At 37.2% G+C, this 243,793-nt stretch overlaps 3 protein-coding genes and 1 long non-coding RNA gene across 16 annotated transcripts; 2 read left to right on the forward strand and 2 right to left on the reverse strand.

Moving 5' to 3' along the window:
• Nucleotides 1-112,514: 112,514 nt before the first annotated feature.
• Nucleotides 112,515-117,634, reverse strand: CC2H3orf38 (chromosome C2 C3orf38 homolog). The gene is made up of 3 exons (XM_047876183.1): nt 117,283-117,634; nt 114,774-115,012; nt 112,515-113,241 (listed from the first exon to the last, which is right to left on the reverse strand). The coding sequence occupies exons 1-3, from the start codon at nt 117,407-117,409 to the stop codon at nt 112,561-112,563; spliced, it is 1,047 nt and encodes a 348-aa protein (XP_047732139.1). The 5' UTR covers nt 117,410-117,634; the 3' UTR covers nt 112,515-112,560.
• On the forward strand, nt 117,628-139,588 carry LOC125175536 (uncharacterized). Of its 7 annotated transcripts, none has more exons than XR_007155864.1 (4): nt 117,628-117,788; nt 126,504-126,586; nt 137,678-137,853; nt 139,232-139,588. It is a non-coding gene; the product is annotated as an uncharacterized LOC125175536 (long non-coding RNA). The 7 variants fall into 7 exon arrangements; XR_007155860.1 differs by having other exon boundaries at nt 137,678-137,809; XR_007155865.1 differs by lacking the exon at nt 139,232-139,588 and adding an exon at nt 120,409-120,493 and having other exon boundaries at nt 137,655-137,982.
• Nucleotides 122,897-217,423, reverse strand: ZNF654 (zinc finger protein 654). Of its 6 annotated transcripts, XM_047876178.1 has the most exons (9): nt 217,128-217,423; nt 188,405-188,550; nt 161,917-161,998; nt 147,396-147,531; nt 144,547-144,749; nt 143,718-143,857; nt 133,105-133,246; nt 126,535-128,881; nt 122,897-125,941 (listed from the first exon to the last, which is right to left on the reverse strand). In XM_047876178.1, exons 1-9 carry the CDS (start codon nt 217,314-217,316, stop codon nt 125,934-125,936), a joined length of 3,393 nt encoding a protein of 1,130 aa, XP_047732134.1. In that variant the 5' UTR covers nt 217,317-217,423; the 3' UTR covers nt 122,897-125,933. The 6 variants fall into 6 exon arrangements, with proteins under 6 accessions (XP_047732134.1, XP_047732133.1, XP_047732135.1 ...); XM_047876177.1 differs by lacking the exon at nt 122,897-125,941 and having other exon boundaries at nt 125,949-128,881; XM_047876179.1 differs by lacking the exons at nt 122,897-125,941; nt 217,128-217,423 and having other exon boundaries at nt 125,949-128,881; nt 188,442-188,480.
• Nucleotides 217,424-217,651: 228 nt separating this feature from the next.
• Nucleotides 217,652-224,476, forward strand: CGGBP1 (CGG triplet repeat binding protein 1). 2 transcript variants are annotated; one of them, XM_047876184.1, is made up of 3 exons: nt 217,652-217,826; nt 218,428-218,630; nt 220,843-224,476. In XM_047876184.1, exon 3 carries the CDS (start codon nt 220,862-220,864, stop codon nt 221,363-221,365), a length of 504 nt encoding a protein of 167 aa, XP_047732140.1. In that variant the 5' UTR covers nt 217,652-217,826; nt 218,428-218,630; nt 220,843-220,861; the 3' UTR covers nt 221,366-224,476. The 2 variants fall into 2 exon arrangements, with proteins under 2 accessions (XP_047732140.1, XP_047732141.1); XM_047876185.1 differs by lacking the exon at nt 217,652-217,826 and adding an exon at nt 218,135-218,275.
• The last annotated feature ends 19,317 nt before the right edge of the window (nt 224,477-243,793 follow it).

Here is a 243,793-nt window from a genome sequence, read left to right on the forward strand (position 1 = left end):
AATTTTCTTAGAAGCAGTTTTTTGCTCTAAAACAGTTATATTCCGGGGCACCTGGGTGGCTCATCAGTTGAGCGTTCAACTCTTGATTTTGGTTCAGGTCAGTCTCACGGGTTCGTGGGATGGAGCCCTGAGTCGGGCTCTGTGCTGAGAGCGCAAAGCCTGCTTGGGATTCTCTCTTCCTCTCTCTGCCCCTCCCCTACTCACGCTGTCTCCGTCTCTCTCAAAACTAAATAAAATTTACAAAAATAAATATATAAAAATGAAAATGAAAAAGTTATATTCCATTGATTGATTTGGCTGATTAACTTATTGATTGAACTTCCAAAATGTTGTTAAAGACAGTCATTTCCCCTTAAAAGAAAATATAGCACTATACTCATATCATTGAGGCTAAAATAATTTAGAACCTATTTAGGAAGTATGAAAAGATAAACTGAGGCATATTAAAAATTATAAGAGTTTATTTGAGCAAAAATTGATGGACATGGGCAGCACCAAACCAGAAGTGGTTAGGAACATTCTGCCAACAGGCTCCAGGGAAAAGACTTACACAGAGAGAAGAGTAGAAGCAAAGAAAAAAAAGAAAAAAAAAAAAATTGGATTGGCTACAGCTTAAAGTCTGGCTGGCTGTTTGTGACTGGTAGTCCTTGGTGTTTTGATTTTGTAACCTTGAGGCATTTACAGGCTTTGATTTTGGTTTGCTTATTTAGGCCAACACAGCACTACGGCCACCTCAGTCTACTGGCCTCCCTGTTCAATCAATGTAACAACACTTAAATATGTTGGTGGATTGTTTCATTTCAGTGGTTCGTGCCATAAAATCCAACCCTATTAGCTAATTTAAAAGGCCCTTTGCAGCTGGTTTCTGCTTACCTGTCCTGGCTGACCTCTATCCCTATGCCCAGAATCGCTTTCAGTTACCTCACTCTGACATACTTATTATCACTTGATTTCTCTCTATGACCTTTTCCTTTATTTATGACCATTCTCCCACCTCCCACTCTCTTCTGCTAACTTTGGCTCTTTGGGTCAATTTAGATGTTAATTCTCCAAGAAACCTTCCAGAGGCCCTCCTCCCTGCAAGCCCAGGCCAGAGTATGCAGCATAACCAGCTTTAGGATGGCATTATCTTGACTTTCTGTACAGTTTCTGCATTTCATAGCCTGCAAAACCAATCAAAATTGAGACCTTTCCTGAAAGGCACACTAATGACAATTCATTTAGGATGAGATTTGGTTTCCTTAAAGAGAAAGCCAGACTAATATTTATATAAACTTCTATTTTACTGTAAACATTAATGAAAAAAAATAGATATGATTTTGAGCACAGGGCAGAAGCTAACATTTCTCAGTGAGGATCTTGCATGAATAGGTAATCAGCAAAAAAGAGGGTAGGGATGTTAAATGGGGAGGGGCAAGAGAGATACGAGGGAAATATTACTAACAAGGTGGCTTTTGCCACATTCTGACTAAATGTAGTGGGAATACATTTCATTTTCAACTGGATCATTTATATGTTAATAAGGTATCTAGAGCAGTGATGTGGCTACCAATGGAATTAATCACATGTTTTCTATTTAATCCAAAGACACTATGGGATATGCAAATATTCAAATGTAATATTAATTGAAGCAAAATAATATGACCTTGGAAAAGTGGCCAACCAGAAATTAATGTTTATATATCCTAAAACTCCATTGTTTGGAAAGAATATAGCAATGAGGGGAAAGGCAGAGACTTGATTCTATGACGCATTTGTGGATTACAATCTGAGATCTTCTGAAGACATGCCCTGAAAAATACAATAGTGTCAAAATAAATGAAAAGTTGGAGCCTAAAAAGAGAAGAGTAAATATGGACTATGATTTCCTACTAATGACTTATGAAATACATAAATGAGGCTGACATGTATAGTGCATTCCACAGAAATAAATTACATGAATAAAGAATGAAATCTTCAGGGAGAAGGAGTCGTCACTTAGGTCTAGTGGACACCAATCTGAAAAATGAAAATTAATAGATTTCTTTTAGAAATATCCTAGGATATTTTTATTTTTATCTTAAAGTTTATTTTTTTATTTGAGAGAGAGAGACAGAGCAAGCAGGGGAGGAAGAGAGAGAGGGAGACAGAATCCTAAGCAGGCTCCGGGCTGCCAGCACAGAGCCCAATGTGGGGCTCAAACTCACAAATTGTGAGATCATGACCTTTGCTGAAGTCAAGAATCGGATGTTTAACTGACTGAGTCCCACCCAGGAGCCCCTAGGATATTTTTAAACTTTGGATTAGGATCAGTGTGGCTATTTAATGGGGTGCATATATGTGTATTTGCCTATGTGTGAGTGTAGATAGATTGATAAAGATGGATGGATAGATAGATGAATACATAGATATTTTCATACATGGCATGCCTCTTATACTTCCACAGATAACTTTTATTAGATATGGAGCAAACCTCTCAAATCTCATTGAGATAGCAAATCTACTTCATGAGTACTCATGCAGTACTCATAAATTAACGTCTGTTCTGTGAACTCTTCATCCCAGTCATCTGTCTCGTTCGACTTCCAGAACTCACTAGTAGCCAGCAGTGTATCTCAGATTCCTTGCTCTATATCCCTCTTGTCAATGAACTAAAGTAATAGGAAGCGCTCTTAGCCACAGTTCGGTTTTTTTAACCTCAATCTTTCTTCTAAACTGTTTATAACATCTGTCACTATTAGTCCTTTGAAGGTAAAGTAATGGCTGAGAGTATACTGCATGCCTGCGAATCTAAGGACAGTTTTGAAATGATAACAAGTGATTTATAACTACTTACTGACAGATGCAGTTTGGAATTCTTCCTTAAGAATCCAGTCCCAACAGATAAAAATGATGAAGGCAATAAAATTCAGCTGTGACTTTTGATTTAATGATAAAACTCATAATCTCTAGCCTTAATATTTTCAGAATTTTATGTTAAATGTGAAGCCAATAAAACCTGAGCAGCACGCAGGAGTACTGGGGGTTGGAGGAAAAGGAAGGCAAGGCAGTTGGGGGGGGGGGGGGGGAGGAGGAAACTGCATAATAATGCATTATGGGGAGTCTAAATTGAACTGTATCTTTGTGACAGTTATTTAGGAAATTCCAAGTTTTCCATGGTTTCCTTAAGTATGGGTCTGGCAATAAAAAAATAATCTGGCATTTATCTTGTGGAATTCAGGCAGCCACAGAAGTCCAAATAAATCTAATTTCCATGATTCCCGTGATTTTAATAGCCATTTGCAGCATGGAAACTGTGTGTTTGCTATTAAATTAAAACTATAAATATCAAACAATCTGTACACCATGAATATGTAATAATTCTGGAATGATCATGTGACTTCAATTGTTCCAAATATAATCAAGGCTATGCATTCTCACTAGATGGAGGAATCTAATTTCAGAGGCTTACGGTCAAACGGGGCAAAAGGTAGTGATTTCCTTACACCCTTCTCTCAGCCCTCATCCACATGCTCTTTCAAGTCAGGTTAAAAAATATAAGAATGTAACAAAATGTCACTTTCGTTAACAACTTTAGGTTATGTTCCTATCTACATCTAATTTTTTAAAAGTTAGTGGACAGAAAAGTCTGCCTGAGGTGGAAACATAGAGCACAAATACTGAGATTCCCTCCACATGTAAAGCTCTAGAACTAACTTGTTACTCAGTATCATTTAAAACTTGCCTCCCAAATTCCTTACACATAAACCAAACACTGAATTCCTATGTCAGCAGGCATCATGTCCAGAGAAGAATCAGTACTTTCTATAGCAGTGCTGACAATATTCCTGAAGGGAAGAGAGAGGATGAGAAACCCTGCCCTGACTCACAAATTTTGGGACTCATACAGAGCTCTGTGCTGACAGGAGAAAACACAGGAATAGAAACAAGAGTCATCAATGTTTAGCATCATCAAGCAAAGAGAACTTCAACTTTCCTTATAAAATGAACTATATACCCTGTCCCCCTTACTTTATGTTTGATTCTAGCTCAGAAATTTATACATTTTTTTGAATCTTAATATTGAATTTTAATGTTTTAATGCTAGAAGAGATCTTGGGCATTGACTAGCCTAGAGCAACAGATTGTGAGTACATAGAAGGTTTCCATCCTTTACACTGACTCCAAGTTCCTTTCTCTTCCCAGAATGCTACCTGCCACTTTAGTGTGATAAGACTCTGAGGAAGAGAAATGATATCACAGAAGGACCTTCATTCTTTCACTGATAGAAATTCAGGAGGATTAACAAACGGCATTACAGAGGCCACAAAGTCAAATCTGAGTTAGGGAGGTTAAAAAAAAGAGAGGGAGGGGGTGACTGACTGGCTCAGTTGGTGGAGTGTGCAATTCTTGATCTCCAGGTTGTGAGCTCGAGTCCTAAGTTGGGTGTAGAGATTACTTAAAAATAAAAAATCTAGGAGCCCCTGGTTGGCTCAGGACTCTTGATTAAGCACCCAACTCCTGATTTTGGTTCAGGTCATGATCTCACAGTTCACGAGTCCAAGCATCAGGCTTCGGCTGACAGTACAGAGTATACTTGGGATTCTCTGTCTCTCTTTCTCTCTCTCTCTGCCCCTCCACTCATGCTCTCTCTCTCAAAAATAAATAAATATTAAAAAATAAATAATAATGGGGCGCCTGGGTGGCTCAGTGGGTTGAGTGTCCAACTTCGGCTCAGCCATAATCTCAGTTTGTGAGTTCGAGCCCCCCATCAGGCTCTGTGCTGACAGTTCAGAGCCTGGAGCCTGCTTTGGATTCTGTGTCTCCCTCTCTCTCTGCCCTTCCCTTGCTCGTGCTCTGTCTCTCTCTCTCTCAAAAATAAAATAAAAACATTAAAAACATTTTAAATAAATAATAATAAATTAAAAAATCTATTTAAAAAAACGTTCTTAACACTCCTAAAACACTTCTGCTATGGTCTGAATGTTTGTGTCTTCCCCAAACTCTTTGTTAAATCCTAATGCTAGAGACCTTGACATAGATGTAAGGATTAGAGTTGTACACTACAAGTTGCATTAAACTATAAAATGAAGTTAATAACAGTTCTTTGTTCACCATCTTCAAAATCAAAATAGCATTTAGAGTTGTTTTTTTTTTTAAACAGGCCACAAGATTTTAGAGGGGAAAAGAAAAGTAGATCCTACACAGAGAAATATCAGAAAGCCCTGACATAACCTAACTCTCCAAATGAGGAAATACAGAAAGAGATTAAGTATTTTGCCCAAGGTCACAGTGTTAGTAACAGAGCAAGACCTAGAAGCCAGTCTTTCAGAAGTGAAAGCCTCATTTCCTAATCAAGTGTTCTAAATCTTATTTTATCTATAGTTCAGTGATCAATTTCCCAGTTGAAGTCCTACAGAAATAAATAAATACACACACACACACACACACACACACACATATATGTATGTGTCTATATGTGTGTGTGTATATCTATATATCTATGTGTATATATATATATATATATATATATATATATTAATGATGCAACTTAATCAGATGATTTTCTTACCTTGACCACTGCACATAAAGCTATGAAAGGCAAGGTCAGAGTTGTCCTGGCTATAGGCTAAAGCATAGTAATTTGCTGCCTGCTAATATTTATCTCCTATCTGATAACTCATATAAGGAGATATTAAAGTGATGATCCATACAGGTTTTCAGATTTCCTAAAAATCAGTTTCTGTAGAACATTCCATGTATCTTCATTGAATCCACCATCAACCTACTTTACAATGGTAACTTTGAAAGTAACTTGCCTGCTTTCCTCCTTCCCACGGCCATGCCTGAGGATCTGAAATGTGCAAAGCGACCTCAGAGGACTGCTCCTAGCACACGCTGTTTTGTGAGCCCAGTGTAGAAACAAATACGTATAGATAAGGCAGCTCATCCCTAAGCACATTTCTCTGGAGTTCTTGCCCAGATTTCAAGATCTAATTCACATGAAAACTATTTCATGAAATCTTTCCCAGCAAGCCTGACCACAGCGATTTTTCCCTACCAGGATGTTCTACAGGGTTCAGCTTAAGAACTACATGTTCAGCATTTTGTGTGCCCTGTCTTTAGTACAGAAACACCTCAAGAGTGTTCAGAGCCCCACCACTTCTTCCTACCACTGGTCTGCTGGGCAACTGGGACCCAAATTTAAGCAGGGAGAAGAGGGAGAAATCTTTTTATCCCATAATTCAGTTGGTATAATACTGAAATTTTCAAAATTCCAAAAGGGGCTCTCACAAAATGCCAGAGAAAAAACAAAATTGGAATAACAACAATATAGTAACAAAATTGAAGAAACAGTCCTATTCACGGTGCACATTCTGTAACCATCAAACAAATTTAGTCCAACCACAGGCTGGCTTGGTTGGTTTAATTTCTGGGCATTTAGGCCCTAGGTTCTTGTCCTCACAACTCTGTCCACCCTAGATGCCATAAACCTAATTTGAGCAGTATTCACACTAGAGCCCTTGTGCTGGTCACCTCTCTGGGTAATGGGCCGCCAGTAAGCTCCCTTTGAGTTCAGACTGCCCTTTCATCTGGGCAACTACTCCCTCATAAAAACCCAAGTTCTGACTTTCTGTGCCTTGAGAAAAACCCTTTTACAAACTTTCGCCAAGGTATCATGACTCTGACAACTTCCTAGCAACCTCCATCCCCGAAGTCAAACATATTCACTTACCAGATTCTAAGAGAAACCAAACACCTACACAGAGAATATTGCAAGCTCTATCCAGGCACTCACAGACCCTTGAAGTTCATGTTGAGAACCTATATTTTAGAGTCTAGTGATTTCATGGCCTCAGACAGGGACCACCGTTCCCCAGAAGTCTCTTTCCTTATGTGATTCCCCTGCCTCCCCTGTTCTGCACCCAACACCAACAGCAGCAGATTTCTTAAACTACCCACCCTCATCTGGCACTCTCACTGACTTCCCCTGTGGAAAGAATACTTTTAATTTTCTGTTAATTTGTAAAGCAGAGAAGATGGACACTCTCTAGCCCTTCTTTGATGAGGCTGACAATTTTTCCCCCTTCTCAGATCCTCCAAAAGCCTCCTCCAGGGGCCTTACAAAAATCTACACTTTACAATTAGACAGTGTTAAAATGCACTTACAAACACACACACGCGTGCGCACACACACACACACACACACACACACACACACACATAGAGAGAAAGAAAAGGTCATTCTCTTATGCTTTCCATTGTTTTTTAGTTATTAACCAGATAAAGTTACTTAATATATTGACTTTTTTTCCTCAATATATTTCTCCTCTCTCTTCCCTCCATTTAAAGACAATGCAGCCTCTGTGACTTGTTGCTTCAGGGGAGGCAGACTAAGAAGTATTTTGAATGTCTTCCTTACTTTGGAATTTCAGACCAAAACCCAATGGACAACTTAGAGAATTCAAGAACATAAACAGAATAGCTTTGAAGAAGCATGAAGGAAAAATGATTCACCCCAGACTGAGGATATATCCTGGATAAGGAGATCAAGGCAACATCCACAATTCTTCAGAGTACAGAGGTCCCTCAAGGCACCTGGCAAAAACTCTAGAACCTAGATAGTGTTTCCCATGTGGTAGGGGTCACAGATGGGCACGAAGCCTTGAAGAAGTTCCTCATGTCCCAAACATAGACAAGGAAGCAGTGGACTGGCACAGGATGTGAGGAAGCCATGCAGGGTGGAAGCCTGAATTTCCTGACATTAACGTATGACCTGATAACTGAATACCAGAGTCCACCCCAGATGAATATGTACAGGCCCCCACAACTATGTGTGGCACAACTCTGGAGAAGGATAGGAAACCTCTAAAGTAACTGAGATAAAATTTTTCATATTAAATTGCTTTTTAGAAAACAAATCCTTATTTTTTGTACAGTTGAGTTGGTGGCATGCGATTTATACTTTTTACTTTACTCCTATACCTTGTTTTTCCAATTACTTTTATGGTACTTGAAGACAAAGATCCGTCTTAAACTCCGGGATCACTAGAATTTGTCAAGCGCCTTGAATTTGATTAGCACTCACTGTTAATAAATTCTGTTTGATTAACATTATCAAATCATAAAATCTTTTAACTGGATGCATTAGAAAATCTTTTATTCCAATCTCTTTATTTCACTGATAAGGAAACTAACCCCGAGGATTAAATTTTCCAGGTCATACATAAAGCTTCATGTTTGTTTTCCTTCTAGAATAACTTTTATCTTCTAAAGTTTGAGGGCTGTATTGTTGGCTATCTTCTCGAAGACTGGGTTTCATTAACTGACACCGCAATAAAGCTAATGGATAGTGCACATTTGTCTACTCAAACCCTACCTTAGTGTTCAAACTCCTTTTAGAAATACGAAGGACATTGGTCCAGGCTCTCTTCTACACTTCCTATTGCTGTAAGAATGTGTTCTTTCTCTGGAATGCTGGCTGATGAGCCACTGTGTGTGACTGCCTCTCCAAGCCTCCCCTCTATCTTCAGAAAAACATCAGGAGCCTCATTTTTGTCAGGGTGTATTCCACTCAGAGATGTCCTTAGGGGACAGTAAAAGTAGAAGATTGAGAAAGGTCCCAGGCCTTGAGGGAGAAGATGTAGCTTTGCCAGATGGTGCTAAATAAAAGCCTGAATTGTTATACAACCCCTTTGACAGAGATCAAGTGCATAGACTCATTCCATTTTTAACCAACATCACTTTGTCTTCTGAATGCTTGCTGGTTTTTTTACATTTTCTTCTCTCAAGGCTGTGTCTGGCTTCATTTTAATTTCATTTAACCTATATGAAATATCTGCAGAGGTGAAAAACTAAAATGCCATAAACTGGGGACTCTATTCTCTCACCTTTTCCCTTCTCCCCTTTCCTCTTGGGCTTATTTCTACTATAAAAGCAAGTTTCCCCAAATCTTTGTCTTCAACTTTCTTCTTCTCCTTCTCCTTCTCCTTCTTTCTCCTTCTTCTTCTTCTTTTTTAATATCTGTATGAACTACCAAGAGCCCAGCACAGGGAGAAGGGGAAGAATGGATAGGTTGAGCACAGAGGACTTTCAGGACAGTGCATGTCCCTGTAGGATATTATAATGATGGATACATGCCATTATAATTTTGTCCAAACCCACCGAATGTACAACACTAAGAGTGAACCCTAAGATACACTGTGGACTTTGGGTGACTGTGATCTGTTGGCATAGGTTCATCCTTGGTAACAAATGCTCCACTGTGGTGGGGAATGCTAATCATGGGGACGGGCCAGGCTTGTACATAGCATAGAGGGTGTATGAGAAATCTCTGTACCTGTCTCTCAATTTTGTTACAAACCTGAAACTGCTATCAAAAAAGTCTTTAAAAATATTAAAAATTACAATTGTAAGACCCTGAGCCCCATGAACCTACTACAGTAGAATACTCAGCATCTCTACAGTATTCCTTAGACTACTGACTCCAGCTTCAAATTTTTAGGCCAGATTTAGGTCTTACCTCCTACCCCACTGTCGTGCACACTGCAGCTGCTGTCCTTGGTTCATGGCCCAAACAAAGATAGAGCTTCTGTTCCTGTATTTCCATGAGCACTGTTAACTCAAGGTTATTGTATCCACTTGACTAAAGGTATGGGAATAACTGAGGGAGATTATGGCCCAGGACCAAATAAGGAATTAAGATGAATACTTAGACAGCATTTTTCTTTCAAAATTCCTTAATTTTCACCACCATGGGGAATTTCTCCAGTCACTTGTGTTTTCACCTTTGTCCAGCAAAATTTGCTGGGTCCCATTCCTATCTTCTATCCCAAAACCCATCTCCTCTCTGCTATCTGCTTCTAGACCCCTTCAATCTATCAACCCTTCAAGAGACCATATTAGAATCCCTATTTTCCTCTTACTTAATCATGTAGCACAATTTATCTCACATTTGTTTTATTCTCTACTCCAGACCAACTTTAAGCCTACTTTCACATAACAAAAAGTCCTTGTCATGAAATTTCCTAAAGAAAAAAGCCACATAACCTGCTTCCAGGTTAATTATCATATCCCAGTGTGATGGAGAAGCAGCAGCACTCATTTCTAATAGCAACTGCTGTTTCCAAATGTGAACACTTTGAGCCTCTGTGTGTCTGAGAAACAGAGTCATTCTAGGAGGATTTGCAAGTGGAAGTACCTTCCTCTGAGCCTTATATTTCTGTTTAGGAATGATCAAACCATTCTGAAGAATCTCCACTGTGGTCTACTTACAACTGTGCCTCCTACATCAAGTCTCACATGGTAGGCATAGTTCAAAACAGATGCCTCAGATAACTTTAAAAGCCTTTAGTTTGAGGGGCGCCTGGGTGGCTCAGTCAGCTAAGTGTCTGATTCTTGATTTCGACTCAGATCATACATAATCTCACAGTTCCAGAAATCAAGCCCCACATCAAGAGGGTTAGACTCTGCACTGACAGCACAGAGCCTGCTTGGGATTCTCTCTCTCCCTCTCTCTCTCTGCCCCTTCCCTGCTTGCTTAGGCATTCTCTCTCTCTCTCTCAAAATAAATAAACATTTAAAAAATAAGTAAAAGCCATTATTTTGCGTTAAAATTCTTTTCCATCTTAGAAGTTCTCAGATAAGTCTGAGGCAGCTTATCAAAACTCTACAAGATAACCTTTAAAAAAGGTGGCCTCAGGGGCGCCTGGGTGGCGCAGTCGGTTAAGCGTCCGACTTCAGCCAGGTCATGATCTCGCGGTCCGTGAGTTCGAGCCCTGCATCGGGCTCTGGGCTGATGGCTCAGAGCCTGGAGCCTGTTTCGGATTCTGTGTCTCCCTCTCTCTCTGCCCCTCCCCCGTTCATGCTCTGTGTCTCTCTGTCACAAAAATAAATAAACGTTGAAAAAAAAAATTAAAAAAAAAAAAAAAGGTGGCCTCATGCCAAAGTCTACAGTGGCAGGACAGTAGACAGTGATTAGCATGAGCCAGGCAACACCAGCTGCCCCTGGGTAGCAAGCTCCTGACCTTACTGCATGGGAGGCAGGAAGAAGTTGCCCTAAAAAGTGGTTTTGTGTGATCAAAGGTGATGGTATCATTATACCCAAGGGCAGCCCCAGGCCTCGCTAGTTCCCTGCAGCAATAATCCAAGGAAATCTTTGCATCAATGACACACAGCCAACTCCCAGGCAATTTTAACACTGTTCTGAGTGATCACAGACAAGTGCATTCCGAGTCTGTTCTCACTTCCGGTACTTCTTGTTGCAAAGGAAATTATTTTCCCATTAAGTTCACCTCTTTTATGAAGTACCTTAGAGCACTGTATGCACATGGAAACCAAATAAGAGAGAGTGGGATCAACAAATGAGCTAGATCGAAGGGTGATGCTTCAATGTACACAGGCACTGACACTTGTGTCTCCTCCCTTATCTTTCCTCAGGTAGTTGGTGAAAGATTCTCTTCTTATTCCCTGGCACAATGTCTATCGCAGAGGAAGACTGGGTTTTCATCAACAGAATGACCTACTGGACTGGATTTTCTTACCAGTAGAACAATCACCGGGCAGCAGTTGTACTTGAGCTAGTTTACAGACCAAGTACCAGGTTAGTTATATAAAAGTTACATAACTTTTCTATGAAGAAAAGTTATTTCGTAGTTTATTTAACTGTCCAAAAGGTGTATCCATCATGAAAGAAAATTTCAATTCAAAAGACTTAGTTATTTTCAATTTTCTTCTGTGATTTAAACTTACATCTCAATCAGAAAGGGGAACCCTTTTTGTTGACTGTTGTTGGGAATGCAAACTGGTGCAGCTACTCTGGAAAACAGTATGGAGTTTCCTCAAAAAGTTAAAAATAAAACTACCCTATGACCCAGCAATTATACTACCAGGTATTTACCCAAAAGATACAAAAATACTGATTTGAAGGGGCACATGCACCCCAATGTTTATAGCAGCACTATCAACAATAGCTAAAGTATGGAAAGAGCCCAAATATCCGTTGACTGATGAATGGATAAAGAAGATGTGGTATATATGTGTGTGTATACACACACACACACACACACACACACACACACACACAATAGAATATTGCTTAGCCATCAAAAAGAATGAAATCTTGCCATTTGCAACAATATGGATGGAGCTAGAGTATATTATGCTAAGTGAAATAAGTCAGAGAAAGACAAATACTATATCATTTCATTCATATGTGGAATTTAAGAAACAAAACAGATGAACATAGGGGAAAGGATAAAAAAGAGAGGGAAACCATAAAAGATACTCTTAACTACAGAGAACAAACTGAGGGCTGCTGGAAGGGTGTTGGGTAGGGGGACGGGCTAAATGTGTAATGGGCATTAGGGAGGGCATTTGTTGTGATGAGCCCTAAGTGATGAATCCATGAGTTCTATTCCTGAAACTAATATTACACTATATGTTAACTAACTAGAATCTAAATAAAAATGTGAAACATTTATTTTATTTTTTAATGCTTATTTATTTTTGAGAGAAAGGGAGACAGAGTGCAAATGGGGGAGGGACCAAGAGACGGGGAGATACAGAATCTGAAGCAGGCTCCAGGCTCTGAGCTGTCAGCACAGAGCCCAATGTGGGGCTTGTACTCACGAACTGTGAGGTCATGACCTGAGACACAGTTGGATGCCTAACCAACTGAACCACCCATGCACCCCAAAACTTGAAATATTAAAAAAACAAACATATCTAAATCAGTCATGAGTATCACTAAAACAGTGTTTGAAAGCAGATGATTTTTCTAAATCATAATTTACTAGAAGTTCCTTTATAATAGAAAGAAGATGAAGAAGAAGAAAGAGGAGGAGGAGGAGAAGGAGAAGTTTTTCTTTTGATGTTAAAAAATCCTAATAGCTAACGGGTAACAAAGGCAGAAATCAATTCCAGGATCTCTGCTATGGTCTGTTGGGTACCTTTCATCCATTCATCTGTTCCTTCACACCTTTGATACTTACTGAGGTCCTGCTACAAACAGTGTATATAACAAAGTGATTATGACAACTGAGTAGAACAACGTACTTCTTCAGTGATTGGTCATAAGACTGCTCCTTCCAGGCTCCAAAAAAACAATTTTCTTTCCCAAATCTAAGTTTGAATGCATTAATTACACTGATGTAACTAGGGTCAGTTATTGAATCAGAGCAGTGGGAAACCAAAGAAAGAAGGGGAAAAATTTGTTGCTTGTACTGACATTATTGATACAAAGTTAATAATGAAACTTATAAACATTGAGAGATTTCCTAATATTTTCATCTCACCTCCCAGTGAAAGCCTGAGGGACAATCTTTTTGCTAGTTGTTTATTTTTTGCCTAAGCAAGTGGAAACCAACGTGGTGGCAAACTTACAAAACAATGTATCTTAGTTCACTGATTTACAGAAACCAGAGTTTAGAGAACATTATTCTAGAAGGGACACAGGGACCCGGGACAGAAAGGACCCAACATTAAAGTGATAGAAGGTAAAGTTTTCAAAGGAGAGTTTTCACTGCTTCAGTTTGTGAGATAAAATCGCATTTTTTTTAACACACTGGATATAAACACGTGAGCGAAATTGCATAGTGAAGAAAGCTCACATCACTTACAAACCAGAACCGACTGTTTATACATTTGTGTGAAAACATGATTTGGCACTACTACCACTGAATGGCTTTACCCTAATCTGTAATTGAATTTAGACTGGGACATGTGGTATAAGCATCATGGTTAAATCAAGTTCTGCTTGAATTAATACTCAATACCTCAAGCCTGGATTGTTATAACCACCTGATCGACTTTCAGACTCTCCACGACAATAGATGCTCAGACCACTGCCAGACCCATCTAACAAAAACAATGCTTACTCCAAAGTATGCCCAATGAATGGCTCCCCATTGTCTAATAAATAAAACAGGAAGTTTTCATCCTGGCATTTGAGGTTCTCCACAAAATGACACCGATCTAACTGCTTATCTGATATGTGAGCCTCCTGCTCCAGCTGCACTGGGTTTTTCACTGTTCCCCAAATAAACAATGCTGATTCCCTTCTCCATGACCTTGTTTTGCTGTGTTTCTCCAGATGTGACCACATCAGGAGTTCATGGAAGAGCGCAGTTCCTTGACGAAACTTTTCTATCTTTCCTTCCCACAGTGGTTTTCCCTCTGAATTTCTAGAACCGCTTCTCAACCTCAACACTACTAATATTTTGGTCCATGTAAGTTTCGTGTGGGAGGCTGTCTTGTGCACAGCAGGTGGTATAGCAGAATTCTTGGCCTCTACTCTATTATTGGTGACTCCATCAATAGGGGGCACCACCCCCCCCCCCCCGCCCGGTAGGGACAAGTAAAAGCGTCTCCAGACATGTCAAATGTCCCCGAGAGACAAAATCATTCCCAATTGTTCCAGATATTGTCTGTATAATTCATATTGGCATATTTAAATATTTCATATGTTTCTTGCCTTCTAAACTAGATTGTTTTTGTATAAGGATTGTGTCTTACCTTATTTAGAATTCCTAATAGAGCACTGTAGTGAATACTCAATAGATATTTAAAATTTGAATGTAGTACCTAAAAGTTAGAAGCAATATGAAAGATCATTTGACCTAACTATGGGTTTTTAAATGAGGAAAATTAAAACCAGAAAATAAAGTTATTTCCTCAAAACAAATGTGTGTTGGTAGAACAGTGCCCCTCTTCCCATCAGTAGTACTAACACTATAGTGTATCTTTTTTCTTTGAATCTGTAATGAAAGACTTAGGTAATTTTCTATCAGCATGAGCAAACTATTACCTTATTGAGGGTTCTTTATTTGACTCAGCTTTAATAATGTGCATATGTTGTATTGATACCTTAATACTTTTGTATTTAATGAAAAAATTTCTGAGGTGTTAATGCTGTAAGAAAGAGACCATAAATTGTGGCTGAAAGATTAGAGTTTAGCCTTTGCAGGTGTGTGATCTTCAGTGGAGTTTAGCCTCTGCAGGTGTGTGATCTTCAGTGAACCACTTAACTTTATTTTGTCTGCACATCTCATACTTTTTTTAAATGTTTATTCATTTTTGAGAGACAGAGACAGAGTATGAGCTGGGGGAGGGGCAGAGAGAGAGGGAGACACAGAATCCGAAGCAGGCTCCAGGCTCTGAACTGTCAGCACAGAGCCGGACCCAGGTCTCAAACCTGAGCTGACCTGAGCTGAGATCATGACCTGAGCTGACGTCGGATGCTCAACTAACTGAGCCACTCAGGCACCTCTCTGCATCTTGTCTTTAAAATTCTTACTCCACTAAAAATAAAACAAAATAAACTCCTTGACAGTGGGATTATTGTTTCTTTGTTAGCATATCCCCAGTACCCGGCATAAATTATAGCATTCACCAAATATTTGCTAAATGACTAACTGCTCAACTGGGGATATATTAAAGGTTTGTTTCAACTTAACCTGAGAATAAAATGAGGCAAAACAAAAAACAAAAAATAATCATAAAAAATGTAAAGTGTTAAACAAATTCAATATATTACTGCACTTTGGGGTGCCTGGGTGGCTCAGTTGGTTGAGCGCCCAACTTCAGGTCATAATCTCACAGTTCATGAGTTCAAGCCCTACATCAGACTCACTGCTGTCAATGCAGAGCCTGCTTTGGATCCTCTGTCCTCCTCTCTCTGCCTCTCTCCCACTTGCACTCTCTCTCTCTCTCTCTCTCTCTCAAAGATAAATATACATTTAAAAGAAAGACATTATTGTGTTTTAAAATGTCTAAGTAACTTAAATGTCTCAAAAATAGTGAAATGAGAAATCAAATTAAAATTTGTGATCTGTCTCTAAAACAGTACTTTGGGGGCAATTTTCAGCACTAAATGCCTCAATTAGAAAACAAGAATAATCTTGAATCAGTGAACCCAGCTTCCACCTTTAAAACCTAGAAAAAGAACAAATAAAATCCAAATTAAAAAGAAAGGAAATAATAAAGATCAGAGCAGAAATCAGTAAATTAGAAAAAAAAAAACAACAACAGAAAATCAGGTTCTTAGAAAGATGCTTGACATCACATGTCACCAAAGCAAATTACAACGAGATACCACTAGACGTCTATTAGAGTGGCCCAGATTTAGAACACTGACAACAGCAAATGTTGCAGAGGATACGAAACAACAGGAACTCATTCATTATTGATAGGAATGAAAAATGGTAAGCCACTTTGGAAGACAAGTTGGCAGTTTCTTAAAAATACTAAACATAATCTTATCATACAATCAAGCAATTGTACTCCTTGGTATTTACTCAAAAGAGTTGAAAATTTCTGCCCACACAAAAACTGCACATGAATGTTTACAGTAGCTATAGCAGCTTTATTCATAATTGCCAAGTCTTGGTAGGAACCAATATGTCCTTCAGTAGGTAAATGGACAAACTGTGGTACATCCAAATAATGGAATACTGTTTAGTAGTAAAACGAAATAAGCTATTAAATCATGAAAAGACATGGAAGAAACTTAAATGCATGTTATTAAATGAAAGAAGGCAATCTGAAAATACTATGTAATGTATGACATTCTGGAAAAGACAAAACTATAGAGACAATAAAAAGATCAGTGGTTGTGAGGGATTGGGTAGGGGGAGGAATAGGCAGAGCACAGAAGACTTATAGGGCAGTGCATGAAATATCTGTGTGATTATACCTGATGCATCTATGTCCAAACCCATAGAATGTACAACACTAAGAGTGAACTCTAAGGTCAATTGTGAACTTTGGGTGATTTTGATCAGTCAATGCAGGTTCATCCTTGGTAATAAAGGTGTCACTCTGGTGAGTGATGGTGATAGTAGGAGAGGTTATGGGTGGTGGATGCGGGGAGGGATATATAAAATTTCTGTACCTTCCTCTCAATTTTATTATAAACCTAAAACTGCTTTAAAAAATATATCTTTAGGTTGGGGAGCCTGGGTGGCTCAGTTGGTTGAGCGTCTGACTTCAGCTCAGGTCATGATCTCACGGTCTGTGAGTTCGAGCCCTGCGTCGGGCTCTGTGCTGATGGCTCAGAGCCTGGAGCCTGCTTTGGATTCTGTGTCTCCCTCTCTCTCTGACCCTCCCCCATTCATGCTCTGTCTCTCTCTGTCTCAAAAATAAATAAACATTAAAAAAAAATTTTAAAAATGTATCTTTAGGAAAAAAACTGGTTCTTTGAAGAATCAATAAAACCAAAAAAACTCTAGCTACCCCGGGTGGAAAAAGAAAGAATACATAAATTACCAATCTCAAAATGGAACAGATATCTATATATATTAAACATATAATAGGAAATATTACAAATACACTATTAATAGATTTATGCCTATAAATTCAACAATTTAAATTAAAGTAACAGCTTTTTTAATAGCCAAAACTATGAAAGTTCACTCAAGAAGAAACATAACCAGGAAGGGGCATCTGGTTGGCTCAGTCAGTGAATCATGGGACTCTTGGCCTTGGAGTTGGGAGTTCGAGCCCCATGTTGGATGTAGAGATTACTTAAAATCAATCTTTAAAAAAAGAAAGAAAGAAAAAAAAATAGATAACTGGAATAATCCTTTATCTATTAAAGAAATTGAATTTATAGTTAAAACCCTTCCCACAAAGAAAATTTCAGGCCCTAATGGCTTTACTGGTGATACTCAAACATTCAAGAAGAAATAATTCCAATTCTACACAATTTTTTTCCAGAAAATTGAAAAGAAAGGAATGCTTCCTAATCCAAGCTGTGAGGCTTGATTTGTCTGATAGCAAATCAAGACAAATACATTACAGGAAAAGAAAGCTACAGATCAATATCCCTCATGAAAATAAATGCACACTTTCTAAGCAAAAAATTAGTCAATAGTTTGCAACAATATAGTTTGCAACACACACACACATACACACACACACACACACACATCCCTAGAATGCAAAGCAGTTTTAAAAATTGGAAATCAACTTAATTTACCAGCTAACAAACTAAAAAAGAAAAACCATATGATTGACTCTATTACCACAAAAATAGCATTTGACTAAATTTAACATTAATTCCTGATTAATTTTTTTAACTTTAAAAAAACTTACAACTAAAGGGAATTTCCTCAGTTTGATAAAGTTCAGCTGTGGAAAGCCTGTAGCTAACATAGGTACGGTTGAAAGACCTTCCTTTCTAGATAGGGAGCAAGGCAAGCAGGGCGCCTGGATGGTTCAGTTGGTTAGGTGTCCAACTCTTGATTTTGGCTTAGGTCACGATCTCGTGGTTTGTGAGTTTGAGCCCCACATCTGGCTCTGCACTGACAGTGAAGCTGCTTGGGATTCTCTCTCTCCCTCTCTCTCTGCCCCTACCTGTCTCTTCTTTCATAATAAATAAATAAACCTTAAAAAAAAAGGAGTTGGGGCACCTGGGTGGCTCAGTCGGTTAAACGTCTAATTTTGGCTCAGGTCATGATCTCACAGTTCATGGGTTCAAGCCCCATGTCAGGTTCTGTGCTGACAGCTAGAGCCTGGAGACTGCTATGGATTCTGTGTCTCGCTCTTTCCCTACCCCTCCCCTGCTCATGTTCTGTCTGTCTGTCTGTCTGTCTCTCTCTCAAAATTAAACTAAAAAAATTTTTTTAAAAAAAGGAGCAAGATAAGAATGCTGATTCCCACTACTGAATTCAGTGTCGAGCAGGAGGTTCTGACCAATGTAATTAGGCAAGATAAAGAAATAATGGGTATCCAGACTGGGAAAAAAAGTAAATCTGTTTTAATGTTTATTTATTTTTTTTTCTTTTTCTTTTTCTTTTTTTTTTAAGAGAGAAAGAGAAACAGAGTGTGAGCAGGGGAGGGGCAAAGAGAGAGGAAGACACAGAATCTGAAGCAGACTCCAGGCTCTGAGCTGTCAGCATGGAGCCCGATGTGGGGTTTGAACCCACAAACTGTGAGATCATGACCTGAGCCAAAGTCAGACACTTAACCAACTAAGCCACCCCAGGTATGCCAGAAGTAAATCTGTTTTTATTCACAACAACATAAACTTCCATACAGAAAATCCTACGGAATATACAAAAAAAGTCACAAGAATAAATGAGCTTAGCAATATTGTGGGCTACAACATCAAAATTGAAAATCAATTCTATTTCTGTATACTAGGAATGAACAATAAGAAATTGAAATTTTTTGAAATATCATTTACAATACTGTAAGTAAATATGATACAGGTAAATATATAAATAAAGGTCAGATAAATCTGACCAAAAAAAAGGTGCAAGATTTATACATTACAAACTTTGAAACATTAGTGAGAGAAATTTTAAAAGACCTAAATAAATGGAGAGATATACCATGCTCAAGGGTCAAATGACTCAATATTGTAAAGATGTCAAGTCTCCCCAATATGATCTATAGATACAGTACACTAAGGATATAAGGAAACCTTTGGGGAGCTGGATATTTTTGTTTTTTTCTTTTTTTTCCTTGTTTTTTCTTTAATCTTAGCTTATTTTTGAGACAGAGAGAGACAGAGTGACAGCAGGGAAGGGACAGAGAGTGAGGGAGACACAGAATCTGAAGCAGGTCCCAGGCTCTCAGCTGTCAGCACAGAGCCCACTGTGGGGCTCAAACTCACAAGTGGTGAGATCATGACCTGAGCTGACATCGGACGCCTAACCAACTGAGCCACCCAGGCGCCCCAAACCCAGGATATTTTTAGTATTTTAATTATAATGATCATTTCACAGGCATATACAAATGTCAAAAATAATGAAATTGAGCACTTTATGTGCAGGTCAATATAGATCAATTATACTTCATTAAGCTATTAAAATAATTTTTTAAATGTTTAAATGTCAATAGGTATCAATAACCTTAAATATATCCATGTGTCTGTCATAGACTTTGTATTTTGGGGATACATTCCTGTAAAACATCGCTGACTGAAGACACATTTATCCTATTCCTTAACCACGCTTAACTGAAAGTATAGTTATGACATTTTAAGAGCATGGCAGAGTGGAAGATCCCAAGGAAAATTTTGAAATCTGGAAATAGTTGAGTTGTGACTGATACAGCACATCTGAAAAGGAAAAGAGATGCCAAGGACTGCATGAAGGTGGTCTTAGAATGCCAGCTGGTTGACTGAACAGAACCCCAGGAAGCCCCAGGATGTGGAAACACTAGTGGCTCAAAGAAGAGATGGGTACACTGAACCCATAAGATCTCCAGATCCCTTTCCTTATACCCACCGCATGCAGCTGAGTAACTAATCTTACAGCTTCTTCCACCATACAAGTCATAGAAGTATTCTGTGGTGAAGCTGAAGTAGATACTCTAGGACACTAAGCACAGCTGAGGGTATGCTATGGACTGAATGTCTGTATTACCACCACATTCATATGGTGAAGCCTAATCCTCAATGTGATAGTATTTGTAGGTGGGGCCTTTGGGAGGTAATAGATCATGAGAGTAGAGCCCACATGAATGGGATTAGTGCCCCTCTAAGAAGAGATAAGAGAAAGATGCATCACCCCTCCCTCCCTCTCCTCTCTCCCCATTCCTTACTCTCTGCTCTCTTCTTCCCTCCCTCCTTCTCTTTCCCTGCTTCCCCATCTCCTTCTCCCTCTCTCACCCACCCCCACCCCCCACCCCCCACAACATGATGACACAGTGAGAAGGCAGCTATCTACAACTCAGAAAATGAGCTCTCACCAGACACTGGATCTGCCACTGCTTTGATCTTGGACTCCCCAACCTCCAGAATTTAAATAACTGTTATTTAGGCCACCTACTCTACGGTATTTTTGTTATAGCAGCCTGAATGGACCAAGACAAGTTGAGATATCACACGGAAAAAGAGGTGATCAAATCAAAGTCTACATATGAAGGAATGATTTGCCAACTCGCTTCTCCTACTTTGCACTGAGAACAATGAAAGCCAGGCTTATATTCCTCAGATATTACACTGGAGGATTCCTCTCTGAGAAAAGTGATTATCTCAAAGGAAGAACAAAAACCAAAAACCTTCTGATAATGAAATGTTGAGTGAAACAGTCCAAGCTGAGCCCACTACATTGAATCCCCCTGCTCGATAAACTATGTCTTTGATACAACACACACACAGAGACACACACACATGCACACACGCACACATACAAGCACACACAGACAGCTTCCCATCACCTTTCCACTGCCTTACTCTCAAATATGAACAGATAGCCAAAGATCACTTGACATTGAAGCAAGCCCTCTAACAAAGAAAAGAAAATATTGAAGACAAGGCAAAAAGCAGAGAAAACTTAAACAAACTATACTGAATATTCTCAGAGATTAAAGATCCCTAAAGAAAAAAAAAATTGGAAAAAAAAGAAACATAACTAAATTTAAAAAACTGTCATTGAGATAATAGGATGTTAGAGGGGCACCTGGGTAGCTCAGTTGGTTAAGTGACTGACTCTTGGTTTTGGCTCAGGCCATGATCTCACAGCTCGTGAGTTTGAGCCTCGTGTCAGGCTCTGTGTTGGCAGTGCAGAGCCTGCTTGGGATTCTCAATCCCTCTCTCTCTCTCTCTCTCTCTGTCCCTTCCCCACTTGTGCTGTCTTTGTCTCTCTCAAAATAAATAAAAAAGCTTTAAAATAAAAAAAAAAGATGTGAGAAATAAAATATTCAAAAATAAAGTTTAAGAAGTCCCTCAAAAAGGTTGCGCCTGGTGGGTGGGTCAGTTGGTTTAGCATCGGGCTTCTGCTTAGGTCATGATCTCAAGGTTTGTGGGTTCCAGCCCCAGGTCGGGCTCTGTGCTGACAGCTCAGAGTCTGGAGCCTGCTTCAGATTATGTGTCTCCCTTTCTCTCTGTACCTCCCCCATTCTCTCTCTCTCTCTCTCTCTCTCTCTCTCTCTCTCTCTCAAAAATAAATAAACATTAAAAAAAATTTTTTTAAAGAAATCCCTCAAAAAATGTAGGGGGTGTGAAAATGATGCAAATTAGGAAAAAGAGATACAAATAATAGAACAGGAATATGGGGATTCAACAAAGAGTAAAGGTTACAGAAAAAAGAAAAAAAAAACCTGAAGACAATGAGATTTAAAAAAATGATTCAGCAAATTTCCCAAACTGGGGGATGTGAGGTGGAAACTGAAAGGGCTACCTAGTGATCAAACCAATGAGTGAAATAAAAGGCCAACACTTACAATTGTGGACTTTCATAATAGAAGGAGACAGTAATGGAAAGAATACATTTAACGTACTCGACCAAGTATTTATAACACAAGGTATCACATTAGGTACTATCAGACATACAAAAGCAAGCTAAAGGCCATCCCTATCTCCAAAGGTCAAAAAGAATTTGAATAATACAGGTGGGTGAAAATCTCATTATAATCATAGGACGTCAACCACTACATTTTCCTCTTAATTTGGTTCCTATCTTCAGATTTTTTTTTGTTTTTAAACAAGAGCCACTTTGTTTCTTGGCTACATATTCAGCATGTGCACTGGGTGAGGAAAGCCACCTTTTTTCTTGTGAGTTGTCTTCACTGGTACATACACACTTACACACAGACTCATGTACACGTATACCTGTTCACACTCATACACACACAGGCATACAGAGACATAGTACACATACTTCCACACCCTCATGCTTTTGTGTACACACACACACACACACACACACACAGGGATGGCTTGGGTCCTGGCAAACAACGCCTTCAGGCAGTCAGAGACACGGACATAGTTTACTGGCTTTCAGGGTAGAAGATGATCTGGCCACCTGAGATTAGAAATGAGGTATGCAATTCATACTCTTACTTCCTATCTCCTCCTATATTTTGCTAGAATTTCAAACGTTCACTGGATATTCTAATTGTTTTCACAAGCCGCCTCTTTGACAGTTTGCATCTTTTCCCCAGGGCTCCGACTGGTAGTTTTTCAGAAACCAGCCTGTCAGTGTTTATTGAGAAGGCAGCTGGGATTTGTAGACAGAGGCCCCGATTTGGGCATGAACAAAGCTGGGTTCCAGGCCTGTCTTAGCTACTTGGCTGCTGATTATAAGCCTCAGTTTCCCCAGATGCATCTCCCTATCAACAAGAAATTGTATTATTCACTGACCTCTAAGATTCTGTCCCATCATGAAATTCAATAATTCTATATTCTGAACATAATATATACTCTGACACCTCAGCCACCAAGAACAAGAATAAATATTGTGTATTAAATGTTCACACAACATATCCACATATATAATTTCAAAAAAATGCAAATAATTTCAGCCAGTTAAATTTAGAAAGCTTCTATTAAAACCAATTCAACAATACGCTCTGGCATTATTCCCAGAACATTTTCATTTGATTGGGAATTGTTTAAATTTTAATCTGTTTTAAACCCTTCTCTCTCCCAATTGTGCTCCTCTTAGAATGTCACATTTGAGATACTGACTGCAATTGCACCAACTCTCTTATTAAATCATGTATCTCCGCAGTGTTAGTGCTACCCATTTGGATGTTTTTCAGGCCACATGAAGAACGGGTGGCCGGGTGGTGAGGATGCACTTATGTGATTATGTGTATGTTTCTGTGGGTGTCCTCTTCCTTCCAAGAGCACCTGCCAGAGGCCCCGTTCCCTCCCGTATCAGTAATGATACCATCTACTACTGTGCTCTTATTTCTCTCGTCTTTCCCCTTTCCTCGTAAAACATTTAAGATCACAGCAAAACTGTTCTCTTATAACACTTCTGCCAGCACAAACTCTAGAAAAACAGACCCAGAGCCAAATCAAATTGTGAAGAGTCCCTAGTCAAACAAGTTCATCTCCCATGAACTCATAATTGCACTGCTTTTCCTCTCCCCACTAGTGCTTCACTGCTATCTCCAAATTTTATTCAGGCTGAATCAAAATCCTCATTGGCCTTTGGGAGAGAAAATGGAAATGCGGCAGTAGAGGGTAAGAGAAGGGGTTCAGGCAGGACCCTCGATGGATGACCAAGCCTCATCTTGAGTACAGAACCCTCCCGTCTCTTTACGTGGGGCTTTTACACTCTATACAACTCTTCCTCTCCTTCCACTGAAACCAACCACTGCTGGAGACTGAGCCCCACCCTTTCATAAGAAGAGCTATCCCACTTTAAGAAACAACTAGGCATTAGGCACAGAGTTCCCATTTCATATAAATTGTATCACTTAATCCTTACACAATCTTACAAATCAGGAATTAGCTTGTTTTAAAAACTAAGGAATCAGAGGCTCAGAGAGGTTAAATAACTTGCACAGTATCCATAGACAGTAAGGAGGTGAACCTAGATATGTACCCAGCTGTGCCTCACTGCTTAAAATAGGTATTTGTTTAAAAAGAATCATAACCAGAAGGTAGTGTTGGATGAGCACAAACGTGATAAAGCTTATACAGGTATCTCCACTTTTCTGAAGTTGGGATTAGACCACTTTGCTTAATAGACCTACTAGTATCTATTTTTGCTAACCACTAACTGGAAGAAATCTAGAGAAGATTTTCACTTTTATGAAAAAGGCAAAAGCATTTGTTTTTCAGCAAGCAGCCAGAGCGGCCCCACCAGGCTCCTTCCTTGGGAACCACACTCAGCATCTCAGCTGCCATAGCTTTGAACTGTGTCTGTGAACATCTGTGCTTTATCTCAGTTTATTTTGTGTACCCTCTAGCAAGACGTTCCTAAGGTATTTATTTTGGGTCTGGGAATGCTCAAAAATGTTCTATAAATATAAATTAATGGTAGTTGCTTCTTTGCTTCATGCCATTTTTGTCTTACAAAAGGTTTCACAGGTTTTGTTCTATTTTCAGAAACTAGAGGAAACCTGTACTGTGGTTTGATCAAAACTATAACATCTGTAAATGTGTAGGAAAGAATCAACCAATGACTTCCACGATCCCTTTATTCAGTGATTGGTAATGGCATTTAGTAGCATTAAGGAAAGCTTTTAGCCATAAGTAACAGTCAGCCCAACTTTTACTGGCCTAAACATCATTTTCTCACACACAAAAAAGTCTAGAGCAGTGCTGTCCAATAGAAATATAATGCAAAAGGGGGTGGCTCAGTCAGTTAGGCGTCCAAGTTCGGCTCAGGTCATGATCTCATGGTTCATGGGTTTGAGCCCCGCGTCGGGCTCTGTGCTGACAGCTCAGAGCCTGAAGCCTGCTTTGGATTCTGTGTGTCCCTCTCTCTCTGTCTCTCCCCCACTTGCACTCTATCTCTCTCAAAAATAAATAAACATTAAAAAAATTTTTTAAAAAGGACTATAATGCAAGAAACAAATTCAGGCTACATATGTAATAGCACAAGTTCTAGTAGCCACATTAAAAAAGTAAAAAGAAACAGGTAAAGTTCACTTTAATAACATTTTTTTTTAACCCAATATATTCAACACATCTCATCATGCAATAAATATTAAAAATATTGACTTAATTTTCTGGGGCACCTGCTGGCTCAATTGGTGGAGCATGAGATTTTTGATCTCAGGGCTGTAAGTTCTAGCCTCACAATGAGTGCACAGATTACTTAAAAATAAAATCTTTAGAAAAAAAAAATATATATACATATACATTGACTTAATTTCCTTTTTTCTTAATACTGTCTTTGAAATCCAATGTGCATTTTATACTAATAGTATATCTCAGTTTAGACTAGCCACATTTCAAGTGCTCATTACCCAGACACGGCTACTGTTAAACCACACAGGTAAGAAGAGTGGCTGCTGGGATTAGATTCCTAGTTCACAGGGCTTTTCTCTCATATTTAACACCAGACATTATATCAGTACTGACAGCAAGAACAGGAAAAAGGCACCATCAGTAAAATCTTTCTCAGAATACCTCTACTTACATCTGTGAATTGAGTCCCAAAATGACCCTTTGTCACAAGAGGGGCTGGGAAAGAGAGAAATTAGGTTCTGATTTCCAGGGGAAATATAAGGAGGGGATTGGATATAGAAATCTATTTGCTAACTGGCTAGGTCAGCCACAGGTATTGATTTAAAAAAACAGGAAAAACAAATTTAATTCAAAACTCAGGAAAGAATATATTATAAACCAATAAAAATTCCAGGAATCACAGGCACATGCCCTACTTAATTTTATAATATTTATATAATTTTAACTAAATGATAAATAGATTTTTCTTTCGGAATATTTATTTAGCTCACTCATGTCATTTGCCAGAAAACATATTTGGAAGGACAGAGGGCAACAGAACATCAGGAATGAAGATTCTGAGGAGAAACGTGGTCCTAAGACAAGGATCTCAACCTCACTTTCTCCCCAGATATTTCCATGGTAAGCTCTCCGTGATTATGTGAGTAAAATATACTGAACACCAAATATAACACTATTTTCTCAAATTCCTATTAAGCTAATATCAATGTTCATTTTTAATATATCACAAGGTCCATATATGCTTTATTTTGACCGTTTTTAATTCTTCCTATCTCTTTCCAAAACTAAATTATAGCAATAAATAGATCTAAAATAATGCAACCTTATCAACAAAATTCTGTAGTTACCTTAATGGAAAGGGAAAACATTCTTAGCTTCAGATAAATGAGTAATAGGTAACTTTGACATAATAAACACTCAAATTCAATTAGCAAAATGGAAATAAATTATCTAATAATTTATACTGTAGATAGTCTGAATCCCTCTGTATAATTGTACCCACACTAAATGTTATGGTGAACTTAAGTGTTATATTCTCAGGTATTTTTGTATCCTATCTTTGCTCACAAAAATCCTAAAACTATTTTCAATTATCTTAAACCATGATATAACATGGCGTATTTTATTTAATAGCAGAAAATTAATCTATAATGCAGTCATTCTGTACAATGTAAAGTAAAGCTGGCATTTTGTTAACTCAGTTTTAAATAAGCGTACATACATGTATAGACAGGCATTCATTTTTTTTTTCTTTAATCTTTATTTATTTTTGAGAGATTGAGAGACAGACTGTGAGCAGGGGAGGAACAGAGAGAGGGAGACACAGAATCTGAAGCAGGCTCCAGGCTCTGAGTTGCCAGAACAGGGCCCGACGCGGGGCTGGAACTCACCAACTGTGAGATCATAACCTGAGCCGAAGCCGGACGCTTAACCAACTAAGCCACCCAGGCACCACTTGGCAGGCATTCATATAACTCATGCTGTAATTATTCAAACTGCCCCACAGGTCATTTGCTGGGATTGTATGAAGCAAAGTTGCCATGAACTAGAATATAGGGCACATTGCATGAACTACAACTACAAGCATAAAATTCGTCAGATGAAAACATGAATGAATTTAAACTATCAGAGAAATTAGGTCAATAACAAAGTCTTTAACTATAATCTCCTGTGATTTGCATTTTGAAAAGGAGTAAAAATCCTTGGATTCTGCATGAGAAAGACTAATCCCATTATAACTTCACTACACTGTAGTGATTGAGATGAACTTTGTACCATGTTCTATGAAGGCTACTTGTTGACCTCACCACAACTAAGCCCCAGTTTCAAGAGATTTTTTGATTGTTGCTTAATACATTAAAAACCAAATAAAAGAAGAGTGTGTGCGACTAATATTACCACTAATGCTGTTAATATAATTTGAAATTCTCTTTTCTTTTTAAATGCTTGATGGCATGTCAAATGGCCACATAGTCCCTATACGAATATGGATGCTAACTTCTATATTCTATGACACAGAATAGGAATAGTGCACGCTATAAATCAGTTGATGACTCATTAGTGACATAAACTCAGTGCATGAATTGCCAATGGATCATACTTTCCTGTCAGTATAGCACAGGGTAAATATGCACTCAGGGCTGTTAATACCACTCTGGGCTCTGACACACACACCAACCACCATCCAGGGTGCTAATGACCAGCTACATGAACACTATGTACAGATCTGCTATATTGCCACTGCCATGCATTTCCTAGAGACCTTAAAATGAAGCTTGGGTCACTTGAAAATGACATAAGATCGCAGTGTTCTGTTTGGGAATACTGTCAAACTGATGATTATTTCAAAACTTAAGAGATAAAAAATGAGAATACTTTAACTTGAATTAATTAAAAAGAATGAGGGAACCAAATTAAATTCAAACAGTAACAATGATTTTACCTCCAGCACCTCTCCTTGATTTATACACACAAGCAAAAGATCATGGGTGCTTCAGACTTTGACAAAAGCTTGGAGGAGAGCGAGAAGTTATACTCTGAGGCATCAAAAATTTTAAATTTGATATTAGATCTTTATTACTCAGTGCCCTTCATGTATCTCATCATGTGACTCAAACATATTCTCTATTGTCTGTTCTTTCCCCTTACCGTCTCTGCTCTTCCCTTCACCCACCTTTTCAGAAGAATTCTATCTTCTTACAGAGTAATTCAGCCATTACCAACCCTGGATCCAAACTCAACAAAGCAATACCTTTTGCATATCCAAAGTCATATAAATGAGCTATGCTCACTTTCACTTTCTATGAATATTTGTTGTAATAAAAGTATAGTGATTTTATATCCTCACTGATACGATTTACAACATCATCTCTTGGAAAGCAGATGTTGATGGGGATTTTTTGTTTCAATGTATTTTTCTATTATAAATGGATCTAATTGTTAAACAATATAAAATATGACTTTTTGTAATTTAGAGTTGTGTTCATTAAAGTATATACTGGTTTAAGTGTAAATCAAATATTGTGTCACTTAAAAACAAATCTAGGGGCTCCCGGGTGGCTCAGTCGGGTAAGCGTCCAACTTCGGCTCAGGCAGGTCATGATCTCAAGGTTTGTGGGTTTGAGCCCCGCATGGGGCTCAGTGCTGACAGCTCAGAGCCTGGAGCCTGCTTCAGATTCTGTGTCTCCCTCTCTCTCTGCCACTCCCCCGCTGACACTGTCTCTGTTTCTCAAAATAAACGTTAATTTCTTTTTTAAATCTAAACAAGTATGAAGAATAAATATAAAGTCTATAATTTGAGATATTTTTACAAGTCAGAATTATTAGAGGAAAGCAACTGATTTCTATACGTCAATCTTCAGAGAACAATTTACTCAGTTCTTCTCCCACAATTGGGATGTCAAACAGGAATAATACTTAGGAACCTATGAGGATCCTGGAGATCTATGGAAACTTCAAAACCTAAACTATGTATGACACTTTCATAGTCTACATTGAGTTTATTATATAGAAGTAGATAATTTTATAACTAGCCCCACAGTCCAGACTACGAGAGAATTTAAAAGTTATTAGCCAAATGAATGCTTCAACACACATGTATTCCTATTGACTTCTAGCTTCTGTCTGTAAATGCCTTGTACTTTTGGATGCAAGAAATGTCCACAGGTTTAATATTTACTTTATGAGAGAAATAAAAATAAATCACGTAATAGAATTTCACTTCCTCAGATTCCTAAAGTACTGAGAACTAAATTAATCACATGAGAAATAAGTCATTTTGGGGTAGGTGGTACTTACGGCAACCATTTGTGAATTAGTCAGTTTTCTGTAAAGATCTAGAAGGTATAAATAGTATTTCATTTAAAATACACATTTATGTGACAAACAGAAGGAAATGTTGAAATCAAAAGAAGATGCAATATGGGTAAATTTGATAATCTACAACAGATAAAATCCATTTACAAACAAAAAACTTCTATTCATAAAAGTGGCTAAATCTTATTGTTAAAAATTATGAGTAAACATTATACGCATCAGGAGACAATAAGTTATCTTGGGATTTAGAAATTATAGGGTCATTATCAATTAATACTTCAAACCGAGTTTAGCAAGCTACCTAAAATGGAGATTATTCTAGCAATCTAATAATGATATTGATTTCTTTTCAGAGTTTTAGAAACGTCAAATCACATAATTGCATCAAACTCTAATGTGTTCTATCTACATAGTTTTAAAGACCTAACTAGCAACCCATAAAGATAATTATGCATATGTTACAAGCAATTGAACAATCCTATGAATTGAATTTTTCATATACCTTTACATTGGAGTGCCTATTTTGAAAGTGGAAAGAATTTTACATTTACTTTTGTGACTTAAATGAAGGTAGGTTAAAATACATCTACCAACTAATGAAACTACAACAACAAAGTCAAGCATTAAAAGAGAGCCATTGAGGATAAATTCATAAATAGTGAAGTAAAAGTGTGTTCTTTATATATTACTAATTTTAGTTAAGAAATTTAGCAACTACTCTGTTATAGGCAACTACATATCATGTTATTTAATTATTAACATAGCCCCATATGTTAATTATCCTTAGCTCCATGAGGTTACTGAAATTCAGAAAGTTTAGGCAAGTTTCCCACATTCATGTAGCAAGCCACAGTGGGAAGTCAGGAGATTGATTCCAATACTGATGTTCTTAGTCACCCTTCTAGAATCCTTCCCATAAGATTTTCAGAAATAGAATCTTAAAATAGGTGCTCTAAAGTAACAATTTCTGAATATATATATGCCACAATAGCAGTCCACACTCCCAGTAACTTCCTGCCACCCAAAGAAATGCATGCTATAATTTATGAATTGATAAACTAGATCAATCAGATATCTTTCACTCTACAACATAGGCTTTTAAGTTCCAGCATTTCCTGAATTTTCTCTTGTGATCAAAGTCAAAGAAAACTCCCGATTTCTAGGCAGAATATTTCAAGAGTTTTTGAGAACTTATCCAGTAAAAGAGGCATCTATGCATCTGATTATTGTCTTCTTGATCGCACAACTTGTGGTTCCATTTTAACTAAAATTTGCATCACTAATTCTGAGGTCCAATATCCCAAGAATATTTCATTTACATTAAAATGCAGCATTGAAATAAGAATTATCTCAGGTTCCTCACCTGTAAAAAGGTTAGAAGGCAGTTTTAATCAGATTGCTGTAAAGATTAAGTGTGAAGTCTTAGACAGGTGCTGAGCCTGTAATAGGTACCCAGTAAATGTTTGCCATCAACAATGTTAATTATGAAGAAGAAGAGGAGGATGCCGAAGAGCATGGAAAACAGCTGCAGGATGTAAACTTGTGACAGAAGAGAAAGTATATTTCAACAGAGAAATAACCTATTTAATTTCTTGCATGACGATAACCGAGAGCTTTACAGGGCCTAGAAATGGGTGCTATTTCCACGGAAATAAAGTTGTTTCATACTGTCATTGCAACCTATCCAAAGATGTCACTTCAAACACATGTAGTTTAAAGTACAACTCACATTTTCTCCCCCTGAAGATCTCCCACTTGTTCCCTTTTTCTCAAAGAGCATGGTACCTACACATTCCCTGTGCTGTTACCACTCACAGTATACATCCACCTGAGAGTGTGACCTTATTGGAAAGAGAGCCTTTGCAGATGTAACAAGTTAAGATGAGGCCATATTGGATTTGCAGGGGCCCTAAATCCAGTGACTGGTGCCTTTACAAGAGGAAAGGACACACAGAGGGACAGCAAAGAAGGCCATGTGAAGATGGACACAGAGGTTTGAGAGATGCAGCTACAAGCCAAGGAACACCAAAAAATGCCCGGAAAAGGCCACCAGAAGCTAGCAAAAGGCAAGGAAGGATTTCCCTACAGGCTTCAGAGGGAACATGACCCTGCCCACACCTTGATTTCAGACATTCGGACTCCTTCACTGTGAAAGAATAAATTTCTGTTATTTTAAGCCACCAAGTTTGTGACATTTTGTTATAGCATCGCTAGAAAACTAATATACCACCGCTGCGTATTCACTCTCATTAGTAAGCTGCCTGAATATTCGCTCTCTTTTGTCCCAGCTGATCTAGCCAATTCCTCTTGGAATCACAGTGCAGATTCATTGACTCCCCCTGATCTCATCAGTCCTCTCTCTTCTCAGCAGTTCAAAATCTATGAATCCACACCTCACAGCTTAGCAACAAGCCGTCAGATCTTTAAAGGTAGAACCATGGCTTTCATTTGTTTAGCCCCAGAGTGTCCAGCACTTAGTGAGATGCTCAACAGAAGTGCCTAAGTGACTAAGCCCAGGACACAGGCTCTCAATAATCTCTGGAACCAGTGAGAGTTCCGATCTCAGCTTTGCTGATTACAAGTCTAGAATGTTGAGCTACATTGTAGAGGCCCCTTTAAGAAAATAGGCTTGAGGGATCGAATGTGGAAAGGGCCCAAAGCGACCACCTGGGTGAATACTTGCAGGTCCATCAGGCAACCCACCTCAAAATACCCATAGGCCCTAACTAACCAATGGGCTACTTACAACCAGGCACAGTTACCAAAAAAGGGGAATTTCATATGTCGTCACACCTCCTCACCTTCCTTTTAAAATCAGCCCCACCCACTGCCTGGTGGCAGATAGCCTCTCCTCTGCTGTCCTGCCCAGCACTCCCTAGCAGTGTATGCAATAAACTTCTGCCTTCTTTGTTCTGCCTCAGGTGAATCCTTTAACTGCCCCACATTTGGGGGCCCCCATCCCTTCAGACAGACACCCCATTTAGACACCACAAACATCTCATGTATCTCTCTGTATAAAATGTACTTAGGTTGTAAGGTTGTTCTAAGAGAGTAAGTTAACAACTATAAAACATTTAGAACAGCTCCCAGCACCTAATGAGTACTTGAAGCTGTTGTCACTTTTATTTTAATTATTACTATATCCAGAGAAAATACATATTAAAATACATCTGTTTAAGACTGAATACGGACAGATGGCTAGAAAGGAGCCCAAAATGAATAAAGAATTAGTCAAGTGTTTTCCTCTCCCAAACTCCCAATTATTTCCTGTGTAATAATCAGAAAAGGCACTGTTTTCAGAAGAATCAACTAAATATTTCTTTATCTAGCAGTTTGATGGTTAAATGCGGGTGTCAACTTGACAAGGTTGAATTGGTTGCCCACATATCTGGTAAAACATTATTTTGGGGTGTGGCTGTAAGGGTGTTTTTGGAAAAGATTCGCATTTGAATTGGTAGACTGAGTAAAGATCTGCTCACTAATGAGGCTAAGTTTCATCCAGTTGAACAGCATTTGCTCTCTACCCTTGAGCCAGGAGATCTGTCTTCCCCTGCCCACATCTGCGCTCCTGCTTCTTGGGCCTTGAGTTTGGGACCAGGATTTACGCCACGGGCACCCTGGTTCTTAGGGCTTTCAACTCAAACTGAATTACACCACCAGTGTTTCTGGTTTGCCAGCTTGCATACAGCAGATGGTGGCACTTCTCAGCCTCCATAATCACATGAAGCAATCCCTAGAATAAATGTTCTGAAAGATAGATATATGGATAGATAATATGTAGATAGGTAGATAGATAGATAGATAGATAGACAGATAGATGCATGCTATTTGTTCTGTTCCTCTGGAGAACCCTGATTAATGTAAGGAATAAGCTTGCTTTTCTCAGAAGATAGCAGCCAAAATTCCAACTACCCTCATATGGTTTATTAATCCCAAGGCCCCTTGTCTCCATCCAGAAATTTCCCTTTTCTACAGTATCTTCTCTTTTCCCCAGTGCAAATCCTACTCATTCTTTTCATCCCAAACTCCCACCTGGGACATGCTTACTGTGTCAGTTACTGAAGCCCATCCTAATCCTTTCTTCCTGCAAAGACCTTAATGCATCATAACACATAATTCAGCACACAAAGACTGATAACCTATTATTGTTCATACATTATCTTCCCACTAGACTGTAACTTTAACAGGAAAATCAGCAATTTTAGCAACATATCGACTCCAAAGTCCATTCTCTTGATTATACTAATATGTTTAAATCTGTATTTCTTACGTAATTGTAAATGCTTTAACACAGTCAGAACATCCTAGATATTTTAATACCCCTCTTAGGCCATTTAAGTAAAACTTTACCAAAAAAAAAAAAAAAAGTGGAGGTATAATTTATCTGCTGTTCTGGGCCCAAATAAAATTGTTTTATAATTACACAGGGTGATATTTTGCTATTAGATTGTTACATTTATAGAAAAGCAATGAGAGAGAGAAAATTGAGAGGAAAAGCCCAAAAGGAAAGTTTCAGAGAAATAAAATTAAATTATTTAGACTGAAAAAAGGAAGTCAGATGGATGAAATAAATGTTACAGTTGATGAAAACTTGAGCTTAGATTTCTGCAGAAAAGAGCCAGACGATACACAAGAAAAACATTTTACAAAGGTGTAAATTTTAAAACATAAAACCAACAGCAAAAGAAGCAAAGATTTTAAAACTGCTGAAGAGACTAACTATCTATCTGAACAAGATTGTTTCCTGTTCTGCCTAAAAGTCTGGTGATGGGTAAGAAGGTCTATTTCATAAATCATGAATCTGCTTAAAAGAAATATATATTAAACATGTTTGGTTTAAAAAAAAAAGCTATCATCTGTAATTTTATTCCTGCTGCTTTTCCTCAGAGAGTGATGATTACAATCAGTTCTCTAGCCTTTTTAATTATAGGAAAATGGGCAGCTTACTTACACATCATGGGGTAAGTATAGTGGGAAAGCCGCTGCAGTGGTTGGAATTCAGGTAAAAGAGCAACAAAGACATTGTAAAAAAACCAATATTCATCAAACCAAATAAATAAGCCAAAAGACATCAGGCAAGTGGAAAAGGATAATATCATCTGTATTTGTCTAATTTGATATTTTAATCAATTAACAAACTTAGGGACAGACTCAACATAATCTCAAAACCTGTCAACTAAATTTTGAATAGAATAATGCTTCATTTCACTAGAATGCAAACTTTGGGACAGCAGAGATATTGCCAGGTCACCTGTTCTATCTTCATCCCTGGCACAGCCCTTGGAACGTTTGTTAAAACTAGAGTTGAGAAGAAAAGCCAATGAAAACAAGATAAAAGGGGCCAGCCAGATGTCTGAGGTTGGACACTCCCCTTGCATGCTTTTGGCTTCTGTGATCTTGCTTACCTCCTGTCCACCAACTGCCCACATTGCACCACTGATAAGTGCTCCCTCCCCTCTTTTCTTTTGTCTCTTAACCCCCTACCATCCCAGCCATAAAAGGAGGCCGAGGCCAAGGTTCAGGGCTCAGCCTGTAGAGGTGACTCTGCTGGGCGAGCACCAATGCGCAATAAACAGCCTTTTCCTGATTTCCCGAGTGCGTGTGGCTTGTGTCTTCCTGGGCTCCGAGTATTTGCTGTAATAAAGTGAATTCACATATATGGCAGCCACATCTAGCCTGAACCCAGAGAAGATGCATGGAAGCCTCAGTGCAGTGATACAGAGGTCAAGGAAACCACACTCTCAAATTCAGCCTTTTACTCATGGGACAGCTCTTGAATCCATATCAACCAAGGAAAGAGTGGCATTCATTTATAACTGTTTATTGCAAACCCGTTATACACCAAGCACAGCACTAAGTACTAGGGATACAACGGTGCACAAGGGGAAGAGCTGGCCTTAAGTAGGAGCACAAAGCATTTATCCATATTAACACCAGGGAGAGCAGAGTTTATGGGCACAGACGTAAGAGGGCTGGTTGATTGGGTGGTGTAGAGATGAGGAATATCTCTTTAACTTGCCTCTATTTTCCCAGTGAAAGAGAAGGCAGACTCATCAGCTGGGAGAAGGAGAGACACAATGTATGGGAGGTTTGAGGAAAGAGGAGAAAGTGTGAAATCTCCCATCTCAGAGTGGGAGAGTCAATGCCAGGGGAAGGAAGTCTAGCTGCAGGCAGGGCGGAAGGCCTGCGTGGTTGTGAATTAATGAGAAATCACTGAGCATGGTTGGGTACTTTCCTCCAGACACATTCAGTTGTTCAGGGCAGGCACAGAGAGCCAAACAGTCAGATTTCACCAGAATTTTGGTTTTACCAGGCAAGTACCACAGTTGGAGAGATGAGTAAGCAGTCTGTATAACAAAAGTGCCCCTGACATAGAAAGGGATAACTCTCAATTGTGTAAACCTGCTCAACAAATATTTAAAAATCAATTTATTTCTACTTTTATTTATGTTTATTGGCTTATATTAATTTAGTATTATATATAGTTGGCAGTTGACACCTGCTAGCATATGAGGGAACTGTCTATACAAAAAGGGGGAAAAAGCCATTTGAGGAGGAAGGCAAGAACAGAAGAAATAAAGTACTCAGCTTGAAAATCAAATAGGAATTTGGAGACAAAGAAAAGAGCAGGGCTGAACTGAATGGCAGGAGGTTAAAGAAGCTACTGTGTCGCAGAGATATTAAGAAAAATTTAAGTCCTGTGTGATCAAGGGGCACACATGTGGGAGGGCACGTTGACCTCTCATCAAATTTAGCACAGGCAGGAAGTCAGGGCCAGAAGTGAATACGATAATTTACACAAACCTTGGGCTCACCAATGGTCTTTCTACAAAGAGTCAAATAGCAGTTTATGTTAATCTTATAGAAATCTTAACACCCGAGATGATACTCTTTTTCCCCGGAGTTACATGCTGAACATTATGAAACTGTTTTGGTTTTTTTTTGTTACCGCAAAATGGTTATTAAATGAGATATCTAGGTCCACATTCAGTTCTAACATTCTGTGAAACTAAGGTTATCCAGGAAAAAGCACATAAATTAACCCTTGCCCCCTTACCCTCGGTGTAAAAGCAACAAACTGAATATAACCCAACTTGAGTTTATTGCTACATCCTTAACTGCTCCCTGTTCCCACTGGGATATAGGTCCTAATGGAGAAAGGGCAAGCCCCCATCTGTCCTCATAAGCTTGTTTAAAGTGATTATCACTGAGTGAAAGGGGCATCAGGAGGCAATCGCATGGATGGTGGCTCTCCAAATGGCAGGGCCCACTACATAGTCACATGCCCATGTGAACACTACTCCCTGCTGGCCCTAACCAGTTATTTCTGCCTTATAAATATAATTTTCATGACTTGAGTAATTAAATGAATATGAACACTACATTCTAAAAGGTTAATTATATGGTACAGGAGTAAACGTTATATCCCTGGGTCTTTGTTTATCTTGGAATGTTAACACCATTTCTTAAAAATGTAACGCTACATATTTTCCATTACTAATTAACAAAGAGGTTGATTAAGAGTTATGCTTCTCATCTCCTAGATGCAGCATCTGGGTGAAGGATTTAAGAATTAAAATAGTTTCCAGGTGAAATAAAACAGATTCTTTAAGGGAAGGAATCTTATACAGCTACAATATTTACAACACTTTTATCAAGACATTAAAACAGAAGCAGATGCTTCTCTATAATTCTAAAATATTAGTTACACATGGGATAATGCATTGCAGAAAACATAATAATAACGGATGATAGTAGGACAGAGCAGTTTTCTTTTGGAGTTGGATACAGAACAGATCCCAAATATATTTGAAGTTAAACTTAATACAGATGGGACAGTCCTAAATGTATTGCAAAGTAAATATCACACTAGAGAGATAAGAGAAAGTGTCAATTCTTTTATAAATATCAATACTGAGGGTGATGGTATAACACATATTACTCATTCTTAATAAGTATGAATTATTTAAAGCATCAATCACATAACTCTGCTTAAAATATTCTTGGTGATATAATTATCGTGCTTACGCTTAAAAGCCTATCCTAAATCTGTTTTGTGGGTTCATGTAATGGAATAGCCTTATAGCTATGATCGGATTGAGTAAGAGTGAGCTCCATATTCTAAGCACTTGTCCCCAGTGCTTATTATCTGTGCAACACAAATTGAAAAGCTATTCTGTGCTGGGCACTGTGCTAAGTAAAAGGAATACAAACACACGATAAACTTTTGTCCTATGCCTCTGGGTAACTCGGGAGAGAACATATGAGAGGGCAAGGTAATCTCTCATCAAGCTGAGAAATTGGGGCCAGAAATGAACTTGAGAATTTATAGAAATCTTGGCCACACCAACAGTCTTTCCACGAAAAATGAAATGGCAATTTGTGATATTAATTGTCTAGTGGAGAAAATAGCTGCAGATAAGAATAAGCACACAGTAATGTGATAAGGACCTTGTTTTAGGTATGTGTAAGGCAGTGTGAGGGCGGAGACAAAGCAATTAAGTGCTACGGGAGCTAGATACAGCTTTACCAGGAAGGGAGTGACATTCAAAGTGTATCTGGAAGGTTGTAGAAGGAGGACATCCCAGAAAAAGGGGACAGCATCATAAGTGAAAGCACAGACTAAAAGAGTAGGACATCGTCTATGTCATAATACCTTCCAAAGCTATAACTACCCATCTAAAGCAAAGCAGCAAGAGAAAAAGGATAAAACAGGCTTGGCGTGGACATAGCACTTATAATACATATTAAATATCATGCAGAATTAACAAGAATATGTAAGATCGTTTCTTGATATTGCTATATCCTTGGAAAATATCTGCCAATCTCAGCTTCTGCATGATTAAGTTTTATTCTAGAAAATGTAAATATCTTTGCTTTCTGACTCAGAAGACAAGAAACGGGGCTCCTGGGTGGCTCAGTTGGTTAAGCATCCGACTTTGGCTCAGGTCACGATCTCGCAGTGGTTCCTGGGATCGAGCTTTGTGTTGGGCCCTGAACTGAAGCGTGGAGCTGCTTTGGATTCTCTGTCTCCTTCTCTGTCTGCCCCTCCCCTGCTTGCATACGTGCATGCTCTCCCTCTCTCAAAAGTAAATAAATAAACATTAAAAAAAAAAAACAAGAAACATTTTTGTAAAAAAATATTCACAAGACACAGGAAAATATAAAGAAAATTAAATCTGACCTCCCAGAAACAAACACTATTTACATATCGGTATATAATGTTTTAATATTCTTGATTATATGTGTGAATACATGAGCATGCTTGAGTATAGCCTCAAACTTGCACACAAAAATACTATTTAATCTATATTTGGGAAAAGGCAATCTTTTGAGTATAGTCTTTGACCCCACTGGTCCTCGTTAAGAATGGACGTTGGGCCTGGAACACTTCCTTGCCAAGAAAGAGATAAAGAGCCCTCACAGCCTGTGCTGTGCTGATCACTTTGTGTGGACATAGCCTTCCCTACTGTGAGCTGGATGGATATATGCCCCTTTGTTCTGCTTCAGTGTCGCATCATATTGCACGTGGCTAACCCCACTGGGAGGAGACAGGTCAAGAAGGGTGCATGTAGGTAAACTGCCCACATCAGCTGCCTGGAGAGACCCACTGGCCTTGGGGGACTGATGTTCACCACTGAAGCTGATCTTGCTTCGTCTCTTCTCTCTGTAATTAAAGCATTGTTCTAGCCAGTGCTCCACAGCATTGTATTTTCCATCAACTCCAATAGCAAGACGTAATGGGCAAAAGTGTTTGAACTTCTATTCCTGGTGGCTGGCACAGCGATTATCTTTGCTATCTTCTCTGTAGTTAGGAGTCCGCCCCTGGCAATGAAAACTGGTGCAGACAGCATTGTATGCTCAACACTATATACCACAGGTAGTGGTAGCTAATGCTTCCTTGCCCCCATAAGATCTAAACAACATTGCCTCAAACCTTAAATCCACACCCTGTAGATGAGCCTTTTATAAGCCCCCAGCATTTATACATTCTTTTCCAGGACTCATATTAAACTCAGACCATTCTTTGATTTCCACAAAATCAAAGGCCCACTTTACACAAGCATCTGGGAGTAGAGTAGACATTACTGAAGATTTAGCAAAAAGGCAAAAAAGAAAAAAAAAAGTTTACATCATAGTAATACCAACATTTAAATCACACATCAGACATCTAAGTTCCCAAATGGACCTTTGGTAAACCCGCTGCTGGGGAATTTGCACCAGCCCTGAATTGTGAGCAATCCCTTTCCCGCAACTCTCTGGACCCTGTGTCTTCCTCACTCCCTTCACTTTCTCTACTCCTATGATGCCATGCAGGGCACATGAAATAGGTCTTGATTCCTCAGTTCTCTCCATTCATGCCACCAGTTCTCATTTTCTAACCTCAATGTTCTCACACTTTCCAAACACAACAACTGATACGAATTATGAGTACATGTTAATTTCATATGTAGGTTAGATTAATATCACATCATGTCATAATTAGAGACCCACATATCATTTTCAATGACTGTAGTATTCCACAATTATTTATTTAACCAGTCACTTATAATAGTTGTATAATTTGTTTTCATAAATCTGTCCCTACTTCAATGAATGCCTTTGCAAAAATACTGCATGTATTCTCTTAGGTTATTTGGAAAGTAGATGAAAATTCTTACTTGGTAAATCCTTGTCCTAAAATAGAGTAGACAGAAGTTTATTCCTTGAAATAAAATTATCCAGTCACTCCTGCACACTGATTTTAAAATGAACACCTTCCTCCTCCTTCTCCCCAATTTAAGTCTGTTTATTGAATCCCAAGGTCAGACCAACCAGCTGTGAAGTTATGACCAGACATCAAGTTTTTACCCATTGTAACAATACTACCTAAGACTACCAATATTTTCCTTGAAACATTGGTGATACATATTTCTACAACTCTTCAACTTATTTTTTTCTTTGAAAATGTGAAACTTTAATAATACAAACATTTAAATATCAACCATTAAATTTGTTCAAATGACATGGAACTGCTTCTACTCAGAATGACAATTAATCTTTAAATTCCAACTATTGTCAATCACTGTGTAATCTAGGCTTGGGTTTTCCAAGGTCTAAGCTGTAAACTTGTCTTTACCCTTTTTCAAAAACAGAACTTTCAGGGCCAAGCTTAGCATTTTTATTAAATAACCTGAATTAGTCAGAGTTCTCCAGAAAAGCAGAACCAATAGGAAATGGATGGATGGATAGAAAGAAAGAAAGAAAGAAAGAAAGAAAGAAAGAAAGAAAGAAGATAGATAAAATATATACAGGACCCTATGTGTATATGATAGATAGATAATACATAATACATAGAATATATTAGAATATATATAGGACCCTATGTGTATACGATCTTAACTTCTTCAGAACTTGTTATAGATCCCATGTCCACTTCTCCATATCCATTTTTGTTATTTGATAAGAGTGCTCACTATTCACATTCCTCTTTAAATACAGAGTACAAATTTAAATTTAGTGAAAACTCATTATGGTTAATAAATACTGATTATATGTTTCTTTAATTCCAATACAAAAACTTTAGAGAAAGCTAAAGTTTAGCAGGTTTAACAAAAGTTTGTTCCTTTCTTCTTCTACATTTTAGGTATCAGTTGAGTTTGACATTAATATTATCCCAGCCAGCCACCCAATTCTTTCTGATTTTGAAACATGCCAATTTCACAAAGATGCTTTGCAGGAAAGCATTGAATCTGTTTTAAATCTTTGCAATATTTGTAAACCAAATGTCTCAAAGAAGTTTGCTCAAAACTGTTTATGTAAATATGATTTTCCGAGTTACCACACCCCAAAAGTCAAAAGAAGCATCCTTTTGCCAATTACTCATAATTAGTTCCAGGATCCACAATAATCTCAAACCTAACATTGCTGAAATTGAATCAATCTCTCCCCTCCTCATCCCACGTTCCTTTGTCTATGAAATTTACCACTACTTATGTTTGACCAAGACAGAAAACTAGAAATTTCCCTGGATTCTGCCTCTTCCTTATCACCATATTCAATCACACACCAATAAAATACTGATTACAAAAAGCTGGGGTCTGCATTATCTTTTGCCTGTTTTTTAACACTAGCCTCCATGCCTTTAATACTGAAGCACTTAACCCATCCCATTTCTTAACCAATCTCCACCCAGTAGCAAGGGGTATTTAAAAAAAAAAAAAAAAAATCAGAAAAAAAGAACAAATGATGCAGTCAGATCATGCAATTTTATTTAAAATTCTTGAATTGTTCTCCATTTTCCACAGAATCAAGTCCAAGTTCCTCAGTACGGTAACTCCCTTATAACTTAGCCACTATGACATCTTCAGTCACAACATTATAGGGAAATCTGTAATCAAAGATCAGAAATGACTCCTTTATCCCTTCAGACTCTAATATAGTCAATTGAGGGGCACCTAGGTGGGTCGGTTAAGCAGCCAACTTCAGCTCAGGTCATGAGTTCCAGCCCAGCATCTGCTGTCAGGGCAGAGCCTACTTCAAATCCCTTCTCTCTCTCTCTGTCCCTCCCCCGCTCTCAAAAATAAAGAAACTTTTAGGGGCGTCTGGGTGGCTCAGTCAGTTAAACTTCCGATTCTTGGTTCAGCTCGGTCATGATCTTGTGAGTTGGAGTCTCACATCAGGCCCTGTGCTGACAGTGTGGAGCCTACATGGATTCTCCCTCTCTCACTCGCTCTCTGCCCCTCCCCTGCTCATGCTCTCTCCCTCTCCCTCTCTCTCAAAATAAATGAATAAACTTTAAAAATAAGCAAATAAACATTTAAAAACAATAAGTCAATTGATCCCATTTATGTATAAAACCTTTAAATGTGTGTATCAGTATAAAAATTTGCCAAGCAAGCCCCTTTTATTTTACATGCAAGATAGCCTTAAGCCATGGGTTTCATGTTACTGCTTTCTCAGCCTATTTACTCAGTAATGTTTCTTCCCTTAAATTATTTCAAAAATCAAAAGTGAAAGTATTATCCCCTCTTGCATCATCTTCAAAGAGATGGACCAAGAATGTAGGTTCACAACTGCTGAGTTTCCCCGTGTGGGATCTGAAACTGGCCCGGCACAGAGAGGGCAAAGAGAGAATGAGGAAAGAGACAGGCTACTCCACTCTGGGAGGGGGTACTTTTAACAAGCAAGGAAACTTACTTTCTAGGCTTCTCTTCAACAGCTACAGGACAAGTAGATATTCACACCTGCCCACCAGAATCTTAAAAGTTAACACATAGGCCTTAACTGGATTCAGTCCTGTCTACACGATGCAGATGTTCTCAACAGCATATGGCTCTCTGAAGGCTGAGTCCTTGCAAAGGGCGCACACTACTGAAGTGGTAGGCGGACACAGAGTCCACGGACAGGGAGCAGGGAGCAGCCTCAGATTGTCTGGATCCAGCTCCAATGGCTGCACTAATGCTTCACTGAAACTCGATTTTAAACTAAGTACCCTTTTTCCTTGCTTCTTCTGCAAGCTCCCCTCCTTTTTGAGCCTTTTGTTTCAGGAACCTGTACCACCCTGAAGACACGACAAAGGAGGCTGGCAGCGTGTCCACAATTCCTGTCAAAACCAGCTAGGTCCTGTATTTCCCTATAAACCACCCCTGCCCCACCCCTTCCTCCGGGTGGGCTTGCAGTTTTGAAGGCCATAGCCTGCTGGGAGCTCCTCTGCCCAGCAAAGCAGTCAAGCTATTAATCTTCATTTTCCCAAGCTCTGTCTTTGTGTTATGTTCTGGCTCCGAAACATGGAGGTCAGTTTTCAACAACAATTCTTCACCCGGTATTGCCCTCCAAAACGTCTTAAATGATCTTCTCCCTGTGATTTTCCAATTCTCTTGAGCAGGTAGGTCTCCAATGAGAGAGTGTTGTGTGAATGGAGGTCTCCGTCCATGGATTCCCGAGAGATTTATGTGGGGATCCACACTCAAAAGACACCCAGAAGGAAAGTAGCAAGCGCAACACAGTTTATTAAAGCCAAAATACATGCTCAAGGTGGGAGAGCAGGCAGGTTCCCCCAGGGAACCAGCCCCTAGGTTGTTTTGCAGATTGGATATGATTGGGTCTCTCCAGGCTGGGAGAAGCAGTGACATACAGTGACGTGGTCTCCAGTGGAGGCTGCTTTCAGTCACTTGGGTAACTCCCCCCTCACTTTGGGAGGGACACTTTTTGACTCTACAAGATTTACACCTACCCTTCAGGCAGGCTTTCTCTATGGCGGGGCTATCCCTGCAATGCAAATGTATTATAATGAGTCTAGGGGTTACCCTGGAGGGAAGAGGTGGAGGAGGGAAGGGAGCCCAGGCTTCCCACTTGTGGCTCTTGGTCTGTCAGCCCCAGAGTCTTGGAAGGCACAAGGTCAGGATGTTGAACTCCTGACCAGGAGTGGCTTGGTCAGAAGGCTTAAAATGTAGCTTTTTTTTTTTTTTTTTTTTTATTACCCTCTCACCTCCAGCTCAGGTTTTTATCATTCCCCTTCAAGGACTCGGGGCTCTGCCCCTTCCACTGCTTTGGTCTAGCTTCTACCTACCAGGCATGTGGCCCCAGAACTCGGGTGTAAAAAAAGAATTTCTTTGAGGTTCTCTCAGGGAAGAATTATTAAATTAGAATTATTAAATCCTGTTTATAAAAACATTGAATTTACACTTGAGAATTAGAGAGAGAGAGAGAAATTGTTGATAATTGAGAAACTTTTATAGAAAGTTGATAGAGTATTTTATGCCTGTTGAATAAAATTTTTTAAGTGGAGGGCTATATTTACATTTTCTTCTAATTAATTTATATTGTATTTTACAAAAGTATCAGCCCATGACATTTTTTTTTTTTTAAAGGCCGGGGCGTGTGTGGAGGGATGGGGGTAAAAGATCTGGACTTCACCAAAGATAGTTTGAGAAGCTCAGTTCTAGCATACTTCTTACCCTCCCCAACTCACCAAACACCTAGTCTGGCTTTATGTCTACCCAATTATCATTAGCATTTGTTTCAATCTACTGATAAACTTCTGCAGGTGAATGCAATCCTATTATACATCTTAGTAGGTGCTATGAATTGTAAATGGAATCCAATCTTGATCTCCAGGTATATAGCCCATCTCACAAGGGCTAATCAGTGTTGTTCAATTTGTAACTCTAGCCCTGAGAAGCAACAGTCATCACAAATAACAGGATTAGGGGATCTATTCTTGAAAAGACAAAAAAAAAAAAAAAAAAAAAAGTTAAAGTTCTTTTCATTCTAAATGACTGCTGAGTGATGTCAATCTCACCCACTCAACTATTTTTCCATGCTGCTACGCGGCCTTTTGTCTCTACTGCTCCCATTTCTGGCTTTATTCTCAGGTAGCTAAACCTCTCAATTAGGGTAAAGACAATTTTTATTCTTACTGAATCTTTCGGGGGAGGATTCCAAGATGGCAACATAGGAGCCCTCTGAATGTCCCTCCTTTCAGGGATACACCAGATACATTGCTACACAGGGATCAATTCCCTCCAGAGAAATCCAGAAACTAGTTGAGGGCTCGTACACATCAGGGACTGGGAAAATACATCAAAATGGGTAGGAAAGGCTGAAATCCACGCTCACCACAAGCCCCTGACACAGTGCCTTACAGTCAGAAGGGAACCCCCAACTCCCAGCTTGTCCCTAAGGAGGGAAGGGTTTGCACTCCACATACAGCGCCCTCAACTTTTAAGGTTATCTCTAAGACACAGGCTCCAAATCTTCTAACTCTGACAGTATTCGCAAGTTTCACTGGACCGTAGTAACAAAGTAGCATTTGTGAAACAGGCCTGTGAGCAGTCACCCTGCTATCCCCCCAGACACAGGGAAGAGGGAGCAGACAAAACCTTCCTCTGCCACTTGCTCCCTAAAGAGAGTTTGACTGCATACCGAAGCAGCAGCTGCTGCAGGGCTGACTGCTGATTAGCCTGCACCTACGTGTGGACTAGGGATCCTCCCTGAGGCCCAGAAGAGCAGGTGAGCACTTCCCCCACCTTCTTTCTGGCTCACTCCAAGGATAAAACCAAGTCACCAGCTTCATCCTAGAAGGAAAGAGCTTGCCCACACATCTAGAGCCCCAGCTTTGATAGCTGCCACCCTAGGGATGGGCCCCAACTGTGATAGCCAACAGGGCTTGCATTCATGAGTCCCACAGGACTACAGGACACAAAGAAGCAGTTGTTAGATATATGAGCATTCCTCCCAGCTACCTCTTCCAGCACAAAGAGAGCAGGCAAAAACACCCATCTCCCAGTTTTTCCCTGGAAAGGGTTTGACTACATATTCTCCCAGAGGCTGCCTGAGGGCCAGTGGGCACTAAGCTGCTTTCTCCCTCTGCTCACTCCAACAGTAAAACCCAGTCTCCTGCTTCTCCCTGGAAGAAGATGGATGGAACGAACATTTATAAATGGAAAGAATCAGGGTGCCTGGGTGGCTCAGTTGGTCAAACATCTGACTTCGGCTCAGGTAATGATCTCCTGGTTCGTGAGTTTGAGTCCCACATGGGGTGAGCACCAGCCCTGCTTTGGGTGAGCACAAGCCCCACTTCAGGTAAAAACACTTCTCTCTCTCTCTCAGTCTCTCTCTCGCTCTCGCTCTCTCTCTCGCTCTCGCTCTGGCTCTCTCTCTGCCCCTTGCTCACTTGCGCCCTCTCTCTCAAAAAAATTAAAAAAAATAAATGAAAATCATTACAAAATACATATTGGCTATACAACGTAACAGAATAATGAAATAATGTAGTTATAACAAATACATTGCTTTTGACTAAAAAAATAAAACTGTCTTTTTAAATGAATAGTATCAACATCTTGAAGTTCTATAGCGATCTGTTGCATGCCTTAATTTTAATTAAAAAAATGAATAGAATAATCGAAACAAAGAATCAACATTAATCTTTAAATCAAAAGGATTTACAATGAGATTATAATTAATTACATGCCAAAAAATATCTTATTGAATAGGGTGGTGACCTCAGTTACTTTGTTTAATCACTAGAACAATTCAATCTCCAAATAAGAATTTGGATTGATTCCAAATATATCCAATTAAGATTATCAATTCACTAAGAACAGTGACAATAAACCTCAAAAATAAACTCTTTAAAAACTTTTCTTTTTGATTAATGTATCTGCTCCAATTTTTATTAGTACTTAGGTCCTTGAGGAAAACCATCTTGGCAAGAGGACTCTGCTGTCCCCAGAATGCCTGGGGGCAAACATTTACATAAATAATTGTGTTGATTTTCTATTCTATTACTGAGTACATCAGTCGTCACCCATTAGACCCATTTACAACAGACCAAAGTCAAAAAATGCTGTTCTTGTTATATTGAATACATTCTGAAAAGTGACAGATTTTAACAGATTTTTCTCCTATGGATTTAGAAAAAGGATTTAGAACTTTTATATTTACCAACATGCATGGTTACATGTTTCTAATTCAGACAGTGTTTATCTCTCAGGTTCCACAACAAAACCGTGAGTGGTCTAGACAATACTTGTATTGCCAACTGATTATAATTCCTTTCTCTGAATACCTACAGGACAATTACATAGAGATGATTCAGAACGTGAAATCGTCCCTGGTATCTTATATATGAAAATGTGTTTTCATTTACCACATTTAGCAACTTTCCACTTAACATTTTAGTGACCTTGAAACTATGCGAAGACATTTTATTTTCTCAAATGTCTATCTTTTTTCACATGACATGACAAGTGCTTCCTTACTATTCTAATTGCTACAAAATGCTGAATCTACTAAGAAGGTTTCCAAGGAACCCTTTCAATGAACTTCAGGAGGAAAACTAAAACAAGCCTTCTCTAAACAAGACTGGGGGGAAGGAAGCCAGTTTATTCTCCTTATCTTTTGTACTTGTGGATACATATTGTATACCTTTGGATATGCACCTGCTTTTTGTAAATCATAATGTCCATAACTAGTCAGAAAGTGAATATTTCTTGAGATCCCCCCAATGCACAGCACCGTCTCAAGATGCACTGACATTCAGCTTCTTCTCCCCAGAATTCTGCCAAAATCTTCTCTTTGACTTTAGCTTCAGCCTTGATCTTTGGACCATCATAGAGCTAAAGAACTACTGGCCTTCCTGAAGTTGTGCATAATCAATGACAGGTACTTGATAAGTTACCAACATATCTAATCAGTATAACGATGTCAGTAATATAAATAAGACGTGCCATTCAGATTTATCGTCATGCTCTGAAAATTTACATTCAAATATAGATAAAAGCATATTAGGTATAACCTGAACAAAAAAATTTTATGTGCCCTATGTGTTGAAATTCTGCCACTCAGCTGAACTACAATCCATTATTATTACCAAAATTAATTGCAGAAATAATAAGCAGTGTTAACAGATGATAAATTTGTTTTAAAGGGGTTAAGAAATATCCAATGGTTGAATAAAAATAAACTGAGAGGTACATCAGTATTAGGAGAGAGTCCCTTAATGAGATAAATTTAGGAAAAATGCATTCTTTTAGAGACAAGATATGCTTATAATATATAAATACTAATACAAAGATCATTAGTAAAGATTGGAATAACATTGCATTAGTCTGACTTTGATCATATAAAGGGAGTCACTATAAGAATATGAAAATAACGAGTGTGATACAGGAGCGATGGCTTATATGAATCAAGTAGGAGCTGGGAAATAAAGGTCTACAAACATGAAGCCAAGAGATCAAGAGCAGTTACTAACGAGGTCAGCCTGGAGCATGGGTGTATGGAGAAGCTACAGCTTGCAGGGAATTTTGAGAAACCACTGTCACTGGGACCACACGTGATAGCTCCTAACTCATTCTACAAAGTCACCATGGCTTAACACCACGATTTCTCAAGAACGGGGCTCCCCCTCACCTTCATCTTCCACACAAATTACTCTCAACAGGAAACTCTAACCAGAACCTTACAACAAAGAAGATTCGGAAAAGCTTGGTTCTCAGACTAAGGTGGGAGGGTCTTGGTTCCAGGGGAAGAACAGACAACCCACCACTATCACACTCCAATCATAGTAGAATCGGTTATAGTGTAAGCAGTTAAAACATGAAAGAAAATAACCTATAAGTTATATTTAGTTACCAGTTACCTAATCCCATAGAAGTTTTAAAACTTTCAAGACAAAGATTCTGCCAAGGAATTTTCATAGTTTATGAGGATAAATTAAAATCAGAATATCAATTTTGCCACACGGACATTTTACAAAGAGGAAAGTATCCCAAATCCTACATAACAACTCTCAGAATACATCATCTACCAGCTAGACATAATGAAGAATATAAGCATAAACAAAAAGAGAAAGGGTTAAAGAAAAATAGTTTTCCCAGGGCACATAGGTGGCTCAGTCAATTGAGTGTCTGACTTTTGATTTCGGCTCAGGTCATGATCTCATGGGTTCATGAGATCGAGCCCTGCATCATGGAGCCTGCTTGGGATTCTCTCTCTCTGTCACTTTCTGCCCCACCCCTGCTTGCTTTCTCTCTCTCTCTCTCTCTCTCAAAAATAAATAAATAAACATTAAAAAAAGAAAAATAGGTTTCCCAAATTACATTTTGTTCTCACTAATCAAAACTCAAAATCATAATTTTATGAGAATGCTTTAAGATTTGTCTATGAGGTTAAAAATTAACCCAAAACTAATTCCAATGATTGTTATACATTTATTGAAGAAAAAGGCTATTTTAAGACTTGTCCCAAGTTCATTTTAAAAAAATGTAACTAAAAACATTTTCCTGAGTTATATTCTGCTGAATATAAAATTACTAATGATATTACTAAATATCTCAGTTGAAAGCAACTATGCATTAAGTACCTCAAACATGTGGCCAGAGTGACTAAATGGGCATCCAGTAGCTGAGGAGTTAGAGAAATTACCATTCCAGATCCAGAGTGTCAAACTTTTTTTTTTTTTTTAAGATTCTATTTTTTAAGTAATCTCTACACCCAATGTGGGGCTTCAACTTAACAACTCTGAGATCAAAACTCTCATGCTCTACCGACTAAGTCAGCCAGGGACCCCCCACAATGTCAAATGTATAATATTTGGCTCCACAAAATTCTAATAATCATGATATAAAGTAATTTTTAGATAAAATTTTAGATCTAGTCTTATATTTCATAAGTTCATTCTGTTGTGGTGATACTTGCATTTGGCCTTGGCTTTGGGTAATTATTGATGTAATCACTCCATCATTGAGCATGTGACACAAAAAATTTGCCTTTTACATTATATCTCTAAAATCATATCAACACAGCTCAATTAGATTTTTTTTTTGGTGTTTTATGTAGATATAAATGTCCTACACTCTTTTTGAAACAGAATTATTTCTTTAAGGCCACTACCTTCATAACACCTTGCCCTTGATCACACAGCCAGAACTTCCTACTTTCTGAATTCTCTTTTGTTGTAATTATTTATGCCTATCATCTCATCTCTCCTACTAATCTGATGGTGATTCAATGGCAAGAACATCTGCTTTTTTTCTTTTTTTCATCCCCAACAGGAGTCATGAATCAGCAACTTCCATGGCAAATTCATTCTGCAAATACATTTGGTGTGGTTGACACATTGCATTTGCGTGCATGCACACATATGTTTATGTGTGTTCATGTTCCCCATAGAGTTGTTCTTTATGTATATTCAAGGAATTGTGTAACCATCATCATGATCTAATTTTAGAAAACTTTCATCACACCAAAAAAACAAAAGAACAAAACCCCACAAAAAACAAAAACAAAAAACTGCACCCATCAACAGATACTCTCCACCCCTGCTGTTTGCCGTAGGCAAACATCAATCTATTTTCAATCTCTGTAGATTTGACTATGCTGGCTATTTCATAAAATGGAATTCTACCATACAGGTTCATCTGTTACTGACTTCTTTCATTGAGCATAATGTTTTCAAGATCCACCCATGTTGTATCATACTTTAGTACTTTACTATTTTATATTGCAGAATAATATTCTGCGTATTAATAGACCACATTTTATTTATCTATTCATCAGTTAATGGCCATTTGGGCTATTTCCACCTTTTGGCTATTATCAATAATGTTGCTATGAACATCTGTATACAAATTCTTGTCTGGACATAAGTTTTCATTTCTCTTGGATATGTACCTAAGAGTGAAACAGCTGAGTCATATGGTAAGTCTATCTTAACCTTTCGAGAAACTGCCAGACTGTTTTACAAAGTGATTGCACCATTTTACATTCCAACTACCAGTGTATGAGGGGTCCAATTTCTCCAAGTCTTCACCAACTTTTGCTATGTCTGACTTTTTTTTTTTTTTATTCTAGCTATCCTAGTATGTGTGAAATGGTATCTCACTGTAATTTTGATTTTCGTCTCTCTAGTGATTAATAATGTTAAGCATTTTTGTGCTTATTAGCCATTTATGTATTTTCTTTGGAAAAAATGTCTATTCCAGTTCTTTGACTTTTTCTTTGTCTGATTTTTAATTGGATTTTCTATCTTTTTTTTTTTATTAACGTTTATTTATTTTTGAGACAGAGAGAGACAGAGCATGAACGGGGGAGGGGCAGACAGAGAGGGAGACACAGAATTGGAAGCAGGCTCGAGGCTCTGAGCCATCAGCCCAGAGCCGGACGCGGTGCTAGAACTCACAGACTGCGAGATCATGACCTGAGCTGAAATCGGATGCTTAACCGAGCCACCCAGGCGCCCCGGATTTTCTATCTTTTTTAATGCTAAGTTGTAACAATTCTGCATATATTTTGGATACATGTTCCTTACTAGATACATGATTTGAAACTATTTTCTCCTATTCTGTGGGTTGTCCTTTAATTTTCTTGGTATTGTTGGCAACACAATTTTTTTTTTTTTAATTTTGATGAGATCCAATGTATCTATGTTTTTCTTTTGTCATTTATGCTTTTGGTGTCATGCCTAAGAAAATATTGCCTAACCCAAGGCCACAAAGATTTACTCCCATATTTCCTCCTAAGGGTTTTAAAAGTTTTAACTCTTTCATTTAGGTCTATGATCCATTTAGAGTTAATTTTTGTATATTATGTGAGACAGGAGTTTAATGTCCTTTTGCATGTAAATATCCAGTTAGTTGTCCCCAGCTTCATTTGTTGAAAGATTACTCTTTCCCTATTGAATCGTCTTGGCATCTTTGTCAAAACTCAATTGACCAAAACGTGAGGGTTTATTTCTGTACTTATGCCAGAACGACACTGTCCTGAGTACATACCTTTGTAGTAGGTTTTGAAATCAGAAATGGGTGTCCTCAAACTTTGTCATTCTTTTTCAAGATTGTTTGGGTTATTCTGGATACTTTGTATTAACACAGGAATTTTAAGATTAACTTGTCATGTCTGCAGAGAAGTCAGCTGGAATCTGGGGAGGATTACCATCTTAGAATATTAAATCTTCCAGTACATTAGCATGTGGTATCTTTGCACTCTTTAGGACTTCTTTTCTTCCTTTCAATGATGTTTTGTAGTTCTCCTGTGTAAGTCTTGAATTTCTTTTGTTAAATTTATTTCTACACATTTATTCTTTCAGATGGTATTGTAAACAGAATCATTTTCTTAATTTCATTTTCAGATTGTCCATTACAAATGTATATAAATACAATTGATTTTTGTATATTGATTTGGCATTCTGTAACTTTGCTGGAGACTCATTTATTAGTCTTAATAGTTTTATTTTTAGTAGATTCCTTAGGACTTTCGATATAAAAGATTGTATCATTTGCAAACAGAGGTAGCTTTACTTCTTTCCAATCTGGCTGAGTTTTATTTCTTTTCCTTGCCTACTTACCCTGGCTCAAACCACCAATATAATGTTACCCCTCCCCAGTGCTTGTGTGTGCTTACACTCTCTCTCTCTCTCTCAAAATAAGTAACAGTTGTACCTGTTAGAATAGTGCATTACCTCAAACGAGTGAAGAAAATTCCCAAGAAGTGAAACGTATTTCCAGGGGGGAAAAAAGAGAAATTTTCGGAAAGTAAAACAAGGGGTCCCTGGGTAGCTCAACTGGCTAAGCAACCAGCCCCTGATTTTGGCTCAGGTCATGATCTCACAGTTCATGAGTTCAAGCCCCACATCTGGCTCTGCGTTGATGGTGCAAAGCCTACTTGGGATTCTCTCTCTTTCTCTCTCTGTCCCTCCCTCATGCACTTGCTCTTTCTCTTTCTCTCTCTCTCAAAAATAAATAAACTTAAAAAAAAAAAAAAGTAAAACAATCTAGCAGTCACTGAAAATTTTCTCCCTTCTTTAAAAAAAAGGAAAAATCCAAAACTTTGAAGGTAATTTTTTTTCCCCCTTTGGAAAAAGAAATTAGTTCCTAGCCCCTACCCCCAGCCTAAGGAAGTGAAGCTGCCACTACCTAACGTTTCTATTGTTTCACTAAAAGGTAGATAAAAGTGTAATAAGGCTTCTATAAGAAGGTGGATTAGAGGTTGGGGAGAGGCAGAGCTCACCCAGCTAATTCCCCAAGGACAAACATGGCCTGAGGGAGTCCAGAGGACCTGGCCCTTAGACTCTCAGGCAGAGTCCTGCTCCATCTCTTCTAAATAGCCACTGTCCCCTTGAAAACTGAGAAGGGGATACAGTGGAGGTGGGGCTTTTCAAAGACGGCCTTAGCTCTGCACCCACCCCCACCCACCCCCACCCCGGGCTACCTGACTTTGTAGTTGAGTAGTGAGTTCTAGGCCAAACCCCAGATTTCACCTCCAGCCAACACCCTCTGGTAAAAGAAAAGAGGAAATTCCTTTCCTCACCCTTTGGTCCAACAAAGCCATAGTAGGAGAGAGAGGGCCAAGCCAGCGCAAAAGAAGGAAAGCGTGGAACCCTAGGGCAAGGAAGCCAGAAAGGGAGGACCTGAGGCCCACCCAGCCCGACTAATATGAGTGGGGGATCCTGTCAGGACTGCCTAATCCCTACAGACAAACTTTTAGTGGCACAAGCCTTAATCATGTCTCCTTCAGGCTGGAATTCACACCTCCGTGCAGGAGTTCCTGCCCTTGGTTCTAATCTTATTGTAAGGACTGAGGGAGTTAATCCATTTACACCAGGACCATCCATCCCCTGTGGTGATTCAAAACACAAGGCTCTGAAGGAGCTTCTAGCTATTTCATTAAAGGAGAAAACAACAACAACAACAACAACAACAACTTTCTTTTCTTTTTTCCTGTGAGTCCAGATTCAACCGTATTAGGGTGCCAGGAATGGCTCCATCACCCTGTGCACCAAGAAGGTACAGAAGCTCAAGGACAACTGGGGCATTTGCCCTCGGTCTCTAAGTCTGTATTTAGCCATTACCCACTCCCTCTCCTGCACCCGGTCAGAGAAGCCTTATGCAACCAGAGGAAAGAAACTGAAGTCTTCAGCTGATGTTCCTCTAAGTCTAAATATAAGAGGAATCTTTTGTATCTAAATCATCAAGATATTTGAAAGGGAAATTGCTTTTATGTCCCCTGGCATTGGTACAGATTTTATTTTATTTTCCAATCCTCCTATAATTACTGTGCTGTTTTCCTTCTACCAGTTTTCAACAAATAGGCAAACAGTTGCATGGTTTCAATGTCAAAGCTACTAGCATTTCCTCATAAACACTTCAGGGGAAAGAAAGGAGATCCCCCACCCCTAGATGAGAGGTGGGAGGAGGAGACAGATGACTCCAGGCCCCAGCTTCGTTTGTGAATCAGGAGGCTCAAGCTGTCCCTTTGGGGCTCTGTGAGGTGGTCAGAGAGCCCTGCTGGATCCTACTTTTGGCAGGGGGTAATCTGGGGTGGGAGGAAGGGAAGGCACCCTTGAGAAGTATCCGATGCCTCTCCTCACCATTTTGCCATTTGAGGAGACCCTTGCTGGTAAGATTTCAAGCGAATACAGTTTTCTTAAACAAGCTACTAGGACAATTCTCATATTGCCTTTACTGTCCAGTTTCCCAAACATGTGTTTGAAATTATCGTTTCATTCCTCAGGGACAGGACAAATTGTTCACTGTAGATTAGATACTTGAAACACATTTGTTTTACCTGAGTCACATCTTTATGGAAATTTTCCCAGGACTGAATTTGCAAGAAACCATGACTGGCATTTATCATAGTTATTAAGCATAATGAAATCCAAACCGATATGAATTCATCTCCTACATCAGCCTCTGAAGGTCCAGGTTGTGAATACTGCTTAGAGCTGCAAGCCAATTACCATCCAAGATTCCAGTTGAGGGAAGTCAGTTAAGTTTATCTCAAAGCCTTATAAGTTCAATTGGTCAGTTTCTGCTTCATTTAAAATATCTCCAAAACCATTTAATTTTAAGACTTTAAAGATTTTACTTTCAAGAAAGGAAAACGATCAGTGCTATATTTAATAAAAAAATATTGTCATTCCAAAGCACATTACAGAATTATATTTCAGATGGAGAACTGGATGAAAACGGTCAAAAGGTACAAACTTCCAGTTTTGTTTTTTTTTTAATGTGTATTTATTTTTGAGAGACAGAGAGACAGAGCATGAGTTGGGAAGGGGCAGAGAGAGGGAGACACAGAATCCGAAGCAGGCTCCAGGCTCTAAGCTGTCAGCACAGAACCCAACGTGGGGCTCAAACTCACAAACCGCAAGATCATGACCTGAGCCGAAATCAGACACTTAACTGACTGAGCCACTCAGACGCCCCCAAACTTCCAGTTGTAAGACAAAGTACTAGATGTAATGTACATGATGACTAGAATTACCACTACTTTATGATATATTTAAAAGTTGTTAGGAGAGTACATCCTAAGAGTTCTCATCACAAGAGAAAAACCTCTTCTGTTTTGTAACTATAATGAAACAATGGATATTAACTGAACTTATTGTGGTAACCATTTCATAATATATGTAAGTGAAATCATTATGCTGTATACATTAAACATATACAGTTCTGTATATCAAGTATATGTCAATAAAAATGGGGGATGTGGGGGAAGAATTATATTTCACTATTTAAGCAAAACACTATAAAGGAATGGAAACCCCAAATTCTGAGCCTAGCCAAAACTAGATACACTCTAAAGCAGGGTTTCTTCTTGACATTGCGTTATTGACATTTGGGGCCAAATGATTCTGTGTTGTGAGGGGCTGCCTGTGCACCATAGATGGTTAGCAGCATCACGGCCTCTACCCAGGGATGCTAATTACATCCCTTGTCCAGTGTGACAATAAGAAATACCTCCAAACATTGGCAAATGTCCATGAAGGGTCAGAATCACCCACAATGGAGACCTCTGTCTAAAGAAAGAATAATACCAAGATTATCTCAGGGTAGAAGTCAGATCATATGTATGAATGATATTCCAGTTAAAAGGCCTAACCTGCAATAAATCCTACAGCAGTCACATCCAACAGAGACGGGTCACTTGTTGAGTCTGGACTGTCCCTCCCGAGTCTAACTTCATCTTCCATGAACTACCCCCAGAGTGGTACAAACTTAGGAAGAGGATGTCATTCCAGATCCTCTCCTCCAAGGGAACCAACAGACCTCAAGAAAGGTAGGGAATATTGACCAAGATAAGTACACTTGTTTCGTCTGATGGATAAAAGCTCTTCTCCAGACCAGAGGTTGATCTCATCCTTAGCGTTCGTGGGCAAAGAAAGTGCATATTCATTATGTGACCTAAAACTGGATACCTACACTTTGAATCTTTTTCATTCATCCTACAGATATAGTTATTCACAGTGTTTTTTTGTTTTTGTTTTTGTTTTTTAGGTGTCCTACACTGTACAATGTGCTCACAGCCACAAGGTAAAACATCAAAAAATTGTCACTACCTGGAAGGAGCTAATAATCAACAGATGAACTAGTCTGGTTTCCTTTCAGCACCACAGAAGCTAACTTCCATGTTCCATGGCCCTTCTGTGGCAGATCCTGGCCTCACCCAGGGGAGCATATATATTCCCATGGCAGTTGTCTGTTTACTTGGAAAGGCGAAGTTTGTTTTTCCAACGTCTAAGTCTTGCTTGAATTGACCCCACAGGTCCCTTAATCCCACTAAGCTATTCTGATCATGTGCTTATTTCAGCTCTTTTCACCACTAACGAGTGATTCCCTCCCTTCGCACCAATTTTTTGGTTCATGTTCTTGTGTAACAGTGAGCGTAGAGAGCTTAAGAAAAGTTATAAAAGGAAATGTTCACAATATTCAGAATTGAGTCTTAGATTGCAAATTCCCATTTTGAACAGTTAAATATTAGAAGTACTGTGTTGAAAAGGATTCTCTGATGGAATGAAACACGGGTTAGGTTTCTGACATGTACAGAATGCTATGGGAGCTCAGATGAAGGAGTTCTTATCTTTGCAGAAGATGTAAGGGATGGTCTTCTAAAAATACAACATTTCATAAAGTTCCAGTTCCCTATTTGTGACTGGAGAGCATTCCAGGCAGGAGGAAATGCATTTGCAAAAAGTTCCAGCAAGTTCCAGCAGTAATTCAAGGCATGTGGGTTGGGTTTAGGGGCAGGCTGAAAATATTGTGGAAAATAGGGCTGGAAAGTTAGAAGTTAAAACAGAGATAATCCAGACTTTTTGTATGTGTCACTTTGGCAGCAAGCAGTGTCAAGAATAAACTGGAGAGATTTGTTTGTTTGTTTTCCTGTAATGACCATGTCACTCACCTTAAAGAGAGTAATGCCTTGGGAGAACATTGCAACAGACTCAGAAGCTAATCAGATTTCAACCCCATCTAAATTGATATAATTTCTCATTTACATATAAAAGAGATAACTAAACAAAACCAGCTCTAATGGCAAGAACTGAGTGTGAGGGTGGTGCTAATTACGAACATGATGGAGATCACAGGTAAGATTTATTAGGACTCTCACTAGACGCCATCGCTGACTCTCAGCACCTGATCTGAGCACTAGTGTCATCTCATCCTTATGTGGCATATTGCAAAAAGACCACAAATTCCACCCATCCTTGAACTATGCCCCTCTGTGATATGACTTTCCGCTCTTCCTATCAAGGGGTGGAGCCTATATCTCTACCCCTTCAATCTGGGCTTGACCGTGTGATTTGCTTTGGTCCAGAGCATTAGCAAACATGATGTGAGTGCAGCCTTGAAAACAGACCTGTTCTTTTTTGCTGCCCTGACAGCACCACGTGAGGAAGCATGAGTTAGCCTGTTGGACGGTGAGCCACACATTGCCCATCTGGCAGATGGTATCCACCCATCTGGCCAACCTGAGGTGAGGCCTCCCCAGACCAACTAGCCTGCCAACCACTGACGTGTAAATAAAACCATCCTAAACAACCCTTTGCTAGCCAGTCTCTCCAGATCAGAAAGATCTCTGAAGCCAATCCACAGGGTTATAGAAATAATAACTGTTTATTGTATTGAGTCACTACGTTTGGGTGGTTTGTTACATACCAAAAGCTTACTAACAGACCTCAGTGCGATCTTAGGAGATGGATACTAATATTATTTCCAAAATGGGGGAAAAAATGAGACATTTAAGACTTGTCCATAGTTACAGAGCTAATTGATAAAGATCAGAATTTGAACCCAGCTTCTAGATTGATGCTTCTTTTTGGAGGGGCCGGGGTATGTTTTGGTGTTTCATCTGCTTAGCTAGAAGAATCTGCATAGTGTTTTTTTGATTAAGGAAACTAAGATTTTGCTAATACTTTAAAAGAAAATGAGGGTGGAGAAGACATATGAGAACAAGAAATCCTGGGGAAAAAATAGTTTACCAGGTTTGTCATCAAGGAATACACAGGTTAAAGAGAAGAATGATAATTGTATTTTGCAGTGATTGTCAAAAACAGTAACTCACAGCCTATCAGTCAGCTAGGAGACTAGTAGTCCACAGGGGCTTGTAGGTGGTCTACCCGCTGGCCCATAGACCTACTAACATGTATGATATTACAATCAGACATGGATGTACTTATTATATACCTCCATGAAATGTTATCAAAATGCCTCATGGTTTTTATTTCATTCTTTCTTTCTTACTTGGTCGTGGCAGGTGAGAGGGATTTATTACCATGCTGCGGTCCCTAGACCCAAAATGTTTGAGACCCACTGCAATCAAGCACACGAAAAGCTCCCCTCCAAAAATCCCAACCTGGTGGAACAGGAAGGTAGAAGTTCCATGATAATTAAAAAGATAGCGGCAGGGATACTGTAACACATAGGCGCCACATAGAATGCAGAGTTATATTGTAAAGGTAAAAGGGAGCAAATTTTGATTTATTGAGCTGTAATTCCATTGAGGGTTTCTGGTGACTCCGGCTTCACACTTGTGGTTGTAATATTCCCAGAACCCCTCAATGGAGTGATTTCCTGAAATGCACAGCTGCCTCTTATTTATTTTATTAACTTTACATAAAAACCATGGGAGCACAGCTTTTACGGTATTTGACTATGATTGGCCTTGTCTTTTCAAGTTTGGGATGGAAGGGGGAAAAAACATAAAATGAAATGAGAACACCATTTAAAAACTAAAACTTTCAAAGGAGTGATAACTAGAAAGACTTTTTGCTTGGGGTTATAATTTAACAATGAAATTTCCTCAGACTAATATACGATAATTGATTATATTTCAAAACATCAAAATCCAGATTTGATACCATGAAGGATGGTTGTGTAATATGCAAACGCCAGTCCAAAAGACAGGAAAATTGCTAAACTTCTTTGTTATAACTTTTTTTATTAATAAGACGTAAGGTAATGTAATTTGTTGTAGGATCCATTATGATCCATTCTTAAGTTTCTTCAAGTGTCTAGATCTAAAAAGTGTCTAGATCTAAAAAGATCCTTTGAAGGAATCACCGTTATTCAAAACTGTCCTTGCAAAAACTATTATCTTTAAAACATAAGCTATTAGAATCTGATCCAAGACTCTAGAGCTAAAATAAGACATGAGAATGGAAAAATCAGTTCACTGAGAAAAAAAATGTTTTTTTTAATGTAAAAATATATAAGTTCATTAAACTAATGACACTTTTCTATGATTTGGGGATAGATTTTTATTTTTTAATACATTTCTAACAAAACTTTTTTGGATGAGTTATTTAGCCATCCAATATAACTTTAAAATATTAAGTGCAAATAAACCACGACATAGTGTTAATGCCAAAGCATTTTCTTACTTAACTGAACAAGGGGATGATCAGAAATTCTTCAGAAAGTCCAACATATGGAGCTTATAGCTCTTCAATTATGTCAACATTTATTAGTTAAATAGAAATCACGAATCTTCTTTAAGGAAGTGAGCCCATATGCCTGCAATTAATATTTTTCAGCCCCATAAAAGATACTATAACTTAATTCCCAGTGTCTTTACTTTCAAGGGCTAAAGGCTCACAAATTATGTCACAAGAAACAGCAATGGCTAACCAGAGTTTTGTTGTAATGTATTTTCGTTAGCTGAAGCTAATTGGAGCCAAATGAGTAGAGCAATGTTGTAAAAGCACGTAGAGAAATCCTGAGTCTTTAGGAACTGAAATAAATGAGGATAATCACCAGTGTATGCAGAATACACTGCATTCAATTAATATAAATAGGATAGCAGTCAGCTGGGAAGTGCCACAGATCATGATGGGTTCTGGTGGGCAGCATATGTCTTATTACACTGTATAAACACAAGCAACATGCCAGACTGAACCAGATCAAATAACAGGGAATCAGGGAACCAGGAGCTCAATTGGAGACCTTCGCAAATTTCTGTGGTGCAATTTTCTGGAGCACGGTCTGGTCTAGATTGTCAATTTGTGTGTGTTGGGTGGAAAGATGTAGGTATGATGCAGAGAAGTTCTCTTTGCAAAGACAAAAAATATAGTTCAAGCAAGATAAAGCTACTACTGTATTTCAGCCAGGGCAACAATTATTTTTACCCACACTTTGGTTATAATAACCATAAAAATTATTTTAAGCTTGTATCCGATTTTTATAATAAATTTTGATCTAAAATGTAACAATTGCTAAGAAGAATCTCTTGAAATACTGACATTCCATTCTTACAGGATAAAGGTTACAGCTTGAGTGGTGTTAGCATAGTACCTTCTGTCGGATTCTCTTTTTCTTTAATTTTTTTTTTTAATGTTTATTTTATTTTTGAGACAGAGAGAGACAGAGCGTGAACGGGGGAGGGGCAGAGAGAGAGGGAGACACAGAATCTGAAACAGGCTCCAGGCTCCAAGCTGTCAGCACAGACCCCAACACGGGGCTCGAACCCACGGACCGCGAGATCATGACCGGAGCCGAAGCCGGATGCTTAACCGACTGAGCCACCCAGGCGCCCCGTATTCTCTTTTTATAATAGACAGTTTTGATAAATTCCCCTTTCAAAATGAAATAACATTAAACTCACAATGAAGCTATTTTGAGTACAGCATGTTTCAATTTGTCACACATATCAGAATTATGACTTTTTCTTTCATTTTAAATATTCTAATTTAGAGGGGCGCCTGGGTGGCTCAGTCGGTTAAGCATCCGACTTCGGCTCAGGTCATGATCTCACGGTCCGTGAGTTCGAGCCCCACGTTGGGCTCTGTGCTGACAGCTCAGAGCCTGAAGCCCATTTCAGATTCTGTGTCTCCCTCTCTCTCTGACCCTCCCCTGTTCATGCTCTGTCTCTCTCTGTCTCAAAAATAAATAAACGTTAAAAAAAAATTAAAAAAAAAATAAATATTCTAATTTAGAGATGGTAACTCTCTCATCATACTTATGCATGTGTGTTTTAGGTATGGATGTTTTCCAACAGCCACTAAAGTAAAACAAACGAATTTCAAACAAATTCATTTTGTCATCATAAAAGCCATTGTACAGTGAGAATCTTGGATTTACCACCAATTCTGTTACTTATTTTTTTTAAACTTTTTTTCATGTTTATTTTTGAGAGAGAGCAAGAATGGCGAAGGGGCAGAGAGAGAGGGAGACAAAGAATCCGAAGCAGCCTCCACGCTGTCAGACCAGAGCCTGATGTGGGGCTTGACCTCACAAACCGCGAGATCATGACCTGAGCCAAAATCAAGAGTCTGAGACTTAACAGACTGAGCTACCCAGGTGCCCTTGTGACTTCTTACGTTGCCTTGATTGTCAGCCTCTCTGGGTTTCAGTTTACTCCCCTTAAGATGAGGGACTGGTTTAGATACAGTTTTCTCTGGCTCTAAGAGCCTGTGTAAACTGAGAACCAAACTGTATGAAACCACTAATAATCCAGACAGACTGGCCTTTTGTATTATAATATTTACAGCTAAGAACATTTCTGAGGATTTTGAAGTTCTAATCATGAGTCATTACAGGAAATTGTGTAGGAATAATAGAACAAGCCAAATTACATACAAATATAGAAAAAGTACAAAATACAGGGAAGAAGAAGAAAATATAAACCAGCCATAATCATAATTCCAAGATAGTAACATCATTAAGATTTTAATGACTAGCAGAGGGAGGAAGTTAAAAGAGGGGTGCAGGCAATAGTGGGGGGAAGAAGAGGCAGAGGATGAGGATGATAAAGGTCATAAACAATGTAGCTGATATAGATCTGGATATACATATGGCACACGTAGACACAAATGACATAAGATGATACATATATAGCATAGCACTCTCATTTAGAACTTGACTGGACAATAAAGATATTTTTTTAAATGATCAAATATTTTTCAAAAGCAAAATGATTAAGGACTGGTAAATATATATATATGCTATATATAGTTTTATATACATACTTTTTTAAAGTTTATTTTTAAGAGAGAGAGAGTGAGCATGGGAGGGGCAGAGACAGAGGGAGAGAGGGAATCCCAAGCAGGCTCCACTCAGTCAGCGAATCATGAAATCGTGACCTGAACTGAAATCAAGAGTCAGAAGCTCAACTGACTGACCCATCCAGGCACCCCTTGACTTGTAATTTTATAATATATACGCTATAGCTAAAATTTTATATAAATCCATAATCCTTAGGCTACATTCCTAGACATAAAAAAAATAGCATGGGAACACTATGCAAAAAATGTTAAGACTTGACAACAGTAAGTCAAGCATTAATTAATTAATACTTTATTAAGAACCTAAGGCACAATTAGGATACGGGTATGCTGTCCCTAGCACAAAGGCAAGTGGGAAGTGAGGAAGCCTCTATGCTCTTGTTCTATCTTGACCTTGATTGTAAGACCAGAGGTCTGTCTGCTAAAAAGAGATTAGGGATTGGCCATGCTGACCTGTGAGAAGCAAAGATCTGTCATGTGTCCTGATGCCGGGCAACAGGAGCTGTCATTTAATTCATCACCATTCAGTTACAGATACAAGTGAGACAGGTCAAGTAGAACAGGGCCAGAGACCAATCGTCAATGTTATTTTAGGCATCTTCATTTCCCTCGAAAAAGGGAGCAACAAAGATAACCGAATCAAGGACTCTACAGGAAGGTAGACCAGCTTTCAATAAATGCACAAAAGGAAGCCACACTCTTCATTTTTAATTTTCACGTTCCTCGCCCCCATTGTAAAATTAGTAGCTTCTCAAATCCAGCTCTTGAGTTTTGTGTTTCACCTTTGGAAGTTTCTATGACTTTTCAAAAACAGACATTCACATGTATTTTTCTGATTTTTTTTAAATAAAATAGAATATCAAGACATTTTCTGATCAGAAGGTCATCAGTTATGATAATATTGCACCGCAGGGTCAAGAATGGAAACGTCAACGATACCATTCACGTGGGGGTGGCTTGTTGAGGGTTCTGCTTTCTGGGGTTCACAACCTTGCGCTGAGGGACTCCCCCACTCACAACCCACCTTCATTTTCTCAGACTAACAGATATCCTTGAGGATTGCAAAGGAATGGCATTGAAGGTGAGTAGTAAGAGGAAGTCCAGTTGTTTCCTCCTACTCTTCTTCTGCCCCCAAACCTTATCTAAGTCCTGAATCCTATTTCTTTTGGAATGAACACCAGTGGTTAATTTCAGTCTGAGCCTTCCTTTCTTGTGATTAAGGCAGTGATGAACTTTAATAGTAGCCAGAGTCCCTAGGTAACTCCATGAGAAAGCATGTATGTTATTACTCACTAGGAGAGGTGTGCAAGTTGGAAGTATGTTTGTGAGGGCCACCAGGTCTGTCTGGGAAGGATTCACGAGTGCTGGGTCTCCCAAAGCCTAGAATAGAAGCAGCACTGTAAAGAAATGCCGGGGCACCACTTTGTGAAGAAAAGGAAGAGAGGAGCACTTGGGTGGCTCATTTGGTTAAACATCTGACTCTGGATTTCAGCTCAGGTCAGCTCATGAGTTCGAGCCCCATGCTGGACTTGGCACTGACACACAGAGCCTGCTTGGGGTTCTCTCTCTCCTTCTGTGTCTCTGCCCCTCCACTGCTCATGTGCTCTCTCTCTCTCAAAATAAATAAATAAATTAAAAAAAAATAAAAAGGCAAAAAAGAAAAGGAAGAGAAAAAAAGAACCAGCTCCTGGAGAAGATCTTGACATGAAAAGACGGCAGAGAAACAATCTGATGCATTGTTGTATGCATAGGAGGGCGGGTGAGGAAGCAGACAGGTAGGGTGGGATATGTGAATTATTTTAAGACCCTTTTACTTCCACAGAAAGAATTATAATCACTGGCTCCAACTGGGGGTGGGGGGAACTCGTGATACCTGGAGTGCTGGACATATTTCTGGCAGAAACCTCTGAGAAGTCACAGTAGGCAAAGGAAACTCCAGTAACCACACGTTGAAAAAAAAAAAAAAAAGAGTAAAGTGGTAATACAAGGACTGGGTGATAAGCAAAGCACACTTACAGAAGAGCCATGTGGTCAATTTCTTCCTTGAAGCCCACCCCACTCTGAAAAGATTTCCTTTTTAAATGCTTATTTATTTTTTAAAAAGAGAATGAGTGGCAGAGGAGCAGACAGAGAGGGGACAGAGGATTGGAAGCAGGCTCTGCATTGACAGCAGAGAGCCTGATGCAGGGACAGGAACTCAGGAACTCACGACCTGAGCCAAAGTTGGACACTTAGCCGACTGAGCCACCCAGGTGCCCCTTCTCATCAAGGATGAAATTTGTATTACTCGCTGTGAGACCCAGGCAGTGTGAAAAGGAAGACTTCAGGGCTCTATTTTTTTTTTCTTCTTCTACATGATTATTATCAATTCCAAATATAGGCTTATGTCAAAGCATTGTACCCAGTTGCATGTCTGTGGAGAAACTGGAAATCTGCTGAAGAGTCTCTTCTCCAGGAAAAGACCATTCTGGATTTCTGACATTTAGGAGATGTTTCAGCCCCCAATAAAATAACACACAGGGCCTCCATACCAATGGCCTTTTTTTGCCATAAAAACTGATGGAAATTTAATGTAATCAGAAAGGAAAACTAAATTTTTCTAAATGCTGATATAATTTAATATTATAAGGGACCTATGTGTAGCAATGAAAAGGAAATCGCGGATGCTATGGATTATAACAGCGAGTTTGTTCCGCGAGACGGGTGACACAGCCTCATGACCCAAGCAGCCCGTGTCACCACCTAGGATTACTAAGAGACAGTGTGACTGCTTTAAAACACACACACAACAAAAATCTTTAGAATAATGATGACTTTAAACTTTATACATCTTTGTGCTGCAAGTAGTTGAAATCTCAACCAAAAGTAGCTTAAATGTGAGGGCATTTTTTTCTTTAACCTCACTTTATATAAGTCAGCAAGTCAGACCATACGAGGGTGCGTTAGCTCAATAGCACAGCTGATTTCATCAAAAATTCAGGATCTTGCCATTTGTCACTTTCCATTGGCCAAAAATGACGACTGAAGTTCCAGAGGTTACATGTATCAACATTCTGGGACAGAAAAATGCGGTGTAAACTCATTCATTGATTTTTATGATTTTTCTATCCCGGAATACCCCCTCTAGCAGTCCGGATCTGATCAGGAAATAGAAATCCCAGTTTAAACAAGGGAGCGTCAATCAAAGAGTTATTAGCTACAATAAAAAGAATTATTAGCTATAAGATATAAGGAACCTCTGTCTGGTATGCTAGGGCTAATGGAGGAGCATGTAAGAAAAGACAAACTTGGAAGCATTTCAGGCCTTGGAGAAGATGTGGTTCAGCCACCTGATGATAGCAAGGGGGTTGGCTTATTTAGCCAGAACTGCGGGGAGTCTGTAGTTGCTGGGCAAACCAGAGGCAGCCTCCTACCCAGGGGAGGTGGGGGAGCAGAGGGTCAGCTACCTTGGCGTGGGCGTCCAGTGGGAGTCTAGGCTCACTTTGGGATAGGGGGCGGCACTTGGGGGTGTGTGGGGTGTGGGGGGTGTGGGGGCTGTGTGGCGTGTGGGTGGGGGGTGGGGCTTCCGACCGGGAAGGTTGGCAGAGAGTGCCTTGGAGGAGCTCTCTCTCCCTGCAGATCTCCCCCTCCCATGCCCCCACCCCTTTGGGTCTCAGAGAGCTGCATGCAGGCGGTCCAGCCTCTAGGCTGAGGCTACAAGGTTACAAAGAGATCGCTTTCCGGGCCCGGCCCAAGGCAAGTTCCACCTGGTGTCCCCACACCCACAGCTCAGGCTGCAAATTGCCGGAAGCCTCTCCCTCTTGCAGTGTCTCTCTAGCGCCCTCTACTGAAAATCTTAACATCACACGTACTTACTTTAAAGGGAAATGGTTAAAGAAATTCCGTTGTTAGATACATCAGAGAGCATATGTGGAAAGGTGTGTTCAGAGCTCAGAGGTAATAAATTAAGAACTGACACAGCCCCGGATGACTTTCCTTCATCTCTCCTTGACCAGAAGTGCGTGACATCCACACGCCTCAATCAATAACTAGACGGAATTAATCACCATATTTGGTTTAAACTAATCAAGATTTACCCCAGGGCTGAAATGGAGCTCTTTCCAGGAAACACAGCCCACAAGGCTAACCAGGGCTCTGCCATCAGGCAGAAGCCTGCGAACTAACAGTGTGTGCTGTCCCATGTCTTCTGTTTCAATGATATGGGATATCCCATAGTCAAAAAAGTAATGGCAAACACGTACAGGCCGTTTTCTCCTAAAAAAATTTTTTTAATGGTTTCTGAAACAATCACTGCAGCAAAAGCATCTGAAAGCAGATAATACCAGAGACTAATTTACAGTAGAAGACTGTAAATTTTTAATGCTATGAAACTTACTGTCTAGAAACTGCAGGCTTCTTTTAAGAAGTGAAAAGTTTAATCTTTGCTTAGTATGAAAACAGAGTGGGAGAAAACTTCAAATAACCACCAATAAAAATTTCTCTAATACTTAAAGAGGTTTCCAGATATGATTTCCTTACCTAACCGCCCTCATCCTAGCTCTCTGATAGAACCTGGCTTTTCCTCTTACAACTTGCTCAGTTCCTTGCTCTGTTGCACACTTGCCTACATGCCCGTATTGGGTGGCCTCATCTTCCTCTCCATTTCCCTGCTCCCTCTCCATATGATAAACTCACATTTGCCACCATATACTTTTATAGCAATACTTTCTGTCCCCACAGAGTTACGAGACAGGTATACTTGATGAAGAGCTGTTGATCACAAACATTATTATTCAAGAAATTACATGTTTAATCTGAAATATTATTTGGTGAAGGAGTGCCCTCACCTGCAAAAATAAATAAATGTACGAAAGAACAGACATTATATCCTGCATACAATTTTATTTTTAAAAAGATATTTTAATTTCATATACTATCACTTTCAGTGGGATAAAGTCAACCCAAAATTAAAAACTGCAAGTTGCTTTTCCTGCTAAAGAATTATCACCTGCCAACTCAATCAGTAGTCACCTCTAACACACACTGCTTCTCCTGATGGGAATAATCCATTTAAAGAAAGTCACAAGAATTCACCACTGAGAGTCATATTTCTGGGTAACACATAACAAAGCTTTGGTAACACTCCAGTGTCATTTCCTTGAAGTTTGATGTTGGATATTGTTGCTGAGGAAGGTCAAAAGCTGCTAAGACCTTCCTAAAGAACATGATAGCACCTATATGTCAGTGATTATGCCTACTTTGAAAGAAAAGGGGTTGCAATTATTAATTTGACTGTGAATATTGAGTATATGCAATGCTGCAAAACTTAACAATTTCTATTTGGCTGTGTGATTTAACATTTAGACTTCATATAGCATAGCTAAAATGTATAGGAAACTAAGTGAAATTGGTCTCAGAGATTTTATATTGGAGCAGATGTGATATCTTATATTCAAACTGACTCAGGCTAAGAACATCAATCTTCCAGGGAACAGGATGAGGTGGGGTTGGACTAGGCTAAGATATAAAAGGGGAAGTTTCCTCGGTTCATGGTACATCCGTCTGAGCAACAATGTCCTTCCCCTTAGGAGCTCATTATCATAACAGGTCTGGGAAGGGCTCCTAATTCTAGAATTTTCCTTCACTTTCTCCCATCTTGACAGTCACGCATTCCATTCAAGGTATTCTTTCTCAACCAGATGTCCAGAGGAAAGGACCCAAACAAAATGTGTTGGGTGGAGGAAGGAGAAGAGAGCAGGACTATAACCACCTTAAGGTAATCAGACAGCCTTTGTCATACAGCTAAGTAGTTTAAAATACAAGCTCTGGAACCTGTGACTGCCTGGACCCCAATCTGTGTTTGGTCAGGAATTAGCTGTACAACCTTGACAATATTACTGAACTTCTTTGTGCTTCAGATCACTCTTCTGTAAAATACAGATAAACATCATAAAAAATCATGGTTCTTAGGCTAAGTGGTTGGATACACAGAAAGCACTTAGAATAATGCCTGGGAGTAAGTGTGTACCAAGTCAATGCAGAACCTTTCTCAAAATTTGGGAATAAAAAAAACTCCTTGAAATATGCATGAAGTTTAGATAATTTGAGTATAAATCATTTATGAATATAAATGTTTTCCCGAATGTTGACTAGTAGGGTGAATGCTCAATTAAATGACTGAAATGCCAAATTGTATATTGTATTAAGAAATTTTTAATTTGCACACAATTTTAATTAAACATGTCCTTCTGTAACTTTTTTAATACATTGAATTTCTGTGAATTGTACTATTAAATTAAATGAATATTTACTGAAGAAATGACTATGTGTTAGGTTATTCCAGTTACCTATTATGGTAGAAAAAGGGGGAAAAAAGCCTCCCCAACACTTAGTGACATAAAACAATAGATATTTTATTATGCTTATTATATTGTGGATCAGGAATTTGGACAGAGCACAGTGGTAATGGCTGTCTCTGCTCCATAGTAACTGAGGTCTCAGCTGGGTTGAAATGGTTTGAGACAGCTTAACTGAGGCCATCTGCCTGGAGCCCCATTTAAGGATGTTGGAGGGGCTTCTTGATTCTTCTCTCCATTCCATCTTCAGGGGTGGCAATGTTCAAGATGGCTTCTTCACTCATGGCCTGTCGCCTGCAATGGGTGGCTGGAACAGATGGGGCCATCCAAGCAACTCTCTCTTCAGGTACTCTCTCCGTGTGACTAGCTTAGGCTTCTTTAAATCATGGCCTTCCCAGTTCTCAGACTTTTCATATGATGGTGCATGACTCCAAGAGCAAGTATCCCAAGAAACCCACTAAAAGGTGCAAAGTCTTTAGTGACTTATCCTCAGACGCCCCAGAACATCACTTTTGCCATGTTCAGAGGTCAGAGGATCATTAATGTCAGCCCAAAATCAAGGGAAGGAGAATTAGAAACCAATTTTCAACTGGAGAAGTAGCAAATAATTTGTGTCCTTCCATCTACTTTTTAAGTCCGTTAAGTCATTGGCTTTATACCCCTTTCTAGCTACTGCCCTGGACAGTCAACCTTCTCAAAAGAATGGCCCACTCAGGCTGTGTTCACTGACTGCCTAACTGTCTCTCTAATCTGGCATTAGCTCTCCTTACTCCACTAAACTCCTCTTGCAAAAGCCATTAATGACTTCCACTTTGGCAAATATAATGGACAATTATTTATTTCTAAGTGATTTTTGACACCATTGAAAATTGTCCTTAAACACTCTCTCTCCCAGGCTTTTTGACACCGCACTACAGTTTTTTCTTCTCTCTGCTTTTTTCTTCTTGGTCTTCTTTACTTCCTCCCATTTTCCCACCCATGTTCCTCTTCCTCATCGCCACCACCATCCTCACACACCCGTATCAGTTGCCACCTCTGTTTGAACTAGTACTCGGTTTCATTCCCTTATCTTTATTTCTACTACTACTAACCTAGTCAAAGTCAAAACTCTCTTGTACCAGATTTCCCTCAGTAGCATCCTGATTGGTCTCCCTGCAAAGCCCTCTTTCCCCTTCTAATCTGTTTTTCAAATTATGCCCTGAAAATGATTTAAAGATTGAAAATCCTTGAATTCTTTTCCAATGAATCTCAAATAAAACTTAAAATCTTACAAAGTCCTGCCTTACCCTATTTCATGCCAGGCTTTCTTTCAGTTCCTCAATGTACCATGTTCCTTCCACCTGAGGAACTTTCTCCATAGTCATCTCTCCAGATGGAAAGTGCCATCCCTCCTTTATTTCCATTTGTGTCCTACCTAACTCCCACTCACCCAAGTCAAAGTCTCAGCTCAAATGCCATTGTCTCAGAGACAACCTCTCTCACCTCTCTACCTAAATTAGGCCTTCCCATAATTTTTTTTTAATCTATTTATTTTGAGAGAAAGAAACAGCATATGAGTGGGGTAGGGGCAGAGAGAGAAGAAGAAAAGAGAGAGAAAATGCCAAGCAGACTTCACACTGTCAGCATAGAGCTCTATGTGGGGCTTGAACTCACCAATCATGAGACCCTGACCCAAGCGGAAGTCAGACACTTAACCAACTGAGCCACACAGGTGTCCCACTCCCATAATTCTTTATATCATTTTTCTTCATAAAAATATATTACTAATTTTAATTGTATGTTTCCTTGTTATTTATTTAATGTCATCTCTAGTAAGTAGGATGTACATGTATTGAGGGTAGGGATATAATTTTTTGCTTCACTGTTGTTAGTATATGGGTGATAATTTTTCCCTCTGGGGTCAAACTACCTGATGCATATTTTAGATCTAGAACTAGCTGTGAATTTGAACAAGTTATTTAACCACATATGCTTTAGTCCTCTTATCACAAACATGTAGGTAATAATAATACCTATCTAATGGGGTTGTGGGAAGGACTTAATGTAATAATGCATTTTAAGAGCTTAGCAAATGGCTGGCAAACAGCAGCTACTCAATAAGAATTTTCTTTTCTTTTCTTTTCTTTTCTTTTTAATGTTTACTTATTTCGAGAGAGAGAAACAAAGCAAGTAGGGGAGGGGCAAAGAGAGAGAGGGAGAAAGAATCCCAAGCAGGTTCTGCAATGTCAGCGCAGAGCCTGACAAAGGGCTCCATCTCACAAACACAAGATCATGACCTGAGCAGAAATCAAGAGTTGGACACTCAACCGACTGAGCCACCTAGGTGCTCTTCAGTAAATATATTCTATTGGTATTTCTATTATTATTACCTCCTGCACAGTGCCTGGAATATAGTTGGTGCTCGATAAATATTTCATATAGGATGAATGAATGATGAAAGTTAAACACTGCTTTAGCAAAAGGTTCTATATACCTATGTGCTGTTTTTTTTATACATTTTATATATTTAATTTTTTTATTGTTTATTTATTTATTTTGAGAGAGAGGGAGAGAGAGAGAGCGCACAAGCAGGGGAGGGGCAGAGAGAGAGAGAGAGAGAGAATCCCAAGCAGGCTCCATGATGTCAGTGCAGAGCCCAATGTGGGGCTCAATCCTATGAACCATGATATCATGGCCTGAGTCGAAATCAAGAGTTGGACGCTTAACTGACTGAGCCACCCAGGTGCCCCTACATTTTGTATATTTTAAAAGATATATTTTGAAATATAAGATACAGTATATGAAAAAACTAAGGAAAAATTCTTCTTTTTATATCAGGCTAAACATTTCCCTTGTTTCAATGCTTGTTCCATATAAAAATAAAATATGTCTTAATTACCTCTTTACAGATCATACAAAGGTTAATTCCAATTAGTCCAAGTTGAATATTTACACATTTTGAGTTAATGACATTCTGATTAATGAGTTTTTCTGTACTTAAGATTTTTTCTAAACTAGAAGTAAATTATACATGCTGATAAATCATTAAATTTGATTCATAGAAGCATTTCTTAAATGATGTAATTGAATAAAATTTCTCATGAATAAGAACACATTCATGGTATTATATACTATGATAAGAAAAAAATGTGAAATTAAAAGAAAAAAGTTATCTAAGAATGAAAAGGAGAAAGAAGGAAAAGGATTCTATTTCTCCTTGGCCTAATTAATGTTACCAATTTATAACATAATTTGGCTCTGGCTTTACTATTCTAGGAAAAGATTAATAGTAAACTAGAATTGTTCGGACCAATATAATAACAATATTAAATTTCAAAAAATAGAAAGCACTAATCCTTTTATAATACTCCTTAAAATTAACAAATTGAATCTCATTAAACTTACCTTATTTTATATTACGGTCACATGTAATATCATTCAGATCATGATCTGAGCCAAAATCAAGAGTTGGTCACTTAAGCAAATCACTCAGGTGCCCCCCGCCCCGCAACTATGGGTTTTAATAGCACTCATGAGAACACAAAGTATGGTGATGAGGAGGCAGTAATGTGTGTATGTGTTGCTAAGAAAATCTTAGAAAAAACCCCACTAATTTTATTATGAGAAAGACAGATACCATATGTTTTCACTCATATGTGGATCCTGAGAAACTTAACAGAAGACCAGGGGAGAGTAGAAGGGGGGTAAAGAAAAGTTACAGAGACAGAGGGAGGCAAACCATAAGAGACTCTTAAATACTGAGAACAAACTGAGGGTTGATGGGGGGGGGGGTGGTGAGAGGGGAAAGTGGGTGATGGGCATTGAAGAGGGCCCCTGTTGGGATGAGCACTGAGTGTTGTATGGAAACCACTTTGACAATAAATCATAAGGAAGTGTTTTCTTAACAAAGCAATATTTTCTAGCTCACAATTTCTTTTAACCCACAAAATATTATGGCAATCCAGGATTTCATTCTTATGCTTCTCCTTGAAAGTAGCTAAGAACAGTAAATTATTTTATCTCACTATAGTTCTTTGGCCATTATGTATACAATTTATTAGCATCCATGAGAATAGTTGCATAAAATGTTGGTGACTTCACTGTCTTCAAATTTGCCAAAAATATGTCCATATTCACTTTGTTAAATGTCATCCTATATGAATTTTACATTAGTTCTTTGAAAATTATTAATTCCTGTATTAACAACTCTCATTTAATCAGGGCATTCTGGTCTTAGAGTTTATTTTGCTTTTCTGCTGCAATTTGTTTTTTACTTAAATCAATGTAAAATTTTTAAAACATTTTTTAATGTTTATTTAAGAGAGATGGACAGAGCGTGTGTGGGCGAGGCACAGAGAGAGAGGGAGACACAGAATCTGAAGCAGGCTCTAGGCTCTGAGCTGTCAGCCCAGATACTGATGTGGGGCTCAAATTCACAAACTATGAGATCATGACCTGAGCCAAAGTCGGATGCTGAACCGACAGAACCACCCAGGTTTAAATCAATTTAAAACAAAACAAGGGTGCCTGGCTTGCTCAGTTGGAAGAACATGCAACACTTGATCTTGGGGTCATGAGTTCAAGCCCCACATTGGGTGTAGAGATTACTTAAATAAAAAAATAAAACAAAATGAGACAAGAGAGAATATACGGACCCGATAGGAAGAACAATCCCATCATTCTGTCTGCTGTTCTTACTGGACAGCAGTGTGACCCACACCCTCACTATTCCATTGCTGACATCACTCAGGTATGAAAGGCAATTTCTAAAATCCACCCCCCTGCATAAAGAAGTCTCCCTCAACCACCAGAGCCTGTGAGTATCATCTCTGTGATTATGTCATGCTCTGTGGCATGGTGGACTTCAAGATGGGGGAGATTTTCCAGGTGGGCTTGGTTCTGATCACATGAGCCTTTAAAAGCAGAGACCTTTCTCCAGCTGAGGGCAGAAGAGGGAGTCAGAGCAACCTGAAGCATGAGAAGTATTCACTGCTAGGAGCATGGAAGGAGCCACTTAGGGTGGAACGCAGATGGGAAGACCAGCCGCCTACTGATGCCAGCAAGGAAACGGGGACCTCTCTACTACAACTGCAAAGAACTGAATTTTGCCAATAACAGGAATTATGAGGATTCTTTTTCTCATCTTGGCATCCAGGTAACAAAGCCAGCCAATACCCTGCATGCTGCCTTGTGAGACCCTGAGCAGAGAACCCAGCCATGTCATCCCAGACTTCTAATTTATGGAACTAACGAGTAATAAATGGGATTTTTAAAGCTGCTAAGTCTGTGACAGTTTGTTATACAGCAATAAAAACAAACCCAATGGGATGATCCTAGTATCCTCTGAGCGACTCGCTGAACTTACATTATGGTGTAGATTTCACACAAAGTACTTAAATTTGTCCTAAGTTGATAACCAAGCCACTGAGCCACCATGCGTATTAATACAACTATAGATTGCAATATTCTCTTAAGCTTCCTTTTCAGTAACAATAAAAACTTTACCATTATTTGAAAAAAAATTGAACAAATCCCCAACATTATATCCCCAAACTAAACAACTTACTAACAATACGTCTAAAGGTTACCAAAACATTGACTGAAGCTACTTTCTCAATTCATTTCCACCCCAGATAGATACATCTTTGGCATCATTTTTTATAGCTTGATAATTCTTCTTGTCAGCAGCAGTATACATTCTTGTTCTAAAATGCACCCCTATCATCCAAAATATTACTCATGATCACCCACATATGCCTGCAACACATCTGTTTTTAGCTTTTCTATCCCTACTCCTGGATCTCACTCTAGTTTTCCAATGCATTGATTTCTTAAAATTTCATCAACCACAAATTAGCTTCTCTGTCACCCCCACCTCCCGTTTCCAAATGATTATCCACACCTGAAGACTTTACAACTTCACAGTATTCCTCCGCTTGCCTGGCATTTTTTAAAGACTATGTTCAATAATCCCAACATCTTAAAACAATTTTTAAAATGGATATGAATGTGAATGACCTATTAGCAGGAGAGTTGAAAGAAATTAACAGTTGATTTAATAAAGAAGATGAATAGCGGGGAAATTTTTTAAAAAACACCAAAATGTCAAGATTAGATGACTTGAGGAATATCAAGCCAGTAACAATAACAAAAAGAGAAATAAGGAGAAGGAAATCAGGATAGAAACGATGAGCTGATGTTAGACATATTGGGATATTCAAATACTAAAAAGAGAGATTTGTACCACAACATTCAAAATATAATCTTATTTTACAGCTTTATAGGAAATCCTAATCTCCTCTCCTGAATTTTGGACTCTTCAACCCTTCATTATTAAATAAATCTGTATTTTTTTCTTTACACCTTGGAATTTATTTTCATTTGTACATAATAAACCATTCTTAAATTATTTTTAATGTGAGTGTAAGTCCCTACTCTCATTTCTAAAAATCTATTATTTTTCTCTTTGTAATTCCGGGAGTAACAATCTTCTTCAGAAGATATTCTTCCAAACTTTATAGCTAGTTTGCTATTATAACCAAGCAAGGAAATTTCACTTCCAAAGGTAACCACAAACCCAGCTACTTTCCTCTGTAAACTATTGTTCCAACATACTTCAGCCTGAAATTTTCCAGCTGTGCCCAAGGGCTTCTTGCAACCACATGGAAACTATTTCTTGGGGCTTATTTTTAATTATAGCCTTTACTCTCCTTTGGTTCTTCAGATATTTCTGCTCCCAAGGTTACATGATGCTCCAGAGACATAACATTTGTGACACCACCACTGTATGATATCCTACAATAATGAATATCATAGGACAGATGGAAGCATTACCACAGAATTTGGATTTGTTTTTGTAGTTTATTCAGAAAGATGTCCATACTACCATTAATGTGTGTGCTTTGAACTCATCAGATGTTATTCATCCAGTTAGATGCCTATAAATATACCACACAACTAGGATCCCACAAGATGTCATGCTAAGCAAGATCCATACCCTTAATGACAGAAGTGGTAACATACATTACACATCCTTCCAGCAGGAAAATGCAGTAAAGAACGTTGTGTAACACGTCTATCTTGAGAAACAACCTCCTAATGACTGATGCATCTTACTGGCAAAAGCTTTCAAGCAAACTCTTAAGTGAAGTCATGTTCATTTCTCATAAATGATCAGAAGAAAACCAGATAGTCCAATAAGGTAGATCTAAATGTTTTCAGTTTAGTCTGAAATAATCATGATGGATATATTAATAATTCAGCATCAGAGTATTAAAATCTCAAAATGCTGGTTAATTCTAAAGTAAATCCAGATTTCATGTCTTCTAAGAAGGGGTTAAAGAGGTACAAGATGTAATCTATATGACCAGAACTCAGGGCCTACTGTACTTTTTAGGGACTATTCCAAAATTGACCAAGAAGATTAAAAAGATTATTATGCTTCAGTTTTCCTGATGAAGGGTCCTCCATGGACTATTGCCTTAATTGTTGAGAGTCATTTTAGAGTCCATACGCTATTGTCTTGTTTCCCGTGAAGTGTGTATCGGGAAAGAAGTGGAGTAAAAGTGGTGTTTATTATAGAAAATTAATTAACTGAAGTGTGTTACTTATGTAAAGCAGCTAATCATATATTATAATTCCCTTTCTACAGATGATGAATCAGAGATTCAGAGATACAAAATGGCTTTGTAGTAAGGGTCAGGCAAGAGCTGAAGCAATGTTTTTGTTTTGTTTTTTTTTGTTTTGTTTCATTTTTTTAATGTTCATTTTTGAGACACAGAGAAACAGAGACAGAGAGCGAGCAGGGGAGGGGCAGAGAGAGAGGGAGACACAGAATGTGGAGCAGGTGTCAGGCTCTGAGCTGTCAGCACAGAGCCCGATGTGAGGCTAGAACCCACAAACCGTGAGATCATGACCTGAACGGAAGTTGGACGCTTAACCGACTGAGCCAACCAGGTGCCTCTGTTTTGTTTTCATGTTAATTCCAGTTCCCACACTTCCTTCACTACACCACATGGTCTTCTCAATTTTATTTGAGATATATATTTATCATATTATATATAAATGAAAGTAGTTGCTTTAAAAATTACTATTGCCATAGTTAAATGACGCAACTATGTCATAGACAGTGATTCTCAAGGCATGGTTCAGGGACTAACAGCAACTGTGTCAGCTGGGAAAGTGTAGGAAATGCACATTCTTAGGTCCTTGGCAGGCCTACCAAATCAAAGTCCCAGGGAGGGAGCTTTGGCAATCTGTTTCAGCAGGGCCACCAGTCAATTCTGCTGCACGCTCACATTTGAGCTCTAGAATAGCCGGCCCGACACGTTGTGTGTATCATCGTCACCTGCACAACTTTGTGAACTCAGGGGTACTCCCTACACTTACATCTGTGTGACTTGCACTTGGCCAAAAAGTTGAATGACAACTGCTAAAAAATGTTCACGAGATCACTGACACTTCAACTGCTGAAGAACTTCATTATTTTTACATATTTGGTCAGTCTAAGGGTGTATTATAGCAGTGGTTCTCAACTGGGGACAAACTGTCCACAATATGTCACAATATTTTCAGTGTGTGAGATTGAATTTTATTTGATAAGGATTTCATGTAGGATTCTAACTGAATATAATTTGCAGGTTTTGGGAGGCTGTGATTGGAATCACAGTATGGCCTAATATATCTAGATTGACAAGGTAGGTAATATTCTACCTTCCAGATATATCTAGACTTCCTTCCTTCCTTCCTTCCTTCCTTCCTTCCTTCCTTCCTTTCTTTCCTTCCTTCCTCTTTCTTTCTTCCTTTCTATCATCTATCTATCCATCATCCTTCTATTTATCTTCTAGATAGATCTAGAAAGTAAGTCTGTTAATATTATAAATTATTTGTGAAAAAGCTTACTCAAAAGTCTTTAATTTTATAAATGTCAATTAGAAGGACTTTCTGCTTCAGCTCACGAAGGAGCAGCTTCTGTGAGATGTGACCTCCTGCCAGAAACAGGGAGAAAATTGTAAAAATATATAACTCTTTCCAGACATTGAACAATCGGCAGAAGAGAACTGTAAATCCTGAGAGAAGGGGGGCCAATGTGAGTCCTAGATCTATATAAGCTTTCTGCCTTCAGGCAATCTCCACGTGCAGCACAGGGAGGGGGAGCATGTAAGGTGTTAGTCTCACTGAGGTGAGAAAATACAGACTAGTGTTCAAATAAAATAAGAAAGCTAGAATTTATAGGGAAGAGGATGAAACAGAAGAAGGAGATCCAGAAATCTGCATAGGGGTTTCCTAAGGTCTTTGAATAAAGAGCAATACGACCATTGCAAGGTGAAACCCCACAAAGCTACCCCCCTGGAAAAAAAAAACTGAAGGAAAAAAATAATTACTGGGTATCCATAAGACAAAGAAGTTTTGACAGCTCATACAAGGCTAAGTATTATTCATTCAAGTTCCCACCAGACAGAGTAAAGAAACCTTATTGAAGAGGCTGGGCATTATGGACTGGATTGTTTCCCCCTAACATTAATATGTTCGAGCCCTAAACCACAGTGTGACTGCATGTGGAGATATGACATTTAAGGAGGTAATTAAGATTAAATAAGACCATAATGGCGGGGCTCTAATCCAATACGCCTGGTGTCCTTCCATATAAGAAGAGGAAGAGACACCAGTGACTTAATGTCTCTCAGCTCAACTATAGAGAAAAGGCCACATGAGGACACAGTGAAGAGTGTTCATCTGTAAACCAAGAAGAGAGGTCTCTCCAGAAACCAACTCTGCCAGCACCTTGATCTTAAACTTCTAAGCTCTAGAACTGTGAGAAAATAAATCTCTGGTATTTAAGCCACCTAGTTTGTGGTATTCTGTTATGACAGCCCAGCAGGTTAATATACTTGGTGTCTGCAGAGTCCCCAGAAAAGACTACCCTATACAGGATGAACTAGTCTTAGAGAATGGGTACACTTACCTACCCAAAAATGGCTTAAAAGCAAGTCTTGAATGGACCACCCTTATTTGCAAGTAATGTAAATGCCTTCTAGACAAATTGTAGAACGTATTAAAGGAATGCAACAAAATCCAGACCCAACAATGAGAAATTTACAATGTCTGGCACCCAATCCAAACTTACCAGATGTGCCAAGAAGCAGGAAAATATAAACCTTAACATGGAAAAATATCAATTAACATAAACGGACCAAGGAATGACAGAGATAATGGAATTAGTGAACAAAGACTATAAAATAGCTACAATAAATATTGAAAATATGCTCAGATTTTAAAGGAAATGATAACTATAATAAAGATATAAAACATAATCAGGGGTGCCTGGGTGGCTCAGTCAGTTAAGCATCCTACTACTTCAACTCAGGTCATGATCTCAAGGTTCATGAGTTCAAACCCTGCATCGGGCTCTCTGCTGTCAGCACAGAGCCTGCTTCAGGTCCTCTGTCCCCCTTCTCTGTCCCTCCACCGCTTGCTCTCACTCTCTCAAAAATAAATGAACATTTAAATAAATAAATAATAATCCAATGAAAGTTCCACAAATGAAAAAAATCATTACCTGTCATGAAAATTTCACTGGGTGGGGTTGATAGCAAATTAAATGCTTCAGAAGTGAGAAAAGATATAAACTGGAAGACACAAAAATAGAAACTGTAAACTGTCCAATATCATAGAAAAATTAAATTAAACTAAATTAACAGAGCCTCATTGTCCTGTAGGACAATATCAAGCCGCCTAACATACATGTCTTGTGGAGTCTTGAGTAGGAAAAAAAAAAGGTGGGAGGGAAAGGTAGAATAGAAAAAAAACTTTGAAGAAATGACAAGAGAAATTTTTCAGATTTGATAAAAAATTTAAACTCACAGACTCAAAAACCTTAACGAATCCTAAGCAAGATAAAAAGAAAATTTTTAAAAAAGCTACTCTGAGAATGTCATAATTAAATTGCTGCAAATAAGTGATAAAGAGAAAGTTTTAAAAACGGCCAGAGAGGGGAGAAGGGGTAAAGATACATTCTGAATGGAGGGCAAAGATAAGAATGACTTCAGGCTTCTCATTGTCAGAAATAAGGGAACAGGACCATATCTTTAAAATGCAGACAGAAAACAAAAGGTCAGCCTAGAATTCTGTACCCAGAAGAATTCTAGGTTGAAGAAATTCTCAAAAAAAGCTGAGAAAATTCATAGCAGACCTGGACTCGGAAAAAAAAAAAAAAGATAAAGGAAGTTCTACAGGCCAAAGAAAAATGACACCAGATGAAACCTTGAATCTACACAAGAGAAAGAACATTAACAATGGTATGCGGGCAAATATAAAAGAACTTCATTTCCAGTTTAAGTTCTTTGAAATGTCACTTTAAAAAGCATTAAGCAGATGAATTCCACCAAACCTGTGTATTCTTGACACATGTATCTATTTCTGTAAATATTCCTTCTATCCTGAGTGTGGATTACAAGTGGATTTCAACTTGAGCAAACACCATACCTTAATTTCATCCTTTTAATTAATATTCACTCCTTATCATTCTATTGCTTTTTCCATTATGTTGCAGCTTTGCAGCTGGTGGGTGTGGACAATATCTAACTTATTAAAGAACTTTTTGGGGTGCCTGGGTAGCTCAGCCGATTAAATGTCTGACTCTTGGTTTCTGTTCAGGTCATGATGTCACCATTCATGAGATGGAGCCCCAAGTCGTGCTCTGTGCAGACAGCACAGAGCCTGCTTGGGAATCTCTCTCCCTCTTTCTCTGCCTCTCCCTTGCTCAGGCTGTCTTTCTCAAAATAAATAAATAAACTTAAAAAAAAAAAAACTCGTAGCCAATTCTGATACACCTTCAGTCACTTCAGCATGTAACAATCACTCTCCGAGACACACTGTGTGGAAATTCTCAGAGAGTGCAAAAGAATGCTTAATAGTTTGCACAGAGTGACAAAGCAAATTCATTTAATAGAGATGAACATGGCTTCCTTACTGCCTGCCGAAAGATACTCAGCTCAACTTAAAGGATCTACATTCCTTCAAATTATGTATTGTCCTCAATCTTTGGAATTCTTCTACTTCTTCCTTTTTTTTTTTTTTTCCTTTGGCTCTTTTTTCCCGTGAATAATAAATACATTGCTAAAATATAGTTTAGTAATTTAATGATCCAGTTTTTTTTCAAGGTAAACTCCTTTACTCCTTTCAGCTATCAAATTATACAAACCCATTGCAGACTGGAGAATTATGTTGCATTGGAAAAGTAGGATATTGTCAGCAAAATCAAAAGATATTTTCAAAGGAATATATATATATTTTTTACGCAAAAAACTTAGATTTTAAACTTCAAGCATCTCCTGTCTAAAGTATTTTCTGGAAAAAGAAATATAAAATTGAAGAAAAAAGAAAGCTAGTAAAAAATCCTTAAAATTCTTAATATTTACTGTTGGAATTTACATAGCATGGCAGGAAGCAAAAAGCAAAATTTTATTACTCTCTTACAATTCCTCCAAAGACTTCCCACAGAGCTTGAAATAAAATGTAACAGTCCTTGTCATTTCACTCACCTTAATGTTCTGGCCCCTGACTTGGCAGGTCACCTCCTGCCATTCTAGTCCCACGGTCCTCAACAAGCTCAAGCCCTAGTAACCTGGTAACATTCTTCTAGTTTGTTAACCTTGCCAAACTACGCCCCTCCCCCCCCAACCATGACCTCACCAAAAGCTGTTCCCTCTTCCTGGGAACACTTTCACCTGCCTACCCATCACCTCCCTCCTTCCTTTCTTCCATCTGGATTAGCTTATAATACTTCATTATATTCTTTATTTTCCCTTCAGTACATTTATCTTGCATGATAATATGTACTTGTATATCCTTTTAATGTCACTCTATTCCATAAGTGGGTATCAAGTCATTTTGTCTCTCTCCCCTTATCCAGGAAAGGTGCCTGGTACAGAGTGGGCACTCCGTGTTTATGGAATGAAGGAATAGCTAGATTCGCACATGAATCCATGAATGCTTTTTACAACAAATCTCATTCTTAGATGAAACCTACAAACTGTGGTTTTTGTATTTGCTATTATTTCATATGCGCTAGTGGGTTTTTCAAGAGCACTACATACATTGAAATTGGTTCGCTTAGCATTGTGTGGATTCCTAAGTGATAGTATGGGGGACCAGTTAAAAGCATCTTATTGCATGTGAACACTTAAGGGTACCAGATGCTCAGAAATTCTAATGTTCCCTCCAAAAAAGTGTGCCACACATACTTACGAACTTATACTGGAAAATGGAAGCACTTGTATAAGATGCTATAAAATGAAAAGGAAAATTCATTCAGGCAGTGGAAATCCAAGTTCCAATACAAGAACTCAGCATTTCTCTGTAATGGCAAGGTGATTCTGTGTTGCAACATCTCCACACCGTGGCCAGATCTAGAATAGCTTACTACTCTGTGGGAATGCATACTTTTCAGGTCTTAAGTAAGGGTAATGTACCCAAGCATGTATTCAACGCTAAATGGAACTAATTTGAATAGTTTCCTGAAAATTAATCTTAGTCCAAAATTTTATTAGTATCCCTTAGTCATTATGGCTTAATGTCACATTGGCACAGTTTACTGTGGTTACTTTTCTAATGGTTCACTCTTCCTTTTCCTGCTACACATGTCTCAAATGATTAAAAAAAAAAAAACTCAAATATATGATTTAGAAGGAAAAACTAGAGAGAACTACACTATAAATTTCTCTATTTTAGCAGTAAATTCTTTTATTAACCATTACCTCCTTCCCCAAAATGTATCTAATCTATGACAACCTGAAATGCTAACCTGAGTTAAACTTAAATTTTATAATTTTTTCAAAATTTTGTACCACTGGATTATTTAAGATCTACTGTTTTCATATCTACTCTTCAAAGGGCCTTGGTGCACCACCCCCTTTCTAGTATTGAATGAGGAGTACAAATACTTCCTAAATGAAGGAAAAAGGGAAAAATCTAGCTAAATTTCCCAATCCTCCTTGGTCAAGCCTTTTTGACAACAATTTTTTTTTTTTTTTTGGTTGAGTGAACCCTCAAAGCATCTGGCCCATGATAATGGGTCTGACAGCTTTGTTAAAAAAATATTAATCTAGGGCCACCTGGGTAGGTCAGTCGGTTAAATGTTCGACTTCGGCTCAGGTCATGATCTCACGGTTTGTGGGTTCAAGCCCCGTGTCCGTCTCTGTGCTGACAGCTCAGAGCCTAGAGCCTGTTTCGGATTCTGTGTCTCCCTCTCTCTCTGCCCCTCCCCCACTCGCTTTCACTCTCTCAAAAATAAACATTAAAAAATTTTTTTAATATAGTAAAAAATATTAATCTATAAAATGCCTTGATTGGCTTGACAGTAATTTTACCATGGAATGGAGAAAAGGCATTTTGTTAACTAAAATCATTCGTTTTTCCTTCATTCAACACTGACAACTTTCTATATTAAATCTGCAGATCACACAGCAAAGATTTTTACCAAGTATGTACCTCCTAGAAGAAAGGAACAATGTTACCACCTCCTTTTGTTTTCTCATCAGCTCTTAATACAGTTTGACGTCTATGGGGGATGGCTCGTAATATTTAGAATGTCCAACATATGCAAGTCATTTTTTAATCATTTTATTATATGCTGGTCCTTGTAACTATGTAATTCTGAATCGCAGATGATGTGTTAACACACCATGTAACTTTTATGTTGTCCTCTAATCTTTCTGGGCTCTTCATTCCTCAAGTGTCAAATGATGCAGGTTAATTTTCTATAAGGCCTCTTCCAGATTTAAGAATCTATGATCATTTTGCATTTGGAAATAATAGTTGAACAAATACAAATTTTTTAAACCACATGCCAAATACTTAGGATTTACAATGACTTTTTTTAGAGAAATACCTTAAGGAGAAAACAATTGTTGCATCTGTGAAGATATGAATTAGATCATACAAATATTCTAGATAACAGACAAGTACATGGAATGTCAAAATTACATTGTCACATCTAAGGTTACTGAGTATGTCATGTACTGCCAGATTGATGATGACAGTTAAAAAGAAAAACTAATTCCATTGATTCAATGGATGTAGCTAAAATAGGTGAACATAAGAGCATTATTGCTAAAATCACTACAGCGAGGTCATTTTTAAAACTTCAGGGCTTTGGAAGGTGCCTCCGTCAATGGGAAAAATGAACTGAGACTGTTTCACTACACTTCATTTGTCCTGTAACTATTTCTGGAAACTATTGTTTTGGTAAATGCTCTGAAGATGAGAAAATCCCTGTAAGAGTGATAAATAGGAAGGGAAGTAAGAAATCATCGGTCAAATAATTGGAACCAAATGTCAAAATCAATTAAAATAGAATTAGAAATATTATGTGCTTAAAAACCGAGTTACAATGAGAACTTTATTAAAGTTTTCTTCGGTACATAAATTTCCTTTTGTATTGAAGTACAGTTGACATACCAGGTTGTATTAGTTCCAAGTATACAACATGGTGATTTTGACATCTGACATTATACAATGCTCACCATGATAAGTGTAGTTACCATCTGTCACCATACAAAGTTATTACAATATTACTGACTACATTCCTTATGCTGTGCTTGTAATCCCTGTGACTTGTTCATTTTATAACTGGAAATTTGTACCTCTTAATCTTCTTCACCTATTTTAGGTATCCCCCACCACTCCTCCCCTCTGGCAACTACTGGTTTGTTCTCTATATTTATGAGTATGTTTCCGTTTTTGTTTGGTTTCTTTTAGATTCCACATGTAAGTGAACTCCTATGGTATATCTGTGACTTATTTCACTTAGCATAATATCTTATATGTCCAACCATGGTGTTGTTAATGGCAAGATTTCATTGCTTTTTAATGGCTGGGTAATATTCCATTATATATATATGGTATATGCGTGTATGTATGTATATGTATGTGTGTGTGTGTGTGTATATATATATATTTTTTTTCCCCATACATATATATCTTCTTCATTCATTTATCATTGGACACTTAGGTTGCCTCAATATCTTGGCTATTGTAAATAATGCTGCAACAAACACAGGGGTGCCTGTATCTTTTTGAATTAATGTTTTCATTTTCTTTGGGTAAATAGTCAGCAGTGGATTTACTGGATCATATAGTATTTCTATTTTTAATTTTTTGAGGAAATTCCATACTGCTTTGGCTACACCAATTTGCATTCCTACCAAAAGTTCACGAGGTTTCCCTTTTCTCTGCATCCTCACCAATACTTGTTATTTCTTGTCTTTTTGATACAAGCCATTCTGACAGGTGTGAGGTGATATCTCATTGCAGTTTTGATTTGCACTGACGATTAGTCATGTTGAATACCTTTTCATGTGTCTATCGGCCATCTTCATGTCTTCCTCAGACAAATGGCTATTCAGTTCCTCTGCCTATTTTTAATCAGATTATTTGGGGATTTTATCATGTGGAGTTGCATGAGTTCTTTACATATTTTGGATGTTAACTGCTTATCACATATATCATTCGCAATATCATCTCCCATTCAGTAGGTTGCCTTTTCACTTTGTTGATGGTTTCCTTCACTGTGCAAAAGCTTTATAGTTTGATGTGGTCCTAACAGTTTATTTTTGCTTTTGTGTTTCCCTTGTCTGAGTAAACATATGTAGAAAAAAAGGTCATTTCCAAGAGAACACTACCTATATTTTCTTTTAGGAGCTTTATGGTTTCAGATCTTATATTTAGATCTTTAAGCCATTTTATTTTTGTATGTGCTCTAAGAAAATAGTCCAGTTTAATTTCATTTGCACATAGCTGTCCAGTATTCCCAACATCATTTATGAAAGAAAACTGTCTTTTCTCCATTGTATATTCTTACCTCCTTTGTCATAGATTAATTGGTCATATAAGCATGGGTTTATCTGGACTCTCTATTCTGTTTCATTGATCTATGTGTCTATTTTTGTGCCAGTACTGTACTGTTTTGATTATTATAGCTTTGTAGCATAGCTTGAAATCTGGGATTGTGAGACTTCCAGCTTTGTTATTCTTTTCTCAAGACTGCTTTAGCCATTTGGTGTCTTTTGTGGTTCTATACAAATTTTAGGACTATTTGTTTTAGTTCTGTTAAAAATACTATTGGTATTTTGATAGAATTTGAACTGAATCTGTAGATTTCTTTGGGTGGTATGAACACTTTAACAACATTAATTCTTCCTATCCATGAACATGGTATATCTTACTATTTCTTTTTGTTTTCAATTTCTTCAATGTCTTACAGGTTTTAGAGTACATATCTTTCACCTTGGTTAAACTTCTTTTTGAGTATTTTATTATTTTTCCTTTTGGTACTTTACTCTTTTTAATGAAATTATAGATGGTATTGCGTTCTTAATTTCTCCTTCTGCTACTTTGTCATTAGTGTATAAAAACAGGACAGATTACTATATATTAATTTTGTATCCTGTAACCTCACTGAGTTCATTTATTAGTTCTTTTTTGGTGGACTCCTTAGGGTTTTCTATATAAGTTATCATTTCATCTGCAAATAGTGACAGTTTTACCTCTTCGTTACCAATTTGGATGCTTTTTATTTTATTTTTGTCTGACTGCTGTGACAAGGACTGCCAGTACTATAGTGAATAAAGGTGGTGAGAGCGGACATCATTGTCTTGTTTCTGATCTTAAAGGAAAAGCTTTCAGGTTTTCACCATTTATTTCTAAGCAATGTTTAAGCAAATTGTTTTTAAACAATACATAACATTTTTAGTCATTATTTTTAAGGTATTTTCTCAATAGACACAGGCAACCTATGAATCATCTAATTCAGTTCTAGTTCTCTCACCTTAGTTCAGCATGATGCTATGACAATGGACTTAGTTCCTTTTTAGCTACTGATTACACAACTCTTTCTGGTTCTCTTCTAGCATCCTAAAAATAGTCATTCCAGAACTCATTCCAGAAATATTGTTTCTACCAATATTTTCTTTGTTGTCTTTGGGTGGAATCATAATTACCTGTCTTCTAATATCACCATGGAACAGATACAAGGTACTTAGCTGCCTTCTCAGTATCTCTATAAAGAATATGTAAAATTCAATGTATTTAAAACTGAACTTTATTTTCAAAACCAGTACATTCTACTATATTTCTATTTCTATTAATGGCATAACAATAATTTCACCTAGCCTCAAAAGGTTGCAGTTATCTGTGAATCATCCATGTCATCCCCACACCCAATGCTCCATCAGACTCTGAATCTTTTAATTCTCATCTCAGTGTTCTTTATCCTGCCCATCTTTTCTTTCCCACTTCAAGTGCCACTGTCATAGCTACAGGTACTTCATCATCTCTTGCCTGGAATATTGCAGTGGTCTCTCAAGTATGCTTCACATATCAGATTCATCATTTTTACATTCTCAGTCTTGATTTATTCTGTGCCATTTTAGTCTTTCTAAAGCACACACAAAATCTTATAATTCTTTGTTAAAAATCCCTAAATATCTTCTCATTGTATATGAAAAAACAGAAACCCTAATCAAGATTTTTCGTGAAGCATTCTAAATTATATTTCCTTCTGGTCTCTATTTCCATGTTCAACTGGAACCAAGCCATCCTCAGTTCTCTGAGTTTGCTCCCAGTTTCAGGGCAGTAGCTCTTGGTGTTATCCCTCCTTGTGGTGCCCTCTTCACTTCATCTCTACCTTTCATCCCTTTGGTTCTTTGGCTAGTTTGTTACTTCCCTTGACTGCTTCCAAAATTGATCTCCCTACTTCCTCCCAATTCTTACAGTCCTTTAAAAACCACATATTTTTAAAGTATTTCAAATACATAAGAAGGTATAGACAGGAATGTAAGTAACAAATAAAAAATTAAAAACATAGTTGAAGATCTCGGTTTACCCTTCCCCAAAGGAGTTTTCCCTCTTTCATAGAGGTAATCATGACCATAATTTTGGTATTTTTCACTCACACTCAATCTTTATAATTTTGCTATATGTGTATGTATTTCTTTAAAAAAATTTTTTTTAACATTCATTTTTGAGAGACAGAGAGAGACAGAATGTAAGTGGGGGAGGGGCAGAGAGAGAGAGGGAGACACAGGATCCAAAGTAGGCTCCAGGCTCTGAGATGTCAGCACAGAGCCCAACATGGGGCTTGAACCCACCAACTGCGAGATCATGACCTGAGCTGAAGTCAGACGCTTAACCGACTGAGCCACCCAGGCACCCCTGTAAGTATGTGTTTATAAATAATATATAGTTTTCATTTTACAAAATGTACTAAAATAATGTCATGCTGTATATCTTATCCTATGACTTAGGAGATTTTGGATGGGGCATTTATAACAACGTAGATGGAGCTAAAGAGTATAATGCCAAGTGAAATAAGTCATAGAAAGACAAATACCATAGGAGTTCACTCAAATGTGGAATTTAAGAAACAAAACAAACAAGCAAAAGGAAAAAGAGAGAGAGAGAGAGAGATCAAGAAACATACTCTTAATTATAGAGAACTGATAGTTACCAGAGGGGAGGGGAATGAGATATGGGTTAAATAGGTGATGAGGATTAAAAAGTACACTTGTATAAGCACAGAGTGATGTATGGAATTGATGAATCACCATAATGGACACCTGAAACTAGTATAACACTTGGAATTAAAATAAAAACTTAAAAAAAAATAGAGTATTTGGATGAAGGTGCTCAATATTTAGCTTTGCTGATACATGTAATCCAAATTTATGTCTACTCATTAGAATATTCCATTATAATATACAATTTTTAATCTAATCTCTATGTTGACAGACATTTAAATTGCTTCTCCTTCTTTATACTATTACAAATAATGTTGCTAAAACCACTTCCTTACCCATATATTCCAGAGTTTTTTCTGAGTTTATATATCTAGAAGTTAAATTACCAAGTTGTAGAATCTGTTCCAATATTTACTTTCAGCACTGTTCTCATTGCTCCACATTCTCACTGAAATTTGGTATTTTCAGGGCTTTTTCATTTTTGGTTAATGTGAGAGATATGACTTGTTTCTCATTGTAGTTTTAATTTATACTCTCCAGATTATATATGAACTTAAACAAGCTTATTAGTCACTTATCTTTCTTCTCTTAAAAATTGCCTATTCATCTATTTTACCAACTTTTCAATTAAGTTGTCTTTTCCTCACATATATATTACTACTTTTTAAAAATTCTATATGCTAGGGATGCCTGGGTGGCTCAATCAGTTAAGCATCCGACTTCGTCTCAGGTCATGATCTCGTGGCTCATGAGTTTCAGCCCTGCATCAGGCTCTATGCTGACAGCTCAGAGCCTGGAACCTGCTTCACATTCTGTGTCTCCCTCTCTCTCTGCCCCTCCCCCACTCATGCTCTGTCTCTCTGTTTCTCTCTCTCTCTCTCAAAAATAAATAAACATTAAAAATTCTGTATGCCAAAAACATTCCATGCTCATGGATTGGAAGAATAAATATTGTTAAAATGTCAATACTACCCGAAGCAATCTACACATTCAATGCAATCCCAATCAAAATTGCACTGGCATTCTTCTCAAAGCTAGAACAAACAATCCTAAAATTTGTATGGAACCACAAAAGACCCCGATTAGCCAAAGTAATATTGAAGAAGAAAACCAAAGTGGGAGGCATCACAATCCCAGACTTTAGTTTCTACTACAAAGCTGTAATCATCAAGACAGTATGGTATTGGCAAAAAAACAGACACATAGACCAATGGAATAGACTAGAGAACCCAAATGTATGTCCAACTAATCTTTGACAAAGCAGGAAAGAGCATTCAATGGAAAAAAGACAGTCTCTTTAGCAAATGGTGCTGGGAGAAGTGGACAGCAACATGCAGAAGAATGAAACTAGACCACTTTATTACACCATACACAAAAATAAACTCAAAATGGCTGAAAGACCTAAATGTGAAACATGAAACCATCAAAACCCTAGAAAAGAAAGCAGGCAACAACCTCTTTGACCTCAGCCTCAGCAATTTCTTGCTCAACACAAGAAATCAACAAAACTAACAATCAACAAAACTAAAAGGCAACCGACGGAAGGGAAAAGATATTTGCAAATGACATATCAGATAAAGGGTTAGTATCCAAAATCTATAAAGAACTTACCAAACTCAACACCTGAAAAAAAAATAATCCAGTGAAGGAATGGGCAGAAGACATGAATAGCTACTTTTCCAAAGAAGACATCCAGATGGGCAACAGACACATGAAAAGATGTTCAGCATCACTCATCATCAGGGAAATACAAATCAAAACCACACTGAGATACCACCTCATATTGGTCAGAATGGCTAAAATGAACATATCAGGAAACTACAGATGCTGGCGAGGATGTGGAGAAACAGGAACCCTCTTGCACTGTTGGTGGGAATGTAAACTGGTACAGCCGCTCTGGAAAACAGGGTGGAAGTTCCTCAAAAAATTAAAAATAGAACTACCCTACGACCCAGCAATAGCACTACTGGGAATTTATCCAAGGGATACAGGAGGGCTGATTCATAGGGGCACATGTACCCCAATGTTTATAGCAGCGCTTTCAACAATAGTCAAATTATGGAAAGAGCCTAAATGTCCATCAACTGATGAATGGATAAAGAAGATGTGGTTTATGTATACAATGGAATACTACTTGGCAATGAGAAAGAATGAAATCATGCCATTTGCAGCAACATGGATGGAACTGGAAGGTATTAGGCTGAGTGAAATAAGTCAGTCAGAGAAGGACAGATATGTTTTCAATCATATGTGGATCTTGAGAAACTTAACAGAAGATGATGGGGGAAGAGAAGGGGAAAACAATAGTTACAGAGAGGGAGTGAGGCAAACCATAAGAGACCCTTAAATACAGAGAACTGAGGGTTGATGGGGGTGTGGGAGAGAGGGGAAAATGGGTGATGGGCAATGAGGAAGGCACTTGTTGGGATGAGCACTGGGTGTTGTATGTAAGTGATGAACCACAGGATTCTACCTCAAAAACCAAGAGCACACTTTATACACTGTATGTTAGCCAATTTGACAATAAATTATATTTTAAAAAATTCTGTATGCTAGATTGTATCACTCATATTTTCAAATATCTTTGCTCAATTTTGGCTTATCTTTCAAGTTTTTTTAATGTTTTCATTAGATAAATAGAATTTTAAAAATAATGCTAGTATAGCTTACAATGAGTGTCCAATAATGCTTCACACAAATGAAATAATTTTATGCATATGAAATCGACTTAACCATCTTCCTCCCATATTTTGTACTATGATGTCTCGTCTAAGAAATATTTCTTTATCTTTCAGTCATTACATGTTCTCCTTTATTTTTTTCTGAGACTGAAAATTTTGCTTTTCTCATTTTGTATATTAAACCATATGAAAGTGACTTCTGCAGGAGGTAGAATGATGATTTGTTTCCATATGGATCATTAGTAGTACTAAGAATTAAAAAAATTTTATCAAGTTTCACCATCTTTTTCTTTTAACTGGCAATTTAATCCATTTACATTTATTATGGCTACTAATATATTTGAACTTATTCCTAACATTTTAATTTTCTAATTGTCCTGCTTTTAAAATGAATTTTAACTTCATTTTCTGTTAACTTCATATTTCCCCTTCATTTTACTTCCTAAAAATTGTTAACACTGATTTTAGTGGTCACCTTTAAACTTCTAACATACATGATTCCATAAATTCTAAAGTTAATGTTTCTACCATCCTCCTAAATAATTATTATTTTTTTAGTGTTTGTTTATTTTTGAGAGACAGTGAGCAAACACAGGAGAGGCAGAGAGAGAGGGAGACAGAATCCCAACCAGGCTCTATGCTGTCAGCACAGAGCCCAATGTGGGGCTCAAACTCACAGAACTGTGAGATCATGACCTGGCTGAAATCAAGAGTCAGACGCTTAACCAACAGAGCTACCCAGGTGCCCCAGTAAATAATTATTTTAAATGTCTTGTTGGTCATATTTCCAGAAAAGATTCTCCAAATAGTACTTACTACTTCTTTTATAGCTTGTACCTTAACCTTCTTAATAGTATATTTATTTGATAATATTGTACCCAGTAGATTGTAAATTCCTTCAGAATATACATACATCTTCCTCATTACCCCCCCCCCCACAGTGCCTTTGAAGAATGCTTGCATAAAGAAAATGTCCATAATACACTGCTATTGAAGATTTATGGCTGACTGGCCTAACTTCTCCTGGAGGACACCAAATCTGTGAAGTTCCAAGCTTTGGGCAATATGAAATAAAAAGGGATTAAACACATTAGGTTTCTGTCACTTAACTTTAGTTACCTAGAGTAAAAGAAGCAGAAAACTAGGATGTCATGGATTTCAAGGGAATAAAAAGTTTCAAGGAAATGTACCAACTCTATTAAGTTAGCAAAAAGATCTAGTAAAAACCTCTAAACTTTTTTTTTAATCTCTAGTTAAAATAGTCACTGATGACCTTGTGAGAGGAATTTTTGGTGGAAGAGTTAAGCAGAAGACAATTTGCAGTAGGTTGTGAAGTAGAAAAGGAGAAAAGGGAGAAAAGGAAACAGGTACAGAGTAGTTTCTAGAAGCTTAGAAATAGGAGGTAGAATTGACAATATCAAATAGCTTTATTTTCAGATGTTGAACACATTAAGTAATCAGCATATTTTGTATAATTCTCTGATCACAAGATAATTTGAAGTTACTTACATATGTATTATATCTGGCTTACTGTTACCATGAAAGCAAGATTCATGTCTTTTCATCTTTGTGGACTCCATATATCTAACATCAATAATACTCAGTATGTATTTGATGAGGTAACTTATCTAGAAAGACAGTGACCTCCCTCTTACCAAGCATATTTTGAGAAATTTGAGTAACTACCTGTAATGAAATACTGTAGAAGTTAATTTCTGCATTACTTTTTAGGGTGGAATAGATAATCTCTAAGGTCTCTCTAAACTCTAAACCATGTAATTATATGATGAAAGGCATTATTTATACTCAATGGAATTTTAATTAAAGATATTTTAGTTACCAAGATAAATTTCTCACTGAAATCACAAGTAATAGAAAAATATAAACAAATATGTATTCATATGTAAATGCTAGACATAAAATAATGTCATTAACTAAAGTCTATTTATAAATTAGTATATTAGAAATAGTTTTTAAATTATTAAACCAAATCTTATATATAATCACTATTATCACCACAAAGAATTTACTGCACAAATAATCATCTCTCAATATCAAAAGCATTATATAAATATACCTGCATTACAAACTATTGAAAAATATATCCCACATTCATGGAACACAATAAAATTCACAGTCAAAACGTAAAATAAATGTTATTGAATAAATCGGCAATATTTACAAATGTCCACAAATGTGATTTTCTTTAAAGAACGTAACAAGGATACTGTATTTCCCATGAAACACAGAAAACATCTAGACCTGAGATGATGGTTGGATTTTACCTGTTTTTCTTATGCCAATTGATTAGGAATGGTGCCTGGAAAAATGTATTCAAGAATGTGTGACCTCCTTTGAGCTCAGTGGGAAAGAATGAGAAGATTGATTACTGGTGTCTGCTATGGTTTGGTGGGTGAAGGACAGAGGAGGAGCTTGGAACCAAGCATTTGCCAATCCTTTTTAGACCATTAAACATTTACATTCTGCAAACTTTCTCCCTCCACTTCCACCACCTTGACAAGCTATAAAAATCTCTCCTCATTCATATTTAAATTGTTAGCCATTCTTCCAGAATACATCCTCTTCCAGCAAAGTAATTCTTATTTTTGGTGAACAAAATCACTTTTGTTTAGATTTGCAAAAGACAGAGTGGCATTCCAGAATTTCCTTTCACAGATAGCCATTATCCATCATCAGTATAATATTAATGAAGAGGGAATGCAAGGTCAACCCAGAAGACATTAATTTGGAAACGAGAAACCAGAATGATGTGGGTAACAACAGTACCAAAAGAGAGAGAAAGAGTGAGAAAGAAAGAAAGAAAGAAAGAAAGAAAGAAAGAAAGAAAGAAAGAAAGAAAGAAAAAAAAAGGGAAGGGAAGGGAAGGGAAGGGAAGGGAAGGGAAGGGAAGGAAAGGAAAAAAGAAAAAAGAAATGCTGATTCAGTATCCGTTCCCCGTCTGGGTCCAATGCTGCCCTCCTGAGTAGTGGTTAAAATTCTCCTTGCTGCAGCCATCAGCACAGCTGCTAACTACCACTGCTGACACCTGCCCCCATACCCGCTAGTCCTTGAACACCGCCCCCCCTGCTGGCATAGGTGATCTCCTCATCACGATCATAGTTGTTCCTTGTGGTGGATCTATCAGTCAAAAGAGAACATGAGAAATCTGATTCAGAAAGACATGGTACTTTATGGAAAGATTTGCCACTGTGCTTCTTTAAATAAATAGATTCCTCTAGTGCACTAGACATCTTATTTACTAGTTATACACAGTTACCAGGAACTCACATTGAAAATGAGAAATCAGACTATAAGGCGATTCTTATATAATTGTAAAAGCAAGGTCAAAGCTCTCCAAATTAAGGTGACTGATCCCTCAAGGCCAGTGAAGCTTTTTGCACTTAGGTAAACAGAATATCTTTTTCTGTAAATGTCTCATTGGGTCTCTGCTATGAATGTTCTATCCTTGTTCATTGTCTAACTTGAGGATTTTGCTTTCTCTGCAGTTTCCTCAAATAGAAGCTACTTCCTCTCACACTTCTCTTATCAGTGGACATGAAGGTGATCATCTTCCTCACTCCTTCCTAAAAACACTCGGCTCTGAATTTTATGTCATCATACTATACCAAACAACACCTTCCTTGTTGCAATTATCGACAGATCCTAGGTCACCCCCTTTCTTTAAGGATTTTAAATCCTAGGTCACAGTTACTTTCACTAACACTGCTCCTATGATTTCATAGATGATCACTCCAATAACCAATAGCCACTCAGTTCCTTGTTCTCCTCTACTCCAATGACTGGATCCCACTCTCTGTCTTCATCTTCTATGGGCTGAAGTGTGTCCCCCCACAAATTTATATGCTGAAGCACTACTCCCAATGTGATGATACTTGGAGATGAGGCCTTTAGGTTATAAGGTTGAGATGAGGTCATGAGGGTACAGACCTCATGATGGGATTAGTACTTTCATAAGAAGACACCAGAAATCTTGCTTCCTCTCTTTCTCCACCCACATGCACCAAGAAAAGGCCGTGTGAGGACACATGAAGAAGGTTACCATCTGCCCTGTCCCTGCTGGTGCTTGGGTCTTGGATGCCCAGTTTCCAGAACTATGAGAAATAAACTCCTGTAGTTGAAGCCCCCCCCCCCCCCAGTCTGTAGTATTTTGTTAAGGCAGCCCAAGCTAAGACTTCATCCACTCCCATTGGCATACCTTACACCTTATTACCTAGGACTACATCCCCTGCTTGATAACAATTTCAGTATCGCATTTTCCAACTACTGTCTCTTATATTTCCAACTCACTCCCTTCAATGCTGTGATTCCAGAAATCCTTAGGCTACGATCCTTAGATCGTAGTTATTAATCCTACGATCTTTTCACTGTCAAGTTTGGTTTTTAGTCCCTTCTTTAGTTTAGTTTTTATCTCCTTCTTTGCAACCAGCATAGGTCCATTGTCAATTGCTATATAATCACCCTCTTGAGTACATCAAGTCTCTTACCTTTCCTTAATTTTACTCTTTTGGCAAAACCCCAACCCCAGTTAAATTCAACTTTATGCGCACTCCTCACCTGCACTCAAGAAGAAGAACATAGAAGGAGTAAAGGTTAACCATCTCTCACTTTGAATTTACCTTCACAAAACTTCAAGTGGGCATAAAATGTTACCAAGAAATTCTACTACATTTTCCTAACCCAGGTACATTTCTGCTCTCCCACACAACTATTTCACACCTCTCCTTCCCTCTTTTCAAAGATCTAACACTGCTTTCTCTCCTCGGTTCCAACAAATGACCTATTTTGCTTCCTATTTTAATAAAAGATAAGTAAATGAATAAAAGCAATCAGAAGAGAGTACCTTCATTCTCCCACCACATCCCCCTTGCTGTCTGCACCTGCGCACTTGTACCTTTCTTCCTCTTGCTATGATAACAATAACCGGCATCTACAGGGCCCTGACTGTTCACTAGAAATCATTCTAAGCACTTTTCATAAGCCAGCGAACTTAATCTCCATGACAGCCCTATAAGCCAGGGACCATTTTTATTGTCGTTTCACAAATGAGACCAGAGGCATAGAGAGTTAAAGTAACTTGGCTCTTGGACACACAACTGTGTCGGGGAAAGCTTGTTCACTATGTTGACTCCTGCTGTGCTGCATTTATATGAATGAACTGTCTGTGCTCCTAAGACCAATCCTGCTACTGTGCCTTAGATACCATCCACACCTGCCTATCCTGGGATATCACACCAGTAGTTAACCCCAATCTCCTGATCTCTCCTGGGTCATTACCATAAGGATAGCATTTTCTCTCATCTTTAAAAACCCTCCCATGACTCCACATCACTCTCCAACTACCACTTCATTTCTCTGCTCCCTTTTAGATCATAACTCTTGTAAAAGAGTGCTCATTACCCCAGTATCTTCCATTCTGTCTTGAACTCCTATAATTCAGTCTCCTATCCTCTGTCACTAAAGTGGTCCTCGTCAATGGCTTACCATTTAAACATTTGCTCACTTCTTCCTCCTGGAAATATTTTCTCAAGGGGCTTTTAGAACACCATCCTCCTTTGGTTTTCCTTGGCTTTAACTAGCCACTGTTTATCTATTTCTCTTACCAACTCCTCATTTCCCTGACCTCTTAACTTTGGAGGCATCCAGAAGTCTTTCCTCAGACTTCCTCAGTACCTAAATTCACACCTTGCTGGTCTCAGCCATTATCATGGTACTAGATAACATCTTTATGCTAATGATTTCCAAATTTATACCTTTGGTTGGAGTCTGTTCTCCAAACACACACTTTAGGCCTTCTTGACAGGTTTCAGACACTGCTTGAGAAAATCAAGGGGTATCATTATTTCACTGTCAACTGCAAACTTGATTGTCTCCACTTAGACATGTAGTAAACGTCTCAAATTAGCACAAACAAAAACAAACTCCTAGTCTTTCTCCACATCTCTCCTACCCCAGCTGGTCTCTCCTGCAGATGCTTGCATCTTCATTCATTGCAACTGCATCCTTCCACGTGCCCAGGCCAGAAACTCTGGAGTCCTCATTCTCTCTTCTCTTTGTCCTGCCAGCAGGAGATTCTGTCAGCTCTCCCAACAATATCTTGAGTCTGACTAATTCTCACAACCTTCACTGCCACTGCCATGGTCTAAGCTATCCATCTCTCCTGATTTACTGCAAATAGTTTCTTAATTGGCCTCACTGCTTCCACCCAGCCTTGTGTCCTCACTCTTTCTCATTTCAAGGATCCTTTCAAAAAATCAGATCATACTACTCTGTGCAGAATCATCCAGTGGCTTCACATTGTGATTAGGGTGTAAACCACAATTCTCATCATAAACTTTAGGCCCTGGCTTTGTGCCCCCTCGGTACCTCTAATTTCCCACTACCCTGCCTCTTGCTCGCTGATTCACTCTAGCTATATTGGTCTTCCTGATGTTCCTCAAATCTGCTCAAGAGTTTTCTACTTGCTGTTCTACTTGGATAGCCACATCGGTCGCTCCTGTACCACTTTGTACTCTGCTTAAATGTTGCCTTCTTAGAGAAGTTTTCCCCACCATTCCATATAAAATATAACTTACTTTTTAATAAGCTCTCCCCTTTATAACTTAACTCTCTTGCCTATTTTTTTACCAGTAGGACATGTCACCATCTAACCTTGTTATATTTTACATGTTTCTTTACTTTCCTACTACAATGTAAGCTCCATGAGGACTGAAATGTTTTTCTCTTTTGTTCACTGTTCTTTCATTCACCAAGAACAGTGCTTAGAGGGGTGCCTGGGAGCTCAGTTAGTTAAGCGTCTGACTCACGGTTTCGGCTCAGGTCATGATGTCATGGTTTCGTGAGTTCAAGCCCCTTATTGGGCTCTGTGAAGCTGGCAGCTCAGAGCCTGCTTGGGATTCTTTCTCTCTCCCTCTTTCTCTGCCCTTCTACTCGTGCTGTCTCTGTCTCTCTCAAAATAAATAAACTTTTAAAAAAAATTCGTGCTTAGAAAACAGTAGGCACAGGATACATTTTTAATGAATAAATGACTTAATAGAGGAGTGAGTTAACATCACATTCAAGAGAGGATTTTGTGATTGGTTGTTATTAGGCACACGGTTCTGTATAACATTTTCAGGTCAAATCATGTTTACTAATCCTGGAATAAAGCTCAGATTAAGAGATCTTTTAAAGTCCTATTGGTATCAATTATTAATAAATATTAGAGTCGGTGTTTTTTCTTTTCATTCCTAAATCATTGCTGAACTAGATGCATGTTGCGTCGTATATTTACCATTGCTATCATCTTCTAACTTGCTTCTCTACCTGAGTTATGGATATTGTATTCTAATCTATTTTACTAATGGCTCCCAAATTAACCTTTCTAGAGAGCACTCTAACAATTACTCCCTGGCTCAGAAGACGGCTGTGGCATCTCAGTGTCTAATGTAAAATCTCTCAAACTGGCCCTATCCCACCTCTACTTACTTTTCTACTACTTCTACTTCATCACCCTGCACTCCCACCAGCAGTCCTGCCTTTGTGGACATCAGCAGTCCTGCCTGTAAAGCTGCTCCTTTACCTCAGAGACAGGCACACATTTTGTGTTAAAGATTGGGTAACAAATGTTTTAGGCTTTGCAAGTATAGAGGAGGAAAACTCTTCCCTTCTTTCTTTCTGGGTACTTTGGGCTGGTCTATTACTCAAATGAAATAGATAAACAGGAGAAAAGCAAATTGAATTATGTATATATGAGAGCGCCATAAGAGTAGGAGGCCCACAGGCAGTCAGGCAATTGAGGCTTATATGCCATCCTGAGCTTAGGAGCAGTAAGTAGATGTCCCTAGAACTTCAAAGGGGAAGAGCAAATGTTTGGTAACCAACTGTCTGCCCTGCTAGACAGAGACAATGGGACACAGAGAGGAAGCTGATCGCCAGACCCTGCAGAGCTTCCCCCCCGCCCCCCCCTCCCCCCCACACACCAAGCTTACCACACCTAGCCCAGATTCTTTGTAGTTAACTCTAGTGATAGTTCTCTTCCGGGACCAGGACTCATGAGGTAGGGAGGGCTCCTGAGATTTGAAGGACTCCATACAAATCTGTTTTTTGCTCCTTTTCCTGCTTCTTTTCTCCTTGGACCTGCACTCCCACCTTACACATGCCTTGTAGTTATGTCTTACTTGTGAGAGTCAAGGGGTTCACGATTTCTTTAGAGGCTTCCAGCATACTAGATAACATCTAAGGAAGAACCGGGTGAGAACGACCGGAGGAGGCCACCCTGTGGGTATGCCAGACCAGCAGTGCTAGACATCTCAACACCAAGACCCCTGGCTCCAAGGAACTGGTGACTTACGAAGGACACCTGGACACTTGTCCTTGTTCTGACTGGTTTCTGGATACCTGACAGAACATGTACACCAGACCATTATCCTCAGTGAAAAACCCAGGCTCCAAGCAAAGACAAGACTCTCTCTCCTTTCCTTTCTGATTCTCCCAGACACTCTGTATCTGCAATCTCTCTATACATTAAATAAACTCTGGTCTCACTTCCTGCTAGCTTGCATTTGATTTCTATCTTGCATATAGCCCAGGACCCTCTTGGCTGGTCCCGTGGGGCCCCCTTTGGGTCCCCAGACCTGGCATGCCTACATCACTTCTAAGTTCCTTCAGGTGTTAAGAGGAACTTAAAATCTCTTCCTGAGTCTTTTGGGCCTTGGTTCACTTCAGCTCAATGGAAGCATGTAGATGCTAACATGGCACATTCCAGGGTGGCTTGTTCTGAACCCCTTCACAAACCATATGGTCTCTGTCACAACTACTCAACTCTGCCTTATAGAGCAAAACCAGCTCTCTGTTTTACATGGGTCTAAGTCCTGCTCTTCGTTTACAGTTCAATTTGTTCTGTGATCCATGAATGTTTCCATATTGTTAGAATAAACTGTGCTGTCTTCTCTTAAATTTTCTTCACATAAAAAAAAAAAAATTGGCCATATTCTATACTTCTGTGTAACCTCAGTGCCCAGCATGACATCATGCCAATAATACTCAGCAATTGTTGTGTGCTTTCACTAATCATATTAACATTGACGAAGGTTACTCACATCACGTTAAACATTGCCACATAAAAATAAAACATTTAAACCTGCTATTTGACAACCTGTTGTGTGTATGCCGCTTATTTCTTTAATCTTGAAACACTTCCTCTTCCTCTTCCGCCACCCACACCCACACACACATACTCTTATTTTAACATTTCTGACATTGGTTTTCTTACCTCTCTACATCCATTGAGAGTGATGCTGATTTTTAGCACCAAAAAGGTAATTGAATCAATGGTGCAGCCTATAACCAATGGAATCTTACAATGAGATAAACACAGAACATTTCAATTCTAATCAGAAAAAGAAAAAAATTTCTCTTAGGAGTTTTGTTTTGATTTTTTGTATATGGTTTTGCTTTGAAATACTTTTTTTTTTAAATGTTTATTTATTGAGAGAAAGAGAGACAGAGAGAGAAAGAATGTGTGCAGGCAAGTAAGTATAGGAGGGGCAGAGAGGGAGGGAGAGAGGGAGAATCCCAAGCAAGCTCCTTGTTGACATCAGGGCTCGATCCCACAAACTGTGAGATCATGACCTGAGCCAAAATCAAGAGTCGATACTTAACCAACTGAGCCACCCAGGGACCCCTTGATTTTAAATATTCTATACAGTACTCAGACTTTGTCCTAATATTTATTGTAGAAAATGTTAGTACATATCTAAAGCACAAATAAAAAGTGATTTTCCTCCCAAACATCTATCTGGGTCATGGAACTGAAGGCCAAGTTAGATGATATAAAGTCCTGCTTTTTAAACGTATTTGCTTGCATAGTCCCTAAAAGAATGTTCACAAACATTAACCCTTCCCAAATGCTGAGTCAACAACTGAAATATTTTACTATGTTATTAAATAGTTGAAACGAAGCAATCACCATTATTTTAAATAAAATGTTAAATTCTTCAAAATGTATCCAACTTCATAGAATTCTATACCCACCAATATCTATTTACATATTTACAAACAAGCTCCTGTTTATAGTTAGAGGTTTTACTTGTACTCCTCTAGTTTGTACTTTTTTTTTTTTAGTTTGTACTTTTATTCCAATTGTCTCACAAAAATTTATCCCAATGGGATGTACTGCTTAAAAGACTTTTTGATCACTGTATACTTCTAGGCAACAAAAATATGATCATAAATGTTTTAAAATTTCCCTATGATGTTTTAAGTGCTAACATTTCTATTAGATTGAATTGTCACAATTTTTAGTATTATGAAATTGATCAAACAACTAGTTCACACATTTTACTGGAGACACATAACTTAATGAGATAGGTTTACTGCTTGTAGAAGTCAGCGTCTGCGCTCAATTCTATTTTTTTATTTTTATTTTTTGTATATAAGCATGAGAAATCATGAATATATTAAGTAGTGAGAAATGAAATTATATCAGCCAATATTTTGAACATATTCCTACGTAAGATTTGTACATTTTAATGTATATAAATTTTACATCAAAAGGAAAAAAAAATCAGATAGTGATTTATTGCCAACATGATTTTTACTGAATGACCAGATAAAAACTTAATTCGGTTTTTCTTTAATTTTATTGAAACCAAATAATTTTAAAGAAAGCTTAGCAGGGGCACTTGCGTGGTTCCATCGGTTGTGTTGGACCCTTGATTTCAGCTCAGGTAATGATCTCACAGTTGTGAGATGGAGCCCCATGTCGGGCTCTATGCTGACAGCACAGAGCCTGCTTGGGATTCTCTCTCTCCCTCTCTCTCTGCCCCTCCCCTGCTTGCGCTCTGTCTCTCCCTCTCAAAATAAACAAACATAAAAAAAAGTTTTAGTGAAAAAAAGAAAATGAAACTGTAATTCATAGAATGTGAACAAAAGAAAGTTTCAAGTTTTTTTCACTCCAGTACCAAAAAAGTTTCAAACTCAGTCTTATTTGGGTAGAAGGTAAAAGGAAATAATGAAATGATCTCTAACAAATTACCAGAATACAGGGACTACGAAAGGACAGAAAATAAGGGCATTGAATGGTTGATAAAAAAAAGTAAGGTGATGATTTCAGTTAAATTGCCTGGGTGAAAAGGTGATTACTACTTTACAAAAGAAAAAACAAAACAAAACAAAACAAAAACCAAAATTAACCACTGAGGAGCCTGGGTGGCTCAGTCAGTTAAGCATGGGACTCTAAGGTCATGATCTCATGATCTGTGAGTTGAAGCCCCACATCCAGCTCTGTGCTGACAGTGCACAGACTGCTTGAGGCTCTCACTCTCCTCTCTCTCTGCCCCTACCCCACTTGCATGCTCACTCTCTCTCAAAATTAAAGATAAATAAATAATTAAAAAAAAAAACAGAATAAAGTCCGATCAGCACAAACTTTTAGTGTACAAATTGTTAAACCTCTGTTAAGAATGATCTATATTCTAGTAGTTTTATTTTTTTCCCACAATTCTGTTCCTCATTCTTATGGTCACAGAGAAAGAGGAAGCTTGTCACTATTCTAGTATTCTAAAAATAGGTATGTAATTTACAAAACTTCTGGTTTTTCTTCTTGATACACACATAAAATTCTTTTTTAGTCATATACATTCTATCACAATAATCTTCTTACCTAGAGTCACCAGAAGAAAAATCTACCTCCGACAATGTTAAAGGGGTTTCCAACTTGTCCTTTGCATTCAGCTCCAGAAAGTATCCTTTCATGTTATGTTGCAGTATTTGGGTGTGGTTTTAAGTATGCCTCCAAACATATTATGTTTCTGTAGTAAACCAAGAAAATAACATTGGGGTGGGGATGGAGATTAAGCTCCAAAGAACTGAGCCATTTGCACAAGTTGTGCAATCCTAACACAACCTGATCTTGCCATTACAATTCACATTATTAATCTACAGAGATGTCTCTTCAAGACAATGGATAGACTGGCTGATATGCCACTTAAGCAAGGTACCTAAAGTCAAAGAAATGCCCTTTATGACGTTAACAATGTCTCAGAGAAATGTTTTAGTTTTTTTTTTAATTATTTTTTTAAAAATGTTTGTTTATTTTTGAGAAAGACAGAGGGAGACCCAGAATTGGAAGCAGGCTCCAGGCTCACAGCTGTCAGCACAGAGCTGAGAAGGGGCTTAAACTCACCAACTGTGAGATCATGACCTGAGCAGAAGTTGGACACTTAAGGGACTGAGCCACCCAAGCACCCCTAGTTTCTCTTCTTATCTCAAAACCTCAGAATACCTTTCCTCCAAGTAGGAAGTATCAGAGGAAAAAAGTTTTGCAACTTTCTGCTCAGTTTTTCATACAGCATTATCAAAACCAGTATAGTCTCGTGATAAAATCTGACTGTATTTTATACTCCCGTCAATACTTAACTAACATATTGACGGTTTATTATTGATAACTGCTCTGTTAAGAAAGGGATGAGCTAATTGGCTTTTTAAATAACCCCTTTATTTACCTAACAACCACCTTCCCTGCTGTCCAAATAGCTGGTATACACTCCGTCGTTAAAGATTGTGAGGCATCCTTGTCTAGTCCTCACCAAAACTTATTTCCCAGTGTAATCTTGTTTTCTATACTCATGGGTTTTCAGGGATCAATAGAACAACCAGTTGCTAGGGACTTCTCACTCATATATAATACACATGATGCCAAATGATTCAGACACTGCACATCAGTGGTTCTGTCTGCAAAATATCCTCTGGAATACATGACAGTAATTGTTCTTCTATGTCGTTGGTCACTGAATGCTAGTTTTCTTTCTAACAGAACTTTTCCACTAGCTTGTTTTGTAATCTCTGATGATATCTATTAAATGTTGAGGCTGTTTTTACGGGCTACTCAGCAACGATGCCTGTTTTTAAATTATTACTTTCTGTTACAGATTTGATATTTGAACTGAGTCTTTAAGTTTAGACCCACGTGTAAGGTTTGCTTTATGGTTTTCAGAGGGTGGTGTGCATTATTCCTGAGGGTAATATCCGACAACATGATTCAGAAAACAAATTTAAAAACGGACATAATCATTAAGGCAAGAGACGTTAGGGGTGCCTGGGTGGCTCAGTCGGTTAAGCCTCTGACTTCAGCTCCGGTCATGATCTTGCAGTCTGTGAGTTCCAGCCCCACACAGGGCTCTGTGCCGACAGCTCAGAGCCTGGAGCCTGCTTCAGATTCTGTGTCTCCCTCTCTCTCTGCCCCTCCCCTGCTCGTGCTCAATCTCTCTCTCTCTCTCTCTCAAAAACAAACAAACAAACAAACAAAGACGAGATGTTAAAACATGGTTTAGTGTCTAAGTGACAGATCTAAGGCAGGGTCCTACTAAGGGAGGAACTCTGGTGACAACCCAAAGTGAGGTGGCTTCCTGCCACCAAGCACCGAGTGGGCTGTGCCAGGTGTCTGAGAAAGAAACTTGGTTTCATTTTAAGAGATGCAACTCTGAATGATACTTCTATAATTCTGAATTCTTCATTTTGCAGGATAAATTTTAAACTGGGATGTATTATTTTACACTTGGTCAGGAAAAATAGAATTACCCAAATTCATTTACCAGAGAAATCAATGTGCTTCAAAAATGAGGTGCAGCCGTTGATGGCGACATGTGAATATCTGACAGGCCATGCGCTCTTAACCAGTGGTGAATGGACTACCGGTCAAAAGTTCAGATATTCATCACCATCCTTCCTTATATGGTTCAGCTGAAATTTTAAAAACATCATACTCACAGAATCTCTTGCACAGCACATAGATTCTAATTCTGCATTCACATGATGACATGATAGTATTTGTTATGATTCTGATCACTTTTCAATGAGTCATTTTGTGAACTGGGGATAAGAGTATAAACCATAAAATGCAAATTTAGCCAGCATTAAAATTAATAGAGAAGTACAGCAGGGAAAATAAACACGGTTGACTTCATGCTGGTTGTGATAAACTGACCAACACAGTTCTTGTCATCACATAGGCATCTAATGATTGCACACTAACATAACACTATTAAAACTAAGATTTTAATTTACCTAGAAAACTTGGTAAATATGTGAGTTATGTGCATAAAATTTCCAAAATCGGTGTTATATGGAAAAAAAAATGTCTCAGTGCTTTTTTGTCTTTCTGAAACTGCCAACTAGTCACTGAGGATCACCATCGTTTTAGCGGCATTGCTCTAATCCAAAGGTCAGGGCTTCACCTACAATTCAGAGTAAGCACCAAAAGATGACAATGGTTACAGTAATAAGAAGGGATCAATGAGAGAGCAGAGAAAGCAATTTTCAGTAAAATAAATTCTTTTATTAAACACTAAACGTTACTCAATGTGAGTTAAACAAAGTAATAAAACTGTAAGAAACTAGAACAAATACTTAAGTACCAAGTGTCTTCTGTTAAGATACCTGGTACATAGTAAGTGCTTGATAAATGGTTTACCAAATTGAAAGAAGACTGTTTAAGAGAGAGAAAAAAAAAACACTGATACATTATTTAAATCAACTTTTTTCTCAGTCCTAAACTCTTGCTCTAGCTGAAGGCTGCTTGTAGAATTCAAATTATGACTTACTCTGCAATTCTCTTAGTTCCTATGAGTTCAATTTTATGATTGTTCTACTACGAGTTCCAGAATTAAAGTTCCTGACATGCTTACCTTTTCTATTGCTATCTTGTTTCTGTACTCTAAGCTCATTCTATTGTAACCCCATACTAACTACTCCAATCAGCACAGTCCGTACAGTAAAACCTCCTGTCTTTGCTCAACAATATTTTCCATTAAACTTCCTAGAATAACTTTTAATAACATTCTGAGCAGCACCCCTCCAGGGCCATGCTTCCTACAGAAAAATCCTATCCCAAATCTGCCACTCCTCTCCAATGTCACTCTTACATGTTTGCCAATTCCTATTACTCAGTCTCTTTGAAGGAATCATCTATATAGTATTTGATTATTTTATCAACATCCACGTTTCTACTAGAGGTTATTGGGAGTCTATAATTTGGTCTTCTGTCAACCACTTTGCACTTTTCAACTAAAACATGGAAATATATTTTGAACATATGTAACAGCAAAAAAGATTCACACAACAGTAGTTCAAACAACCTCAGCATTTCTAGTGATTAGAAAATAGGAAACTATTTTAAAGGCTTCATACTTTTTTCCTTTTCTATTCTAGATATGATGTGTAATACTTTCATCCTTTTGTTTTTCCCTCTGTAAATAGAAATACACCCACAATACACATATACTTATAAATGTGTATTTGTTAGGAAAAAATATAAAGTGTTTTCTCAGTAAGATTTATAAGCAAGAAAAATAAAGAATCTCTCCAACTTCAATGAACTACAAATTCCTTTAAAAGTAATATTACTTAGGGGCGCCTGGGTGGCGCAGTCAGTTGAGCATCCAACTACAGCCAGGTCACGATCTCGCGGTCCGTGAGTTCGAGCCCTGCGTCAGGCTCTGGGCTGATGGCTCGGAGCCTGGAGCCTGTTTCCGATTCTGTGTCTCCCTCTCTCTCTGCCCCTCCCCCGTTCATGCTCTGTCTCTCTCTGTCCCAAAAATAAATAAAAAACGTTGAAAAAAAAATTAAAAAAAAAAAAATAAAAGTAATATTACTTAGTTGCTAGGAAGGCATACATTCACAAAACCATGTAACTTCAAAATAGCAGTTTAGATACATCTAATCTAACTGTTCATTTTTACATGTGAAGAAATTGAGATTTAGAGTTTAAATTCTTTCAAAATAAGGTAGTAGCAATAGTCAGACTAGAAATAAAGTGCAAGAAAAAGCACAGGCTTTGTAGTTTAAAAATTATACACACACACACACACACACACACACACACACACACACACACGCCGGGGGGGGGGGGACACCCACAACAGAACTATGGACATTACTTAACTTTTGGGGCCTCCGTTTCATCTTTTACAAAAGCACATAGAACTTTAATAATCCTATCTAACAGAGTATTATTGATTGTATTAGAGTTCACATATCATTATTCAGAAAGATAACCTAGTAAACAAATATTTACTGAGCACCTAATACATATGTTAGGCATTGTCGTTAGCAGACAGGCAAAGGACCAGGAATACATGAGGCTCTGAGAAAGTATCACTTTTTCCTTTATATCTTTAATAAATATCAATTGAATACCCCATCTCTGTGCAAAGCAATGGAAATAAAATTAAAATCAAACAGCTACAGTCCCTGCTCTCAGTTTAAAACCCAGCTGGGGAGATTAACAAGTTAGTAAATTAATATTTAAAGTGCTAAGACTGAAATAAACAAGGTGCTCTGATAAATATTAACAATAGGGCCCACTTAGAAGAAAACATTTAAGACAAATCCTCAAAGATAAAAATTAAGCAATCATGCAAAAAGCTAGAGAAAAATTATTCTAGATAATGTATACAAAACACCTAAAGAGAAAAAATGCTTAAGAAACTTCCAATTTTTAAATTATTCCAATCATAGCCCTTTTAATTCTATATTATCAGACTGCAACAACAAAAAAATTAAACTCCCAAGTATTTTGTATACAGACCTACCTCGACTTACAATGAGGTTATGGCCCAAGAAACATAGGTTGAATATACCATTAAGTTCAAATGTATTTAATAGGTTAGGAACTACTAAACATCTTATCTTTGCCTAGCCTAACTTAAATGGGCTCAGAATGCTTATATTAGCCTACAGTAGGGCAAAATCATCTAACACAAAGCCTATTTTATGATAAGGTGTTGAATATCTCATGTAATTTATTGGATACTCTATGAACATAAAAAACAATGACCATATGGATACAGAATGATTTGAAGTATATTGGTTGCTTACCCTTGTGATTGCATGGCTAACTGGAGGTGCAGTTCCCTGCCGCCACCCAGCACCTATTGTCCCCCATATCTCCAGCCTGTGAGAAGAACAAAATTCAAACTTCAAAGTACGGTTTCTACTGGGGTGCTTGGCTGGCTCAATCAAAGGAGCATGCAACTCTTGATCTTTGGGTTGTGAGTTCAAGCCCCACATGGGATGAAGAGATTAAATAAAACTTAAAAAAAAAAGTATCATTTTTACTGAATACATTTTAATTTCATGCCTTCGTGCAGTTGAAAAATCCTACATCAAACTACTCTAAGTACTGTCTACTTGCCAATAAAAGCAAAGGGCTAAGTAAATACAGGACAAATACTAAGACTACTTAATAGCATCTGTTGGCTGGACCAAACAATCCATGAAAAATGAGTGAAAACAAATGTAGATGGTGATAAGAACCAAATTATAAAATCTGGACTTTATTTTGGAGGTAATCCAACACTACTGAAAATCTGAGCATGGAAGAGAGGACAAAAGCTGCACTTTAAGGAAATTTTAATGTTATAAATATGTAAAAAATATTAAAGAAATAAATTATTAAGTCAATATCTATGTAAAGAAATTCTACAGCAGCAGCTGAAATAGATCATTCCATGACTAACATGACTCTGGAGTTTATGGTTTAGTGTTTGGGGGGTACATTATATCTCACAGTAAATATAATACTTCATTTTATTAACTTTACTCTTGAAAGCGAGTGGGATAGGGGCAGAGAGGAAGAAAGAGAATTCCAAACAAGCTCCACGCCATCAGCGGAGAGCCTGACACGGGGCTTGATTTCATGAACTGTGAGATGATGATGTGAGCTGAAATCAAGAGTCGGACACTCAACAGACTGAGCCACCCAGGTGCCCCTAATACTCCATTTTAATATTGTTTTACTGAAGGACTACTGGAAAGGTTCAAAGTAGAAAAAAATAAAGCTAAAAAGATTCAGTGCATTTTAAATATTTTTCTTCCAACCCTAAGTGGTCTATCAAAATATCCTATATTCTGTGTTGATATAATCAATATGATATAGCTAGGGCCACAGAGCTAAAATTTAAGCTAAGTGTTTTTTCCTGAACCATACAAAAGGATATAATCACACCCTTCTGAAAAGGGCCTCAAGTAGTTCTCACCTTAAGATATTTAAACCCAGAGGGGCACATGGGTGGCTCAATGGGTTAAGCGTCCAACTCTTAGTTTCAGTTTAGGTCATGATCTCACCGATGTGAATTTGAGCCCCATGTCAGGCTCTGCACTGGCAGCACAGAGCCTGCTTGGGATTCTCTCCCTCTCTCTCTGCCCCTCCCCTGTTCACACGCTCTGTCTCTCTCAAAATAAATAAACTTAAAAAATGGGGAAAAAAACGATATTTAAACCAAGAAACTGAAATTTAACATGCAAAGTTTAAATAAGTAATCTATTATTATTTTATCTTCTGCTTGATTCAGGGATTTATAAATTGTAGATGCTCCATAAATATATGCCAAATAAACTTGAAGAGAACCCAAATGCAGAAAGTCTTATTTCCCAGCACTTGCAGTTGTGCTATCTGCATTCAAAGTGAGTATATACGAAGATTATAAATAGGGTGGGGTGAGGGGAGGCGAGAGGGAATGGTGTAAGGTGAGACCACATATACAAGCCCTTTGGAGGAAATGATCCTATTTTTGAAATCCTTCATCAAAATTGGCAGTATACAATCATTACTAAATAAACATCTTAGGACAACTTTTTGTAAAGATCTAGAGAATTTTTTTAATACTTTTCACATTTTTCTCTCACAATTTCTCTGATGTTCATTAAATTTATCTTGCCAAAATAAAACGAATTCTGAATATTTTTGTTTCAATTGACAGTAATTCAGTGGGTTTTGTCTTAATATCTGACATTTTTTGAAAAACAAAATCTACAAATTATCCTTTCATTCAAAAAGAAGATTTAGTCCTCCAGCTTAGGGACTCTGGCAAAGGGCACAAAATTTTCTAAAAATAATTTTAGTATCCAAGAATAACCTGAGAGAATACAACTATTATTAGCAGGATTTCAACTTGAAGTTATAAGGATCCCTATAGGATTCACAGATGTGCTTTGGGGAAACCCAAAAACTCACTGAAATAATGCAAAAATTGTGATATATATGCAAACACATCTTTTTCTGGGGAGAAAGAACATACAGTTCTCATTTTTCAAAACTTGATGGCCACTAGCCACAGCCCAAATTAAGAAATAGTGAAGAAAATGGCACCTAAATTTGTGAATACAGATGCTAATAAAAAGGTTAAAGTATAGTTTTCATTCACTTTTATCATCTAGCCATAAGAGCCATTTTGTTAAAACACAATATTGCTGATTATGTTTTTAATTAAACCATTTCTTTAAAAACTTTTAAATGTTTCTTTGAGAGAGAGAAAGAGCAAGCAGAGAGGGGCAGAGAAAGAGGGAGACAGAATCTGAAGCAGGCTCTGAGGCACAGAGCAGGCACAGAGCCCTATGTGGGGCTCAAACCTATGAATTGTGATATCATGACCTAAGCCAAAGTCAGATGCTTAACTGAGCCACGCAGGCGCCCCCAAGCCACTATTCTTTAAATCTTTTTCTGGTGCTATTACAATTTCTTACAGGCACTGGGTAACTAGCCTTTCTTTAGCATAAGAATACTACCTTTCCGAAAATATAGGAACATTTCTTATGTTGGCCATTTGCAAGTTAATTTCATAAAATAGAGATGGCTTCTATTATTTGGTATTTTAGTTAATAAGACTCATGTAATTTTTTTTTTTTTTGGCATTCTAGATACTAATAAAAAATCCCAATGTAAATTACTTTAAGCTATATTAACAAGAACAGGTACTTGACGTATGCCCTATTATTAGGCTATGGCAAATCAGTCTACAGTAAATAAAGCCCAGCGGCCCCCCTAGCTTGACTATTCAATTACTATGAAATATGTGTAGAGTGTTGTATTCTTTATTACTTCACTCCAACAACTTTCACACTCCAGCTGAGGGTGAAATGAAGCAAAAAAGACCAAAAGCTGGGGTCTCTGCCATTCCCTAACATAAACAAAACAAATGGATGGTAGCAAAAGTAGAGTTCAATCTGCACTGTGCTTTGGGACTTTCTCCAAGACCTGACCAAACTTTAAACTTCATGAATAAATTTCAAGAATTTCCAGGTCTTCTTTCTCTGAACAGAAGAGTATACACTTCACCTATAATGGTTAGGGCCTTTCAGTTTATCCCATTCTGACCCCTGGGCTTTTAAATTGAGTAAATTTTAAAAGGTTAAAATTTCCCCCAAATCTGAGTTAGCTTGGATCCTCAAAGTTTCAGTGTATCCATGTATGAAATTCAAACAGATGAAATGATCAAAACACCACCAGTGATAAGAACCAAAGACAAAATCTAGATGCAGAAAAGTCTTCTACAAAGTATGTAAGCTTGTCTTGCTCATTCCTTTACCCATTCAGTTAAACATTAGGTCCTACTGTGTTGCCCAGCTGTGGGGATTCACAGAAAATAAATCATAATTCCAATCCTCAAGTGAGAGAGTCTGTCAGGAAGATTTCAAATTTCCAAGATTGATTAAAAGAACATACAGGAAAAAAAAAAAAAAGAACATACAGAGACTGCAACCTTTCTTGAGCATTACACGAATTCAAAAAAGTAAATACTGAAGGTAGCTAGAGGCAACTTCGGCCCATCCTGAGCATCTATAGTAGTATTTCTGCAGTACTCGACATTACGCCACAAAGAAAACAGATGGGAATATTTTTTAATTTTATCCTTTACTTAGGAAATTTATTGAGTACATGTTATAATGATACTCTATACTTAAAGGAGAAAACCATAACCTGTCTTTAAACAATACACTATTCTTAGAGCAGACCAGGGATTTGCCTCCTTTATTAAGTTCTTATTTTAAGACGTATCAATTTGTACTCCTCATAAAGGCATGGCATTAAAAAAAAAAAAAAAAAAAGATGAGTTTGTTCCTCTTGCTTCCAAAATTTCTTATTACCGTAGGTGATCATCAGAAGAGTTAAAGGTAAAAATTTACCATGTACAGCACATCACAAAAATGCCCAGCTCAATTTTTTCCATATGGAAATTTTGTAAATTAAAATTACTAACTAAATCCAAGATCAGCAAATAGTTGCCAGGTGATGAAGAATTTAAGCCCTAAAGCAACTAAGTAATTAATCTGGCAACTTAATCTTGTAATTCAAACCTTGTATTAACAATTTGGGGGTGAAAAATCCTAATAATTTTAATTTATGATGTGGGAGTATATATATGTATATAATAGGTATCCCACATTTTAAATTTATGTATGTGTGTTTTGTGTTTTATGTTTTTGTCACCTCTTCCAAGATCAAGCAAGAGGAAAACAGTAAAGGAACTGGGCACACCTCTTTAAAAATTTCAACAGTATGTTTCCTCTATACGGTACTACAATAAATGCTGTATAAAACTGTTAGCTGAAGGCTTTGATCAGCTTGGACTACTATAGGTAACTTTTGAAAAATGTTCCTCAAATTTTAAAAAGGGAAAGTAATTTTTTATCTACCTGCTAAATTATTGGACTTTTTCGTGAGAATGTTATTCAAGTTTCCTAAAATGATAACTTTTGAGTTTACATTAAACCTCTCTCATATGAAAAGTACAGATATTAGAATACTAAGTAAAATGAAAGTATTACCTGGTTTCTAAGGCACACCGTTAGTTATACCATCTAAAGTGGGATTTATTTGATGAACTGCATTAAGCTTTCAGAACATTGGCTGCAACTCAGGTAGAAAGAGGCAAGTATTCACATAATATATTAGTCTGTAGTCAAGAAAGATATTTCAACTAAAATATGTCAATCCTCCCATCTGAAATCACTTAAACATTACTGATGTGATATTTGGAAGAGTTTCTGTATTTTTTAGACTGACATACAGTGCTCAATGCTTTAGAGGGTTGGGTAAACTCAGTTCTCTTTTGTTCAACAATGCCTCATCTCCACTGCATAAAGCTTGGTCTCCAGTTCCACTATCCAATGCCTGCCTTACATCAACTTGTATTTCGTTGGTACCACATGAAGTAATTACGTTATAAAAGCTCTCTAGATCACCAGGTTCGAATGTAATAGCTGGTTTCATTAATGTTCCAGGAGCAAGAGAACCCTCTCCAATAATTCTCAGGTTGATAAATTTGATTTTCCAAGTATTTTCCACAAAAGGGCAGCGTATGAGTCCAAATATTTGTTCAAAAATGCCCAAACAAGTGTTCCCTCGGTGGACAGTCCCAGCAACTCCAACCATAACTAGACCATGGGGAGAAGAAGCACATTTCAGTCCACTGGCATCTAGATTGGGACTGAGAAAAAGATACTCTTCTTTCACTAGTGACAGCAGACGAAGGCTTACAATTTCTGCTCCACAGTAGTCTATCACATTTTGTTCAGAGGTGTTGTAATAAAACCTGAGCTTGACATCGTGCCAGAAGTGCTGTGGCCCCCATTCATCTTGAGGTGGTCCCAGGAAAGGATTCTGAGAATTAAGAAGTTCAAAGAACCAGTGACAGAATTCTTCTCCTAATCGACGAAAATCAACTTTTTCAGCTTTCTTATCTTCTTTTTCCGGCTGATTAAGATAAATAAAATATAAAATAAAACAAAGGTTAGTTCTCGTATTTTTTTCTATCTGGCCCATGTTAGAGGTAAATTTGAGTATACGGAGTACAGCAGAAGCTAAACGAACTACAGGTGAACCCACTGAAACCATCATGCAAAAAGTCAAGTGTTTTTCCAAAAAGGGGAAAAATCATTTTACAATTTCCCAGCTTAAACATATGAAAATTCAGCTAAGAAATTAAGGTTAATAAAGCCTCTCAAAATACCAGCATGAACAGTCAATAATGATTTATGTAAGCATTTTCTCTTATATGTGGCAGCGGTTTCACAAATGTCTGTCAAAACCTTCAAACTGTATGCTTTAAATGCATATGCTGTTGCATTTAAACTACTACAATATCGTAGATAATAAATGAGCATTTTCACTATCTTTAAACAAGACAAATCTAATATGATTGAAATACATTACTTTTTAGGATTGGGATTAATTTTATATTGTTATTTCTCTTTTTTTCAAAGAAAATGTTATTGCAAAAAACATACCTGAGAGGCTAGATTTTATTCATCTATGTGTTTCAGAGTATAGTAACTCATTTTGATGGTAAGAGATCTTGTATTGACAGAGCATCTTTGACTGAATATATTAGGCTCTGTGCTTGGCACTTATATTCTATTTCCTTCTATCTTCATGAACCTTGTGACATAGAAACTATCATATGTGGACTTTTTGGATAAAGTAAACAGGGCTCAGAAAGGTCAAGTTACTTGCTGAAGTTCACACCTAGCATATGGCACACCCTATTTTTAAGTCACATCCGTATGATTTCAGAGTTGGCATCCTTTCTAAGCAAATTAAAAAAGCTTAGATTCTTTCCTAATATGAAAGCAAATACCTCTCACTGTAAAACTTCACTGATTCAAAGTTTGTAGTTTAAACTTTATAAATTACCTAGCATTCATACAATCAGCATTTAAATATTCACACAGTATCTAAAACATACAGTGGAGATACAAAGAAATAGAAACAGCCAATGTGAGCTAAAGGAAATTATTACAAGAGGATTTTTCCTAGCTAAAACAAAAAAAAAAAAATCAAATTTAAAAAATATTTAAGTTTTTCTCATGGAATTTACAATCTAATATCAATTTAATATCAAAGAAAGTCTTCAAAATGAGAAAGGGCTATAATAGCATTCTTTTAAAGTGAACAAAAACATTAGAGAATCAGAAGCTAAATTAAAATTAAATGGAAACTGCGGTTTATCCACTCTCTTTACAAATCCAATAGTCTTCATTTGATAAAGTGATAAAAGCATTTTTCCCTCATAAATCAATACAATCTTTTATGTATATTACTAAATGTCAAAAATATTTCCTTTCTTTAGGTGCTTTACTTATCTTCCTCTAGGATGCAAAGGATATGGAGTAAAGCTAAAATTATAAAAAACAAAATAGTATTAGCCATGTTCCCAGTGATCTAGGATTATCTACAGAGTTTAGACAGAACTATGACTTAGGGTATAACTGTAAGATCTATTTTACCTGTTGAAAGAGTCTCATGTCCTCTGTCTTAACTGGCTCTGGTGTTTCCTTCAATTTCGGCTGTAACTGCCTTTTCCAGTAATCCTTTGCATGCTGAATAAGATTGTGTTTTTCAGTAGCTGGAGGTATAATAACCCCCTGTGTTGCCAAGTACTTAAATATGACTTCCCGGTGGACTTTCTTACGCCTCAAAAGCTCTTCTACACTTTGACTGTACACTAATATTGCACGAATGGCATCTGGAAGGAAATAATAAAAATTAGTAGAAAACCCTAAGTCATGTAAATCGGTCCAAGGTCAGCAGAAACCCTATCAAATAATATTTATAAATTCTTGTCATGGCATTGCTTTGGCATGAGATGGTTATTTTAACAAAACCAAGAAGTGGGGAGCGCCCGGGTCAGTCAGTTAAGCATCTAACTCTTGGGTTTCAGCTCAGGTCATGATCTCACGGTTCATGGGTTCAAGCCCCATGTCTGGCTCTATGCTGACAGCGCAGAGCCTGTTGGATTCTCTCCTCTCTCTCCCTGCCCCTCCTCTGCTCACACTCTCGTTCTCGCTCAAAATAAATAAATAAACTTAAAAAAAAAAAACAGGAAGTGGGTTGTCAAGTTTGGGGTTTTAAAAATAATTTTCTTGGGGCGCCTGGGTGGCTGAGTCAGTTAAGCGTCTGACTTCGGCTCAGGTCATGATCTCGTGGTTCGTGGGTTTGAGCCCTGCCTTGGGCTCTGTGCTGACAGCTCAGAGCCTGAAGCCTGCTTCAGATTCTGTGTCTCCCTCTCTTTCTTCCCTTTCCCTGCTCGTTCTGTCTCTCAACAATAAATAAATGTTGAAAATAAATAAATTAAATTTAAAAAATTTCTTTATGCTTTAAACTCCCCTACCTAAACTTATTTACCTCTTCCTTTCACTTCTCGTAAGATAGTAAAATTTTTGCATTTTCTTTTAAATGACATGGTTTAAGCAAAAAATGGAGCCAGAGAAAAAATTTTTTTTTCTAAGAAGGCCAATGGACCTAAATTCATTTATAATCTCTAACATAGGTAAAATTACAGTATTTTAGATATGCAATGACTTTTAATCTCCTCACTCTACAAATAATGAAAGCTGAGGATATGTGAGGTATCAACAATCATGCTTCCAAGAAGTGGCAGAACTAAGACTTGGGGCAAGCAGCATGAGCATCATCTGGGAGCTTGTCAGAAATGCTGAATTTCTGGGGCCATCCCGAAACTACTGAATCAGAGTTTGCATTTTCACAAGATCCCTGAGGGACTGAGTCACAGGCACCGTAGTTTGAGAAGCTCAGGTGCAGAATATGAGCCCAGAGTTAAGCAAATCTTCCATTTTTGGAGATACTGTTAAACCTGTTTTCCAAACTTCTATTTTCTTCCTCTCCAACAAGTATCTTTTCAAATCATTTAACATCTCTTTTCCTTATTTACTTTTAGATCCACCATCAATTAAATCCAGCATTTTTATCTATCAATTTTAAATTCACACTCACCCTGTTTAGGTGTGAGTAGCATGTGAAATATTTAAATGCTGAAGAACTACATATAAGTCTAAAACTATGTGCAGTCTAAAGTCTTAGGAATTTCTTCTTTTAATGTTGATGGCTCGAAGTTTCAAGTGAATGATTTCTTTAAATGGAAATGTAAATCCGACTTAAAAGCAGAGCAACACAGTTTTAAAAAGCACAACCTTTTGTAGATATTGAAGTCATACTAACATAGCAGTCCGGAATTTTCACATTTTAAAGTAAAATTCAGCAAATTTAAAATAAAGCTCTCCAGATGATATACCAAGCGAAATAAACACTTAAGCTTCTTGATTACATTTTTATGTGGAGTAGTTACAAATCAGGCTTAATATTAATAACGATCAAATCTACCGAAATGTTTGTTTGGCTCTGAAAATAATGTATTCCTATTGCTCAAAATCATCTCAGAAAAAAAAAAAAAAACTGGATCCAAAAAGAGACACGGATTCAAACGATCTGCTCTTTTATTACAGCAGCTGTTTTACCTAGGAAACTGAAAGTGTTTAAGATCTCCTCCCGCAAGCTCGGAGAGACAAACATGAGCAGCAGCTGACTCCTCGGCTCACCAGCTAACACTCCCCAGCTGAATCGAGACGCAAAATGGAAAACACGCTGGCTCCCCGGAAATTTTGAAAAAAAACGACTATTCACGTACACTTCAATTCTCGAAAAAAATAAGCATATGCCCCTAACACCCAACACATAAAACCTGGAAGCTGCGCCGTTTCCAGTGCCATCACCTCCCCCAGGGAGCTGGCGGGTCAGTGCCACCTGAAGGTGCGCGGAGGTTCCCCGGCCGCGGAGCAGCGGCGGTGGCTGAGACTCTCGAGAGTTCCGCCTCAGCCCGGTCCGGGTCCCGTCGCGGGGCGAGGTCTCGCACCTTCTCTATTCTCAGGCTCCCGCCACCTGGGGTCTGGATGAGGCCTCGGGAGGGGCGTCCGCTCTCGCGGAGAAGTCAGCACTTACCTTGGCGGTCCTCGGGCTGCACCAGGCGGTTGGTGATGGTGTCGCACAGGGCCATGATATCATCGTTGTCTAGTAGGCCGAGCAGGTTACGACAGCCCTCCATCTCTGGGTAGCTGAGCCCGGACATCTCGGCCCCCAAAAATGGGGGGGGGGGGGGAGGGGACGACCCAGCAACGTCGTCCTTTCAGGCCCAGCAGGCCGGCGCCTAGGCAACATACACCGGAAGTGCCTTGCCTGTTGTTCGCCGCCAAAGGGCCTCGGGTGTTCCAAACGCCTGGGCGGAAGTGATTGCCAACAAGGTCAGTTCAGGAAATGTGGTGTTCCGACTTGTCGTTCCGGGCTGGACAGGACGGAGGGAACTTCGACGGATCTCACTTTAGGGAAGTACCGCGTTTGCACGGAGAACAGCGATCTTCCCTGAGGGATCTGGTTGCAGAAAGAGAAGCCCTGAGCTCTTCAGGAGTCCATCCTCCAAAAAAGCGGCTGGGAGGGCTGCGCAGGTGCAGGTGCGTGGAAAGCGGGTGGCGGTCCCCGCGCACGACGAGCTCCCGTGATGCCGCGGGGCCGACCAATGGAGGAGCCTGCTGCCCGCCCCTGGGCCTGACCCCCGGGAGCGCTTGAACGTCTTCTGCGGCCAATTCTGAGTTGGGTGCACCTGTAGTTGGTATTCTTAACTTACATAGTACAGTGTTAAAATAATTCGCTTTTGTTTCGCATTATACTGTGAATAGTTAAAATCACCTATCCTATGTCAAGCCCTCTTGATTTCCTAACAATCTGCGATCGGCTCTTGCTTCCATTCCGGTCCTCGCCGGCTTGGTTTTAGGCGATGCTGTATCGCGAGCAGTTTTAAGGTTGAGGATTCTGGAAGTCAGGTTACCAGGGTTTTACTCCGCCATTCACTAACTGTGACCTCGGACGCGCTTCTTGGCTTCTTCGTCCCTCAGTTTCCTATCTCGAAACGGACCTAGTAGAGTTAGCTACCTCGAAGGGTTGGGGGAGGGGAGAGGGGTGAAGGGCGGTGCCTGGCACCTAGAAAGAACTCAGTATATAGTAGCTGTTTATTACTGTTTGGCAGCAACTCGCATTCACTCGAGGGAAACATGTTCTGCTAGACCGAGCCCGATGAGGAATCAGACTTAACACCTTGGCTCTATCTCCTTCCATATTTTAGGCATATTTTAGATTTGTTAATATTTCATTAGAGTATTGCCACTTAGTAGATGAAATACACATATCTTCAGATACACGTGAGCAAATTTAACCTTTTAAAAATATCACAGTTATATATCACTTGTAAAATATACTGTAAATGTAGTGTAGGCATTCAGAGCATGGCTAATTTGCTAGTGTGTGTTTTGGGGTATCATTGACTCAACAGATAAAAATTCTTCATTTTTCATTAAGTATTAAAGAGTGCCTACTATGCTACTATTTGAAGATTCAGAGAAATGTCAAAGTCCCTTCTTTTAAGGAGGTTTTGGGAGTGTTGCAAGTAGATGACATTCTAGCTGGAGGAAGTAGACAGTAAACATGTAAGAAACTATATTCTGTGCCAGGACCTGCTATGGAGAAAAATATATCTAAAGGAGGGGGATGGAGAGAATGTTGCTATTTTATACAGGCTGTCAAGAAAGGCTTCTCTAAGTAGTATTGAACGAAAGATCTGAGGAATTTGAATGGACCACAGAAGAGTGTTGTAGGAAGAAACAACATTAGAGGTTCCAAGGAAGAAGCAGAATGCTTGGTGTGTAGGAAAGAGGCCAGAGTGGCTTATACAAGGAGGAGGTGGTGAGGTTAGAGTTGCAGACGAGATTGATCTAGAGAGCAAGGTTTCTCAATCAAGGCACTAGTACCATTTTGGGCAGGATAATTCTTTGTTGTGGGGGCTGTTCTATGCATTGTAGAATGCTTAACAGCGTCCCTTGCCTCCACCCACTAGATGCCAGTGGCATCTCCTCCCCTCAGCTGTGGCTACCAAAAATATCTCCAATTTGCCAAATGTACCCTGGAGGACAAATCACCACCCCCAGTTGAGAACCACTGATAGAGACCACCTGTCCAAAAATACTTTGAGATAATGATGAGATAACATCCAGAATGAGATGTTCTGGATCTGTGTTGTTCAGTACACTACCCATCAGCCGCGTGTGGCTGTTGAGTGGTTGCAATGTGGCTAGTACAACCGAGGCACTGAATTTTCAGTTTTACTTGAATTTTGATAGCCACATGTGGCTAGTGGATACTGTATTGGATACTGCAGATCGAGAGCCTTGCTGGCCATTGTGAGGACTTTGGCTGTTATCTTTTACCTCTCTGTCTTCATTTTCTGTTATTCTCTCAATCTCTCACTCCACACTAGTCACGGTGGTCCCCTTGCTGTTTGTTCCTTAAACTTGCCGTGTAGGTACTTGCCTCAGAGCCTCTGCTCTTGGTGTTCTTCCTGGCAGATTTTTCCCTGAGATACCTGAATGGCTTTCTTTCTCTTAACTTCATTCAGGTCCCTGCTCCAAAGTTGCCTTATCAAAATAAGATAAAAACAGAGAGGGAGGCAAACCATAAGAGACTCTTATATACAGAGAACAAGCTGAGGGTTGCTGGAAGGGTGTTTGGTGGGGCGATGGGCAAAATGGGTGATGGGTATAAAGAGGGCACTTGCTGGGATGAGCACTGGGTGTTCTATGTAAGTGATCAATCACTAAATAATACTCCTAAAATCATTACTACACTATATGTTAACTAACTTGGATTTAGATAAAATTTAAACGTTAAAAAAAATTTAATAAAAAAATAAAATTAAAATTAAAAATAGCAATAAGAAAATCAGCTTATTAAATAAGCCTTCCTTTATCACCCTGTTTAAAATCATCATCAACAATGCCATGCTTACTTCTATTTTCCCCATCCACTTAAGTTTTCTCCATAGCACTTATAACACACTATATGTTGCCCTCCAGTAGAATGTGTTCTGTGAGCCAGGGATTTTTATTATTTTTTTTTATTGCCTATTACAGAACCTGGCACATAGTAGGTATGCAGTAAATATTTGTTGAATAAATGAATGAGTTGTAAAGGCTTTGGAGAATTTTAAACTGACGAATGGCATGATCTGACTTGCTTCGACAGGATCTTTTTGGCTACTGGTGTGAAGAACAGACTGAAGAAAGGCAAAGGTAGAGGCAGGGAGCCCAATTAGGAGACAGTAGTCCAGGTGAGAGATGCTGGTGGCTGGAGGTAGAGTGGAAAACTTGATAATGGGTTCGGGATAACTGCAAGATTGGGTTTGGGTAATGACCTGCCATTTGCTGAGAGGAGGAAGTCTGGGAGAAGGAGGCTTTAATTGGGAAATGAGTTACCAAGAGAGATCAGGCTTTCTGGAGAAAGTGGTGATGCCTAAGAAGATAACGCAAAGAATGAGGGGTGGGACAGAAAGAGGGTGAAGAATTACAGGTGAAGGGAGCAGTAGTGAAAAATGCACAAATAAAACAGCACGGCTATTTTTGTCTAGAGCCAAAGCCAGTACAAGAACCATGACCTGAAGAGAAATTTAGTAAAACTGTTAACAGTTAAGGGCTCAGCACTGGGCCCTTCACCTACTTAATTCTTACAACCTTGCAAGAATAGCTCTCCTCTTTTGACATATGTGGGAGTCTGAGCTCAGTGGGATGCACTTAATTGCTTAAGGCTCCACAACCATAAACTATCATGCTGGAATTTGAATACAGTTGGTCCCCACATCTCTTTGAGCTGCTTCCATTAAATCACATTCTGGTAGTTTTCACTTACTGAATACTTTTTGAGAAAAAAAATAAGAAGGTTTTCTAGATTAGAGTGGCTTGGGGGGGGGAGGTGAGATCTTAGTATTACAATATCTATTTCACCCAACTGTAGTTATTTAAGTACCTATTAATAGGGGACCTTCTTTAAATGTCCTGGACATCAAGAGTTTCTAAGAATGCTCTATGAATTTAAGGGGGAATAGTTTACCTTCTGGGGAAATATGAAGCAGCTTGATGCCTTAGATCTGTGGTTTTTAAACCTTAGCATCATTAGAGTCACCCAGAGGACTTGTTAAACGACAGACTGGTCCCTCAACTGACCAAAATTTAGCATTTGTAACAGGTTCTTAGATGATGCTGATTTTGGTGCTCCCAGGACCCAACTGTAAGAATAAGAATCACTGCTAGTAGAAGAAAATGAAACCTCGGCTACCTGCCCCTACCAGATTTCATCCTTTGTCTCTGAAATCACTGATCCTGAGGAAAGTCTAATCCTCTCTTTGGATATATTAGATCCACCCACATTTGTAGAGAAAACTGCATGGCATTATGGTTTTAGGAGGACACCTCTGATTTTTCAATCCCACCTGTCCTGTGGCTTCAGTCAAGTTAGTTAATATATCTGAGGTTTGGTTTCTGAAATGCAGAGTTCATATCTATGGGTTGTTTTAATTAGAGATAACATATAAAATAGCTAGTATAATTTGGTGACACAGAAGACATTTCTTCTCCTTTGTGTAGCACTCATAAGTTAAGGCTTGGACCTCCCTCTCATTTTTAGTTTTTACTCCAAGTAATATTGGATTGCCTCCATTTGACGTCTTGATATGTAGCCCAAACTTCTGACTCTTTTATCAGTTCGCTCTTGAAATTGGTATGGAATTTATATTATGCACTGAAAGGCAACCTCATTTGTTTATCGTGGAAGCACACTTAGTAATATTTGACTGCTTCCCAAAATTCCTCAAGTCTCAAGAAAAATTAGATAAACCCAATATTTTTTATCTAAATACTTCCTCAATACATTTAGTAGTCTAAAATCATGATCGTAAAGCATAGGCTGAGAATTCTAGATCTCAGGTCTAGAGTGCTTCCATAGCTTTGTCAGTGTTTTTCCAAGCATGTTTGTAATATGTACAATCCACTGTATTTGACACTGTCCTTTCATTTGCATTGGTATCTCATCGCATCAAACAGGTGCTTTTTCTACTTCAGCTCTCATTCTTTTCCTGTTGCAAGTTATAGCTGAGTGTAGGGGGTTTTGCTTTGTTAGTCAACCAGAAAAGTAGGAGCCCTCACGCTCACGGACCTCACTTTTAGATACAGATTAATTGGTTTACACATTGTCCCACTGAAATGCTTTTTAGGAAGTAATTTTCATCATATTTACATCTTACTTCAAAGTGACTTCCCAGTGTTTGGTTTTTTGTTTGGAATTCCACCAGAGGCTCTTCATCTTTGAAGATTTACCAACATAGATAAATCGATCCACTGTCTTTCATTTGAAGAGTTCTGATAATTTGTCCACCTACTAAGTTTGCAAAGGGTACCTGAAATAACTTGAGGAACCAGCATTCTATCAACTTGTAATTCCTGCATGTAGACATAAGTTAAAATAATGTCTAAAAAGGTTTTATGTAAACTTTTAGACTTTTCTATTTTAAATTTTTTTAATTAATCATCTGAATACGGTAATATTAACTAAGTTACTCTCTTAGGAGACCTAATAGAAATTTCTTACTGAATATATACCTTAAGCCTAATTCCTTTTGAAGCAATGTGCTACATAAAACTGAACACTTCATTACCAACAAGGACAATGTTTTATTGAACAAGTCTATGTACAGTACAAAAAATTTCTTGAAATGAGACGCTATTGTTGAATTATTGCAGTTCAATGGCTCAGTTTTAATTTGTACTCTTATAAAATGCAAAGTAAAATAATTTAATGTTCAACAAGGAAGCACAAATTTCCTTTCTTGCTGAATCTGTAATATCTTTCACATATTAACAATTCCAAAATGCATATGCAGCATTTAGGCATTCTGAAAAGGTGTTTTACAGTACCAAATAAATTAAAAGATAAACACTATCATCCCTTTTAGGTTTTTCATCCATACAACAGTTTAAACCAAACATGAAATGAGTACGGCTGAACCTTCAAGTGTGATTTGAAAAGAATCACAAGTTCAGTGTTATAAGTTATCTACTCATATAATCGGTGGTTTAAAAAAATGGATATGGCTAGAACCCAAAGTACCAGTGTCCTTGTCCACGGAGATCCCTCTTTTCTGTAATATCTGAGCAGCAAAAATTCAGATTTGCTATTTTCTTGACCTTACTGAGACAGCAGAAAGTTAATATTTAATGTTTTGAAGGAAATTTTTATTAAAAAAAAAAAAGATTGAAACTTGGTCCATGTAAGATAAACACATCCTCAAAATAGAAGAAGTAGAAAAGTAAAAGAGAAGAACTGAGGAATAAGAAAGCTTCCTTTTCTTCCAAATCCCCAATGAGAACTGTTGGAAGTTTATGCACCCCACAAAAGCAAAATGATGTAAGTTTATGCTTTATAAGACATACATGATGAAATGTACACATTCTTTCAATAGCAATTATTTGAGGATTATATAAAGAGGTTTAGAACAGCATAGCCAAATAGGTTTTTATAAAACATTCCTTGATTTAATTATTTATAGGCCAATTTGATCTCAATGTTTCAGAAATAGTTTTCCCTTAGCAACACAAAAGTAGAAATAAAACCTCAAATTAAAAATAAAATTAACAAGTGGAATATGTTTAAAACCTCTTGATATGAACTGCATAATGAATAAAAATAACAATTTTCAGACATGGATTTATGTCAATAGTCACAACTTATAAAAAGTGAAAGTTAAAAGATGTGATAAAATGCTAAATTGTAATTTTAAACTTCTGGAAAATATACAAAGCAGAAATTATATTAAAAAAAAACCTCACTGTCCAAATAGTGTCCAAACAGACTTTTTATTACATGATGTACTTTATATTGAACTGAAATAGAACTCAAGTATATTTTTAGCTTTAGGAAATACGGAAAACATTTTTTTTTTTTTAGTTGACCTTAATGGATTTAAAAATCTGATTGAGTTGCATTTACTTATGTGTCATTTAAATGTAAATCCCACAGCCTAATGTAGGCTACACAACAAAACAAAAACTTAAATTTGATTGGAATGGACTTGTGACTATCACTTGCATAGTAGTGAATGAATAAATAATAAAATTGGGAATTTTTAAAAATCCTCATGGCCTGGAAATCCCAACTTGATAAAGTCTGGATGCTACCTTGAAGAAATGCCCCTTCCTTAGTGACTTCATTAAAGAAGCTATAATACTAAGGTCTGACAAGATTATCTGCTTTGAACAAAAACGTGTCTGTTTGAATAACTGGAATATTTGGTTGACGATGGCACATTAGTAGCTCCATTTTTTAAGAATTTGCCTTTGTATTTTTGTTCATTTTATCCCTGCTATAGATTAACACACTACTAGGTAAAAGATCACTAAATTTCCTCTTTTAGAGAATGTACAAGTGGAACGTATCTGAGAGGGTATTTTAAAAAACATTTTGTGTTTGAACAATTCATTGACTAGTAAGTTAAAATCTTCCTTAGGAAAATTACTGGTAATCAAGGAAAATAAAAGCATCAATATATCTTAACTGTTCTTGCTGTGCAAATTTTTGTGTACATATTTCCTTTTATATATAAAAATTACTATTCAGACCAAATTCATCACTAATAAATAAGAAAGCATGAGTAGTATGGCTTATTTTAGAATTAACTCTCCTAACTGAATAAAACCAATGAATTCTTGACCTGATTTTAGCTGACATATTTTTTTTACAGCCAGTTATTTTTATAGGACTGTACTTAGATAACTCACATTAATGTCTAAAAGGACCTTACTATGAATCATCAAGCAATGTCCTAACACTACTCTATATACAAATAGAAATATCCCAGTGTGCTTATACCATTATTCACATTGAGTTATTTGCAATTCAGTGTTTTCCTTCAATTAGATAGCCTTTAATGGTCTTAGATTCCTCCCATCTCTCCTCAAAGTTACTGATGGTTCTTTTTCTATTTGACACTGCTGCCTTTAAATACAACTCATTGGTATTACCAAAATGGAAAGTGGAGCTTATTAGCAAAGTGTTTTGTTTTCTTTTGTTTAATTTTCAGTGCTGGCATGCCATTCATTGAACTCTATCCTGTCTAATCAATCATCTGGAAACAAGTTACAATCTTTTATGGATAGCATGGTGATAAATCAAATTTTATTTTCATGTATCAGTTTTTAAATTATAATAAACCAAATACCAATAGTTCTTTAAACCGTGTTTGACGAGAAGGGGAGGACATAATCTGATTATGCATGACAAGAAAACAAATTTCTTTTGTAGAATACTTTAAGCTGTTTATTGTAAACCACCCCCACTTCCCCCCCCCCTTTTTTTTAATAACTGGTTAACTTTTCCCTTTCTGTAAGGCCATAGCTGGTTTTCCTTTCTGACTAGTTGCCCGAACATGTTTCTCACATAGGTAAAACTGAACATGCTGCATTAATAGTCATCAACTTTTTAAAAAATGTGGTTTTCTGGATAACTGGTACTTTGGGAGTTTTTTAATAACCCTTTTGGAGTCTAAACCAGCACATCTCCTCTCTGAGTTCATTCTAGAAAATGTGCTTTGTCTTTATCTTTAGTAAATCCAAGACCGCTTGAAAATTAAGGCCATCAGGAAAATAGCAAACTGATGATGCAATTTCTTGCAGTGCTTTTCTCACACTACTGCTTGATCGACAGATCATTCTGAAACATTTTTATCAGGCACCTGTAAAACAGAACATGTCTGTTAATTCAAATTTTATAGTTCAACTGGAATTCTAAGTTAGATTCCTATTTTACCTCTTACTCATTCGAAAAATATTGTTATTAGTAGAAAAGCAAGCTTTTCTTTTGCTCAATTTTTTTCAGTTATTTTCTGGTTCTTTTTCCCTTCTGTTTCTATAATAGAAGCTCTGCTTCACTTGGTTTATATTCTGGCATGCAGATGAAAAATATTTCCATCATAATTACTTCATTTCTAAAATTTTTATTACATGAAATCTGCAATGAAGAAAATGTCTCGGACACACAGTGAAGAGTATGATCAAAGAACATGAAAAACCATGTACAAGTTCTGGCTTCCACAAGTTCATAGGCTGTACCTATGCAAATTACTCACTTGTGAATTTCAGTTGCTTGATCTATGAAACAGGAATAGTAATATCACCTTCATAGTAGTGGTATGGATTGAAAGAAATAACATATGGGGTGGTGCTTTATAATCTGCACTATGCAAATGTTAACTTTCTTAACCTCATAAAGATCTATGGCATTTTCTGTTTCTACAGATAACACCTACTAAGAAGATAGAAGACTTACTTTCATCATCTGAATCAAATCCAAAGAGTGTCTGACATTTCTTTTGTGCAAGGTGAGCCTCAAGTGCTTCTGCATTACAGTAGGTGGTCAGGCATTTGCCACATCTTAATCTTTTCACGGATTTTTTACAAACGTTATCTTGATCAGAACAGGCATCTACTCTATCAGTCAGAAATTTTCTGCGTTTTGGCATACTAAGGTACCGTTCATCAAGGTAACTGGGAGGCAGTGGTCTGACATACGGCTTTGTTAAAATTAAGCCATATGAAGTATGTTCACTCGTCAGATTTGGTTTGGAAGGTGCCTGAGATACTGGCAGGGTATTATGTTCTTGTGGTACAACACTGGGTAAAATGGAACCATTTTCTGTCCTGATTCTATTTGTATCAGTTTTCAAAGCAGGCTCTGACGAAACTAAAGGTGTCTGCTCTGTTCCACTGTGTCCATTGACTAAATCACTAATACTATAATTACTTTCAGGATTTGGCTCTATGTCAGGCATCTTTTGGTCTATCAAGCTTATATCAGAAACAGTGTCGTCAGAATGTTCATTTCCATTCTGAACTAAACCATCTGTTTTCTTCTCCATACTTTCTGTACACGTCTTTGGTTCTATGGAATCTTTCCTTGATTTGCTAGTAGAAACTGGCAGAGTGAGAGTTTGTTTCTCATTACTAGATGAGTCTTTTTCCTGATGATTCGGATTTGAGTCTGTAAGAACATCCCAAAGAATTGTTTCACTTGGTTGTGCGGAGGATTCTGGTGTTTTACTCAAATAGTGCTGAGCTTCATGTTCATAGAGCAGAGGAAGATCTTCAAAAAGCTCGTGACATTCTGGAAAACTACACTGAGCTTGAAATATCCTGTGACTTTTTGTGTGCTGAGCAAGCTGGAATGGCAACTTAAATGACTCGTTGCAATTAAAATGCAAACAGAAGTACACATTTGGGTAGCTGTGTCTATTAAGGTGATCTATAAAATGTTGAGAATCTTCAAATTGCCTTTGACAGAATTTGCATTTTCCTTTGCTCCACTTCATTACTGTTTGCCGCACATTTAAATCAGTTGGATGTACAGTCCTTGCATGTTTATTTAGAAATCCGATTCTTTTAAATATCCTGACACAACCAAGAGCAGGGCACTTAAAGTTCCCTTCTTGATCTGTAGCATATATCTCTTTTGGATGGCACACAGTTCCATTGATTTTATGAAGTACGGAAGTTTCTTGATTCAGGTCATAATCGTCTTCTTCATAATCACCTTCTTCCTCCTCTTCCTCCTCATAGTCATCCTCACATACAGGCAAAGTTTCTGAGACATTATTTAAAGAAGTATCAGGATTCCCATTTTCAATCATGTTCTCAATTACATCTTCGGATACACTTACGGGAATTTCAATGAATTCAGCCACATGTGCAGGGATGACCTCTTTGTTTCCATCACTGGAAGCAGTAATTGTGTCTGCTTCCAAATCCTTATTATCAGAATTCCCATTCTCAAACGAAATGAAAGCATCGGAACAATTTATTTCTTCCACAGCGGGGATTTCTTGATCCTCCTGTTGAGCTGCAGCAATTTGCTGTCTTTGTATTTTCTTAACATGATTCTTTAGATGCTTCTGCATAAGTCCTTTGTTTCTAAATTTCCTACCACATATCACACATGAAAAACTGCCCTTTTTCTGATGAGCCTGGGCATGCCTTACAATGTGACCGCCTAGAAATTCCTTGTTACATAACATACACCGATGCCTTGGGACATTGTGATCTACTTTGGAAACATTAAGAGCCATAAGATTTTTCTTTGTATTAATGTGACCCTTAGGTTGCACTCTAGACAAATCATCAGGATCAGGCTCTCCAGTGCTCTGATCGGTAAGAGAGTCAAGCCCTTCATCTAAACCTTGCTGTTCCACTGCCTTTTTCAGATTACCTGTAGAATTTTCCAGTGTACTTTCATTTAGAAATCTAACTGCTGATTTATCACTCAATAATGCTACACAATTTTTCTTAATCATTACGAAGTTCCAGAATTCAGGATCAAAAAACAATCCCTTTTTCAAAATCGGAAGTAATTCAAAACGAACTCGATTTTGAACACTACTTGTGCCTTCGTTATATTCCTCATCTGGACGTTTGTAAAGCTCTTCAACAGTATGGTAAGCTTCCAGGGAGCGCTCAAGAAAAAATATTGAGAGTGCACAAATCCTGAGGATCTCCAAATCATTTGGCAAAAAATGTGCAATTGTTTTATATATTAAACATTTAGTTTTGGGATCATCATGAAGATCTAGTTGTAGGGCACAACCACATATTTCGACACAGATTTGTAAGCCATCTTCTTCAACCTGTAAGAGGAAAAATATTACTAAATACCTTTGTAAAAAACATTTTTACATTGTTTTATTTTTTTAAATATAACTCTGAAATGAGAGCTAAATAAACACATTATGCTACATGTGCAGTTTTCCTCATCAGGTAGCCTTATTTTAATTCTTCTTTAATATAGAAGTAAATCTTTCTTCTTTAACTTGACAATAATCTGGAGGAGATAGCATTTTAGCTTCCAATTTAATTAGTTTTTAAGTTTGACAAACCCTACTAATCGATAAAAAATGCTTCATAACCTTATGGTGATTAAGGTTTCTTACAAATCTAGCCCCCCATTTATTTTAGGTACCAATCTTACATTCTAAGGTAGAAGGGTTAAATTGAATAATGCTTAAATTAAATAAATGTTTAAAGCATTTATCAATTTTGATGTTTAAAAAGAGCTAGATTTAAAAAAAAAAGACTGCTTACAGACATTCATAAACCTGCACTAAAAACATTACTTATCTTATTAAATAATATTATTTATCCAAGTAAGAGGAAAAGTGGGGCCCACATGAACAGGGCAATTACAGTCTTTCCAAATCTAATAAAAATCAAAATAATGAACCTACTTGGAAGTTATCTGAAAATTATCAAGCTTTGAAACTTTTACTGATGACTCAAAGGTAACTGAACTTGGGAATTTGTTATGTGTCCACCTTAACTCAAATTATAAATGATGCCTCTAGTGATCAGAAATGATCTAAATACTTGTTTGAATAGAAAAAAGATACAATGATAATATGTCTTTAAGATTGTGCGTGCGTGTGTGTGTGTGTGTGTGTGTGTGTGTGTGTGTTCACATGCACATGCGCTGCCTGCATATGTAGATGACAGGGAGGAACACTACCTTGCCAGCCTCATGTCTTCTTAGTCCTTTATGTGCTTTGTAGACCTGCTTGACTACTTACTTACACTTCCACAGGCAGACCTTAACTTTGCATGTATAATCCCATGTTATCTAGGTAGTAAATTTCTACCCATTTCCTGTTCACTTTTTGAGAGTCAGTTTTACTCTGAAAGTTTTTCTCCCCATTCATATTCTGGCCCCAGCCCTGGAGTGGAGTTAAACATCCCTCTTCTTTCCACTGAGAATAGTTTATACTTATTTATAAAAAGTACATATATATTGTTTTGTAACTGTATATGCCCCTATGCCCTGACTTTGGATTCTTAAATCACAGGGACAGTATCTCATTTTTTATATCCTCCTGTCGTTAACATAGAAGTTGGCATAATACGTTGACCTTTAAATAAATGTTTGCAAATATGAATGGGATTGGATCTATCCTACTGACATTAGCTTTCTCCTATGTAAATCCATCATTTCAGCTTGGAATCCTTTTCTGAACTCAAATTTTTTATTTCTTCGTATCTATCACAATTAGATATTTCCACCTAGATTTTCCAGATATAATAAATTCAAAATTCACTGCTTCAAAACAGAATTCCTTCTCTCTCTCCTAAGTTCTATCTATATCCTCTGTCTTAACTCATGAAGTTATCATGTATCCAGCTGCCCAAGTCTAAAATTTTTAAGATCATAGGGCACCTGAGTGGCTTAGTCAGTTGAGTATCCACTTCAGCTCAGGTAATGATCTCATGTTCATAAGTTCAAGTCCCATATCAGGCTTGCTGCTGTCAGCGCAGAACCCTCTTCGGATCCTCTGTCCCCCTCTTTCTTTGTCCCTCCCCAGTTTGTGCTCACTCACTCTCTTAAAAATAAACATTTAAAAAAATTAAAAAGAATAAAACTTTTTAAAAAATTCAAAATCATCACAAAATGCAACAGGATACTTCCTTACCTGAAATCCTTCAACAACCCAGTATATTTATGGACTGAAGTTCCAACTTTCAGTGCGGCATGCAAGTCCCTTAAGTATTTCCAACAACCACCACCCACCAGCCCTACAACTTCAGGCAGTCTCTGACTAGTTTCATCTCCCACACACTTCCTCATGTTTTTCTCCTACCATATTAATGCTAATGGACACTTGTGGGAAAAACAATTGATGTAGTGAGGCAAAAGTGCTCTGTAAACTGCAAAATCCTTTACATGTTAGTGTTCTCCTCCTCTATCGTTTAAAACCCAGCTTAAAGCATCTTCCTCTGTGAGCCTTTTCAGATAAGCCATTTGTAAGGTCTCATTCTTCTGAATTCACACGGCATTCTTTTTGCTTCTTTTCAGAGCGCTAAAGCACGTATATGATTTATTCCATCATTAAAGATGTTTTTAGTAGAGTATACACAGTTAAGCACATTTTTAATATTTATTTCATCTTTGAATTTTTCCTTTTATATTCTCATGTTGAGTAGACATGTGAAAATAAGAAAGCTTTATGACAACTGGCTGAACATCACCTACATTGTAAACTTTGCATAACAAAACTCAAATTTGGTGCAAATAAGAATCCTATGTATATATATGGATACATTTTTATTTTTTAAAAAGTTTTACTGGGGCGCCTGGGTGGCTCAGTTGGTTGAGCATCCAACTTTAGCTCAGGTCATGATCTCACGGTTTGTGAGTTCGAGCCCCACATCAGGCTCTGTGCTGACAGCTCAGAGCCTGAAGCCTGCTTTGGATTCTGTGTCTCCCTCTCTCTCTGCCCCTAACCCACTCACATTCTGTCTCTGTCTCTCTCAAAAATAAATAAACATTAAAAAAAAAATTAACAAAAAAAGTTTTACTGGTGATTCTGGTGCAATTTAAATATTGAGAAGGAGGGTGCCTGGGTGGCTCAGTCAGTTAAGTGTCCAACTTCAGCTCAGGTCATGATCTCACAGTTCGTGGGTCAAGGCCCGCATTGGGCTCTGTGCTGACAGCTCAGAGCCTGGAGCCTGCTTCAGACTCTGTTGTCTACCTCTCACTCTGCCCCTCCTGTGTTCACACTCTGTCTCTCTCTCTCCAAAAAAAATTTTTTAAATAAATAAAAATAAAAATAAATATTGGAAGGATTTTAAAACATAGCTTGTTTGGTTTTCTTTCCCTTTTTGATGGGGGTAGAGATTAACTTTGACAATGCATTTTTTTTTAAATGTTTATTTTTGAGAGAGGGAGAGAGAGAGGGCGAGTGGGGGAGGGGCAGAGAGAGAGGGCAACGCAGAATCTGAAGCAGGCTCCAGGCTCTGAGCTCTGAACTGTCAGCACAGAACCTGATAATGGGGCTTAAATTCATGAACAGCGAAATCATGACCTGAGCCAAAGCTGGATGCCTAACAGACTGAGCCACCCAGGTGCCCCAACAATGCATCTGAATGACATTTCACTGTTTAATAATGAAGCTATGAATGCAGTTAGTAAAATAAAATCGGAAATTTACAAAGCTCTCTGAATATAATGCTGCTAACTTTATATCATGGGAATATAATCACTACACGGTCATACATCTAATGAATGACATGATAATTAGTGTGAAAAATGGATAAATTTATAAGAAATATTAAAATACATTATTTATTGGATGTTCCTTATATATTTAAAAATAACCCACATAAAGATTCAGCCAAATGGAGCTACCTAAAATGTAGGGTAGCTTTATCTTTCCTATCTTGGTATTCAAGGTTCTGTTAATATTTGAGGGGAAAAAGTTAAAGCATTTGCAGGATCCAGTTTCATGCCTATGTAAGAGTCTTACACAGAACTGTATTCACTTTTAAGTGACCATGAAAAACTTACTTCAGAACTATTCTTAAAAACAGGTAATGAATTTTACTGTTACTTCAAATAAATACTTGAAAAATTTGTCAGATTTCAAAAATGCTTCAGAATTCATTGTTCCTTTTCACCTTAACACCAGACTTAAAATTATGAACTGTATTTTTCTGTGAAAGTGACCTATGTATATACAAAGTTCATTTGCAAATAAGTTAAGATTCTACAAACAGGAGTTAGGATAATGTTAAAAGTGACACTTTTAAAGAAAAGAGATAATTACTTCTTATCGAAGCAGTTGTTCCCATATTAAATTTTAAGTAACAGTAAATTGGCAGTTTTTCGGTCTTTTTTCAGTTATTTTCACTTATGTAAATGCTTAGTACCATGTTGGGAGATTGCAGTTGGGGAAAGGGAAGGATATGATATGTGGCCTTTGAATCCTCCTTCTCTTCAGAAACATTTTATCATAAAAGATTCAAGTTTCGGTGAACTGTCATTTACATTTCATTTAAAATTAAGGGATAAATATATCCTATTTACCTCATCTTTAATGATTTTCATGAAAGGAAATATGACTCTCACATTAGTTGCTGTTCTTAAAAGCTGGTAGCATTGATCTACAAAAACTTGCTTTGAAGGATTAGACTTAAGCTGGAGTTTACTCCATATGAAAATCAACTCCCTGTAAATGAGAAAAAAAAAGAGAAATATTAAAAATAGAGTTTATTCAAATACAGGCATTAGCTATCTTTTGCTGATTCTATAGTACCCTGGCTGCGATGGACACAAAATGGGCATAAATGGATATTATGTTAACCTCCAGCTACTTCTGCTACCTGTATGGGACAAAAAGAGAGATCAGAAATTGTAATCTTCAGTGATAAGGAATGAATTCCAATCATATGCTGACAAACCCAAGGCACCTCTAGTACATGATAACAAATTCTAATCCCGGTGTACCTATATCAATGATATTACTTTAAAAAAATAAACTTTGACCTTTAATTAATACTTTACTTGTAAATTTAGAAATCAATTTTGTATACTTTCTATAAAGATATGTCCATGTTTTTCATTTTCAATCTATTAAGATACCTGTTGTGGTATAGGTTTAAAGCGTAAGACACTGTAGTACTGATTCTGAAATTTTATGTTTAAGATCATCTATTCTTCCTTAAGATGTAGTATTTTTAAACAGAAAAGCTATGGTCCATTTAAAGCATTTCACAGGCAGATTGGTTTCTCAGATGTGGCCAAGGTTATTAGATGGACAAAGGAGGAGCAGTGGGTCTTGAGGCAAAGGAAATCAACATATAATTGATATGTTTAGGTATCCCATTCTAGTAAATTAGAATTCTTTAAAGGGTGTCAAGTTACATAAAGCATCATAATCTAAAAAGTATTAAGATAATTGATGAAAATGGTTTTGTTTTTTTTTTTTTTTTTAAGTGATTTACTGAGCACGTACTTTGAGCCCAGCACATGCAGCTATTAAGTCTAAGGAGCTTGACTACTATCGTGAAGGTGTACATAGCTACTTAGAGAGACAATACAGAAAGCACAAAACAGAAAATAATGGCAAGCAACACAGTAGTAAAACCAAAATTCTAATTCCATCTTCTTCTAGCTGTATGGGTGTTAATAAGTTTCAGTTCACAACCCCACTTTTTTTGCATATAAAAGCTCACCAGGTTTCACACTTTGCTCCCAAATCTGTAGCTCTGACTTCTTTCCCAATTTCCATTTCTGGGTGTTTCAATTTAGATTGCTTTCTATCACCATAACCCACTTAGAATGAATAATACTCCTGCAAAATTGATTATCTTTTGCTAGGTCAGTCAATGACACTAAACATTCCTCGAACCTGTTTGGTTCTAATCTATTTATTTTCCACAGCCTTTGTATTCTAATTATATTTTTGCCCATAGCCATACCATTCTTTCTCAGTGCTACCACCTTAGGCCCTCTAATTTTACATATGCACTTCTACAGCTGCTAAACTGCTCTGTTTCCAGACTTTCAAATAATTTCATTCAGTGCTTATTCCATATGTCACATAGTATTAACAGCAACAGAAACGTGGGTTTTGGAGTCAGGATAGGATTATAATCCTGGGCACTCTTCAAGGTTAGTTAATGTGCTTTGTTTATTCTCATTTTTTTATGCTAAATGCTGTACTCAGAAAGTACCTCATTTCTAAGATGAGCTTATCTTTCAGAGTCCATTATCAAATACCCCTTCTTCGTGAACGCCTTCACGAATACCCCAATCTAAAGTGATAACTACCTCAGAATAGATCCATCCCTCTTGTTGGTTTCATGCCTTTCATGTATTTCCTTGTTGATATTTTATGGGGCCTGTTCCCCCAACTGTTGTTAATCCCCATTGTTAATTTCAGTGACACATTGTATAGTGGAGGTAGTGGCAAAAACATGAGACTGGGAATAAGAGATTTCTCATTAGGGCATTCTATACTAAATGGTGTGATATTACCCAGTTCACAGTGAGCCATCTTTTTCTGGAAATAACCTACTACACAAGGTTGGAACCCCAGTAACCATTTGAACTATGTGACCGTCCTCACCCTCCTTACGATATTAATTATAGGAAACTGACCCCAGTCAGGCCGGTCAGAGTCCCTGGAATGTTCTCAACTCTAAACTATGAAGGCTGGAGACTGTTGACATTCCTTCCGGTCTGCAACAGGAGAGAATGAAGTCAACTGGCAGAAAAATCAGTGTCCCTGGAAGCAGTTATCTTTGGGGACCTATTCTATCCTTCCCCTTTTTTTGTCATGACCCAGTATTTTTTCCATGTGCACTAACTTTTTCCTAAACTAATTAGACATAAGATGCTATCACTTGCAAATTGACTAGTATAAATTCTAACTCCATTTTATTACCAGCTAGGTGGCTTTTATCTCTTTTATCCAGTTTTCTTAGACATAAAAATAATGGACAGTTAAGTGAAAACACCTAGGTGAAATGTCTGGTATATACTGATGTTTCATAAATCACTAACTTCCTTTATTCTTTCCTTATCTTTATAATCTTAATAGTACCAACCAGTGAGATTTATTCAACAAATATTTGCTAGTTAATAAAGTGGTAAAAAAAAAAAAAATGTCTTCCTAAATGCTAAGAGCATTTAGAGGGAGCCTCTTGAGGAAATCTATTAAGGGAAATTGCAGACCCAGAATGATGTATAAGATGATGGTGAACATTCTAAATAAGGGGTATTTTATAAACAAAGGGATGAGATAGAAGGCAAGCAGATTACTGTGTTTAAGAAGACCTGGCAGATCTCTGCAACAGATTTAAAGACAAAAAATAAAAAATGATAGTTGGAAATTAGGGGAGAGTATTCATTGCTCTCATTATTACACAGATCAATGTTTAACATATTAGAAATGTATATATTCTCCAACTTGCTCCAAAAAATAAATTGAGACTCCTAATAGACATCCTTAGGGTACACTATTATTATTTTTCTTTTTTGAAGAGAGAGATCTCATTTCCCTTTGTTTCTGTTAATTCAGGATGAAACTTGATGAACAAAATGTAATCCCAAGATTCTAATAAATTTGCCAGGAAAGGGCTGCCAGTATGGATTTTAGCTTTGTAAAAGTAGGCAAAGCAGAAATCTCAGGATATGATTATGAAGCTCCATTTTGACTGAATTTATAAAAGGGGTATCAGGTTTTACTTGTACTTTAGATTTTGAAGGAAAACAAAATGCTCTGAAAACCCACATTAGTCTTCTTTGCTCATGAGCAAACAGTGTTGATGAAGCTTACATTTTCTTCTCAAATAGAAGTCCTTTAGAAAACATAGCTCCTATATGGTACACAAACACATTTCCCAGGTAGCTAGCTACTAATAAAATCATCAAGTAACAGGCTGCAGAGAATGTAGGCTATAACAGGGTCTACAGCCACCTTTACAACATACATTTTTTTTTATGTTTGATCTATTTATAGTAAGTAATATTTAATAGAGGCTGTGAGTCAGGCTGCCTGGGTTTGAATCTTAGCTTCATTATTTACTTCATTACTTCATTATTTACATGGCATTATTTACATGGGAATGTATATATGAAATACAGACTATAGGAAGCACTCAGAAGATATTAGTAGCTACTGTTATTATTACTACTACTTGTTATTGTTAGCAATGGCAGAGAAATGGGGTTGGTTGCTTGCTCTACTCTTCAGATAGAACAAAAGTGGACTATGGATCAGGTTCTGTCCACAGAGATGGGGGAGATGAGGTAAGCTGGTTCATAGGGAAAGCCAAAATGAAACAGACAACACAGACCTTGGAGGCATGAAAGAATCCTGCTCTTCAAGTTATGGTGAAAATCAACTTTTAGAAGTAAGAGAAAAGGACCCCAGCATTCAGAAATATTGAGGAGAGGTAGAAGAAATAAGAGAGCAGGTAATCAGTACCCCGCCCACTCAGAAGGACAGACAAAGGAACAGGCTGAAGATTCCTTTCCAGTTAGGCAGCTGGGAGTCACACACCCAGCTTCTATTCTTAGAAGGTGCCAGTGGGTGGGGGCAGGAAAGATAGGCACTCTTCTATTTTTAAGATCCCTCCCTAAATAGTAAAATGGTTAGCCAAAAGAAGAAAGCATTTTTTTGTTTGTTTGTTTGTTTGTTTGTTTGTACTTGGGATTTCAGTTTACTTATGAGTATATTAAAATGAAGAGGCTAAAGATACTCTGTTGGCTTAATATAGTCAAAGTCAGAACATTCCTTTAGGCATAGGAAAAGATCTACTTTAACAGTCATGATTATATTTCAGAATAACTACATATCAAGAAATGATAACTCTTTAAAAACTATTTAAAATTGTCTTACCACTGCCTCCTGATCCCCTCCTCTCTTTGAAATTCCAATTTACATGGTAAACTTTTTAATAGGAATTTGCATAATCTAAATAAAAATATACTTCCCTGGAAGATAAGTCCACTAATTTCTAGACCAAGCTCTGCTACTAATTAGCTATTTGACTCTATCTCTGAGTCTGAAGATTTTAATCTATAAAATAATAATATTAAATAAGTTTATCATTAAATTCATCTTCTAGGTATTCTTTTAAATATTTTTAAGAATTTAGGTCCAAGATGCCGACGTAGGCAGACCCTGAACTCACCTCCTCCAGGGACACAACAAATCTGCACCTACACAGAGAGCAATTCCTCCTGAAGAACTGAGGACTGACTGAACAGCTGAACAACAAAAGTAAGAGCGACCACATAGAGAATGGCAAGAAAGACGGAGACACGGTAATAGGGAATCCCCACTCTCACCCCTGTAAACTGCAGTGGGGAGGGACAGTAATAAGGGACTATGAGCAGATTCATCTGCTCTGAGGTACAGAAAAAAAAGTTGCAGTTTTTTTTTTTAATTTTTTTTTTTTCAACATTTATTTATTTTTGGGACAGAGAGAGACAGAGCATGAACGGGGGAGGGGCAGAGAGAGAGGGAGACACAGAATCGGAAACAGGCTCCAGGCTCTGAGCCATCAGCCCAGAGCCTGACGCGGGGCTCGAACTCACGGACCGCGAGATCGTGACCTGGCTGAAGTCGGACGCTTAACCGACTGCGCCACCCAGGCGCCCCAAAAGTTGCAGTTTAAAAGGGCAACTAGAATATAAAGGATCTAGCCCTAGAACTCTGCCAAATGGCAGGGAGACTGCTGGAACTTTCTCTAGGTCAGTGGGGCTGTCAAGCACCACAGTTTACACATTCCCCATCCACCTTGACAGCATGGACAGGAGCATGGTCCAGACACCCTACCACCTCAACGAGCCCTGGTCCTCTACTCATACCAGCCCCAGCTGTCTCACTAAGGAGGCTCAGTACAGTGCATACCGGGTCACCCTTGTCAGTGTTCACTGTAGCTCAAGACTACTTGACAAGGTAACACAGGCACAAAGCACCCTGGAACGCTCCAGACCCACACCACTTCAGCTCCAGACAACTTGCCAGGACACTGTGGTCCACACCTGCTTCTGCTCCAGCTGCCCGAAAAGGGCACCCCACACAGAATGCCCCAGGATGCCTCAGCCTGCACCCACTTTAGCTTCTGCTATCACCCACAACACAAGAGAGCCCTGAGACCACCTCGTACCCACTTCAGCTTCAGCTGTCCTGCCAGTGTGCCCTCTGTGCAGAAAACCCCAGGAGCAGCCCAGCCTACACCTACTTCAGCTGTGGCCGTCCCACCAGCATGGCCCCAGCACAGGGAGTCCCAGGACATTCAGCCTATGACAGCTACAGCTCTAGCCAGCTAGCCAAAGTCGTCAGGCACACACAATCCACACAGGGGATAACCATACACAGGATCATTCCTTCAAGTTTAGGAGAAGTAGCTGTTCCACCTAATTCACAGAAATAAACACAGAAAGTCAAGCAAATGGGGACAGAGGAATATGCTCCAAATGAAAGAACAAGACAGAGCCTCAGAAAAAGAACTAAATAGAACAGGGACAAGCGATCTACCTGATAAAGAGTTCAAAGTAACGGTCATAAACTCAGGACTTCAACAAAGAAAGAGATAAATAAATAAATAAATAAATAAATAAATAAAATTTTAAAAAAATGAGTATGGCTTAAGGGCTATCTTGGATAACGCTGACTAAACAAACATTTACATTACAGGGGTCCCAAAAGAATGAAGAAATAATACCTTAAAACTTTCCCAACCTGGGGAAGGAAAGAGACATCCAGGCTCAGGAGCACAGAGAATTTGGATCAAGATGAACCCAAGGAGATCCATACCACTACACATAATAATTAAAATGTCAAAGAGGAAAGATTTTAAAAAGTATAGTTCCTTACCCAGGACTATGAAATTAAAAGCTCTGAGAATAGGCATGAAAACCTGCATTAAATAACAAGCTTTCTGTGTGACCTTATGCTTACTAAAGTTTTTAAAGAGTTACTTGAGGGGCGCCTGGGTGGCGCAGTCGGTTAAGCATCCGACTTCAGCCAGGTCACCATCTCGCGGTCCATGAGTTCGAGCTCCGCGTCGGGCTCTGGGCTGATGGCTCAGAGCCTGGAGCCTGTTTCCGATTCTGTGTCTCCCTCTCTCTCTGCCCCTCCCCCGTTCATGCTCTGTCTCTCTCTGTCCCAAAAATAAATAAACGTTGAAAAAAAAATTTTTTTTTTAAAATAAAAAGAGTTACTTGATATCAGAATGACAGATTTTAAATTCCTTAAGATTGCTTAATGCGTGTACCAGTTTATAATTATGTGTGTATACGGTGGGGTTAGGGGGTGATGCATGGGACAGAAGAGTGCTAAAGTTTGACAGACCTGATAGTCTGGGAACTGGTTATGAAAATGACAGTTTTCTGGAGAGTGGAGAGTGTGGCAATCGGGACAACAGAGAGAAAGTATACGAATAAACACTGATGACTGAAATGTCTTACGTTTATGGTGCCTGATAGCTGTGGTCCATGCTGTAAATCGCTCTGTGAAATCCTGTTATGGTGATAGTTTTCAAAAACTATTATGAGAAATAAACTAGATAGACGGAAACATATCATGTAAAACATGTATTTAAATTTGACCGATTCCAGGGAGTGTGGGTATGACTCAGTCAGTTAAGCATCCGACTCTTGCTTTCGGCTCAGGTCATGATCCTGCAGTTCTTGAGATTGAGCCCCATGTCGGGCTCTGGACTGACAGCTCAGAGCCTGCTTGGGATTCTCCTCCCCTGCCCCACCCTCCCCTGCTGTGCGGGTGCACACACGCACACTTTCTCTCTCAAAATAACCATAAAAAAAATTTTTTTTTTCACTGATTCCTAAGAGATAAATATTGGTGTTCTTAGGAATGTGGTATCCTTTTAAAGCCCAAATATCTCATGACTCACTATTTTGGATAATTTTTCTTACTACCACTCTCAAACCAATATATAACTTTAACATGCTGTAACCACCAGGATGAACAATTCAAATAACCTAGCAGTTTATCTTATTTCTTAACTTTCTTATCTTCAGTGACATCAGTCCTGGAACTTTTTTCTTAAGAAAAATAAACAAACTTTAAATAGAGACAATATATACTGAAGGCTTTCTACTCTATTAAAATTTGCCACTAATGTTAAGCTGATCTACTAAAGAGAAGGTTTGTGAAAAATAAATATGTATTTTAGAATTTAAAATACAAAAGTATTGGTTTAAAAATGTCTTATATAAGCCCATATCATTTTAGATTATTATGTTGGGCAAATGAAACCTAGTTATCCTTTAAGAATTAATGAATGTTGGGGTGCCTGGGTGGCTCAGTTGGTTAAGTGTCCAATTCTTGATTTCTTGAGATCATCTGTCACATGATCTCACGGTTCATGAGATTAAGCCCCACATCTGGCTCTGCACTGATAGGGCAGAGCCTGCTTGGGATTCTCTCTCTCCCTCTCTCTGCCCCTCCCTCCCTCACATGTGTGCACATGCTCTAAGTAAATAAATAAACTTAAAAAAAAAAAGTAAAATGTCCAAGTGGTAGGATGTGTGTGTGTGTGTGTGTGTGTGTGTGTGTGTGCGCGCGCGCTCGCATGAGAACTGGGAAAAGGAAGGCAGAAGTTATTAGAATCTTTTAGAATTATTCATGATTTCACCTAAAAGGATTTGAAGATATGTACTAAAAACATTCTAATACTGCATTCTAAATTACATTATTTCTTGGTAAACCTGATGTTTCATATATCCTACTAATCATTTTTAAGTAGCTTTAAAAATGTTTTCACAAACTGGGGCGCCTGGGTGGCTCAGTCAGTTAAGCATCTGACTTCAGCTCAGGTCATGATCTCTCGGTTCGTGAGTTCAAGCCCCATGTCGGGCTCTGTGCTGACAGCCGAATCCTGGAGCCTGCTTCAGATTCTGTGTCTCCCCCTCTCTCTGCCCCTCTCATGCTCTGCCTCTCAATAATAAATAAACATTAACATTTTTTAAAATGTTTTCACAAACTAATATACAATACCATTTATATTAGCATCCCAAGAATGAAATACTTAGGCATAAATCTAACCAACTACATATAAGGTCTACATGAGGAAAATTACAAAACTAATGAATGAATCAAAAAACTAAAATGGGAGAGATATTCCATATTCATGAATAGGAAATCTCAATATTGTCATGATGTTAATATCTTGATCTACAAATTGAATTCAATCCCAATCATAACCCCAGCAGGTTATTTTATGGGTATCAACAAATTGATCCTAAAGTTTATATGCAGAGGAAAAGACCCAGAATAGCCAATACAATATTGAAGAAAAAAGTTGGAAGACTAACGCTAATAAGGACATTGTTGTATTGGTGAAAGAATAGACAAATACATCAAGAGAACAGAACAGAAAAGAGCCCAGAAACAGACCCCCATAAATATAGTCAACTGGTCTTTGACAAAGGAGCAAAGGCAATAATACAGTCGAGTGGAGATAGTCTCATGAACAAATGGTGCTGGAATAACTGGACATCCACATGCAAAAAAAAAAAATCTAGACACATGCTTTATACCTTTCACAAAGATTACCTCAAAGTGGATCACAGACATAAACAGAAAATGCAGAACTATAAAACTCCTAGTAGATAAGCTTCTGGGTATGGTGATGCCTTTTTACAACACTATAGTCATGAGCCATGAAAGAAATAATTGATAAGCTCGTCTTTGTTACAATTAAAAACTGTGCTCTGCAAAAGACAATATCAAGAAAATTAAAAGACAAGCCACAGATTGGAAGAAAATATTTGTAAAAGACACATCTGATAAAGGACTATTACCCAAAATCTACAAAGACCTTTTAAAATTCAACAAAAAGAAAACTAACAATCTGATTTAAAAATGGGCCAAAAATCTTAACAGACACCTCACCAAAGAAGATATACAGATAAACAAGCATATGAAAAGATGGTCCCCACCATACGTCATCAGGGAAATACAAATTAAAACAAGATACCACTATACTCCTATTAGAATGGCCCAATTTTGTAACACTGACAACAGCAAATGCTGGTGAGGATGAGCAACAGGAACTCTTATACATTGCTGGTGGGAATACAAAACAGTACACCCACTTTGGAAGACAGTTTGGTAGTTTCCTTCAAAACTAAACACTCTTACCATACATTTCAGCAGGTGTGCTCCTCGGTATTTACCCAAAGGAGTTGAAATTTATGTCCACACAGAAACCTGCACACGGATATTTACAGCAGCTTTATTCGTGATTGCCAAAACTTGAAACCAACCAAGATGTCCTTCATTAGGTGAATGGATAAATAAACTGGTAATCCAGGCAATGGAATATTACTCAGCACTAAAAAGAAATGAGCTATCAAGCTATGAAAAGACATAGTGGAACCTTAAATGTACATTACTGAGTGAAAAAAGCCAATCTGAAAAGGCTACACACTGTATAATTCCAACTATACAATATGGTGGAGAAGGTAAAACTATGACAATAGTAAAAACATCAGTGGTTTCCAGAGGTGAGGGTTGGGAGAGGGAGAGAAGAAATGAACAAGTGGGGAGCACAGAGGACTTTTAGGGCAGTGAAAATACCCTGTGTGATACTATATTTATCCAAACCCATAGATTATATATAACACCAGTAGTGAACCCTAAGAGAATCTGGACTTTGGGTGGTTATGATGTGCCACTATGGGTTCATCCTTGGTTAAAAAAAAAAAAAAAAAGTCCTCTTCTGGTGAGTAATTTTTTTTTGTTGTTTTTTTGTTTTTTTTTCTGAGAATGTTGATAATGGAGAAGGTTATGTATATGTGGGGATCGGGATATAATGGGAAATGTCTGTACCTCCCTCTCAATTTTACTGTAAACCTAAAACTGCTCTAAAAAATAAAGTCTTAAAAAACTAAATTCCACATTTGATTTAAAATATAATTGTTTCATTATAATACATACTTTAAACATTTATACTGTCAGTTACTGGCACATGGTCATTGTCTTTTTTAATTTTTAGATCTTACAACTTACTGTTGTTTCTTGCACAGTAAATTTTTAAAATGTGGCTTAACATTTTCACAGAACTTTTTTTAAAACATAAAGTCCAGATTCTGCCAACCAGTTCTCCTTTTGTTCCCCATCTTACCATTTCAATTTCCATATTAGGGACACTTACCAGATACAGTACATATCCCCATTCTGGAGCTGCGGAATAAGAAAAGATTCACAGAGTTGCAAAGCTAACATAGTCTTGCCTTCTTTTTCAGTGTTACAGATGATATCAATTCCACTCTTACAATCAGTTTTCAATAAATGCTATAAGAGGAAAAGAAAAATCAGTTCATATCATTAAAAATACCTAAAAAGCTAGTTGCATTCAATGTCTGGATTAAACATTCAGGAAAAAATTTAAATTTCTGGTTTTCTTCTACAAAAACAATGATGAATTATACAGAAATATTTTCATGGTTTCATAGTTTTACTATCTAGCACCTGCAATTTGTAACTACTTTTAATCTCATTAATGTCCACAACTTGTAAGTGAATAGATTCTATATTAGGAAAAGATTCTTTCATCTTAAAAAAAAACCAAAAAACAAAAAAACGAAAACAACAAACATGAGCATTTAATTTCTTAATATTTTATTAAAAGGCAAAATAATTTATAAAAGTATTTACAAAACAAGTGCTGAATAATTAACTTAAATTTTTATTTAAAATGCTTCCTATTTTTATTTAACCTCTTCTGTCACACAATAAGCTCAACATGTATAATGCTTATTGATGAATGCTTTGTTAATTTCATCAATTGTCAATCTCAGATTGTCTAATTCAATGCGAGCTTAAAGAATAGTGTCAAAGAGAACGCATCTAAATAATGTAATCCTAAAACCTTTGGTGTTACTGTAAAAGGAATTTTACAAGAATGGGCTACTTTTTTTTTTTTTTTTTTTTTTTTTGATAAGGTTAAAATAGTAAAAGGCAAACATAATCTCAAACAATACCTCCCGGAATAGTTGATCTTCTACAGGTGACATAAACAGACATGTGAAGAGTGCTTGATGGAAGTACAAGTCTTTGCTGATTTCTGGGTGATTTATACAAGATTTGATAAGAGCCATTGCTTCAGGTATGCGTTCACAAGCAATTAGGTATCTGGCACGTAGTTCAAAGAACAGTGGATTTTCAGAACTTAAATATTTGTTCACTATATTAAAAAGAAAACAAACTCTTATTACTCTCAAGAAAAGATTCTCAAACTTTGTTGTTTGAAACTCTACCACTAACATGTGGCATCTAATTAGATTAAGTGGTTATTTAACTAAATAGCATATTCCTTAGTAGGAGTTTATTTATGAAAATAATATTCAGTCATATGATTGGAAAAATGGAAATAAGAGTAACACCAAAACTGCTCAAGAAGTATCTTTTGATTTCTTTTCAGTCTAAAAACTGAAAAAAAATTAACAAAAAATGAAATACTCTCTTTTCAGTTCACTAATATGTTAAAATATGTTTCATGAAAACATGAAACATGTTTCATAACATGGGGTCTGGAATTTCTAGTCTATTTATGTACTTTATATTTTGTTGCCTAATATTGTCATTCACATAAGGTTAAAAGGCTGAATCCTATTTTGTCATTAAAACCACATTGATTTAGATGTATAGAGAAAAGTAACGTGAATTAAGGAAAATGTTTTATTACTTCTTATCAAAAATTAAGCCAAAAGTAGTACCAAAAAGGATTGCTTATTAATATATGTATCACTAAGAATAATTACTAATTAATACTTTACACAACTTAAAAACATATAAACACCTTTATCTACCTAAGTTTATTTAGACCTAACAACAACCTATGACAGGTATCATAATACTTCTTTCACAGATCACAAAACTGAGACTCAGAGAGGTCAAATGACTTGCCCAAGGACAAAGAATAAGTGGCAGAGCAGGAACAGGGATCCACATTTCATGATTTCAGATCAAAATGTTTTCATTACTTGTGTATGTTTAATCAGTAGCTTCTAAAATGCCTATGAGTGATGTTTTATTTGGGCTTCAACATGTGCCTTGCAATTCCATTTACAGCATATGATAAGCAGACAATGATTTATAGAGTTAATGCAAAGATAAACTTCAGACTGGTCTTTATCTTAATGGTCACCAACTAGAGGAGAGTCATCCATATTAATGAGGCTCTAGAGCAGCTTTTCCCAAAGTGAGGTATGCTAGTGGAAGTATGAAAGGAATATATACATAAGGATGAGAGAGAAGGAGAGTGAGAGAGAGAGAGAGAGACATACCGTCAGCCCTTACACCAACCAACAGATTTGTTCTAGCTCCTAGTCAGAGAAGCCTAAAAGCCCAAGCTTTCTTCTCTATTCTCACTCCTTTTGAAGCTCCTCATCTAGCTTCTGTGCCATCTGACCACATTCCCCAGGCTCCTCATAGTTTTCTTCAGTCTGTCACCCTTGCCTTCCCTATATTGACTCTATATGCTTTTCCTTGATGGTACAACTCTTCCTCCTCAGTTCCAACTGCCTCCCTCTTCAGTTTTTTACTCCTTTCTGAAACCCTCACATCAAGTTCCAGTCTCCTTTGTATGCCCTGGGTATTTACCACTATAACACTATGATATATATTGTAGCTCTTTCCTCTAGTCTTATTCTACCTCCTATCTCAGCCCACCACTTTTAACTACTTCTCCTGATCTTCTCTCTTTCGTCATCTTCTCTCCTATCTCTGTCACAGTCCTCCACACTTGTATCTGGAGTTGACTTGCTCTTAAGCTGGAGAAGCATAGCCCCTTCTCCACTCAACTCTACTCAAAACCTACCCCCAACCCTTATTAACCTGAGGCAAATGGAAAGATCCTAACCTGCTCAGCACAATATGTGGTGTGAAGTATCCTCACCAGAACAAGGGTGGGAAGTCTTGTCTTTTCTTTCTGGCCATCTTATAATTGCACTCCATGGGCTCTCTCCATGCTTTCAAATGTTTTCCATGCTTTTTCTGCTTACACTACTGCTGAGTTTACATTCTAAGTTCTGATGATCCAAAATGTTCTCGGGCTCAGGAACAATATGGCAAACAGTTTTTAAAAAGAATTACCTAGAAGTAATTGACAGAGCCTCTTGCCTCAAAAGGAAATTTTGGCCCACAGGAAACACAGTGGATCTATGCTGGAAAGGAGGTGATACCAAAGCATGCAGGTCGTTCAGGGATGAGATAAAACTCAACTTCTACTAATGGATGAAGTTTGGGAAATACTGCTCCAGAGTACTTGGAATTCATTCAACTCGTCACTCATTCACTTACACATTCCTCAGATGGTCACTTGGTTCAGTTAACAAATACTTATATTGAGTACCTACTCTGTACCAGGCACTGGGCTGGGTATAGGATATGCAGTAGTGGTGACAAAAACTGACAAAGAGTTCCAGCCCTCAGAATTTACTGTATAAGGGAGATTCCATGTGCTTAAGCAGGGTGTTGTTGTTGTTGTTGTTGTTGTTTTTAAGGGTGTTTGTTCCTACTTAACTAGATTTTTAAAATATAACAAATGATGAAACCAAACTCTCTGTAACATCTGGACAGTAAGTGTATTACACTGAATTCCCATTAGAATAAATGAAAAATTACTATACATAAAGGTACCTAGTCGGGTGTCAAAAATCATTCTTGGGCCAGGTTAGTATAACAATTTAAACACACTTCATGTGAAAATACATTACTCTTATTCAGTATTAGAAGATAAAGAAAAATCACTATTACTGCTCTAGTTAGAAATGAAAATTGCGCTTGCTTCTCACAAATGTTGGTTTTGATTTTGAGTCTCCTGAAGTACCTATCTCCTGAGATGCTGGCTGGGCTTTAAGAACAGCTTGCAACACTGGATCTTCCCATGGGCCACCATCTCTAATGATTCGAGTCACCAGTTCCAGATTCACATTTCCATATCTGCGGAGGTGATTCTGGCATTCCTAGGAGAGAAAAATCATTTTGGCTTTGTGAATTTAAAGGGGTTAAAAACTAAACTTGATCATCCTTGTCAATAAAATGACTGATGGTCAATGAGTCAGCTATTAAATTATAAAAGAGAAAGGGTTGCTATAGTAACCTAAGTAGGGTGTCAAAACCCCATCAGTACACAAATAGGCTTTAATGCCAAAGGTTACAGAGTTTCTACATAATTGGACTTAGAAAATCCAATTATAATAGGGATTAAGTGTAACCCAAGGGAAAAACTTAAGGGATGCATCATTTCTAGGAAAAGAACCAGGTTTTAAAACCTAAGGGAAAAACTTACAGGATGCATCATTTCTAGGAAAAGAACCAGGTTGCAAAAATGTAAAACTTAAATGTTCAGTTTATGTGAGGGCTCATAAAGCTTCTGTTAACAATGGCAAGCAAGAACCTGACTATAAGAAAGAGGTAGAAGGGTCCCTGTCCAATGCAGACTGTGGTTGGCAGACACACAGGTCCCCTGCTCTGATCCCAAATGTATACGCCTAGTTGTGATGGAAGGCTAGAAGATGGAAATTCTATTGCATTATTGTTCTATTAGCAGATTTGTAGTCTTGGGATAAAGAAATGGCAGGCTGAAGGAATGAATCCAACCTATAATATGAAGACTTTACATTAGTTTTAAGATAAAGATGTACTGATAGGTTGGGCATTAACTGATAATTTGTCTATGTATTTTCTGGGACTTTTTTTTAAAGATGTTTGAAATATTTTTAGAGAATCTTTTATCTTAGACTTGTGATTATAATATGAAGTATGTAACAAGTTTGTAAACAAAGCTTAATATTTAGGAGAACTTGGTTGACTGAATTTATAAATTTGATTTCTTAGATTTAGGTTTATGAGATTTAATTATTTGATTATGCTTTTTTGATTCATTACATACCTTGGTATTGTTTCTAAAATGTTTCAGGGAATTTAATTTGATAATTAAAAGATTAACTGAAGGCCTAGTAAGGGTATAAATAGATACATATTTTTTAATGCATACATCGAGCTTACAGCCTTAAGGAAAAAACTAGGCATTGAAATTGGCAATGTTAAAAATTTGAATAAATGGCACATCAATTAAAACACAAATAATTGCCAAAATTTCTTTCTGTGCTCAAAATATCCTTCAGACATTAAAAACTTAGTAAGTTATAAGCAAAGCTTAAACAATACACCATTACAAATTTTACGTATGATATAAATCATCAGGCTACATGTTCAAAGTGGCAGTAAACACTTTGCTTTTATTTGTCATGTTCTTTCATCATTTGAATGTTCCAAAGTAGTATCTATATGCCACTTTTTATTCCTTGTTAAGATACACAAAAAGAGGTTTTATTTGTTTCATGAAAGAACAAGGCAGTAGAAGAATCAAGTTTCAAGATAAAGAATCATTTAGTCAAAGAAGTCAACAGATAATTAAGTCATAACATGAAAATAAGTGTCTTCTAGAAGTTATTTAGAATATTCCCAAATTAAAATGAGCAAGCAAGCAAGCAAGCAAACAAAACTGTATAAATAAATAATGGGCAAGTTACTTAACCTCTCTGTGCTCCTTCAGTTAACTCATCTGCAGAATGGTTACTAAAAACACCTACTTCATAGGATTGTTGTGAGGTTTAAATATACAGTATTGAAAGTGCTTACTTAGTACAGTGCCTGGCACATAGTAAGCACTTAATAAATGTTAGCTATTATATCTTCTAGTATTTTTTAACATTTTGGATAACTATTTTATCTTTGCACACCCAAATGCCTTAGCAGAAAATTAATTTCTACATTTCCATGTGTCAGCATGTTTATATAGCATTCATAAAAACAAGATATAAAGTTTTTTGATCAGCCATGATTTGTTTTAAACACATGGAACATAGTAAAAATCTGTGATAACAGCTTTAAAACAATCATTGACTTCAAACCTAAAGGTGAATCAACTCCTATATTACTCTAGACACACATACTGCTACCCCTAAAATTCAACTACTGTAAGCTGGCTTTGGTTCAATAAAAGTACAAGACATAAGGTGAGCTGGATGCTAGTCCCTGAATCACTGGTGAGCTTTAGCTCTGCTGCTGAGCTCTTGGACAACCCATCTTTCTAGCTGTCTCACAATAGGTGAGGTACCAATCACACAGCCCTTAGCATTGTGAGACCCAGAATTGGACTTCGTGAAATAGGTCTATTGCTAATCTCCTAAACATGGCTGAAAAATAAATACTTGGAGGTCTTGTTAAAAAACAGATTCCCAAGCACCAGTTCAAATATACTAAATCAAAATTTCTAGAGGAAAGCGCTGATAAACTGTATATTTAACAATCCCCACCCCAGAGTCGACTCTGACATACTTTCTGATTATACTTTCTACATTGAGTGTGTACTTTCATAAATGTTTATGCTAGAAAGTATATACTTGTACTCCTATCAATCCTTCTATTAAAAATTAGTCAATTAGCTTAAGTTCATTTTTCTAAGATAAAAATTGTATGGGAGAGTTTTGGTTTTTTTTGTGTGTGTGTGTACTTATTGAGGCAAATGCACCTTATTTTAGAGACCATTTTCTATGGGAAATGGCTCTGGACAGGAAATAGAGATGAAATGAAGATTTCATTTTGGTTTATTTAAAAAGACATGGGATGGAAAAAAAAAAAAGACATGGGATGAGAGAACAAGTAAGTTTGTAAGTATATTTTGGCTCCTCCTTCCTTAGATAGTATGGTGGCTTTTGTGGATGATACGCAATTCAAAAGCCTCCAAAGCGAAAAAGGAAGCACTTAAGTCACTACAGAATTCACAACTATCTTTCCTATATATGCATATTATATATATTTTTACAATGTTTACTTAAAAATTTGGACCTGTACATTAACCTAATCCTTTATTAAGTCATCTGTCTACTATCATTGATACCCATCACACTGTGCTAAATGTTCCCTCAGAAACTTCCATTCAACCTTGTGTTTTTGCCAAAGGTAGAAAACAAAACCCCCTCCTTCACTTTTCTTTCAGAATCTATTGTGGTGCAAACTTAATGTTTTGTTCCAGAAGAACTTGTTACCTCATTAGAATTGCCCCCCCCCCCCCAACATGTCTGCAAAGCTGTATATTCAGTGTTCTTGATCTGAACTCCTCAGCAGCTCATCATAAAATGAAATTCTTTTTTTTCCAGAGGATGAAATTCTTAATGACTGAACTTCATATTTAAGGATCTCTGCACTTACCTACCTAACTCATTCAGCTATTCAACATCATGAATCCTCCAGCCTGGTCTCCTCCATGTCTCAAATTCATCATGTACTTTCTTGCTTATGCTTTTCTCATATCACTCACTCTTTTTCTCCTACAACTTCCTACAAACCTATTGAAACCTTCCAGTAAACCAATCTAAATACTTTCCTATCTTTTCATAATCCTGCTTTTTCCTGAGAAGCCTGTACTAGCTACCTCAATCCATAATAAAGTTAATTCCTTCTCCTGCAGTACTGAAAATCAGTACCAGTTAACTCTTCTGATATTTATCATGTAACAGGGAGCCTTGTGTTATTAAGGGCTGACATCTTACTTCTTAGGTAGTTAAAAGCATGTTCAAACAGAGCCAAGAAAGGAAAGGTATACCAGAAAAGATAAATTCTCAATAATAACTTTTTAATCAGAATCGAGTTTTATGGAAATCCATGTAATCAGAAACATTATGCAGTATTTGTCTTATTTTGAATGCAGCTTCCAGAGCAAAACTGTAGAATACCATATCAAATTCACTCATAAAGCAAGCTATGGTAGCAAATCAAAGCAAAAAATTTTTAAAAGGTCTTCAATGTGGTTAATGTTATAAAAACAGAGCCTTTAAAATACAGTAAAATCTTTACAATACTTTATAATAAGAGGAGAATGATCATAACTTTTATTATTACACTTCCATTGGTTATCTCATGGCAAAGCATTTCAAAAAGTTGTAAAATCTAAAGTTGTTACGTAGTTTTCTTTTTCAAAAAGATAACATTACACATTTGCTGTTCTTTTCTGTGGTAAGTTCCTAAGGAATATTTACCTAATGTTTTTAAAAAATAAACATTCTGAGTTTGCCCATATAAAGAGGACAGTATAACAGTGAAAAAGTTACTGCTTTTCAAAAGAAAGTTATGGAGAAAATCATTTAAAATGAATATTTGGAAGTGTTTACATTCTTGCAGGTTTGCTGTTGCCAAAATCAGTATGTCACTTACAACGTTTGTATTAAAAAACTTAAACTAGAATTTTTTGTTGAAAAACCTTTCAACTGGAGCATTTTAATGGGCTTTCAGAGTCCTATGTTAAAAATGGTTAGTATCAAAACATTGATGTTAGTAACAATAGAAATTTAGTAGTCAAATTTCAACAACTCTGTAATTTGGGTGGAAGGAATTTAAACTCAGTATCACAGTTGAGAAAATTTTTCACCTATGACAAATATTAAAACCAAGTATCAAAGTAAACACCTTAAAATCAGACTATATGACCAAGTGTTAGAATTTTTCAAAAATAAAGCATATTAAGTCATACTGCTATCATTAGTTTTTACACTGTTAAAACATTATTTTACTTTCATTTTTTTAAATGTTTTTTATGTTTCATAATGTATATAGTATTAGCACATATCCATAAATAATACATATATATGTATTGAGAATATTCTGTTTTTTAAAAAAACCTAGATGGTTGTGCTATCAGAAGTCTGGACATTCCTGATTTTAGGTATTATTTGTTTTTACATTTGTGTTTGGAATCAAATATAAAACTGTCTTTTTTTTTTTTAACTTCTACTGATCCTAATATGTCAGTTTTTTTTCTTATGTGATGTGCTTCTACCTGTTATTTTTACTGTTTACACTCTAGTCTAGGCCTTCATCTGCTATCACTTAAATAACCACATTAGTTTCTTCTTCCTGTCTCTGCTATGCAAGTCTTTAGGAGGTCTCAGAATGTAAGTTAACAAAGCATTTAGATAGTAGTATAAGGGCTCCTAGTTGGCTCAGTTGGTGGAGCATGCAGCTCTTGTATCTCAGGGTTGTGAGTTTGAGCCCCATGTTGGGTGTAAAGATTACTTAAAAATAAAATGTTAAAAAAAAAAAAAAAAAAACAGAAAGTTTATACATAAAGATTTCTTTAGGGGCTCCTGGCTCTCAGTTGGTGGACCATATAACTCTGGATCTTGGGGTCGTGAGGTCAGGACCCACATTGGGTAGAAAGATTACTTTAATAAAACCTAAAAAAAAAAAAAAAATTTAGGGGCACCTGGGTGGCTCGGTCAGTTAAGCAGCCGACTTCAGCTCAGGTCATATCTCACTGCTGGTGAGTTCGAGCTCCACGTCAGGCTCTGTGCTGACAGCTCAGGGCCTGGTGCCTGGTTCTGATTCTGTGTCTCCCTCTCTCTGCCCCTCCCCCATTCTCTCTCTCTCTCTCTCTCTCTCTCTCCTTCAAAAATAAATAAACATTAAAAAAATATATGAGGGGCGCCTGGGTGGCTCAATTGGTTAAGCGTCCGACTTCGGCTCAGGTCATGATCTCACCATTTGTTGAGTTCGAGCCCCATCGGGCTCTGTGCTATCCGTACAGAGCCCACTTCAGATCCCCTGCCCCCATTCTCTACTCCTTCCCCACTCACATTCTGTCTCTTGAAAATAAACATTAAAAAATTTTTTTTAACTTCAGACTATTGTTTTGACATATACATTACTGCAAACACATGATTATATCTATTCATACTGGTTGAGAGTAATACTTAGGCCCTTGTTCTACTTTTATAAACCTCGACTCCACAGGAGCTTAATTTTCTGACCTGTAAAGTAAGGGATTATTGGATCAACAATTTCCAGGGTGACTCCCAATCTCAAAATTATAAAAATGCATTAATGCCTATAAATTACATATATTTGATTTTTAAAAATAACTACAATCATGTACTTAGTGAACTATTTAAGATATTCCATTTGGGACTTTGGAAAAAAAATGAATATTTAAGTGTAAGTAATTGTTCCCTGTTTAACAGACATGATTACATTTTTATACATTTAAAAAAATCTTAAGTAATGAATATAAATGTGACTTAAATTAGCAATCAAAGTTTTAGCTCAAGTGGAAGCCAATCATAAGTACAGAAAACCATCAACTGCAGCATAACCAAATTTCAGAATTGGTAATTGCCAAGTTAATGAAAGCATGACCCTATTATTAACATTTTTAAATCATAAATGAAATAATATGGCCAACAGAGAAGTACTATTGTTACTGTTTTACCCTGTAAGACAGAGACCCTGAAGCAGAATTAAGGTGTATGCAAGGTTTACTGGAGTATAGGTTCCCACATAAAGAAATAAATATAAAATCTGATATAGCAGAGAGAACAAAGAGTTAGTCAAGAGAACAGGTCACAGTACCAGCAATACTACAAATTGAGCGAGTTAATCTCCAATAAATATTATTGAATAGATGAATGAATGTATCTCTCTGGTCCTCTCTGGTCCTTAATGACCTTTATAGTTCTTTACAACTAAATTTTCTATGATCTAATATTTTATCTGGGAAAACAAACTACTTCAAGCATTAAGATGCTGATAATTCTAGTTATTATGTATTAAGACACTACAGAATCATCTTTCAGTGATAAGCGAATGCCTCAATGACCCTGATGTGCTTTTAGAGCTACTTTCAAAGTGTCAATCTTACTGATTTTGAAGGCACTTACATGCCTGGTCCTGAAAACACAAAATTGCAAGATGCTCGAATATAACATCTTTGTTAGAGCTGGATACTATGGTGTGAACAACTATCACTGAACAATGTTTAGTACCCACTTTTTGAGATGACTGTTGGTTCCATGTGTCAGGGTAAACTGGCCTTTCCTGACATATGATGCTGACAGCCCTATCTTTTGGAGGCTTGCTTTTGGTCCCCTGAGCTTAACTGTCTCATTTATTTATTATATATTTTATGCCTGAAATAACTCTGGGTCTTGTATCTATGCAAAGTGATTATAGAACTTCAACAGTTGAGGTAAAGTGTTTCCTTCTCAGATTATTAAAAACAAAAAATACACAGAGAAAGTGAAATATTTCTGAGGTGGTATTATACAAGATTTATTAATCTTCGTAGTAACAGTTTCAAAAATATAATGAAAAACTATCAAAGCTTTACCCATTTCAACACAAGGTTAATCTAAGGAATATAATTTTGAAAAATTATTTCAAAATCTGAAACTTTAATTTTAATATCAATCTCTTTCATTCCAGTGCTAAATATGTGGCATACTTGTCAAGTATGTTTCTTTCATAGCCAGTGAAATCTTTCCCCCATCCCTTTCAATTCTCTTTTTTCTACACATTGTCAAAATAGAATCAACAAGTAAATATTTGATGGTTTCATCCCATGAATGCATTTGTTGATCTGTTCCCCATATCACTGTATATTAGTAACCAATGAACCAGGAGGTAAATTTCAGAAAATACACTTCATTGTTTCTTATTTTTTAGAGCTCAGCAATGATGATACATCTCTAAGAGGGATTCTTTTTTTTTTTTTAATTTTTTTTTAACGTTTATTTTTGAGACAAAGAGAGACAGAGCATTAACGGGGGAGGGTCAGAGAGAGGGAGACACAGAACCTGAAACACGCTCCAGGCTCTGAGCTGTCAGCACAGAGCCCAACGCGGGGCTCGAACTCACAGACTGTGAGATCATGACCTGAGCCGAAGTTGGACGCTTAACCGACTGAGCCACCCAGGCGCCCCTCTTAAGAGGGATTCTTTAAAAAAAAAAAGGAAAAAAGAAAAAAAAAAATGTCTATGGACTTATTTAGCCTTCATTTGTGTTGGCACACATATCAGTACTAGGGTCTAGTAACTACTAAGTGTTGGAGACACAAGGATGAAAGTAGTCTCTGCCTATGAGATCTAACAGCCTAGCTGGAGAGGCAGATAGAATTCAGAGGTACTGGTGTTTCGGTACACAGTGAAAAAGCTGGTGGGGGGTGGGGGGTGGGCAGGGAGTCCTATGTAGTCAAAATGTAGTTGAGCAGAGACAGGAGAGGAATTCTATTAGAGAAGAAAAAAATAAGGACACACAATTTTGAAACTGCCCCTCAAAATGTCTTGTCTTAAGTTGACATGATCATAGTCTTTAAAGCCTCTTAACCAGCCCTACAAAGGTGGTTTTGAATACTAAGATTAGGACTTTGCCAAATTAAGTCTTTGGGCAACTTATTCCAAGTAGTCTAGGAAGGGAATATAGTCCAAAGGTTTTAGGAGAAAGTCAGTGGTTGGTTCTAAACTTCATAGTAGCTAAAAATAAAACCTGGGAGCTATGCTGGTTTATAATGCCAACAAATATACACACTCTGACTTCTTAGGAGAGATCAACACTTGCCCCAGTGAAACAGGATAGACATAACTCCTCTCTAGTGGCTGGTGCTTTTACTTTTGATTCTTATTGTTCTTCTCTTTCAACACTATTGCAGTAAGATAGCTTTGGGCCTCTCCTTGTTTGGGAGGTTGTAAACCTACCTCCTCCCATCTGCTTCCCCCAGTTACCCAAAGAAGGACAAGTAGATTAAAAATGGGTAGAGTCTCAGGAAAGAAAGCTTAACTAAGGCTCACTTCTATTCTGAACAAAAAAAGATCTTTGTGACTTATACATTGACCCCAAGGGATGAGGATAGTTTTCACTGAGGTCAGGTCAGGCTTACTAAAACACATGCCGAGCTCTAGAAGTAGGGCTTTTATTGGTTGGCATTTGCTGATTACTCCAGGGTCTTTTTTTTTTTTTTTTTTTCCCCTAAATTGGGGCGGGGGGAGCTTTATAACATCTATTTTTCTCTTGATTTATAAAAGTAATACATACTTTTTAAAATATTTTTTTAAGTTTATTTTTATTTGAGAGAGAGATAGAGAACAAGCAGGGGTGGGGCAGAGAGACAGAATCCCAAGCAGGCTCTGCACTGCCAGCACAGAGCCTGATGTGGGGCTCGAACCAACAAACAAACTGCAAGATCATAACATGAGCAGAAGTCAACTGTCAGATGCTTAATGTAGTGAGCCACCCAGGCACCCCAAAGTAATACATATTCTTGGTTAAAAAAAATATATGTAGACCCACCAATCTAACCATCATTGGGCATTCGTACTTGGATGTTCCAAAGATATTTGAAACTCTGTCTAGAATGGAACTTATCTTCTTTCTATATCCTGTTCTTCTGCCTATAATCACTGCCCACTTAGTGAATGGCACTACTCTATGTGGTTAGTTCAGCTTAGATGCCCAAGAATATACCTGATTCTTCTCTAGCTTCTTTACCTCCATCCAATCAATACCATAATCTGAGATTTTTGTTCCAGATCATTGTATCTGTGCTTTTATTTTCTTTTTCCAGAATCATTTCTAACATTAATAGAATTTTCATTATAGCCATATTAGCAAGTCTACTAATTTTTACTTGTTTCCTCATGTCAGTCCTATTTTTTAATTTTATAATAACTCTATTTGTTAAGTTCTTTATTTTGACCATTTCTAAATCAGTGGCATACTTTTTTTTTTTTTTTAAAGACTTGTATTTGTTTTGTTCTGTAAGCATTTGGACTATTTCTTTCTGTTGCTCTCTCTCATAAACTATAGAGCTTGGCAGGTGTATTATTAAATAGTATTTTTTACCTTGAAAAACTCCAGAGACATTATTTATTCTGGTATTTGTTACAATGGAGAAATTCATTGCTAGCCTGTTTTTTGGGGTTTTTTTTCCTTTGTGGGAATCCTATTTTACATGAGTCCTGCATTTGTAGGAACTTCCCTTTATCCTAAAAACTGAAGACTGTAATAAGATATGGCTGCATGTAACTATGAATTGGAAATACATTTTTAGAGATCTGTTTCTTTCACTGATTTTTTTCTGGAGCTAATCTGTTGTTGATCACCTTCACTATACTTTTAATTTAGTAGTTTCATCTCCATACAATATCTTACCTCCATACGTTCTCTAGGATGGTCCCTTCTTTACAATTTCACTTCCAGTTTCATGGATGATACCCTGAACTTAACCAAAGAAAGAACAAAACTGATCTCTTCTTTTTTTAAACTGTCTTATCTTAACCATGTAATTGACGGTAACTGGTATTAACCTCTTTATTCATCTTTACCTAGAATATCTAGAACAAAGAGCTGTTTTACTAATGGGTAAATAGGTCTCTGTTGAATCCTTCAAGCTCAACCAAGAGAGAAGTTTAATTTGTTAGATCAATGACCCACGAAGTAGTAAAGAGAAGCTACAGCTACCACACCCCTTTTCAAAAATTTCTAACTTCTGGATATTGGGGCAGGTTCCATTTAGTTTGGGTCGTCTCTTCATTTTTTCAGTGGAAGGAATGCTTTCATGAAGAGCCATACATCCCATTTTTAATATTGGTAGCATAGTCACATCCGTATTCCTGTTTTGTGGGCTCTGCTGCACATGTGGTACACTTTCCAGAAGCACCATCAAAAATGAGATCGGCCCCACACCTAAGCCCCACCATCTGGTATTTCTTACAGTCCTCACTGTTATAAGCTGATAGAGGCAGGGGACAGACAACATTTGGAAGGTCTCCCCCTTTCCAGGTCTCTCTCCCCTATTTAATCACATTCAGGTAACCAGGCATTGTTTGGTTCATTGCTCTAGATGGATTCATCCCTGAGTACTTGATATAGAGAGCCTCATCCTAGTTTCCAACATTCATAAAGAATTTTGTTCTCATATTATTTTTGTCATTTCACTGGGAATCTAATTTTAATTACATTAATGGGTTTTGGAGATCTAGTAGATGAATTCAATTACTAGGCTATGGAAAGCTCATCAGTGAACAGATTCAAAATAATAATGATGAAATAGGAGCATCATATAAGAAATGTGTCATCTTTTTGTTTTGAGGTAAAGAAGAATTATTGGAAGCCAAAAGTTAAGAAAGCAAACTTTTAGAAGCAGGCAAATGGAACATCTGGCTCTAAGAATGAATTTCCTCTTGGAATAAGGTAGAGAGAAAATTATAGTCAGTCGATAAGAAGATTTAAAATTTCTACTTGAGCAGCTCAGGTTTTACGAGATCAGAAATTCATGGAAGAACAGAATAAATTTAAGGGCCAGGTTTTGGTCTTACTGTGAGAACAGAAATCCAGGTAGTATGACTTCAGAGCCCACACCCTGACATAAAGGATAATTAACTCAAATCCAGCAAAGAATGTTAATCTCTTGCTAATTCAGAGTGTGGTCCAGGGACCAGCTCCTAGGCATCACTACTGAGCTTGACAGAAATACAGACTCTCAGGCCCCACCCCAGAACTATTGAATCAATATCTGCATTTTAACAAGATTCTCAGGTATCTTAAAGTGTGAGCAGCATTATGTTTGCCATACTTATGGTAGAGGAGAATGAACAAGAACTTAAGCTGGTATGAATCTTTATGAAAGGTGGACAGTAATGAACCACTTGGGGAAATAGAGTTTGCATTAGTAGAAAATCTAAAAATATTTCAAAAGCTGACACTGGGATTATCACTAGACTGTGAGATATGTCGAAGCCTGGGAAATTTACAAAGCTTAGCAAACACAAGGGTTTTGGGGAGTACACATGATGGACTACATGTTGGCCCTTCTTGGGTCCTAAGGGCACAGGCAGGGAAGCACCAAACAGCAGCAGCTCAGCTCAGAAAATGGAGGACAAAATGGGAACAAAAGGTGAAATCTCCTGGGAGGCAGGAGTTACAGGCTCAAGAAAATTCAGAGTAGGAAGGAAGAAAGAAGCAGGAAGAAGCAACAGCAACAGAAGTAGCAGAACTGGCCTAGAGGTTTTAAAAACAAAAGGGAACTAAAGGAGGGGTAGCCTTTAGAATTTAAGCAGGAGCTAGAAAAGGATATAAAACCAAGAACTCTTGGAAACCCTGCTCAAAAGAAAAAAAAAATTATCCCTTCAGAGATGTTATGATTTCACACATTTAAAGCATAATTCAAACACTGTGACTCATTTACTCTATAAACACTTCAGCAGTTTCCATTATCAGTGCTCATTTAATATCTCCTTGAGGCATTTCCTAACTACCTGATTTACAACTGAAATCTTCTTCCCCAATAACACCATGCCAGCACTCCATCTCCCTGGTCTGTTTCATTTTTCTTTTAGTCATTTGTTGCTTTCTAAAATAATCTGAAATGGGGACGCCTGGGTGGCTCATTCCGTTAAGCATCTGACTTCGGCCATCAGGTCATGATCTCATGGTTCGTGAGTCTGAGCCCCGCATCGGGCTCTGTGTTACAAATTCTGTGTCTCCTTCTCTCTCTGCCCCTCCCCTGCTCACGTTCTATCCCACCCCCACCTCTCTCTCTCTCTCTCTCAAAAATAGACAAACATTAAAAAAAATTTTTTAATAAAATAAAATACTCTGAAATTTACAAAGATTTGATTTATTGTCTTTCTGTCTCTATACCAAAATTAAACTTCACAATAGGACACTTTTTCTGGTTTTGCTTACTGCTGTTTTTCCCAGAGCCTAGTGCCTAACATATACAGAAGACTCAATACATATCTGCGTAGTAAAAAATTCAAAAATGGATTGCCAAAAACACAGTATCAAAGGAAAAATGGACTAGAAAATTACAAAGTTTTAAATACTGAATATAAACTTTAATTAGAATGTAAGCTCCACGATGGGACACCTGGCTGGCTCAGTTGGAAAAGCATGAGGCTCTTTTTTTCTTTTTTTAAGTTTATTTATTTTAGTAATGTCTGCACCCAACATGGGGCTCAAACTCATGACCCCGAGATCAAAAGGATATAAGCTCCATGGAAATAGGTAGTTTTACTTCTTTTGCTGATTGTAAGAATGTATAAAGTAGAATATGTAATATACCTAGTTTCATTGATTCTAAGATGCATTTTTTTTTCTTGTATTTCTACAACTGTAAAATCAGAATATGTTTTATAGCCAATGCTATCTTAGAATCCAAGTCAGCCTGGTGATGGTCATGCTGTGGTTGTCATTCTGCATCCATGGACATTTAAAGAGCATGAAAACTTATGACTGAGAATAAAATCCACGAGACTAGCAGAGCACACTTTTTACTTGTGAAGCAAATGGTATGGGGAGGGTGTAGAGCAGTCAATGTAATTTAACAACACTCTGAAGCAGGAGTCAAAGTTGGCTGGTTAAACAGAACCATAAAACCAACTTAAGCTTTTAAAACCCCAGTGCCCATGGCTTTTAGTTCTTTTATCAATTATTTTAGGAAATGCTACTTCATCAACACTTTCGATGCCACTGAAGACAAAAGGGTGTAGAAAAACAGACAGTGAAGACTTGGTGGAAAAACAAATCTAGAGTCAGATTCTGAATGTGAGGAAGTTTTAGATATATGTTAGCCAACTAAGTCTGCTCCTAATTTTCCTATTTTTATGTATGCATTGGAGTGAGAAATCATAAAAATCTATTTTAATTCAGTCTACAAGATCTCTTTCAATAAATATAAAATAAAAATTCTAGGTGAGAGAAAGTATTGCATGACTTTTCTGTTATTAAGCTGACCTCCTTCCCAAAGATGGACAGCCTTTCTTATTAACACACAATAGAAATAAATGTGAGATATGACATCTGAACACCTTACCCCTAGAGGGAGCTCAAAGTACATCTTCCTTTATTCTACCCAGAGAATAATGATGAGATAATGCCAAGGACACATTAGTGAGCCACAATACTAGGAACTGCTTCTTAAGTAAATGGTAAAAAGATCAAATGTTCTTGTGTCTACAGTTGAGGTCTTGGATCTTTGGCATTCCCTTCTGGATTTACTCCCTCCTCTCTTGTAGCATGTGCCAAAAACAAACAAACAAATGAATAAACAAACAAACAAATTACATATCTTGCGAAGGCTATTAAGAAAATAAATGAGAAAATTAGGGTATAGCCAAGGGGAAAAAGTGACATGAGACAGCCTGCTTTTAGGCTAGGCAAGAAGAGTCATTTTTTTTTTTACTAGGGCTGAGTTCTAGATTGGATATGAAACCAAAGTCTTTATCAATAAAAAGTGTGAGTGTATGTGCAGGATGTGCTTAGGAACCCACAAGGGTGGTAGCAGCAGGCTCTGGTCTAGCAAATATAGAATTGGAAACTTAATTTGAACTGTTTTTAGAAATAGAGCTAAAAGTTAATTTTAAGAACCTTCTTTTTCTGCTGGTATAAGAGGATCCTAAGCATTGCCATCTTAGTAAATATAAAAACAAGCAACAAATAACCAATATACCATTTTTAGGGGGAGAATCAGGCATGTGTTAAATGTAGACAAAATGTGAAGGAGTAAACTGTTTTACCTGGAATGATCCAAGAATATCCTTTAGTGGCTCTTCATAAAACTCATCTCTTCCAAAGAACAGCAGCAACTCAAAGAAGCTCCTAGAAAGATTAAGTAAATGATAATGTTCATTGCTTCTTTAACTGTTTTGCCCCAATTTAAAAGATAAAAGCTATGTAATATCAGTTAGTTTTAAAATAACCAGTTTTGAAAAATTATATTGAGATTTAAAACTCATGTTGGGTTTTCAATAAAATTTTAATAGAAGTGTCTTCAAAGAAAATATAAAGAAATATACTTAAGTTCTAGAATTATAGAATGAACAATTACATTACTCGTGCCCACAGAGTTCACAATGCCAAAAAAAGAGAAAAATAAATGCAATGATACATAACTACCAGGTGGCAAAAATGTTGCTACACCTGCCAAGATGATTTAAACTGGGGACATAGACCAGCTTCATCCTAGTACAATGAGCCCCAGAGAAAATTCAAAATCTAATTTTTTTCAGATGGATATAAGGGATGGATAAAATTGACACAAAAATATAAGAAAATTAGAAGGTCACTGTGAATACTCTCAGCCAACATTTATATTATAGCAATGCCACCAATTAGGTATCTAATAAATGACACGTGGGTTCTCAAACTCTGGGCTTACCTTGACTATCCCACTCCTGACAGACTGCCCCAAATCTGTGGTTCATCTTTTTAAAATAATTGTCTTTGGAAAATACTGTGTCTTTAACAATTCATAATTTCATACAGGAGGAAATATGACTTATTTCCTAATCAATGAGCTGAAAAACTATAAAAATTATTTAGTATTACTTAGCAGTCCTAAAGTAGTACAAATGACAAGTACGTCAAAATCTTTATATTTTAATTCACCTAGAAGATCCTCAACTAGGAATACCTATAGTTGCATTTTTTAAACACTTTTTGCCTTTAATACAAATTAATCACTAATAAAGAATGAAGTTTTTAAGACGCAAACTATGAGATAATACACTTTTAAAAATTATATAAAACACTCAAGTATTACACAATATTACAAAGACTCTTCTAAATAACATAATAACCATGCCCCATAAAATTATATTTTATAAAAATTTGATTACTTAAAATTTTTAAATGTCAGCAGACCAAAAACATAAAAACAATCAAAGCAAAATGATACACTGAGAAAGATTCTTTGCTGATTTCCCTTAATTAAAAGGCTTAAACAAGTAATTTTTAAAAAGTTAACAACTGGGTAAGAGAGGGCTACCTCACAGGAAAGAAACACAAGGGGATTTTGTTTTCAAATATGAAAAGATACTCTACTTAATTAAGTAAAAATTTAAAAGATGAAATACCTTTTCTATCATATTTACAAAAGTGAAAATGTTGGTATATTCTATGATAGTTCTGATGTAGAGAAATCGGTTCTGATATCTTGGAGGGATGGTAGGAGGTACTACCTCTTTTAAGGGCAACAGTTATAATCATCAGAAAAATTACAATGTACACATTATCATTTGACTTAGCCAATTCCACCTATAGGAACTAAATCAGGCAAACATACACACATTAGCTTAAAGACATATATAAGGATATGCATCCGTAGATTATTTGTAACAGCAAAAGAAGAGAAACATTATGTCTACCACAAGGGGCTGGGTAAATGAATTCTAATACACCCATACAATGAAATATAATGCAAATTTTAATGAGAATTTTAGTGAGAATACACTTATATCTGTATGAATAGATAAGAAAAAAATTCCAAGATATATTGTTAAGGAAAGATGCAGAAATATATTAATTATATTATCATTTGTGTGAAGGGGGGGTAGAGGGCACATGAATACCAATGCATATTGTCAAAAGTATCTAGAAGGATATGCAACAAACTGGTAAAATCAAATGAGTCCACATAAGTAAAATAGAATTTAGGTGTCAGGAATAAAAATAATTATGTGTCATTATTAACTCTTTTGTAATTCTTAATTTACTATCAATGAATATGGAAAAAGCTCCAACAGCCTACATTTGGACTCCTCTCTATCCCTATTAACAAAGCATTAATTCACATCTATCTCATCTTTAAACTTCTAACAGGCCCTTCCTATCTTCAGTCTTGCTATTATTCCACACTTACTTAAAATCCATGTTCAATATAGCTGCCATTGTTATCGTCCTAAAACACAGAATGATTTGACTACTTTAACAGACTTTACAAATTGCTGTTTGGACTGTACCATTTAAGCAAAGACCTTCAGCTGACACATTTGTATGAGTAATTTTTTTTTTTAATTTAGTCAGTTGCTAATATTTAAAAACTGTGCTACTTCAAATTAAATCTAAATTTCTGTGAGCTCTTAAAAAACTAAGAGCCCCAATAACACAGGGTTTGCAACCTTCTATGAGATGGGCATCTACTCTACTGTCTTTAGACAAACCATGAACCTCCTTTCCAACTGGCCAGTCTCCATTCACCTCTCTTATTTCTCCAACATACTAGCTGCTTGACTTACTTATTACTATCATTCCCTTCCTATTCTATATAGGTATTTGAGATCATTAACCTAGAGAAGGAAATACAAATTCCTTACCACAGTGTAAGAACTTTTATGTCTGATTCAAAACTACACTTAACACACATAGCTTTTATCACAAATGTCATGCTCTCCAATCACAGCAAACTTCTCCCCATTCCCTTAACTCCTATGCTTTTAAGGTCTTTGGGTTTGTTGCCTCCTCAAGACCTATTTACACAATTTCACCTAGGAATTTGGTCTAAACCACCCTTCCTTCTCTGTAGCTGATTCTGTGCTATTGTAGTATTGTACCTTACACATGTCTCTATTATAACATGTTGAAAGATGGAGGAGGCGTTAGATTTGCACTAGGTAGAAGCGGGAGGGACTGCATCATTATGTTGGGTAGATAGTATTGACTGTTAGGGCAATTAATGAAAGAGGGAGAGATAACAAAGATTCTTAGTGGAAATAAAATGTGCTCTAGATAGGAATATACAGATGCACATGACCTTGTAGAGAATTCAACAAAATATGCAGAATTATATAACGTCTGAATTATGTGAACAAGAAAGAGGAGCCACCATTACAAAAGAGAGATCTACGCATGCCTCACTATCAGCTACCTCAATAACAAGACCCAACTCCTTGATAATGATATTAAAATGATAAAAACTACATGCAAAGTAATTAAAGAGTAAAAAAAGACAGAACAACATGATCTACCTAGCTCTGCCTTAGATTAAGATTCAGGGAAGTCAACAAGTATTTATGTACTTGCGCAATCACCAGGGGGAAAAATATCTAGATTATATGTGGAAGGAGAAACTTCAGGTTTCATCCTGTTGTACTTCCTGCTGATCAGTGTAAAGGATCAACAAAAGGTGTAGAGATCAAGTTGTCTAGCCCTCATGGAAGACAACTCTATATGGTAGAGGGTAAATGAGTCCAAAAAAAGAACAAAGTAGAACCCCAAAATATATGTAGCAGTCTAGAGCAGGGCTGGCAAACTACTGTCCACATGCTAAATCTGGCTCAATGATGGCCTGTTGAATAATGCATAATAAGAATAGTTAGCCATAGGGGCGCCTGGGTGGCGCAGTCGGTTAAGCGTCCGACTTCAGCCAGGTCACGATCTTGCGGTCCGTGAGTTCGAGCCCCGCGTCGGGCTCTGGGCTGATGGCTCAGAGCCGGGAGCCTGTTTCCGATTCTGTGTCTCCCTCTCTCTCTGCCCTTCCCCCATTCATGCTCTGTCTCTCTCTGTCCCCAAAATAAATAAACGTTGAAAAAAAATTAAAAAAAAAAAAATAGTTAGCCATATTTAAATTGTTAAAAAAAAGCTGCAATAACATTTTGTGACAGTTTAAAATTATATGAAATTCAAATATCCTGTCAATAAAAGGTATTATTAGAAAACAGTCATACTCATCTATTTACATATTGGCTATGGCTGCTTTCACACTACAATGACAGAACTGAGTAGTGGCAACGGAGACCTTATGAGCTAAGCCTGAAATATTTACTATCTGGCCCTTTACTCACCCATGGTCTAGAACCACAGTGTTTCGGTTTCAATCTCAGCTACACTATTTTCTTTTCTTTTCTTGTTTTAAGTTTATTTATTTATTTTGAGAAAGAGCGTGAGTGGGGGAGAGGCAGAAAGAGAGGGAGACGGAATCCCAAGCAGACTCCACATTGTCAGTGCAGAACCCAACACAGGTCTCAAACTCACGAAACTGTGAAATCGTGACCTGAGCTGAAACCAAGAATCGGACGCATAACTGATTGAGCCACCCAGGCGCCCCTACACTATTTTCTTAATATGTAACCCTGGGGAAGTCACTTAATATCTCTATGCCTCCGTTTATTTAAAATAGAACAGTAATAATAACTACCTCTTGTAAAGCACTTAGAACAATCCCTGGTAGTGCTATAGATGCTTGCTAAAAATACAGTACTATTAATTTTTATTATTAACATTGCCATCAAAATTACTTCAATAATCTAAAAGGAAACACAAGATCTTCATAGATTTGTTTTTCTCTGCTGTGTACTATGGCAATTATGTTGAAATATGAGACATCAACTTTTCTTCACTTAAATTATGAAGATTTTTTTCTTCACTTAAATTATGAAGATTTTCAAAACATTTCTTTCTTGGGGCACCTGAGTGGCTCAGTTGGTTAAGCATCTAACTCTTGGTTTCATGATCTCATGGTTTGTGAATTTGAGCCCTGCATCAGGCTCTGTGCTGACAATGAAGAGCCTGCTTGGGATTCCTTCTCTAAATAAACAAATAAATAAGCAAACTTAAAAAAAAAAGGAAAAAAAGAGGTTTCTTTCTAAAAATTTATTATTGTATAATGTTTATACTAATTTTGAGTATGTTTAATATCATGTTTAATGTTTGTATAATACATATTTAATATTAACAGTCTATATACTAATCAATGTATAATTAACCCTAGTCCAAGTTATGAGTTACCTAAAGTTCATTTATGTAAATTAAGTTATTCAAAATAGAATTACTTGAACAAAATGATTTATATAAAATATAAATTATTTATAGTGAAACAAATACATGATAAATAACATGCCTTTGAAGTAAAAAAAAATTATGCCATATATAATCATACTTATGGGACTTCCATCATTCATCATAGCTTATGAGCTACACAAGCTTGCATAACAAAAGTACTGCTGCAGTCCCTATTTATGAAACAAACTATATTATGTCATTGGGATGCTTGTAAATGAGACCATAATTTCTCATCTATTACAAATTGAAATAAGGTACCACACTTCCTTAAAATAAGACACACATAGTAGATTGTTCGGTAGTTATAACTAGAATCACTATTCTTTTTTGGGTCTCCGTAGCATATAAGTAATTTTCATACTAAAATATAAGAATGTGGATTTTTGTATTTATCCACCATAAGAAAATTCCAATCAAGTATGATGCTTAACCAACCAAATGCAAGAAATCCACTTACTAAATTAGAGTACAATGTAGAGAGAGAAATGAAAAACACAAGCAAGAACTGGAGATACAGGTAATGGAGTATATCTGTCTAACATGTCTAACTGTATTTGCACAAAAAGAGAGAGAAAGGGGGAGGGAGGGAGGGAGAGAGAAATGAGGCAAAGACAAAAACAAGGAAGACTTTTTCATAATTGATGAAAACAATACCAACCTCAGATCCAGTAAGCCCAAGAAATCCCATAAGGATTAATAAAAATTAAGTCTACACCTAGCTAATCACAGTAAACTATAAAATATCAAATACCAAAAGCAAGGTATAAACAACCACAGAAAAATAGAAACTGTTTTCAAACACATAGGAAATCAAATTAGCAAGAAGGATCTACGATGAGAATTAGTGAATATACAGGCTACAAATTTTGACAGCATGAAGAAATAATCTCATTTGGGCGTTATTATTATTTTATATATATATATATATATATATATATATATATATATATATATATATATATATTTTGTTTTGTTTTATTTATTTAAGTAATCTCTACACCCAACATGGGGCTCAAACTTATGACCCCCAGATGAAGAGGTGCTCACTCTTCTGACTGAGCCAGCCAGGTGCCCCTCATCTGGGCTTTAAAATATAGCAAAAATACATGACATAAATAGCATTTAAGTTGGAAGGAGAAATTTTAGCATTACTGAAGCACCTGGGTGGCTCAGTCAGTTGAGTGTCCGACTCAATTTCAGCTCAGGTCATGATCCCAGGGTTGTGGATCAAGCCCCACGCAGACTCTGAGATTTTCCTTCCCTCTTTCTCTCCCCGTCTACCCCACTCCCCTACTCTCTCTCTCTCTCTTTCAAATTAACAACAACAAAATAGCATTATTATTCCAGTGTCCTTGGATTAGAAGAATGTAAAGAACATATAAAGTACATACTTCAATAAGTTAAGCACTCAATTCTCCTTAAGTAATTAAAAATTTTACATACAGTAAAAGCACTTTCAAGTTTTTCTGGAGGTAGACAAGTTGATTTACAAAGTGGAATATCTAAGAAAAACCATGAAACAGCAAGAGCAATGAAAAGGAACTAGCCAACATTAAAACATTTTGAACCTACATTGAACCAACATTCTATATTGAACCAATATATTCTATATTGAACCAACATTATACTGGCAGATGAGCAAACAGCCTAATGAAAGGAAAAATCCAAAAATAGACCAACTGCATGTGAAAAGTGTGTATGCAACAAAAGCAACATCACAAATCAGTAGGGGCAAAGTTGACTTCTTCATATTGCATAGCCAAATGTTATATAAACACAAAATTGATTCACTCCAGCTTCCAAACAAGAAAAAATTCAAAATAGATAAAAAACTTAAATGTAAAAAATTAAGCATTACAAATATCAGGAAAAAAATCCCATATAACTTGGCTATAGAGAAATCATTTTTCTTTAGATCATTCTTAACTATAATTCAAGATTCCGAAGCAATAAGGGCACCGGGGTGGCTCAGTTGGTTAAGCTTCTGACTTCGGTCAGGTCATGATCTCATGGTTCACGAGTTCGAGCCCTGCATTCGGGTCTGTGCTGACAGCTGAGCCTGGAACCTGCTTCCGATTCTGTGTCCCCCTCTCTCTCTGCCCCCCCCCCCGCTCGTTCTCTCTCTCTCTCTCTCTCTCTCTAAGATAAACATTAAAAAAAAGTTTAAAAAAAGGTTCTGAAGCAAGAGAGAAATACTGACAAATTTTAATTACATTTTTAAAATGTCTAAAAAACATAAGCAAAATCAAGAGAGAAATGAAAAAATAATGGTTTGTAACGATATGCAGAAAAATGTTAAACTTCATTCACAATAAAAAAAATACATATTAAAACTACACTGAAATGCCATTTCTCTTTAGCAGAAAAATCAAGTTTGATTATACTCAGTTGGTGAGGTCAAAGGTAAACAAGGCCTAATTTTGTGGGTGACAATGTAAAATGCGACAAGCTATTATAGAGAGAACTGTGGACTACTTAGCAAATTACATATCTATTCATTCTTTGACAGACTCTAGGAAAGCACCCCAAAATCTACTGGTAAAAATGTAAACAAAAAAATTGTATGCAAAAGGATATTAATTATACTATTTAGAATATGAAAATAATGTAAGCAATCCAAATATCTATCATTAGAAGATATGACTGAATAAATTATAGTACATCTGCACAATAGAATACTATGAGATATAAACAGGAGTTTAAACTAAATCTGTATCACTATGGAGGAATCTCTAAGATATAATATTAAGTTTAAAAAAAAAGTAAAGTATATATCTGTTCACATAAAAAAGGACATAGGGGTATGGATATATATACCTGTTAGCGGATCTTGTTTTTTCTATCCAACCAACCATTGTTTTTAATAAGCTTAGATTATTTACATGTAATATAATTTTTGATGTGCTTAGATTAGGACCTACTCTCTTAATAGTTGTGTTTTTTTGTTTTTTTTTTTTTTTAGTTTCTTTCTTCTTTTTCTTTTCTTTTCTTTTTTTTTTTTTTTTTTTGAGAGAGAGACAAAGAGACAAAATCCCAAACAGGCTCTGTGCTGTCAGCTCAGAGTCTGACACGGGGCTCAATCTCACAATCCATGGATCGTGACCTGAACCGAAATCAAGAGTGGGATGCTTAAACAACTGAGCCACCCAGGTGCCCCTTAATAAACTGTTTTCTATTGTTCTTTCTGGTTCATTGTTGCCCTTGACCTCTTCTTCCACCTGTTTTTGGACTGAATAATTTTATGATTCTATTTTATCTCTACTTAGGCTTAATATGGCCAGCTCTGTATTCAATGTTTTTGGTGGTTACCCTAGGATTCACAATATATATCTTTAAGAAGTCCCAGCATACCTTCAAATATTATGCTGCTTTAGGTTTACTATAATAATCTTTGTGGTATTCTTGTCATTCATTTTCACTTTAAACCAATGTTTCACTACAATATAGTAAAATCTTGGATTGCAAGTAACTTGTTCTGTGAGTGTTCTACAAGACAAGCAAACATTTCTAATAAATTTTAACTTGATAAATGAGCGATGTCTTGCAATACAAGTAGTACGAGTAGTACATGACGCTGAATGTCACACAATGAGCCAATGATTCTTCTCTCTCTCGCTGTGGGATTGTGGGTGATTGTCTCCCATGCTCAGATGCTTAGTCTCAGGCTGTGGTGTCTGGCAGAAATCTGATTTTTCAGAACACTGGAAGGTGCCCACAACTGGCACTAGTGTATTTTTTGTCACTTCGAAGTACCTATGGACAGTCCTTTGCTTTTCCATTCATGAGTAAGCTTAGGAATGCTTTGCTTCATTCTAGGTCAGGCTGCCTGCAGATATAGACCCTTTCCTCTGCTGCCTTATTGCCAGTTACATTAAATACAGTATATGACAAGAGTTTATTAATACTGTACCATAGTCAACATCCATGTGAGTGTACCCAATGGCCCCCAGGCAGAAAAAGATTCCACTGAGCCAATAAATAGCAGTGATTCCATTAGTGATAGTGAAAGTCGTCCTACACAATAAGCCTCCTCTCTGTCTCCCTCACACCAGCCACGAAGGCTTTCAAAGGTAAATACAGGTTAATTTATTTTTCTTTATATTTTGTATTTTCTTTATTGTTTTATATTACAGTATTATAATCATTTTTATATGAATACTTTGGGGTTGTGGAATGAATCATCTGAGTTTCCATTATTATGGGGAAATTTGCTTTGATATACAAGTCTCTGGATTACAAGCATGTTTCCAGAAAAAATTATGCCCACAAGCTAAGGTTTTACTGTACTTGCTTTAGTCTCGGCATTTGGAAAATATGGCCCAAAGGCTGGCTGCCAGTTTTTGTAAAAGTTTTATTGAGACACAGCCACATGCAGTTATTTATGTATTGTCTATGGCTACCTCAGTGCTACAAGAACACAGTTGCATAGTTAAAACACTCCATAGCCTGTAGGTCTAAAAATAATACCTGGCCCTTTAGAACAGTGTTTGCCAACCTCTGCTTTAGACAGTTATGTTTCACAGTGATTAAAAATAAGAAAAATTCAATTTTATATTTATCTTCAGTTTTTATCATTTCCAGCTCTCTTCGTTTCTTTGGGTAGATTTTCTGTCTGGCATCCTATTTGTACTATACCTTTTGTAGTTCAGGTCTTCTGAGAATGAATTCTTTCAGCTTTTGCTTCCCTGAAAACATCTTTATTTTTTAATGTTTATTTGTAGAGAAAGAGAGTGCGCACAAGCAGGGGAGGGGCAGAAAGGGAGAGAGAGAATCCCAAGCAGGCTCTGAGCTGTCAGCACATAGCTCGATGGCAGAACTCCATCTCAAGAACCGTGAGATCATGACCTGAGCCGAAATCAAGAGTCAGATGCTTAACAGACTGAGCCATCCAGGAGCTCCCCCTGAAAACATTTTTAATTTTCCTTCTTGATTAGAGAGGGTTTATTTTGTTTTGTTTTCTTTAAGCACTTTAAAAATGTCACTTCACTGTGTTCTGACAGGCTTAGTTTCTGAGATTTCTGCTCTGTTTCTTATCTTTAGTCTTCTAATTTAGGTTAATGCCTTTTGACTCTGGTAGCCTTCAAAATTTCCTCTCTGATTTTCAGAGTTTGAATGTGATACATCTAGGTGACCTAGATGGCAGGTCAGTGTGTAAGTGTTTGAAATTACCCTACTTGTTGTTCTCTGAGTTTCCTGGATCTCTGGTTGGATGTCTTTCATTAGATTTGAAAATTCATGGCTGTCACTTTATCAGTATTTCTTCAGCCTCATTTTTCTTCTCCTGGGATTCTAGTAGACATATATTATACAGTTTCATATTTCCCCAAAGGTCTTAAATGCTCTGTTTTCATGTATTTTTCTCTTTTACTTTTAGTCTGGGTAACTTCTACTGACTTATAGTCAAGTTCATTCATTCTTTCCTCAACTGTGTCAACTCTACTTATGTGCCCAACAAAGGCATTCTTCATCTAGTACTATGTTTTTTTTTAATTTCCAACATTTCCATTCAATCTTCTTAAAGTGTCCCATCTCTCTGCTGAAATTCTCAATATGTTTAACCATGTTACCCACCTTTTCCACTACAACTTTTATATATGAATTTAGTTCTTCTAATTGATTTGTCTTTTGATAGTACATTTTTTTCCTTGCTTTTTTTTTTTTTAACGTGTCTATAATTTTCAGCTAAAAGCTGGACTTCATGATATACAACAGCAAAGACTGATGTTAATAGTATTTATGCCTGGGATAGCCATGCCTTTTCTTCTGTTACACCTTTACTAGGGAAATTTAAGTAAATCTAGTCATCAATTAAGTGGGTTTGTGTTATGTTGTTGCTATCATGACCTTCAGTGCACCACCAGCTTTAAATTCCTCTACTGTTAGATTATGATTAGGTTGGAGGCTGGGTTACCAGATACTATTTTAGGTTTGGGAAGCCACATAAGATCTCTGTCACATTTTTAACACCACTACTTAAAAATGCATACTATTCTTAGCTTAGAAGCCTAAATATTTAAAAGGGGGGGTGGGGAGGAGCAGCATTGTCAACTTCTAAGGTAAAGAATAACCATATCAGGTTAAAAAAGTATATAAAAGACCCAAATTGGGGTTCCTGGGTGAGTCGGTTGGTTAGGCACCTGACTCTTGATCTCAACTCAGGTCTTCATTTCAGGATTGTGAGTTCACTGGGCTCTGTGCTGGGCGTGTAGTCTACTTAAAAAAAAAAAAAAAAAGACCCAAATAAAACTTTTATAGATCAAAAACTACAGTATGTGAGATGAAAAAATGAATAGAACCATCAGTAAACAGTGGGTCCACTGTGGATTCTCTTCAAATGTCATCCCTTAAGAAAACATAATGGTGGTTTCTGAAATAATTTTTGAGCACCTGGCTGGCTAAGTTAGTAAAGCATGCAACTTTTGATCTTGGGGTTGTGAGTTCAAGCCTCATATTGGGTATAGAGATTACTTAAAAATAAAAATCTTTGAAAATATAAAATAACTTTTTAAGGAATTTCCCAATTTTGGTTAAAATTATAAACCCAGGGGCGCCTGAGTGGCTCAGTTGGATAAGCATCCAACTTTGGCTCAGGTCATGATCTCCCAGTTCGTGGGTTGGAGCCCTGCATCAGGCTCTGTGCTGACAGCTCAGAGCCTGGAGCCTGCTTTGGATTCTTTGTCTCCCTCTCTCTCTCTGCCCCTCCCCCGCTCATGCTCTGTCTCTCTTTGTGAAAAATAAACATTAAAAAATTTTTAAAAAATTATAAACCCAAAGATCCAAGAAGCATAAGATCAAGAAACATGAGGGGCTTCTGGGTGGCTCAGTCAGTTGAGTGTCCGACTTCCACTCAGGTCATGATCTCCTGGTTTATGGGTTTGAGCCCCATGTCAGGCTCTGTGCTGACAGCTGAGAGCCTAGAGCCTGATTCAGTTTCTATATCTTCCTCTCTCTCTCTGCCCCTCCCCTGCTTATGTATGTGTGTGCATGTTCTCTCTCTTTCTCAAAAATAAATTAAAAAACATTAAAAAAAAAAAAAGAAACATGAGGGAAACTACACAAAGCAAATTACAATCAAATTTCTTAAAACCAGGAATAAACTTCAAAAGATACCAATAAGAAAATGGAAAGACAAGCCACAGAATGGGAGGAAGTATTTACTAATCACTTATCTGATAAAGAATGTATAAACAGAATATATAAAAAAGTCTTACAACTCAATAAGGCAAACAAACCAACTAACAAGTGGGCAGAAGATTTAAAGACTAGACACTTTGCCAAAGAAGATATCCAATAGCAAGTAAGTACACAAAAAGATGGCTGCCATCAACAGCACTGAGGAAATGCAAATTAAAACCAAACTGAGATACCACCATACAGTTACTAGAATGGTTATTATGAAAGAAAAATAGTAATGAAAACAAATACTAAATAATAATCTTAATGAAGATGTGGAGCAGCGGAAAGCCCCTTAGACAGCTTGTTAGAATTTCAAATGGTAGAGTCACTTTGGACACAGTCCAGCAGTTCTAGGTTAAACAAATGTTAACTATAACTTACAACATCTAGCAATTCCATTCCTAGGTAGCTACTCAAGAGAAATAAAAACATCTGTCCACACAAGATTTATACACAAATATTCATGGCCCAAAACTGGAAACAGTCTAAATATCCATCAATTGCCGAACACATAAACAAAATATACTATATACCCATACAATGGAATACTATTCAGGACAAAAAGGAATGAGCTACTCATAAGTGCCACAACATGGATGAACCCCAAAAACATTACTCTACATGAAAGAAATCATATGTAAAAGTTTACACATTGTGTCATATTGTTTGTATGAAATGTCCAAAAATAACAACTGTATTGAGATACAAAATAGATCAGGGGTTGCCTTGGGCTGAGGAGGGACTGGGAATTGACCGAAAATGAACACGCGGCGGGGGGGGGGGGGGGGGGGGGAGCCTTCTGGTACGATAATGTAAAACTAGGCTGTGATGACAGATGCACAACTCTAAATTTACTAAACATCATCAATTAAACACTTACAAAGCATGAATTTAATAATATGAAAATTATACCCCAATAAAGCTATTAATTAAAAAAAGAGAGAGAACTAGGGCACCTGGGTGTCTCAATCAGTTAAGCACCCAACTCTGGATTTTGGCTCAGGTCATGATCTCACGGTTTGTGAGATCGAGCCCTATGTTAGGCTCTGCATTGACAGCACAGATCCTGTTTGAGATTGTGTCTCTCCCTCTCTCTCTGCCCCACCCCTGCTCATGCTCTCTCTCTCAAAATAAATGAACATTTAAATGCCTCTCCCCCACTCGCACAGGGTGCTCTCTCTCAAAAAAACTGAACAATAATAAATTTCTAAAAAGAGAACTAGAAATGGATAAGGAGTGAGGATGTATAGACAAAACAAGATTGATATGTTGATAATTATTGGAGCTGATGATAGGTTAGGGCAGTTCATTATAATATTGCTTCTACTTTTGAATAGGTTTGAAAATTGTCATAAATTTTTTTAAAAAACACAAGTATTAACAAAGGTGTAGGCAAACAGGTACTCTTATACTGCTGGCAGTATTGTAAATTGGATCAACCTTTACAGAAGAAACCTATCTACCAAAATAACAAATGTCAAATTCATTTATCTAGCAATTCTCCTAAGATACATCTACAGTATACAAATATCCTTGTACAAGGTTGCTGGGTGGCTTGGTTTGTTAAGTGTCTGTTGATTTTAGCTCAGATCATGATCTCATGGTTCCTGAGTTCAAGCCCTGAGTTGAGCTCTGCACTGACAGTGTGGAGCCTGCTTGGGAGTCGCTCTCTGCCCCTCCCCCATTTGTTCTCTCTAAATAAATAAATAGATAGATAGATAAATAAATAAATAATCCAACAAACCTACATTAAAAATATATATGTATATCCTTGTACATATTCCAAGGACCACTCATACATGGCGTTTCATTAAAGTGTTGTTGATAACGGTAATAGATTGGAACAAAAAGTAAATACCCATTGTAGAGTATTGGTTAATTAAATTAAATTTTTATATATCCATAAGACTGAAATGCTCTGCAGCCACTTTAATGGCTGATGAAGCCCTTTCTATATTAATGGGGAAAGATATCCAAGTGAAAAAAAAAAAGTACAGAACAGTGTATGTATTATACAAAAATTTTTGTAAAATGGAGGAAAAGGGAATCAATTTTCTTGTATATGCATAAAATATCTTTTGTAAAGCAACCCAAGAAAATAATTACATTGATTGCCTATAGAAATGGAAACACAAATTGCAAGATATATCACCATACTTTTTGTATAGCCACCATACTTTTTGAATTTTGAACCATAAACATGTATTACCTAGTCAAAACTTAAATTACAAAAAAAGGGGGCAAAAAGGTGACAAAAGGAAATCCTTTTTTTTTTTTAACTGTTGATTCATTTTTTGGGAGAGAGAGCATAGGCAGGGGAGGGGCAGAAAGAGATGGGGACAGAGGATCCGAAGCGGGCCCAAACCAGGGTTTGAACTCACAAACCATGAGATCATGGCCTGAGCCGAAGTGGGATGCCCAACCTACTGAGCCACTCAGGTACCCCAGTAAAAGGAAATTCTTAAAGGCAGCCTCCCAAAAGGGCACATTAGATACAGGGCCACAAAAATAAGATCAGGGGTGGGGAGGGAGCAAACCAGAAAACAGGGGATGGACATCTTTACTGAGGAGGGGGAAAAAAACGCTGTTAACCTAGAATTCAATAATCAGGTTTTTTTGTTTTTGATTTTTTTTTTTTTTTCAAAAACAGGTCTCTGTCACTTACACAGAAGCTAATTAGCTTCTAATTAGCTAATTGGCTTCTGGTTAGGTTTGGCCAAAGAGGGGAAATGGTGGCAAAATGAAAGACAGGTGAAAGGCAACATTGAGAAGTCTTTATCCCCTACCCTTCTTCTTCTGGGTCATTTTCAGCAGTAATTACATCTCTTCCAAGGTCCCCTCTCATACAGTTCAGTGGTTCTTCCCCTTATCAACCATCTTTAGTCTCTGGACTCTAATAATACCTCCTTCTTCCCTTGTCCTTCCATTTCTAGGGCTAATAGCAACCTGGGTTGCTATAACCAAGTTTGGGTTCACCATCCTCTCCTCATCTATTCCTCAGATCTTCTAAAAACATTTTAAGTGGTACTAGAAGTTACATTCCTTCTACTAAATTATCTAGCATGACTTACATTTCCCTAACTAGATCTTGATTGAAACGACCTATATTATACTAATCAAAAAAAAGGTTAAAAAAAAAAAAAGTAAAAAAAGGAAATAAATATGCATTTGAGGACTATTCCCTACAAGATGAGCAAGAAATTATTTTCTATCCCCCTAACCCCGTTACAGAATTAGAATGGAAAACTTATTCAGTATATCGTAGCTTGAGAAAACTATAATAGCCTAGAGCCAATAGAAGTCACATATTTACAATATTATTAAATATTAAAAAATATATATTTGTCTTGGTAACTGGATCCTGGGGAAAGTTTTGCTATTGAGATATAATTGACATATAACATTGTCTTAGTTTCAGGTGTACAATATGATATTTGTATATATTACAAAATGACCACCACCACAAGTCTAATTAACATTCATAACCACACATGGTCACAATTTTTTTTTTGTGAATATTCAAGGTGTACACTCTTAGTAACTTTCAAATATACATTATTAATTACAGTCACCATGCTGTACATTACATTCCAATGATCTATTTATTTAAAAAAATTTTTTTTAGTGTTTTATTTTGGAGACAGAGAGAGACAGAGCATGAGTGGGGGGAGGGGCAGAGAGAGAAAGGGAGATACAGAATCCAAAGCAGGCTCCAGGCTCTGAGCTGTCAGCACAGTTTGTACCTTTTGACCATCTTCATCAACTTGGCCCAACCCCCAATGCCCACCTATGACAACCACCAACCTTTTCTCTGTATCTATGGGTTAGGATTTGTTTTGTTTTAAATTCCACATATAAATGAGATCATATGATATTTGTCTTTTTCTAACTTATTTCACTTAAACATAATGCCTTCAAGGTCCATCCATGTTGTCACAAATAACAAGACATCTCCTGTTTTGTGGTACATTTATATATGTATATATCTCACATTTTCTTTACCCATCCATCCATTAATGGGCACTGAGGTTCCTTCTTGGCTACTGTAAATATACTACAATGAATATAGGGGTACCGATCTTTTCAAGTTAGTAGGTTTGTTTTCTTTGGATAAATACTCAGAAGAATTATTGAATCATACAGTCGTTCTACTTTTAATTCGAGAGTGATCCACACTGTTTTGCATTGTGGCTATAACAATTTACATTCCCACCAACAGAGCACCAGGGTTTTCTCACATCCTTGCCAACACTTTATCTCTTGTATTTTTGATAATAGCCACTCTGACAGGTGTGAGGTGATAACTCACTGTCATTTGATTTGCATTTCCCTGAGGATTAGTGATGTTGAGCATCTTTTCAAGTACCTGTTAGCCAACTGTAGGTCTTCTTTGGGAAAATGTCTATTCAGATCCTCTGCCCATTTTTTAATTAGACTGTTTTTTTCCTGTTGAGTTATAGGAGTTCTTTTTATATTTGGGATATTAACCCTCTCATCAGCTACATGATTTGCAAATATTTTCTCCTATCTGGTAGGCTGCTTTTCATCTTGTTGATGGCTTCTTTTGCTGTGCAGAAGCTTTTTAGTTTGATGTAGTGCCCCTTGTTTATTGTGCTTTTGTTGCCTTTGCTTTTGGTGTCAAAGACTAATGTCATGGAGCTTATCATCTAGGTTTTCTTCTAGGAGTTTTTGGTTTTAGGTCTTATTGTTCAAGTTTTCATCTGTTTTGAGTTGATTTTTGTGTACGGTGTAAGACAGTGGTCCAGTTCCATTCCTTTGCATGTGGCTGTCCAGTTTCCCAGCACCATTTATTGAAGAGACTGTCCATTCCCCAATATATATTCTTGGCTCCAGTAAATTAACTGACCATATATGTATGGATTTATTTCTGGGCTCTCTATTCTCTATTAATCTATGTGTCTGTTTTTTATGCCAATGCCATATTGTTTTGATTACTACAGCTTTGTAATATAGTTTGAAATCAGGTCACATGATGCCTCCAGCTTTGTTCTTCCTTGTCAAGATTGCCTTAGCTATTTGGAATCTTTCATGGTTCCACTGAAATCTTATGAATTATTTTGTTCTATTTCTGGGAAAAATGCTATTGGATTTTTGATAGAGATTGCACTGAATCTGTAGATTACTTTGGGTGATATAGGTATTTTAACATTAATTCTTCTAAACCATGAGCGTTGAATATCTTTCCATTTATTTGTGTCATCTTCAATTTCTTTCAATAATGCCATATAGTTTTCAGAGTACAGGTCTTTCACCTCCTCGGTGAAATTTATTTCTAGATATTTTATTCTTTTTGATACAGTTGTAAATAGAACTGTTTTCTTAATTTCTCTGACAGTTCATTATTAGCATAAAGAAATGCAACATTTTTGTACACTGATTTTGTAGCTGGCAATTTTATTGACTTTTTAAGTTAGTTCTAATAGCTTCTTGGTGGAATCTTTAAGGTTTCCTATACGTAATATCATGTCATCTGCCAGTAGAGAAAGTTTTACTTCTTTTCTGATTGGGAGAACTTTTCTTTTCTTCTCTCCTTTTCCTTTTTTTCCCCCCATGATTGCTCTAGCTAGGACTTCCACTACTATGTGAATAAAAGTGGCAAGAATGGGAATCCTTGTCTTATTCCTGCTCTTAGAGGGAAAGCTTTCAGCTTTTCACCACTGAGTATGAGTTAGCTATGAGTTTGTCATATATGGCCTTTATGATGTTGATATACATTCCCTCTATATCTACTTTGTTGAGAGTTTTTTTTTATCATAAATGGATGTTAAATTTTCTTAAATGATTTTCTCCATCTATTGAGAGAATCATATGATTTTTATCCTTTGTTAATGCAGTGTATCACATTGATTGATTTGTGAATGCTGAACCATCCTTGCATCCCTGGAAAAAAATCCCACTTGATTAGTGTATGATCCTTTTAATATGCTGTTGTATTTAGTTTGCTAATATTTTGTTGAGTATTTTTGCATCTGTGCTCCTCAGAGATACTGACCTTTAGTTTTTCTTTTGTTGTTCTTGTAATTGATTTCTATTTTCATACCACTGTGGTCAGAAAAGATGCTTCATATTATTTCAATCTTCTTAAATTTATTAACATTTTTTTGTGGCATAATAAATGATTTATCCTGTGCACTTGACAAGAAAGTACTTTTGGATGGAATACTCTATATCTCTGGTTAGTCCATCAGGTCTAATGTGTTGTTTAAGGCCAGTGTTTCCTTATTTTTTTGTCTGCATGATCTAACCATTGATGAAAACGGGGTATTAAATTCCCTACTATTCCTATATTGCTGTCTATTTATCTCTTTAGGCTTCTTAATATTTGCTTTATGTAAGTTAGGTCCATGTAAGGGAATATTTTTTAAGATTTCTGTATAAGGAGCAATGAGCAAAATTTTGTCACCTTTTTAACAATTTCAGAAGCATTTCGTTTTGTTTTTGTTTTTTTCTTTTTCTTGTTTTATTCCACAATGAAAGCTGACAGTATGGCATTGTGGTCCAGTTCTATGAACCAAAGCTACTGGGAGGGAGGAAGGAAGAAGTTACGAGGTTCAGATCTGTAGTTTTCAGGAATCTGGCTTAGCACAAAATTATGACATTAAAATTCAGAAAAATTCAAACATGTATTTACACCATAATGACTATACACATCTTCTTCTAAAGAATAATCTTCCTAATAGCAGTGGAAATAATAACAGCTTTTAGTCTACTGCTTTTTCTCTCTAGTTTCTGTATATCTACACTGACCAAGAGAATTATCAAGCTTTCCTTCATTTATAATAAAAAAGCAAGGAAATACTATTTTATAAAACTATGCATGTATATACGTCTAGATTCTGATATTTACTAACATGGATGGGCATAGAGTATGTCATCACCTGATCACATTTCATCTCTGCCAACACAAATGTATCAGTTAATAATCTCTCTCTCTTTGCCAATAAAATGACTATTTAATGCCAATAAAATGCAGTCTCAACTGCTTCACCTCGAAATTAACAAATGGAGCAATAAAGACCAAATTTATAAGAAAAAAGATTCGAGTCACTACGAGCATAAGCACCCAATCAAATGCTGAGTTTCTAAACATGGCCAATATAAACAAATGCACGCAGGTCTGTCTAATGTTGACAACAAATCCTGAAAATAAAATATTCCAATGTAATGGTAAAGAAAAACAAAGCAGTGTTCAGGGAATTTGGCATGGGATTTATTTTAAGACCACCAATTTCCTTGAAAAGGAAGCCATTTCTTTTTTCTTTTTTTTTTTTTAAATTAACTTTTTTTAAGCAGGCTCCATGCCCAATGTGGGACTTGAACTCACAACCTTGAGATCAAGGGTCACATACTCTACCAACTGGGCCAGTCAGGAGCCCTGGGAATCATTTTTTTTTTTTTTTTTTTTTTTTTACAGAGAGGAAACAAAGAAATAGCAGGCTAGACAGCCTAGATTTCTCTATAAAATAAATGAAATTAACTGCCACAAGTGATTAAGGTTTTGAATAAGTAATGATCAAAATAATTAAAAAGCCAAGAAGCAATGAAAGTCCTATATGCTGCAGAGAAAGGATACATGGATTGGGGCCTTTAAGACAAACACCTTCTGTGGGACCTGGCCCTGCCCAAAAAATGGCCCTTTATAATTATCCTTTCTTCCTTTAATTTCTAGGCTATTTCCTAAGTTAGTTGAAGCCTAGACCTAAGTTGTAAATACAATCAAATAAAACTTGGCTGAATAGAGACCGAAATTAGGCACAAATTCTGTGATTGAAAGACAGTCCATTATGGCAACATAAACAAAAAGGGTTACTGATCCATCATTACATGTGTGGCCTAACACATGAATGTCTAGCCACTCTAAATAAAATGCTGATTATACCCACTTAATTCCATCAAAGAAAAGGCCTTTTGGTCTTCTCTCCCAGGCAACTTGGCATATTAGGGTATACATTTGTAGTGTTTGCCACTACACATAATAAATGCTACCAGCTGAACTACTTCCCTCTCCAGAGAACCATACGGATCTTTGTGGACCTAATGGCTGCCAGGCAAATACATACTGTCCATCACTGAACCCTGCATGGAATGCTAAAGTCTATGAACATTTACTTTCTGTTGGGGTAAAAGGAGGCTGGGAAGGCAGCATTCAAGTCTGCTTTTATTTTATATGAAACTGGTAAAGTGTTCTCTGCCTGAAGATCCACTTAGTTTCAGTGTGTTGGGCTTTGTTCTACCTGTAAAACAGGAATGAGTGTTTAACCAATCTAAAACAGTAAAACAAGAGGAAAAACTAGCAAGTCACCTCGGCTTCTCAGGCCTCAGTTTTCTTACCTATAAAAGAGATTTAATCTGAGGTCCTTTTTAGTGCAAATACATACATATACACGTAGCAAAACCATTTCTTTAGAAAATGCAGCTTACAAAAAGAATCAACCTAGGTAAAATCATAGTCAATTTAAGACAATTCTCTATAGGACTATATTCATTTCCACAAAATTAAAAAAAAAAAAAAACCCTCAGGAATGAATAAAAACAGGATCCACTTTCCTTCCTGTAAAGAACACCTTTACAAAACTAGTTTTTAGAGTCTCCCAGTCTATAGAAGGCACATCTTCACAAAGTGGAACAGATTTTTATGAGGGTGGACATATAGACCAGAGAGCACTGACACAGAATATAGTAACTTATATGTTTAACATATATTTCATATATATGTATGTGTATACACATAAAATCTTGTAGATATTACTTGTTAATTCTTTAGCTTGTCTATAATTTTTTAGTGTGTCTAGTGAATACAAAATTTTAAATACATGATATATATCATAAACAAGAATTCAACAAACAGATATGAATAATGAAATCCATTAAACATCCTGATATCCTGTCCAGTCACCTTGAACATTCTATTTACCATCCCTGGGAGGCTCTTCTGCTCTGTTGTCTAATTTATTACTAACATTTGTTCAGAGCTCAGCTCAAGTGTTAGTTCACCCAGCAAACTTTCCCTGCCTTCTCAGACCAAGTCAAGTCCCCTATTATAATCTCTCATTGTACCCTGTAATTCTTTCATAATTATTGTGTAATAATATTATGACTGCTTGTTTAAGATTTTTTTAGTTCCAGGGGTGCCTGGGTGGCTCAGTCAGTTAAGCATCTGACTTCGGCTCAGGTCATGATCTCATGGTTCATGAGTTCGAGCCCCACGTTGGGCTCTGTGCTGACAGCTTGGAGCCTGGAGCCTGCTTCAGATTCTCCGTCTCCCTCTCTCTGGCCTTCCCCTGCTCGCACTCTGTCTCCGTATCAACAATAAATAAACGTTAAAAAAACTTAAAAAATATATTTTTTTTTCTTTTCTTTTTTTTTTTTTTTCCAGTTCTGTAAGGTCTTTGAGATCAAGGACTTATTTTCTATTTTAGCTTAGAACCAAGCACAGAGATTTACAGAACGAATAAATGAATAATTATGGAATAATTATTAGAAGAATTTTCTGGTTTACATATTTCTTTAAATAAAATACAGGGGCACCTGGGTGGCCCAGTTGGTTAAGCATCCAACTTCAGCTCAGGCCATGATCTCTCAGTGTGCGAGCTGGAGCCCCACGTCAGACTCTGTGCTGACAGCTCAGAGCCTGGAACCTGACTCAGATTCTGTCTCTCTCTCTGCCCCTCCCCACTCATGCTCTGTCTCTCTCTCTCAAAAATAAATAAAACGTTAAAAAAAAGAGAACACTGTTACAGACTTGCTATTCTTTTAATAGTCACCCTGTTGTTACTTCCTCATTTTTCTTCTGTTATTAAAAATACAATTAACTTTTCTGTTAAATTCAAATAATGCAGAAAGTTTTCCTTATAAGGAACATTACTCTGACAAATCGTTAAGATAGTTTGCTTTCTTTTACCTAGCACTGTCCATCTAAGATTTGCTTCTGCTTATTAATATTTTCTTTCATTAGCAGTAATAAAAAATCTAGAAAGCAATGAAACAGAAGCTAACAAATGAGTTAAATTTTAAAAAATAATAATGTAGTTCTGAAAACCTTAAAAGCATTTCCCATTACAACACTAATGTTAACACACATTATATAGGTAAAGGAGGGGAAAAATCCAAATAGGCACTGAAACAAGAAAAACACCTCTTACAAATAATGTATTTCTTTTAATACTTATTTTATTTTCCTCAGAAATCAGTACAGAATAACTAAAACCGTTTTGGTAGTTTTTAAAATGACACTCTTTGTAGCAGACATCTGTTATGTTTGTTTACCTAGCCAGCTCTCCTTCACACTGCCTCGATTCACTTCTTGCTCATCCCTCCAACATTTCTATGGTTCTGATCAGGTTGTCAATGTAGCATCCTCACTCCTCACTGTCCTAAACACAGCAATTAGTCCAAGCAGTGGGCACATCACGTTGGCTGAGCTCAAGCTCCCAAAAATTATTCTGAGAATTACAAACAGGGGGAGGGAGTTTCTTCTCTCTTGCTTAATCAACTATGTCTAATCCCAGAACTGTCAGCAGCCCCAAGTGAATGAAAACAAAAGAGGGAAGACAGAAAGGAATAGTTCTAGATGACATTTTACCCTCTGGATTCAGAAAATCCTGAGACTAGTTCTAGTCCTTGCTTTTCCATGGTATAGTCATCTACTAAATCCCTCCATGCCCTTCTTCTTTTTGCTTAAACTAGCTTAAGTTTGTCAACTATAATCAAAAAGTCCTAATACATCTCCCATATTCATTTGGGCATCATAAAATATAAAAATAATATATTTTCTTAAGTGTTTGTTTATTTTGAGAGAGAGAGAAAGAGCAAGCACACGAGCAGGGTAGGGGCAGAGAGAGAGAGGGAGAGAGAGAATCCTAAGCAGGCTCCGTGCTGTCAGCACAGAGACTGACATAGGGCTCAATCTCACAAAACTGTGAGATCATGACCTGAGCGGAAATCAAGTCTTGCCACTTTACCGACTGAGCCACCCAGGTGCCCCTATATTTTTTAATAATATAATTTTCTTGACACTGCATTGCTATTAAAATCTATACAAGGTTATCTATATAAATCTAACTCTTTCTCCCCAAAATTTTTTCAGCTTTACTGGGGTGTAATTGACAAACAGAAATTGTATGTATTTAAGTGTGCAACTTGATGTTTTGATATACATATAGACAGTGAATTATCACTGTAATCAAGCTGGTTAACATATTCATCACCTCACATAATTCCCACCTCCAAATTTAAATATATACAAATAAACTTTTAAAGAAACACAATGTACATGCATTCTTTTAAATTTTATATATACATATATAAAGCAAAAAAAACCCCATATAGTTAATATATATAAAATTACTACACCTACAAGATTTAAAAATGTTAAGTGTACAGAAAGAGTTAAGTCCTCTCACTAGTCCAATGCTCCAGAATCAACAACTTGCAAAATTTTTAATTGCTGTTGATAATAAGATAATAACAATGATGATAATAAGATTTGTCAGTATTTCCTACTAGTTGTAAATATTATTTCTTGACTTCCTGCTGTGGAAGAAAATTTAACTCCTTACACAACCAATTCCACATTCCCATTAGTTATTATTATTATTTCCTCTATTATTGATCTTTGTAACTTTACTTAACATTTATTTATGGTTTCATGTACTACTGACACTCTGTTTTGTAAAATGAGAATTAAAGGAAGGGTATTTTTTAGTGCTCTTATTCTTCACTTCAACTCACAATTTGCATCAAATATTCTTATATTGAAAGCTGAATAATTTCCTTCTGTTCTGCAGCTGTAATTATTTTTGTACTTTATCTAAAAGTTCAAAGTCAGTAAGCATTACTTACATTAAGGAAACTAAATAACAGTACATTATCTAAGTAGTTTGCTATGATTCTGTATTCTTTCTGTTCAGATTATTTTTAATTTTCCTGGAGTGTCTAATTCCCTTTTTATGTTCTTTGCCTTTTGCCACTACCTTAAATGGTACTAAATTCTCAAAGTTATTCTCAAATCTCCATTTTTACTGAAGGCCTTACATCTATAAGACCTACTACTCAATAGTGATCCTATACCCCTCTATCTCAAGTAAAAACCATTATTTTTTAGATCCACTGTCATTTTTCTGGAGCACATCTTCTAATAACTTCTTAATAAAGGGTATGCCGACAAGTCTCTTCTACATCCTTACAAGCCTGGAAATGTTCTAACTCTCACACTTCACTGACAGTTTGGATGAGTACAAAATTCTACATTGAAAATAATTTCTCCTCAAATCTTTCAAGACACTGATTCATTATATTCTACCACCCACTGTTAGTTAATGAAGACCAATACCAAGCTGATGTTTGTTCCTTTGCATGTGACCTAGTTTTTCCTCTACAAGGTGTTCAAATCTGTTTTTTCATTCTTGGTATTCTGAAAACACAAAATGATGTATTTGGTGGAGAATTTTTTATATTCACTGCGTGAGCACTTCTTGAGTTCTTTCAGTCTAGAAGTTCATGACTTTCAGTTCTGGGAAATTCTTTTAGTTTGTCTTTAAATTTTTCCTCCAATGTATCTTCTGTAAGTTCTTTTTCTCAAACTCCAACTAGTTAGGATAATAAACCTCCAACATAAAGGTACCATATCATTTTTTTTTTCTCTGACACATTCCTTCTCTTTGACTCTATTTTACATTCTGGATTATTTCTTCCAACATTACTTTCCAAATTTCCTACAGAACTTTACATTTTAGCCATCATCATATTTTCTTAATTTCCAAAAACTCATTTTTGGTTTCTCATTATTCCATTCTCACAGCATGATGTGTTGATGTTTTAACGTTACACATATCATCTCAACTCTCTCTGAAAATACACATTACAGATTTTATATTTCTCTTAATTTTTTGTTTTTACATTAACACTATTTCTTCCAAATTTTTTTTAAGTTTTTCATTGTATTTTTTTCATGCTAAAGGCATTCCTCAACCGTCTGATGACTCCTGAATACCCATCAATTTTTAAGAATAAGGCCATATGCAGATTAATTGGGAGCTCTATAAGCATGTCTAGACTTTGATGACTGATGAGTTTTTCTTTAGGGTAATTAAGTGACTAGCTAGCTGTCTCAAAGAGGAAACTTTAGCTGCCAGAATGCAAAGAGCATTGGTCCAAAGTCATTTAATTTCTTTAGAGAAAAGAAAAAAATAGCAACTCTTTCCCCACCCCAACTTGGCCCTAAGGCCTGGTGATTGGCCTAAATGGAAAAACTTCAATTAACTCCTTTATCTACACTCTCCCAAAGTATCCCATTCCCTACTCTCTATTTCATGCTTGGCATATTCAAATTCTACACCTCTCTAGGATTCAGGGAGGAGGCAGGCAGGACAAACTAGACCTCCTATCTCATAAAGCAGAGTATAATTCTGTTTCAACTGCTACCCACAATTTTTAAAAATGTTTTACAAATAATCAAGTATACACATAGATTAAAATATATAAAACAACAAGAATTCCACTAAATGATACTTATCCTACAAGACATCTGATATTTTCTATTTTATTTATAATGTTGATAAATGATTTCATAACACATTGTGATGTGTGATTTGAGGCGCACGTACACATGCGCGAAACAAAAAGCAAGTTACGTTGTGACTTGCTCTGTCATGTTTCAATGACCATTCACTCTTCTGTTTTCTCTCCCCAAGAAAATTTTTGAAATCTTTCATTCACTGATGGCTCTTCTCTACTTTCTTTTCACTGTATTTCTCTCTTTTACATCTTTACTATAATTTTAGTAGGATCTAGAAGGGCAAAAAGAATAAACGTAAGTGCTCAGTTTGTGATCTTTAACTTGAATTCCTCTACAAGTATTTTTAAAAACCAGAAGCTTCCTAACCTCTTTCTGACCTGATTTAAGGTCCCTCTGCTAAGTATGATGGCCTCAATTGCTGTGTTCTGGGACTTACCATTAGAGCTAGGGAATTAAAAAGGAAAGTGATGGTAGTGACCATAAGAATCCATGAAACAATTCCAACTAACTCTAAAACTAAAAGTAAAATTGTGGTTAAATGTTCAATATTAAACCTAAATACTTAAATGAAGAAATAGAATTTTTTGTTGTTGTTGTTATAGTCCAAGATTTTAGAAATTTCTTTTTGAGGGAAGACTTTAGGAAAGGCTCCTTCCACAGAGAAAATAATCAAAACCCAATTCCCAAATACGTCAAGAAAAATAATACTTCCATAAGATGCAAAGAGTACTTACAAAGCAAGGCTACTCAAAACATACTGTACGTGCTCACATTCATCTGGGAATGATGCACTGGCTGATGTGAAACAGCAAAGTGCAGTCTGAAGAACCTGAAGCTGTGGCAAAGGGACCTGCCATCTTCCAGCATAATCTTCAACCACCTGACAGGGAAGCAATCCAAAAAGTACATTATTACAGAAAATGTTTGCAACATCTTGAGTTTAAAAATCTTGATACTACTAGATAAATTAAAAATTTAGTTCAGCATGAATACAAGTGACCTACGGACAAAACATTATTTTCATAATGTATATCTGAAAATGAAATAACTATTATCTTTGAAAATGTGGAAAAGAAATATAGAATATGAATAATTACACTGTCCAACTGCCACATCTTTAACAAATTGTAACAAACATAACAAAGACCTTCACCTCCCATATCCAGTCTTTATCAAAACATCAATTATCAAATATTAAAGTAGCTAGACAATACAATACAGTAATAAAAAATTAGAAATGAGCATAATTATTATCATTACGATTTATTAAAGACTAAACTCTAGGGGTGTCTGGGTGGCTCTATCAGTTGAGTCTAACTCTTGATTCTGGCTCAGGTCAAAATCTCAAGAGTCATGGGATCAAGCCATGCATCAGGCTCCATGTGGAGTATTGAGTCTGCTTAAGATTCTCTCTCTCTCTCCCTCTGCCCCTCTGCCCTGCTCATGCTCTCTCTCTAAAATAAAAAAATTAATCAATTAATTAAAATTAAATAAAAAAATAATAAATACTAAACTCTAAACATTCTGGCACTAATGAGTATTAAAGATATAGTGGCATGACACTCTGATTCTGAAAGTTTAAGGTGTACCTACAAGAGCTTTATGAATTTAAGACAGGTCATTTCCTTCTCTATGCATTAGTTTCCTCACCATAAAATAGAGATAATAATGCTTATCTTGCAGATTAGAATAATTTATGAGAAAGCATTTTAGAACTATCAATTGCTATGAAATGTTAATTATGATTTCTCATATGCAAGACTGCTATATTAAAACAATATATTATATTTTAAAAATTCATCATATAAACCAGGTTGGCAAACTATGGCCTACAGGCCAAATATGACCTGCCACCTATTTTTGTATGACCCACAGCTAAGAATGAGATGTTACATTTTCAAATGGTTGAAAAAATATTTTGTGATTTCTGAAAATCAAATGAAATTCAAATTTTAATGTCCACAGAGCTTTACTGGAACATAACCAGATTCATCCATTTACATACTATCTATGGCTGCTTTCCTGCTATACAACCAGTTATGTAGTTATGACAGAAATCATATGGTTCACAAAGCCTAAAATATTTAATTTCTGCCCCACTACAGAGAAAGTTTGCCAACTCCTGGTTTAAAAGCTGGAAAAAATAGAACAGAGTACAAAAGCCAAGAGAACACTCAGAGCTCAAAGACTTTTCACACTTATTACTTCCTGTTGGGAGATAATTTTCCATGGGTCTTTTGTATTTCTACAGTTTTTTTGTTTTTTTGTTTTAAAAAAAAAACTGGGGTGCCTGGGTGGCTCAGTCGGTTAAACGTTGAACTTCAGCTAAGGTCATGATCTCATAGTCCATGAGTTTGAGCTCTGCATCAGGCTCTGTGCTGACAGCTCAGAGCCTGGAGCCTGCTTCCAATTCTGTGTCTCCCTCTCTCTGCCCCTTCCCCGCTCACACTCTGTCTCTCTGTCTCTGTCTCTCTCTCAAAAATAAACATTAAAATGACTTTTTTAAAAAATTTAAAAAGGCTCAACTGCCTTCATCTTTTCAAAGATATTCATAGGCAATAGCCTTGAAAAAAACAGAGATGATGTCTCCCTCCAGAGGCTGTTTACTATTTAGCATAATCATGATGTTCTCTCCCTCTGGAGCAAGGGCCAGGCAGATACACTTGTAGACCATTATAAAAGATTAGGGTTCCCTAAGCTTGGGTTTCCTCAGCTATGATGAAAACCCACTGTGAGTGCAGTATCCACCTTTGTCACTTACCTTTATGAGACTTGAGGGGCAAGGGGAACCAACCTGAGCATGAAGCTCATGCAGCTTGCTGTGCCATGAATAATCAAGTCCATTATCTCAGGCTTTTCATGTTTTCTGCCAGCATCTGTGAAACTGCGACACACTAAACCTAGATAAAATTTTAGACCCTTCGTGGTTGACTGACAATTCCAAATTGCAATACCAGAAAGTTAGCTGGGAAGTAAAAACTATTACTAACTATGATGACCCCAAATAGGACACTCTTCTAAACCACTACAGGCCAAAAAAAAAAAAAAAAAGGTGGATAGACTGTCATTCCCTGCCTCCAAAATTTCTCTTCACTAGCATATTTGACCAGCTTTATAAACTCTTTTTGGCCACTATAACACCATTCTTTTTTTTTTTAATGTTTATTTTCGAGTGATAGACTGTAAGCAGGGGAGGGGCAGAGAGAGAGGGAAACAGAATCCAAAGCAGGCTTCAGGCTCTGAGCTGTCTGCACAGAGCCTGATGTGGGGTTCGAATTCACAAGCCGTGAGATCATGACCTGAGCTGAAGTCGGAAACTCAACCGACTGAGCCACCCAGTTGCCCCTGACCAGCATAACACCATTCTGATACCACGTAAAATATAGGCACCTGACAGTCTCATGTTTTCCTGTCCTCCATCCCAAACAGTTTGCCCTAATCCATATCTACTTATAACCATATGAGGTAAGTTTATCTCCTTAGAAGATTTCTATTTTGTCAGCTTCTATTCTTATTATAGCTTCCCTTGTTTACCAATATTCAGCTACTGATATCTAATATACTGCCTGATCTAGCTGAGCCCAAACCTAACACAATAAAAAAGCCCAAACGTAACACATCAAACCTACTAGAGGTGTTGCCATAATATGTTTGAAGGGATATAAACAAAATTAACTGAAATCTACATATCTTCTTACACTGTTTAATATCATGCCAGATGCTACTAATACAGTATAACATTAACATAACACTTTAAGACACACTATCACACTATTTCTCTTTTAAATATTTCCTTAAAATATGTGAAACCATACATTACATGGCCCTTTTATTTGAAATTTTTCTTCTGTGCTATCATAAACACTCAACTAATGAGACCAGATACCATGACATCATAATCTGAATGTGTTCTACCAGGTTGAAATGTAGCAAGCAACACATCTTCCTTTTTTCTTTTTCTTTTGCATTCTAATAAGTAACACTCAACATAACGGCCAGAATTATGTTGCAGTTGCTGCAAACAAAGTAAAATTTACCTGAATTACTAACATCAACATCTGCTATAGTTCTAAATTCTTCAAGAAAATGGTCTAAGGATCGAGATCAATAGTCCATTAGGGATTGGTAAACCCTCCCCCTTTTTTTCTTTCATTTTGAAGGACATAACAAACTTACTGCAATGCAATTTACTATAATTTATAGAAACTATATGAACATTGCTGAAAGAAGTTACAGCGAAGGCCAAAAGCATGCCGTGATATAAGGGGAGTTGAAGAGAAGGGCAGAACTACTGCCAAAGAAAGATGCTGGAATAGTGCAATGATCCCACAGCACTTTGTCAGCACTCCCATTTACAGGAGCATATACCCTGATCTAAAAGGGATATAGTATATATTATCATTAATTAATAATAGTATAATAATTAACCAAGGCAAATTATTGTGAGAATGAGCACAGAGAGCACAGATTCTTTCTCTAGCAAAACTGTCAAAATACAGATTTATTGTAAACCTATTAAGTTAAATTACATTAATTATTTAAGAACATTAAGATACATCATCCAAATTGCTACAGACTGACATGTGTCCCCCTAAAATTCATATGCAATATATGCATTGAATAAATTTGCTAATTTTATAAATACCTAAACATTATAATAGACATTAAGTTAGTCTTTTCTCCACCCCTTTCAATATAATTATGTTGTTCATGTTATAATAATAACTACTACATATATATAAATATCTCCTAGCTCTCTCTGCCCACTGAGAGAGCATAGGAGAAGTAACATCCCAGGAGCAATATATATATGCTTAAGGCACAAATCTTGGTTTCTAAACACTATTCTCCAATAAAAGAAACTTGGACTTCTTGAGGCCTCCTCCAGTAGGCCTGGAGCAGAGAAAACACAAGATGAGACTAGAACATTTTGTGGTGCCAGAAAGTAAGGAAAGGCTGCAAAAATGATGGGGTATAAGAACACAGGAGCCAACCTGAAGGAGCTCTTAACCGCTAAAGCTGGAACAATTTAAGCAACAAAATAAATGATAGTACTGACTTTAGTCCATGGAACAAGATAAATATCCAGGAGTCCACAGTGATACAAATAACCAAATAAATAAATGTTAGAGATGAGACAGCTCTTCCTCGCCATAAAATCCCAAGTACTAAACACAGAAGAAAAGAGAGACATAGAGAATCAGCATTAGGCAAATACACAGTAATGGATGCTACAGACAAGATCCATGGATCAATGCTAATATTCGTGAGTAAAAGTTTAAGGAGATGCAGGATTTGCAGTCTCAAATTATCTCCCCCAAGACATTTACAAACTAAAAATAGAAAGACTGTAACTTAAGGGTACAGAAACCCCACGCACACTTAACCAAATCATCAAAGTAAATATCATCAGTAACTAATACAACATATCATTATCATAAATCTCTTGATATGGCACATCAAGAAAGACACAATGGCATTTTTGTAGTACTTTTGCCAAAAATGCCTAACCTCATTCCAGTCATGAAAAATCATCAGACAAACCCAAATTGAGGGATGCTTTACATAAAACTAATCAGTACTCTTCAAACGTGTTAAGGTCATGAAAGACAAGGGAAAGCTGAAGAACTAGTTGTTATTCACTGGAAGAGATTAAGGTAAATAACAACTAAATACAATGTGAGATCCAGAAATAACATTCTGGAACAGAAAAATCATTAGTGGAAAAACTGGTAAATTTCTAAAAAGGTCTGTAATTTAGTGATTATTACAATAGTGTTGCTTTCCTGTTCTTGATAATTGTACCATGTTTTCAATAAGTACAAAAGTAGTTCAATTTTTAAAACTTGAAAAAGGTTTTTTTGTTCTCACCTCTTCCTTCAAATTTTGGTGTTTTCATTTATTTTCTGGGGGCTATTTTATAACAGAAGCACAATTCTACATTTACTTTCCCTACTTTGTTACCTAGCTACACATCAAGATTTACCCTTGCCTATGGGTATTTTTTTAGGGTCAGATGGAAAAATCAAGTACATTAGCAGCAGTGTGGAAAGAGTATAGGTTTTAGAATTAGACAGACCTGGCTTTGTCACTTAGTAGTTATATAAACTTAGCAAAGTTATTATACTTCTCTAAGTTTCCTATAAAATGAATTTAATATCACCTAAATCACAGAGTGATTGGAGAAGAGAGTATATTAAAATCTAGGATAATTCCTGGCACATACCAGTCCACTTTAAGAAAATGGCAATGGTATACTTTTTGACTGTTTCATTGTATCAGCATGAGCTGGTTAATTATTTGTTTCCCAGTATAATTAATTAAAACAAACTTTATGCACTTTTAGCAAGCAGATAGGCCACTTCCAAATAATATCTATTCAAAAGCTACTGCTGAGTTTCAACTATTTAGTTCAATACTCCTTGACAAATGAAGCATATCCTAGATACAGCAATACAAATAAAATGCTTCATCATGCCTGAACAGATACCTGAGGATTCTTCTTTTTTTTTTTTTTTTTTTTTAAACAGTTTTCCATTGAGAATAAAGAAGATAAAGAAAAGCTCTGTTCAAAACAAGAGTCACTGTCATTTGACTTTTTCTGTCAGGATAATCATGTCAAGAAAATCTAAAATTAAAGTCATATTTTAAAAACCCAGCAAAATGGTTTAGAAATAGATCCTAATAAGCTAAAAGTTGTTTGGAATCTACGAAGGACATAATCTTCAGTAATAGACAACCTAAGACCCAGTTCTTTTGGGGGCTCAATTAAGCATATCGTTTGTTCAGCTCACTACTCCTTAAACAGATATTTCTGCAACATTAAAGTCTATAATAGGTTCTGTGAATGTAATAAGACTCAACCTTTCACAAAACGGAAAATGGAGTAAACATCTCTAAATCTTAATATTCCATACAATCTTACTATTAAAAGGAATCTTCATGATTATCTAGTCAAAGCTACAAACCAAAGCAGGAATATCCATTACAATACCACTCCCAGAAGGCTCGCTCTCTTCTCCTTGAGTTTTCTGCATCCATATGATGTGAGACAAGCCAGGGCCCTCCATGTGGTTGCCAAAGTATCCACTTAAAGACCCACCTTTCTTCTTAAGTTAACCCAAAGAAGATAAGAAGTAGGCTCATTTTAAATGTTTTAGACAAATTTTGATCCCTGTCAATTTTTCATTTGATTGCAAACTCACTATGGAGAATGATATATTACATGGTTCCCTGATTAATATTAAAATTGGCACATGAAACAAGGGACCCCCAAAATATAAGCAAAAGGAAACATATTTGAACGTCAAATCAGAATGTAGGGTGAACAAACCTCTGTGTGTGCCAGCAGGTAGTGGTATACATAGATGTGTGTGCCCATGATAATGACTTAACTAGCTTGGGCTAAGCAGAATTCTGCATCTGATTTCAATTTAGCATGGCCTCGCAAGAAATGGTATTGCAGGTATGGCTGAGGCACTGATTTTATTAAATTTTTTTAATGTTTATTTATTTATTTTGAGAGAGTGTGCACACGTGAGCAGGAGAAAGACAGTGAGGAGACAGAGAATCCCAAATAGGCTCTATGCTCTTGAGGAGCCCAACACAAGGCTTGATCCCATGGCCCTGGGATCATGACCTGAGCCAAAACCAAGAGTCGTATGCTCAAACGACTGAGCCATGCCTTTGTTATTGATTTTTTTTAAATTTCCTTTAGTCACATAGGGGTTTTAGATACTAATAAAATTTATGTTCTTTTCTTATGGAAAAATTTTTGTTTTTTCTGTCTGGTTTCTCAATCATACCTACAAGCCAGAGGATTAAACTGAAAAGTTGGCTGAATTCCACACATGTCTTAATACACTGGTGTGTGAATGCCTAGCCTTTAAGTTGTTAGTGCTATGGAGTATTATTCAGACATAAAGGGGGAATTTTGGAGGGATGGGTTAAATAGGGGGTAGGGATTAAGGCATGCACTTTTTATGATAGTATGGAATTGTCAATTCACCTGTATTGTACAACTGAAACTAATACAACACTGTATGTTAAAAAAAAATAATAAAATTTCTAACTATGATATAAACTAGAATATAAAGATAAATAAATAGTCCTAGATCAGTTGACCTAACTCTGTCCCTCTCCCTCTTAATTTTGTTCTCAAAGAGAAGTTCTTAGATTCATGTGACTTATCCAAAGTCTTTTCTTTTTTAAATGTTTCTTTATTTTTGAGAAAGAGAGAGAGAGAGAGAGAGCGAGAGAGAGCGCACAGGGGCAGAGGAGGGACAAAGAGAGGGAGACACAGAACTCGAAGAGGGCTCCAGGCTCTGCATGGTCAGCACAGATTCTGACGTGGGGCTCGAACTGAGGAATTGTGAATTCATGACCTGAGCTGAAGTCAGACACTTAACTGACTGAGCCACCCAGGCACCCCTTGTCCAAAGTCTTCTAAAGTCACTGTCATAATATGGTCTCCAGTAGCCTCTGGAATTAAGTACATAAATCTAATCAAGGATGTAGAAGTGAAGATTTTATCTGAGTTCAACAAAGATAGCCAGTAGATTGTATCAAGTAAATAAATGAAGAGTCAGATTCCTTATTATATAGGGCATAAGTCACATTCTTAGACTGAAGCTGAAGGAAAATTCAATGGAATTATTACAAATTCAAAGGCAAAAAGAGAAATTTAAAAGGTTTATGCATCAAATACTAACTTTAGGTACCATGTTTGCTCAGTCTCAAGAACTAAATTTGTTTAAAAATGATACACTTTAACGAGGCACCTGGGTGGTTCAATAGGTTAAGCCTCTGACTTTTGATTTTGGCTCAGGTCATGATTTCACAGTTTGTGAGATCGAGCCTCACAACAGGTTCTGCACTAGAGGCATAGAGCCTGCTTGGGATTCTTTCTCTGCCTTTCTCGTGCTCGCATGAACTCTCTTGCTCCCTCTCCCTCTCTCTCTCAAAATAAATAAATAAACACTTAGAAAAAAAGATACACTTACAATTAAAATAACAGTGAGAGGGTTAAAAAATAAATAAAAGGAGGTCATATTGATAAAGATGGGAGAGAGGTACTACCTTAATAATAAGGTCACTATCAGAATCAAGACTAGATATCTATACACCAAAAAGCAACAGAAAGAGAGATCAAGGAATCAACCCCATTTACAATTCCACCAAAAACCATAAAATACCTAGGAATAAACCTAACCAAAGAGGTGAAAAATCTATACACTGAAAACTATAGAAACCTTATGAAAGAAATTAAAGACAACACACACACATGCGCGCGCACACACACACACACGCACACACACACACACACACATAAGTGGAAAAATATTCCATGCTCCTGGATTGGAAGAACAAATATCGTTAAAGTGTCAATACTACCCAAAGCAATCTACATATTCAATGCAATCCCTATCAAAATAACACCAGCATTCTCCACAGAGCTAGAACAAACAATCCTAAAATTTGTATGGAACCACAAAAGACCCAGAATAGACAAAGCAATCTTGAAAAAGAAAACCAAAGCTCGAGGCATCACAATCCTGGACTTCAAGATGTATTACAAAGCTGTAATCATCAAGACAGTATGGTACTGGCACAAAAACAGCACTCAAATCAATGGAACAGAACAGAGAACCCAGAAATGAACCCACAAACGTATGGCCAACTAATCTTTAACAAAGCAGAAAAGAATATCCAATGGAATAAAAACAGTCTCTTCAGCAAGTGGTGCCTGGAAAACTGGACAGAGACATGCAGAAAAATAAACCTGGACCACTTTCTTACACCATACACAAAAATAAACTCAAAATGGATAAAAGACCTAAATGTCAGATAGGAAGCCATCAAAATCCTCGAGGAGAAAGCAGGCAAAAACCTCTTTGACTTTGGCCGCAGCAAGTTCTTCTTACTCAACACGTCTCTGGAGGCAGGGGAAACAAAAACAAAAATGAACTATTGGGACCTCATCAAGATAGAAAGCTTCTGCAGAGAAGGAAACAATCAACAAAATGCAACCGGATGGGAGAAGATATTTGCAAATGACATATCAGATAAGGGGTTACAGCTATAAAGAACTTATCAAACTCAATACCCCAAAAAACAAATAATCCAGTGAAGAAATGGGCACAAGACGTGAATAGACACTTCTCCAAAGAAGACATCCAGATGGCCAACCGGCATATGAAAAAAAAGGCTCACCATCACTTATCATCAGGGAAGTACACATTAAAAACACAATGAAATACCACCTCACACCAGTCAGAATGGCCAAAGTTAACAACTCAGGCAAGAACAGATGTTGGTGAGGATGTGGAGAAAGAGGATCTCTTGCACTGCTGGTGGGAATGCAAACTGGTGCAGCCACTCTGGAAAACAGTATGGAAGTTCCTCAAAAAATTAAAAATAGAACCACCCTGCGACTCAGCAATTGCACTACGAGGTATTTATCTAAGGGATACAGGTATGCTGTTTTGAAGGGGCACATGCACACCAATGCTTATAGTATCACTACCTTCAATAGCCAAAGTATAGAAAGAGCCCAAATGTCCATCGATGGATGAATGGATAAGGAAAATGTGGTATATATATACAATGGAGTAATACTCGGCAATCAAAAAGAATGAAATCTTCCCATTTGCAACAGTGTGGATGGAACTGGAGGGTATTATGCTAAGCAAAATTAGTCAGAGAAAGACAAATATCATATGACTTCACTCATATGTGGAATTTAAGATACAAAATAGATGAACATAAGGGAAGGGAAGAAAAATAATATAAAAACAGGGAGGGGGACAAAACATAAGAGACTTTTAAATACAGAGAACAAACTGAGGGTTGTTGGAGGGGTTGTGGGTGGGGGATGGGCTACATGGGTAAGGGGGCATTAAAAAGACACTTTGTTGGGATGAGCCCTGGGTGTTATACATGACTCACTGGAATCTCTACCCCTGAAATCATTATTGCACTATATGCTAACTAACCTGGATGTAAATAAATAAATAAATAAATAAACAAACAAACAACAACAAAAAAGAATCAAGACTAGGTAGGAAAAAATAAAAAGGAAATACATATTTACCAGAACTATGTACTCTTAAAGGTGGAATTAAGGGGGGAAAGGATATTTTAGTTGTTCCTCATTAAAAAGAAAGGGTGACTAGTTCCAAAGGTATGCAACAGAGGGATAGAAGGTAACTTTGGATGGAAATCTCACAGTGGACCAGACTGGAAATCCAACCAGGGCAAGATACTCTTTTAAAGAAATTGAAAGCCCATAATAAGAGCAAGTGGAAAACACACCTTGAAAATTATTATATAAGTAACATAAAATCTGTACAGATTTGAAGATTAAAAAAAAAAAAAAAAGCTGGGAGATTACCTGGAAATGCCTGAAGCATTTAATGGGCATTTCAAATTACTAGTTATTATGAAAGGTAATATATAGTACGACATGGTGCCACAAAAGAAAGTGCCCCAGGAACTTAAAGTTAGGCATGAGGAAGTAAATAAGGAAAAGCAACACTGAAGAAAAACAAAGAGGTCAGTCCTAGGTCTGAGGTTGAGCTGATACAATTTTCTTAAGTCAGGGAGATGAGAGGGGGCAAAATCTGTCTGATAATGAATGCTTTTTAATGAACTCAGAATTCCTTGACCTTTCATCTGTTACATTATGGGAGACCTCACAAGAGGTAACTGCAGAATATTAACACCTGGGCCCAAAGGCAAAGAGAAAGGAAAAGGAAGACAGGAGAGGCTAACATAAGAAGAGGCTAAAATGTAAACAAAAACAAAAAACAGCTATGTTTATCTAAAATGGTGTAACACACTATTGCTGAAGGGAATGTGACAAAAGAGAATGTTTACACTGCCAGTGAAGTAGAACAAATTATACAAGGCCCAGAACAGTTAAAAGGCAGAGTAAAGAAAAGGTCTAGAGGAGCAAGTGGCAAAAAAGAGATACTGTCTTCACTTGGCTCCTATGAGCACAGCCATCAGAAACATCAAAGCAGCTTCATTTCAGGTACCCGTTTATGATTATCATCCAAATAATACAAATATGGGGCACAACAGGAATGCTTTTACGGTTTTAGCTCAAGAAGCCTAAGAATTTCAGGGAAAATGGCAACAGCCAAGGTAGCACAGGACTAAAAATGTCTTGGCACAAGGTTGGGGACAAAGAAATCCAGACACAAGGATAGAACTCTGGGGCTCTGGAGATTGCAGGGCTGGGGCTTTGTGGAGATGGTGCTTTGAACTTTGCACACAAGTAAATGACACACTATTTACAAGACAGTATAGAAGCTGTGCCACCAAACAGAACGCACACTGATTACAGCACAGGAGTACCACGACTACACAGAAGTAATGGAAATTAAAAGCTTTTAATATGAAAAAAATCTAAAGGAGAAACTTTAAGTACAACCTAGTGCCCAATGCTGCTATCCACAGAATTTGCAAACTTTGCAAGGCAGGAAGTAGAAATGTTTAGATTAAGTCTCTCACTGCCACCCAAAATATGGTAAACGTACAGCGGCACTATTACCACTTGATGAATTTTCCTAGTAAAACTTAGGTACAAATTACAGACTCTGGCAGTTGGCAGAACTAACTGGCACCCTAGTGATTTGAAACCAAAATTGACTTGATACCCTGTTTTCTGTGTACCCATCTTCCCTGTGATAGCACCAAAGCCTACTGGCAAAAGTAATGAGAGTCAACTGGACTATGTTCTAAGTTAAAAGAATAACTGTTGTAAATGTAATGGGTGTTAGATTGGGTAGAGTAATAAATTTTTGCCCTGCTGACCTTCTGGATTCTTTAAAAAGTTAACACACAAGAGAAATTGGGAGGTGTGAAAAAAGCCACTCGCAATCAAAGGAAGACAATCCAAGCTGTAGCTCCTGAAAACCGCCCCAGCTCTAACCATAGAGAGCCATTTGCTCTGATTAAGCAATACTCTGGGAAAGGAAGATTTTGGGATCCTACCCTCTTTGGACTCTAGAATTTAATTTCTCTTTGTGAACTTGATAATCGGAGACAATTCGTTTGATCAATTTGATACATTATTATTTTTGTTGACATTAAAACCTGAAATTTTAAACTTAAAAACATACATAGGTAAGTTAACTCTCAAATACAGAAGTCTCTTCTATTAAAAAAACCTTTATTACAAGTACTGAAGTATTGCTAAAAAGAGAAAAGAAATTATGAGTTCTGTATCATCTGTATCATTGGTTACCTAAAAATGCATTGTTTTTAAATGGGAATGTGTATCCTGAACATTAATAAAAACGTCCATTGTGACTAGTGATTAACAATTTCTGTTCCTTTTTTTTAGAATGCACTATCTCTTCAAACCCAAAACTCAAACTTTACTGTTCCTTTAGATCCCTTAATTGCTCCTCTACCATTTACTGTTAGTATTCCATCATATTCCTTTCATTCCTTTCATTCATCATATTCCAGACATTTCAACTAGAAACCCAATGCAAATTCATAAAATTCTTTGTTCCTGTCTCCACATTTAACCACATGCTAAATTCTTTATTTCCGTATTTTCTGAAACTGTTCTGTCTCTCCATTTTCATTGCCACTATCCAGTCGGGCACTTAATTACTCCTTTTCCGAAATACTCCACTAGCTTCCTTTTGTCTAGGCTTTGATTCATTACCTTTGCGAGTGTTTTAAAACAGTATTTTAAGGTTAATAATGTACTGTTTTGCCCTTAAACCTACAGATCTTCCTACAAAATTCAAATTCCTAAACCAAGATCTAGACCAATCTATTTTTCCAATATTAATATGTATCAATACTTTTCTGAATGTCATGTTCTGGTCTAGTGGTTCTCAAACTTTAGTATGCATCAGAATCATCTGGAAGTCTTGTGAAAAACACAGACTGCTGCACCCCAGCCCAAATTTCAAGATTCTGTAGGTCTGGGTGGGGCCGAGAATTTGCATTGCTAATAGTGTTCACATTCCTGTTGGTCTGAGAAATCACACTTTTAAGAACCACAGCTCTACACATAATTAACTACCCCATTCATAAATCTACTTTTCACAAATTATCTGCTCTACTTATAATTTCTCCTACTCATACCACTTCCTTTTTCATGTCTACATTTAATACTAACAATTCTTTTTATTTATCTTTATTTTTTATTCTTTCTTTTTTTTTTTTTTTTTTTATTTTGGAAAGAGAGAGAGTGCACCAGCAGGGGAAAGGGGAAGAGGATGGGAGAGAATCTTTTTTTTTTTTTTTTTAATGTTTATTTTTGACAGAGAGAGAGAGAGAGAGAGCAAGCGGGGGGGAAGAGCAAAGAGAGAGGGTGCTAGTCAATTTGAAGCAGGCCCCAGGCTCTGAGCTGTCAGCACAGAGCTGACACAGGGCTCGGACTGTCAGACAGTAAGATCATGACCTGAGTCAAAGTCAGGCGCTAAACCAACTGAGCCACCCAGGTGCCCGGGGAGAGAGAGAGACTCTTAAGCAGACTCACGTTCGGCTCGCAGCCCAATTTGGGGCTCGATCACACGACCCTGGGATCATCACCTGAGCCAAAACCAAGAGTCAGACACACAACTGAGCCACCCCAATACTAACAATTTTCAGTACTGAGACTCAGTTCAAACATTATTCACTAAAACTTTCCCAAATGATGACTGTTAGAAGTCATTTCTCCACATGAACTTGTAGAGGACTTAACATACATAGTGTTTATTGCACTAACCACCATTTCCCTGTTTCAGGTTTATTTTTATTTACTCATTCATTTATTCTAAACTTACTGAATGCCTACTGTGTACCAAGTATCCTAATACTCTCATTTTTAGTGGAAGGAAAATTGGTAAACAAATGTATGTTAGATAGTGTTAAATTCCCTGGAAAATAAAACACAAAGTAAAGGAAAAAGAATGCCAGAAGTGGGATGCTACTTTACACTTTATCTGGGGGTGTTCAGGGAAGGCCTCCATCTCTCTTATAAAGGACACTGAACAGGGTCTTAGAGAAAACCATATTCATATCCAAATAAAAAGTGTCTCTGGCCAATGAAACAAAAGCTAAATGCAAAGGCCAAGGGCAGGAGCATACTTATTCAAGCTGAAGGAAGGGCAAAAATGCTAGTATAGCTGAAGGTAACTAGTGGAGGCAAAGAGTCTTATGAGACTAGTCAAAGAGCTAGACAAGGGCCTGATCATGAAGCACTATAGTCCACGGTAAGAATTTGGGGTTTGATTCTGAGATAGAAAAGCATGGAAAGTTTAGAAGAGATCTCACTCTCACATCTTGAAAAGGATCACTTTGGCTGTGTGGAGAACAAACAGAAAAAGTAGAAGCAGGGAGATAAAATAATCCAGGGAAAAGATGACTGTGGTTTGAATCAAGGTCATAACAGTACATGCAGTAGTCAGATACGTCTTTTCTCCCTTACCAGATGATTCAGTTCCTTGAAGGCAGGGGTTATGACCTTTTCCTCCCTAAATCCCCTAAAATCAGTAGGATGAAGCTTTTCACAGTCACAGCCAATTTTTTCTTTTAGGAATACTTTCTACAACACTTTCATGGCACTTTACATATCTAGATCTATGCCTAAAATAAAGAGAATTTAATTGATATAAAGAAAAAGTAAGTTATATACTATTGGACAGACACGTTATGCATTTTATAAGCACCTATTAAGTTATGAGTACTCAGCAGTTGAAGGTAACTTCAGAATATAAAAGAGAACAAAGTATATCAAGACTTTAAGAACAAAATAACTTTAGTTAATACAGAAAATTAAGAAACCAAAAACAAGAATTTATTTTTTTCATAAAATCAAGAAGAATTAAGAAGGGGCTGCATAGTAAGAGTTAAGTGCCTAGAAGGGAAGCAAAAATTGCATATCCACTCTAAGTATACAAACACTGGATGACACACAGGAAATCAAAGTAATGAAAAAGAATGAGTTTTAAGATTCTTATAACTTAGTTCTACCTAATTTCTTTTTTAGAACTTTCTCCCCTCTTGATTATAAGTTATGTATGCTCACTGTAGTAAATTTGGATAATATACGAAAACATCATCCATCATTGTACTGCCCACATATAACCACTGTTAACATCTTGGTATATTTCCCTTCAAGCTGTGTGACTTGGGGTTAGTTGCTTAACCTCTCTGAGTCTCAGCTGCACTATTCATAAAATGAAGACAAAAATAGTACCTATCTCACAGGGTTGTTGCAAAGAATAAATGAGAATCTAGGACAGGGGCTGACATAGTTTTTCTTAAAGAGCCAAAAAGCAGCTTATGGACCATATACATTCTCTAATCCCAACCAGTCAATCCTGCTGTTGTATCATAAAAGTACTCACAGAAAATGTAGAAATGAAGGCACATACTCCAATAAAGTTTTATTTATAAAAACAGGCAACACTGCATGTGTCACAATGGCTTATAGCAAAAGTTCATAACCTTTCAGCATGTTTGGATTGTTGTTCGGTTTTTTGCTTTTTTTAGAAAGTTTTTGAAATTCTTAAGAGGATCTGGAGGAAAAAAAAAAAGAAATTTAGACCTGCTACCAAAGAAATGGCAAATACAACTTTTTGCAAATAATTTCAGAGTTCATAGACTTTCTGAAGTATATGAATGGCTCATATATACGATCATCAAAAAAAATTCTATTTCTAATGAAGCAGCTCATGTGATTTATCTTCACCACACTTTCCTTCTCTACAATCCACATGTGAGCACAGTGAACACTGCACCAGCCTACATTCAAACTGTGTAATCCTGATGCCAATTTTTCCACCTAGTTTTTATTATATCTTCCTAAGTCATTACATAATCATCAAACACATCATTTATTAAAGCCTGAATAATATTTTAGTTTACGAAGGTTTGAAAAGTTTTCAACGATTTTAAACGTTCTGCTTGCTGTTCCATTTTCAATTCATTCCTTTCTTTAGTTATAATTAATGCTATGATGAATAGCTTTACATCCAAATTTATATTTCCTCAAAAATGAATGCATTAAGGAAAATTACTAAGCCAAAAAGTAAAAGTTATTTTTAATGTTTGTAATATATTTTGATGAGAATGGTTCTGATGATATTTACTCCCACCAGCTGAAAATGTTATCTGTTTCACTACTCCTTCATGAGCATGGAATCTAAATTTCAGACTTTACTTTTACCTGAGAAACCTTTGGGAAAGTTTCAAATCATGGTAAAAGGATAGATAACAAAATCTGAAAACGAATATCCACTGTACCCTGGATTAGTAAGATTTCCACATACTTAAGGTTCTATGTAAGTAATATGGAGAGTAAGAAACCTTAAAATTTAATCATTTATGGGGCACCTGGGTGGCTCAGTGGGTTGAGCGTCCGACTTCAGTTCAGGTCATGATCTCACAGTTGGGTTCGGGAGTTCGAGCCCTGCATGGGTTTGCTGCTGTCAGCCTATCAGCGTAGAGCCTGCTTCGGATCCTCTGTCCCCTTCTCTCTGCCCCTCCCCCACTTGCACTCTCCCCTAAATACATACTTTTTAAAAATTAATCATTTAAGATAAATATCTAAAACATATTCCATACTCTCCTGCCTTCAAAACACAGTAACACAAAATAACTTCTACTGGTTTGTAATCATCATAACTTGCATTTTAAGAATAAACACTATAATGAGCCACTGCTTCTAAGAGAGGTATATCCCATTTAGGTGGGCTGGGAGGAAAACCTAAAAAGGTTGAGAATCACTTTTATTTTTTTCAGTTTATTTATTTATTTTGAGAGAGACAGAGCGTGAACAGGGGAGGCACAGAGAAAAGAGGGAGAATCCCAAGAAGGCTCCATGCTGTCAGCACAGAGCCCCGATGTGGGGCTGGATTTCATGAAAATGTAAGATCATAACCTGGGCTGAAGTCAAGAGCTTAATCAATTGAGCCTCCAAGAATCACTTCTTAAAGAAAGCTTCTGATAGCTTAAGTTTGATTTTTTTTTTCCTCTCTTTTACATTCATGAACATCTTTAGTTTCTGCTGCCTTGAGTCTTTTTGAATCACTATTTCTACTCAGTCCATAACTGCTTTACCAAATACATATGCTACAATAAATACCAAATGCATATTCCTAGGTATAATATAATGTATGTGTATACTGAAATAACTAAGTACACAGGCTCTTGACAGGCTGGCCAGATTCGAATCCAATGACCACATACTAGTTATACACAGTGACTTAGTCAAGCCATTTAATATCTCTTGGTCTTAGTTTCCTGATCTGTAAAAGGAACAATGGCAAATAATCTGTAGGGTAGTGGATTAAGTGATTAAAAAAAAAAACAAGTAAAATGACTTATCACAGTATCTAATACTTGGATAACACTCAATATATGACTTATGTATACATATAGAGAGCATTCCAATAAAATAAATCATTCAGATATTAAAAATACACACACATCAGTGATGATAGTGATTAATGAGTATTTAGAACATTTCAACTTTAAAATAGACAATGGTTAATTTTAGTAAACTCTAGTTATAGAAATATATATTAATAAACCGTGTAAGGTAGCACCTGGGTGACTCAGTCAGTTAAGCCTCTGACTCTTGCTATCATTTCAGGTCCTGATCTCACAGGCATGAGATGGAACCCCACATTGGGCTCTGCGCTGACAACTTGGAGCCTGCTTGACATTCTCCTTCCCTCCCTCTCTCCTTCTCTCTCTTGCTCACTCACTCTGCCCCTCCCCTGCTCACTCTCACACTCTCACTCTCTCTCTCCCTAAACAGACAAACAAATTATGTAGGGGCACCTGGTGACTCATTCAGTTGAGGTTCTGACTCTTGATTTCAGCTCAAGTCATGATCCCAGGGTCATGGGATGGAGCCCCATGCTGGGCTCTGCATTGAGCATGGAGCCTGCTTAAGATTCTCTTTCTCCCCACCTCTGCCCTCTCCCCTGCTCACACTCTCTCTCTAAAATAAAATATTTTTTTAATATATTTTAAAAAATAAAAATAAGGGTCTCCTAGGTGGCTCAGTCAGCTAAGCGTCTGACTCTTGGCTTCAGCTCAAGTCATGATCTCATGGTTGCTGAGACTGTGCCCCGTGTTGGACTCTGTGCTGTGAGAGGGGAGCCTGCTTGGGATTCTCTCTCTCCCTCTTTCTCTGTTCCTCCTTCATGCATGCACACATCCATCCTCTCTCTCAAACTAAATAAACTTAAAAATAATAAATTTTAAAAATAAGTAAAAATTTAAAAACTGTACACATTTCATAGGGACATTATATATACCCATATATATATATATATATATATATATATATATATATATATATACCCACACAAATTTTTGTGGTATATACAGCAACACTGTGCACCTATTCATATCTACAGTAGTCCCTCCACCTTATCCTTGGGAGATACATTCCAAGATACCCAGTAGATACTTGAAACCACATATAGTACAACAAACCCTATAAACTATGTTTCTTCCTATACATAAATATTATAAAGTTTTTTTTTTATTTTTAATGTTTATTTATTTTTGAAAAAGAGAGAGAGACAGAGCATGAGCCAGGGAGGGGCAGGAGAGGGAGACACAGAATCAGAAGCAGGCTGCAGGCTCCAAGCTGTCAGCACAGAGCCCGATGCAGGGCTCCAATTCACAAACCGTGAGATCATGATCGGAGCTTAAGTCAGAGGCTTAACCAACTGACCCACCCAGGCTCCCCTCTTAAGATAAAGTTTAATTCATAGTTAGGCACAGTAAGACATTAACAACAATAACTAATTATAATGTAGAACAATTATAACAATTCCCTGTAACAAAAGTTATGAGAATGTGATCTCTCGTTCTCTCTCTCAAAAATATCTTATTGTAGTGTGCTCACCCTTCTAATGATGATGTGAAATGATAAAATGCCTACATCATGAGATGAAGTGAGGTAAATGACATAATGTAACATAGTGTTAGGCTACTAATGACCTTTTGACAGTATACCAAAAGAAGGAGCATCTGCTTCGGGACCACAGCTAACCTCAGGTAACTGAAATCGCAAAACAAAACTGCAGATAAAGGGGGCTACTGTACAGACATAACTACTTCTCTTCCCTCTCTCTTTCCTCTTTTCATGTCTCTGTACCATGTTTTACCACAAATGGAGCCAGAAAATGAGCCTGTCTCCCGCTTTCTCAAAGTTAATTAACTGATCAATTATAAAATATCACTTAACCCTGAATGAATATAACTAATCATGTTCTCCATGCCTTCACCTACCCAGGTAAGCAATGCTGAACAAAAGTACAGACTAGTGGTTACTCTACATTCATAATCAGCAAACTCAAATGGTTCTGTAGGTCAGTAAATCCTACCCACATCTCTAAGAAGCTACCGCTTTGGAATTCCATTCACATTAAATCTCCAACCAGCGCCACGTACTCTAAACAGATGAACTTTCCTGCTACCCCAAAATTCTATATAAAGCAACCCCTACATTTGTGTTTTGAGTCTTATCTTTCCTTCTCTTTTTGGAATCTTATTTTATAGATTATCCCTTCTTTCTTTTGTAGATTTACCTCTGCCTTTCCAATTAATCATTTTTATCAGATTTTAAACATGCCAAATTCTCACCAGTTTATTTTTTTAAATCCTCAGCTTTAATCTATAAGCTCTCCACCTTCTACCTATCTTTCCTTCTCCTTTAAAAGTTATCTATACTTACTGTCTCTCTTTCTTTGCCTCTCACTCCTCAAACTACTCCAGTCTGATTCCTACTTCCATCACTACATCAAAACCGCTCTGCTTAAAGTCACCAAAGACCTCCATGTTAACTCAATGGTTGGATCTCAATGGCTTTCAATGTCAAGCACCATTCACTCTATCCTGAAACATTCTCTACCCTTGATTTCTGTGATACCATAGTTAACTTGGTTTTCTCCAACCTCTTTAATCTTTCTCAGACTTCATTTGAAGACTCAATCTCTTCTACCAGGCAACTGTACTGTGTAGTCACTGAAGATTCATTTCTAAGTCCCCTTCTTTTCCCACTCCATATTATCTCCTTATGTTAGCTTATACATACACATGGCTTCAAATGCCATCCGTTCACACTGCTAAGATGACCAGACCTCATTTCTGCACTCTGGATTCTGTAAATCCAGGTATCTTTAAGATCTCTCATTGGATGAGAAAAGGCATTTTAAATTCAACATGTTCAAACTAAACAAAACAAAGAATCTCAGCAGACTTCAACTTGCCCAAGAATCCAAAAATAGGCAAGTCTCTTGTAGGCCTCTGCTTTATAGTATTGAATACCCGTACTTCATAGAACTTACCAAAGTGATAACTGTACACAAAAACATGGACAATGACTGTTTGCTTACTACTATATATCCAGTGCCTTCTATAACTGACAAGCTTCGACTATAATATCAATGACTCTTTTCCCTACAGCCTAAAAGGAAAGCCTTTTAGCTATTTTCATATTCACCACTGCTTTGGAGAGTTGAGTGTACTGAGTGCTTGCACAGAGTGTCAGTGTACCGGACTTTAAGGTCTTATGTAACGAATTATACACACTGACCTCCTCTCATGTTTAGTTTGCCACCAGTATTCCACCATGGCTCTAACCAGGTGACATTGATTGGGTCTCATACTAGGGAACAGATCCATACTGAATAGAGTACACTGGTGAAACAATGAACTGACCTGTCAGAGAAATAGGGAGCTAAGGAATCAATGTGATACATATTACATGAAAGCTAAAGGTTACCTATCTAGTACCAGATTTATTAGAAATTACGGAACTTAAAAATACTCTCCAGTGTAGAGCAAGTACTACCATAAATGATTTATAACATAAGTAGGATCTGTATTTAGTTAAATAAATTACCTCAGATTTCAAATGTCCTAATATCCTTACCATTACATATTAGTATACATTTAAAATGGTATCCCAATTCACCATATTTTACTGATCACATTGGTTTTTTCAAATAACTTTCCAGACACAGATTTTGCCATAGTTCTATTAAACTTAATTTAAAATTCTTTTTGCTTTTGTTTGTAATTGCTAAGGTATAGTTTAACACTTTTTGGCAGGAAAACAAAGATTCAGTGCCAACAATAATAGTACAACTGGTACCTCACTTCTGTTTGGCAGAACTGCAAAATGATGGTATCATTAAAAAACTTAAAAGCAATAAACTTCATTTAAAAATATTTTCTTCTACCATTTTATCTACAAAATTAAAATGGAGATCAATTTTTTGAAGCCAGTATGACTGATGATGGTTATTAGAAAGCAGTATGGACATACTTTTACTATAAGACTGTGTATAAAGAAGTTATTTAAATTTAGGGTCTCATTGGTTTACCTAAAATGACCTTCATAAGTTCACTTAACCAATTCATTTTTTAAAAAATGCACGTACTTTTAGGAACCAAGGAGTTAAATTTCATTATACTTAATTAATCTGGCATTTAGCGCATTTATTTACAGAAAATAAGATACAGAGGTAGAAAGAGAAAAAAATAAAATGTGGACTTTTTAATGTTCATTTATTTATTTTGGGAGAGAGTGAGAGCATGAGCAGAGGAGGGGCAGAGACAGAGGGAGAGAGAGAATCCCAAGCAGGCTCCACACTCAGCACAGCGCCCAATGTAAGGCTTGATCTCACAAACTGTGAGAACACGACCTAAACTGAAATCAAGAGTCGGAGAGTAACGGAGTCATCCAGGAGCCCCAAAATGTGTTTTTTATACTTTATTTTTCCTCTGATTATAAAGGTAGTTGGTTTAACTAAGAAAATATAAAAAATAAATAAGTGTAAAGAAAATAATCAAATTCAGCTATAAACTTATCACTAAGAAGTTATCCACCATTAACAATTTGATATATTTCTTTTTCAGTCTTTTTTATATACAGAAGTGACATTACCTGCTTCCTGTGTTTTTTTCAGTAGTTATTATACAACGAACAGTTTTCATATGAATAAATATTCTGTAAAAACATGACTGTTGGGAGGACATAGGATTCTACTATATGTAACAACTCCCCTAACTGCTCATTAAGGTTATTTTCAATATTGTAATGTCATAAGGAAAAATTAGTACCATTCAATTCTGAAAACCAACCTAAAACACATTAAACAACAATAGCAACAACAACTAACTGAGATCAACTAATCAACTAACCTATAACCCTAAGTTATAAATTATAATAAGTTATAATTATATTAATGTAATATAATGTACATAATGTAACATATTAATATAATACTAATTATAATAAATTAATGTGTTTCTATGGAATTCACCCTTTATGAACACTGGAAATACTCCAAATGTGTCAAATTTTGAAAACTATCTTTGAAAAGCTAAAATTTTAATTTGCAATTTAGTAATAAAAAAATTATTTTGCCAAAGGGAACAAAGTAAATTTGTGTGATGAAATTTTTTCTAGCTCTGAATATTCACTACAGAGTATATCAGGAAGTAGGATACTCTTTTTCAAAAGTAAATAAATCACTATGAATTAGTTTCAGTTCTTTTCCTTTTCATCATGTCTATTATTCTTTGCTGAGCTGAAAAACTAATTTGAGACTTCTAGTTAAATGTGGCAGATTGAACACACATTTATTTCTGCTCCCATTTGAAAACTCCACTGAAATAACAGTAAAAATATTTTTGTTTCAGAAGAGCTTAACTCACAAGGAAAAAAACAATGAAAAGGGAGAGATGACAAGATTTAGATAGCTATTATTTAGAAAGGGGGAAGGAAATTTGGGAACAAGCTAATTTGTACTAAAGAACACCAGAAAATCTCAGGAATGTCAAACACCACATATCTCTAAAAGTGGAGGTGAAAGTAGAATGAAAAACAGACCCATGGAGTCTCCCCAAGATCCCTTCCTCTACTAAATGAATGTAAACTCCAGATTCTCTGGAAAGGCTAAACTATAAGAGACTTAGAAGTAATAAGGCAGAGGAGGAAGGGGTTAGAGGGTAGGGAAGTGGATATAGAGAAAAGGGGAGGAGTGGTAAATTCAAAGTGTACAAACTGAACAGTGAGATGGTAAGGTACTCCCCCCCATCTCCTCCATCAAGTAGGCTGGCTAACTGATCATATCTACAACTAGGAAAAAAAAATATTTATAAACATGGAGGTAAAGATCATAAGAGCTATAAAAGAGTTGCAACTGATTGCCTTTGGGAAATGTGTGGGTTAAGAAAGGGACAGTATATGCTGCTTTTTATGATAAACCGGAGGGGGGGGGCGGGGGGGCGGGGACTGGTTGCCTCTCTAATACCTATTCTTGTTTTCTTTCTTGCTAACAAAATCACAGACCTGTGTTTATCAGGAAAAATGATACCAAAAAAAAAAAAAAAAAAAAAAAAAAAGAAAAGAAAAGAAAAGAAAAGAAAAGAAAATTCCTAGCATTTTTTCCAGATGGAAATACCTAACAAGATGAAAATGAAAGTCACTGAGTAGGATTTGGGCAATATATGTTTGGTTTACCCCTGTTCCTGCTACTTAGAACCAGATGTGATGACTGGGACTCCAGCAACTATCTTGGGTCATGAAGCAAATGTGAGATAAGACAAGGACGACCGATAAGAAAGAGCAAATGATGGTACAATGATCATAAAGCTACTATATCATTCCTATATTATCCATTCAAGACTTTTCACATAAAAAAAAAAGAAATGTATACAACTGTTTAAGGTATTCAAGTCTCTATTATCAGCAAAATGCAATTCCTGATATTCAAGTCCTGTATGATGTTTTAAAATAAATACATATAAAACACTTATAAAAATTAAAAGTAAATTAAAAATAATTCCAATTAATAGCAAGAATTGTTAATAATGTATTCTTACACCCTAAGAAACTACTAAAGAACTATAAATACTATGTAAATTCCATATTAAGACTAAGAAGTCAAGATTATGTTTTCCAAATACAATTAAATTTTTAATTTCTCTAAAGTTACAATGTTTAAACCATGAGGCAAATCCTTTTTATCTGTTACATTGTCTCTTGGGTACCTATTCAAGTGCCCAGTACACAGTTGTTAAAATTTACTTAAGGATCACTGAATACTTTTTTGCCATTTGTATCAGTAATACAGATGTAAAGTATCCAGTGAGTTCCAAAGTAAAGGTATAGTAGGGTTTCTCAATTTAGGCACTACTGATATTTTGAGCCAGATAATTCTTTGTTGCTGGGGCTGCTCTGTGCATTTTAAGATGTTCAACACCCTCCCTGGCCTCTACCCACAATACACCAGTAGCACCCCCCCAATTAAGATAATCAAAAATATTGCCTTTGCCAAATGTCTGCTGAAGGAAACAAAATCTCTGAGAAAATGCTGTTGTTTTTGCACATCATTTAATATTTCATCAGGATCTTCTAGTTAAATAACAGAATTTTAGAACTGTAACATTCCCAAATTTTCTCTAAATTTTATTGTGGGATATAAACTATAAGTGACTTACAGATTAGATTATCTCTAATGTCCCTCTTAAACCTTCAGAGGATTTTGCAGGAGAGAAATATTAATAGCTTCTATCTATTTAATCTTAACTATGTGCTAGGTATAGTACTGAGGACTTCAGGTTCATTCACTCCTTTTATACTCATGACATCCTCACGGGATGGCTATTAACTCTACTGTAGTAAAAAACAATTTAAAAGTCTATGTTAGTCAACATATCAATGTGTTTCCAGAAATACTTCTTTATCACTCACTATATTCATTCTGGCACTAAACTAAGAAAGTTCTTAACTTGCTAGTATACAGTTTTCGATGAAAACATTTCAATATATCTAGCCAACAAGGTAAGCTGAATTATTACAACCTTCAGGCATTAGAGAAATAGTTCACAATACCAAACAAGTCAGAGAAATAATTATCTGACTGTTTCTTGAAGTATTTTTTATACTGTGACACTAAAGAGGACTTTTACAACTTTTCACCCATGATTCCCAGAGTACTTCCGGTAACTACTTTGCACCACTTGCCAAAAAAAAAAAAAAAAAAAAAATCATTTTATAATTATTTGAAGATTTATTTGTGATTTCAATCTGTCTTTCAATAGAAATTGAAGGCTGGGTTCAAATCCCAATTCACCCTCCTACTAGAACTGAAAATAAGTTAACTTGTTCAAGCCTCAATTTCAACTATGTAACTTGTGTAATAAAACCAATATGAAGGTCTTAAGAGTTAGCAGGCCCTCAATATAAATTATTCTCCCCCTCCTTTCATCCTAAAAGCAAGTTAAATATCAGTTACAAGCCAATTCTATTTAAGCATTTGCTCAGGGTCTACTAATAAGAGCCATGGGAGGATGTGATAGGGCCAGTTAGTCCAACACTACACCAGGTAACTATTGGAAACCAACACTTTCAATCTCTCAAATCTATCACCTCAAAAACTAGCTGAAAGCTGAGGGGCTATTCCCTTAATCTGAGATTTTACAATTACTTGTATTGCTTCTCAAACAGAAAAGTGTATCATCAACTGCACTGAGTGTAGGCATAATTATCACCACTTTGTATCACCTCTATCTTCTGTTTTACTTCTCCCTATGGTAAAAGATACAAGAACCTCTCTTGAAGTGTTCCTTCCTCTCTCCCCTCACCCACACAACTAACTGCCAAGAAATTTTGATTCATATTTCTCTCTAAAAGGAGGAAGATAAATTGAAGCCTTTCTTTTCAATGCCAGAAACGTCTGTGTATAATTCATACATTTTTTAAATTATTTTTTAATGCTTATTTATTTTTGAGAGAGAGAGAGAGAGAGAGAGAGCACGTGCACAAGAGGAGGAGGGGCAGACACACACACACACACACACAGAATCCGAAGCAGGCTTCAGGCTTGAGTTGTCACTGCAGAGCCTGATATGGGGCTCGAACCCACAAACCATGAGATCATGACCTGAGCCGAAGCTGGACACCCAACCAACTGAACCACCCAGGTGTCCCTAAGTCATGTATGTTAACCGACACCCACCCAAGTGCATATTATCCATTTTGCAGATTACCCATGATTAAGTAATCTACTAATGAACATAAATTACTTCATATTATCCTTAGTGAATATTAGAAAACCAAATGCTTAAAAAGAAAATCTTTGGGAATTAGATTATATGATCCACTGTTTCCTTTACTGGCAAATGAAACAGAACTACTATACTAGATTATATTAATCAATGGATAAAATTCAACTTAAGACAGATAATCTTTTATTCCATCTTAAAGTTTTAATGTAAAAAAAGACTTTACAAAGCTCACCTGCAAGGTGGAAATAGGACAAGAGCCCAGGAACAAATCTACTGGTAATCTAGAGTACTATAAAATATGTAATGAGGTTTCAGGTAAAAGTTGGTAACATGAAAGTATGTCAGTTTAACTTAACTCATAATTTAGCAATATAAAATAAAGGTTCGTTAAGCACTTCCTGTTTAATTTACTTTCCTGGATATTTAGGAGGCAGCGAACTTTTATAGAACCATCAACTTCATTTGTTCTTAAAATAATTTACTGTCACTGTTTGGATGCTGTATTTCCCAGGCCAAATTTATTCATTTGTTCTTAAAAACGATTTCAAGATACAGAAGAAGAATAGTTAAAAGTTCTACAAAAATGTTCTGGCCCTCAAAATTTTAAGTGCTACAGCAATTAACAATTATCTGATCAACTAAATTGACAAAGCTAAATGTAACCAAAACCAAGTCGCTCATTAAAAATATAAAAAGCAAATCATAGAAAAAAAAATGAAAAAAACCCTTTCTGCCCATGAATGTATTTAAAAAATCAACTGTAACCTAATTTTTGGAAGTTTAAAATTCCCATAGATGCAAAGTATACTGATAACATGGTTTCTACATGTAAAATATACAATAAGAAGATATGTACTGCAAAGACACTGAGCCTCTAAATCCAGTGAATGCCAATACCAAAACATACGCAAACATATACTTCCAAGAAAGTCACCAGAGAGCAATGTCAAAGAAAACTGACACACTTCATCCCAAGACAATTTCCACCTTCAAACCAATTTATCTACAGAGGTGGGAGGAGGGAGTCGAAAACAATTTAAAGCATTAAAAACTTAACTGAAAAGGTCAATCCATCCGTTTTCTTTCAATGCCTGGGAAGGCATAACATCAAATTTCAGCGAATACAATGCCCACCGCTGGTTAACTTCATTCCTACTTGTTACCAAGATGAAATTAATAGCTACCTTCAATTAACATGTAAAAGATCCAAACCCTTTACATATTCACCCATTTAATTACTCTTCCTATTTGACTGAAGAGGAAACTAAGGCACAGAGAGATTAAGTAACCAGTAGGTTACTTAGGTTACAAGGTAACAAGACTAGGAAGTGGTGGAGCCATGATTCAAACCCTATACATGTAAGATAATAAAATAAAACAAGGGAATGGAGTGTTAAAGGAATAAAAAAAAAATCCAAATCGCAAGACTATGGTGAATGAGAACGAAATATTTGAAGTATAAATACGCGTAGATGTGAGTGTAAATTACACAAATTTTACCCCTAGACAAGTACTTTCTTGCTATAATATTTGATTACAGTCAAACACTTTCAACTACATCAAATCGTAGTGGCAGACGACCAAGTAAATAATTTACCGTCACTGTTTAGACACTGTATTTTACAGGCTACATAAAATACATTGTAATTTAAAACATGAAGGGGGTGGTGAGGTAATCGGAGCAATAGTTTAAGGAAAACTACTTTCCCTATCAACAGCTCATTAAAAAACAAACTACGTGTGTCGGGGAACCGGGGTAAGAAAAGGAAAGATGACAATCACACTGCCTTAACCCCACCTCCCAAAAAAGTAACTAACAGTGGGTCAGCGCCTAAAACCAACTGGAGAAATGGCCCAGTGGGATCTCGTGAGGGGATGACAGGAGACCCTAGCAGAGGGGGAGGGGTGGCGATGACAGGAGAGGGGGCGGTAGAGAGATGGCACGCCTCCCATCTCCGAAAAAGGGGAGAATACGGGGGGCAAGGGGCGGAGAAGGGAAGGCAGGAAATGTTGCCAGAGATTCCAAATGAGGTGAGAAGGAACAGGGTAGGAAACCCAAGAAGGCGGGACCCTCGGGCAGAAAGGGGTCTGTTTGGAGCAGAGGAGGCATGTCAGTACACAGTTTTCCTGCCAGCTGACCCCCCTTCTCTCCAGCCCTTCCAACCCCTGACAAACTCACTTTCTCAGCAACCCTAAAGCCGCGGGTCATCCCAGTCCCGCTCCCTGCCCCCCACCCCAAGCCGGATAGGTGGAGGAGGGAGCTTCACTCTCTCTCCTTGTTGGGCTGGTAGAGCGGACACCGGACACAGCCCTGATTCGAGAACGAAAAGGCAAGGAAAAGCAGGGAGGCCCAGGACCCGGGTGACAAGTCCGGGCGGCCGACGGGCGCCTCACCTGACAGAAGCGTCGGCAGTAATCCCGACTGCTGATCCCAAAGCCGCCGACACCGCAGCTGCCGCTGCCAGCGCCACCTCTGCCGTCACCCGCAGCTCTGAGCCCAACAGGGCCTGGCGGTGACTCCACAATGGCCACGAGCTCTTCTCCGAGGCGTTCGGCCTCTTGATCGCTCTCTTCCTCCGCCATGAGGCTCTCGCCGCCCAGCGCGTACCAGCCCCTACGCCGCCGCCGCTGTAGCTGCCTCGGCTAACCTCCTCCTCCTCTAGTTCCCTCCCCCTTCCCTCCGCCCGAGCCGGACAGGGGCCTCTCGGCTGGCTCTACTTCCGGCTCCGCCCACCCACGCCCCCAGTTTTCATTGGATATGTGAAGTTGCCAATCACACACATGCCCACCCTTCCACTCCCATTGGCCGAATCAGCCGTCTGTTTGATAGACTTGCGGTCCGTTGGTCAATGCTGCTCGGCGGTTGCTGGGGACCGCCTACGAGCTTTGCCGTAGGCGGCGCAAGAGGACGGGGCGCGGCGGGGGACACGGCGGCCGCCGCGGGGCTCGATCGGGCAACGGCGACGACGACGGCGGCGGCGGCGGCGGCGGGTTTTCCACCTCCTTCACCCCCTGGCTCCTTTTTTTCTTCTTCCTCCTTTCCTTTCCGGCCGGGTCTCGTCCACTTCCCCTATCGGCGGCCCCGATCCTACGGTACCGAGGAACTAGGGAGGCCGAGGGTGGGCCCGGCCGTTGGTGCGGGCTTTGGGCCCGGGGCCTTCCGTCCTGAAGCGGGAGCCGGGGGCGGGGCCGGGGCGCCGTTGTCGGCGGGAGGAAGAGGGAGGAGACGGGAAGCCTGACAGCGGACGCCTCCGCCAGGCGCCCGCCGCCTCCTCCCCTGAGACTGCCGCCAACTCTGCTGTCGAGTTCCCGGGCCCACGGCCGGCGGCTGGGTCTCGGCCCTGCCCAGCTAGCGGGGCAAGGGTTGTGGGGCGCCAGCGTGCTGAGCTTGGCGCGGGAGGAGGGAGTCTAGACGCCGGGAACGTCCCGCGCCCCGCCTTTCCCTCCCCCTCCCGAACCCTCGGGCCTGGGGCGCGCGAGGAGGTGCAAAGCGGGGCAGACAACTGAGAAAGGACTGGGTTGAGGAGTGTGGAGGTGTTGAGGTAAACGTTGGGATCCGGATTTGGGTGAAGTTACCTAAAGGGAGCGATTTCAAAGACACCTGCGTGGTGGCTGTGTTGTTCGTCTTTTTATCTACCCTTCTTCCCTCCCCCTCCCCCATTTTTTCTTTCCATTTGTTTTTCATGTTTTACAGTAAAGGCATGACTTCCCGGCACCGCAGGGAAAATAGGGTGCAAGCCCAGAAACTATTTCCCCATCACCACTTGTTGAAAAACTGATTTGAAAGCATCTCCGGGTTTAAACAAACGAAAGTTCCAGGATTTCCATCGTCTCTGGTTTTGCTCTGGAGATCATTCACTGCTAAGTATCAAGACGAAAAAACTGGAAACTGACCGGGTAAACATTTAAACTTGAAAACTTACGAGTTTTATTTCGATCTAGTAAATAATTTGCTTCTCTTTTATTGGCTAACTTTTTAACTTCCTCGTTTAAAATATCTTTACCTTTTGTTGAAAACACTTGTTATTCAGGTCTGTAAAGTCGAGCATCTTCTACTGGGTGGATATTTGCCTCTGCAATAACACAAACAGACTTTTTGAAAGTTACAAGTCTTTGGAATGTATAGGCCTTTAACATTAGCACAAATGATTGAGCATTTTATGCTTCAAAGAATAATGAACATGTTTATTGTTTTAAAGTTTGAAATCCAAATATTTAAAGACAGACGACTTTTCTAATTGAAAAATTTAAGCATTCCTGGGCACAGATACTTAATGTTTTTCATTACTAGCCTAGAACCATTAATCATAGTTGGGACTGATTTTTTATAGGAGTAAAAACACTACCATTGGGGCGCCTGGTTGGCTCAGTCAGTTGAACATCGAACTCTTGATCTGAGGGTGGTGAGTTCAAGCCCTGTGTTGGGCTCCGAGCTACTTAAGGGTGGGGGGGGGGGGAGGAAAGAAAAAAGAAAGAAACTATTAAAGTACAAAAATGTGTAATAGTAATTCACTACTATTTTGGGGGGCAGGAATCATATCTGTCTTGTATGCCAGTGAAAACCTGTAGTCTAACAAAATTTGACACATGAGAGTCCAGCATTAAACAATTTTTTTAATGGAAAGAAAACAATTAAATCTATTAAAATCTAAACTTTATCATATTTTCCAGAATTTCTGTGAAATGTTATCTTTCTGAATTTATGTCCACAGGTGTCATACATAACACATATGTTAGCAATTTAGAGGTCTTTTGAGAGCGATTTCATATAACCCAGCTATGAATTCTCTAGTATGGGTTAAGGGAATACTTCATTATTGCTGATATTTTAATTTGTTATATATAGGTTAATGTAAGAGCTTAGTCCGAAGGAATAGCTCCAGAGAACAAATGGTTGTCACTGAAAACATTTGTTTGGTATCTCAATTTTTCAGTGTCCATAGAAGTAACGTCATGATTTTGGTAATAATCATAAAAAATTGTTATTAGGAGAAATTAATAAATTATCATGCCACTCCTGAGTTAAAGATTCAGAAAAATAACAAAGATAATCATTTACTTTCCATCAACAAATTGTGATTGAGCACCTATCATATACTAGGCACTATGTTAACTTTTTAGATTTGTGCTAACTTACTAGTTAATAGGTAAAATAATTAACAAAGGTATTAGTTTTTAATGGTAAAAAGAGGAAACAAGTATTAGAAAAAGCATTTGCATATCTTGATCATCACCTTTATAAAACTCAGTGGAGGTATATTTGCATTAAAATATGACTGGGGCACCTGGGTGGCTCAGTCAGTTGAGTGTCTGACTCTTGATTTCAACTCAGGTCATGATCTTGCTGTTCAAGGGATTGAGCCCCATGTTGGGCTCTGTGCTGACAGCCCAGAGCCTGCTTGAGATTCTCGCTCTCCCACTCTCTCTGCCCCTCCCCCACTTGTGCTCGGTCTCTCTCAAATAAATAAACTTTTTAAAACATGACTTACTTTGAGCTCTGTATTTTGGCTTTAAAATTTAATGTCCTTGTTGCTGCTATTAATTGCAGCTGGTCTGTGTTCTTTCTTGGTTTTTACTTTTTGTTTTTTCCGAACAATTTTGGACATTACATCCATCTTCATATAGAAATAAGCCAGTTTAGTGGCCCACCTGTTTGAACAAACTTTGCACATAATTCCCTACAAGTGTGTTCCTAAAATCAGTTGCCCCAAAACTGTGATGGGAAAAGAAGCTCTTTTAAACTTCAATACACATCTAAGTTGAATGAGAGTAATATAATTGATACCCTAAATATTGGCATCAGATCAGGTTTTCCTAAAAGATAGTGACATCTGGAATAGTTGGAAATTCTTTTTTCATAATTCTAACTTATTTGAATTTCATCAAGTTCAAGGAATGGACCTGATTGTTACTAGTAATTTGCTCTGGTTTTGCCTTCCCTTACATATTTTCAGGTAAGTTAAGAGTTAATAGACACAGTCTATTAATTTGAATTAAGTTTTCTGGAATCTTTAAATCTTAAAATGCTCATACCTGTCTTTTGTTTGTTAATTACTTCCTGAATGAATTGTTGTTATAACACCTATCTTTGTTTCTCTTGTCTCTGAAGAACCTTATTCAGAGTCAGAATGGAAAGATTTGTAGTGACAGCACCACCTGCCCGAAACCGTTCTAAGACTGCTTTGTATGTGACTCCCCTGGATCGAGTCACTGAGTTTGGAGGTGAGCTGCATGAAGATGGAGGAAAACTCTTCTGCACTTCTTGCAATGTGGTTCTGAATCATGTTCGCAAGTCTGCCATTAGTGACCACCTTAAGTCAAAGACTCACACCAAGAGGAAGGCCGAATTTGAAGAGCAGAACGTGAGAAAGAAGCAGAGGCCCCTAACTGCATCCCTTCAGTGCAACAGTACTGCGCAAACAGAGAAAGTCAGTGTTATCCAGGACTTTGTGAAAATGTGCCTGGAAGCCAACATCCCACTCGAGAAAGCTGATCACCCAGCAGTCCGTGCTTTCCTGTCTCGCCATGTGAAGAATGGAGGCTCCATACCTAAGTCAGACCAGCTGAGGAGAGCATACCTGCCTGATGGATATGAGAATGAGAATCAGCTCCTCAACTCCCAAGATTGTTGACAAGGAGGTTACCACCATTGTGATCAAGATAAATGTGGAGTATTAAAGTTATGTGTTGATTGTGTGGTTCATTTTTATATTTATTTCATTTAAAATCATGTGATGCAGAATAGTTTTGCAATGTGTATATAGTTGCAGGCAAAAAACAAAAAACAAAAAAAAAACCTCACTGCAAAACTTACTGTTAATTTTAGTCACCAATGGTGTAAAGCAAAACTTAGGGTTTAGAGTGTGCTAGGATACCTGAAACCTGATGGTTATCTTTAAAATTGATGGTTTTTCTCCTGAAATGTTTGTGCATGGAAGAACTGCCCTGCTTTTTTACCCTGTTGCCATATATGATTATTCCTTGTGAAATTACTTAATTATTTGGATTGAACACTAGCCTAGGAAATTGAAGCTGCTGCCAGGCAACACCACTCACAGTAACTTAAAGGAATTATTTCTGATTAGAGGATCCTCTTCAAAAAGGAAGGGATGGTGGGAAACTGTTCTTCTATCTTCAGATCCCTCGCAGAAATGACTGTCTTTATTTCAAACTATGCTTGTATATGATGTAGTTACCTTATCTATCCTTCAGTTCCTCACTGTCTTTTTTTCACCCTTTTGAAAGGCTTATTGTATTAGTAGCAGCTTCAAGTGACCAAAAGATTAAAATCGTTCTTTTAATGTCAGTGCCAAAAGCCACGGGGAATTTTGCAGTGACATGATTTTAGTCTCTTACTATAAACAAATTTTTTTAACCATAGCTTTCATTTCAAGCATCATCTTGAACTTGCAAGCTTTTTTTTCCCAATGTCTTGATGTTAAAAGATTTAAAGATTGGCATTTTTATTTAAACATAGACATTTTATGATTGAGTTTCCTGTTTTTACAGAAGACTAGTAATTAGCTTTTGGCTGACAGATCGGATAATAAGGAAATTACTTTCTATACATTAATGTTTCCATATGATTTATAAGACTTTAGGTAAATAGAACCGAGTTAACTTACTTTCACTTTTATGCGCTTTTGCCTCTGGTGGTGCAAGGTTTTTAAACATGGATGGTAAACAATTGTCTAGAAGGACTGGCAAGATTTTTGTAGTGGGAGATCTGGCAGTATCCTGCATAACTTTGGGTGAGGAAATAATCAGTCCTGTTAAAGGTCAACCATGTTCAGGAAATGATCTCTGCGAACCTCACTTATCCTGTAAGTTATATCCTCTCCATTGGAGACCCAAATTATATTTTTTAAAAACTAAACAGCTGAAGACTTGGACTAGAGCTTTAAAAAAAAAAACTTAAATTTCTTGAAAACGTTTAAGTTTAAAATACTCATGAAATATATTTCTATTACAAAGCACTAACATGAATGCCCTATGTGACTTGGAGTTATCTTTGAGGTCATTTTACCACAAATCTTCATTTGAAAAAAAAAAAAACCAAAGTGAATAAGAAGGTTATGTTTTTCAGAAACAGCTTTCCATGTATTAAGTTTCTTTTACAGACTTAAGTTCCTAGTTCGGGTTGTCAAAGTGCCCATCTGATTTTTAGATTTTATGTTAGTTTTTGTGTTGTTTTCATTTTAAAATAAGCCTGCCACCAAGAAAAAAAAAATTGCTCGGCAAAATTTGAGTTTTTCTCACGTTTAGTTATGTAAAGTAGCACAATTAATGCCTGGAGTAGTGCTGTCATTGCTAAAGCACATACATGAGGAGACCAGCAGCAAAACATAACCAAAATATACTTTGCTTTTACTTCCCCTAGTAAAGACTTTGCAGGCAACCATGTTTCTTTTGAATTAACTAAGATGGTAGAATAAGAAGCTAGGAAAATAATTGAGTTTTATAGCATTTTCAGAATACAAAAATAAGGTTAGATATACAATCATTCTAATTTTTCAAAATTCCATGTGATTCAGACTGCTCCCTATTTTAATATTAATTTGCACTAACAGCAAACACATAGTGGCAGAACAGTTTTGAGTAGTCCTAAGCAGTAAACTGGATGATGTTGCACAAGAAAAACCAATAATTCACATTTGAGTTTCTAGTAGTTAATTGATTTGATGATCATTTAGGTCCCATATGTGTTAATGTATTTCTCCAGGCTCCTAACTATTCCCACATATATATATATATCTAGGGGCATAATTCTTCCTCCTATTAGGATTATATCATGTCCTTAGAAGCATTTTCCATCCTGTTGTGGAGGTTTAATATGTTTGTTTACTGATTATGAAACTTTTTGTTCCCTGAAACTGGTTAACTTTGTCTCATAGTTCAATAGGTAAGGCAGAATGATTGCTTTAGCCTGCTCAAACTGGTACAAATCCGTGAAGCCATGGTTGGCATATGTTGGATAACAAATGAAAATGTCTAAGGTGTATGCTGCCATGAAGGTGTAATGGACATATGTACAGAAGCTTTCAATCTTAACTATATAGTGTTAGTGTGATGCTATACTATTGGAAAAATAGCAGTTTTTTTTTTCTATTTTATAAGTTGTATGCATAAACATAAGATTTGTAATGTTTCATTTATAAACTGCCTTCTTCAACACATGCTTACCTGTTAATAGTGTTTTCTTGAAGTATGGTAGTATGTCTTCCAGAATTTCACTATATGCTTACAGTAAATAGTTACTAGCTTGTTGAAATGTTAAATTCCTTGTTGTTGTTGTTTTGTTTTGTTTTGTTTTAATTCTGTGGGGCATATAGCAAGCCTGAAAGACATTGTAATTATTTCCTACAGGGTGAAAATTTAGAAAGATTGTGTATGAGAGCCTAAATAGTTATTTTATTCATTATCATCTTTAAGACTTTTTTTTTTTTTTTTAAACAAATGCTACTTCCACTTAATGCATTTGGCCCTACTGATTTTGGGGGACCAGAAAACTTTAAAGAAAAAGCTCTGCATCTTACAATTGTAACCAATTAAGTATCAGCTTGGGATTTTTCTGAAGTATTCATTGCTTAAAAACTGTTGTAAGTAAAAGTTGGCAAGATCTCCAAGCAGAAAGTTCCATGTTAAAACTTTTGCCTGAAAGAATTTGTATGTGAATGTTAATGGAAAACACATTTAAACAAAATAAAATTTAAAGTGGCCCAAAACGAAAGCCACAAACATTTCGTCATTTGGTGCTTAGTCTTTGTGAGGGCTCTCTGTGGTTTGACTTGCCCCAACTGACTTTAAATGAGTACAAATCACCTTAAAACATATTCATTAAATAGAAGATTCATCCTATAATTTGATTGAAAATCTTAGCCTAAAATAAATTGCTTTAGTTTCTGGTCAGCACTGATTAACTTGTGAATAGTGAAGTGACTGTCCTAAACCTTCATTTATCTCAATCCATACTATCATAGACTTCTAAGGTAAATACAGTTCTTACCTAGTGGTATTCTACTTGTATCCAAGATACTGTATTCATTAAAAGTTTACTATGTTTATTTTTGTATTCCCATGCTTATTTTTTATTATTTTTTTTTTTGCTCACGCATGTATCCTTAGTATAATGTGTCACTTTTAAAGTTTTGTCTCTGTGACTTTTAGAAATAAATTTCAAAAAAATTGTTTCAGAAGTTTTTGAAAGCACATTTTGTGAGTCAGTAACATATATTTTTTTTAATTAATTATTCATTTAATCTCTATACCCAATGTGTGGCTGAAACTCAAGACCCCAACACCAAGAGTCACATGCTCTTATCAACCGAGCCAGCCAAGCATCCTGTATTTCATTTTTTTAAGTAACATATTTTATTGTTCCAAAATAACAGAATTTTACTAATTGAGTTTTTTCTACTAGTTACATCTCTATAGGATTATTAGCCCTGTGTCTAATGTAACAACATATATTCTGTCAAATCAGATTCACATCATAGCTACAGATAGCTCTTTTCCTTAAAAATCACATAGGTAAGTTAATAACCTAATCAGTGCTTTTAATTGGAAACATTTTAATTTTCTACTTACAGAAATATTAATCATGAAAGACGAGGGCCTAATTTGCACTTTACACATTTTATTGGGTTTTTCAAAGATTTGCTATATTCTTATTCACCACTGGGGGTGAAAAAAATGCATAGAAGTTGCAAATTGTCTTGCCTTTTAGTAGTTTCATGTAGTTTTGAAGGCATATATTTCTCCTATTCTGACAAAAAAATTAATGAATTTATAAAGTAATTAACTATTTTTCCTGCAATCAAAATGGTAGAAAGGAACTTAAAAAAAATCAGTCAATACTTCTGCTCGCAGTTTAATATACACCCATTAACCCATCAATGATCTTTTTAGGAAAAGTCTTTACTTTTCCTAAAGAATATCATCAAAACCTTTATTAAATGTAAACCAATTGAATATATGTGTCTCTAGGTCTCATTAACAGTTCCTGTTTTTTTCCTATGTGTAAACTGAGTTGTATTATGTACCTGTAACACCGTATGTCATGATGCAAAGATGCTTCTGGGTTCAGGCTAGCTAACCTAGCCCTAAGAAAGCTAAAACTAGGTGGTAGAATAGAAGTACTTGTGATCTGATGTATTTGATTATGGTATGATTTCCATCTGACTACTCTTCAATATGTTACTTAATTTTGGTTGTTTTATATGCATACTATGTGGAGTGAATATTTCTTAGATCTCTCTTGTTTAAGTGTTAGAATCAGATCATTTAAAAGCCCATGTCTTCAAGTTCTTAGTTAAATTTGAATAATATGCAATTAGTATTTATTGAGTCCCTATCCTGTACCTAATACTACTCTAGCCCCTGGGGACACATCAGAGAAAATAAAAAATTCCTGCCTTCAAGGAGTATACATTCTAGTGATAATATAGTTATTGTCATAATACAGTGATGGGGGCTGAGGAGGACATATCATTTCTTGTCTTTTCTAGGCAGCTCCTTTAAGCACTCGTCATAAGACTAGTTACTTAGCCAAATACTTGTCACTGGTTTTGTTTTGATTCTCGAAGTCTTATTTTGTATAAGAAGAGCAGTAAAAATTGAAAATTTGTGGATTAAATGGTCTGCATATCCTTTGAAAATATGGTAGTTTTTATAATCCACAAAATATGTATTTTCACATTAAAATCTATTAAGCAATGGAATTGACCAATTTAAATACCTGTAAAGTACAAACCTGCCACACATTTCAGTGCAATGCCCATGGTAAATCAAGAGCTCCATTGAATACTGGATATCAAGGTAGTCACAGGTGTACAGAAACCAATGCCCTGAGCTGATGTTTATTAGATGAAGATTCTACAAACTTTTCAAGCATCAAATGAATCAATGTGTAATGGAAAACATTGTTTTTATATGCCTTTTTCCTATCTTGAATTTATTTCTTTTAAAAAAAATTTTTTTTAATGTTATTTAGCGGGGGAGGGACAGAGAGAAAGGGAGACATAGAATCCGAAGCAGGTTTTGGGCTCTGCACTGTCAGCACAGAGCCCTACGCGGAACTTGAACTCCCAAGCTGCGAGATCATGACCTGAGCCGAAGTCAGATGCTTAACCAACTGAGCCACCCAGGCACCCTTTTATGTATTCTTTTTCAAATAGCAAATTTGACTTTTATGAATATATCCTATGGAACAAAACAGTCATTATGTAAAGATATATGTAAAAGAAAGTTTATTTTAATATTGTAATAGTAAACAATTGCAAATTCTATAAATGTCCAGCAATAGGGGAATGGTCCAAAAATTATGATACATCCATATTACAGAGTATTCAAGTGATCTGAAAAGTAAGAATCAGGGGCACACGGGTGGCTCAGTCGGTTGAGCATCTGACTCTTGATTCTGGCTCAGGTCAAGATCCCAGGACTTGGGATGGAGTCCCAAGTTGGGCTCTGCGTTGAGCGTGGAGCCTGCTTAAGATTCTCTCTCTCTCTCTCTCTCTCTCGCTCTCGCTCTCGCTCTCGCTCTCACTCTCTCTCGCTCTCTCTCGCTCTCTCTTTCTCTCTCTCCCTTTGCCCCTCCCTCCCACTCATGCATGTTCTCTCTCTCTCAAAACAAAACAAATAAATAAATACAATTTAAAAATAAAAGTATGGATCAGAAAATTATCTACAATATTAACTAAGTTAAAAAATTACAAAATATTTTCTCACTTTTTGAGAAAAGAAAACAGTGCTATATAAATGTACTACACATAAGGTGGTCGACGTATACCATATGTTAAGATTACTGACGTGATATTGAATGGGGTGGGAGGAATACTTGCTTTTTTTACATCCCTGTGTATTGACATTTACAACAAGCACAAGTTATCTTTGTCACACAAAATATGAAGTAGACCTTTACTGATACCTGCTAACAATAGTTATATCCAACTGCAAAGAACAGCAATATCACATGATTCACCTACACCATTAATGAGAATATTCAGAATTTGCTGAACAAATATTTAAAAACCTCTTTTTTTGAATACTTTAAAATTTACTTTTATAAAATCTAGTTGCATATATACAAAGTTAAGTCTTCTTTCTTTTTCCCAAGTTATTCATTACTAACTATGTAATGGGGAAGTAATTTCAAACTACAGCTTTAATATTCCTGTGTTTTCTTCTATAAGTAGCCTACACTTTCTAGTTGTTCACAGTAGTTGTACACATTACACCCTATGTTTCAAGAATGCTTATAATAATAAACACAAATTTAATCACTGCTAAAACCCCATTAACATGTTTCAAAATCTGTCAGTTAATGGGAATAAGAGGGATGTCATAATATATCATCAGGGAGTTCTTTATAACTTACAATGTCTATGAAACACTTCAATTTTCTATTTTAGAAAACCAGCATTAAATCAGGATTGAAACTCCTTTCTGGTAATTATTCGTCATTTAGCTCTATTCCTCTCCATGAAGATAGCTATTTTGGAATTCACAGTCTTTTGAAACTTTTTCTAGCGAGGATTGCCTAGCATCCTCACACTTACTGGCACAACAGTTATTTCTTTACAATTCAGTATCACAGTGACATAGAACAATCAAGATACAATGTTTCCCTATACCAATGGCCATTTGTTCTTCATCTTTCTTTTCCTGTCTGATTTCCTTTTTTCTCCTCTAATGCTTCATCTCTTCCTCTTATAGATTCTTTTTTTTTTTTTTTTAAGTTTACTTATTTATTTTGAGAGAGACAGAGAAGGCCTGAGTGGGAGAGGGTCAGACAGAGAGGAGACAGAGAATCCCTAGCAGGGTCCCCGCTGCCAGCACCAAGCCCGCCACGGGGCTGGAACCCACAAAACCATGAGATAATGATCTGAGGCAAAACCAAGAGTCAGATGCTTCACAGACCAAGCCACCCAAGCTCCCCTTCCTCTTGTAGATTCTTAAGGCTTCACCTTTAGCTGACACAAAATATTATCAACTCACTGACATCACAAGAGTTGTAAGTAGCAAATTCATGTCTACAATCCATATAGTTATTAATGCACATTTTTATGTATGCCCATAAAATGTGGCAGATTTTTGTAATTCAAATTGCAAATACTGCCAGAATGCTGCAACCAGTATCTTCACGGAGTTGTACATACACATGACCAGATTCTACATCTCTATAGGTTTTACAGTAAAACTCTGCCACTGCAATTAACCTTAAACTCATTAAGTGTATGTTAACGTGCCCATCACGTTGACTTTTGTGTTTGTTAACTTGTATCAACAATGAGGCTAATAATATAAACATCTGATCAGCTTAATTGTTTTCTTAAGGCTATAGGTAGAGTACCAATCGTCATACTACATCTAGGAAACAAATAACATTTATGAATGTTCTCAAATGATATGCAGCATATTTTGGTATTTTATTTGCTTCTGCATTTAAAAAAATTTATTATTTTTTATTAAAAAATGTTTTTTAACATTTATTTATTTATGAGAGACACAAAGAGGCAGAGTATGAGCAGGGGAGGGGCAGAGAGAGAGGGAGACACAGAATACAAAGCAGGCTGCAGGCTCCGAGCTGTCAGCACAGAGCCTGACGCAGGGCCCGAACTCACAAACTGCAAGATCATGACCAGAGCCGAAGTCGGGGAGGCTCAACCGACTGAGCCACCCAGGCATCCCCCCAAAATTTATTATTTTTAAACTAAATATAGGGGCACATCTGGTGGCTCAGTTGGTTAAGCCTCCGACTTTGGCTCAGGTAATGATCTCACCGTCTGTGAGTTTGAGCCCTGTGTCAGGTTCTGTGCTGACAGCTTGGAGCCTGTTTCAGATTCTCTCTCCCTCTCTCTCTGTCCTTCCCCCACTCGTACTCTGTCTCTCTCTCAAAAATAAATAAAACATTTAAAAAATTAAAAACAAAAAAAGAATAGGGGCCCATGGGTGGCTCAGTTAGTTGAGTGGCTGACTTCAGCTCAGGTCACGATCTCATGGTTCCTGAGTTCCAGCCTTGAATCAGGCTCTCTGCCATCAGCGCAGAACCTGCTTCAGGTCCTCCATCCCCCTCACTCTCTGCCTCTCTCTCTCAAAAATAAACAAACATTTAAAAGAAAAAGAAATTAAAAAAAATAAACTAAAAATAGAACAACCCTACCATCCAGGAATTGCACTACTAGGTATTTACCCAGTGGATACAAAAATACTGACTGAAAGGTGTACATGCACCCCATGTTTATAGCACCATTATCAACAATAGCCAAACTAGGGAGACAGCTCAAATGTCCATCGTCTGATGAATGGATAAAGAAGATGTGGGATATTTATAGAATGGAATATTACTCAGCCATCAACAAGAATGAAATCTTGCCATTTGCCATCATGTGGATGGAGCTAGAATGTATTACATTAAATGAAATGTCAATCAGAGAAAGACAAATACCATATGATTTCATTCATGTGGAATTTAAGAAACAAAACAGATAAACATATGGGAAGAGGGGCACAAAAAGAGAAGAGAGGGAAACAAACCATAAGTGACTCTTAATGATAGAGAACAAACTGAGGGTTGATGGAGGGAGGTGGGAGGGGCATGGGCTAGATGGGTGATGGGTATTAAGGAGGGCACTTGTGATGATCATCATGAATTCTACTCCTGAAACTAATCTTGCATTGTATGTTAACTAAAATTTAAATTAAAATAAAAAGTAAAAATTAAGGGGCTCCTGAGTGGCTCAGTTGGTTAAGCATCTGACTTCAGCTCAGGTCATGATCTGACAGTGTGTGGGTTCCAGCCCCACGTCCAGCTCTGTACTGACAGTTCAGAGCCTGGAGCCTGCTTCAGATTCTGTCTCTGTCTTTCTCTGCCCCTCTCCTGCTCTTTCTTTCTCTTTCTCTTTCCATCTCTCTCTCTCTCTAGTACAAATGTCACTAAAAAAATAAAAAGTAAATAAATAAAATTACAAACATAAAAAATAAGGGGCGCCTGGGTGGCTCAGTCGTTTGAGTGGCCGACTTCAGCTCAGGTCATGATCTCGTGGTCCGTGGGTTCGAGCTGCACGTGGGGCTCTGTGCTGACAGCTCGGGGCCTGGAGCCTGCTTTGGATTCTGTGTCTCCCTCTCTCTCTGTCCCTCCCCCCATTTGTGCTCTGTCTCTCTCTGCCTTTCAAAAATGAATAAATGCTAAAAAAAAAAAAAGTTTACAAAAACAAAAATAAAAAATAAAAATAAAGAATAAAATAAAATCTGATATTTTTGTCAAAATAATGCATGCATATAGTTTTAAAAGTCTGATAATATAAATGATTTATAATCAGTAATTATATCCCAGCAATCCCAGCCTCACCCTCTCACCCATCCCTTTTCTTCAATTCCTTCATCTCCCACCTCAACTCTTTTACCTGTTTCTTTTTCTACTTTCATATTTTGGCATAACATGCTTATGCTACAATTTCGATTCATCAATTTTACTTTTTTTTTAATATTCATTTTTAAGAGTGAGTGAGAGAGCATGAGCGGGGGAGGGGCAGAGAGAGAGGGAGAGAGAGGATACACGAAGGCTTCACACTGTCAGCCCAGAGCCCGATGTGGGGCTCGAATTCACAAACTGCTAGATCATGACTTGAGTCACAGTAGGTTGCTTAGCTGACTGAGTCACCCAGGTGCTCCTGATTCATCAGTTTTAGACAAGATACTTCAAAATGAAGACTTTGTTGTTTTCCACTAACATCATCCCACACTTTACCTCACCATAGGATTTTTATGTAGTTAATTGTCTCCATTTTTATGGCCATGTAAATGATTGTTCACCCCTGAACAACGTAGTGTACAATGATTATTTCCTTTCTCAATTTTTTGATTTTTTAAAAAAGTCTTATCATTTTATATCATTTTTTCTTTTGCTTATATTTCCTTTTTCCCAAATGCATCAAAAGATACAGCAAATACCCATACACCTATATATAGCAGATACCATTGTAATGCAAAAATATGCCAAATAGAGTATCAATTCTATTTTTTTTCCCAGAGACCTTTCTTCTCAGCCTTGTGTCCTCCGGCTCAAATTTGAGTGTGCTTTTCCTCAGGTACAAAACAGTGGTCATTCTGGGATGTCTCTTTGTTTTGCTGTGTTTTTGGCTAGATCCTTTCTTTCTTGTAGTCCACAACCTATGCTTTACATAATCCATTGCTTGACTTAAGCATGTCATCCATAAACTTCCCAGGAAAGAATGTATGGAAGATTTCTTTCTTCCTTTTTTATTTTTATTTATTTTTTGAGAGAGAGACAGACAGAGCACGAACCGGGGAGGGTCAGAGAGGAAGACACAGAATCTGAAGCAAGCTCCAGGCTCTGACCTGTCAGCACAGAGCCCGATGCGGGGCTCAAACCCATGAACCGTGATATCATGACCCTAAGCTGAAGTCAGATGGTTAACGGACTGAGCCACCCAGAAGTCCCTGGAAGATTTATTTCTTGATATGTTGTGTGACTGAAAATAATTTCATCATACCCTCATAATTAATCAAAATTTTGGCTAAGAGGATTGAAAGTAATTTTCTTTGATAATATGAAGTCATTGCTCCATGGTCTTTTAGCATCTATTGTTAATATTAAGAAGTGTAGAGCTTTTCTCAATATTGTTTCTTAGTTTATAAGGTGGATTTATAAGTTTATTAGGTGGATATTATTTTTAGATTGTATTTATAATATAAATATTTACTGCCAGAAAAGCAGCAAAGCAAAAATACATCTGGAGATTACTGAGTTGGACCTAGAGAAAAACAGGTTGAGAGTAGAGCAAGAGGAAAGATGGCTGGGAAGGAAGATCTCCACAGAAATAAGTGGAATATATATATGTATTATATATATGTGAAACATATATTTCACATATAATTCATATATATTTTCATATATATTTCCTATTACATTTATATTATTTCTTTAATCTACTTTCCTTCATTTATTCTACCCTGGTTTTGATTTCTAAGACCTCTTTCTTTTTTTTGTAAACATTTTCTTTTCATAGCATCCTATTCATAAATTGATGATTGCAGGGCATAATCAGGTGGCTTGGTCAATTAAGCATCTGATTCGTGGTTTCAGCTCAGGTGATGACATTATATTTCATGAGTTCAAGTCCCACGTCAGGCTCTTTACTAATGACGCTTAGCCTGCTTTGATTCTCTCTCTCCCTGTCTCTCTGCCCCTCCCCCAGGCGTGCTCTCTCCCTCTCTCCCTCAAAAATAAATAAACACTAAAAAATAAAAATAAATTAAATTTATGATTGCAGGGGCTCCTGGCTGGTTCAGTCAGTAAAGTATATGACTCTTGATCTCAGGGTCATGAGTTTGAGCTCCACATTGAGAGTAAAGTTTACTGAAAAAAAAAAAAAAAAGATAAATTTATGATTGCAGTATTTTATCTTTCTGTGATTATTAATGATCATTTTTTAAAAAGCTGTATGCTCCTGCATTCCGTCTGTCTCCCCTAGGCCTATTTCTGACTGTTTCAGTCTGTCTCTTCATATTAGAAATATTATTTGGGTATCTAGTATTCACGGATGCTCATTCATATTTAAGAACTAAGAAACCGGGGACGCTTGGGTGGCTCAGTTGGTTAAATGTTAGAATTTTGATTTCCACTCAGGTCATGACCTCAGGGTGATGGGATAGAGCCTCGTGCTCAGGGTGGAGCCTGCCTAAGATTGATTCTGCCTCTCCCTCTCTTTCTGCCCTTCCACTGCTCGTGCTTCTCTCTCTCTTGCTCTCTCTCTCAAATAATAAAATAAATAATGAATAAGTAAATAAATAAAACTAAGGAGCTGACTGGAACCTCTGTATGCATGAGTGAGACTTAACAACAGGTAGAATAATCAGAAGCAAACATGACCTTTGAAGAATTCCAAATGTCCATTTTTAAAAAATCTTTTATCTAAGTGGTTTCAATTTTTTCAAACACACAGGGAGAGGGATGACAAATTACTGGAATTCTGAGAATAGAATGAGTAAGGGAACTATTATGGATTGAATTCTGTACCCCCAAATTCAAATGTTGAGACCTAACCCTAGTACCTCAGAACACAACCTTATTCAGAAGGGTCATTGCAGATGTAACTAGCTAAGATAACATCATACTGCAATATAATGAGCCCCCAATTCACTATAATGGTCCCTTGTAAAAGGGGGAAATTTGAACACAGACATGCACTCACAGGAAGAATGCCACTTAAAGAAAAAAGCAGAGACTGGAGTGATGCAGAAGAAGCCAAAGAACATCCAAAATTGCCATCAAACCACCAGGGGATAGGAGAGAGACAACAGATTCTCCCTCACAGTGCTTGGAAGGAACCAATCCTGCCTCCAGTTTGATCTTGGACTTTTAGCGCTATGAAACAATACATTTCTGTTATTGAAACCATTGAGTTGTGGTCTGTGGTATTTTGTTACAGCAACATGGGGAAACTAGGAGTTTATGGTTCAATATGTAATAATTCTCTCTCTTTTTTTTTAAGTTTATTTATTTTGGGGAGGGAGGGAGAGAGAGAATCCCAAGCAGGCTCTGCACTGCCAGTGCAGAGCCCAATATTGGGCTTGAACTCACAAACTGTAAGATCATGACCCAAGCCGAAATCAAGAGTCAGATGCTTAACCAACTGAGCTATCCAGGTGCCCCTAATTCACCATTTTTAACCAGAAGTTCTTTGTTTCTCATCTCAATAAGTTGCACTTGAACATCAAAGCCAGAGAGTGGATAGATACAACAAGCCAAACACATGTATTTGCTTCCCTTTATGCCTCAAATCCCTTAAAATCTGAGAAGAGATTCATATAGCATTATAAAATAAGAAAGGGTTCCATGAACAGATAAGACATCTTGAGGAATTTCTGAATAATTGGAAGATTGATTATATTGGACGATTCACTGTATGGATGATTAAAAGTGGATTGTATTAGATTGATTGAGAAGTGAGAAAGTGAGAAAAAACAAAGCCCAAACGCTTTGAAGAAAACCACATCCTAAAGAAAACCACTTCAGAATTCAGAACAGATCCAGAAAAATGGCAGGCTCAAAGTGAACAAACAGGAAGTGCAGGAGGTGTTGTCTCTGAGTAATCAGCAGAGTAAATGCTTAATAAGGCTAGCTAGATAACAATACCTTGCAGGGTTGGGGAAGGGTTCTCCAGAAGGCTGTACATACCCTGAATCAGCATCCAATACATGGTACTGTTTCTCCCACAGTCAGTGCAGGAATCAAGGGGTGGAAATGGGAGTGGCGCTACTCACTATTACCCCTGGTGACCCACTAGGAAAATATTCGCTTCCTGTTCTCACAACTTCATGCCCTGCTGGCCTTGAGGTCTTATTTCCAAAGGGAGGAATGCTTCCACCAGGAGACACAACTATGATGTAAGTTAAGACAACAGCCCAGCCACTTTGGGCTCCTTACGTCCCTGCATTTACAGGCAAAGAAGGAAGTTACAGTGCTGGTTGGGGTAACTGAGCCTGACTACCAAGGGGAGATTGGACCACTGCTCCACAATGGAGATAAGGAAGAATATGTGTGGAATATGGAGATCCTTTAGGGTGTATCTTAGTATTACCTTGCCCTGTGATTAAGGTCAATGGAAAACTTGATAACTTAATCCAGGCAGGGCTACTAATGGCCCAGACCCTTCAGAAATGAAGGTTTAGGTCTCCCAATAAGGTAAAGAACCATGACCAGCTCAGGTAATTACTGAAGGCAAAGAGAACACAGAGTGGGCAGAGTGGAAGAATATGTAAATACCCGCTGTGACCACATAACCAATTACAGAAATGAAGACTGTAATTGTCACTGAGTATTTCTGCTTTATTTCACTACAAATACATTTGTGTGTTTATATATCTAGATCTATTTCTTTGTTTTCTTCTCCTATTCCCTTATCATGATACATAAATGTATTGACTTCATATCATAGTATTTACGTATTGTTAATTTTACATCATAGAATTTAAGTGAAAGGATATCAAAGCGAAGAGTAAAGCTCACTCAAACACTTAAACTCTTCTTCTAAGGAAGGGTAGTATGTTTTCGGTTGTACACAAGATAGTTGTGTCATGTTAGGTGGAATTATAACCCTATTATTGTCTTTATTGGAAGATTAAGTATGGTTTAATGAGAGTGTATGGGTGCCAAGTTGACCAGGGGTGAATTTGTGAAGGTCAATTTAATGTGTCAACTGGACTGGACCATGGAATGCCCAGATATTTAGTGAAACATTACTCTGGATGTGTCCGTGAGGGTGTTTTTGGAGGAGATTAACTTTTGAATCAGTAGACAGAATATAAGAGATTGTCCTTTCATCCAACCAGTTGAAGGCCTGAATAGAACAAAAGAGCTAACACTCCCACGAGTGAGGTGAAACTTCTTCTTGCCTGACTGCTTTGAACTAGGGCATCAGCTTTTCCTGGGTCTCAAGCCTGTGGGTATTCACACTGGAACACAACATTGACACTCGGTCTATGAACTGCAGTTCTTGGGACTTGTCAGCCTCCGCAACCATATGAGCCAATTCCTTACAATAAATCTCTTCATATATATGAAAACAGAAGTATATTCTCTCACAGTTTTGGAGGCTACACATTTGAAATCAAGTCTGTCAGCCAGGACATACTCCCTCTGAAACCTATAGGGGGGAATCCTTTCTTGCCTCTTCCTAACTTGCAGTGGCCACTTTTGACTTGCAGCTGCAGCATTTCAATCTCTGCCTCTGTTGTCACATTCTGGCATTCTCCCAGTGTGCCTGTACCTCAATTTCCCTCTTGTAAGCACACCACTCTTATTGGATTAGAGCCTATGCTAGTGAGCTCCTCTCAAACAGATTACATCTCCAAAGACCCTATTTCCAAATAAAGTCAGCATTCACAGGTGCTGGGATTAAGGCTTCAATGTGTATTTTTGGAGGACACAATTCAAACCATAATACCAACTGAACTCATTAACTAAGTGCATCAGTCAAAAAGTTTACCAGGTATTTATTTGATAAAACCAAAGGCATTAAACACTGACTATGATGACCCATCAAATGATTCAAAACACCAAAAGAGGACATTTAAAAACTGAACTATCTTCAGATAGGATATCATATAAGAGAACACTGTATCCACAAAACTAGAATAGGCTGCAACAAAAAGATTGCAATCAGAGGAAAACATAGTTCCTACAAATCGCAAAATAAAATTTAAATAAGTGGGCAATCAATACTAAATGATTGATTTGGGAGATAAATCACAATTGAAGAGCAAAGGCAAAGAGAGAAGTGCCGTGAGAAAGTAAAGTCAGAAACATGAAGAAGTAGGTGAGCATGTATGTCGTCTATCAAATAAAAGTTCTAGACAGACAGAAAAAGAGAAGATGACGGGGACAAATAATAAAATATGCAACTAAAAAAAATTTTCCATGATTCCCAAAACCACAAAACTTGAGATCTACAAGAGTGCTCCAAATATTTGTTTTCTTGTTTTCTCAAATGTTAACACAATAAAAATCTTTGCCGTAGACAATTACTTATGAAACTTCAGAACTCTTAGGACTCAGAAGAATTGCTAAAAGCTCTCCAAAAGAAAAAATAAACATTATCCAAACAGGAACTGATGCATTGCAAACTCTAGGGGAAACATGAGGTTCCCAGGATTGTGTCCCAAGGTCAGAAAATGCCTCCAGGAACTGGACAGTACTTTAGTACTGAATAATATTAAATACTAGGTAAAAGAAGTCAATAGATCAATACTGTGGTATAGTTAAGAAATATATTTGGTCTTTATCCCTGGTTCATAGCATGGAGCTCCTAATATTCCTATAATTTCCAAAAAGATAGGAGTGTCTTTCGTTACTCATGGCTAATCCTTTTGAACACACCTGAGTTTATGCTAATGAACTTAGGGTGGGGCCAATAGTAGTCTTAGGGTGGGACTGGTCACCAGAAAGACCGAGTGATTAGAAGGCTGGAAAGGGGAAGAAGGGTGCTGCAAGTTAAGCTCCACAAGAGATTTGATGAGCTTCCATATTGGTGAAGGCACCCACAGGCTGGGAGGGTGTTGCATCCCAGTTCCTTGGGGCAGATGCTCCTGGCCCTTAAGACCTCTCTGGACCTCGCCTATGTCCCTCTTCATCAATCTCCTTTATAATATCCTTTATAATAAGCTGAGAAACCTAAGTAAATGTTTCTCTGAGTTTTGTGAGCTGTTCTAGCAAATTGACAGAACTGAGGAGAGGGTTGTGCAAACCTCCCATTTATAACATCTGTCAGAAGCACAAGTGACAACTTGGACTTGTGAATCGCATCTGACGTGAGGTCAGTCTTGTAGGACTGAGTCCTGAACTGTTGGGATCTAATGCTATCCTCCAAACAGTGTCAGAACTGAGTTACATTGGTAGGACCCCCCTCAGTGTCCACTGAGAATTGGGGAATTGCTTGGCGGTTGTTGGAAAATACTCCAGAAATACCTTCCAAATGCTGAGGATAAATTATTCTGAAAACACAAGCATATACCTATCCAAACTAGAATTTATGTATTTAAAGTAATCATGGGGCTTGAACTCACAACCTTGAGATCAAGAATCACATGCCCCACTGACTAAGCCAGCCAGGCACTCCTATCCAAACTAGAATTTAAATGCCAGATCAAAATGAGCATTCTAACCTGCAAAGATTCCAAAAGTTAACACCCACAGAACTTCTCTGAAATAATTACATGATAATACATAATAAAAATTTTTAAATGACTATGACAGAAGGTATGATATACAAGAACAGCACACAAATACACAGTTAAATTTTTTTTTTTTAAATAAATTTTAACGTTTATTTATTTTTGGGACAGAGAGAGACAGAGCATGAACGGGGGAGGGGCAGAGAGAGAGGGAGACACAGAATCGGAAACAAGCTCCAGGCTCTGAGCCATCAGCCCAGAGCCTGACGCGGGGCTCGAACTCACGGACCGCGAGATCGTGACCTGGCTGAAGTCGGACGCTTAACCGACTGTGCCACCCAGGCGCCCCCACAGTTAAATTTTAATATTGTTAATGTATAATGCTTAAAAACAGTAAAAAATATGGTCATAAAATTCTTGATGACAACATTTAGGGATTGGGATGGAGGAACAGAGTAAAAACCAAAGCAAATAGCAAATAAAACCTAAAACCATGCTAAGGTTAATCCTAGTTATTGCTAAAATTATAACTTTTAGATGTTGCTATAATTGACTATAGATACTGCTAAAAATCTAAATTTGTGTGTGTGTGTGTTTTAAGTGAGACAGCATGAGTGGGGGGAGAAGGACAGAAAGAGAGGGAAACTCTCAAGCAGACTCCATGCTCATGACCTGACTGAAATCAAGAGTCAGATGCTCAACTGACTGAGCCACCCAGGCACCCCTAAATGTGTATATTAATGAAAAAACAGTAACTGAATGTCTAACTCCTAGTACCATTAATGGAAATGAAATTTAGAAAAAGAAAACCATTCAAACAAACCATGAGAGGAATAAAACAAGAAAGCAGTACAAAAGACAAAGCATGAGGTAGCAGAAATGAGTACAAATGTATCTGTTGTTATCATATATAAAAGTTTGAAGGGGTGCCTGGCTGGCTCAGTCAGAAAAGCATGTAACTCTTGATCTCAGGTTCATGAGTTCAAAGTTGGGTAGAGATTACTTAAAAATAGAATCTTAAAAAAAAAAAAAAAAGAATATTGAATTTTTTAAAAAAGTATGTATGAATGAAAAGAATTGTACTTAAGGGGCGCCTGGCTGGCTCAGTCAGTAGAGTATGCAACTCTTGATCTCAGCGTTGTGAGTTCAAGCCCCATGTTGGGTGTACAGATTACTTCAATCAATCAATCAATCAATCTTTTTTTTTTTAAAGAATTGTACTTAAACTGCACCGAAGGTTTTAAAATGGTATATTAATGAGAGTCTAAAAAAACAAGAACATTTTTGACAATATTACAATTAAGAACAAATAGAATTCACAATATAAAATGGAAAAGAATACTTTTTCGATACTGATAAAATATACACTGTGCCTCTTTCTAGCCCTCAAATTGCCCTTTTCATCAAAGAAAGAGCCAACCTCAGCTCAGAGCCTTGGAATTTATTTATTATTTATTTTTTTCCACACTGTCAGCATGGAGTCCAAAGCAGGGCTTGTGCTCACCCGAAGCAAGACCCGAACTCACAAACCGTGAGACCATGACCTGAGCCGAAGTTGGATGCTTAACCAACAGAGCCACCCAGGCGCCCCAGAGACTTAGAACTTACAACATTGTTCTGTTTTTAGTACATTAGTTTCTATAATTAAGTTCTATTTATGGATATTTCACTTTGGTTTTCTAATTGCAGTTTCGATAGTTTTATTCTACAATAAATCTTGAAGTATAAAAAGCGAGTGAATGTAAAACACACCAAATAAAAAATAGCACGTATTAATACCATGTATGGTATTAGCATGGTAATAATACTATGTATGAGACTTGGGTAGAAATAATCAAAGGCACCAGGTGATGCTACACAGATATGACAAAACACAAAAGGTCATGTGGCACAGAATGGGTTGCTGCTCCCCAAACTTGCACATAGCTAGACTGCATTTCCCAGCCTCCTTCTGCAGGTCATGGAGCGCTGGCCAGCAGAATGTGAGTGGAAGTCAAATTTTAACTATAGAGGTTGTTTTTAGGTAACAGGCTTGAGCAGTGGAATGTAGAAAGGGCCCACAGTGACCCCAATCCCCTGGCTGAATACAGACAGGCCATCAGGCAACCTACTTCAAAATGTCCATAAGCCCTAGCTGACCATTTTTTAAAAATAATTTATTTATTTTTTTTAATTTACATCCAAGTTAGTTAGCATATAGTGCACCAATGATTTCAGGAGTAGATTCCTTAATGCCCCTTACCCATTTAGCCCATCCCCCCTCCCACTACCCCTTCAGTAACCCTCTGTTTGTTCTCCATAGTTAAGAGTCTGTTATGTTTTGTCCCCCTCCCTTTATATTATTTTTGCTTCCCTTCCCTTATTAAGATCTGTTTTGTATCTTAAAGTCCTCATATGAGTGAAGTCATATGATATTTGTCTTTGTCTAATTTCGCTTAGCATAATACCCTCTAGTTCCATCCATGTAGTTGCAAATGGCAAGCTTTCATTCTTTTTGATTGCTGAGTAATACTCCATTATATGTATATACTACATCTTCTTTATCCATTCATCTATCGATGGACATTTGGGCTCTTTCCATACTTTGGCTATTGTCGATAGCACTGCTATAAACATTGGGGTGCGTGTGCAGCTTTGAAACAGCATACCTGTATCCCTTAGATAAATACCTAGTAGTGCAATTGCTGGGTCATAAGGTAGTTCTATTTTTAATTTTTTAAGGAACCTCCATACTGTTTTCCAGAGTGGCTGCACCAGTTTGCATTTCCACCAGCAGTGCAAAAGAGAACCTCTTTCTACGCATCCTCACCAACATCTGTTGTTGCCTGAGTTGTTAATGTTAGCCATTCTGACAAGTGTGAGGTGGTGGTATCTCATTGTGGTTTTGATTTGTATTTCCCTGATGATGAGTGATGTTGAGCATTTTTTCATGTGTCGGTTGGCCATCTAGATGTCTTCTTTGGAGAAGTGTCTATTCATGTCTTTTGCCCATTTCTTCACTGGATTATTTGTTTTTTGGGTGTTGAGTTTGATAAGTTCTTTATAGATTTTGGATACAAACCCTTTATCTGATATGTCGTTTGCAAATATCTTCTCCCATTCCATCAGTTGCCTTTTAGTCATGCTGATTGTTTCCTTTGCTGTGCAGAAGATTTTAGTTTGATGATGACCAATGGGTTTCTTACACCCAGACACAGTTATCAAAAAAGGAAAATTCCATATGTTCCCATACTTGCTCACCTTCCCCCCTTTTAAATACAGCCCCCACCCACTGCCTTGTGGCAGACAATCTCTGCTTTGCTGTCCCGCCCGCCACTGTATTGTGGTGTAGCCAATACACTTCTATCTCCTTTGTTCTGCCTTGGGTGAATTCTTTCACTGCCAGAACCTCCGGCTTTCACCCCACATTTGGGGGCCCCTATCCATTCGGGAGAGATACCACATTAATCTCTTTCATTCTCCTTCCCCTCTGCTGACTGAACCCCAGGCTCTAATGGAAGAACTGACAAAACAAAAGGAGCCTGAGGTGGTTGAACAGTGTTCCGATAGAGGTAACATCAAATGTTGACACTGCCTTGTCATCAAGGAAGATTACCCTCTAGAAGGTCGTGAGAACAGTGAACTTTTTCTTTCCTTCAACTGGATTGTAGCATGGTGGAGACACACACACAGCTACACACCAACTCACCCCACACAGTCATACCTTGTGTGCTGCTGGTTTGCATTATATTTCTTCATCTAACTGAGGTTTTTAGTATTATATATGATTACTATGTTTTTTCTTTTATCAGCATTTTCAATAATCTACAGAACTCATCATGTTACTTGAGAATACACTTTTTTTGAGGTTTTAGCAATGAATTTAATATACGCAAGGGAAAGCTCTAATTATATATGTATCTCATCTGTTCATTGCAGCAGGCCCATAAATAGGCTTAGACAGGAATTTAGAACCTCCGACTTCAAGTTTTGGGGTATATTCATATATTAGTAAAACCACATTTAAAAATTCTAGTTAAGGGTTTTAACTACATTAGAAGGATATTTTACCTATTAGTCTCATAGATAGTTCTTCTATTATACTTATGAGAGAATGAATTTCTTCTCAATATTGTATATTTATGTGTGAATTGTTCTGTTGTATATTTGTGTATGTGTGTGTGTAACCAATTCCTAATTATGAGTGACCCTTGCTCACTATTGAGTTTCTGATCTAATTTTTTCTGATGTTACCTTCATTTATTCAACAAACATTATTGGATTGGGTACAAACTCTGGGCTGGGCGTTGTGAGAGATGCTCTTTACTGTAGACCTGAGGAACACAAAATTAACTTGATAGAAAGCTCAAGAAGTTCTAATAGGGGAAAGAATTGAGGGTGAAAAAATCCTAGCATACAATAATAATTTCACTTTACTCAAATAAATGAAAACTAAAATATCAGAGAGATCCCTTTTTTTTTTGGCTAGTAAATATGACCATTATTTTCTGTTATCAGTGTATAGGAAAGATGGATATCTCATATAATGCTAACAGGATAAAAATCGGTAGATTCTGATACAACTGGAGAATATGCAGTAAAAGTCTTAAAATGTGCAAACCTTTGGCCCAAAGATTCTGTATAAAGAAATAGCCAGGAATGTATGCAATGAATATGCTTCTAGGATATTCATGACAGCATTTTTTTAATAGCAAAGAAGTGGAATTACTGTAAATGACCAATAATTAGTACATTTTTACGAACCAGTAATAGGGTAGAACGCCACCATTCTCAGAACAAGATGCTGTGGAAGACAATTTAGACATGAAAGAATTTTCACATAATAATAATAAATCCATCTTTAGATATTTACATTTATCTTTGGGTGTTAGAATCTCAGGAATTTTTATTTTCTTGTACATGCATATTCATGATTTCTAACCTGAAAAGGTGAGGCAGTTAATGTCGCTGGAGCAGTTGACCAGTGGGAAATGGGAGCCCATCAAATTTATTACAAAGATACTCAGTTACGTGCTTTTTTTTTTTTTAACTTTATTTATTTTGAGAGAGAGAGAGCACAAAGAGAGCAGAAGAGGAACAGAGAGAGAGAAGGAGAGAGAGAAAGAGAGAGAGAGAGAGAGAAAGAGAGAATCCCAAGCAGGCTCCACACTGTCAGCGCAGAGCCTGACATGGGGCTGGAACTCACGAACTGAGAGATCATGACCTGACCTGAAATCAAGTCAGAGGCTTAACCGATTGAGCCACCCAGGCACTCTGTAGGTGCTGTTTTAATGGCTGTGAGTGGGCCTCAAGATATGTTGGTTATATTAATTTAGAATTAAAGTTTCTAGGATCTGTATGGCAGACAATTTAATTATAGGCCG

Source organism: Prionailurus viverrinus, chromosome C2 (genome assembly GCF_022837055.1).
Source record: "Prionailurus viverrinus isolate Anna chromosome C2, UM_Priviv_1.0, whole genome shotgun sequence".
Taxonomy (NCBI): domain Eukaryota; kingdom Metazoa; phylum Chordata; class Mammalia; order Carnivora; family Felidae; genus Prionailurus; species Prionailurus viverrinus.

What these genes read in the sequence shown, in the direction of transcription:
- CC2H3orf38 (XM_047876183.1), bottom strand. Translation starts at nt 117,409, where the DNA reads ATGTCCGGGCTCAGCTACCCAGAGATGGAGGGCTGTCGTAACCTGCTC. An exon ending in GCAGCCCGAGGACCGCCAAG is followed by an intron (nt 115,013 to 117,282) that starts GTAAGTGCTGAC and finishes ATTTCCTTCCAG; the next exon opens with ATGCCATTCGTGCAATATTA. An exon ending in ACATGAGACTCTTTCAACAG is followed by an intron (nt 113,242 to 114,773) that starts GTAAAATAGATC and finishes TATCTTAATCAG; the next exon opens with CCGGAAAAAGAAGATAAGAA.
- ZNF654 (XM_047876177.1), bottom strand. Translation starts at nt 217,316, where the DNA reads ATGGCGGAGGAAGAGAGCGATCAAGAGGCCGAACGCCTCGGAGAAGAG. An exon ending in ACTGCCGACGCTTCTGTCAG is followed by an intron (nt 188,551 to 217,127) that starts GTGAGGCGCCCG and finishes CTTCCCTGTCAG; the next exon opens with GTGGTTGAAGATTATGCTGG. An exon ending in GTTTTGAGTAGCCTTGCTTT is followed by an intron (nt 161,999 to 188,404) that starts GTAAGTACTCTT and finishes TAATCTTTCTAG; the next exon opens with GAGCTTCTTTGAGTTGCTGC.
- CGGBP1 (XM_047876184.1), top strand. Translation starts at nt 220,862, where the DNA reads ATGGAAAGATTTGTAGTGACAGCACCACCTGCCCGAAACCGTTCTAAG.